The sequence below is a fragment of the Musa acuminata genome, chromosome BXJ3-1 (genome assembly GCF_036884655.1).
Source record: "Musa acuminata AAA Group cultivar baxijiao chromosome BXJ3-1, Cavendish_Baxijiao_AAA, whole genome shotgun sequence".
NCBI classification, from domain to species: Eukaryota; Viridiplantae; Streptophyta; class Magnoliopsida; order Zingiberales; family Musaceae; genus Musa; species Musa acuminata.
Genome location: NC_088349.1, coordinates 1,735,549 through 2,000,198, shown reverse-complemented (window position 1 = coordinate 2,000,198; position 264,650 = coordinate 1,735,549). Strand labels below are relative to the sequence as shown.

The following is a 264,650-nucleotide window of genomic DNA, read 5'->3' as shown; positions in this document are numbered from 1 at the left end:
GTGGTATCACATATTACGTGTTTCCGTTACTATAGCAAATGAATTTACTTGTTTTATCTTCAAAATTATAAAAATCTTAATATAATTTTTTTAAATACAGAGACTATGATACTAATATAATCTAAATATATAGGGTAATATATAATCAGTCCCAAGAAAGTAGGTAAGGTAATCATATTAATTTTCTTTTACTTGTAATTATTTATCTTCATAAATGGATATGCAACATCTCAAATTATCAAATTTTCACTTCAAACATATAAAATTTATATAAATTTCACTTCTAACATGTATATAATATATATGTATTACGTCGAAAATCAAATACTTATAAGTAAAAGAATATTTACTAGCTAGATTTCAATTCTCTATACTCCTCGTTTAATTATTATTTAAATATTTTAATCGAAATTAGATTTATATTATTTGTATAATATTATTAATTTTTTAAAAAATATTTTTTATTTAATTTTTTAATAAATTATTAAAACTAAATTAATTGATACCTTCTTTTATTTATATATATATATATATATATATATATATATATATATGTTTTGAGAAGCGAAAAATTGATCGAATGATGCCGATATCTATCACATCAATCCCACAACGGAACTCATGAAACTAAACATGAGGCTACGAGGCATGCTTCGTTGCCACCGCTCCCTCAATTATTGATGGGTGCCAAAGCAGCGTCGATTCCACGCAGTCTTTTGTATATTATTATTATTTTAATACAAAAAAGTTCAAAAAAATATGAACGCTCACGTGTAGGCGGACCCCACCAGAGTCAGGACACGTGTTGTCATCTGGACGAACGTCGCGGAACCGTCCTTGGACCGGCAACCGTTCGACCTGGTTGACGCACCAAATCAAACCGGGTGCGCCACTCGGTACATCCGAACGACCTATGGAACCTTGACAAGTATCTAATATTTCAACGTGGCACAAAATGGTTCGCTAGTTATGCGTTTCGTGCTTGACTCCATCTACCCTGTGCGTGACGCGGCGATCCGCAGGTGAGAAAGAATTCTCACTTTCCTTTTTATCTCGACCACTAACAATATAATCGCCTCTCCTCCCTCATTTCCTTCCACATTTCCTCCGGTTTCCCTTCTCACTCCCCTCTGTCTCTCTCGGGATCGAGGCGCCATGTCTTTCCGAACGGTAAGAATTCCGATCTCTTCGTCGGTTGTTGTTTGTCTTCTTGAGTTCGAATTGTTGAGATTGTGTGTGGATTTGAGGCTTGGAATCAATCCGATAACCCTCTGCGATGAGATGCAAGGGTTAACTCTCTTTTACGGCTTGATGATGCGTCTGCAGAGTATATTTAGCTGTTTGAATTGGGATTTTTTTTGTGTTTTCTTTTAGTACTCTCAGTTGCCACAGATCCTGATATGGGTATTGTTGTACTTCCATTATGAGTTCTTCCCACCTTGCTTGATGGCGTGGACTGTTAATCTAAAGCTGGAGATTGACTGATGCACCCTCATTGTTGTCTAAAGCAGGAAGCTTTTCTTCGGAAAATGCAAAGTTGTCGTGTCTGATGCAGTGTTGTGTATCTTTGTAGATTTATAGGTTATGCCGATTCATCTTGGTAGGAATTTCCTCAACGCCAACTCAGTAGTCACTATTGCCTTTATTTAGCTTCTTAACCGAAATACTGTGGTTAGATTGGTTCAAGTAAAGTGTATATGAGGATTCTTTGTTGTTTGTTCAGCAAGTTAAGGGTATCCTTTTAAACTTGCTTCTCTCTTTTCATCATTTGTAATAATCTTTAGTAAATTTGTTGATGATTGTCAATTTTCATCGTAGCATGATAGAATCTCATCAGTTTGGGTAGTCGGCATTTATGTTCTGGCATTTGTGAAGGTGCCATAAGACTTACCAGGGCACTTTCTTGTTAATTTTTTTACATGAGGTGTTGATGGCATCATTTACATGGCTATATTTTTTCTGCCTCCAAATTTTCTTTGGTTCTTTACATTTATATCTGATCTGCAGTCAAATGCATCATCGGGCATGGGAGTTGATGAACACAGCAAAAGCACTTTTCTGGAACTTCAGAGAAAGAAAGTGCATCGATATGTCATATTCAAAATAGATGAAAAGAAAAAGGAGGTAGTTGTTGAGAAGACAGGAGCCCCAGGAGAGAGCTATGACGATTTCACTGCTGCCCTTCCTGAGAATGATTGCCGTTATGCTATTTATGATTTTGATTATGTGACTGAAGACAACTGCCAAAAGAGCAAGATATTTTTCATTGCATGGTTAGCCTCTTTTAACCTATACATATCACAGTTCAGTAATATACATTACTTTCCATCTATCTGTACCTTCTTTGTTGACATACTGAATTATCTAATTGATCGGGTTCTTATCTTATTGTAATCTCTTCAGTGATGGAGGATTCTTTTTTTTGCCTGTATCCATGATTTTGGTTGTAAGAATAGAGATAGTCTTTTTGTTTTTTCTTTGTAGTGAAAATGCACATATATCTATAGGCTTTCTTGATTGAATTTATTGTTCATGTTTCGGCTCAGATTGTGTGCCTAATAGGAGTATGATTCTGACCCAACATGTTCGAAGCTAAGTAGCTCCAACATATTTTATTTGATAATTGAAACAGCTGTTTGTTTCTTTTAGAAGCATGTGTTAATTAAAACTTATAAGTTGCTTAACTTAAAAGTTACTTAGTAGACTGACCTAAGATTTTCCTTTTTTTTTTAATTTCATCTTCATTGTTATAGGGCATATGATATTTTAGCTTATATAAACTTCAGAGGCATCGTATGTTCCTCATAGGAATTTTCTTCCTGAACTATGTCCAATGTTTTAATTTGTGCTTCTTTTGACCATCACAATCTTCAACAACTCCTGAACAATTCAATACTTCCACAAACAACTGCAGTTTCCTTATCCATCAAAAAACAACCGGCAGGATACAGCTCCACAACATTTAGGTGCGAATTTCATACGCTTTAGCGAGAGCGGGCTTCTATAAGGGGTATAGAAAAGATATGTGTGAATCCTAGCTGCTGCCATTATATTTCATAACTGTATTTCATGCAAATGAGAAGCTGAGGAACAAAGTTCATGGTTATGGATTGTCGATCTGGAATGTGATGGAACTTAGACGAGTTGCCTTGGGTGAAGTAAGTTGATAATGAAGTAGGACATAATTAAAGTCAATCAGATAATATGCATGTAATAAGCATCTTGCATATTGACCCTGCCTATACACTGTATTGGCAGAATGGTGAAAAACCAACTGATGCAAAGCAAAAATTAACTAGATACTTCTGGTTTTCAGGATTTGATGCTTGGTTCAATATAGCATGTTTTAAACCCTTAATGGTTTTACTCTCTTTTCCTGTCTCGAATCTGCCTCATCATGATGCAATCAAGGAACTATTCAGAATAGTAAAGAAGCTGGCTTGTATGATTTAAAGGTTCTCTCAGCATTTGCAATCAAATCCATTAACCTTTTTGTTACCCTAAGGTTAAGTAGAACAAAGAAAATAAGAAAGGCTCTATCACTGATGTTTGTCTTGTTTAAGCATGGATTTTAATTTGTCAAGAATGGTGGGCAAAATTCGGGTACAACATTATGAATATAAACTATAAACATACTACTCAGTAACTTTGACTTTTATCACCAATTTTTCACATGATCAAAACAGTTTTGCACCTATAGTATCTTAAGTTTTATTGTTTATCATTCTCCACTCATTAATTATGTTGTAGTTCCCTGGATTTTTTTCATCCAAAAAAATGAGGTGAACTTGATAAATGCACCATGTTATGTGATTGGAAATGTGGCCAACAATTATTAATGATACAAAAGATTGATTATAACAAAAGAACCAAATAAATAAGAGAATATGGATTGCTGGATACAACAGCCATAGTGAGGCAAACAGAATGAACAATTATATTTGAAAGGAATCAGTGTATAGCCATTCTTTCTTATAGAAATTGTCACCTATCTTATAACAACGAGTATTTTAGCATCTAATTTATTTTATGAAAAAAAAAGAGCAATTGTGATATTTTAGCTCAATGATTTGGCAAGACTTTTAAAAATAATTCTTTTAAGCTGGACTCAATGCCTCAAATTTTTCCACACGAGGATAAGTTGTTAAAGAGCTCACTTTTGATCAAAACTCGACAGTCAAGGCTAAAATCCTGTTCTAGGGCAAACATGAAAGATCACTCATAGTTTGTTAGGGTACCCAAATAAATTTATGTACAAATATACATTAACCTAATGTAGGAGTATAGAAACAAGTACATGTATATATATATATATATACATGTATATATATCATTATAAGTAAAGGAACTTGCTAGGCCATATATAATTATTTGCCAAATATTCACATTATGTATATCAAACAAATTTATAAGTATAGGATTTACCTACAAATATAGACAAAAGTAGATGAACTTAGTTTACACAAACTAAAAAGGCAATTTTATATTGTGATATTGTATCAATCATGCTTAATGTAAGACATATATCAATGCTGTTATTTATATATAAACACGATAGGAAAACATTCTATATGTATGTGACAAATCACAATGTTGATTTATTTTGTTTAATGCACTCATTTATGCCTTCATGCTCATCAGGTCACCTTCCATCTCTCGCATACGTGCAAAGATGCTTTATGCCACATCAAAGGATAGGTTCAGGCGTGAGCTTGATGGCATTCATTATGAGATTCAGGCTACTGACCCTACTGAGATGGAGTTGGAAGTACTTAGAGACCGTGCAAGCTAATGCTCTGAACTTGCACAAACTTCTTCCACAACAAGACTGCTTATTTTGTGTGCCATGGCCTAGATGTATTGGTTTTGCAGCGATTGGTTGTGGGATGACTGTTCACTAGAATAAGTGTCTACACCTGAGAGGCTAATGTATAAGCTGCTTATTCTGGATGATAATGTTTGAAGACTGGGATCCTCTTCTGGATGATAATGTTAATGCATTGCATCTCAGTAATGCAATGGATGACTGTTCTGGATGATAATGTTCACTAGAACATTGCATCTCAGTAAGAGATGGTATTAGTATGTTAATGCATCGATGACTACTTGGTTCTCATCTCGATCAAATCATATTAGATGGAGAAACTTTGCAAGATTCTGTGATGAAATTGTCGAATGCTATCTTTGTGGCTGTTGAAAATTAGATCATAGCTTTTGCTTTAAAGACATGGTTGTTTTAGCATGATTCTTCTCTGATTGCACATCGTGAGCCCATATCATTGTGGTGAGGCAATTCTACCAGCCATAGCCTCCATGAGCCAAACTGAGAGAACATATTCCACCCCCTATCTGACTTTTGCTCTCTTTCTCTATTCTCTTGATCTGGTACACTTATCTCTTTCCAGTTACAAGTTTTTTTTTTTTCTTTATCAGTAGATGCTCCTCAAGATCTGCTGTTACGTCAGAATTGAAGCAGGGGAAATAAGAAACGAGTCCTTTCCAGTTCCAGCAGAAATCCAGAGAGGTTGTACAGAATTTTCTCTTCATATTATTCTCTTCTCTATCTGCAATGGTGCATTCATGCATGATACTACTGTGTTACTTATCCCAAGTATCATCAAAGTTCAATTATTTTATTTTCTAAAATAACATTGGATTGCTAGTCTGATCATCTTTGTTATGTTTTTGAAGCTTAATTATGCCTGCTGTGGATAATCCAACACAACACCGACAGAGATTCAACAGAGGAGCATGAAGAAATGCAAAAGGATGGAAGCAGGTTAGTATCTAAATCTGGTCGGTATTTTTCTCTGCTATCATCGCAAGTTAGATGCTGGATTAAACTGCTGCTGCATTGTTGTTATATTACATTTTCAACATGGGTTCAAATCAAAATTAAAGTTCAAGTAAAGAAAATCCATATGTCTAAGTCAAATAACAGGTCAAACCGTAGTTTGACTTATTAGTTAGCCCACAACTTAATCATTGGTACCAAATATATGCAACAGTCAAAAAAATGAGATATGAGCCGTGCTCAAATGATGCTCTGCATCTAAAACAAAGAGCTCCGATTTCTTCTTCTTGCCATATGACACTAACAATTGTGGATCGTGACACTAACCCATCCAATATTCCACATCACCAAATTGAAGATCATGTCAATCAGATTTCTATGGGGTTGATTATTAGTTTCAGTATTGATTTTGGGTTTACTATTCCTATTCATTTCTTGAAGATCATAGCACAATGCAGTAGGTGTCCATTAGGTTAGAAATTGCTGGTTTTAGAATTGGTCGATTAATTATTAATATCAAAATTAATCATCGATTCACAATCCAAAAAACTTCTCTAACACAACTGTTTCCACCTCTTCATCTCATGGAGTCACAACAGATCATATACTACATGCAAATTGGTCTCATAAGATTGCATCGTATCTGTTATCCGAAATCTGCATTGCGATTCTCTACCCAGTAGACACGCAAGTGGTGGTGGTGGATTCATGAGAAATCTATTGGCCGGCAACCCCATTCCATCCCAAGTGCAATGAACTGACACCTTTATCTATTCTATCCTCACCCGCTTGGCCAATATAAATATTGTCGTTCTCTCTATCTCATCGAGGCGGCAGATGGATCGCTCTTTGACGGATCCTTTCTCCCGTACGATATCCGTGACACCATCTCCTCTTTCCCATTGCAATCTGCATAATGCTCATAATCTATACATACGTGTGTATATATTATCAATTACACTGCACCTTCTTCCGTTCTGCTTCTCAAATGAAAGGGAGAGGCTTTACAGCTGCTATGATCACGTAATGTAGCTATCAAGCCATGCTCGCCTCCGCATTATATAAGCACGTACGTACCTTGGATCTGCTCTCAAGCACACACAGTCCGTCCTCCTCAAGATGCTCCAAGGGGGGCTCTTCGAGGCGTTTCTGAGGAGGTGGAGAAAGCTGAGCAAGCAGGCCAACCATGGCTACCGTCGGCGGAGTACTCCATCAGGGTACTGCAGCCAGGAAGAGGAAGGCGTTCCCGAGGACGTCCCCAGAGGCCACACTGTGGTGTACGTGGGGGAGCGGCGCAGGCGCTTCGTCGTCCTGGTTGCCTTGCTAGAGCACCCGCTGTTTCGAGCTTTGCTCGACCAAGCTCGGGAAGAGTTCGGATTCGGCGACGGTGGCAAGCTTCGCATGCCTTGCGATGAGGCTCTCTTTCTCAGCGTTCTTTGCCATGTTAGCTCGCGGCGGCGCAGAGGGGTCTGGTTGTGCCTCTGAATCGCTTCTTCCTTCTCCTCAAGGAGATCTTTGTTTCCGGTCTCGCTGCAACTGAGATGCTAAGAAATCACTTAAATCAACTTGTGTTTCTAAATTGTTATAATAGAAATACAATAAAAATTGATGCGAAAACAAAATAATATATCTGCAGCCATTGTCGCCAAGAATTTATGTAGAGGTTTATTCTTGAACTTTGGTATTTCTCGACTTAGAACTCTCGCTTTAGATGATATAGGAAAGTCTTTCGCTTCAAAGAGATGATTGAGCTCAAGGACCAAAATTCTCATATATATAGATGTTCTCCCATCAAGAACATTTATTATCACCAAATCATAACGTTCAAGAAATAATTCAAATTTGTAACGTTTGAATCAAACTTTAATGATATTAAATATTCAATTTAATAATAACGGTTTCATGCACATTGAATAAAAAATTAAAATCATTTAAATCATAATAAATAAAGAAATTTATGATAATGAATTATGAATCATTATAAGAACAGTTATATTATTATTAAATTAGATATTTAATAATAACGGTTACAAAATTGAGTGTAATAAGCACTTCCCCTGTTTCTCGAGACAAAGCAAAAGTGAGGCCAAAAGGGCCTTATCTTCTTCAGATCAATATAGCTTGCAGTGATTCTCTGTTCTTCGAGCATCCAAGGAGTACTTTCTATGCTTTTCGATGGATCTAGGAATTGTTCTAGTTTATACAGAAGACATGGGAAGAAGAACAAGGACTCAGAAAATGTTCAAATAAGCTTCCACGGAGCAAGGAATGGTGTCATTCCTTATGTGTAACCAATGCAAGATGGGTCCGAGAACAGCGCATAGAGGCCATATCCACAGCAAACTTTTGTCCAAAGATCTTTCTCTCTCTTTTCAACAAGTCAGATCTCAGTTTTGAACGAGTCCTTGTCATGCCAACAGGATTCAAGATAAGTTGGGTCCTTAGGAAGGAAGAAGAGTAGTATATGTTTGGAGGGATCCATGACTTTCAAAATCTAAGGAAAAAGAAATAAAAATATACATATTGCTCAAAGTGTGTGTTTCTTTATATTTCTCTTACCAAAGTCTTAAGATATATGAAGCGTTTATAATGATAAATCTTAATTATTGAATAAATAGTTTTATCTTATAATAGTTCTATTTTTAAAGTTTGTTCTATTTCTTTGGAACTAAAGTTTGTGAAGTAATTGGAACTAAAGTTTGTAGTTTCACTCACTTTTCCTTTTCTTTTTTATGATTGCTTCTCTTTTTTATTGTTCCACATTTATAACACATCTCGAGATGCACGTGATTAGTATGACTAGTATTCTAATTAGAGAGTGATAGAACCTTTAATCTCTTCGAATACATTCACTTAGAACAAATTAATAATATATGGTTTATTATCTAAGGGCTAATTATAATATTATCATATGTAATTAGCTATCTTTAACATCATGATCTCTATACTTTCAAATGTTATATTGACATCCTTATATTTATAAAAATAAAATATTTAATCTTATTTCTCTCATCGATTTTATACGAAAATACTATTGGGTTTATCGTACTAATTCCATTTTACTTTAATTTACCACTGATTATTCGTCAGTAAAAATCGAAGACGTGAGAAAAAAATGATATTAAATATTTTATTTTCATAAGTATAGAGATCTCAATATAATTTTTAAAAAATATAGGAATCAAAATAATAAGGATAACTAATTAGATAGAATATTACTTATATTATCTAAACATATTATATTTATAAGACTTACATCTCAAGTGCATACCCACTACTCCAAGTAATTTAGAACAGTAACAAAACAATATTCCTTCCAAAACAAAAAATACCAAAGCAACATTGATGCAAAAGGAAAGTAACTTAAAATAAGATAGAATACTGCCAAGTGTAGTTGAAAGAGATTGCTAACAAACAAAAACATGAAAATAGCATTGATGCAAGTGGAAATTAACTTGGATAAATCCCAACTTGTATTCATGACCCTATTTGTAGGAGTTATATCTCAACTACCTTTGCCCACTACTTCATTAGTGGTAATAATAATAATAATAATTTTAGGCACAACTATGTTAGTATTATGAATCACTACTATAATTAGAGTTGTTAAGCCTACTGGTACTTTAACTAACTAGAACATGAGTATAGCACATGACCACTATTTAACCATGCAAGGAGAGAAATTAGAGTCATTAACACTAAAGTTAATTATAAATCATTTTTAATACTTCCACTTGATTCATAATCATAATCATATGCACCCAGCTACATCTAAAATATATATATACTTTTCAAATGAAAGTGTTTTAATGAGAATATCGGTTAGTAGTTCATCTGTGTCATAATATTTTAGTGTTATAATTTACTATAAAATCTCGGATGAAATAATAATATATTTATTTATGTTACAAATTTTTTTCATACATTGCTAGTAATTATAGCTTTATATTATAAAAGATTTTTTTCATACTTTAATCAAGTTACAAATTCCTTGCAGTTACATATTCAAATTGTTTACTACATTGTATTTTAAAATATAACTCTAGATTTGATATTAAAAATATTATATAAATTACTCTTTCTATCAATCCAAAGCTCATATATAATAGTTGATGTGAGGATAAGGAGTTGAGAAGTCCTCATTGACTTAATGTCAAGCAAGAACTACAAATAGTTTGGGTGCAAGGAATTTAGGTTAGAATAAATCCCCAATACATGATTCAAAGATACTTATTTGCAGGACTTACATTTCAGCCACTTTACCCACTACTCCATTAGTAGTCAAAGTAAGTTTAGGCTCCACTTCATTAGTGCTTCAACTAAATTGCATCATACATGACCCCTATTCAACATTAAAGTCACTTATGCAACTAAAACTAAAGCTAATTATGAGTCAATTTCAACTCTCTCCTTTGATTGCTGCATCTAAAATCAATATATTTCTCAAATATGAGTGATTTAGTGATAATATCTGCTGTTTTCTTGTTTATGCTGTAATAATTTAGTGTCATAACTTCACTAGATACAAAAATCTCAATAGATTATATCTAGATTAAAATCTAAAATTATCTTTTAAAATAATGATAAAAATTTAATTTCTAATCCAAGAAGAACTTCGGCTCCCTATCAAAATTAAATACTTGTAGGGGAAGACTATTGTTGATTGAATCTTGACTTCTATTTTAGTTTAGCCTACCATAAAGCATGAAGTGGTAAAGGGTGACCTCATTAAGAAATATTATCTCTTACCTTAATTAAAATTTGGAGCATGATTAGGCATTGAGGATAAGAATCGTCATATGATGATTGATTGATGGAGTCCACCATTGGACTTATCCAAGTACTATAGGACCCATTGTGAATTAAGGCCAATTCATTTTGATCATTAACACCTAGTTTATTATGTTTTATGTATTTGGTTTGAGGAAGGCATCATTGTATACACCGTTCTTTCACCAACTAAGATAGTCACTAACTTCTTATTCTATATTATTTTAAAATAATTTTAGCATACAATAAAATTGTTTCTTTCATTAGATACCACTGAATTTGATTTTAAAGTTTAAGATTTTAAAATATTCATAATTTTTTATTAATCTAATCAAATATATTCTGATAATATTTCATATAATTTTTTGAAGATAAAAATTTGAGCAAAAGAAGCTAATATAAAGAGACTTTAGATGAGTGTAATATTCTCTTATTGAACCCTTTGGTGGTTAGAAAGGTGCGATATATTAAGACATCCAAGATGAAATATAGTGATATCCGAGTTCGGAAGGCGATGTTGTGCTCCACTAGATCAGTAGTAGCATCGAAGGTTTCCAATGACAGGAGGCGGAAGTTAGTGACGATCAACTCCTCCTGGATATCCTAAATAAATGAGAACTAACTTGATGTGGAGTCAATCTGCCCATCACCCCTGGATTGGTGAAAGTTACGTCACATTTCTTCAAGGTGCCGATCCATTTACTGTAGTTGGATCCTCAAAGAGTTGTTTGTTGAATCGATCGAGTTGGTATCAGTTTCAAGAGGAGCGGAGGTGTAGGGTGCTCTCTCGATCAGTGGTTTGATAAGTCTTATTTGCCCATGAGAGATTAGCAATTCATTGGGCGGAAGGGCCCTAGCAGATGTCGATGTCGATGGTTGCCACACTATCATCGATGGTGTCACCTACTAGTCTGATCGAGGTAACAGTGGAGCAACAACATGTATTATGTCTGCTAATGCTTGCATTTGCTAAGTAAGGTTCAAACATACCTCGGTAGGAACAAGTAGATGGTTCGACGATACTTTGAATGGGCACATGCATTGGTACTCGCAATGTGGTGAACGTATCTATATGAGGAAAGGGTAGCTATTGCCTTATTTAAGTGAAAGTATTATGGGTTGGAGGTAGAACCTCATCCGAATATTCATAAACAAGGTTGTCTTGCGGATGCTCCTATGATATCGGGCCCTCATTCTAACGTCAAAATATTAGGAAAAAAAAATTATTGACGTTTTCGTCAGCATAATATGACCTTGATCTGTATGCGAGGAGTTATCCGGAGTAGAGCATGACCTCTCTCGACTTGTTACTTGCACAAAGACCGAGATCAAGGGTAACTTCTCGAGTTGATCCCTCCGATACTTAAGTCAATATCGAGATCCTCTCCTCTAATCTAAAGCGAACAGTGTGTTATTATAGAAGAGAAAGAATATCTCATAAAAACTCTACCGGGAAGACAGCTTGTAATCGATCAGAATTATTCTCTAGATTTTTAAGAATATTCCTACAAATATTTCATAGGGGAGTCGATTTGTAACCGATCTGAGCTGTCCTAAATTTTTAAAAATATTTTTAAGGAGAGACAAACTATTTTTTGGATTCCAATTATTTATGTGATCGGGAGGGCGTTTGGGCTTACATGTTGCACAATGAAAGGTGACTTTGGTTCCTCTAACATAATTCCATATATTATTTGGGGACAAAATCCCTTCTTTTACCCTCGGCGTATTATGTAGATTGTAGTGTTTTCTTCCCTTAAGTATCTCTCTCCCTCTCGGCGATCTCCCCAAAGCCCCGCGCTGCATCGTTCCCTCCGCCTCCGGCGACGGCTGCTGCACCGAACACCGGTTAGTCGTGGTGGCCTCTACCAGTGAACGGCGGGTTAGGGTTTTCCTTCCCGATCCTTGATTATTCCTTTGCAATCGTCTTCTTCTCCTTCTATCTGTCTTCCTTCGCTGACGTTGCTCTGCAGTGTCCTACATCGTCGTTTTCATCAACCAAAGAGCATCGTTTCCTCCTATTTCTTACCTTTTTCTTGGTACCAATGGCCCAAATCCCGCGTGTTTCTATCCATTGCGTCCTATAGTTAACTGGTTTGCGCAAGCTGAAGCCTGTGAGATTTTCAGTGACGCTAAAGTTGAACAATGGCCCGCGGACAATCTCAGAAAGACGAAGACACTAGCAGCTCGAGCAGCAGGGGTGCTGCTGGCAAGAAAAAGGAAGACATTAGGAATGCTAGCCCTAGAAGCAAGGTTTTGGGTGGGAGAGCGAAGGACAGCAGGACTACGGCGACCACGAGTTCTGCAGAAACGGAGTCTTTCACTTTGATAAGGTCTTCTATGGAGACACCCACGAAGAAAGTGAGCATGCCGTCCCAATTGGAACAGCTTGAGAAGCAAAACATGTCGACCCCTTTAAAGAAAAGGAGATCAGAAAGTCAAGTCCAGAAAGGCCCTCAAAACCCGCTAAGAAGGTCAGATAGAATCGAGAAGTTCTATGCCTCAAGTTTGGGTGGGAAAGCGAAGGACAGCAGGAGTATGGCTGCCTCGAGCTCTGCAGAAACGGAGTCTTACATTTTGAGAAGGTCTTCTATGGAGACACCCACGAAGAAAGTGAGCATGTCGTCCAAATCAGAACAGCTTGAGAAGCAAAACATGTCAGCCCCTTTGCAGAAAAGGAGATCAGAAAGCAAAGTCCATAAAGGGCCTCAAAACCCACTAAGAAGGTCAGATAGAATCGAGAAGTTATGTGCGTCAAGTCCCTCGGAGAAGGAGAAGAAAGCAAATGATGTGAAGAATGGCAAAAAGAAATCAATTCTTGGCACCACAGAGGAGACCAAGACTAACAAGCTTGATAGTGGCAGTACCCTATCGGCTAAAAAGACAAAGAGAATGGATGCCCGAACCTATAGAGCTCTATTTACACCAGTGGTAAAGAAAGCTAAAATTTCAGGTATTTCATGTCTGTTACTCAAGTATTTTTAATATAGGCACCTTTTCTGCTATCTAATTCCTAAAGTAGTAACTTGATTAAAGTATGCTTGTTTAGTAACTTTTAGATTATTTAAACCGCTACATTCTGTTGGTTCGCTTCTCATCACAGTGCACAGCATCTGACTTTTTTGTCTTGGATATTTCTCGATTCCATAGAAACATTGCATTACTGTGATTCAAGGGCTGCTGATTCTGCAGCAGCGCTAGAGGGTGGAGACGAGTGCACTCGAAGAAAGTTTGATGAGCCTGGGGAGAGTTTTGAGCAGCGCACGAAGTGTTCCGAACTTCGAAGGTATTCCTCGTCTCATGTTGTTATTTTGTCTAAAATGCAGACATGATTCAGACTTCGAATCGTGTCTTATTTTGATGTTCCATAGTACTATCATGTACCACAATCTGATATTCATTGGTTTAACCTGCCATTGGATATCCACAAGATAAGAACTTAGTTTCTGTGAGTAGTTTAACAATATATCTAACTGAACATACCGCAAATCTGAAATTGTATTCAGGCAATTTTTTCCTGGGCTTATTGAATCAAGACAATCACTTGATAATAAGAGAGGGGTGGATTGTCAATCCCATTGAATTTTTAGATGTAAATCATCATTCCTGACAGGGAGGGGTGGATTAGAGTTAGTTGGAAGAGTGGAATTTAGTAGCCTTTGGATGGGAGTTGAAAATTGTAGATCTAAATTAGCCATTTGTGGCCACATTTTTGGTTCAGCTGAAACTTCATACGGCTACGGGATTAGGTCCAACCATTTATGTTGCCTCTTGCAAATGGGAATATCATCATCAAGACAGAAAGACTGGTACTGGCTTATGATAGCCAGTATTGTTCATTGAGCATTTCTTTGTTCATGATTTTTAGAGATTACAATGTGTTGATAGTTGAGATAGTGTATTTCTTCTTAACAATTTTATCAAGGAACTAGCTCATATGTTTAATTTGTGTGTACAAGAGAAGTGATGACAACTGGAGATTATTTCTAATCTGGCATGCCTCTCTCAGCATGTGTCAAGGCCCATGCATGGCTTAATGACATGCCAATGCATAATGGGGCGTGTGCCTTTATTGACTTAATACCAGTGCATAACTGGTGTGTGCCTCACAAGCATGCTCTTACATGCTTGGCAGATGCATTAGGATGAAGCTGCTTCTTTATTGTCGATTAACTTTTTGGTAATTTACATGCTGCCATTAATACCAATGCTGTAGCCATTGCCGGCAACTCAGTGGTTTCATGACTGAGATGTAATCTGAATGCTCCACGCTTGGCATATTAGTCATCATTTTTTTAAATATTGGCCCAATATTGATTCAACAACTTGTCAGATTGGTATGGTACCAACACCTGATATCTCATTTGTATGTAATCTGAATGGCAACTTAGTGGTTTTATGACTGGGTGTAATCTGAATGTTCCATGCTTGGCATATTAGTCATCAAGTTTTTAAATACCAGCCTATTACTGATTCAACAACTTGTCAGATCAGTATGGTACCAACACCTGATATCTAATTTATATGCTTAATACAAGTTTCTGTGATGACTTATAATTAGTTAGAATCTAGTTTAGAGAGATTTTCTTGCTAAGATTCCTTTGTATATTTTAAGAATTTTGATGCTAACAATTTAGGTTGCTAATCTGCTTATTTCTTGATAAAATTTTTTGCAATCTTGTTTAGGGTGCAAGACATGCAAGCTAAGGAACTATGCTCATGTATTGCGAAAAGGAGCCATGATTCATCCTTCGCCTTTTCTGAGGTTTGATTGATTGTGCTATTTTTCTTCACCTGCAATTTGTGTTATTCTCTAATTTGACTTTTAGATATTTTGCGGGTTCTCCTATAAAGAATTCTTTTCCTCTGAGATTTGATGTCTTTCATTGCTGTCTTGTTACAACTATTTGGTCTTCCGAATGGCTTGTAATCAAATTCAACTCAAGTGTTGCACTTAGGTTCTGGTTGCGCTTTTTTGACTGAGATACACAGCAATGGGGCCTGACATGTATAGTTGCTTGGCAACTGTTAACTGGATGGTTGATAGGACGAAGGTTTTAAATTTTGGCAATATCCCTGCATGATTTTGAATACCAGTCCTGTACCTCCCCCAATATCCATGCAAAATACTAAGAAAACAAATGAATTATATACCATGCAGTACCAATCTATATGTGCCAATATTGTTGCTTTATCGGATTGGTAAATACCAGTCGATCAGTTTGTATCAGTCTTTTGGCATATTAAACGATGGTCCCAGGTTATAAGAATGATGTGCTGGAATATGTACCATTCTGTACTGAGAAGACACTTAGCATGGGGGAGGGAGTTCTCGGAGCTGAAGATTAAACAATTGGGTGGAAAAGACCTCTATCGAATTGGTTTCAATCAAGGTATGAAATACCGTACCGGTGTTTCGAGGTTGGCTCGGTATGGTATGGTACCGGCGTACTGAGCGGTACACTAGGACATATTGAACGGTACATCAGGGCTTACCGAGCAATTTTCTCTTACTGTAGTGCAACTACAGTGTAACACTGTAGCGCACGGTCCGTCCGGTAGCGGGCGGCCCGTGTACCGGTATGTCATCGGACCGGTATGCACCGTTTGTACTGGGCGGTACCATTCGAAATTGCATACCGTGGTTTCAACTAACAATAGAAAAAAAACATACCTGTCATGTCTTCTCCTGTGGTATCTGGCTCTTCTTCCAGTCCCTTTTGGTGGCAGGAGTGTGGCATCATGCAACAGTGCTTGAAGGGCAGTCGCCTCTTCGGATGGTGAACTGGTGCTCTAGCTTGGAGTTAAAAGTGAGCTGGTTGGTCTGCTTGCAATCAGACACCTGCTTAGGAAACAAGTCAGGTTATTTAAATATGTTCAATATTTTTTTGATTTTTTAAAATCCTTGATAATTAATTCTATGGATGGGTCATCTTTCTCTGTTGTCTTCGTCAAATGGGGGCTGAAAATTTTGATCTCTATTAGCAGTCTTAGATGAGATAGTGGCTTTCATCTTGACTAGCTGAGTGTTATTAATTGGCTTGTGTTGTTTCAGATAATTATATTTTCTTTGGTAGTATTGGTCAAGGTTTTATGATTTTGAGTAATGAACCTGTATTGGTCAACCATGTGTTAGCACACCGTTCTTTTACCTCTTTCTTGGCATATACTATCAAATTAGAGAACAATAAAGTGAATTCAAACTATAAAAATATAAAACCAAATTGGAACATATACCTGTTCGAAGTTGGACTGATTCAACCTGTGATAGGTTTGGGTCCGGTTTCCGAAGTTGAATTAGCATGCTGAGGTTGAATTAGCATATGCTGCTCCAACTACCAAAATGAATGACATGAGTGAGTCGATGGCAGGTGGATTGGGGTGCTTGATTTGATGAAACCATAGATCGATGTGGTGAATCTGCAGGATCCATGCATGTAACTAATCCAATGACATCTAATCTTGGAAAGCAGTGTGTCATTGATGCTATAACATTGCATGATAGCAATCGTCATTGTATCATCGTGGTAGGAGGCTCCTGTGGTAAGTATGACAGTGACAGATACTTCTCTGTAGGATGCAGTGCTGTGGAGCTGCGATTCTTGTCATTGCACTATAGTTGCATATCCAACTTATGAAAAATGACCAGTTGTAACCATGTGTCTTTTGATTATGAGATCCACCATAGTAGGAAGGCTGTGAATATGCCAAAATTTAGAGGTTACATTAAGTCCTAAATCAGGTCTAAAATTTGAAATTTGGCCTAAGCTTGCAAGAATAAACATAAAGCCTAACCTAATTGCATAAAATTAATTTAAAATTCGGGTGTGGATATACTTTGATTTGAAGAGAATGGACCAGATCCTTGTTGTGGAAATCAACCTCCCCTAAAGATCTTCAATCAAATCAGTTTAGAAGTAAAGACAGAACTAAATGAGTTTGAGAGAGATTAAACAGAAATGAGAGTGAGAGGGATTGAGAGAGAGAAGGTGAAGAGAGAGAGAGTCTTTTTTTTTTTGGTTGAAAGGAGGGGGGAGGATGGGGCTTGTGGTGGTGGGTGGTACAAGCCCATACCAGTTTGTATTCCTCATACTAGGCTTGAATCACTTGGTATACCCTGGTCTACATGCTGGTAGACTGTTGGACCAGGCAGTATTGAAAATATTGGTATTGGTACATCTGAATCACCGTCAAGATGTATTTCCTAGTTCATCCAGAGACAAATTGATTTGTGTGAAGACTAGAAGACTGTTCGGCCTCTGTTCTACAGCTGGTTTCTCCTGATAAAGTTTTGTTCTAATTCTCTGTGGAAGTACATTTATTGTTGAAAGCTGTTGTCTTATAGTTTCTATTAGCAGGAAAAGTTGAAAATTGTGTTTGAGAGAGAAATTGAAGTGTGAAAAAGAAAATAGTGTAGAGGGACAAAAAAAATACAGAAGGGAAGGATGGCTACGAAAGTCGCTAAACTTGATCATAAGTCATCAAAGCATGCTTTTGCTAAGTTGATGAGACTTTATAGTTGATTGTATCCTGCATTATAACGAAATAGGTTAAGAATGAAATTCAGTTTGGTGTTTTTCTAATTCTATTTTTGGTTTAGAGAGGATAGCGTGTTGGGATATACTTAGATAGTTATTGCCTGTCAATCTATGTTCTGCTGTAATAATTGGATGAGATACATGGTCAAATCTCTCGAGTCATAGTAGGTAAGAAATGTTTTGTAATCAAATAAGGCATAGGAAAAAGATCACTTTGCAGTTCAAGTGTTATGAAAGCCATGATATTGTAAGATCTGGAGTCAGTTGTTTCCACTAGAGATAATTGTTTGCTATTTTATTGTTCTGGTACAACTTTTTGAAAGTCCATTTGCAGTTTATAAATAAAAAAAGATTGATGGGCTTTTTTCAGTAGCCAACTGGTCTTGTTTTTATCTTCTTTATTTTTCTCGTATATTTCTTCCTGCATCTTTCTTCTGTTTTGCCCATCACATTCCCAACTCTTTGTATTCGAAAAGACTGGATAAGTGGTATTGAGGCATCTCAGATGTAAATTTCTATATGGAGGCTCATGTGGTGCCATCTACTGAGGGTTGAACCAAAGAACCCTGTACTTTGTACTTATCTTAGGCTGATTGGCACAGGGTGTGTGGTTTAATTTTCCAGCTATGCTGTAACCATGGTAGCCTCACGGTGTCTTTTTGTCATCTTGTTAGTGTGAGGTGCTTAGAAGTTTGTGCTAATGAGACAAGGCTCTTGAATAGTCATGGTGTCCAAGGATGAGACTTGGAACTCGGTTAAATCTTGAAATTCATTTAATTTGTTATAGGGATAGGCTTTCACAAGTTGGTGGAATGCAATCCAATTTAAGTTGAAATTCAGACTGGACCTCTTTCGGCTTCACTCTAGATTGAATCAATGTTTTTAAAAGCACTAGGCGCCAAGGACCCAAAACGCCCAAGGCGCTAATTGTCTGCTCGAGCGAAGCGAAGTGCTCCCGAAGTATTAAATTTTAGAAAATATATGTATTGTCATGTTCTAAGCAGTGTTTTTAAAAGGGGTTGAAATTTAATATGGGTGCTAACTGCAAAGCAGTGTTTTTCTAACAGCTGTTATATTCTAACTAGTGTTTTGATATCAATGTAATGTTCCTACCAAGGTGAACTTAGAACATCTAAGTTCTAACTCCTAACAGTGCACCACCTCAAGTTAGTGGAACAAGTTAATCGACGAAAGACTTACCTATAAAATGAGAGAGAGGATTGAGGAGATGGAGAAGTAACTGGCAAGGCTGTGGAGGATGGTGGAAGTCGAGTTGCGTACAAAGCTGGAGATGGCAGCGGACAAAGCTGCAGCGGCGAATGAAGCTATCGACAGCGACAACAGACAAAGTTGTTGACGACAAGGGACGAAGCAGAAGAAGCTATAGCGGTGGACGAAAGTCGTGGACAAGCGGTAGGGTTTCGCTTTGCTGGTTTCTTTCGTTGGGTCGGGTCCGCGCGTGGGGGGTTATTAGGGTAAGTGACATTAGTTGGTTTGATCGAACCAACTTACACGCCCAGTCAACCCCAGGCTCGAAGTCGACCCCATTTGGTTCGGACACACTCTAGAGGTGCCCAGTGCCTGGGCTCAAGTGCATGCCCAAGCGGCGCTTCATTGACACCTCGCCCGAAGGTGTTGCGAGGTGCTGGGGTCGTACCTTGCCTCGTCTGAGTGCCTTTTGATTTGAAAACACTGTATTGAATTACTAATAGTTGTGGTTTGTGTCGATTGAATCTTAGTAGTTCTTTGTTATGATTTTCATCCTTATTTTGGTGCTGTTTTTGAGTTCAAGTGATTAGAATTTGTTTTAGTTAGGTAACACTGATCTTCATTTTGGGGTTCGTGACTGAATGTGATATTCAACAAGATCTTTCTTAATTTTAAAAAAATTTGATGAGATACGTGTTTGGTGAAAATTATCTTGGATAAAAGGTTTACTTTACAGCTTTATTTTTATGGGAGTTGATATGGTACTCTTAAATTTAGTATTTACTAGAGATGATTGTTTAGTTGATTATATATTACTGTTCTTTAGTCTTAAGAAATTATCTTATAGTCTATGAATAAAAAGAATTGGTAGCCCTTTTTTAGGTTATACCATTATAATGTGGACTTTATTCAGTAAAAATCTTCTTTCAATGGCCACATTAGCCTTGCTTTGTTTTCTTGATTATTCTATATTTCCTTTCACTATCACTTGTGTTTTTTGTATCATCATGCTTCTACCACCATATGTATCATTTGTACTTTTTACTTATTGAGATTTTTATATTTTAAAGTAATCTCTGTACTGATAATTTACAAATTTGGTATGTCTTTGCATGGGGTTGATGACCCAAGCCAACAATCAACAAAAGCTTGTGTTAGGCATGAACCACTGCTGATATTTTGATTTATGTTTTATTGATGTTTATTAAACTATTCTTAAATTCATGATGCTTCATTCTACATGTATTAAACATGAATTTATACTAAGAAAGTATCTTAAACCACCACATCACATGTTATCATCAACTGCCAGTTGGTTCCTCACAGCATTCCTATCTTTCTGTAGGAAGCTCATGATAAAATTGCTTCGGATAAACATGAGAATGCTGCTAGTTGTTTGGAAGAGTATAAAGGAAATTCTGTATCAGAAGCTAAAAGCCAACTAGCTGGAGCAGAAAAGTACTGAATATCTTTGCTTTCTTTTGTCTACAAGTTACATGAATTTTTAACTACCTTGTAATTTTGATAAATGTCATAAATGAGTGGATGGGTGTTAGATGCATCTGTATGTATCCTAATGATATTTGTTCTTTAATAGGCCCAATTGTTCTGTAGCTTCAGCCTGTACAATTAGTGTAAAGATGTCTATGGAAGAGGTAATATTTTTCTTGGTCTTTTTAGCTTCCTTTATTTGTTTTATAATACTTCTTTGATGAGCAGTTCCTTAAGCAGATTGATGCTGTAATTTTTATTTTCCTCTTGATGTGTTACATTAGAATAAGGCGAGATCAGTGGACTGTGATTTCATGGATATATCAAAGCAACTTGTTGTCTCAAATATTTTGGAGTCCTTCGTTGAAATTCAAAAGGATGGTGGTCCCACTACATGTGTTGTCTGCAGACGCCCAGAAACAGATTTGTGAGTGACATGGAATTTCTGTCAAAATTAAATTTTCGGCACAAATTGTGCCTCCTAGCTTTCAGATAAAAATGGTTACCCTTTTTATTGTCACTGATTAGTTTCTCTATGTGCGTGCACACGAGTCTGTGCATGTGCACATTTATTTTGCTGATATGGCTTTTTCAACATGTAATATCTACTTAATTTTGTTCATTTTGTAACAAAACTTTTGGTAATTTTCTCTGTAAGCTTAGGTCCTGTGATGGAAAGGGTTGCAACAGAAGCTACCATCTTTCTTGTCTTGATCCACCCCTGCAAGATACTCCTCCTGGTGTTTGGTTGTGCATTTTTTGCATAAAAAGGAAAATAGAGTTTGGTGTATACTCTGTGTCTGAAGGAATTGACTCCATTTGGAATATTAAAGAGGGTGAGGATGATAGGCAATCATTAGACAACTGAAGCTTGGTATCCTTGTAATGTTATCCTAGGTTGCTAATATGTTATTTGTCTTTTTCATGGGTGTCATGGTTCTAGGATTGCAGATTGGCAAGCATTACCTTGTCAAGTATAAGGGTCTTGCTCATGTCCATAATCAGTGGATTTCAGAAATCCAGATGCTTCAAGAAGCTCCTACAGTTTTGTCTAAATTCAGTATGAAATATCAGATAGAGAGGGTTGGTTACTATTTTTGCAATTTATTTTCTTAACATGACTTTTCAATATAAAGTGTATATTCTGTTAGTTTCTTAATTTAACTAAATTCTTCTCAGGCTATAAGATGGAAGCAGGAGTGGACTGAGCCTCATCGTCTATTGCAGAAAAGATTGCTGATGCCTCAAAAACTGGCTGATGAGTTCTTCAGTAGGCTTGGTAATAACTTTCGAAAATGCTATTATGAGTGGCTTGTGAAATGGAAGGGTCTTGGTTACGAGGATGCTACGTGGGAGTTTGAGACTTCACCATTTTTGTGTACATGTGAGGCTATGGCACTCATGAAAGATTATGAAGCTCGTATCGAAGCAAAGGCAGCATTTGTTTCTTCCAATGCTGACAAGGTAATTCATGATCTAAAGAAATAAACTTATGTCCAAGCAGCATTTTTTCAGTCTTCCATGAAACTAATCGCAGCAAAAATTATGAGGAAAAGGACTATGCCTCTCTACATATTTTGAGTGGGTCTGTTAGCATTATAACCTGAACCATTTAGACGAACTGTAAAATTGAAATATGCTCGTGACTGAAAGGGCTTGAAAAATAAACTGCTTTTTAATTGTGATATACTTGCATAATAGCTATAACAAAAAAAAAAACTATATGTACATTTTTTTTTTTTTTGCTATATGTAGTGGAATCTGAAGTAATATGGACAAATAAACATAGAAGTAGAATGCAATTAACAGAAATGAAATGACTTGTTTCAGTAAAGAAAGTTTTTCTCATCTTTTTGTTCTGTGGTTAACTAATCAAACTTGCATATTGTTGCTAACAATATTTTCTAATTTATGAGCATTTACTTGAGATTGATTTTGAATTTGAGTTCCGAAAGCTGACAGTAAAGATTAAGGGTTTGGAAATTTTAGATATCTTGAGGTGAGATTGATGAAGATGTTGTCCATGAAGTAAGTGGGGTGATTAGACTGTAGAGGAGTTCTGCACTTAGATTGCAGGGAAAATTTTATAAGGTATTTGTTGCTAGGTGTGCTTTATTCATTAGGATGCTTGGAAGCTAGAAAGTTCTCATGTGGTTGTTGATATGGATATGTGGAGTACCATGGGAAGAATAATGGATATTCATAGATCCTTTCAAGGATAAAATGAGAAAGAACATAATTTAAGATGGATGTGATGTCTAAAGGAAATCCTCTATATATTATTAATCATCTAAAATTCATAATTTGAGGAGAGGTTGTGGTCGACCTAAGAAAATTTATTAAAGATACGAAATAATTCGATGCATCTTAATTTTAACCGGTGTTCTTGTCTTCAATTAACCACTTGTTCACTAGGTCCATGCCAAACAAAACATCAATTTGAGCTTGGTTTTTGGTTGGAAAGTTGGACCAGTTTATTCAGTTCTGGTTCTTGCACCAGTCAGGTTGCAATAATAATAGGAGTTTGGTTTGCAATATACATCATTGATCTGTTCGTTGATGTTTTTCCTTCACTAAAAAATCAAGTTGTTAAACTCATTCTTTTATGACCAGTTTGATTTTCCAATTTAATTGGAGAAACCTTTTACTAATAGATGCTTTGTTTTTGCTTAGATCTCTTCATGTTTTATAAGTTTGTTCTCTTTCTTAAAATTGTGTTGTTTGCACGCATTGATTCTGACCAAACTAGGATTTGGTTTCTCATACATTAGGTAAATTATTTTTTAGCATTTGCTTGTCAAAGCATGTCCTCCCTCAGGGGTATACAAGAACATAAATTTATCATTGGAAATATTATAGTCTAAAGATTCAGATGTTATGAAATTGAATGCAGTGCTGACTTGTATAGGCAAAATCTATGTTTAAGTGGAATACTATCTTGACGATCTATGGTTGTCCATAACAGTTGTTCATCAGGCTTATTTTAGAGCTGCATACTCCAAATCTTTATTTTTGAGTGCAATAAGAGGCTGTTCACTTCTTTAGAAGCTTTTTATGAAAACATTTGTTTCTAGTTAACTAGACTGGTGGTAAGCTTTTAGGGAGCTTCTTGATTATTAATTATAGATGCTTTCCATGTTGATCCACATTGCTGGATGTCTTCGTAGTTCCATTGGACATTTTGAGTTGTTTCTATATACCTTAGAAACTAGTTTTTTAAGTTGTAAATAATGGCTAAAAGGTCATGCTTCTGGTTTACTATGAGTCATGGAGATTGACTCTGGCCATGGGCATGACACAACACGAACAAACCAGCATGACAAACCTTATAAAAGTAGAACATATCATGTCATGGACATGGCAATTAATACATCTATTTCTTCTATACATTGTTATAATTTTGTTGCTCTATACAATTTGGACACTTCATGGTCATGAGAGGAATAATAGTAATTTGTATTAGTAAAATTCACAGAAGTAATTAATACGTATATATGAAGTAAATCAACAACCCAATCTACTAGTGTTAATATTTGACATCTTGAAGCCTTGTATAGATGTTATACATCTACCTTAATACATTAATATAAACTAATGCAGATGATAGAGATGTCACAGTCATGACACAAACATGGCATGACAATGATGGCATGTCAATAATGATATTATAATTGATAATAGTGGCATGTTGCATTATTCTTTTGAACCTTGTAGAATCAATTTATTGAATAAAGAGCCATGAAAAAATCTCGTTTGCTTGTAGCCATAAATGGCAACATGAAATTCATTGAGCATGACATGCCAAGTGTAGTGACAATTTGACATGCAGAGTTATCAATTTATGTGAGATATTGCAACTTGCAGTAAGCAAATTGAGAAGTCTGATTTTGTTTCTTCAACTTTGTGGATGGGTGTGTTTCCAAATTCGGTGTAAATTTTGGCATTTGAGCCTGAACTGTGTGTAAACAGTTAATTTTAAATGTAATTTCAGCCACATTTTCTCTGGTAGAAACTTTTATTTATTTATCTGCACCTTTATCCTTTAATAAACATTAAATTGTGTTGAATCAAGTGTTAATCAAGCTATCTTGATTTGGCACCAATCTTATCTGTTTGCATCCTTTTGTGGCATTATATTCTCAAATAGGTAGGTTTCAGTTTGTTCACTTGCATTTTATTTACCATCATTTGATACGAAAACTTTTCACTAGTCACAATACGTACCTTGCCAATGTGTATTTCCTGTGGCATCAGTATGTTCTATCTTATTTGGTGTCCAATTACTTTATTTGGAAGGTTGTATATACTCATGGTTTAAATCAAGGTTCGCAATACCGTATCGTACCGGTATTTCGACCTGGGCTCGGTACCGGTACGGTACGGTATACCGAGCGGTACACCTGGGTGTATCGAGTACTGTAGCATTACTACAGTACTCGGACCGGTAACAGTCGGTCCGCATACCGAAAATCTGTCGGACCGGTATGTACCACCCATATCGGGCGGTACGGCTCGGTACAGCAAACCCTGGTTTAAATATTGGTTGGATGTTGGTGGGGTTCATGTAAAGCCCACACTTGGCAATTGGCACATTTTTCTGCTGTTGCAAAGTCAGTGTGCCTTTAGCATGAAAGGATTATCTTTTTTGTTGTTGCCTAGATTTTTATTTAATTGCTTATGAGGCTCCTGGTAAATTGTCTGCTTTACAAAGTTGTGAATGTCTGGCAATGTTCATGAAACAATGAGAGGTTTCGGCATACGTATAATGTGGTCATGCAACATTCTATTCATGCTTGAGTGTTGCCTCCTTGTTAATGTGATTTGATTATTATACATACTGTTTTATGTTTATTTTTTTAACTTTTTATGATATGGGATGCCTTTTCCTGCATTTTGCTAATTATTTTTATTTGGTTGTATATTTCATTAGTCATTTTATCTACCTTACATGTTAACTGATTAGTTTTCTTTTTTATTTATTGCATTCAAATGTAAAGCGCATCACAACATAATTTAAACATTTTCATTAACCATGAAATTTGTTATTCCCAGGCTCTAGAGTTCAGGAGTAATCGTTATATTAAATTGACAAGGTTCCCTGATGGTTTTCCACCTGGACTCGATAATGATCATCTGATTTCTATCAACAGGCTTCGTGAGTTTTGGCATAGGAACCAGAATACTGTTTTCTTGGATGATCAGGTATAGTTTCTTATGCTCCTTGTATAGCATATTGTAAAAGTTCTGAGGCATGCTTGATTAGGTAGAGACATAAATAGCCTATTAATTGTCCTTTACTCATGTGGCACATATACCATTATGTTGTTGCTTATGCATTCCACAGATTATTCAGGTGTTGGCTTCAATGGTTTATTTATATGTGCATGTTTACATTACAGGTATATTTGTTGGAAAAGCAATTAACATGTTTTTGTTCAGTAATCAAATCCTGCTTAAAGTTACTTGCTCAAAATTTAGACATTATACATATTAGGCATTTTGGAAGAATGTGATGCAACAGCTAAAGCATAGCAGTTAACACCCAATTTAGGAATATCAGAAGGCTCTGTGATCATGTAAAGAATGTTTTTAGTAGCTTCTAGTGTCCCTTTCTTAGTTGGCATTTTCCATGGTTATAGTGGATATTAGTTTCACTGGCCTAGACAGTTGGCAACAACTGTTCTATAACTGAATTCACATACTTAGATTATATGTTCTTGCAAGTGCCCATTGGCAAAGTTCAATTTTTTTTTAAAGTTGTAAATGCATTGTGAATGTAAGTTGAGCAGCAGAAGACTTCATTATTAGCTTGCATAACAATTCACTCCTATCTATGTGTTTATCCCTGATGGATCATATTGTTTTAAGATAAGGTAAGTTTGTTTAAGTGAACCATGATTTATGATAGCTTCTGATGGATCAAATTAATCTTTATGATGGCTTAGAACCATGATTCCTTTTAACACTATGGCATTTTTGAATTTTGTCCTGTTCTACTACGATAATACTAATAACTTGGAAGATTCTCACTCCTATGCTAGCCTTATAGCACTCAGTGATTTAAAAAGCATTAGACGTCAAGGTCCCAAAACATCTAAGGCGTTAGGCGCTCTGAAATATTAAAATATAAAAAAATATATAATATAATTGATAAATATGATTATTTAAATAAAATATGATATTAAACTAAAAAGATCTAAAGTACCAAATCATATTATTCATCTTCTAATAACAAAAATGTCAAAAGACTCAAAACAATAATGTTTTACATCAAATTCATTCATCATCATAATCAACATCATTATTTTCAAACATAACATCATCCTTCTCTTCCTCTTGTTCTTCTTTATCAAATATATGTTTCATCCTTTTCAACAATAGTAGGAGATGAGCTTGAGACATTTGCACTTATTTTTCTCTTCGTCATCTGTATTGTATATGTTTGTAATTCTCCAACACCTGAAGTTTTTGCTACATCTCCCCATTTCAAATTGTCATTCTTCAAATACAAGCTCGTCTTTAGCATTTTGCAAGTTTGCACCCTTTCTTCTCTTTGAGTGAATCTGTCATGTTATATAATTTGAAAATATATTAATACATCTATCTAAAAAGAATAGGTTAATTGAAATAAAATTATTTTATGATCTATACGTGCTTAAAGACACTCCAATTTCGCTCATAACCCACAACACTATATGTCAAATTAAGAATTTTGATAGCAAATTACTATAAGTTCAGGGTGAAATTTTCAAATAAACTTCATTCAGCTGCAAAATTTATTTTATTATTAACAATAAGTAATAACATACTATAAATATAATTAATTATATCAATTTATTAATGCTAGGGGATGTAGTTGTCCCAGATCGAACTGCCATTGAAATTCTAAAAAGACCATCGACATTCTTATATAAAGATAATTCACGTATGATTTTATCTTGTACCTCAAGGTTTGGAACTAATATTGCAATGCATTGATATAACCGATTTAGAACTTTTGCATCAAACCCAACGGAGGTGATCTTATAAAAGAATTCTGGGTTCAAATAATATTCTGTTGCTTGTAATGGATGATAAAGTTGACAATTCCATCTTTCGTTTATGATTACAAATATTTTCTTATATTTTTCTTCATTTTCATTAAAAAACCTTTGAATCGTCTTCTTTGCTCTATCCATAGTCTCATAAATATATCTCATTGTAGGCTTATTTTCATTATTCGTCAACTGAATGGCTAGAACAAGAGGGCCCATTACCTTTAATATATAAACTACAAGATTTCAAAAGGATTACATTAAGATGATATCACTAGCCCTCTTGCCTTTTGTTTCTTTTGTCTATTTGCTTGTCACCCATTTCTCTGAGGTAAACATATTTCTCAGGTTATGTTTTTAACGATGCACACTCTGTATTGTTAAGAAAGAAGTAGCAAATCGAGTGACACTATATCTCACCAATTTTTTGCTGCCTGTAAATTCTCTCATCATATTCAAAGCCCCGATATGATTATAGAGAAATCCAACGATAAATATTGCTTTTTCTATAGTCTTCTTGATTTCAGGAATCTTTTCAATATCTTTTAACATTAAATCAATACAATGTGTGATACATGGAGTTCAATATAAATGTTATCTTTTTTGCTTCAAGGAATTTACTTAAGACAAAGCATAACAAAATTGATAAGACCTAGGAGTTTAATACATCTTCCATTTAATTGGAGACAAAGTAATTAAAATAATAAATTCAAAAGATAAATCTTACTAGCTAACACATAGTTGCTTTCATTATTGATAACAAGGATTGAAATATCGTATCGTACCGTAGTTTCAATATTCTCTCGGTACGGTATGGTACTACTGTATACCGAGCGGTATACCGTTATATATATATATATATATATATATATATATAATTTTCGGTGATTACGCCTCCCTTCTCCCCCACACGAGGCGACGTCACCTTTCTATATATATATATATATATAAATATAATTATATATATATATATTTATATATATAAGTTAAAAAAAATATGCGACGTCACCTCTCTTCTCCACAAGTGGGGTGACATCGTAAAAAAACGAGGCAATGTTGCCTCTATATATATATATATAATCTTTTATATATATATATATATATATATATATATATATATATATATATATATATATATATATATATAATATCATTCATTAATGCTCGGTTTGCGTATCGGTTTACTATCGGACCGGTACGTTCCGCCCATACGAGTAGTATCATTTGAAACTACATACCTTGGTTGATATTTTGATAATAACTTTGGACGATATTTTGTTCACCAATTTTTTCACAAATTTGTCAAGCAAATCATATATCTTTTCTCTATATTTCACGAAAGATGATGCATCTATTGACATCACAAACATGGTTTCTAAAGAATAGTTAACCATAAAATTAATTATACTCCTATGTCTCCTATCGGTCCAAGCATATGACATAATAGAGCGACCATGCTTTACCTATAATTCTTTGTAGCCCTTCAATAAATCATTCGTATAATCCAACTCCTTTTTAAATAATGGAATTCGCATCTCATAATAACTTAGATGTTTATATCCCGCACCATATCTTCCAATAGCTTCAATCATCTCCTTAAAACTATCTAGAAGAGTTATATACTAAGGGGAAGGCTAGCCTGATTGAAGTAGCGAACAATGCGTTGAATTATTCATCCCCTTATTTCCTTATCGCAAGCATCACTCACTTATATTTGATTGTATTAATTTTGCTCCTGCTTTCCCTCGTTGCTTCTTTGATCCTTCATACATATATAGGTCCATCGGTCCCTTTTTACCCTTCTTAACAGTCATTATTTTTTTTCTTTTTGTCATATATTTTTTTCCCACTTCGATTGACACTTTCAAAATAATATTCTTCTTCATCATTTTTGATATGTTCAACACTATCATCTGGTAAAATCTCATAAGATTCATTCTTTTGCATCTTTTTTTCATCCATATAAGCCAACAACTCTTCTTTTATATCAGGTGGACACTTCTTGCAGGCTGATGCATTCTTGAATTTCCTGTTAGATGTTGTTTTGCAAGAAAAATGCCACCTCTAATAGTCTTATCGCAGAAGATGCAAGTAACTGTATTAGGATCTTTAGGATCCTTTAGATAATTGTATTTACAAGCAGGATCCCTTCTTGAATTTTTTGAAGAATCTACTGAATTGCTCTGTACACTTGCCATTTATCTTGAAACCCTAATAATAATTTTGAATAAATAAAGATTAGCAGTGTTAAAATCTATATTCTCAATCTAGTAAATAAAGATTACTTTGTACGGTAGTTAACAATCTACAGTTAATAGTGTATTATTACTATTAATAGTAGTTAGAGGGGGAGAAAAGAACTATTTATGGATAGTAAGGGGGATAAAATTATCACCAACAAACAGTGTCGAAAGTGGGAAGGAGAGGTAGCGGTGAGAAGCTGGTAACAACAACGGAGGATTAGTTTAAGACAACTGCCGCAACATTGCGAATGGTAGCGGCAGAAGCTATGGGTAGCAGTGGCGGCAACGGAAGTTCCAGAGAGAGTTTGTTGGTGGCGGAGGAACCTGCGGTCCTCTTTCTCGACAGGTTGAGGAACTGCACACGGAACGGTAGCGGAAGGAAGCTACGGGCTCTTGCGAGGGCGGACCCGTCCGTCGACGATAGAGGAAGGCTCGGTCTGTTGCGTCTGTGGTGGAGGCAACAACATATAACATCGGCGGCGTAGGCAGAAGCAATGCTAGGGTTGGCATGGGGTTGCACGAGCATGAATTGTTGCTTTTGAGGGTAAGTAACTTTGTTAGTTGGTTCAATCGAACCAACTGACTATTATTGAACCGAACTAGACTTAAAAGTATGGTTCGGTTGCCTTATTTGAATCGGGCGCTCGCCCGAAGCACCCAACGTTTGGGTTCGGGCGAGCGCCTAGGCAACGCCTCATTGAAAAGCACCGCCTGGTCCACACACAAGGTGCTCAGGCCTCGCCTCGCCTCGGCCGAGTGCCTAATTAAATTACTGACATCACTTGACCAAGATCCTTTATCTTGCTCGATTATTCTAGTTTGAGCTTGAAAATCCTAATTGGTCAATCACTGCCATTGCTTCCTGTCAGAGTTTGGTCTGGCTCTCCACCTCATTTTATCCATTTTTCCTTTTAGTCTTAGACCATAAGCAATATATATGTTTTATATGTATCTCTTAACCCTAGTCATATAACCTCGTGTGCATGTGATGCAACTTATGTGATCTTCTTATACGTTCATTTGATGTCGTAGATTTTCTTTATTTCTTATTTTAAACTTGTTATTTCTGCATTAGTTGAGACCACAGCTGCACTATTGGAAAATTTGAGTCCAAATCAATAATTTTCTTTCTGCCTTAAGTGTTAGTTACCACTTGCAAGTTTGTTGATTATCAGACATAATGTACCTGCATATTCCATATGAGACATTATTTAATCTATTTCTGCACAGATCATACCCTTGTGTTGAGATAGGTCATAGGAGAGAATAGGATTTGGTAGTTTATTCTTGTTATGTATGATCCTTTTAGTTGTTAATTTTTACAGTTGTTAGTCATATAAAATCTAAAATATAATTTTATACTATGCTTTACATACAGTTTCTATGCCTGACTAGAAGGATATATTTTGCAGGAGCGAGTTATTAAATCCATCTTATTCATATTGTCCTTGCTATCTTATGCATGTCGACCTTTTCTCATCATCTCACCTTCTACTTCTCTTCCATTATGGGAGGCTGAATTTAATCGCTTGGCACCTTCCATTAATCTTGTTGTCTATAATGCAAGCAAGGATGTCCGGAAGATGATTCGAACTCTAGAGTTTCATCAGGAATGTGGTCCCATAATGTTTCAAGTGCTTTTGTCATGTCCTGATGCTATTGTTGAGGTATCATTCTTTATTTTTTGTTTTGTATTTAGCAGTTGAGCTATAACATTTTAGCCTAATGCTATAATTTCGTACTTCCTGTTTTGTGATGGTCCCAGACATTTCTTTTTTGTTATGCAGATTTTTGATATGTTATTTGTGTGATTCATGTATCTACCTATTTGACATGATCCTGAATAATATCCAGGATTTTGGAACACTAGAATGCATTGCCTGGGAAGCTCTCTTTGTTGATCAGTGCCAAAATTCGATACATTTGGAACTGTTTAAGCGTCTCTCAACTGATTTCAGGCTACTTCTTTTAAGTGGTCAGTTGAAGGTATGTGGAAGTACTAATTCTTCATGCAGTTATTGTTCTCTTTTAAAACTCTAATAATGTTTAATGAACTCTTGGAACTTTCAGGATAACATTGCTGAATACCTCAACCTGCTCTCATTCCTTGATTCAGGGATTGATGGAAATTCAGCATGCACTGTAGAATCTGATGCCATTGATGCTGCTGGTACACTTGCTTTATTGAAAGAGAAACTGTCACATTATGTTGCATATGACCGTAAACCAGATTCCTCGAAGTTTTTGGAGTACTGGGTTCCTGTTTGCCTTTCCAATGTGCAGCTTGAACAATATTGTGCGACTCTGATTTCAAACTCCATACTTCTTCGTTCATGTTCAAATTTTGATCTTGTTGGAGTTCTTGGTGACATTCTTATATCAGCCAGAAAGGTTGGCTTCCAAATACTGTTTGATAAAAATATTAGGAACATATAGTTTATTGGTTGGAGTAAAGCTAACTTGTTCTGTATACTGGAAGCTAATAACTTCTGTATTGTTTCCACAAATTTTGCCTTTGTTCCAGTGCTGTGACCATCCTTACCTTGTTGATGAACATTTGCCAAGCTCACTTACCAGAGGTCTCCCAGTGACTGAATATTTAGATATTTTAGTAAATGCAAGTGGCAAGCTGCTTGTACTTGACAAGATTCTCCAGACGATTCGGAATCAAGGATTGCGAGTTCTGATTTTTTTTCAGGTTTGTGATGTCTTCTTTCAGATTTTGCTCTTTCTATGGCTTGTGAATTCTATTTAAGTCATAGCCTCATAGGGTCTATTGGCTTATGGCCATAGGTTGAACGTTTCATACTTAGTGTCTACAAGTGATTATGTTATTTGCCATGAATTCCACATAAATCTTGAGTGCCTAGAAACAATTTATTGCAGTAGTATGCATTTTTACTAATGAAATGAGGGTAATTTGTATGATAAAACTTCAGATGGAAAGCAATCTTGTGTGACTGTCATCCAACTTGTTTTGCTCCATAAAAAAAAGAAGATTTCTATTTAAATGCAGAGAGATTGATTATGTTCCTATGGTTATTGAATAATGAACTAATCTGAACTGTGAAAGTTTTGAAAAAGAAACTGAGGGTTACTGCTTATGATATAAATTTTGCTTTATTTCTATTATTTTAACTAAGGTTTTCCATTTTGAGTATTGAACCTATCCCGAAGATTTGTTGAACCAACACTTGCTAGTTTGTATTGGTGTACCAACACACAATACACTGGTAGGCACCAGTGTTTCAGAGAGGAAGAAAAAGAGGGAGAAGAGGAAGAGATGATGGAGGAAGAAAGAGGGAAGAAGAGGAAGCGGTGGAGGAGGAAGGAGGAAGGAGGAAGAGGAGAAGAGAGATACCTGAGAAGTGATTAGGGTAAATATCTTACGTGGTGGTGTCCAACTAGGTCGCGATAAGTGGAGGTCGTTGGTAGCCACTTGCGTGAGAAATAGAGTCGATCGCGATGAGAAGATAGAGGCGAGAAGTCGCAATGAGAAGTCAAAGCATCGATTGCGGCTGCATAAGAAGCGAAGACGATGTGGAAGTGGGATTTAGGGTTTCTCACTTTCCCTTTTATATAACGGACCAAATCGACATTCCTACAACTAACTTTCTAAGAAGATTTTGGCCTTATTTGGTTCTCGATTAACCTATAAGTGCTAAAGTACTTCCATTTCACCAAGACCGGTATGGAACAAGCAACACGTACCAATTCGAGCAAGCTTGTGTTTGTTGATGCTTTGTGACAAGGTTTGCCTTATTGGTTCAAATCAGCGTGTTGGTCGGTCAATGAAATGGTACAAAAAAAACCCTAAAAACCCATCCAAAAATACTTGGAAAATAGGAAAAAAAAACTTAGGTTAAGGTTTTTAAGATGGAAATAATTGTAAATTTAGTATAATTTAAGCAACAATATTCTAAATTAGGAAAGAATAGTGACACATCTTTTTCTCGTTTTGAGAAGCTGCTTTGTGGCACGTTTTAGACCATACTTCCATTGATATTGAATCATGTAAAACGAAATAATTTGAATTGTTAAACTTCATGTTGAGCTTTAAGATTCAAATAAATGAAGTAATAAATACATGGTTCTACCACAAAAAAGAACAGTAGGACTCCACGGGCAATGGATTGGGGATCACGATCCTATGTATCTATATATCAATATGATATTTTTGATAGACCCAATCTTGAAATTGATCTCATGATATAGGATACTAATACATTGTATTCCATTGGTGCATCAATGTGGTGATGATCGTAGCCTGATCGTCATGAGCCACACGTATCCAAGGTGGCACCTGAGGCAAGTACAATTGTGGCATGTATTGATGTGGAGGTTGGAGAATGTCGGAACTTCTACTTTTGCCATTGATCTATTGCTCTGTATCATATGATCGAATATCATACTGTTGCTCTGAGAAGAATGACCAAATGAGAGTGAGAAAGAGATTGAGAGAGTAGAAGTGTTTGTGAGAGTGAAGGGGGAGGGAATGAGGGGGTAAAAAGGGTTTAAAAACCCTTAGATTTGGTTCAAACGGTTAAATGGACCATTTGAATTCAACAAATCCCAGCCATTGATCACTATCGGTTGAAATTCGACCAGTATAGGTTGATAACGATCGTATCAAGCGATACGAGGTCATATGTAATGAACTGCCCGGTACAAGGCAGTCTTTTTATGGTGATAGCGAAGTTAGGTAGAATATTATCTTCTTGCTCTTTATATGGTGCCTATATCTCAACGTGTGATACAGCTAAATACCAAGATGTGGTGGAATTTAAAGTTTATGTGTTGGAGTTGTCTCTTTGTATGATCCTATGAAGGACCAGAATTCTTTCTGCTTCACTTTCTTGCTGTTAGGTTAAATCAACGTATTTAAATAGTTCAAATGTCTTCCAAGAATCTAAGCATGAATAATCATTTTAATTTATAAGTTCGTCTACGTACATGATTTTTCAAATGTAAACATTTTTGAAAATCTGATGCTGCTGGCAATTTTTTTGTTTCAGAATAACTTTAACAGTTGAACTTCACAATTTCTTTTTCTCATTTTCTTTTATATATCATAGTCATTTGGCAGAGCTGGAAAGTTCTCAATTGGTGATATTTTGGATGACTTTCTTCATCAGAGATTTGGTGCTGATTCGTATGAGCATGTTAAACGTGGAATAGCCATGTCAAGAAGACTAGCTGCATTGAAAATTTTCAATGATAAGGCAACAGGAAGATTTGTCTTTTTAATTGAAAATCATGCATGCTTACCAAGCATCAAACTTTCATCTGTTGATGCTATTATTATTTATAATAGTGATTGGAATCCATTGAATGACCTACGGGCACTTCAGAGGATAACTGTAAAATCACAGCACAATTCTCTGCTTGTCTTCCGTCTATATTCATCCTTTACACTGGAGGAAAGACTTCTAATGTTTGCAAAGGAGAACATGAAACTTGACAGTGATATAGAAAACATAAACCCCAGTGTCTGTCATTCTTTGCTTGGTTGGGGTGCTTCGAATCTCTTTCATCAACTAGAAGAGTTTCATCAAACTGATTGCTCAAAGAATCAGTCTCAAAGTTCCTATGATAAAATGATTCTTAATGATATGCTGGAAATATTAACTAAGTTTCCATGTGTTCCTACCAAATATTCGATTGTGATAAAGGCCCAGCAGAGTGGAGCTTCTTATTCAAGAAAAATTATTTTGGCTGGTGAGGAAGGAGGATCCTGGTTGGACAAAGATCCACATAGTTTCTGGTCAAATTTACTGGAAGGAAGGTGTCCGCAATGGCGTTATATTTCTGAGCCATCTCATAGTCATAGGAGATGTGGAAAGGTTCGGAATTGGGACGAATCTACATTGTCATCTGAACCAGAAAATGATGTAGGAAAAAAAAGGCTGAAGAAGGCAGTTAGCAGTAATACTGTTGATCCAATCTCTCTCAAAAGTTGGTTCCAAGGAAAAAGAGAAGCTGAAGGCAATAATAAGTTGTTGTCTGGAAATCCTGATGGATCTTCTCATATTTCCATTACTAAAGGAGCTTTTGTTCCATTCCAGTTGGAGACTGGTATTACTATACTGTTAAGAATTTGGATTATAATGTCATCTTTCTTCAGGATTTTGATATTCTTTTTTTTTGTTATGTGGGATTGAATGTTGCAGAGGCACAATTTAATAGTCAAGGAAATGCTGTATCACAAGTGTCTTTAATGTCTGAAGGTACTAAAGATATAAACAGGCGTCATGAGATTGACTGGGAAGGGAGAGAAAGCTTACGGACTGCACAGAGGAATCTTCATCTTATATTGAAGCCAGAGTTATCAAAACTATGTGAGATATTAAAACTTCCGGTAAGCAATTTGAACAGTCTGATTTAGTTTAACCTTGTGGATAGGTGTTTCTGAATTTATTATGAATTTTGGCATTTTAACCTGAACTGCACATAAATAGTTAATTGGCAATGTAATTTCACTCGCATTTCCTCTGGTAGAAACTTTTATTGATGCTTCTGTACTTTTGATCCTTTAAGAATGTTAGATTGTGTTGAATCAAGTGTGAATCAAGTAATCTTGATTTGGTGCCAGTCTTATCTGTTTATATCCTTTTATGGCATAATATTCTCAAATAATTATGTTTCAGATTGTTCACTTGCATTTTACTTACCATCATTTGGCATGAAAACTTTTCACTGGTAGCAATACACTCCTTGCCAATGTGTATTTCCAGTGGCATCAGTATGTTGTATCTTGATTGATGTCTAAGTACTTTATTAGAAGGATTGTTCATACTCATGGTTTAAATATTGGTTGGATTGATATGGACTAATCGGTATTTATGGGTCGACTATACTGCTTGATACCGCTTCATATACTGCTCTTTTTATTAATATTCTATTTAGTGATATTGGATGGCACAATCATATACTGCCAGGTAACTCGTCGTACTGATCCAATAGGTTGCCAAAATCGAGATACCTAAAGCCTTCATTATTTGCATTAGGATTTATTGTAATGAATAAATGAGGTATAAGAAGATTTGAAATGAATGAAAATAGCCAAAAGTGTAAGACCTTATGGTATCACTACTTAGGTTTGCATATCTGTGGTTTTTAATTTGATATACTCAACTTGTATCCAAGACTCACCTATTTAGACTTATTTTAAACCTTATGGTCAAAAATTAGTTAGAGAGAGTGTAGATAAAGAGTAGTCAAAGACGAGAGCAACTAGGCGCTCAACGAGCCTGAATATTAAAATTGTAAAAATATATATCATATGATTAATAAATATAATCACTAAAACAATAATGACAAATCAAATTGCATTCATTTAAAGTATCAAATTACATTGTCCAGATCCATATTAATAAAACAATTAACACAGTAGGAGGATGGAGTGGGGTTGTTGGGTACGGGGAGGGGAGCAAGGATAAAGGATTCAAGGAAAGGGAGGAGGTATGGGAGAGGGTTGTTGTCCGTTGGGTTGGCTGTCTTGTTGTCACTTGAGTTGAGGTGCTACTAGTTGGGTGGCTATGGGTTGTTGTCGGTTGGGAGGGGAAGAGGGAGGACACAAAGGAGCAATTAGCGAGGAGTAGGCTCTCAGGGAAGTCGGAGGAAGTTGGCAAGAGATTGCAGCAAAGCAAAGGGGGAGAAGACGCTAGCTGTTGGGGTGAAAGGATGATGCAAAGGAAATCGTTAGTGTAGGGAGGAGAAGGGAAGATGTGGGAGGAGGACGCTGCCGATACGAGGAAGGGGGAAGACTATTGCGATGAGGCGAAGAAGAGGGGACACGGAGGGGGGGCTATGACAAAGGTGGGGGAAGAGGGAGGGGACAAGTGGGTGGAGATGTTGTCAGGGAGAGAGGAAGAGCATTGTGGCGAAGTGGGAGGCGAAGACGGTGGTGGATGTGGCGGAGTGCATGATGACGAAGGAGGAGAGATACCAACGATGAGCTCACTGGAGGAAGATGCTACTATCGTCGTCGTTTGCCCATGCAAAGGAAGAAAGGAAGAGTTGTCGTTCGCCGATTAGGTTTCTAGGTGTCATTGTCTCATCGTGTCTAATTCGTGTTTGCAAATGAACATTCGTTGATTTGGTTCCATACGAACAGATCTAGTGATTTGGCTCGTTTCGGCTTGATTTGAACCAGTCAGGCGCTTGGGTCACCTAATGTCTGGGTCCAAGTGCACGCCTAAGCTGTGCTCAAGTGAAGGCGCTCAATTGGCCCACTTATTGGGTGCTCGGGCCTTGCCTCGCCTAGGCACCTGGGTGAGCACCCAAGGAACTCCTTAACTTTCCTGGTTAGAGTAATAATAAGTTGGCCAATTTTTACCCAATATGACTACCCTAAAAAAGAATAAGAGGAGAGGCGTGGAAGTAGGGGAACTTAAGGTTCTCTTTTTTTTCAGTTTTAAAATTAAAAAAACAAAAAATAGACTGAGCTGATCTTACCTCTCAATCCAAGCCCATTACCAAAACTAGGTGGTAAGCTCGGTTCACAAGCCTTATGGCCCAATTCATAGTGCTTATCGAGTGGTGAGTCATAAATTGCACATGAATTGCTCGAAATTGGGTTGCTCCATATGTTGGTCAGAAGTTGAATCGGTGAATATTGGCCGGTTGCATTCTTTGATTTAAACCATTCCATTTGTCATATAGGACCTTTTTTTTATGTTGGCCTTCTACTTTGTCATAGACAAAGAGGAAAGAGTCAAAGGGTGAGGATAAAAGAAGACGGAGAAGCTCTTAGTCTCTTAAGCAAGTATTGATGCCATCATAAATTATAATAGGATTTGAGTTTAATCTCGAAGTCTTAGGTGCTTGTCTAAATCTTTTGTTTGACATATATGACATCTTTTCATTACATGATTAATTTTTTAAACTTTCATAATTATTGAATTAATCTCTTATTTTTCATAGTATTTTTATATGCCTGTTTCATATGTTTTCTTTCATTAAAGTTAGGCATTTTCAATAAAGTTAGCTAAACGAATCTTTTAGCATATAATATTTTTATTTTCATAATTTTCATTAATAAGTTTCTATTATTTTGTTATTTTTATGATTTTACATTTTGTTTTTGAATTTTTTCTCTAGCAATCTAGATTCCGCCATTTTATTTGATTGATTTCATCGATCTCGATACCTATCTTGTGAATCATGAACTAGAAGATTGCCTTATACTTAGATTTTCACTTGGATTTAACTATGGGTAGTAGTTTTATTTTTTGTTTAGGGTGGCATTCCTAATTTGATCAGATTGTACCAGTGTACCGACTAATTGTCGCTACGGTATATACCAAACTATATCGATGTATTAACATTTGGTACAGTGGGGCATACCGACAAACCAGTATGTATCGTCTGTACCAGTTCTCTATCGGATCAATATGTACTGCTTGTACTAGGCAGTATGCCACGATACGGTGAACCTTGGATTTAAGGAAAGAATTTTAGTTGATCTAAAACCTAGATTCTTAATTCGATTCTAAATTTGGTGGATTAGGATTTTGAATTGAGAGTTGGAGTTGGTCATCCTTTCTACAGATTCCCATATGATCGCCCTCCTCTTGAATTTTCAAGGGAAGCAAGACTATTGACAGAGAGTAGAATATGGTGACATCACCAAGAGGGAGAAAGGTAGGAATCCTATGAACTTGAAATCGTGTCTTCTCTTATTGATTCTTCTCTTATTGATTTTCTCCGGGATTGATATCTTTTATTTCTCATAATGATTTATTTAGCAATTGGTTTGTTCATGTTGATTAAATAATATTGGTCGTTGGTTGTAAGAATGTCATCTTTCTATACTTCCAATCATGGTTTGCCATACCGATGCATACCGTCTTATACGAGAAGTACATACCGGTCTGATAGGATACTAATACATGGATTGCCCTCTATCTGGTGGTACTGATCATTTGACTACGTATCAGGCGATACGGGGTCTGTATCAGGCGATAATAGTCGAAATCTGATTGTTATACTTTCAATCATGGTTTGTTGTACCGATACATACTACCCTGTACAGGTGGTACATATCGATCTGATAGGGTATCGATACACGAATCTCCCTCTCTTAGGTGGTATCGATCACTTGACTTCGTATTGGGCGATATGAAGTTTGTACTAGGCGGTAATGGTCGAAAGCTGACCATTCTCGACCTGTACTAGCTGGTAACGATTGTATTTCAACCATTACCGATCAAGGGCTAAGATTGTCTTATTTTTTCAAATAGTCAATTTGACCGTTTAAGGCTTAGAAAAGGGTTTTTAAACCCTTCCCGCCCCCTTATTTCAACTCATATCACTCTCTCATTCTCTTAAACTCTTTTAATATTTTTTCACTCATATGTCTTTCTTATTCTCAAATTTTTACTCTCCTAAAATCAACAAAGCTACGATTTGTGAATTGGATCAAATTTAGGAGACTAATTTAGGATGATTAAGAGGAAGAACACTCTAATCAAGAGATATGCATTCTCTTTCTAGATTTTTATTGATTTATGAGATGATTAAGCCTATTTTATGGGGTGTATTACTTAATATCTAATATGTTGTTTGATATGTTTTTAATGGTAGAATAGTATTAATTAGGGAGTAATTAAGGTCTTTAATATTATGATTAGTATGCTTAATATTGATTTTTTTCATGATTAAACACTTAATAAGTCAAATCTTTATATTTCATGTACATTAAGGATTGGATCATATGTTTGTGATGGTATTTTTAATTAAGATTTTTAATGTTGTGATTCAAGGTTCTTAATTTTGGTCCATACTGGTGTACCAAGCCTTGCTCGGTACGGTATGTATCGAGACGTACCAATAGTACACGAGGGCATACCGGTGATACACTAAAAAAGAATTGAAAAACCTCCAAAAATACTTGGAGTTAACAATTGGTACGCATTGATAACGATCAAAATCCGAGGCGTACCGATCGGTACACCTCGGTAACAGTCAAACTTAACCGTTACAGTTCGGCATAGATCCCGTATCGCTCGATACGAGGTCAAAACACTGGTACTGCCCTGTAGAGGGCAGTCCATGTATTGATATCCTCTCGGATCGATATGCACCACTCGTACTTGGTGGTACACATTGAAATTTAGAACCCAATTGTGACTAGTGGTTTTAATGATGATTTAATCAAAATTTGATCGATATTGGGTCAATTTATTTTATTTTTGCTAAAACTATACTAATATATTTATTTCTAATTTAAAAACCCTACTTTAACTTTTTTCTATTTTTCAAGTATTTTTAAAGTTTTTTTAATGATTTTTGGTGTACTGTCAGTATGCCTTGGCGTGTAATTGATATGCATCAGTACGGATCGAAATTGCAATCCTTGCTTTCAATACATTCTTTTTTCTTTTAGGCCTTGTTCGTCCATGTGTAGGTGCATTATTGTGATTTAACTCAATCTAGATGTCTTTTGCACTCTTGTTTCTTTGTATCAAGTGAGTTTAGAACATGGGAAACATTATTTTTGTCTAGGTCATTAGAAAATAAGAAAAGAAGCTTGTCGTGGATCCTTGGAGAAAAAAGGAAAAAAAAGGAAAGGAATGAAACATGACATGATGATTGAGTAACAACGGATTTTTTTTTTGAAAATAGAGAGATAAGAAGAGAGAAGAGAAAGATAATGCCAAATGATAATAGAAAAAATAAAGGATAATTTCCGGACTCACTTTGGCTCAAGGAGCAAACTCCTTGTATAAAGGTCTCACACCTCCACCACGTCTCGCATGTGAACAATGGACTCATTCCATCGAAAAAATAATTGTGACCTCGTACCACTCACATAAGGTGGGAAAGGACTCAGTTCATCTTCTCATTGATTCCATTACATTGTTCTAGCCCTTTTTATAATCTCAAGTATAAGAATAAAAAGAAAAAAATTACAAGAATAAGAAATATTACAATCGTATCAATTAAATATATAATGTGTTCTCATTGAAGAAGGTAATAATTCTACTTTGATTCGAAAAATAATCTCCCTTTATTGATGATATTCTTGATTGATAAACTTCCATTTTTATAGAGATGAGCCTTTAGTAAAGATTTGCAATCTTCAATTAATAATGAATTTGATTTCTTCCACTTTTAAGCATTTGTTTTCTAGCCAATAAGGGGACCTGGCTGGTAGTAAATTACAGTTGGGCTGCAAACATGTTACTGTAGCTAGCCGACAAGGGTACCTGGCCAGCAGCAAATTGCAGTTGTGTTACAAACCAAGATTTGTTGTATCATAACATACTGTCCAGGATGAGCATATGTACTGATCCGACAGGGGACCGGTATGACCAGTATATATCAGTTTGTCGGTATACCCTATCATATTGTGTTGATACATCAGTATGGTTTCGTACGTACCGTACCGATGGCCGATCGGTGCACCGGTAAGGCGAACCATGCTGCAAACATGTGATTGTAGCTACAGCTTGGGCTGCACAAGCGCAGCTCAGCCTACAGCTTCAACCAGGCGCATCAGCTCAGCCTGTAGCCCTGAACCCGGCAGGCTGATTAGCTAGTAGCTGACCCACAGACTTCTGGTCTCACATGCGTAGTAGCCTGCAAATCACCTGATGCTACATGCCCTATTGCCACATAAGGGCTGCCTGTTGTAGCTAGCTATCTCATGCTTTCCGTAGGATGAAATATTTGAAGGTCATGAAGATAATTCGTGACAAGCCATCATGGAGTAATCTGTTGTGATAGTTGAGGCAGGTAGATTAGAGGGAGAAAAGGTTCAGTTATCTTTAATTGATTTTGCTGCTTATCTGGTAAATAGTTTTACCATCAACTTATATGTTGTTGACATAGATGACGCAGCACTCATGTCAATAGGTGGCAGTGGCAACATTAGCAAACAGCCTCCTAAATATAAGCTTGCCCTATGTGCTTGGATCACATGTTGCACTATAATATTGTTAATTAGTTTTAGTTAAGGTGGTCATAAGAAACTTAGTTGAATGTTTGTTAGATGACAAACATGTGAGTTAATCAGCATTATGAATCTTGTGGTGAAATGAAACTATAGTTCAGAATAATACGATTTCGTGAGTGTATTCTTTTGGCGATAAGATACTTGATTCATTTATAGTCATGATACATGCATATGATATGTTTTATGATGTTCCTTTGTTGGATGCTAATGAATTTTATGTGCAGGTGAATGTCAGTGATGTGGCTCAAGTGTTTCTCGACTACATAATGAATAATCATCATGTTAGTCCCGAACCAGAAATGATATTGCAGGCCTTCAAGATATCACTGGTTAGAGCAACCACCAGTTTTCTACTAGTTTTAATGTGCAAGTATTTAGCATGTTCTTGGACTTCAAATTGATAGCTTTTGATGTGTGCTTTCAGATATACACTATGAGGATTTTATGGCTACAAGTTACTAGAAAAAGAAGTTTCTGAAAAATTAAGGGCCACTATGCCTTTTTTTTATTTCATTTTTCGTCTTAGAATGTAAGAAGAGTTTTTTGGAAGAAGAGTTTTTTGTGGTGAAACTAAATTGGTGGGGAGAGACCGAAGAAAAATGGGTAACTTCTTTTGTTTTTTTTTGGGTACTTCTTCTTTTCCTGTAACATTCTATAAAACCACAATTTAGATAAAATAAAAACAATTCATAGGAGAAAAAACATAAAATTGTTATTTAATATCCATGTTTCAGTTGTGTTTTGGATTTCTGAATTTCCTTTTTAAAAATGTTACAAGAAATTAAGCACCCAATTGGTGTTTAATTTATTGTATCAACAAAGTCCAATCCTGTTACTACTTTGACTACCTTAACATTAGATACTTGCATTGCTTATTTCTATATCTCATGGTCATTGGTTTTATGTTTTTGTTTTTAGTGAAACAAATACTTTTGCTTCCAAAATTTTCAAAAACATGAATTAATTTTATAAGGTGAAATTCTTAACAGATGGGTTTGTTTTAATTTTTTTTGTGTTGGTTTTTGCCCAACTAAGCTTACAATTGCTCGAAAATTGCCCCATAATTTTTGATTGATTGTTGCATTATTTCTGGTGTATCATATAATGTGACCGACTAGTTGGACTGGGCTAATCACTATTTGCTTTTAATATAAGGATCAATATCTAAAGAGTGGACTTGGTACAATGTTAAGGTTGCTCTTTACGACTGGAGTGACCAGAATTCAAAACCTGGAAATAACCTCTTTAGTTATAGAGGTAGCATACATCACTCCATCCCAAGCATCTTGTAGCATTCCATACTTCATAATATCATTGCGTAAAATAATAATAAAATAAAAATAAATGGTATTGTGTCCAGTGAAAAGTCATCGAGCACTTGAGTGCTTGCCTAGGTGAGGCGAGGCTCGAGCACTCGCCTATTTGTCGCCGGGGGTGGGCATTCAGAAGTGAAGTTGGATGGTTTTCACTAGGCAATCCATATTTTGTACATTAAACAATTGGAACTTAGGCAGGGATTTGACCATTATAAATAATGACAGTCTAGGGATATAGACAGCAGATTGTATATACTTATAAAGCAAAGGTGATCATTGGAAAATAGTAATCAATTTGATATTTAACCTGATTCTTCAATTAATTAAATTTGGGATCGTGCTTTACTTTTAAAAATACTGTGAGGAGAACTTAGGTTTTAACTAGGATGAATGAATAAGGTCATTAAGTGAAAGTTTTATCTATTTAGATCTGTTATTCGACAGGTATGAGAGATTGATGAAGACATTATTCTATAAAATTGGCTGGATCACGCGGAGAAAGATGCTATGATTTTGTGTCATCATCATGCCTTTTTGAAAATTTTATAAGACAGTTGTGCGGTCAGCCTTGATTTATTTGTTGAAAAGATCCATACAACTGACTCCAAATAATTGGGACATTAATTTTTTTTTTGTTGTTGAATTCTGCAATTTGGTTATTTCGTTTTGTATGCCAGACCCATTACTTGAAAATTAAATGTTCTGGTGGCTTTCCATGTTTCTTACTATAGTTCTGTTCTAAGCTTTTATAGATCTTCCGAATGACTTTTGGTCTATAATTCTGTAATTTGGTTGTATGGCTATTGTATATGCCAGACCTATTAAATGTTCTGGCAGCTCTCTGTGTTTCTAACTGTAGATTTGTTCTAAGCTTTTATAGAGCTTTCTAATGGTTTGTTTGAGTTTCTATTAGCAAGTAGTGTGAAATCTACTGCTTTTGTAAATTTCTAATTGTTCTTAATGTGTTTGGGAACCATAAGTGTTGGCGAGCTGCTTCTTTCTTAAATCAGAAGATTGATCACAGAGAATCACTCACACTTGCAAAGAAGTACTTGAACTACACATGCAATGAAGAGCAGGCTTCTAATGTTTATTCTAAATTGCGAAGGCTAAAGAAGATTTTTTTAGGTCAAAATAACATTTTCATGAGGAAAAATGAGCCCAATACATCAGAACCAGGGCGGTCAGTATCTGGTATAGATCTTACTGGAGAACCTTCTTGTGAGACAACTCCAAATTCCGCAGAATCTAATCTTCATGATATTGAGAAAGGTGAACTTCAAGAGAGTTCCCAAAGTCATTGTGCTTTTGAACAACCAATGTTTCTGGGGCAGGTTCCTGTTCTTGGAACTCCTGCAAATCTGCACGAGGACCTTGGGTCTCTGAAGGACAAACTTCTAAAGAAACGAATTGATTTGATTAACAAAGTTTGTTCAAGAAGGGAAGAAGATCTCTCTCTCAGGCAACAGCAAGAAATTACAGACTTTAATATGCACAAGGAAAAGTTGGAATTGAATCTGAAGAAGGCACATGAGAAAGACTTAGAACTTATTAATGATTTGGTTATGGATTCAGCTGATAAAAATGACAAGATTAGATTGCTTAAAGAAGAGTTTATGAAAAAAATGACTGGACTTGAGAAGCAAATGGATTGCCAGTATAAAAAACTTAAAGACATGCAGTTATTTGCAAGGGACAAAGAGCAACAGATAAAGAATCATTGGATAGAAGAAGCTAAGACTGGCAAACTAATAGAGTCTTTTGATAGCATTCCTTTGTCTGATTCTGGATTCAGGTTGGAGGAACTCAAATTAGCGAACCAGGATGAAGCTCATGATGGTTTGCGAAACAGAATATATGACTCCAGGGAATCTGGGCCTTTTCAAAATAAGCAAACTGGTGAGCTGATCACTGTGGCTGACTTGGTAACAAGTGGGTTGAATTCGAAAACCTCTGAAGGGCCGACAGTTTATCCTCCTGAAGGATCTGGATGCCTGCCAAATCAAATCGATTCGTTGGTTTCTCAGTCCAATGTCATGTATGTAACTGAAACTGAATCTGAACCAAGAGAGACACCTTTGGAAGTTCCATCAACTCTTCCACCTTCAAAGACAGTTGACTTGACCATAGGAACTGAATCTGAGTCTCTTCCTTCTGAGGCACCTGTCATGAACTCAGTGATCATTGAGGCTGAATCTCTTCCTTCTGAATCCAGGGAATCTGGGCCTCTTCAAAATAAGCAAACTGGTGAGCTAATCACTGTGGCTGACTTGGTAACAAGTGGTTTGAATTCTAAAACCTCTGATGGGCTTACAGTTTTTCCTCCTGAAGGATCTGGATGCCTGCCTAATCAAATTGATTCATTGGTTTCTCAGTCCAATGTTATGTATGTAACTGGAACTGAATCTGAACCAAGAGAGACACCTTTGGAAGTTCCATCAACTCTACCACCGTCAAAGATTGTTGACTTGACCATAGGAACTGAATATCTTCCTTCTGAGGCACCTGTCATGAACTCAGTGATTACCGAGGCTGAATCTCTTCCTTCTGACTCCAAGGAATCTGGGCCTCTTCAAAATAAGCAAACTGGTGAGCTAATCACTGTGGCTGACTTGGTAACAAGTTGTTTGAATTCTAAAACCTCTGAAGGGCCGACAGTTTTTCCTCCTGAACGATCTGGATGCCTGCCCAATCAAATCAATTCATTGGTTTCTCAGTCGAATGTTATGTATGTAACTGAAACGGAATTTGAACCAAGAGTGACACCTTTGGAAGTTCCATCAACTCTTCCACCTTCAAAGACAGTTGACTTGACCATAGGAACTGAATCTCTTCCTTCTGAGGCACTTGTCATGAACCCAGTGATCATTGAGGCTGATGACATACCTATCAACTCTAGCACACCAGCAACTGTTGAAACTGAGAAGCAGAGAGGTGCAGAAAATTCTGATATTTTATGCTCGAGTTTTTGTCCATTGGGAAGCATTGAAGAAGGTAGAAGTATGAATGACGGTGAGGATGCAAGCTTCAATACTGCCCTCTTGCAAAATCAGGCAGACTGTCATACTGGTTTTCAGAATGATGGTTCACCATGTCAGGTGCGTTTGTGGAACTATGAGCATGTCCAAAAAGGATCTTTTAATTATCCATAATTTTCAGTTTTTGGAAGAAAGATCAATAAACTTGTACTATGTTAATTGTATTAAATATTCTGAAAAGTGATACCTTGTTAAACCAACTGATCTTACTTGACTTTGGAACATCTGTAAAAGGTTTAATATGTTCAAGTAAATTCTCAATCAATTTTGCTTGTTCTGTTAGACAGGTAGTTGTTGTAATATAGATGGATGATATATCATTAGAGATCAATTTTGATAGTCATGATTAAGCAAAGTCAATTATGTCAAATTTCAGATATCCATTAAACAGGAGGGCAGAGGTGACATTTGATGTTGGGATGAAGAAAAAATCACGCTTGCTTATTTACATATTCTGGTGCAGGTGCATTAATCAAAGAAATTTAATCCTTGTTTGAGCACTTGATTGCACTATCAGTATTCTGCTTAGTTAAACATATACAGGCTCATACTAGTTTTTGCAATGGCAACACTTTATGTTGGTCAACACACCAGAGTGGCAATCCTTGCATTTAGTTGCATGTGAACATTAAGTCTTGAACTATCACTAGCAGTTTAAGAAGCACATACATGGGAATCACATACATGTCATATCTGACAAGTGTCTGACATGGATAAACATCAGATATAGCAAGAGCATGTCCAATTTTATGCTGTGCTCATTGAGTCTGCTAAAAGGGGAAAAGGAACTCCCCTGAATCCTGTTTGTTCCCCTTCTGCCCAACAATCAACTGAGTAATGGTGGACAAGATAGAAGGTAAACAGACCCAAATGTTGCTGAGGTTGTACCTGCAACTGGTGTCACTTGCTCTAGTTTTTCAGGGAAGCTGACAGTTATGTGGCCATACGTAAGAAGAGAAGGGGGAAAATGGGGCCCTTCGGGGAGAATAGGGAGCTGTGTTTTAGGTTGGATAGGATAGGGTTGTTACTTTTTTCCCTCTTTAACACGGTTATTATTTGAACCATCAAAGTTGTGGCTTTTGGGCTGACTTGTGGTCTATGGTAGCATCGTTCTACATTTTCTATGGCAAGTCTGAGATAAACTTATAGGACCTTGTCCCGCAGAGTTTTTTTATATTTGTTGGTATAAAAAACAAAGATTTAATAGAAAGCATTTCGAAGTAATAGCACAATGTGAGGGACTTCTAAAGCACAGCTACAAGTTATGATCCCTGTTTTTAGTTCATATATTGTAGTTATAAAATATTTTACTTCGATTGTTGTGGACATGCCATGCCATGATCCCTGCTTTGAGTTCATATATGGTAGTCATAAATATGTACTTTGATTGATGTGTATGTTCCATGCCATGCCTGCTTTGTATTTTTGAATTTTTTCAGTGTGTGTGCTGTGTCTCATGTGCACATCCATGGTTCCTAGTTAGCAGTCAAATATCCTGCATCGTGCATGGAAGTATTGCAATCGCATGTACCATATTTTGTAAATTTTAAAAGAAAGCAATATCAGTTGGGTTGTTGCAGCTAAACTTCTGCCTCTTTTTGAAGGACTATAAAATATCTTTAGTACTTAAACTGGTATTTAATGTCAATAGTACCTGGCATTTGTAAGTAATGAAACTGAACATTTATTGTCCTATAAACAATTGTATTTAGGATTGTAATTAAAATGCACATTTTATTGTCTGAGTGGATTAAATTGACTGTAGCTTTTAAATAGTTGGGACTGTGCTTTTATATCACTGCTTATTCCGTCAATGTAACACAACTTTAATTTGAACTTAGAAGTGTTTTTTTGAATCTGGCTAGCAGTGAACTGAACTTGGAGTATTCATAATTTTCCACTGAATTCCATTTCATTTATTACCATTATGATGAGCACTTTTACTGTCTTGATGTTTATCTTTTTTTCTCTCAGTGCTGTTGGTTTCAGCTTCATTTTTTCTCTCAGTACTGTCTTGATATTTAATTGTTATTTGTTGATTTCTTTCTGTAGGCCTTCAGTTAGTGAATTTTGATCGTTTTCACATTAATTGTAGCTAGGTTTCTTAATATGAATATTCAAGACCTCTTTTCAAGTATCATCTGTCACTTCAGTTTAATTTAACTTTTATTCTCTCAATTCTTTGGTGCCATTAGTACAAGTTTTGATTGATTTAGTTGGACAAGGGGGAGTTATGCCAGTTAGGTTTGTGCATTATTGTATTTGTACTGACACACTGAGCAAATTCTACTTCTGGTTGTGCATGAACAGGCACCACATTTTAGTCGGCATGAGAGGCTTGAAAACTCTGCTGGTTTAGAGGTCCAAGGCAGTGGCTCTCTCCAAGAAACTCCAAATTTGGCTGATTTTGGCACCGTTGATCTTACCAATCATAACATGACTGTCTCAAATTCTTCTCACGATCCATTGCCTGTATGTACCGTCGTGCCCTTGGTATCACACGTTCAAGAAAGCATAGCTGCATCTGGAACTGAAGAAGAGCTTTCTGATCAGATACAGCATTTATCCCATCAAAATGATATGCCAATGCAGGAACCAATTGTATTGTCATCTGAACTGGTTGGGCAGGTTAATCCTCATCCTCTTGTATCCCAGTTTGTTGATCATTCATTTTTACCAAATTCAGATACAAGATCACAAAGAAGCATCATTGAAGAGCCAAGAAGCACTTCTCAGCCAGAATCAGTTCACTACCCTCTCTTTCCACTTGCACAGTTGATGCCAACGCAAGGGCTTCAACCCGAACCATTGAAAAATGAACTGACTAGCATACGGATGCATCAGGATAAAATTACTAAGATGCATGATGATAGGGTTTGTTTTCTGTCACCTATTTCTGAGTCATTTTGCCTGTTAATTTATGCTCAACTATTATTAATAGTTGTGTCTTGTTTCATCTTTTCACAGAAATTGCGTCTTAAATATGAGTGTGATCAAGAGTTGGAGAAGGTCAGGAGAAAGTATGATATGTTACTTCAAGATGCAGAGTCAGAGTTTCTTTGTAGCAAGGAGGTTCTTGAGACCATTTACAACAAAGTTTCCATGAATCAGGTTTTAGCTGAAGAATTTAGAGCCAAATTTATTGAAAATAAGGGAGGAACTTCATCTTCTAGAGGTATGGAACACAAAGCTAATTTAAATTAGCTTGGCACTTCAGTTTTATGGATGAAAACAGTGCAGCATCTTCTTGTCCTTTTCAACTTTTTTTGTCCAGCTAATGTACATGTGTATCACATCTAACTTTCATGGCTTTTAAAGTTCTACCTTCTTCTTAATAATCACGTATATCTATTATTTATCAATATATAAAACTATTTGCGTTTAAAATTCTTGTAGAAAGTGTTTTAACTCAGTTTATAGATGCAAATTTTCGTGGGCATATGTATGAAATGTTTGGTGGAGGAAATGGGGGTTGTCGTGAGTGGTTCATGTCAAAAATCCTAAACAATTATTCTAGTTCTTTCAATTGAACTATATCATAATTAATGATATGCTTGGAGGACGTGGATAGATCATCATTTACTTCATTGGACAACCATGTAAAATCAAACGATGTTTAGGCCCATCTTATGTTATATGTATGTTTGTATGTACATTTATATATGAAAACACATTCTTGTAATATGACCACTTATTAAGTTCCTGCATGTCAAATGCATGATGACATTTTGTTTTTCCCACCTAGAGTAGTAATATAAGTAATTTTGAAAGGTGGATATGATTCCATTATTCACAACCCATTCACATAACATTACTTTTCCAGTTGATCCATCATTATATGTATTTCATGTGCATTGAACATCATGAAGTCTATATACAAATACAAGAGGTCCTTTCATAGCATTGAATTTGGACTATCAACTATCTTCATGATTCTGCTGTCGATTAAGGAAAGAACATGCAATGGGACATTATTTAGTAGAGTATTTTACAGGAGGTGGGAGGATTGCTAACAAAAGCCATGTAGTTAGCCGAATAACTTGGTACTTGGAATCGTGGCTGCCATTGGGTTTTTCAATATGTGCATCTAACTTGATGAAGTCAAATTATATACAGACAAAATTGGTTCCCTTTTCAATTGGTTGAACATGGTCAAATAAGTAACTTCATGCGTTTGCTGTGGAAGTTAGGGAAAGAACATGTTAATGGGACACTGTTTACTGGTTTGTTTTACCACTGATTGGAGGATAGCCACCAAGAATCAAATTGTTAGTTTATAGCCACATTTCTTTATTCGATTTCTGAGACTTGCTTAGCAACTTAGGTGGAGGGAGACCTAAAAAAAATTATTAGAAACTATATATAAGGATTTAGATACTTAGTTTAACTAAGGAGTAAGGACATAGCTTTATTATTGTTGTTGCTGTTGATCTTTTTTCTCTCAGAGCTTGAGGCTGTCATCTCATTTCTTCTACTCTAGCATAGGCTTGAACATATTTTCTTGCTCATACTTGTTTACTTATGTGCTAATTTGTGTTGATCATTATGTCATTGTTGAGCAGAAACTGATATCATTCTTTTCCACTCTACTCTTTGAATTCCAGGTCACCAAACATTGCAGCAGTTACTTCAGTCATCCCAACCTCAGTTTATCCAGAGATCTGTGTCAGCATCAACTTCCACTCCTATGCCACTCCCAGCTACCCCACCACCAGCTGCAGCCCCATCCTCGCTCGCATCAGTCAGACTCCAAACTCCAATGATCCCTTCTAGTCAGACCCCAGGATCGCTTGCATCAGTCAGACTCCAAACTCCACTGATCCCTTATGGTCAGGCCCCAAGCTCGCTTGCATCAGTCAGACTCCAAGCTCCACCGATCCCTTATGGTCAGGTCCCAAGCTCGCTTGCGTCAGTCAGACTCCAAGCTCCACCGATCCCTTATGGTCAGGTCCCAGGCTCGCTTGCGTCAGTCAGACTCCAAGCTCCACTGATCCCTTCTGGTCAGGCAGCCCGCTGGACATCTTCAGTCTACCCAAGTAATTCAGCTAGAGCTCACTTATGCCCAATGGTTCCCCCACAGCCAAACCTTCAAATCAGAAGTGAAACCCGTGCGCCTGCTCCACATCTCCAACGATTTAGAGCTAACACATCCATGACCAGTCATCAGCAGCCCCATGCCGATGTACTTTCGGCCACCATGGGACAAGTTGCGCCCATGCCTACTGCACAGCCATGCACGGATCCCCATTTTGGACAGTCACACATTTCCAACACTGTATCAGTTTGTCAGGATGCCTCCCCATTTTATTCTGAGTTGCCCATGGGTGTTGGGAACTCCATAGGTGTTAACCGGTCTATCTCTCAGTTTACTGATTTGGTTTCATCATTTGATAGTTGGCTTGCAACCAAACCTACATCGACAGCTCCTGCATTCTCTCAGCCTTGTGTTGAGCCATGTGGTGTTGTCGACGTGCCCCCTTCTAACTCGGATGTAGTTTGCATATCAGATGATGATTGATCATTTTGTAGATAAGCATATTTTAGTTTGTCACCGTAACTAACACAACCTCAGATATGTTGAGCCTGAAGCGAAGACATGAGCCTGAAGTGACATCTTACAGGTAGCAACCTTGTTGTGAGGGGTTGCTGCTGGTAAATATTTTACCTCAGCCTCTTTTATTGTATTCCATCATAGAATTGGAGAACACGATCAATTTTTTGTCGTGGCTCCGTCTAATCCCGGAGTCAGCTGACCATTCTGGTCAGAATGTTTGTAGTCCCTAAACAGCAATGCTAAGATATTTATTTTTTTATATATATTTTCTTGTACAAGTTTATACAAACTTTTGTAGTCAGCCTCCATTGTGGAGCTTTTGTGAATTCAGACAAAACTTGGTGCATGCTAATTGTTAACAATTTAGCTTAAGAAAATGTTAATATTATATGTGCATCACATTGTTGAGAAATAGTCTGATAGTACTTGATATGCTTAGTCATTGAAAGCAATATCAAGCATGATTATTTTCATGACGATGATAATCACTGTGATTATATAATTTTAAGTCTGTAGACTTTTTGAATGCATATTAAAATTTTCTTATGATCTTTGCATCAATATTTCAAAGAATTTATTATTATTTCATGTGTTAGAACCAAGGTATGTAATATCGTACCATATCGATGTTTTGAGGTTAGTTCGGTATGGTGCGGTACCGTGTACCGAGCGGTAAGTCAGGGCATACCGAACGGTATGGTACACCTAATTTAGGATGTAAAACCCTTTGATAATACCTGAAAATAAAAAAAGTTACGATAGGGTTTTTCACTATCATCATTAAATATACTAATTATATGATTAATATAGTTAATTTTTTTATTAATTATTTTTTCTTTTAACATTATAATCATGATAAACATCCTAATAGGTATTAAACACATTAATTTGATATAAAATCGAATAAATTTTAATTAAATCATCATTAAAATGATTAATTATAGTATTAAATAATTTTAATAAAACTTAATTAAATCTATTTTACCATCATATATATGTGAAATACATAAAAGAAACATTAAATATATAATTTTGATCCAATATGATTCAAAGATAAAATTATTAGATATACTAATTACATGATTAATATAGTTAATTTTTTATTAATTATTTCTCTTTCAACATTATAGATATGGCAAGCACCCCAATAAGTATTAAACACATTGAATTGATTAAAATCAAATAAATTTTGATTAAATCATTATTAAAATAATTAATCATAGTATCATAAATATTTTTTAATATTTAATATGTATGAAACACACTAATCATAATATTAAAGATTTTAATTACTCTCTAATCAAAGAAAGAGAATATATACCTCTTAATTAAATACGTAAATTAAAGTTCTTTCTCTTAATCTTCTCAAATTAGCTTTGATTGAATTCATAAATCATTGTTTTGTAAAATTTAGGAGAGAAAAAAAAGTTTGAGATAGTTTAAGATAGCACGAGAATCTAATGAAGTGAAATAGAGAAGAAGAAGGATTTAAATACCATGAGAAAAGGCTCCAACGATCAATTTGATCGTTAGAGCACTATAGCAATGTTAATGTGCGATAACTATCGATTTTGACCGATACCGAGTTGTGTCGGGTGGTAACGATCGAAATTTCGATCGTTAACGTCTGAGATTACCTCGTATAGTCCGATACGGGACGCTTTTAAACATTCCGCCCGATTACGAACAATCCGCGTACCGATATGTCGTCGAACCGATACGTACCGCCCGTATCGGGTGGTATCATTCGGTATTATCTACCTTGGTTAGAACTACTACAATGTGAACAACATTATTATAAATCAACAAAGCTAGAAAGTTACAATTATGGTTCATTTATAAGATAAATATATTATTTTTTAAAGATAAATTTATAATTTTGTTCAGAGTTTGTTTCTCTGCAAGTTCTATGGATAAGATTTTATATTATGATCTCAGAAATTCATAATGTGGAGGGAAATCCCCATCAGAAATCAGTTATATATTATGATCTCAATCCTGAGTTCTGGCGGCCTCCCACCGGCTATATAAAGGCTTCCAAGAACACAAAGTTCGATCGGCAAACCCTACTCCTCCGGTCCTCATAGGTGCTGCCGACAAGATCGCCATCAACGCCGGCGAAGAGCCTTCTCCTCCACTGCACATGGATGCTTCCCCGGAGATCGCCGCCGCCGACCGCGAAGAGGGTAGCAGTAACGGTGGCCGAGACGACCAGGCCGAGGACTGGTTGCCGAACGTCGGCGTCCCAATGACGGCGTACTGCGTTGTCCTGTTCCTCAAGCTCAGCCGTGATCTCGACCACAAATCCAACAGCGAAACTATGGAATGGCTACTCCGGTTCGCGCGGCCGACTCGCGGTGTCGACCGCGGGATGTGGCGTCTCCTCTTTTTGCCCCAGTTAGTGCCTCACTTCTACATGCTCGGCCGCGATCTCGGTCACAAAACGGACCGTGAGACGTTGCGCTGGATACTCAGCTGGGTGTTCCCCAATGCCTTCACGGCGGAGGAGCTCCAAAGTCTTCAGCTCCATGAACATTTAGTTGGTGATTAGGTACCGGATCAGGTAAATCACCCTTCTCCTCCATCCGACATGGATGCTTCTCACAAGATCGCCGCCGGCAGGATGCACAGCGGAGAAGGCAGCAGCAACAATGGTCGATAAGAGAAGGACTGGCTACGGAACGTTGTCCCTTAAGCTCGGCCGTGATCTCGGCCACAAATCCAACGGCGAGACGATGGAGTGGCTATTCCAACTCGCGCGGCCCAGCCTCATGGATAATGATGAGAACACCGACGGCGACGGCTCCAAGATGCAGCGGTTCCCCGTGTCGCCGAAGCGTGCCCCCTACGTTCTTCGCGGTCGGCCGCGATCTCGGCCACAAATCGAACAGTGAAACCCTATTCCGGATGCTCCGCCGGGCCTTGACGACGGATGATTTCGACGAGCTCGCCGCTGCCGCTGCCACGACCTAAAAACTTGAAGCGTGCCCCCTACGTTCTTCGCGGTCGGCCGCGATCTCGGCCACAAATCGAACAGTGAAACCCTATTCCGGATGCTCCGCCGGGCCTTGACGGCGGAGAATTTCGACGAGCTCGCCGCTGCCGCTGCCACGACCTAAAAACTTGAAGCGTGCCCCCTACGTTCTTCGCGGTCGGCCGCGATCTCGGCCACAAATCGAACAGTGAAACCCTATTCCGGATGCTCCGCCGGGCCTTGACGGCGGAGGATTTCGACGAGCTCGCCGCTGCCACTACGTTCTCCCGGGTCTGAATCTTGCATGTCCCGCATCACAGAGGTTGCTTCGGAAGAATTAGAGCTTGAGAAGGTTCTTAAAATGCGACTTCATCGGTATTAATATTGGAAGGCAATGACTATTGTTAAGCAATTCCATTTATATTAGATGGAAATGTCTAAGATTATGGATCCGATCACACGATAAGACAAATCTATGACATGAAAGGAAGAAACAATGGGATGACAGATTCAATCCAAAGGCGGCAGGCGGCAGGCGGCAGAGGGAGGATATGGCCTTAAATCTTGCTAACAGATGGGGATGGGAGCACCGTCCCATTCCTTCAAGCACTCGAGGAGAGGGTCGATCACCTTCCCCTGGCAGATGGCGTCGAACACCTTGTCGAACTCCTCGCCCGGCGACGTCACCTTTTCGCCCGTCAGGAACCCCGTCTTGAGCTCCTCCCTCACCAACCTGTAAAGCGGGTAAGACCTGCACTCCTCGATCCTGTTCGGAATGGCCGCCTTCCCGCCCTCCACGGCCGACCTCGCCGCTTCCACTTCTTTCGGCAGCTGCGCCTTCAGCTCTTCTTCGAAGGTTGCGATCTTCTGGAAGATGGAGCTGCCGGCGTCCTTCTCCTTGTCGCCGTTCTCGAGCGCGTGCGCCACGAGGACCTGCCGCAACTTCTGCATCAGCGGGTAGGTGGCGCTGCAGGGGTCGTCGACGTAGGTGAAGACGTGCTCCCGGTCCACCACCTTGATCAGCTCCTTCTCGCAGAACCGGGCGGGGTGGAGTTCCCCGTTGGCGCCCATGGTGAGCACCCGCTTCGCCACCTGGCTCACCGTGCTCTTCACAGCGCTCTTCAGGTTCTCCTCCAGGTGCCGGAGGTCGACGGCCTGGCAGAGCGCCACCAAGTAGGTGGTGGACATGAGCTTGAGTATGTCGACGGCCTCCGCCGTCTTCCTCGCGGAGATGAGCCCCAGCGAGTTCACGTCCTGGTTGTGCTGCTCGGCGCTCTGGACGTGGTTGGTAACGGGGTTGGCCAGGAACTGGAGTTCAGAGCAGTAGGCCGCCATGGCGATCTCGGCGCCCTTGAACCCGTAGTCCAGGCTCGGGTTCCGCCCCCCAGAGAGGTTCGAGGGCAGGCCGTTGTTGTAGAAGTCGTTGACCAGCTCAGAGAACTGCGCAAACATGAGCTTCCCGATGGCGGCGACGGCCAGGCGGGTGTTGTCCATGGAGACGCCGATGGGCGTGCCCTGGAAGTTGCCGCCGTGGAGGGCCTTGCTCCGGGACACGTCGATGAGCGGGTTGTCGTTGACGGAGTTGATCTCGCGCTCGATGGACTTGGTGGAAGCGCGGATGACCTCGATCTGCGGGCCGAGCCACTGAGGGGAGGTGCGCAGGGCGTAGCGGTCCTGCTTTGGCTTCTGGAGCGGGTCCTGCTCGTGCAGCTTCTTCGCCATCTTCATGTAGGAGCTTCCCTCCAGTATGTGCTCCATGATGGCGGCCGCCTCGATCTGGCCCGGGTGGTGCTTCAGCTTGTGCGTGAGGTGGTCGGTGAACTCCGGCTTCCCCTGCATCACCTCGCAGAAGACGGCCGACAGCACCTCCGAGAGGACGGCCAGGACGTTGGCCTCGAAGAGCACCATGGAGGCCAAGCCCGATCCCACGGCGGTGCCGTTTACCAGCGCCAGTCCTTCCTTGGGCTGCAGTTCAAAGAAACCGTCCGCGATGCCGGCGAGCCGGAAAGCCTCCGCCGCGCCTATGACCTTGCCGTCGGGGCCGACGGCCTTTGCGTTCGGCCGGCCAGTCAGGATTCCTGCGATGTAAGACAGCGGGACGAGATCACCGGAGGCGGTGATGGTGCCCCGCAGCGGCAGGCAGGGGGTGATGCCGTTGTTGAGCAGGCTGGCGATGGCTTCCAGGATCTCAAACCGGATGCCGGAGTAGCCCTGGAGGAGGGTGTTCACCCGGACGAGCATGGCCGCCTTCGCAGCGGACGAAGGCAATGTGTTTCCCGACTCCGGGCCGGAGCCGAAGATTCCGGCATTGAGGAACCTGTAGCAGGTAGACTCACATCAGCGAGGAGATTCCACACGTCACACATCAGCAAGAAGCAAGAAGGAAGTCAAGCAGCAGCAAAGAAGAAAGGAAACCTCACCTAATGAGCTCCTTCTGAAGAGCACCTCCTTGCTTGGTCCTCCTGTGCGAGGTCGCGCCGAAGCCGGTGGTGACGCCATAGCTGTCGGTCCCCTTGTTCATGCTCTCCATCACCCACTCGCTGCTGGCCCGCACGCCATCCCTCGCCTCCTCCGACAGCTCCACCCTCACGGGCGACCGGGCAGCGGCCACGGCCGCCACCTGGGAGATCGTCAGGGTCGCGCCCTCGAGCCTTACCTGCGGCTTCCGGAACTCCTCCACCATGCGCTTCACCTCGTCGAGGTGGCTCCCCGTCAGCGACTCCGCCGCCTTGATCCAGTTCAAGGGGTCCGCCTTTAGGCAGAACGCCTCGCCGTTCTCAACGACTTGAGCTTTCGGTGCGAACTCCATTTCAATACGTGAATAGGTCAAGGATTAGAGATAGGCGAGGAGAGAAGGCTGAGGTAGAACTGGATCTCTTTGAGTAAGATTAGAAGAGGGTAGGGGTTTAAATAGAGAGATCAGAGAGTGGTAGATGGGAGTGCCAAAGGAGTAGTTGCTGCTCGCGGAGCATTGCTGACCGCGCAAGCTCGTATCATCCCATGGCATGCTTGACTGCTACTTGGAGACCGCTGGTTTGCTTTGGGGGGTTGGTGGGCTTCGAAGGCAGCTCTCCTTCTCCGTTCTTTCTATCTCGTCAAAGAGAGAGGAGCGGATTCAGTAGAGCATTTCAATCGCAAACCACGAAAAATAACAAATCCGGTTCTGCGATTCCGGTGGGTCTCACCAAACCATGCATTAAGAGTGGTGGGATTCTCCATATCGCAGTGCATGGAGGTCAGGAATCCACACGCCAAGGGAGGGGTTGGTGTGATGAGATGTGTACGCATCCCACTCTCCTAACCCAACCGCCACATTGGGAGTCAAATCATAGACTTGTGCTCCTGCACCTAACTATATTCGTCATGAATATATATATATATATATATATATTGTAACCGTTATTATTAAATATTTAATTTAATACGGTTTCATGTTTAAAGAATAAAAAATTAAAATCATTAAAATCATAATTAATGAAGAAATTCATGATAATGAATTATGAATCTTAATGATAACAGTTATATATTATTATTAAATTAGATATTTAATAATAACGTAGGCATTATTCTTCTGATGAGCTTATCACATTATAATTTGAGTAAACATAGGCCAGTGGTAATTTATTTCTCGCCTCAACTTACTTTTTCATTTACTGTTATCTAAATGTCATAACAATTTCCAATAGCAATGAGGGGAGGATTGAAAAGCGACTTTATTTTGACCTTTTTATAAGGTAAATAATAAGACAGGATTTGGTTCTAAAATATTGTTATTAAGAGTTAGAATTATAACTGATATTTTAGAAAATTCTGTCATGTAAGATTTTCAAGATTTTATACCTTAGTTTGGTAGAATTTCAAACCTATGTCGATCTAACACAACTTTATCAGACCAGTGCTTTATGCATTGAATTTATCCGATAAAATTTTTAATCATCAATCTTAGATAAATAGATAAATATTTTAGGGTAAAATTTAAGGTTTCAAATCATCAGACTTTGCCATTTTGCTATCTGATGTTTCTTTTTAGTTATAAATGAATTTTTTCTATAAAATATTCATATTTTAAGTTTTTTTTCAAAAAAAATCCTTAATTTAAAAAAAATCTAACATATCCTTTGAAAATTTTCCACCAAATTGATTTGTCTATTTTTTAATCAGTTTGACTATTACACTATTTCTTAATAGTGTTTATAGTATTTTTATTAAGCTATCAAAAACATTATAAACACTATTAAAAACACTGTAACTGATGTCATATTATACTTCTTTGATTGTCATTGTTGATAGATCATTATGACATCATATTTTTAAACTTATAGTTAGTTTAATTGAGGTTAAGAATCAATCTACATTATTTATTATGTTTTTGAATAGATTTTATAATATTTTTATTGTGGTAGCTAAAACACTGTAATAAGTTTTTTTATTTTTATTTTGGTGATGTTATTCTTAAACTATTATAAACACCTATATACATTATAGTATGATATATTCAATAATTTTTAGTATATTTTAATTCTATTTGACTCATTTAAAATATTTTCAAGTAGGTTTTATAATATTTTTGTTGTGATCAAAACATTATAATAGGCTAAAAATATTGTGATAAGTTAAAATATCATAACAGGCAAACATTTTTTAAAGAATAATTTGGATATTTTTAATTATAAGTACTGTTTTAAAAAATAAAATTAAAATACTGATTAAAAATTAAATATGAATATTTTTCTAAAAAATCATCTAATAAATAATCTTGATCCGCACATACATGTGTAACATGTTGTGCAATTAATTCCATTTTGGGTGCAATTAAAATATAAATGAAATTGACGCTCCATGTTGACTTCAATCTGAATGCTAGGGAGAAATTTACGTGATCGTTGTGGTAGTCAAAAGAAAATAATACGTCAAAACTTTGATCAACATGCTTACACTACCACGAAAGTAGAGAGAAAGTGAAGGGGTTTGGTGGCGAAACTTAACATTAATTTTCCAAATAGAAGGGTCAAAGTTTGGAGTGTTGAACGCTGACTTTCCAAGGTCGGAGACGCCTCGGTGGTTGGTGGAAGGAATGGAAGTCTTCCCCTTTCATTGTTTGGGTTGGAGTCAATGATGATGTCTACGAGCACCGATCCTTCATCGAAACTGAGTCTGGGTCCTTCCTCGTTTTCCACCAACGTTTCTGGAACTGCCTCAACATTCACTGGACAGGGAAAGAATGAGCAGGAAAGCGGTAAAGAACAGCTCCAGATTGATACCACAGGTCAATAAGAATATGTTGGTGCGTTAAACCTTTATGAAACCAACCGCGCAAGTCTCGAGAAGTAGGCTGCTTCGACACTGCTTCCATGTGTGATTGGAGATCGAGTTGCTATTAATTTTACTTTTCTAAAAAAAGGATCGAGTTGCTGTCGTGTTCACGCGAGGAATAAAGTTTCCATTACTTGGAATCAATTACACAGATTTTTTCCTGCTATTGTGATCTATAAAAAGAGTCCTTTTTTTTTTCTTAATGTTGCCTTTTTAGTTTATTCCTGTATATAGTTTTTTATTTTCTAAAGATGAGATTTTCTATAGTCTCTGCCTTGTCAATCACCACCTTCACCTCATCACCTCCTCTGTACAGCTCTTGCCCATCTTTATCCTTTCGTCTCTATTATCAACCTTGATGGAGGGAAACAGATAGTCATGATGAAACTTTCCTCTCTCTTTCCTTGCGTCAATTACACTAGTCATCATCCTATCATCCTATCATGGACGTAGTTAGAATTATTTAAGTCATGAGGTACAATTACATTATCTGCCCGCAAAGGATCAGCTTAATTATAAACTCACTTAAGTCCCGAAAAACCTATAAAAAATAAATTTATTAGTTTGAAAGCAAGCAATGAATAAGTCCTGATGTCTCATGAAGATAGCAGTTTTAAAAACAATTCAACAAACACTTAGTGTGCAACAAAAAAAAGAGAGGAAGGAGAAAACAATAACTTTAGAATGCAAACGAATAATCATAAATCCGTAAACGACTGCTCACAGAGTGTCGAGCGTGTTAGTAAGTTCTCGTAGGCTTTACGTGTGAACTTTTGAATTCAATCAATACCTAACACTACCCCAAACCCCTATAGAGCTAGAAGCCACCCAGGGGTTTCTATAGTTGCTATGATAGCTAACATTTTTTTTCACATTGCAGCTTACAGAAAACATATCATGACACATGAAAAATGAGACATTTTGGGATAGTTTTTTGTCCATTATAGTGAGCGATCATTTTACAGCCTTGCAAACTATTACTGCTTACCGTTTTCAAGAAAAACATATAAAAATAAGGTAAAACACACTGCCAAACATATGTACAAGCAAATAAAAGTAACAAACGATCTATTGATGAAGTTGTTGTGGGTGCATCACAATTGTCTGTGACATTCTCCCTCATTTAAACTATCGACGCCCTCGTCGACGCTTGCTAGTAAGCTTTGATTATTGCTTCTTTATATTGTAAGATATCTTCAGGCTCTTAGCTAGCTTTTGTTCGAGGAAGCTTTCACTATTTCATTAAGTACTCGATCAACTCTGCTTTGTTGGGTAGCTTTGTCTTACGAGCCACTAAAATAATTTTCACTCACTTTTCGTATGAGACTTTAGTGGAGGGTAGCAGAGTTAGAATGCTTAGGGATGCATCTTATGAATCTAAGTGGTAGGCTTTCAAGTTACTTGCATAAAAAACATTATGAATTTTGAGTTATGTCGATAATTATAACTTATAAGAGACATTGTATACCCTGCTAATAATTGGGAATGATCTTTTATATTTATGCACAAGTCCCTTATACACTTTATACCTAAATAACTAAAGTAATGCTGGTTGGAGCTTTATTAATACTAATTCATCGACTTTAAACTCTTATGGTCGCCTTCCTAAATTTGCCCACTCTTTATATTTTTTATCGCCTTCTCCAAGTAAACCCAGGCAATATCTGTATTTCGATGTCATTCCTTTGCAAAGTAAAATACTGACCAATCACCAAGGTGAGAAGTTGATGGCTACTATCTCATAATGATCTTGAAGGGGCTCTTATTAGATGTAAAGCTTCGTTGTAAGTTGTAGGAGAATCGGGCTATATCCAACTGCTTCATCTAATCTCATTAGTTGGTACTCCTGTAGTGCTGAAAATATTGCATAAGAAACAAATTTATTCTTTCAATTTAGCCATCTATTTGGAGGTGGAGGCTTATAGAGAAGTATAACTTAGATCCTAGTAATTTGAATTGCTCGATCTAGAATCATCCCAAGAACCACACGTCTTGATCACTAATGATATTGTGCAGGACTCCCCAATACTTCACTACATTCTTTATCATTAACTTGGTTGCTTTCTCCACTGAGTAGTATAGGGGTGCAATAATTAATATTGCATATTTTGAAAACTGATCGACCACCATGAGTATCGATCTGAGTCCCCCTATTACTAATAAGCTTGAAATGAAGTCAAGGTGTTTGCGGCTCTTGTAAGCCATTAGATAACCCTCCTGCATAAGTACTCCCCTAATAGTAAAGTTTGAAGCATTTGTACAGATTTTGAAAGGCCTCCCATAGTCCAACAATTTGAGTATCGATTCTTCCAACATAATAGTCTTTAGGTTTTGCAATATCGCTTTACATTTATCTGATTATCGTCAAGATTGTTCCTTTTTCAATAACTCCGCAAATGGAGCTACGCACTTCGTGCTAGTTATAGGTGTCTTGCAAGCTAATCACGTGAGTGATGACATGTGTGATATGCTACATAATCTTCTTTATTATTATTATGGTATTTTCTCACTTTATATTATTTATTAATATATATTGTGGTATCCTTAGATTTGTATAATGGGAATTGGATCCTAACGAAATCATGATAACGAGACTAATTCGTCGTTAGTCATAGGTGCCCTGTAAGCTAATCACGTTGACAGGTATGACTCACGGCCAGCTCGATATTGGGCCTAGAGGGTCACACACATATGGTAGGCATTGCGATGAGTAGAGGTTCGAATATGAGATATCCGATGGAGCCCTTGTCTTATTGATGCAGATCCAATACCCACTAGGGGAGGACCCATTAGGGTTTGACAGGGGACCTCTATAAATAGGAGGGATTCAGAGCCTCATAGGCTAGAGCCTTTGCTTGCCTTTCCTATTCTTAAGAGACATTTCTGCTTTCCTTTTCTTTCTGGTCTCACCAGTGTAGAGAACTAGTTTCTCTTTCTTAATAGTACTACTCTCTGCCTCCCTCAACATATTGAGGAGCTTTGGGAGAGTCATATCAAGCTTGTTCATATTAAAATTCATTATGAACTGTGAAAAGGAATCTGGTAGGGACTGAAGCACAATGTCCACACACAATTATCCTCTAGGATCATTCCTAGACTTGTGAGTTTCCTTATCCACTCAATCATCTTTAGGACAAGGTTCTGAACCGATGTCCCCTCAGTCATCCTAGCACGGAAGAAGCTCTTGGATATCTCATATCGAGACTCCTCGTGGTAAAAGAGAAGCTTCTCAAAGATGGCATAATGGAAGGCCTTTAAAGCGAAGATGGAGGGAAACAATAGCAACAATGCGGGTACGGGCCTCACAGTAGGATCTCTCCAGTACATTAACAATAAATAAGTGAGGGTGATAGATGAGGGTGCAATGATAAATAAGTGAGGGTGATAGATGAGGGTGCAACGATAAATAAGGACATTAACAATAAATAAGGACGATGATATTGTCACAAAGTGACAAATGAGGGTGGAATCAACGAGATGGAGGTGATAAATGAGGGTGGAATCAACGAGATGGAGGTGATGACCCACCGATGGAGGCCCAGAATAATTTCATATTTTAAAACTAAATTTTTAAATGTTTAATAATTATCTATATTTTTATTAAAATCTTTTAAAATAAGAAAAAGATTAATATATCACATAAGATCGATTTGGGATAAAACACTGGACTCCTGTTATTAAATTACTTAAAATTTAATATACATGACGTGGGAAGATAATTCACACCATTGAAACACGGGCCTCATCTAATGATATGCACTTTGGTTTGAACCAGAAGCAGGTGCAAAAACATTTACTTCGACAAGAATCAAAAGATTTGGATCAATCAGATGAGCACGTCATTAGTCTCTCCAACCAGTAGTTAAACACCTAAAAACCAGTGCAATTATTTTCATGAGAACATTAATAGACAAAGACCTGTGATATGAATCATCTATCTGCTGTAACATATAATTACAATGGCAACAAACATCTTTCCCTTCAGCAGTGACAGATGTTTAGGAATCAAATGACATGCAAATGATAACTATCACAAAAAGTCATAGCAGCCTACAGTACATCGCCCCCTTCACTAGTTTCCACATCCTTTAAGAAGTTATATTCCCTCTGACTTCCAACATTTGGCCAGACAATACCTTGGACTTGAGGTAGCTGGAAGATAGTAATAATGAATTAAAGTTCCTACCATTATAAGAGAAACATTAGAATAAAACAACAAAAGAAATGGAAGCGCAATGCATCAAATAGCCTGCTACACCAACAAAAGACATAATAAAATGGCTGAATCTTGCAAGGATGATCGAGCAAGAATACTTGTGCAACGGAGACAGGTTAGGCATTCATGATGGGTTGATTCTAAGACACAAATTGTAGTAAGTGCCAACAAAATGTTTATGGTTTCTTTAATGCAATAAATCAAGTAAAAAAGACTTAAATAATATTTTGAGTAGCAAAAATGTCAAGAAATTATTTCAAGAAAAGAAAAAAAAGACACTAACCTTAAATCCAACATAGTGGTAAAAGAAAGCCGAAGGGGAGACAAGTTACAAGCCAGGAGAACATTCTAACAAATCTAGCCCAATCACTAACACATGAATAGCTTTGACCAAACAAATTCAGCCAAAAATTCCAATGGACTGATCACGAAATAATATTAGAAATCAAATCGAAGTATAAGTTTTATGATGCCATAAATTCAATATCAAGTCCCTTTCAAATTGTTTCCAACAAAACCAATGACATTACCTTGCTCTTGTGATAGTGTTATCTAAGATTCACTTTTTCGTGGAGAGTAGAACATACGAATGACTCAAATTGAAGTTCAAAGTAATTTAAGTGTTCTCTCATTTTATTATATCGACAGAAGCATTTAAATAAACAGTGATAGTATCCACATGCCAGATGCAGTACACCTAGGACCCATAAAATGTACAGCATATTAAAAATCTTAGACATATATGGAAATTAAATAAACATATAAAAAGAATTACAAATGGAGTAAGTACAACATAAAATATGAAGCTCCCCTCAAGTCAAACATTTAATTAAGTACGATAACAACATACGAATTTTGAAAATTTTCCCAACAATATTATTTTAGCTACTAAAAGAAGCATGGTCAGCCATCAAGAGCATCTCACTAAATAAGCAAATCTATTAAGTGCCAGATTTATCAAGAAATAAAAATTCAAATTTGAATCCGGATATACAGTTTTCTTCTCCAAAAGATATTGTGAGCTCAACTCAGTCTAAACTATTAAGTTTATGCTGTTATAAACAGTTCATACCAAGAAAATACAAAGTCATGTTTTTTTCGTATTGCTCCTGAGTTCTTGCACTTAGGTTGCATGTTAAACTTTGACGAAGAAACCATTTCTCTTCCTCAAAAGGGCTATCAATAGCATTTTCTTGCACCAGTCTACTCCCTTTTAATAATTTAATTCTTTGCTTCTCATTTTGCAGAAAGCTACCACATATAGGCGAGATAGTTCAACATTTTCAAAAATAAAGTTTGTCCAATTCTTTTATATGTACTCCCAGATTGAGGATCTTACAGCGAATGTTGACAATCTTTCGTTCTATTATGCCTAATAATAATTAGAATATGATTCATTCTCACACATAATACTATCGAGCTTAATATAATTTAAAAAATTATCAACAATGGTTTAGACTTAAAAAGTAATATTCTCTTGAACTTGTCACCATTTTCTGACCAATGCCTAATTGCTTTTAGTATTGCAGAAGCCCCTTTTCTTTCTTTTATCTTAAGAGCTTGTTTATAATTTAGTGACTGGAAGCTTTGGGAAAAAGATTGCCTAAGGCAAGTTTAGGAATCCTCCAAGACCAAAATATTAGCCTCTACCTTACCAAATCCATGTAGTAATGGCAGGGGATCAGATAATAATCATGTCAATAAGAAATTTTTTAACTTGTTCATTAAATATAAACCAGTGAGTTAAAAGACATGTAAGTATTCTCAATATCTGGAATTACCACTTGCATATAATCATTTTCATCTTTGAGTTCACCATACTACTTGATTTTTGTTGCCAAGAATGATCATAAAACTCTTACTTAAGCTGAAAATATTCTTAACTCATAAAGCATAAGTTCATAATTGTTTTGCTTGTGAAATAGCTTACATCATCAGAGCTGGTGCCTGGTGGGCTATTTTACATGCTAGCATGACCACATGTTGAAAACAATGTAGCACATGTACATGCCTGTCAACACTGGTGAACATGAGGCATGTTTCAATTGTCACAAGTGCCATACTTGCAAAACTCCGTTGGAGTGCTCTCATGGTAATCACATAGTTGGTTTCTAGTCATATGAGAAATGCATGAACCTTATTTCTCTGCTCTAATGTTATGTAAATTTGAAAAGATTTTACAAAACATGTAATATATATGCCTTATTATTTCCCTTGTTTGAGGACTATTTAAATCTTTTATTAGTACTCTTGCTTCCCTTGGCAATGTCTTTGATCATCAAGACATCAACTACATATAGAGGAGCACTAGGAGCAAGAGGAGTAGAGAAAGAAAAGAAAGATGAAGAGGAAAGGCACCAGGCAGGCAAGCTAGAGAGAGAGAAAGGGAGGTGTTAATGGTTTTATATAAATAACGACTTGAACACAAACCATCAAAAATGGATTGGTTTACAACCCAATTCTCTGTCAAATCAGTATTCACCGCCCAATTCGTAGCGATACCAACAATTTTTCATACCTTGGTAGAACCTGTGAGACAAATAACATATCCTGCACATGACGACCCTTATGGAACAATTACTAATATCTTTTTCTAGGATAAATGCTGCAACTTCCAGAGTCACTATATTCTGAAATGGCAACTCTACATAATGCAGTTAACCTTCAGTACCATTAGACTATTAGGAAAACTTTATCATGGGGCATGTAGACAAAATTTCTCTGCCACCTTTAAAAGTTGAAGAATTATCAGAAGTAGTTGAACAAAGATATCAGAGGCAGTCCCATAAAAAGTTTTTAACATCATCAGCCATTTCCTTTACAATAGCCTAATTAAAACTAAAGCAAAAGATCAATCAAACTAAACTTAAAGGCAAATACACTTGAGGATTACTCAAGCTTCACTGTTCTATATTTTAGGACACATCAAACTTAGAAAAAAAATAGTTGATGCACTTTAACTGCATCAGCAATGTATCAGCTTCTTACTAAGACATCTATATGAACTGAGCGGCCAACAGAAAGCTTATTTATTTCCCTTGATGTCTGCCTAAATCAAGCTTGCTCACAATAGCAAGCATGCGAAAAGTTACAAACAACTCAGGCTCCAACTGGATTTCATGTTGAAGTTGAGAATCTCATGGATCAAGCATTCTTGGATAATAAGGATTGATATTATTATAACCAATTGTGGAAGAATTGCCGTAATTTTGTTGTCTGTTGCACAACCTATTTATAGAACATTTTTAGTTTGAATGATGCTTCAATGTAAATAAGCATGCATGATGACAATGGATGACGGTAGTGATGATGGATGATAATAATGTGAATTCCCTTGCTTTACAATGAAGTCAGACAGATCCAATAGCTTGATAAGCCTTCTTCTGGAAATTCTAGACCACACTCATTTCTAAATTCGAACATTATGATCTTTTTTAAAGTCAATTTGATAAGTAGTTTCAGGATATTTGCATCTTGATATGTTTACTAAAGTACCAAACCCTTTTAAGTCAGTTGGAGAATCTTATTCCAGTATCATGGGCACAATACGACATAATCAGCAAGCCAAGTCAAAATGAAACTCATTGAATATTGAATCATGTTTCAAGTTTTAAGTTTTTTGTAGTTTTCAAACTAATGCACATTAATTGCAATACATTAGGTACTTATTTGCTGTTGAAAGTCATGTCGAATTTTGTATAGAAGTGTATTTAACTTTAGCAAAATTTATCAAAATTTATCTACACAATCATTCACTGAGAAAGCAAGGGCATGCAAACTATTAACACAATAACATACAAACACACTGGATAAAAAAGTTTTCAAGATTCGCTTGATGCTTACAATCTGTATCACTTGATGTGTGACTAGTTATATGTACTTGAATGCCCACAAAGGAACTAGGAAAACCCTACAATTTATTTTTTATAATTTTCTTTTGAAACTAGACATTCTGCTATATAAGTCAGAATCCCTGGAAATCCTAGCTGATTTTGTACATAGACATCCCAAATTTTAACATCAAATGACTTGTTGTCCAACTAATTTAACCTCCAAAAGCCAGGCACATTCTAGGCTATACAGTGTGCCAATATCACTGGAATATGTTGATCCAAAATTCTTCTACATTGGCAATGCAATGGCTTAAGCTAGCTATATATGACTACTTTACTAAAGCCTAGTTTTTCCAATAATTACTCGTCTCCAAGTAGCTGACTTTATTTCACACAATCATTACCAAAGCATAAATTGAATAACTGTTTTTTTTTCTCTCTCCCTACCACCATGGATTAAGTAATTTCCACATCCAAAGGTGCATAAGAACAACAGTAGTACATCAGTAGTGACTGCAGTGATTTCTCTCCTAATGCAGCACAAACAAGAAATTCAACCGACCTTCATGTTGTGGACAAAAAGTCGTTCTGATAGAACCAAAAAATCAGACGATCGCAAGCTTCTCACATCAATTAACATTTTGCTATTCCATCTTCTCGAATCGAACTATTATACATATAACTCATCAATTAAAGATAGAAGGGACAAAATTACCCGTTGTAGAACTCAGCGGCGGATCTGGAGCCATTGTGGAAGATAAACCAGAGCAGTACAAGAATCAATATATCTGCTCCCGTTTAAGGCGGTCCAAACCACCCAAAGAAGCTTTTTTTTTTTGTCTCTTAATAATTCAAATGCACAAGCAAATCGAATCGAAACAAAAATGAAGGAAAGGATACTAAACAGGTATCGCTCCCACCAATCGAGCATGTAGAGCCCCATGGTGACGTTGTAGAGATGGATCTTTCGGCTGATCCAATTCATTCTGCCTCCCCTCTGTGATCCGGCCGTCGTCGAGACAATCCCTCTTGAATCAGGAGGAGACGGACCGGAGTCGGCCGTGCGGAGTGCGAAGGCAGACGCTGCGCCTAACTTTTCGGTTCGTGCTTTGGTCTCGTTAGGGTTAATGACCGGTTTGTCCCCACTCTAACATACTTAAAAGAACCCGTCCTTCATATTAAATAAATAAATAAATAAATAAATAAATCCTCAAGAAAAACCACTAAAAAGAGAGTATTAAAATGTGATTTCGTTAGATAAAGTCCCTAATTCAAATCATAATAATATTATTTTCTTGGTCATGGGAAATCATCTTTGGAGATCGTTAGAAATATTAGGTTAGATTTACAATAGAAGCCCTAACAAATTAGACTATAAACAAATTTACATATAGATTAATTTTTCGTTTTTAGTATCGATTGTCTAACTCATTTAACCTTACATTCTTACCAAATTTCATACTTTTGTTGTAACCTATAATCTTAAATAATCATTGCTTGCCCCAAAAGTGAATGCAATTAAATGATTTGTGTTAGTAACTTACTCCATCTTTGCTTGGCCTTTGATGTATTACCATTGTCTCGATCTATGTAATGACGTCAACATTAAATCTTCATTAGAAGAAGAGGCACAGTTACTCCAATGCTGGAAACCAAAGAAGAGTTCAATTCCAATTCGCAAAGCTACTATACCTCGACATTCTTGCAAATCTACCACAATGCCACACACATTCATCAAGAACAGAAACATGAATGCTACCTATCATAGACTAAATGCCAACTGTATAACGATGCATTCATCGCATCTCATAAATCTTCTGCATCTTGGTAGGAGAATGCCTTGAAGCATATAAACCCATAACGTTGTCTACATCACATAGCAAAATTTAGTTCATACTGCGCATGGCTTGTGTATCCCATAATTACAAGACTCTCTTGATATGATCAGATCCACCTGTTATATTGAAAGCCACCCAACAACAACATAAGAAGAAGATACAGAACTTGTAAAACAAAAAGGTTCTGCTATAACTCACAGGGCGATGGCTCGACCAACCAAGAATTCATCCGTGTAACTTCAGGTACCAGTTTCCACAGCTTAGAAAACAACACTAGAGCATGGCATCCATAAGGAGTGCTATCATTGTGCATCTTTCCAGGCTTTGTCTAGCTGTATCAGTAAACTCAGTGTCTGTGCTAGATTTTTGAAATTTTGAATCACATATGCAATTAGTAAACTACAATATATGTTGACAAATGATTTAAGGGCAAAAAAATATGTTGATAAAGTATTAGCTCCACAAACAATTAGGCTGTGAAACATAGTTTTCCTTCATCATACAAACATAAACACTAAGATCATCAAAATGACAATAGAGCTATAACCCCTTCACAGCAGATAATGAGACATACACCTCCGTGCGATAAACCTACCAATTAGTAGCTTGTTCAGGAATTAATTAGGTTTCTACGAATATTTAAATGAAAAGGCCATGGATAGATTCAAAGTCAACTAAATCCTGAGCCAAATTATCATTGTTTTTCACCCATAAATAAATTGTGAAGTTGTTCGCAGACTGTTAAATCTTCCTTGAATACACATTCCGGCAAAGAATTCAGTGTAAACTCTCAGTTGAGTATCTCCAAATATGATGCTTCAAAGAAACAGAACAGAAACTCCATAGTCATTAAAATAAATATAATCTGATAATCAGAATTTGTTAAGACAGCAAATAGGCGATACTAACATCGCTAATTGAATAAGTCAAAAAGCAACATGAGAAGCTTGCTTGCAAATTCTGACTACAAGACTTGTTTGAATAAATCAGAACAGTAGGTGAACAATGATATCATCACAAAGGAAAAATCTCACCCAATAAACAAGGGGAAAAAAAGCATCGAGGGAAAAGACTACCCATACTTTGATCTTTATTTGAAACTAGTAAATAACCTGCACGGATACCGGTTTTGTCTGCGAGTCCACTTATGGATCCGAATATGTAAAAAACAAGTGCCCAAATTACAGAAGATGTGACCAATCTGATACCACGTACTTCAGAAAGCATCCATTGCAACTCTTTCACCACTCTTTCCACTGGGTGCCTTCCCTGCCAGGATCCTCGACAGAATATCAGCTTGCTTCGTTTTCCCTTCTGCAATGAGGCTTTTGATTATATCATCACAGCCCTTTTTATCCACAACTCCTCCCTTGGCCTTAATCTTACACAGTATCGAGTAGGCTGGCAGTGTCTTCCCTGCGGTATAAAGCACATCCAACACCCGGTCATAGCTTGAGAAGCTGACATCACAATCCCTCTCCAAAGCAAATTCCACCAGCTTTTGGGCTTCAGTTGCCTTGTCGCTGTCATATAAAGTAATCAGCAGGTGGTCGATGTCAGGAGTGCAGTCATTCATGATCATCAGATTGATTCGCCCAAGGGCTTCCTCAACATGACCCCTCATGAAAAGTGCTTCCAGGATCTTATGGACCATGTCCATGTTCTCTTTCACCCCCTTCTCTATCATGCTCTTCATCACACGACTAGCTGTTTGAACCCGGCCATCATCAAAAAGTGCCACCATCACTGAGCGGAACAAAGATGCACTCGGCAAGTGCCCCTGCTCCATCATGCTGCCCAGTGCTGTCCTTGCATCCGCCGGCTCACTTTTCTTCAAGAAACTCTCAACGAGCAAGACATAAGAATCAGCATCAGTCGGGACCCCATGGTGAGTCATGATAGTGAGTATCTCTGAAGCAGCCTCTGGCATCCCCTCCTTTGCGTGCCCACGGATTAAGCTGTTGAAGGCAACCTTGTCATCGACCCCTTTCTTCATCAATTGCCTGAAGAAAGCCTCCGCCTTCTTTGTGTCGCCATGATCACACAAGTACTCGATCATTGGATTGTATGCAGATGGCTCCAGGGTGGGGTATTGAGGACTCTGCATCGTCCCTTTCTCAAGAAGCTCATCGAGCAATGCTATAGCACTCTCATGCTTTTCTCCCTTGCATAAGCTCTCCAACAGAACACCATACTGCATTGGGTCCACTACAACGTGATTGAACTGGGATGTCTTCCGGTGCACCTCCAGTGCCCCTTCCAAGTCACCCGACTCGCAAAGTGAAGTGACCAGCCTCAGGAATATGGACTTATCGTTTGGAGTCAGCCGTAGCTTGGCCATCTCATTTAGTGCCTTCTGAGCTTCTGCAGCTCTCCCAACGTCATCACAGAGACCCGGCATGAGAGCTGCAAATGTCTTCTCACTAAACGTCAGGCCTTTCTCGCCCATCTCCGAAAACATCCGCAGCCCGTCGTCCACCCTGCCAGAGCAAACGTAGCCTTTGATCATGATGTTGTAGGAGATGGAATTGGGAGCGAAACCAGCCGCAGTCATTTCAGCGAAGACCTTCTCGGCATCGTCCATCTTCTTCGCTCGCGACCAACCGTTAAGTATGGTGTTATAGGTGACGAGATCCGGAGCGATTCCCCGCTCCTTCATGTCAGCGAAGAAGCGCTGGGCGGTCTCCATCTTGATAGAGAGGCAGAAGCCCCAAAGGAGAGTGTTGTAGGTGGAGAGGCCAGGGAGGACGCCCTCTGCGATCATGGCGTTGAAAAGGCGCCTGGCCATGGCGACGCGGCCGGATCGAAGGATGGCCTTGAAGACGGCATCGTAGGAGCGGATGGTGCGGGTGACGCCGAGCTCTGGGAGGCGGCGGAAGATCTTGACGGCTTCCTGGGGAATGCGGGCGCAGCCGTAGCCCTCGATGAGGGTGGCGAACATGTCCTCGGAAGGGGGAACGAGGCGGTCAGGCATATCGTCGAGCAGGATGCAACGGGCGTGGTTGAGCATGGAGGCGCGGGCAAGGAGCAAGATGATCTCCCGATAGGTATCGGGATCATGGCGGAAGCCAGTCTTCTCGACCCAGCGGAAGAAGTGGAGGGCGTGGTCGGGATGGCGGGCGCCGCGGAGAACGGCGAGGACGAGGGACTGGTCGAAGGGAGCGAGGGAGCGGATGGAGTTCTGGAGGCGGGTGGTCCAGGGCCGCCGTGCCATCATGTAGCAGATGGTCTCGTGCAGCTGCTCTTCCTTCTTCGTGGAGTTCTCCCGGCAAGGAGGAGGAGAGGCGGAGCTGGAATCCTGATCGGAGGGGCCAGGATCGCCGGCCGCGGCGGCGGCTGGAGTGAGGTCGGAGTAGGATGAGGAAGAGAAGGCATGATGGAGGATGGAACCGGGGGAGAGGGAGGCGAGGGTTAGGGTTTTGGAGGCGCGGTGGGCGGCGGAGGAGGTGAGGGGGGAAGAGGAAGGGAGGTAGGCCATCACCTCGTGTTATGTTGTGGGACGGACCAGCAATGGGCTGCTATGTACTCAGTCGGGGTTTTGCCAGGGTTTCCTCAAGCGATCGCTGCTTCGCTGGACTCGGGTTTCGGCCCTGCGTCTGGGCCTGGATAAGTCAAACACAGTAGACTCGCCCCTCATTGGTTGACGCTCGTCTGACCCACCATGAAAGTGTTACGAAAATGTTATCAAGATGATAACTCGTCTTCGCCGGTTATTCTTCGCAAATTCCTTTAAAAAATTTTATTTTTCACTTTTTTCCTGATTTATTTTTTTCATAAATTTTCTAAAGGATAAAATTATCTCTTGCCTCCGTTTTGTCGATCATTATCTTCGCTCGTTGCCTTGCCTTTATCCTCGTCTCTTCCTTTGTTGTCTTCATTAGTTGTCACATTCGTCCCATTTTGTTCGTACGCTCTTATTCTTATCGTCGTCTACTACTATACCACGTCCACACACCCTCGCTCCCATCTTCATTCTCCACTCCCAATACAGTCATTGGGTTTTGGTCATCCCTCCACCCTCAAAATCTTATTATGCATATTTCGATCCTTCTCCTCCTCCTGAGGGTTGTCGGTAAGACATCTAACCCTTTCACATCTAAGGCTCCACTGTGGAGAAGAATATCATCTCACTGCTAGAAGAAAAAAGAGAAAATAAATAAGGCAATAGACGATAACAATGGGCAATAGTGCAAGGTGGAGACGATAGCTTGCAGGGGAAGGACAAAGATAATTTCATTTTTAGAAAATAAGGAACTCTCTAATTAAAAAGGAGACATTAATTAAAAAAATAAAAATTAAAAAAAATCATATATATAGGTATTTTATGTTTAAAAAATCTTTAGTATTGAGTTCAACCTAATGATAACCCATAATTGATTTTTTACCATGGGCACTCCTTTTTTTATTGACGAGATGAAAATATCCCTCAGCCCTCTTTGTTATTACCATTGTCTCTCCTCGCCAATGTCGAGCACCTTTAGATAAAAATTAATTATGAAAGCACCATTAGGTAAAAGTTTAATACTAAAATTTTTTTAACGTAAAAAAAACCCATATATATTGTACAAACATGACTCATCAAAAATATCTTGTCTAATAACTAAAATAAGCATACATACCTCGAAATGATCTTGCGAGAAAGGCTAGTGTGTCATGCATAAAGTTAATGAGTTTAAGTATTGGAGTAATATTGATCGTAAGATCAATCACTGATCCAATCCTGATCTTTGTCATGCGACTCTCCCGAGCGGACAAAATATGTTAGACTTCAATCATCAAAAAAAGTCTCAGTCAATTATCGTTTTATGGTCTTAAGTTATGTTTCGATAGAGAGATGGCAATAGTTGACATGCCTCTTCGGTCGTTCACTGACTTCCTTTCTATATGTTCCAAGGATGTCGTATGGCTTTAGGAATATGCAGTGCTTCAATACAGAAACGATACAAGGGGTGTGAATAAAAGGGCAACACATATCGATACTTGTAAAGGCAATTAATAGATGTGATGTATGGGCGTAAGTCATGATCTAAATGATCGTGGAACTGATAGATATTTAACATGTCACGAAAATTCATGGAACAGAGGAATGAAGGAGCACTCAAAGGTTTGAGAGTAACAAAGCATGTCCTTCGATGCATGAACAAAGAGTCAAGACGGCATTCCATGATTAATGTACTCGATCGCAACCTTCGAAGTTGTGGTTGAAACACTGCACTCGGCATAGTACATTTGGATTCATATTTAAGTTCAGTTTCTCGTCGTCCAGTATGTGTGCTCTTCTTTTGTGATCTGTTACTGCAAGATAAACTACTTCAGTGTTTAAGAGATTTATGTGCATGAAGAGACTTATCTGTTTATAGTATTCATTCTTAGTTATCGTCGATTATGGAAAAAATGAAGATTATTCTCTTTAGATCTCATGTTGGGGTAAAAGGTTTAATCGACCTATAATTATCTTTTGAATGATTGACAATCAATACTAATCATATTAGCGTAGTAGATTATTATCACTACTTATTTTGATGTGATCTGATGGGTTAAAACCTATCTTGTTCGTGGTCTATGGAGGTAGAAATCTCTGTAGCACTCGAGGCTTTCAGCTTTCTGTTCAGCAGACCGAGAAAAGGAGTGACGAGGGGGAAGCGATCTCAAGACAGAGTTTAAGAGGAATGGGATCGGATTAGAATACAGGCTGAGAGAGTTCACGGAGGAGATGGGGCATTGCGTTTTTGTTCGTTTTACAGTACAAGATAAACTGGGAGGAGAGTAGGAAAGGCAAGTGGGTCTGAGGAGGCAAAGCAATCAGTGGAAGGTGATGGCGTGGATGGGAGGAGCGCATGCTTGGTCTGGTGAGGACGGCTTGGGGGGTGTGGGAGAATGGAGAGGGCGTGTTGAGCACAAAACAATAATAATTATACTGTGTTTCCTCTGCAAGCAGCAAAAAGTCCATGAGAGGAGGCTGTCTACTGTACATGTATTGAGCTGTTCACCACCCAAAACTTGTCATTGCCCTGGTCAAATGAGCACATTTGTACTTTTAATCTCCTCCTCTGTATCATTATAGTTGAGCCCATTACCTCTCTCTCTCTCTCTCTCTCTCTCTCTCATCTTATGTACTTAATCCTCGATTTTAACATTTCTGCTATGACACAGATTATTGCATGTATGCTATGATGAACTGAGAGAGAGAGAGAGAGAGAGAGAGAGGCGGAGAGAGAGGTTTTGCTTGGCAACTTTAGGATGAAGGGTTCATCCTGCAGCAAGATGACACAGGTTGTGCAGTGTGTTGAAAGGCTGATGACCCTTTTGACTTGTTTCCTACTGGTGCACAGATTCATCTTTACCATTTCTCAGTGTTGTATGCTGGTGTTCATGCTAGCTTCCAATTCACATGGAAGCAGTGTGAGGCCCAAAAGCTGAACAGGGTTTCATGAATGTTCTAACTTTTGTGGTTGTCCCGAGTCATTCACCTGTTGTCCAGGAGAACCCGGAGACAATGGACATGGAGGAAGAAGTGAGTAAAGAGGAAGAGGACAGCTTGTCTCTTTGTTTTGAAGGCCAACCCCATAACCCCTTGCCCGTGGTGTGGTTTTGGAGTGCGTGGCTGCAAGCACGTGTGCTCTCCCTATCATACATAGGCCTGCAGAGCGCACTAAAAAGGTCGTGTGTGTGTGTGTGTGTGTGTGTGTGTGTTGGACCAATGTCACTTGTAATATAAGGGGGACAGAAGTTGATCCCTGCAGAGACCAGAGGCAAAGAAGAAGGAGAGGAGTGTCGAGGAGTCTGGGAATGGAGGGGGAGCAGGAAACGAGACGATCCAAGTTCAGAAGGATCTGTGTTTTCTGTGGCAGCAGCCAGGGGAAGAAGAGAAGCTACCAAGATGCTGCTGTGGAGCTCGGCAAGGAACTGGTACGCTTGCATTCTCCTTCAAATCGTAGAAGAAATTGGTTTAGGGACCAATGCATGAGGTTGTTCTCATCTTTCCTGTACACCAAACAAAGAGTTATTGTTCATGGAATCTTAAGGTATAACTTTCATGGTGACTCATGCGAGTACACATGGGAGTACTGGGTTTTGGCTTTTCCTTCCAACTCTACAGTCTCTATTGCTCTGAGCTGTAGCTTAGCTCTCCCATGGTTGTGGGATTGAGTTGTTACTCCATCAAGCACAACCATCTCACTCATTAACATTCACTAGTGAAATGTAACATGGTTAGAAGTCATAGTTCGATGTGACCTGAGGAGAACACCATCATCGAGTTTGTGGCAGGTGTCAAGGAGCATCGATCTGGTGTATGGTGGAGGAAGTGTAGGTTTGATGGGTTTGGTTTCTCAGGCGGTTCATGATGGTGGCAGGCATGTCATTGGGTGAGTTCACTGGATTTCTTAGCTTTCTTTGTGGAGGAGAAATGTCTGTAACTTTCTTCTTTTAATTGCAGGGTTATTCCCAGGATTCTCATGCCTCCTGAGGTATGCCATTTTTCCATGCCAAGCGCATTAAGATGGGAAAAGAAAATGAAGTATCAATCATGTTCAAAGCTTTCTGCCTGTGTCTTAAATGTAGAAAACAAGATAGAATTCTTTTGGCAGTGACATATGCTGTTAGCTTTGTTCTTTTCTCATTTAGTTCTATGGCTTTTATATATAGTGCATCACCACTGGTCTTTCCTCCCACCATGTTTCAAGAAAGTTTCTCTCTCTCTCTCTCTCTCTGTCCTTACATATGTCATCATTGATGCAGAGTTACTGATGCTTTTGCTGCTGCAGATAAGTGGTGAGACTGTAGGGGAGGTGAAGGCAGTAGCAGACATGCACCAAAGGAAGGCAGAGATGGCAAGGAACTCTGATGCCTTTATTGCCTTGCCTGGTTAGTATATGAATCAGCTGATCTTTCACTTGCTACCACTTTAATATACCAAGGCAACTCAAGAAAGGGAAAAGTAATGAGTACTTCCTCCCCAGAATGACCTGGGCTTGACTTTCCCTTGTGTGCAGGTGAATGGTGATGATTTTGTGACTTCTTTTGAGCTCTGTGCTTCAGGAAAAAGCATGATGAATTTTGCTTTTCTGTGTTTTATTTTTTATTTTCTTTTACTGAATAAAATATTCATTATAGTAAAAGAATGACTAGTTGTTTAAAGGAAAACTTTTGATCCTCTCACTACTCTCTTCTTAGATTGGTTAAAAGGCTCAAACACTCAGGTCAAAAGGAAAGTTTTTGTTATGTTTGTCTGATGAACTTTATCAGACCACTGTTTATATGCAAAGAAACTGTCACTCTTCATTAGAAGTTTGACTGTCTTGGAAATAGATGGACTGCTACCTCAAATTGTTTATCCTATTAATCAAGCAAGTCAAAGCCTTGTAAAAGTCCAAAACAATTCCAATTCCAACAGTTAGCACAGCATCAGGGAAAGTAACTAAAATCAAATGGAAATAGCAGAGTCTTTTTAGGCCATTTGAGCTGGTGTTTCAACTGTAATCAAGGGGCTGATTGAGATGTTGGTGCAGGAGGATATGGAACCCTTGAGGAGCTGCTTGAAGTCATAACATGGGCTCAGTTAGGCATCCATGACAAGCCGGTAACGCCTTTTCACAGCTTTTCTTTTGATTATTTTGATGAAGATACACTTGTTGTTTTAACCGAGGTAAATAAGGTTCATGGAAGTACTTCCATGATCAAGAGAGAAAGATCCCATTTGGATTCAAATTTCCTGATCATAAATACCTACACTGAACCAGAGGTGACATGAAAATGAAATCTGAGCGAGTTCAGAAACTCTTAAGATTACTCTCCATGCTCGAATTCTTCCCTGGTCTCGCATCATCTGTGTCTCTTCAAGAATCCACATGCTCAAACTGGTCTCATATCTGTATATGTGATCGTTGCAGGTTGGCTTGCTGAACGTAGAGGGATACTACAACTCCCTGCTATCTTTCATTGACCAAGCCGTGGAAGAAGGTTTCATCAGCCCGAGCGCTCGCCACATAGTCGTATCTGCTCCCACAGTGAAGGAACTGGTCAAGATGCTGGAGGTAATTCCTCTTTCTCGTGAGCAAAGATACAACAGATTAGCATTAACAAGTTAGTGGGAAGGTCTTCTTCATCTGAGTTGCATCTGCTTCTTCTCGTGCATCACAAAGGAGTACTTCCCCCGGCATGAGAGAGTTGCATCCAAGCTGAACTGGGAGATGGAGCAGCTGGGATACTCTCCCAAGAGAGAGATTTCTAGGTAGAGACTGGAAGGAGGAGAACAAGAAGAACACAAGTGGAACCTCGTTTTGGCTTTCAGGGTTGCAGATCCGGAGGCAGCAGAAACACTCCTACCTTGAGGAAATGCTCAGGATTGTTGTTCATGTAAATTATCACAGTGTTCAGATGTGTAATGCTACCAACATATCTTCTTCTCCAAATGCATAGTACTAATCATAACAAGGCTTTGACTGGCTTTGGCAACCATGTATTGTGTATGTCCAGCTATGAAACCTTAAGGAAATTGCTACTCATGCATAGTGTGTGAAGGAAAAGTAAAGGAAATCTTAAGATCACTTGCTAATAGTGCAGGATAACAAGAGAAAGCACTTGAGAGTGTGATGATGAGCTGCAACACATGAAGAAGAGACCTGTCCATCTCAACCACATCAACACATCTGAAGCTTGCGGAATGAAGTCCCAACTCAAAGTACTTACTCTTCGTTCAGGTTTCATCTGTGTCTCACTTAGACAATGACACGGCTACTTGGATGCACGCTGGTGCCAGCTATCGACCCACCAAACACGTTGAGCAGTAGCATCACCAGTCACCAACCATCTCGTCAATCTCAAGGTGCGTTGGGAGCTTACAAGAAAAAAATATCTCCAATTATATGTATTAGATTCATTTACTAATAAATGAATTTTGATACTCAGAATATTGATCTTATAATTATATATTATTCTCTGTAATTAGTTATCTCGATTCTTATACGAAGATTATATAGAAATAAAAAAAAATGACTTTGAGATACTATCAATTCAATCATATGGCGCACTCGCTTACCTCAAGGTCGATCTGAGAGGCAGAAAACTTTGGATTAAATATGACTTTTTATGCAGGTGAATGATTTGATCGGAAAAGTCTCTCCCTCTGACCAATTTGAATAAACATGATAGACTTCATCACATCTCATTACCTCTTCTTTATCGGCACTCTTGTTTGTCACGTAATCAACACGTTAAGAAGTTGGTGGAAAGTGGGCCATTAGCCACCTCTTGATGCGATTAATTTATGTGGTGTAATCATAATGTGCCCTCTCTCCCTCTCTCTCTCTCTCTCTCTCTCTTGTGGCTATGGGAGCTTGGAATCCATCACCATCACATGCACCCACCTCAGCTCCTCCCTCTTTGTCGGTGGCTTCTTCGAGAACAATAATTTAACACATGGAATTAATTTTTTGAAGTTTGAGTTGAAGAAGTCTATGAAAAACCTCTTAATTACTCATGATACTTTTAGCATCATAATAAATTATAAAGAGGATATTGACACAAACTATAATTTTAACTATAGTAACTAATAAATATTTTACTGTATTTAAACTTAACAATAAATATAAAAAGAAAAATATATATTGATGTTTAAAATACTAATTTAATGATGATATATTAGACTTATTTATTGAGGATTGAGGATTCAATATTTCATCTTATAAATTTTTTTAAACTTAAAATGTTCATTTGATGATAATGTGTTAAGCCTACTTATAAAGATATGATTTGAAACATCATCCAAAAAAATCTTTAATATCTATCTAATTAATAAATATTGATAATTCAAAATCTTATATGGGAACTATGAATGTGTTATCTATCTTACTCATACATACCTTATAATATCACTGAAAATTTTTGGGATCAAGATTCATCTTTACCATTTATACTTTATAAAAGAACAAAAGAATTTGAGAGATATGTATACACCTTTGTATTTTGTGTGTGTTCTTTGTTGAATCATCATGCATCCATGCATAAAGATATTAGTGTGGAACTACAGAAAAGGTTTAAGAGAGAGAGAGAGAGAGAGAGAGAGAAAGAGATGGCCAGAGGTCCTAATTGTGGTTGGCTTGGCTTGGCTGCATGTATGGCTGAGGAAGAGGAAGAACAAGTGGTCATGTCTGTGGCATCTAGAAGGCTGAACAGCTTAGTTAGGATGGTGTCCTTTTCATCTGGGAGGAGACACCAAAGAGAAGCCATCAGCAACACAAACCCCTTTCAAATAATTTATCTTTCTTGGGGAGGTGAAAAGATGATTTTTCTTGAATTATTAATAATGTGAACCACTTTTAATTCATTTTGTAATCAAAGATTACCTGTAAGAAATTTGATTTCTATATGAAAAAGATAAGTGATTATAAAATATCATTATTACTCATAAAGAATCATATAATAATGATAAGTTGATAGAGATGTTTGAAATTTACTTTTAACTCATATAGTAAAAACTTTTACCATTGATAATAAGGTCCTGAGTTCCAATTATATCCTTACCTTTTAATCTTGATAAAAAAAAGGAAATGAGATCTAGATGATAAATAATTGAGAGAAAATTTTAGATCAACAATTATAATTTTAAGTGATAAAATCTATTAAGAAAGACTTTGGCTATAGTTAATCATTAATTTCTTTATAAAGACCATAAGGTTGTAAATGTTAAACATGTAACTTTTAAAAATATTCAATAAATATATTAAAAATAAAAGTGGATTATGTAAAATATATAATTTATCCAAGTAGAAATTCAAACAAACATGTCTTCCTATAATAAAAAAAAATCCACTTTTAATTGATAATAAATATAAATTAGTTGTCCTCTAGACACACATTCACCTCCATAAATGTCTTGTTTTTGGACTAATAATAATAATAACATTAACTCAATTATGCTAAATCCAATCCTCTCATTACCTTCACCATATATGCTCAAAATTTATATTGGAGGTCAACAAGTGGCTACAGCATGAGGGGACATTCAAGTAATTTCCATGGCGCCCTTCTTTGACACCCATGCATGTTGTTTAGTTCCGACAGGATTCAGATAATTTATTGGCGATTCATGTGGGGCCCAAGAGTATTGTATCGGAGAGCCAACCGAAATAAACTAATGTGGTTGGCTACTAATCCCTGAACCCTATTGTTGACCATGAGGAAATCCTTAACCCACCGCAGGGGCGGAAGAAATCTCTCCCTTCCGACGCCTTCTCCGTCCCCCTTTTTTATTCCTTCTTTCCCCTCTTTTTCTTCGTCTCATTCCTCCCCGTCCTCTTCCCAGGCCGCGTCGGAGAGGAAAGAGAGAAACCCTAGGGCTCGTCGGTGGATCGCTGGCGAATCCATTCCACCGATCTCCGATTCTATTTCCTTGATTCCTCCTCCGATCTCTTTTCCCCCTCTGCGACCCGTTCTTGGTCGGATCTGGGTCGCCAAGATCATCGACTCCCGAGGTTCGTTTCGTTACCACTTGTTTCCCTTTTTCCTTTCTTTTTATTTTCCGTTTTGGATATCGATTTCCTCGTCGCTGCGTCTCGGGGCTCGGGTTTGAATATTGGATCTGACCTTAGCTTGGATTTCTGGAGAAACTTCGCTGATTGCTCTATTTTTGTTCTCATGTTGGTGGATTTGATGTACCGTGATAAAAAAAGATTCCGTTTTGGATCGAAAAAGTTGTTTCTTGGGACTGGATCTTTTTGTTCATGTTGATTTTGTTTCGTTTTTGTTGGATCTGGACGGGGATATTGGTGCCGTGGATCCCAAATTTAAGCTGAAAATTACTAGATCTGGATGCTTCTGCGTTGAATCTTGTCATGGTTCGATCATTGTGCTGGCCGCTTTGTAATTATTGCTATTCTGATGGATATGATGTAATTTTTTCTACTCTGTTTGTATAGGTTTTCGAAAGGAGATACTGTCTGATTTCCTTCATATATACTGTGGAAACTTCTAAGGTTGGCTACTTCCATTTAATTTACTTGTTTACTATTTAATTTAGTTGATATCTTGTTAGCCTGTGGATGACATGTAGCAAATTCGTACCTATAAAAAGTGCATGAGATTGAGACGAATCTGGTGCTTTGTTTGTTTTTATGTAAAAAACTTTTTTTGGGGTCATTTTCTAGGGTTTTTGACATTTTCGTATCTTGACGTAATGGGTATCTTTTTATCAGCCCTCTTTTTGGACATTGGCATATTGCAGATCGTGATTAGCTTTTTCATGTAGTTGCATGTAAAAAACTATTCATGATGCCTCTATTCTTTCATATATTTGGTGCATAAGAATAGTGCACATAGGTATACCTTGACCCAAAACCCCCTTTTCTTGTTAACTGCTGAATAATTTCCTGTAAAGCTTGTTTCCCCTGTCGTTGCTGGACATTCTTCTGTTGTACTTTTGTTCCTACTCCGGCACTTGAGTCTGCTTTAGGCGTTGATAAAAAATAAAAGCTTTTCAATTTTGATCATTTCCTTTTGGCTGTTGTACTTAACTAATTGCAATTTCGGTTTTTATTTCTAGATGGTTCTTATGGATAACATTGTTGGCATCTTATTTTGTCTATCTGTCTAATAAATCCTATTATGTTTCCTTGTCAATGATAGAACAACTGGTTAGGTTCTTTTGGATTGCTTACAAAAGAAAATTCAAAGAAGGCTGCTGAAAGAGGAAGTGTTCTTGATCAACAAGGATCATGAAGAAAGCTTTTGATCAAACTGTCCGGGACCTGTAAGATCTTCTGTTGTCATGACTTTAACTAGTGCCTCGGAGTAACTTTGGACTTTGTTACCAAGTAACTCTATTGCATGCAGCACTATACCTTGATTATATGGGTCCACTTTGCAGTGTTCTTAATCTTCTCAGGTATAAGGTTAACTAATTTGTCACTTCTTGCATGTGCAGAAAACGGGAGGTGAACAAGAAAGTTCTGAAGGTCCCCAATATAGAGCAGAAGGTGTATTGTGTAACATATCTCATATGTTATTTGTTCACTTAGTTGTCTATATTCAGACTGCAACTGAAACTGAGTTTGTCAGTCAAGAGAAACGGATAACTGCTTAACTAAGTGCAGTTTACTGAGATTGATATTTAGCGTCAAAGATGATCCTGAAATAGTATAATATGTTCTTTTGGCTAGTTGTGAAGCTTACACATTTATGCTTTTGGGATCTTGACTTCAGATTCTTGATGCAACCAGCAATGAGCCTTGGGGACCACATGGATCGCTTCTGGCAGATATTGCACAGGCAACCAGAAACTAGTAAGCTTGTAACTCTATCTATCAGCATGCTTCCTGCTGCTGCTTGTTTTATGGAACCTCATTGGTTATGCAACTGTGTAGTCATGAATACCAGATGATCATGAATGTGATATGGAAGAGGATCAATGACACAGGAAAAAACTGGCGGCACGTTTACAAGGTGTTGAATATAGATCTTTCTATACATTTGGATCTTGTGGTTTTCCTAGTTAACTCTGATTTGCTTAACTTATTCCGATTGTGCACATGCAATGCACCATGGGATTCTGTGTGTTCATTTTATTTGAACTTCAGATATTTATTGAATCCTTATTCCTAGTAATAGTTTCATTTATTGTTCTTTTTTCAATGATAAATGTAGGCACTGACTGTTTTGGAGTACCTTGTTGCACATGGATCTGAACGCGTGATTGATGAAATGAAGGAGCATGCATACCAAATATCAGTAATATAACACTTGCCCTTTATCTCTCTTCTGCATGCCGTGAAATGTGTCAAATTTGGCTTGTTACTATTATAGATTATGCTATACATAGCACTCTTTTTGACAGTAAACACTGCCTGTATTTCAGACTTTATCAGACTTCCAGTATATTGATTCAAGTGGAAGGGATCAGGGAAACAATGTTAGAAGGAAATCCCAGAGTCTTGTAGCTCTAGTGAATGATAAAGAAAGAATACAGGAAGCTCGGCAAAAAGCTGCTGCTAACAGGGACAAGTGAGTGAGATTTCTGAACTTAAGCGATATTGACTTGGTTCACTTTATGTATTTGATGTATCTTCCATTCTTGGATAGATATCGAAGTACATTTTCAACTGGTAGACCTGGTTCACATGGAGGCTTTGGTGATCGTTATGACGATGATCGTTATGCTAGTAGAGATGAAGACCGATATGGTAATGGAAAGGAAAGAGATTGGGGATATAGAGATGATGACAAATATGGTAGAGGTCGGGACTCTTATGGCGGAGAGGGGGATCGATATGGTAGGTATGCTGATGAACGTTCTGGCAGAGAGGGTTACAGAGACGATGACTATAGAAGAGGTCGTGGAAATGATGATTATCAGTATGGTTCAAGAAATAGGAGCCTCAGCAGAGACCGTTCCCTTGATGATGATGATCGCTCATCTCGGTAATGATACTTGGTTTTACTTTGCAAAGAATGAAGTTTTTTTTACTGATGCCGATTCTGATTATGTTGATCTTAAAGTAGGAAATCCTCTGTGAATTGTCGAGGCATGTTAAATTATTAATTTATGTTTTACTAATTGGTGCCCTATTTACTAATTTTAAATGGTATGATCTATTTATTCCACCATCCAATGAATTGCTGTTTATCATAGCTTCTGTAAAGAATGATTATATGGCATGCTTAATTATTCTCTTCTCGGTTGCAGAAGTGGAGGCGGCAGAGCTGACAATCTTCCTCATGATGAAAGGTTGTGAACTGTTGAAATTTCTGCCTTATAGACATTATAGTTCTGAGACTTGTGTATTCAAGTTGTGTTGAACTCGGGGCTACACCTTCTCTGGACTAATAATTATTTACATAATCAGGCAGCTGGACCATAGGCTTTCTGAGCAGAGTATTGGTGCACCACCAAGCTATGAAGAAGTTGCAAAAGATGCTCAAAATCATGTAAAAGAAGATAGGTACGTGTCTGTTATTACTATGTTCTTTAGAATTGTGCAAGTCAACTCTGACATCAGATCCACTGGCAGAAATGAAAGTGATTTCACAGCAGCAGCGCCAAAAGCATCTTCGCCATCAGCTCCTAGAGCAATCTCTTCTTCAGAAGGTAGGAACCAAACTTCTTCACCTTTTGCACCAGCAGCAAGCTCTCCTTTTACAAACCAAGGCTCAGGCCATGCTCCGGCTGGTGTATCTGCATCAACAAACAACAATGATAACGGTTTTGATGAGTTTGATCCACGTGGTATGGCATCAGGTAATGCAGATTGTGGCTTTTGTAAGTGTAAGCATTTCTAATCTTCCTTTGTTGCTTATGTGAAAATGTTGTATCAGTTTTATGAGCTATTTATCTGGTAATATAAGAACAAATAGGTACTAATTGTGCCCAAACAATGTGGTTAGTTGGTTTCTACTGTCTTTTATTTCTAAAACTTGGGGTTCAATCCTCTGACCTCTCTACAGGACTTCACAGCAGCCTAAATTTTTACCAGAGACTAGGATCATTTAGATTAATTAATTTTCAAATAAACATATCAGATAGAAATGGATTTTCTCTGATCTCAATGCTGCTTTACTGGTGATTCACCTTTTAAGCTATCTGTGTTGGGATTTTGCAGTCACAGGGATGCTAAAAGAAGAACCAGAGGAAGATACTGGTTACTTATTTTCGGTGCAAGTATGTGAAAGATTGGATGCCAATATCAGATTTTTTTGAAAAAGAGTTATAAAGAGTATAGGGAAAACATGGAATTAAATGAAGAAGAGTAAGGGAGGCCTGAAAGAAAATGAGATTCAGTAGTAAAAAAATTTAATTTGGTATATAGCAGAGGATATGTTCTAACAGTTGATGACCAATTAATGAAGGGGGGTGTAGTCTTAGGGGACAGACAATAAACAATAACAGGGATATAGATCAAATAAGCATAACACACTTGAATAAAGAGAGAAAGAAGGGGAAACAAAGAAAGAGTAACAATTTTTAACAGTAATTGTGATGTAATGGGTTACACCACAAATCCTAAGCAAGGTTTAAAAGCTGGTCTCGTGAACATGTCAAGACGATAAGCATTGGCCATAAGTATGTCCGGTCCGATTTAGAGATGAGATGCGCGAAAAATGAAAAAGCAATGATTCAAATTTAATTCATATGTGGTGTATATAGTGGCAGCAACATTTGCGGCATTTAATTCTATGCTCATAGGCACTCAACCTGATCGAATTTTAACCCAAGATTGAAACCTATTCCTTGAGAATCTAACACATTACTAATATATAAATGATCTTCAGATGAAGGCAAAAAATTATCTGTTTGAATCGATGAGGCCTAGGTGATGAGACCTAGTTTCATGCCCAAGGTGGCCATTTTTAACAACATTGATTTTTGTTGAATTCTCATCTGTATTGCTAGATATTAACTATACACTGTTAGAAATAGTTGGAATGAGCCATGCTTGGACAACTAGGCTAAACCTACCTGGAACAGGTCAATTTTGGTGAATTCTAGCTGATCTATCAAGCTTGAAAGAAGAAAGAGGCTAGTTACTGCTTCCTGTGGTAGTCATAAGAAAAGGGTAGGAAAAATGGGAGTGGAGGAATGATTTTTTTTTTTAAATGTGACTATATGTGTTAAAGTGGAGATGATATGTATTAAGTGGAGATTCACTATCATCGTGTTTGACATTCGCCACTATCATCGCTTCCATAGTTGGGGCATGTTTGTTGCCACTACATGAGACAGAGAAGAAATGGTGGATGGAGAGGCTTGGAGAGGGTAGAGACCAACTTTTAGCATCATAAGGCCATGGATGGCATGATATGGTAGATGATACCATGGGATGTCATTGTATTTGGTATTAATCCTACTAGCACACTCTTCAAAGAGTTTCATAAAAGTTGTTTTTGCATCACACAGTGCTTCACTAGAAATGGTGACTGGATAGGCTTGGGGGTCACATAGGGTCAAGTTCTGTTTTATTTTTGTGACAAATATTTAGTTATTACCACCACAATGTACTGGTGAGTTATCAATCGATGTTTTGGTTTGCAGTTAACCCCATAAATAAGGATGCTTTTCCGAATCACTTTACCTGCATTAGTTTTTAAATTTTCCATCACTAATTTTGAGTTAACATTATGAGTATAGAGTGACATAATTTTCCTCCTAATTATCTCTTGTCGTCCTCCCCTTCTAAAGCTGCAGCTAAACCTTATCAATGTTGCCTTTTTTATGTTTTTTAAAACAAATATATGTTTCTTATATTAGAATGTAATGATTATTTCAAGTCATAGTTCTGTTGTAACAAATGCATAATGAAGAGGTAAGAAAAAATAAAAATAAACTGAATTCTAATAAAGAATGCCAAATTGTTTGGAGATCACTAAATTAATATGATCGTCTCCAAAATTTAATAAGAACTAGTATAACTTGTTTTTTGATGCAACTCTCTTGATTTGATGTCATAACATGTCAATCTTGTAATGAGCAATAACAAGGGCTTTGTTTCTTCCCACAATCAGCTGCTCCACCTGCTGTGGGTAGTCATGAGATGGACTTATTTGGATCAGCATCAGCATCAGATCCTATTTATTCTTTGGCATTGGTGCCATTGACTACAACTAACAGTGGTACTGAAGCTGATCTTCCTGCAAATTCAAGTTTTGCAACAGATTTTGTTGCTGCATCATCAGCATCTGCTGTATTCAGCCAGGTTTGTTTGATCATTTAATTACTAGCATAAATCCCTGGATACTTGCAATGTAATTAATTGTTTAATGAGGCACATGTACGTGTACCAAAATCAGGACAGGCTTTGTTACAGTATGGACTTTTATGACATTATGAAGTCTCATTAACAAGAAAAGTCCTGCAGTACAATTTATTTCTTTTTTGCTTGTTATACAGTTACAGTGAACTGTGATGGCATTTCCTTTCCTCTCGCTGCATGCATTTGTTTTACTCTTACTGTATCAATCTTATCTTGCTTGACTGAGTGTGATTCTTTCTTCTTGACCTTTTTGTCCAGGCTGGTGAAAATCCTTTTGGGGATCCTCCTTTTATAGCTACTCAAGAAAATTTTCCCAATCAGCAAGAGATTTTTCCACCAGTCTCTTCCTTCAATTCAATTTCATCTGGAGGTGCTGAAATTCTTGCACCTGCAGCTCCCAAGATTGAAACAACCACAAGCTTTGACTTTGATGGCTCTTTTGGTGGTGTTACTTACAATCCTGTATCGGATGGTCAACAAAGCTCTTTTGCTGGTCCTGCTATGTTAACTTCAGAAGCACCTGTGACCCAGCCAAATAATATATCAGGTTTGCTTGCCCCACAAACAGGATTCACAGCCTCAGTAATTCCGCAGGAATCCCGGGTAGCAACAACAGATGTCCTGGGCAACCCTCTTCTACAGTCAGGTCCACCAGCTATTTTTGCATCACAGGTGACTCAATTTACTGCACAGGAGGCTCGTCCTATTGCTCCAACAAATCCACAGACCACCCAACCGAACCTTCTTTCACAGTCTGGCTTGCAGGCTCCTCCTATGGAAGTGACCGCTTCTACATCATCTTTGACACCCGTGAAAGCTGTTTCTTCAAAAGATAAGTTTGAGACCAAATCAACGGTGTGGGCTGACACATTGAGCCGAGGACTAGTCAATCTGAACATATCTGGATGTAAGTGTTTAGTCTTTCTTACTCAGTATTTAGTTGTTTCTCAGTTCCAATGGGCTGACACATTGAGTCGAGGACTACATCAGTATTTAGTTGTTTCTCAGTTCCAATGTGCTGTTTATTAAAAGGCACCGAGGATTCACTAGATAATATATTGTTTACAGGTCATGCATATGCTTAGTTTTATGATTGATGCTCTGCTTATAGTTTTTGATTGAGGTGTTGCTTATACTTTTATGTGACATCATAGTGCTTTCATGCATCACGTGTACATCTCAAAAGATTACATATGGTAAACATAATATCCATGCAAGTTTTGCATCTTCCACATCAGCCATATTACATGGCTTTCTTTTTTGTGCTCTCTTATTCATAATTGAATTTCATGCAGCTAAAATTAATCCTCATGCGGATATTGGAATTGACTTTGATTCTATAAATCGGAAAGAGAAAAGGAAAGAAGAGAAGAAGGTATCTGCAACCCCAATATCTACAACCACAATGGGCAAAGCTATGGGATCTGGTTCTGGCATTGGGCGCGCCGGTGCAAATACCCTCATCCGCCCACCCAATCCCACCATGGGCATGGGCATGATGGGTGGTGTTGGTATGGGAATGGGCATGATGGGTGGTGGTGGTATGGGAATGGGCATGGTGGGTAATGGTGGTATGGGAATGGGTGGTTACGGTGGCAGCATCAATCAACCTATGGGCATGGGAATGCCGCCACGACCGCCGATGGGAACCCCTATGGGTGGAACTGGTATGCCTGGGGTTGGATACAATCCCATGATGGGTATGGGCAACTACGGTTCGCAGCAACCATACGGAGGTGGATATAGGTAAGGAGATCCTCATTCCAAGAAATAATTAGACTGTATGGTGTAACTAGTTGATACCAGCATCATCGTATTTGCTATCTTGGTTGGAGATGTATCTGCTGATGTGTTTGATAATGGTCTTGGTATTTCAAACATTACTAGTGGTCCCGTTGTACATGAGTCGGTCATTGCTCTGTTGTAGCCGTCACATGGGTGATGTATGGGGTTATATTGGTCGTAGAGTGACTCCTTTTTTGTGAATTTTGGAAGAAGATTTGTTTCAGCATTCATGCTGAATAGGAAAATAAAGCTTCATTATTAGTAATTTCACAATGAAATATTTGCTCTAGTACTATCCATTGGGCCTGCTGAATTCAAGGTTTGTCAGATGAGTTTGCCTCTCATTTCTTCAGGTTATTTGATGTTAATGCTTTACTAGTGTGGTTTCCCGAATGCCTGCTGGTTATTTAGTTAACAATGATCTGATTTTGGCATGTCAATATGAGGTATTTAGTGTTCTTAAATCATAGTAGAATATTAGCAATTATATTTTGACATGCAAACATTTGAACATACATATTTGCGCAATGTGATGTCTTAATTTTTGTTTTGAAATATGTACTACTATGTTTATAAATGATTCCATCTTGTAATCATAATATATATCTTTAAAGATGTACATAAATTTTTTTGGCTTTTATTTTCTCTAAGGGCAGTTCTCAAATGGGGATTTCTTTTGTTCTGCCTTTTTCGATATTTTTCAATCATTCGTGTAGTATTCTAATTTTGATCATATTAATTTTTTTATTCATGTTCTTACAATTGTCTTCTAAATTTTTATTAGAGCGAGGAAGACATGGTGGTCGTATATAAAACCTCTGACATCCTTATCCATTTTAATAATTTATGATTTTTTTTTGGTAAGATTTCTTTTCTATTAAATAATAGCAAAGATTATCTAACTGTTTGCTCATAAGATACTGTTAATCTTTTGTTTTGGTATCACATTTGGACATATTGATGTAATGGATCATATTCGAACAATCCTCTATTTTCTTGATTGATTGGGACTAACATTCACAGTGTTGTGCAAATTCTAAAACAATTATATTTACAAAATAATTCCATCTACCTTTTCCAAATTATATATTTTTATTGCAGAAAATAAAATTCAACCTCCATTATAAAAATACTTGATAGCAAACATGGCATGTCAAAAATTCTAAATGATGAATAAGCAATTAGGAAAATAATATAAGAAAAAAAAGCTACTTTGTCATTAAGATTTAGATGGAACCCTAAGATTTTTGGTAGGAGTTTGTGAGCTTGTTGTGGGTAGTGTGAATTCCATGCTCATTAGCAGACTCCCCTACCAACTTGCAGTGTTCTCACAGTAAGGCACCATTCCACTGAGCTCCTTCAAGGAAGGTGGTGAGGGATGGAAGTCACTGCAGATTTGTACTTGCCTATCTTTAGGACAAATTCCCATGCCTAATTTTACAGCCTGAGGACATTGAAGGTCACCTGAAATGGGAGCTATGCTGACAGCTCTCCCATGGAGACTCAAGTTGACTCTCCTCTTCCAGTTGACCTCTTCATCAAAGATCTGAGGCCAAACCTGCCTAAATTTGACAGTGCCATGTGTACATACATATATCTCATCCAGTTGTTCTCCATCCGAAATATCTCCAAATGATCTTGTGAGTTAGAATCCCAGATTCTGTCATCAACACTTTTCAAGACCAGACACAAATCTGGTCTCAGATTTGATTGTGGTCAAACTCCAACATTGTCGTTAGATCTCCAACCAGCAGCTGAGAGTCTAAAAGTCAAACCAGCTTAGGTGATGGCAGTAAAATATCTGCATTAAATCACAGTTTCTGCAGCGATTCACTCTGTTCTGATGTTATGTGTAATGAGAGCATTCGATCTCTACTGTTCACCGAGGATAGAAAGTGATTAGAACTGGTAATTAATGGATGATTAGTTTCCTTGGCTGTTGCCTCTACAAACGTTGACTAACATGTAAGAAGTCTCTCTGTTGACCTCTGGATGAAGCATGGCTGCAACTCCAGTGAGAACTCATGCAAAAAATTGTTTGACTAAGATCAAATCCTCTCCTCTTTCCACTCGCAATGTTTGGCAGAAGGCATTTCGGTGTTACACCAAAGAGAGATGTATGAGTTTCTCTTTAGATCTTCTTCTTCCTCTCCTCTATTTATACAGATCAAACTCCACCTACATAGAGTCACAATTCCAACACTGCAGCAGAGACTGAACACCTACATTGGCTTCTCCGTTTCCCTTCTTTCTTTTGAGGTACGATGTTCTGCTGTTTTCTCCATGTTTATACAGATGCTCGTGTGAGTTGGTAAGATTTAGGACTATAATTCGAAGAGAATTAGCTTTCCGTCAGATCTACCACATCTCCCGAGTTCCTTTGATGGGTTTCATTCGTCCTCTGACCATGAGAAACAGTCGGCACCTGGAAGGGATGCTCAATGACTATGTCGTGGGTAAATCGAGCAAGATGAAGACTCCAAAGCTTGCTTCTTTCCGCCTCGTTGCAGCCCTGACCTGCCTTCAGTTCGCCTTCGCCATGTACGCTACCTTCCTCTTGTATCACATGAGCTCCTCCGTCGGCCAACGCAGCGGAGCTGACTTCTCTTGGGCCTCCCGGATCGCCCACCACTGGACGCAATTCGTCGAACACTCGCACGCCCCGTCGAGCACCCAAGAGGTCCCTGCCGGCGACTTCCTCGCCGAGGTCTGTGAGCACGAAGAGATCGATTTCGTACAGAAGAAATCGGACGATGCGTTGATGATCAAGCTCAAGAGGGAGCTATACGATGAAGTGTTGGCATTCCAGGAGGAGAGCTCGGGGACGGAGACGCTTGCCGAGCTTATGAGGATGGAGTCGAAATGGAGCCCAAAGGGTCCTTCCATCCCAAAGATCACTGTCATCTTGAACCATTTCAAGAGGAAGACACTCTGTGCACAACTCGATTCATTGCTCAACCAGACACTGCCTTTCCACCATGTTTGGGTGCTCTCTTTCGGCAGCCCAAGCGAGCTCTCACTGAGAAGGATCGTAGAGAGCTACAACAACTCCAGAATCAGCTTCATCAGCTCGAGCTACGACTTCAAATACTACGGAAGGTTTCAGATGGCCCTGCAGACCGAGGCAGACTTCGTGTATATCCTGGATGATGACATGATCCCGGGCAAGAAAATGCTGGAGATCTTGTCCCATGTTGCAGGGACTGACAAGTACAGGAACTCAGTCCTGGGGAGCATTGGGAGAATCTTACCTTTCAGGCAGAAGGACTTCACCTTTCCAAGTTACAGAAAGTTCCGTTCCAAGGAAGCAGGCCTCTACTTGCCCGATCCTGCTTATGACATCACCGTGGACAAGATTGTGCAGGTTGATTTCCTGTCGAGCTCTTGGTTTCTATCTGCAGATCTTGTCAAGACGTTGTTTGTGGAGACACCCTTCACTTTCATGACCGGTGAAGACCTGCATCTCAGGTAATGTCTTTGCTTTCTATTTGGCTTTCACCGAGTCGAGTCTCATGTTGCGTGCATCGGTGCAGTTATCAGCTTCAGAAGTACAGAAACGCTGGGTCGTATGTGCTGCCTGTGGATCCAAACGACAAGGAGACGTGGGGAGACAGCGAGCACAGGCTTGCTTACGTCTCCGAAACCACTGTCATCTTCAAGGACATCGTCCAGGTCAGGGATGATCAATGGTGGCGGGCTTTGTCGACCGGTTATATTACTCAGTGGGCTGCAATGAACCCTCAGAAGATCGACGCTCTGTTTTACGCGCATTCCCTCGATGAAGTGACGGCACTCTCCCCTCTTCTCGAGAAGTTCCGGAAGACGGTGGGGAGGAAGGCCTACATTGCTGTCTCAGGCGGGAGTTCTTCCTGCTCCTGCGAGGGAGCTGTAGCTGTTCTCGGGTGGCCGAAGGTCGTGTGCAAGGAGAGACGGTTCAAGATCTTTGATCTGGAAGTCGGAGCGATCTCAGGCGTGTCGAACTCGGAGGTCCCGGTGGTTCAGGCTGTGTACTCGAGCTTGAAGGGGCTCCTCAAGATCCACAACCCGAGTCTGCTGATCGCGGTCGACGACATCGATGCGAACGTCAAGAACGCGCTAAGAATGGCGGCCGAAGGCAGCGCAAATGGCACTGCTCTGGTTCTTCTGCCGAAGACCGCTGTGTCCAAGGCCTTGTGGATGGCTGATCTCCGGCCAACAGCATTGCCGAGTAAGAAATGTAACCCTCCGAGCTCACATGTAACCTTGTTTCTTACGTCCACGGCCTGTTCGTTGCAGATTGGAACCGGATGCGGATCACCGTGAACATCATCACCCAGAACCGAGCATCCTCTCTACAGAGACTTCTCAGATCTCTGCAGCAGGCACATTACCTCGGCGACGAGGTCCGCTTGAGCTTCAACATGGACAGCAAAGTCGACGAGGAGACTCTCAAGGTCGTCGGGTCCTTCCGATGGGCGCAAGGGCCAAAGCTGGTGCGGCGGCGTATCATCCAGGGCGGCCTGATCCGGGCCGTGAGCGAGAGCTGGTACCCCTCCGACGACGACGAGTTTGGCCTCCTCCTCGAAGACGACATCGAGGTCTCCCCCTACTACTACCTGTGGATCAAGTACGCGCTCCTGGCTTACCACTACGACCCCCAGGTGTCGCTCCCCGAGCTCTCCTCGATCTCCCTCTACACCCCCCGGCTCGTGGAGGTGGTGAAGGAGAGGCCCAAGTGGAACGCGACCGAGTTCTTCAAACGGATCCACCCCAACACGCCGTACCTCCATCAGCTCCCTTGCAGCTGGGGCGCGCTCTTCTTCCCCAAGCACTGGCGAGAGTTCTACGCCTACATGAACGCCAGGTTCACCGACGACGCCAAGAACAACCCGGTGCAGATTCCCAAGTCGAGGACCAACGGGTGGCAGGCTTCGTGGAAGAAGTTCCTCATCGACATGATGTACCTAAGAGGGTACGTCAGTCTGTACCCCAACTTCCCGAGCCAAGCAAGCTTCTCCACCAACCACATGGAGCCTGGCGCGCACATCAGCGCCAACGGCAACGTGGTGAAGCATAACAAGGAAGACTTCGAGGTGCCATTGATGGGGGACGACTTCACCAGCCTGCTGCCTGCGGGGAAGATGCCTCCGGCCTCCAAGCTGCCGGTGCTCAACCTGTTCAATCAGGCAGCCTCCTTGAAAGGGCTGAAAGCGGCGGGCGCAAAGCTTGGACAGGATGTGATCGGCTGCGACAAGGCGGAGATCGTCGTGGTTGATGGGAGCACTGGTTTGCCGGGGAATTGTTCGAGGTTCTGAAACATGAAGCACTTGGTGTTCGTTGTTTGTTTAGGGATTCCTTTTTTCCTTTGTAATAAATGTAGCATTTTATCTTGATCGACAACAAAATAATATCATGATATAGTTCTTAAATTTGACTTGATGATTTCGATAAATTCTAAAAAAAAAATCTCAAGCTTTTATTTATTTTTTTTGTTTGATAGAGTATTTTTTTTAAATCAAAGATGAGACTATAATTAATCTCTACCTGACTTTCGTTGCTCATCTTCATCCTCTCGTAAGGCCTTGTCATTACTCAACGGTGTCAAAGTGGAGGATGAGATTAAGGGTAAGGAGGTGATCACGATGTCACATTCGTCCCACCGTCACGTTGATCATTGGATTCTTCTCACATGTTGCACTCGTTGATCTCGACTAGGGGTAAGGAGGTAATCATGATGCTATCTTTGCCCCATCGTCTTGTGCCACATCGATCGTTGGGCTCTCTTTATGCATCACGATTATTGGTCTCGACGAAGGGCAAGAAGGTGACCATGATGTCACTTGCGCCTCACCTCCTTCTGATATATTTGCTGCCGAGCCTTCCTCACATGTCATAGTTATCAATCACAATTGAAGGAAATAAGACGATCACGATGAGACTTTCTCTCTCTCCTCCTTTACATGATATGCACTGGCATAAAAGCGAAGTTTTAGTAATACGTAAAAACAAAAGGTAAAATCGAATAAGGACATGCTCATAACAACGTCATTTTTAAAGATGCAGAGGTAAAGAGAGACGATGATCAACGAGATAAATAATAGATATAATATTATTTTTTAGAAAATAAATAGTGTCCTACTAAAAAATAATATTTTTTTGGAGAATTTTTCCTAATAATTTTATACTTACAATATCATCTTTCACCGATGTAGAAACCTACTCTATATATATATAAATATATAAATATATAAATAAATAAATAAATAAATAAATAAATAAATAAATATATATATATATATATATATATATGTGGGTGAAAGATGATATTGCAAACAATGATGAGTGGAGATGGTGTGAACAAAGCTAGATTTGGTGCTCGGTGTTTCCTGTGTTAATCTGTAATCGAGAATAAAAATATTTATGCTAATTAAATCATCAGCATTCATGTTGTAAGATGGCACGTGCAAGCACGTGCATCTTAATAAAATCCCAAAAAGAAAAAAGAAAACTGAAGAAACTGCTTTTACATATTTATCCTTGAAGGGTTTTCGAATTATAGGTTTTGTAAGAAATAAAGGAGATTTTATTGGCCCTTGACACATAAATCATCGACTTGGGAGGGATACATATGTAATTTTATCTGAAATATTTGGGAAGGTCGGGAAGTCGCGAGTTCCTAGGGACGAGGAGAAGGGTGGAAGTCGTCGAAGAATGGGAAGAACCAGCGCCGCCATGGCGGTCTTTCTCTTTCTCCTCCTCTCCTTGTTCTCGATCCTCCAACTTGTCTCTTCATCGCCGGAGATTCGAGTCCTCAGCGCGGAGAGAAGGGTGAGATCTCCCGGCACGGAGAAAAGAAATTTCCGTCCAACTTTTCTTTTCTTCTTCTCCTTTATTTTCGTTGCTTGGTTGGCTCGTCTTGTGTAGATCCATGGATTCCTTTAGATCTAACTGTTGTTGCACTCGGCGCTGTTTGCAGATCGACGTCACCGCTCCCATCACAAGGGTTTTCTTGACTTTGAAGGTACATCTTTCAGGATTTCTTTTTGATTCTACTTAATTTGACCATTTGATGATGTCTTATGATCGTACGTTATCTAGTACAATGTTTTCCTACTCAAATTGAAACTGCTTTCTTTCATCTCCCCAGTGTTGGATTGAAGGGGAAAAAAAAGATTATTTTGTGGGTTCCGTTTTCTTCTTGACGCTAAGACCAACTTTATTCCGTAAATTACTGCTGATGCAACACTATATTGTTTTCCTCACTGATAGTCTTTTAGATTGGTGTTCCGTGATGTATAGTGTCCATGAAACTTGTTTAGGTGGAAAATGCTGGCACATCTGAAGTTTCGGAAGTTCTTGTTGCTTTCGCACCTACTGAAGCTGAACATTTAGCAATACTAAAAGCATCTGTAGCTGAAGGGAAACGCAAAAAGAAGACCTATGTGCCTCTCTCGGTGAATCCAAGTGAATCTCCAAATGCACCAAATGGTGCTCAGCTCTACTCTGTTTCATTACGTAGTCCTTTGAAGTCTGGTGAGGCAACAACAGTGGAGGTGCTTTATGTGCTAACTCATTTGCTTGAGCCCTTCCCAGCAGAGATTAGCCAATCAGAACCACAGCTTGTGTACTACCGTGATAGTGCAACTCTACTGTCACCTTATCAGATCGTGGAGCAGATTACGAGTATTAAGACTCCCAGTAACAAAGTGGAATCTTTTACAAGAGTGGACCCAACTACTCGTGTTGGTTCTGAGCTAAGATATGGCCCTTACCATGATCATGGACCATATTCATACTCTCCAGTAATTGTGCATTTCGAGAATAACAATCCCTTTGCAGTTGTTGAAGAACTTGTTCGTGAGATTGAAATTTCGCACTGGGGAAGCCTTCAGATAAGGGATCATTACAAATTAAAACATGCTGGAGCACGACACAAAGGAGTTTTTTCAAGGTTAGTTCAGGAAATCTTAAGAATCATAGTCCCTATACTGTGTGACTCTAGTTATAGATGTGAATTTATATGCACATATTATACGTCTTAAATTTATGCAGATTATCCAATTTTGCTCCCAAAATGCTTTTATATCCGATATCATTTTCTGCTTTTGATTTTCTTGTAGGCCTTGTTCGATTTACATTAATCTCATGTTTCTCTGATTGTCTTGAATTGGTAAAGACATTCTTGTCACTATATTCATTTAGTCAATATAACAAATGGTGCCACGTTCTTTTTGAAGGGCCTCAACTAATGGTTTGGTATCAGATATTGAGGAGTAATCTGTAATGTCCTTGTATTATCAGAAACAGAACATTATTTTAACCTCCACTTATGAACATGGCTTTACTTATGTGTACCATAATTTTCAAAACAGAATACCAATCTTGTTTAACCTCCACATTGATTTTGTTGAGAACAGAAAGATCCGAATTCTAAGACGAGGAAATGCTGAATATTTTCCATCTTAATGGTTTTTTTTCGTTGAACTAAATAATTTGTCAACATATCGCTTTTTTAATTGAGAAAATTGGCTGCTGGATTTGTCTTCTTATTACCATCTCTTTGTCTCTCTTCTCCTCTACTCCTTCGATCCTCTAAACCCAAAGTCGCATTTGGCTACTTTGCTGCCCTATTTTTATATCTCCTGAAAATTAGTAGTAGTCAAAATCTATAGTGACCTGCATAAATCCAAGTTGAAGAGAACTTGGCAGGAATCTTGGAAGTTGAGAACTGCTATTGCTTTGCAGCAGCAATACCAACCTCTTTTTGAGTTTGTATAGTCCGAGATATAATTGGAAACACATGTAGAGCCCTGCTACATCTTCTACTCTACTTATTTGCAATGATATCTCATATGATGATGGATATATTTCAGTATATAAGGTATAGCTTGCTCAAGAATGCAGCTCATATACTGAAATATGGACTAGGAAGTAGGAACAAAATATATAATGTATATAATGAAGCAAATTGAGATGAGAACTCCTTGATATTAAAGTAATATATGACATCTTTGCTTGTAAAGCAATATGTAAGCCTTATGTCCCAAATATTAGATAGCTTATGGTGTATAAATTATGAATTTTATATTTTCCTTTACTTAGAACCATCTATAGTTTAGAACATAATATGCAGTAATACTTCGTAGTTCGTTCTATAGGACCTGATAAGAAGACCTGATAATATGTGGTAATACTTCGTTCTATAGTCCCCAATCCTATAGGACTAGAACCAACTTACAACTAACATAAACTCCAAAAAAGAAGACCCGATAAGAATTTTATTTAGAACTGCATATGAAACTCACATCATGATTTGCCAAATTTATCGATCTATGCCATTTGATGCCTCACTCTTATCACCCAAAATAATTTAAGAGCTAGTTGGAATCACTCGCTTTTGGGGATACTTGCCGTTGGTATTTTTAAAAGTGTTAGGCGCTAAATGTGCGGCCTAGGTTCCATTCACTATCAGGTGCTAGACAGTTGTCTAGTTGATAGGATATGAGCCTCCTATGATGATTATCTGTAATTTGAAGAGATTCGGCCTCCTAAGTATGAAAGAGGGAGAAATGAGATATTTTACCAATAATGAATCTGTGCAATAAATTTAGAGGAACTTTCTATGTAGCTTATTGATTGGTCTGTTAGTAATTTTTTATTCATTATACTGTTGGAAGTGGTTATATTGATAGTGTTGTATGCGGTCTTATTGATTTCTATCATTTCTTTATTTATGGTTTAAATTGGCTACTCAAGGACATGCCTATATTATTGTAAAAGGTTTTTAAGATGCTTAGTGCTTGTTAGCTGATATTCTTACCAAACATTCTTGCTAGGCTTGAATATCAATTTAAGCAATCAGTCAGCGGTGTTGCTTCCTTTAGGCACCTTCTTATGAAGCTGCCCCCCCGAGTTCATTCAGTATACTATCGTGATGAGATTGGAAACATCTCATCATCTCATTTGCACATCGATTCCCAGAAGGTACTTGTTAAAACTTAACGCAAAATATTTTCTTCAAAAATTTCATTTGCATAGTGATTGGCATGTCCGATGCTGAGTATGAGCACCATGCATGTTACTGCTGATCCAATGCAAGTTACATTGGCACAGTTATTAAAATGATTGGTTTAATGTGACACTGTCTGAAGTTGTGTTAGCCTTCCAGTTTTTGACATGTTTAGTGTGTTAACCATCAGCATGGTCTTAGCATGATAGTTGATGCAATACTGATACATGGCCAACACATCCAGTCGTCACTTTTGACTGACTTCTAATCTGTCATTTGATAAAGTTAGATATGCCTCTAAACTAAAATGGCATTAATTTACTAAGATTTGCATATGTTGCCTGCTCAGAATTTTAACGAGTAATTGCATTCCATCTTTAAAAATCCTTAGTTATATAAATAAGTATGCAGGGTATCTGATACAATTTCTTGATGGTTTGCTTTATGCTACATGCTAACATATCTTTTTCATGTGCATTTTTCAGTCGGAACTAGAAATAGAACCTAGGTACCCATTATTTGGAGGGTGGAAGGCCACTTTCACCATTGGTTATGGGCTGCCATTGCAAGATTTCCTGTTTGAATCACATGATGGCCGGCGTTACCTCAACTTCAGTTTTGGATGCCCTCTTATTGAAACAATGGTTGATGATCTAACAGTTAAAGTAAGTCTTATATAACAATGGTTGATGATCCTATGAGTGTCCAAGTATCATGTCTAATGCATACTTGATATGTACTTGATATGGATATGACAAGCAAGTTAAAGTATCCTTGTCTTAATTGTGGAATAAGAAATGGCAAAATTTTTGTAGCAAAGTTACTTGATTGGGTTTCTTGTTATAGGAAGTTCATTTTTAATTATATTTAATTACAAATATTAGGAAACTAGATTTTGAGAAAAAAATTGCTTTCGCAGACTTTGTGAAAGAAAAATTATTTTTCTGTATTGCTGCAGGTCATTCTTCCTGAAGGATCAAGAAACCCTACAGCTGCAGTTCCCTTCCCAGTGGATCAGCATCTTGAGGTAATTATATCTACTCTGACATACTCTAAATAGGCAACCTTGATAAGTTAGGTTAAGTATATCTTGTTTGGACAATGTTCATAGTCTCCTAGATAAGGGTTAATTATGAATGCTTCACCTGGGGAGATCCTTTATGCAAAAAAAAATTTCTGTTATTTTCTGTTTATGCAAGAAAATTTATATGACCTGATACAGGTGCACCAGCATAGGGTATATTAGATTTTCCTGTTTTAGGTAGCTGCTTTGTGTTATAGTTGATTAATATGTCCATGCTAATTTGGGCTAGTTCCTCTTGAGATGTTTGTGGGCAAAATTATTTGAAAGACCTTTTTCATTCAGAATTTGTGATTTGATGTTCTATTCATGTAGTGAGAATACGCATCTTTTCTTTGAAAATAAATTATTTAAACTTCTGTGAAATGTTTAATTTGCTTATAGATAGTCAGGCATTTTCTCATGCAACTTAGTGTAAAAGACCTTGGCATTTTACATGAATAAGTGGTCTTAATCAACCAAAGTAGATTCTTCAATTCATTCTTGATAGGTAGCAACTAAATATACAAAATGCATCTATCAACTAAATATATATAATGCATTCACTTTGCAATTACTTTGTTTGATCAAGTTATATATTATTCTTAGAAGTTAATGATCCCACGATTTTTTATTGCAAAGTGAATATATCTTGAATATCCAGAGGCTGTGTGACTTGGACTAATCATGCTGTCAAAATGAGATAATTATCATGCAATTTCAATACGCTTTATGACTGCTGGATACAATTTTTATCAAAAAGTTAGATACTTAGTGTTCTCTTAAATTATGGAACTAAGGATCACCCTATGTGATCCATTGGAAGTGAAGCATCTTTGTTTAAGAGGCTTTTATTAACATTTTCTAGGATTTGAATGTTGTTGCAACATTGAAACATGTGTCATATATGTAAATAGTTTCTCTTGAACATTCCCAACTCCTTATTTGCTTCTTGACAACATGCATTGTTCAGAAGACCTTTCAGTATCTAACCATTTAACTCGTTTATCACAACTTTTTGTTCATACTTTATGCCCTAATTATCACCCATGCATGTCCATAATGTGCTGGCATGAGAAAATTATACAACATGACCAGCACTAGCATGACGCACACGAGATCTGCACTACATAACACAAGCTAGAAGTGTGCAAAAGGGCACATTTTATTAATCAGCATGGCCCAGATCCTTGTGCCAATACCACGTCAGCACGATACAGCAGGGCTCATAACTCCTCAAAACTCAAAATTATGATAATTTGTATATATCATCTGTGGTACAAAACTATGAATAAACATGAATCAATAAAACACAGTTGCTGCTATTGAGAGATCTGAAAATTCTATAGTGAATTGATAATCTATTATACAACTAATTGTCTTTCCTGTTATGCCTGCGATTGCCTTCTGACCAGAATGAGAATTTATTTGTTCCATTATGCAGATGACTTATTCATATCTTGATGTTGTTGGGAGGACGACGGTAGTTCTCCAGAAGAAAAATGTGGTGCCAGAGCATAACACCCCTTTCCAGGTAGTTCTTCTCATTTTAGTGAAATTGATGCTTTCAATACATTTCATTTTACTCAAGGCCCTGTGTTCTTGTTATGCATATGCCTTGACATAAACATAACAAGGACACAGAAAGTACTGATGTTGAAAAATAAGTACTTGACTGACACAGGAACTGGAATTAATTTATTCATCTTGACTGTCCTTTTGCTGCAGGTCTACTATGATTTCAACCCAGTTTTCATGTTTGCAGAACCCTTGATGTTGATATCTGCTGTTTTCTTGTTTTTCGTTGCATGTATCGCTTATGTTCATGTTGATCTATCCATTGGGAAATCTTCATAGACAATCTCAGAAGATAGACAATTACAAGTTATTAGCACCTTAGATTATAAAACCAAATGCTTCAAGGTACAAGACCCACCCTCGTTATATTATTTTGGTGGCTTTTTGAAGATTCTTCTCAATTGAATTTAAGCCCTTTGTAGCATAGTTGTCACTGACAATTTTGGCTGTTATGGATGGCATCTCATATATTAGTAGTAATATTTGGATTTTGGTTGCTATATTTTTACAGCTATTATTCCCTATGCATGAAAGCTTTAAGACATATTATAGCTACTGACGTGTTGCTGGGGTTATCATCATTACATCATTTGTGACTTACATATTTGGGTGTTGAAGTATCAGACATGAAAAATAAATTTGTTAGCTTGTTAGTTTACAAGTCTTAAAAAGAAAAAAGTGGAAAGAAACTGATAAATGGAAGAAAAGAATCATGATATGCTTGTGCATTCATAAATTTTGTTTGATACTATATAAAATAACGAGCATATGACAATTTTGTCTATTGCAACAAAAATAATCTTCATATGGTTCACATATGGTCAGAGAACTTATGTTGGAACTCCTATAGATATGATGCTGGTTCTATAGTGGAAATAACCAGGTATATTCTTGATGGAGCAATAATTAGTGCAAAGACAACAAGAGGTTGCAATTTGCAAAGCCTAAACATAATTCCATTTGCTCTATGTAGTGTGGATCTTTCTAGCAAATAGACAAGCTGCTTAATAACCTCGATGGCTGCATGTTCTTGGGCCAAACTATAATCGAGAAGCTCTAGTGTTGAACTGATCAGTAATCAAATTAAAGAGCATGAAAAAAGGGCACTGGAATTTGACCTCCTGCAGACCAAGGAGGCAAAGATAAACTATCAAGAACTGGAAGGGTACATGTCTAACTTATACATCTCATAACGGATAATAATTATTTGACAGGGTGATATGGGTATCTAATGATAAGGGACAATCTAGTATTCAGGATATTTTTGAGAGGCTCTCTGGTGCTATAGCTTTTCCACTTCTGGATATGAGACCTGGTAACATGGCCGACTTAAGATTACTTTCATGAGAACTATAACTAAACCATCCATTATTTCCAAGGATCAGCTTGATTGTGTAATACAAATAGAGCAGTCCAGTCAGCTTTGTATCTTTTATGTCAGTACAGATCATCACTTGTTCCTACATCATCTTATGTAGCTGACATCAGAAGCTGTGAAGGTCATCATATGCTGTGTTAGAGCCATGGTTTTGAAGTTTTGTATGAACTCATTGTCTGGATCTTACTAGGTTGGAAGTGTGTAACCTTCCAAGTGTCATTCATCATTTGATTAGGTGTTTTTTCAAGGGGTAATAGAATCAATGCAATTATGAAGTGGATGAACAGAGAACTGTTATTGCAGAGCTTCTCCACATTGCTTTTCTTGTTGTGATTAACATATCCGAATTTGGATCTGAAGTATTGCATCAACTAAGTAGTTTGGTTGCTTGCACTCTTTTACTCCATTTGTATGAAATTTTTTGTTTGTTTTGTTGCATCTAGGAGTCCATATTCATTTTAGGCTATTGAAGTTTCTGCTATTATGGGCACTCTCATACAACCACTGCAATTACTAGGTTTCAGATGCAAGAGAGGCAACTAAACATCTGATTCATCTCATATTTTTTGTGAAATGTCTTGGTTCACAATTGCAAATTTCCTGCTTGTGTCTAACCAAATAACCCCTAAATACTTCACTGCTAAACTCATTTAGTGTTATTTTGTTTTTTCAAAAAAAAATTAAGATGAATGATTCTGCAAGTTTAGAAAAAGGCCCCATACTTTTTTTATTTTTCCCCTCTTAGGGTACCATTTGATTAGTATGGAAATTTGGTTTTCCCACTGTTAAATTTTTGGATTGTGGTAATATTATTATTTATTACCACTCCAATCATGTAGCCAAAATTTCATTTTGCACCCTTCAGGAATTGATCCTGATTACCAGAGATATTATCCATTTTAGAACCCTTCTCCCTATGAAGAAGATAGATGGCATTTTCAAGCTATATTAGTCTAAAATTGAAGTGTTTGCTAAGAAAATGTTGAGGAGAAATGTCGAGGAAATAAATAAACCCTAATAATTAGAAAAGTCGGTCACTACGACATCGTCCTATCAGTGTAATTAGATGGCTATTCATCTATCTCAAACTCACAATGAAAACATGTCTAACATAGGATTTTAGTATGTCTTAAGGTTGGGTCAAGAGGGTCTCTTTAAGACCTTTTTCTTACTATATTGGAAGGTCCTATGAATTATTTGCATTGTTGTGATCGTCATTATATGTCTCGTGTTTCATATTACTACTCCATATGAATCAAACTAGTGGACTTAATAGCATATATACCCTTTCAATGAATGCTGACAGTTCTCAATGGAACAAAGAATTATGCTGTTATGATTGGATAGCTACGCATCTATGCTCAGATTAAATGACCTCAGAATCAAGTCAAGCGAGTATGATATTTTTCTCGAATAATTAAAAGCACCATATCATCGATTTCCTCTTTCTGATTGCAAGATGAAGACGACAAATGCTTCAGCTCAATAGTATTTGCTACAGCATAACCATTTGGGTTTTCCATCATCTCAAGAAACATATCATCTTCCTCGCACTCCCGACAGTGGCAACCAACAACTACCAACCCATGCATTCATAACCTGTCCAGAGAAGGACTAATTCCCCAAGTAAACCTTTCCTCACATGAATCCAAAACACACCCAAGCAACAACTTTGAAGTCTCCTCGAGATGTGTCATGATGTGCCAACTCTGCGTCATTCTCAAGGAATCCAAATGACACACCACCAACTGTCTCTCTCTCTCTCTCTCTCTCTTTTCTGTGGACCCAAAGCGTTTTCCTTGACTAAAAAAAGTCTTCAGATTACAGGTTGCCCACCTTCTCATACTTGTCTTCGATGAGGCCTACGACAGGGAGGCTTGCCATGGTTGAAGTACAGCAAGTTGTATAGGGTTTTTGTTTCCCCGTAATAACATCTTCTCATAATTTATGTGCCGCATGTCACTGTCATCGGAGAATATGAGCTTTAATTCCTCTCCTTTCTCTAATGAATTTAATCAGACAACTGCTGCTTTAGTTTTGCGTATTATGTTGATGAAAGCAGCCTTCTTTTAGTACAGCAACTTCACATAAGGTTTAACTAAGAAGATTCATGTAATATCTATTCTTCTTCTGGATTTGCACTCGAAAGGATATCTATGTTAAAGCATCTATTAGATTAGACATTTGAGATTTGTGATCACTCCTTCACATATATGTATAGTAAGAAACCTACACCTGAAGAATCAAGGTTTGAAGAAGGAAGAGTTGCTGAACAAAATGCTATGACAGGAAGGGGGTGATGGGATGGAAAACAGAGCATACGAATCCATATCGGGGGCAGGTTTTGCTGGCCAGACATGTTGACAAATCAAGTGCTTCCATTAGAGTTGGTCAAGAAAAGCTTGCCCTCGTCACCACCAACCTTCCTGTGGCCATATTAAAACCAGGTTTCTTCATATGACTTCCTTCCTCGAGTCACTCTGCTTCCCCTAACTCGACCAATCCAACTCTGTTACTTGCAAATCTGAAGCTTCTACCTCTTGACCGGTATACATTGCGGAAATATCAATATAGATTACTGTGGTCAATTGTTCATGAGAAGAAAACAGCTGCCATTTAGCAATGGTAAGACTTTTGAGGCAGTCATGAAGAACACCGCATGAGCACCACTAACTTGAATGAATGATTCGTGGGTGTCTGCATCAGATGCTCCCAATGGCTTTCCATAAGCAAATCCAATCGCATTCTTTTTGCGTGGAGCAAAAATTATTGGCATTTTTTCTATATATATATATATATATATATATATATATATATATATATATATATCCTCGAGTTTTAATAATAGGATGAATTCCTCAGAAAAAATATTATTATTATTATTTTTTGTGGCAGAGGACTCATTTTCTTTGAATTTATTGTATATTTTGAGGGAAATTTTAGTATCATAAAAAAACGTGAAGTTTAGAAAAAAAAAAAAGGGGGGGGGGGGGATTTTTTTTGGAAGAATTTGCCCATATTGATATTCTAATTTTTTTACAAAAGGAAAATTAGATTCTATTACCAATCACCTCTCCAATCACAAGAAATCAAAATCTTTGACTCAAGAAAACCGGTACAACAGTTGACCCATCCAAAATTCGTTGTTATATTAATGATTTTAATCCCAATATGTTTTCGACTCCAATCCCGCCGAAATCCCGTCTTATTTATGTCATCAAAAGCCAATAGGGTAAATAGAAAGATTGGTGAGATGAAAAGTGTCGAGGGAGAGGAATTATATATAGATTAATGTGAGAGAGAAGCGCGAGGAATTCCGGCTTCTCAAGGATCGCCCGCGTCGATGTCAGAGCTGGTAATCCTATTTCCCATCTCTCTCTCTCTACCTTCTTCTGCTACATGCCGAAGGCAGAGTCTCACCTTACTCGTTGCCGTATAGTATATTGGTAGCGCCAACCTGTTGCTGTTGAGGCCGCGTAAAGCTGACCGCTTCCTCGTCTCCTTCTACTCCTTCTCGTACTGGTAGAGGAAGAAAGCGAACGGCACAAGCGACGCATCCTTTCGTCTCAGAGAAACTAGCAAATTTATTTCTTTCCGTCTTCGGATCGACGCTTTGAAGCGACGGATCCGAGGAAGGAGGAGGAAGAGGAATTCCGATGGGCAGTAGCTCGGAAGGAGAGGGGCGAGGGAGGATGGAGGGGTGGCTGTACCTCTTCCGGTCGAACCGGCTCGGGCTGCAGTACTCGCGCAAGCGCTACTTCGTCCTCGACCATCGTGACAACTCTCTCAATTGCTACCGAGCCGCGCCCACCGCCTCTACGCAGGTGGTGGCTCTTCCTCTGCCGTCACTTACCTTTTGTTCTATGTTTTCGTGGAGCAAAACGTGTGCTTGAATATATTGGGAATATAGGAGAATTTTGGGATTCGTATAGCGATTATACTACTGATTCTTGAGATGCATATATAGATCGTAATATGGATTTCATTTAGGTAGTTTGATGCGATTTTTTTCAGTTCTTTGATACGAAGGGGAAATGGTGGGACGTGGAACATCACAGAAGAGCAATGGAGTGATTAAAGCACGTTTGATACTGATATGGGGAACTAGTTTATGGAATGGAGTCCATGTTTGAATGGGTTGTTAATTTTGTTCCAATAACAAGTTTTGTAGTGTGGAATTGTTTTTTTGCTGAAGAAAAACTAGGGATTTGGGGAACTGGTTTAGTCCTCCAGGTGATGGAGAAATCAGCAAAGAAATTGCTAATGACGTAATTGCTGAGTTTTAATTTTAAACACCCAATGAAAGAAAACCCTCATTAAGAAAAAAAACTTGAAGATTTATGGGATTTTACTGAGGCATTTAAGCGTTGCTAGTTTGTCAGCTTTGATGTGCACCCTTCTCATTACATCTGACCTGTCCAGATGTATCCTGTACTGGTTTGGGAGAGGAGAAGTTGAAAAGTTCAAAAGAGTAGGAAGATCAAAGGAAACTATTAATCTACTTGGGTCACATGTTGTTCCAAAACATGGCCAAATTCATGTTCCTAGAGATCGGCTGTAACATTTGCGAATGAATTATGGAGAGCCATCAAGTGCAGTGATAGTGAGGGAGATTGAAAATTGGGGTGGTTGATACAAATATTCCTGTGATTCTCGTGTCTCTACTGATTTTTATGAAAATTTTAATCACTTACCAAAAGTGAAGAATTTGTTTAGCATATTTATAGTTTTCCACAATATTTGCAACTATCCAACTGAAAGTTTGTTTGAATTTAGACACAGAATAGATAATATTAAAAGACAAATATAATGTCTTGGAGGTCCAACTTTGTGAAAACAAACACTGAGCACCCTGAGGTATGTTGATATTGTATGACAATAACACGAGTTTTAAATTAAGTTAAAAGGCATGAATACACCACTGATGTAGATAATCATTTATTCTATTTAATGGAAACAAAGGGTAACCAAATGTACAAAGCTCCTGTCAATGTGGCGTGTGGGGATAGTTGGTGTAAAAAACCGGCATTTGTGCCATATAAGGTCGCTCCCTTGTAACCTTGGTTGATCTGAAGACAGGGGTGAGAATGTGTACATTAGATGCAAAATATATGGCAGGGGTAAGCTGCATTAACATCTTATAATGGTAAATATAGTAGCATGTCCCTCATAACTCATGATCAGCCACCAGAATATCAACATCAAAATCAATTTGTTGTTTCTGTTAATCATTTTTTTTCTCTATTAGCACACCAAGATGTTAATGAACATAAAAGTAAAGCAAAAAAGTTCTCTTTCGGCCCAAAAAGAACATAAAAGTTATCTTACATTTTAGCCAGGTAATGGAAGATACTAATATCATGATGTTTTTATACTTTCATTAGATGAAGCCAAATTAAGTACATTCTAATTTTTTGAGAGTAATTAGTGACCACTGCTAACATGTGCATAAATATTGTTCTTTCAGGTTCCTGTAAGATGTGCACAAATTGATTCTTGCATCCGTGTAAATGACAATGGGAGAGAAAATATCAAGGGGAATGTGAGAATACTATCAAAATACAGAAAGTAGCTTTTCTTAGACTATTATCCTGCTACTTAATTTGGAAAGTTAATGCCAACATACAGGTTTTCTTTCTTTTTACCTTGTACAACACTTCCAATCACAGCAATCAGCTTAAGGTAAAGGCTTCCAAATTATAGAAAATTTCTGATGTCAGGAATTATGTTGCCTGGACAATTTAAATATTGTAGTCCTGAAATTTGTCTCTGCAGTTGGGTGCTAGAAGTTCTGAAGAAGCAGCTAGATGGATAAGCTCCTTGATAGAAGCAACATTGAAGGTTTTGATTCTCTACAATACTTCAGCGAGTATCTCTGAATGGAATTAATTGACACTGGTTATTTACCTGTAGGTGTGCCCCACAAAAGAAGATAACACTGTGGCTTGTTCAAAAAGAAGATGGCCATCTCTGAGGTTGATTATTGTTGTAAATTGATTTATTTTCTTTGGTTGATTATCGTTGTGCTTAATCTATTGTATCTTAATATCTGAGTTGGAAAGACAAGGTTTACTCTGGCATATGATGTTTCTCTATGATGCTTATACTTTGGATACTTTTACATTACAGGTTGAGTAGGAGACGAAGTCACATGCATTCATTTGGTGAGCATATTTATTCTCATCTTTTCCAGATGACACTAGTAGTGTTCTAATCATGATTGATAATGGAAGAGTCCAAGCCTTAACTTCAGCTTTCAGTTCAAGTTCTTATGATTAATATGCGTTTCTGAAATATGCATCCCAAGAAAATGACTATTCTTGTACTGTTCTTTAGTATCTTGATACTTCTAAATTTGGTTGCTTAATTTTCCCTTTCTCACAGAAGTTTGTCTAATTGTTGCTAGATATGAATGCTATCTCATCTATGCAAATGAATCAAATAACATCTGATGTTGTAGCACCTTCTTCGTGGACAATTTTTGGCTGCAATAATGGTACATTCTATTAAATTTGTTTGAACATTTTTGCTTATTTTAATATTATAATTATTTCATAGAGTTTGTGCAGGATTACGATTATTTAAAGAGGTGAAGGATGATGATTTTCTTGGAGAGGTAGTCATCAAATTTGGCTGATGATCCCTTGCATTAAATATATTGTTTTATAAATTGATTATGCTTCTTTCCTCAGCATTGGGATGACCATCCAGCTATAATGGCTATAGGTGTTGTTGATGCAACTCCCGAGGCCATTTTCTGGGCAGTTATGTCTCTTGGTCCATCAAGATCAGAGTGAGTTTATGTCATCTGTTGCCTTCAGAGGAATCAATTTAAGATGTTGAAATGACAAGCACAAGACACCTTGGACATAATTCTTGATTAGAAATCTTTGGCACATCCACAGCAATGTTGGAAATGTCTAAGTAAAAACATGAATAAATGGAACACACTGGAGACAACTTGCTATGAACTACATGCATGGTAAACTTAGTGCTGTAATCTGTTGATATCTTCTCCTGCTAAATGGGTTGGTATGGATGTTTCTTGCAGGTGGGACTTCTGTTTTGATCGTGGCAGTGTAATAGAACATCTTGATGGGCATACAGACATTATTCACAAGAAATTGCGTGGTGATTGGCTACCTTGGTCAGATTCCATTCAAATTTAGATCTTTTATTGTTGATCATCTTCATTCTACTATTATTTCCATACTGGTTCTTAATAGATCTTGACTAAACATTTAGCTTGTAGGGGTATGAAACCAAGAGATTTATTGGCACGACGTTATTGGAGGAGGGAAGAGGATGGAACGTATGGTAATACCAGAGAATTCATTATTTTCTCCTCTCATCATAGAGCTTTACAATGGCCTAAAACTACTTTGCGCCTTTTGTACAGTAATTCTTTACCACTCTGTGTTCCACCGAAAATGTCGACCTCAGAAAGGATATACACGTGCCTGCCTTAAAAGTAATGTATGCTTAGAATTTGTCGGTGAAGTTTGCTTATCTATTTGTCAGATATGCAAACTTAAGATGATTGTATAATGACTTATTTCCACTATTTGTAGGTGGGGGGTACGTGATATCTCCTATAAACCAAGGAAAAGAATCAGTAGTTAAACACATGCTTGCTATTGATTGGAAATTTTGGTTGCCTTACATATTCACCTCTTCTGCAAAAAATATTACTATCAGGATGCTAGAGAGAGTTGCAGGTATCATTCATTCTATCGACTGAAGATTTGCTCTTCAGTTTTTTTTCATCAATATTCTTGTGCTTTAGACATGTCATAATGCTGACAATTACTTAACATTGTTACTTTGCAGCATTAAGGGAGATGTTTCATGCAAAACTGGGAAAATGCCCAAGCTCTGATGTCTCAATGGAAGAACAAAAGAGAGATATCAGTTTGTCACTGACTGAAGATGTAGAAGGGAATGTGGAATTGCCAGTTGAGAATAGAAAGAGTGAAGAACGAACAGAAGGGTCCCAGGAATCTGATACAAAACCTGCTAGCATGAGTGGATCATTCCTCGAATTGAATGATGCTGCTGATGAATTTTTTGATTTTCCAGATGAACCAGAATATGATAAACAGGAGGATACATGGCCTTCGGATTCACAATTGCAGTCTCAGGTAGATCATTGCTATTATCCTCAAATTTTCCTCAGCTTTTTGGAAAATGAAACATTTTTTTTTATAAGAAGACTTTACAAGTATTTTGTTTTATCTTGAAAACCTAATATTTTACTAACATTATTGCCTGACAATTTAACTAAAACTAATAGACCGTTTATCAGAAATTTGGAAGTAAGTTCCCTTAAATGAGTTCACACAGATTAGTGCAATAAAGGTCCACATTTCACACAGAAACCAAGAATAGCAGACAAGGGGTCAGAAGTGAGGTCCATTCAATCTAGTTGTTACAAAGAGACGGAAAGATTTAAAAAAAAAGAACAAGTTTGCATTATATAACAAAAGGGATATCTCATTTTATCCAAATTTTAACCATGTTGAGTTGTGTTCATCTTATCAGTCAATTAAACATTCTTGTTACATGTTAGCTTTGTTGGTTAATATGACTAATGCAGAACCTTCAGCAGCCTAAGCTGTCAACGGCTGCAGTTCTTATGAAAAGGTTGCAGGGCCTTGCAGGTAATTTTGACAAATTCTCACAGCTTTTAATATCTAACAAAATATAATGAATCTTAGTCAATTGCATCTCATTTATATACCTTTAATTACTTTTCACTTGGCCTTATGCAGTTCAAAGGAGAGGTTACATGGACTTGCAAGATGCTCCAATAGGAGATGCAGCATCATGTAGTTATGGGTCCACACTACAAAAGGACTCCAGCTTTTCACTTCCTTGTAGTTGGGCAAGTGCAGATCCATCAACATTCTTGATTCGTGGTAGAACCTATTTACAAGACCATAAAAAGGTACTAATTGCTACTTGAAGACATCTATTATCATAATATTATATCTATGCCAAGAAAAAATGGTTCTTTTTCATTCTTCTAGTGAGATATCTCTAAATTGTCAAATTAAAAATTTTAGTCATATAGCAACTTCTTTAGGTAAACACATCACAAGCCAATACAATCTAATGTTATGTAACTTGTAAGATGACTTAGTTCAATTCCATCATTTTTTTCACTAGTGTTAATTTTGGGTGCATTTGTTAATTCGTCTTCAAACAGATTGCTGTCAATGATACATTGATGAAAATGGTAGCTGCTGATTGGCTAAAGTCTGATAAACGTGAAGACGACCTCGGTGGTCGCCCTGGGAGCATTGTGCAGGTGATTGACATGTTTATACTTGATGTGCAATTAAAGAAATGATTTCCACTACCTGTATAACCACAGGAGTTTCAAATATTGCAGAAATATGCAGCACAAGGTGGCAGGGAGTTTTTCTTTATTGTGAACATACAGGTATGCTTTGCCATTCAAATCCTAGAACTGTGCACCTAGTTTCTCTAGTGAAACATATTACACTGAAGCTTCTTATCGAAATTCAAAATTCAGGTTCCAGGTTCAACCACATACAGCCTTGCTTTGTACTATATGACACATATACCAGTGGAAAGCATTCCACTGCTGAAGAAATTTGTCAGGGGAGATGATGCTTATAGGAATTCAAGGTTTAAGCTAATCCCACATATACCAAAGGTGTGTGCCATGTTTAAGTGTCGGTTAGTTCCTTGGCCGATTATTTGCACCTGCAATAATATGTTCTCCATTTGATATGTTTACAGGGATCCTGGATTGTAAAACAAAGTGTGGGTAAGAAAGCATGTTTGGTAGGCCGTGCACTGGAAATAAATTATTTTCATGGGACAAACTACTTGGAGGTAAACTCAGAAAGTCTTAAGAAATTGTTGTTTAGTATCATATGCTTTTGGTTGAACATAGAACAGACTGGGATTTTATGGTATGAGACTGTTGGCTGTCATACACCAAAGAAATGGTTGTGAGAAAAATCTAGTAAGATGGTCCACAACATGATAGGCTTTTTAGAGGTTGATGCTTTTTCTCTATGACTTATCATGGAAGTAAAACCAGAATTGTCTCATTACTGAAAAATCTTAAAATGAATTGGTGCTATTTTTAAGAAAATAAATCACAGACAAGGAAGTTGAGATACTTAGTTTATGATGTTTTTTAATTCGAGATTCCATTTTCCGAACACCCTGAAAAACCAGGCAAAACCTTTCTACTGTGACTTCCTATTCAGAATTCTCTGGTTTCCTTTCTCCTTTTTCTTCTTAGAAAAATTTATTCAGGTCACTAATTTATTACCAGTGGCAGTGCTTCCTTTCTCTTATTTCCTTTTTCATCTACCTTTCTAGAACATTTTTCAGTTTATGGACCTTAATTCTGAGATAGATGAACTTGGTTTAGATCAGAATTGAAATCTGTCATTACTCCTGAGGTTACACTAGATACTCTTTAAGTATTGTTTCTCATTTTCATTTTCATGATTCAATTTGTTGTCTTTTTGATCATATAACTTCACATTCCCTTGCTAACTGAGTGAACCAATATCCTTTCAGCATAGCTAATATTAGCACTATTAAAGTGTGTTGACTTCAAGAGTAAGCCAAGCCATGCTCAGTTTACACAGTAATTTGTGAGAACACAACCAAAGGAAGACCTAGCTGAACTATATTTTTGCAAGCTGATTGGTTCTACTCAGGGCCAGCTGCTATTTAACACCAGCTCTCACTTGTTTGATCTTAGATCGCATCACCAGTTTTGAAGTTGAAACAAGATTTAGGAAAACAAAATAATTTGTTAACAAAATAACGGTTGACAACATGGTCACCAGAAGGACGAAGAGATTCAGGAAACAATATGTAAACAGGAATCAGGAAACAAAAGCTTAAAAGCTGTTGAAAATGGATAGGAGGGACAGATAAAAAGTAAACAAGTAAATAAAATTTATTAATTAAAATGAGTTTATAACCATCAGCTTCTGGTCATATTTATCCTAATGCAATTCATATGGTAACTCTTTCATAGTCCATGACATTTGGAAATATGAGACAACCACTTGGTGAGGGAGAGAAAGAGAGAGAGTAACTGGAGGAACTACATTCAACCTAATGCTAATAGGAAATTGTTACAAACCACCAAAGATGAAATAGTTACAGATCACCAAAATTAGAGCTTGTTCATACTTCCAATTTGGTTCTAAAGGTGTTCTTGTGTTGATTGAATTCAACGCACATATAGCACATGATCACACAGTGCCATATGCAAAATTGAAGCCACATGTTTCTGGCATATGGAATACATCACTGCATAATTGTCATGTCCTTTTCACTATGGCAATGCCACTATGATTTGGATTTAACGAGAATGAAGTTTCCACATATGATATCGGTTTCCCAATTTGGTGCAAAGTGCAAAGCCTAGCACATTATGATTTACAGGTGTTCTTGTTTCTTTCTGATCCTACCATAAGATCATTCTGATATCTTTGCAATTTTCTTTTCTCTGAATTCCAGCTTGGCATTGATATTGGTTCCTCAACAGTTGCCAGGGGTGTTGTGAGTCTTGTACTGGGTTACCTGAGTAACCTTGTAATAGAGATGGCATTTCTAATTCAGGTACTAATCCAGCACTTTGTGCTATCAAATAAATATCTTTTTCCATAGTTTCATTCGGCTTCATATCAATGTAATCTCCTAGGCTTGGCATGCAACTATGCATCTTCACCAAGATTCCCCGTAGTCTAAAAGAGAATTTTTTAGATGTTTCCTTCATCATTATAAAACTATAAAACAAATCCATCAATTTGTGTTCATGATTGAGACCTTCCTGATGGAACTGTTTGTTATGTAGGGGAATTCAGAAGAAGAGCTCCCAGAGTTCCTCCTCGGAACTTGCCGTTTGAACCATCTTGATGCCTCTAAAGCAATCTCAATAAAACCATGGTAGTCCAAGGTAAAACACAATCATAAATTTTCAGAAGGAACTTTTGGTTGAATGACTAATATGATTATGTTTGGTGATGCAGGTTTATCTACCTAATTTGATTCTTTTCATGGTATAAATCTCAAATTGGGATGCAACACATTCAGGATAGGATTCTGAGGATAGTAGATGTAAAAAAACTTCATAATCTATTGTCATTACTCATCAATCCATTTTGTTTGATGAGCTTCATATTGTTTTTGATGAGTTTCCAATGTAAAAGCAGCAAGCTAAAATGGCTGCCAGGGCATGAAAAAAGATCATGTTATTTATAACCTTGATTTGGTTGAATTCTATGCCCTGAAGCAAATGATCCTCACCAGCTTCGCTGTTGTAAAATAATAATGTTTTTGGCATAGTCTGCAACACCAATTCAAGAGAAAAAAAAAAAGTTTAATTCCTTTTCAGGTGATCTTTGAAGTTTTTGTTCTGAAGCATTGTTTCCATCTATATTCATAAGCTATTATTTCCATCTATATTCTATAATAGGCTACAACAATATGCATACCATTTTGCTCAATCAAATCGTTGTTAAGTGAGAAGGAGCCAATATTTCTTGCATCAAGTTTTTTTTTTTTTAATATTTCAGAATTTATTTCTCCAAATTATGTCCACTGCATTACTGGGAAAGAATTACATCCACAAAGAAAATAGGCAAAAAGGAAACATGGTTTTATCTCACAGTAATTACCATCAAAATCATGTTGGAGTTGAATGAAGATAGATGTTAAATAGAGTGAAGGAATGAATTCAAGTGAAGCATAAAGCTGAAACTCCATGAGTAAAAAATAATCAAACCAAATACTTCTACATTAATAACTGTGATAATATAATCTAATTAGAAGGAAGGATTAATGATCCAAATCTATAATTAAATATCATATGCTTCATTACAGAGGAGTAGTGATTCATACAGTAATCAAAGCCAAAACTCAATGCCTCTATAAATGTGTGTGTGTGTGTTTGTGAGGTCTACTCTGTTCCTCATCAAGAACATTGGCAGCTACATCCAAAGGAATTGTGGGCATGGGTTCTCTTATCATCCTACAGATTCAATTTAAAGTTGGTGGTTGAATCCATCAAGAAGGTAAGTGGGTCTCATTTCAATGTCTGATTGAGATGTAGGACTTGGAGTTGTTCATCATTCATAACTCACATTGGACCATTTGATTGTCAAGTAAGGTGATACTGTTTGATGAAGACATCATAGTTGTGGATTCTTCACCACTGGTTGAAGAATCCACAAAAATGGTCCAACTTTCTTATGATCACATGTCTTATGTTTTAGGCTGTATGTAGTACCCCTCTCATGCTCTGAGATGAGGACATTACAGATTGACTGTGTTCATCTACCAAGCAGCAGCTCATCAAGAGAAAACACTGCAGGAGAAATAAAAGAGGTGAATAATTATATATATATATATATATTTTACAAAGGATAAATGATAAAGATAAAATTAATTCGAGTTCAATCTTAACACTAAACTAATAATATCTTGAGAAATTTGTTTGTTGTAGTTATATAAATTTTCAACCAATGTAAATTTAAAGAACATTATAATCAATAATAATCAGTCAATCATATGCATAAAGAATCAAGAACACCAAGCTCGCTCCAATAGTTGAGTACACTAATCCCCTTCAAGTCTTCTTTCCCCTCTCCTTGTGATGGAATGGCCAATTCTTTCTCTTCCTCTCTTTCACTGCTTCCTAACTGCCATATTTTTCTACTGTACATAACTTAAAAAGTGGAATTTGGAAGAAAGAATAATAACAAACGATCAAATCAGAAAGCGACACGAATCCTAAAGCTACGGAAACACGAGAAATGATTGCGCGTGGCTAAGTTTGTTCGCTGTCATCGTCGCCTCATTCCTTCCGGCGCATGTAGCCGAGAAGATCGCAGCCGTCGGAGGAGGGCGCGGAGGCGCCGGGGGCGGCAGCAGAATGGCTGGCCTTGTTCCGCATCTCGACCACCTTCTTGTGGGAATTGGAGTGGAGCGAGGGGACAAAGGTGGGGCTGCCGGCGGGGCGGTACTCCGGGAATAGCCGCCCGGACCTGTACCGGACGCCGCAGGCGTTGCAGAGAGTCTTGGGTCCCATCGGGCCGGCCCTCCACTGCGGGGTCTTCTGTATCTCGCAGTGCGTGCACTTCCTCCCCGGCGGAGGCGAGCCCGGCTCGTCTCCTTCGGCCGCAGCGGTGGCGCCGGGGCCCTTCTTCTTGCTCTTCTTCTTCTTCTTCGGGGGAGGAGGTGGGGGGCAGGACTCGCCGAAGCTCTCAGGGTCGGAATCGGAGGCCACGGACAGTGGGTGGGGGGCCGCGACGACGTCCGAGGAAGGGGGCTGGGGCATTAAGGTGGAGCGACGTTGGCGCTTGCTGCGCGCGCGGGTGGGGATCACAGGAGGAAGCTCCGGAGGACCAACGGGAGGAAGCATTGCTCTCGCGCTGTTCCCGCCGCCGAAGTACGAAGCCGAAGTCGAACAGGACGAGGAGGAAGCGGGCGTGTCGCCACCTCCCGTAGCGTTCGCTCCCAAGGCAGAGACGAAAGAGTCGCCTCGGGCTTTGGTTTGAGAGCCATCGTCATCAGCATCGTTGGCGATGGCGTCGCAGCTCGGGAGGTCGAGGGAGAAGGCGTCGGAGTCGTATAAGAATTTGGGCATCCATTCCAGTTGCACAACATCGAGCTCCGCATTGTGGTCGCCGGAGCAGTCGAGGGAGTCCAGCCCACCATCAGCAGCGGTGACGGGAGCAGCAACAGGGACAAGAGGCAGGGGAGGGAGGAGCAGAGCAGCGGCCGCGTCGTCGCAGTGCTCCACCAGCGCCATCACGTCGTCGTCGTCGAGCAGGTCGTCGATGTAGTCGAACAGGTCGCCCATGCCGTCCTCCATGTGGGTCACGGTGACCGCGCCGCGTATCAGCTCAGATTTATGGGCGCGCCATGGGATCAGGGCAGCGCAGGGCACACGGGGACCGAGTCGGGGCAAGAGAGAAGCCGAAAGACGAGGAAACGAAGCACTGGCGCCAGTGGTGTTTCTCTTATGGCCTGTGCGTATATGTATGCGAGTCAGTCCCTTCTCACCGTGTCGGCCGTGAGGAGGAGGACGGAGCCATTGGCTGTGGGTGAGGTGGAGCAGAGTGATTGGCCGTGACGCGTCATTTCCCCACCCGGTAAGAATGATGAGCGGTTGGCGCAGGGTTTTCTTCTCTGGGAAGAATGCTTCGATCTGTTTCAGTAAAAATGACAAGAAATATATATATATATATATATATATATATATATATATATATATATATATATATATATGTGTGTGTGTGTGTGTCAAATAATAGAAGAAAGTACACCACAATAAACTCCAGCAATTAAATGAGAATAGAAAGAGTCACTAAAGTGCTGTAGCCGTGGAAAACGGTAACAAGAAGAGATTAATGGTTAGTACTAATAGGATTGAGATTAAAAAATATATAAATATATACTAAAATGACATAAATATTATAATTAAAATATATGAAATGATTAACCATTTTAAAAATGCTATATTAATAACTACAAATAAAGATCTAAATATTCTTAATTTCATCGAAAAACAATTATCTTTTATAATTGATTTTTTTGATATATATATATTTATTTATATTTTGGAGGGGGCGATGGCTCCGCGACACCGCACAGCACAAAACACATCGGTGAAACACTGTGTGATAACCGACAGAGCACAGCGTGAAGGGGACCTCCGCGACAGGTGAGGTTTCATCTCTCACCGCTAGCTGTCTTCCCTAATCCCTTCACTGTCGTGACGTTGAAGTCCATTTCCACTGTTTTGATTCTATGATGGTAGTTTGCTTCTCTCTCTGTTCTCGTGATTTGGTGGCTTTGCAGCGAGGACAAGCGAAGGAAGGGGGCGGCAGATCAGACGCACGCATTCACGACCGTGGCGGCCGCTGCTGTCTTCGTAGAGTAGAAAAAGACCGGCTTCTGCGCCTCAGCTCAGGTCTTGAGAGATTTCCGGCGAAATTAATGTGCTCCGCCGCCTCAAACATCTCGTCCATCTCCAACTTTTTGCAGTTCACTGAACAATTGCGTTGAGCTGTTCAATCAATATGGGATTCGATTTAAATATTTTATTTAAATATTAGCTGTATAATCCTGACTTATCGGACAATCGGATCTCAGATAATAAAGATTTTATCGTTTTACTTTTCGTATTTAATGTATAATCTTATTTATCATTAAATTACTACTTTCACATCTAATAAATAGTATCATATTATACATTGAATAATTTCTCTCGAACCATTAAAGATTAACGAATGAGTTATAAATGCTTATGACAGTTGAAGCAAAGTTCTTCTTCACACTACTATACTTGTATCCTATATGTGTGTGATCAATGCTATGCTTGTATCCCATGGATGGGTCATGTCCCATGGAAGGAACAAACCAGCAGTGCTACTAATTAATTATCCATCATCATGAAAGGAGACATTTACCACATTGGCACTAATGATGGTAATTAGTGTTCTCTTAAGTGTGACCTTAAATCCAGATTTACTTGACCATGCCATATGGGATCCATGTTATGGGATAATAACTCTTTCTCTTCTCTCCTAAAATGTGAGAGGAGGTGGGTGAAGCTTTCTATGTATAGTGGATGCTTTGAATCATTTCTCACTGGGCAAGGTGGACTGGTCTTTTGCAATTTTCTTTTTAATCCTTAGGTTTAGATGTATGAAAGATAACTTCCAAGTAACATATTATCTATAACTACCACCACTATTATACTCCACATTGATAGAAATATCTCGTATCCTCGATCATGTATCATCCATCCTTAATAAATAGCTAATTTAAGTATGAAAGGAGGTTTCGATAAGAATATTCTTATCGATCGCTTTCATTATATTATCAAGTTAGTAATAGACACTTTAATTCTTATGTGCACATGAAGTTGATGAGTTCCAAAATTATATCACTAGATAAACATATAATATAAAATTAAATTAAAATTAATAGAAAATATATTATCAATTAATTATTATCTGATTTGTAATCATCATGTGGTGTCAGAGAAGACGAAGGTCACATCTCTAAATCAGACAATTGCAAACTTCTTTCTTATCCTTTATAATTAGATATAAATAAATGCTCATCTTCAATATTATAAAAAATTATAAATTTATCTTTTTTTTAAGATTCGATATCCAAACTCACATACTTCGGATTATTAATTTGGATGTTAGAAGGATTGGCTCAGGAGATTTCTCTCAAAGTCGATCTTTATAGGTGACATATTGGGAGTTCGATGTTTTCACCTCAAATACATCTCGAACAATCTGTGTATATAGGTCCGGACCACGTCGGACTAGTTAAGACGCTAATAATATTCTCCCTTAATATAAAAAATATAAAAATAGATAATTAATTAATTATTAAAGGTGATGCTGTTTGAGTAAAAGTATTCATATTATCCATATTTGGTTGATTTGATTACAACAAGAAAATTAAATAAGTTAAAACATTGTTGGAAATATACTGAAATTGAATTCTTATGATTTGCTTTCAATAGATAATGTTATTTGGTATGTAATTACTTGAGAAGATATCAATCATGATAACAAAGTGTATATATATATATAGTGTTCTAAACCCGAAGCAACTTGCAGGGAGTGTCTCCTTCCCAAAGTCCACATAATTATTGCCGCCCGGTAGCTTGGTTGCATCACCGAGTTGGTAGATGGCGATGGCGATCGAACGACCGTGACGGAGACGCACCACTGTCTCAGACACACCCCACGCCAGTCTCCATCGCCACCTTTTCCATGCTCCTCCTACCGATGCAGTGATGGTAACTATGAATGTAGGTCAGGGTGATGCGATCTCGGCGGACACTGCCATTTCACTGGCCGAAGCTCACATGCACGCCACCTGTTTGTCTAATTGTCTGCTCCGAATGACTCCGTCCACCTAAATAGGATCGTTGGTGTGTGACTAACGATAAGCAATGATGGGGGCGCGTCGGTGGCCGACAGCCGCGAGCAGCAGCGCCCCCCCAGCGACGAGGAGAGTAAAGCGTCGGTGCGAAGCTGTTGGTTTGTATTATTATTGTTGGCCATGTGACACCGCGCTCTCGCGGGCCATCGCTTCCTCTTCCTCTTCCTCCTTCTCGTGTAGCTTGCGCGTTGCTTTCAGACCTACGTTGATGTTGGAATAAGAAGAAAAAGCTGCAATCCTATGTTTTCGTTCATTTATACATATATTTGTGGCTATGTGACAAGTTGCATTACTTTGGAAGTACGCGGAGAAAGACGTTTGAACAAAGTGCACAAATGTGATGTGTAATTAATTAGTCAACGGTTCGATAGAATTAGAAATGGAGCCATACGATTTAGTTCTGATTCTTAGAAATTAGAATCGAAACAAGAAACGATGATTCCAAATTGACTAAATAAAAAAATAAAATAAAACACAAATAAGTTGGATATTTTATATTTAAAGTTTATTGACTTGAGTTTGAATCTTAGCAAAGTATCTTATTTTTCTTATCAATCAAAATTAGTCGATCAAATCGGAATCAAAACTAAATCGACTGTTTTAATTTCTGGAACTCACATTTAGAACTAAAATTAGTGGTTCTGAAACTACTATCATGCTATTTATAATACTCACCACAATAGAGATAGAAGTATGTAAGTTTATGCGCTTGCATTTTTAAAAACTTTAATTGACTAATACAATGATTAGATATAATTATTATCATTGAGTTATATTTAAATATTTTCAATCAGTAATTCAGACTCAACGAAATTAATGAGTGTATTATTGGACACGACAAGCTTGAGTTATAATGTAATCCGATATATATATATATATATATATATATATATATATATATATATATATATATATATATATATATATATATATATATATAAATTATATAAACTAACAAGAGGTTTTTTTCTATTTTCTTAGTAATAATATGCAACAACATTCTAACCTAAATAGTATATATACAACAACACATACATGAGACATCCTATATTTCAAAGGCATGCATCCATTTACGAAACCTAATCAAACATTGATAGGCTGAAAACTCACATAAAATGCTGAAATTTATTATTGTTGGACCTAATTTTCTTTGAAGTTCCAGTTCTTGATTGGAAGACAATGATGACCTTTAGATCAAATCTGATCTGACTCCAGTAAGATTCAACCTTCTAAAGCCTTACTATCCATGTTAGTTCTTCTTTTTGGTATGGTCCATGTAGCGCCACAAGCCCATCTTTAGGTGGACAAGCTAGTCTGTCCTTTGCTTTAAATCTTAACCAAATTAGGACTAATATTTGTATTTAGAGCACATTATATAAAGAGAGACATGAAACTTTTCATGCTTATACCTATATTTCTTATGTGCATAATTATTAGGGCTCAAGTATTTGAACTGAAACATTAAACCTCCACTGCATGACAATTGCTTACATGATATTGGTGTGCATCCACTTCTATGTAACTATGGAAGCTTATGCTTACATCTAAGGGAAGAGCACTTTGGCCAATCCCATTCCACAAAGACATAAAAAAAGTAAGCATGCCAAGATGAATCATTTTGCTGCTGCCAGAAAGAGAAATGGAAGCTCCCAATACCAAGTTAGACATTATGGCATACAACAGATTTGGATCTGATGGAACTAATGCAGAAGGTGTATGCAGATATATCATGCTGGGTTCCTCCTGGCCACCCAACTTCCCTTTCTTAGCTGAACTGGATCTTTTCCAGTAAGGATTCCAGCTACTGCATTAACTGTAGGAATCCCAGATGCAGATTCTCACCTAATGCAGAATTTTCTTTCAAGAAATCCCATATGTTCAACTGCACTTCTGAATTATCACCTAATCTTTTCCTACCTGGCCATTGTCATGATCATTATGGACTTGTGGTAGCATGGAAAATGTTCAGTGAAGGAAAGAACAGAAATCAAATATCTATATGAACTACATATTCTAATTGGAAGACTTAAAAGTAGATCACCATCCCAAGCAGTGAACTGCTACTTCTAATCTGGAATAAACTCATTTTAAAGAAAAAGTTTATCTTGTTTTCTAGCAAAACAAGCATTCTTGCCTCTTTCATTTGCATGAATTTGAGATAAGTTTGGAGGACAAAATTTACGGAAACTTTGACTTGCTATGAATTTTAATTGATATTTTTAACAAAACATAACTATTCGTAATGGAAATAATATTTCACCCAAATTTGCCTTATGAATATTAATCTTAAACAGTATATACATGCAATTTTCGTAACCTTGATTTAGAAGCGCACGCTTATTAAATAGATGTATATGATGCAAGGTGGGTAAGAAGTCGTTGGAGTAGTTGATACACGGATTCGGGAAGTCAGTCGTTGACCCTGCATGAAACAAAGATGCGCGTTGGACCGCTCAATGGATTCGCCAACGAACGCGGTCGGACATTTCGGACCGAAACGAACAGAGCTCTTCTTCCACCCGTTAGCTCGTTCGTCACACTCTCGAACCTACCCGTTCTCCAGTTGGTCTTCGATTGTGGGTCCCATAAAAGCACGTCAGCGGGTCGGCCGAAATAGTGGAAGCTACATTGTTCGTTAAATAACTGGTCGCGTAGGGACGCTTTACATGGGTGCCGCACACCATGGTGAGGTATCCGATTCCTACCCTATCCTCCCAAACGACCTGTAGTTTTATTGGACGAAACCAGGGCTCCACAAGTGGGCCCCGAAATTGTCCAAGGGTCTCCCGTCACGGGTAGCAAAGTACTGGCGGGGAAGAGATGCCGGAGCGCGCGACACCATTAGTTCGCTCCCATTGTCGTGCCACCTCGTGTAGCGCGTTACGCCTCCCTTTGGGTAGCGACATAAGTTACTCATCCCATTCCTTATCGCAATTGCGAGCTCCACATCAGCACGTCGTTCCCTAAGTGTTGCCGAAGCCGTGTGTTGATGGGCATCCCACGCCACCGAAAAGAAACCCAGGCGTGCTGGCAAAATCAAGTCTTCCTTTTCCTTTTTCTTCTCTTTATTATTATTATCATCATTATATATTATTATTATTATTAATTATTATTTTGCGTTACCTTTCTTTTCCTCGTCTTGTCGTCGCCTGACTCTTCCGTCGCCGCCGCTCTATCGCCTTTCTAATCCTCCTCCCTCTTCTCCCCCACCCGCCTCCCCAGCTCGGAATCGATCGATCTGGTTCGAACTTTTGGTGGATTGGAGTTTTCTCTCCCAATCGCGTTCTCCTTACCGGAATCAGATCCCTTTTCGGGGTTCGTCCAGAGATCTTGATCCTGGAAACTTCGAGTCGTTCGATTCTAAAGAGGAGGTGATGAACGATGGCCGTAATAGGAATCCTTCGTTGAGGCTTTCTAGCTAGCTTAGCTGCTCATGATCTGGGAGTTGGTGTAAGGGAGATGTTCGTTAGCCGGCCGGCGGTACACCCTGTGGAGGCGCCGCCTCTTACGGATGCGGCCGAGAACCCACCCAGGGTGAGGATGAAGGACATCCAGGGCATGCCGGGGACGCCTGGGGGCCTCGCCCTTCGCTTGTTCCAATTCGCGTTCGCGGTTGCCGCGCTCGGCGTCATGGTCTCCACCAGCGATTTCGCTTCCGTCACCGCCTTCTGGTAACTTTGTCCTTGTCATTTGTTTCCTTCTTCCCCGTTTCTTCGCACGGATCAGCACCTCCTTAAAGTAATCGAATGGATCATTTACTTTCTTGTTCTACTATGAGTGATTTATATGAGATTCCCATTCTTGCCTTGTTATTGTGTACTATTTATAGGTCATTTGACTTGAAAAGTATTCCTCTTATATCTCTTTGGCTCTATTGGAGAGTGCTGAAACTCTCGTATTCGGAAAGGAATCTACAAACAGATTTGTTTTTTACTGAAAAGAATTTAATCTAAAGGTAAATTTTGCTTTCACATAATATGAAAAGGAAAAAATGACAACACATTGATGCAGCCGTGGTGCACTAATCAGGTCTAATGACTGAGAAACATAAAGAAAGTAATCTGGAGATAGGTATTGCCAAAGGATTGCCAGGCCTACCCACATACGTACATTCTTGTGATGTTTAACTGGTTGGACTTATTGTGTATCACATTTAAATATTTAAAAGATCAAGTAATCACCTTTATTTCTCAAAAGGATAAATAAGATCTCTTTGATTTTTTCTACTCAATATGCTTGGTGACTTGCAGTGTACTCCTTTGGTCACCACAAATTCAGTTTTCATAAACATGAGCTTGTGTCAATCTGGCAATAGAAGAGACAACAGCAAGGGCAAAGGCAAACATTACAGAACAAACATTAATAGTGAGTGCAGTGCTACCAATTGACAGGGAACAGAAAATTTGAAGCCCTTATATGATTAAGAGTAGAAACTGAGAACTGAGATCTTAAAGTAACTAATGTAACACTTGCCCGTGAACAGCATTGTTGAGTGTTTGTTAGAAGTGACTGCTAGATACTACTGGATGATGAACAAATATAGAAACAGACACAACGATACACCCCTCTAGTGTCACCAAGAGAGGGGCCATTTTACTTTCAGATTTGACGCAGAGTTATACTGTGTACCATCCCTACGTAATTGATTCAAACTTCAAAGTTCATGCATGTTAATTCATGATTCAGGGTCATATCATGAACTCGGATAAGATATTTGGTGAAGACAAGAAACTACCTTTATCTATGGTTGATTTTCCTGGACAATATTTCACATTTTGCTGTGTTTTTATGGCCCTTCTATGTTTACTGGTTATCATGATCATATCTGAAGTATAGACCATTATATATGCTAGGTTTGTCATTTTGTGTCTGTGTTAGTCACCCACAATTGTCAGATGGCACATGTTCCGTTTACCTATTTTAAATTATGACACATATGTAAACCACATGTCATCTGCATATGGCTTCTTGCCATATTGAATATAGGGTATATGTAATTTAGGCTTACCATAATGCAATGTTATAAATAGGATGCTGTCGACATAGAAGAAGAGCATCTTCATAGTGGATAATGGATGGATATCAGGTACTGTAGCAGCCACAAGCCCAAAGTGGATCACTACAAGGAAAATTGAGACTCCAATTGTCCATAAGTGTTTATCACATATAAATTAGAATAGTAAAATATACTATTTTTTACCTTTTATTTTAACCAAGGTTTGGTTAAGGGCTTATAGTACTAGTCGGTTGTATGGAACTGTTTTTGAAGTGGATTCTGTGTAAACACAACGTAGTGCGACAGCAGCTGCTACCAACTCAAAATGCTTTTAGGTTTCATTGTTTGTTTAGCATAGCACTTTCCCTTAAACCATTATAGCAGTTACTAGTGTTGCATTTTAGAACGATGCTATGATAGTTTAGATATGGTTGTGGATGATCACATTTTTGTAAATATGGTTTGAAGTACTTCTGTAAATGCATGCTATGATCACCTTTGATGTCATAGATTATCTAAATCTACACATATTACATCTGATCACATAAAATTGTAACAATCTATACAAACTATTATTTGCTAATTGTCACGTTTAAGCCATATTGGGTATACTTCACAAAAATTTGCCACATCAATATGTCTGAATTCTTTTGTGTCCTTGTCCATGCTTCATAGGCGATCTTACTTAACAAACTCATTCACCATAATATCTTAAGGATTTTTGAAAGATTTGCACATTTTGTCCATATATTGAGCTAGCTTCTTTTGTTAAAATTGTCCTAATTAAATGTATCAAAGAAGCAGGAAGCTCTGTGCTGTTCTTGTCATCTACTAAGGTCTATACTGATGTGATCTTAGGCCTCTATCCACAAGATTCTATTAAAATGCTTAAATTTATTTTTCTGGATGTATTAGGTCCTGCTAGCAAGGTTTATCATTTTAGCTGAAGATCTAATTTTTGCTTTCATTTGGTATCGTGAATTTGTTATCATCAGTTCTTCCTCCATTTTTTGGTTTTCTCTATGAACTTTTCATTTGTGAAACTAGTTTATTCCAATTTGTTGTTCAGTTAAACCTTTACCATTGGAAATTCTATGGTTTGTCTTACCGGTCCATACCGATGTAATGACCAGCCATTGGTATGGTACATATTAAATTGTACTAATGTACTGACACACGATATAATGGGGCATACCGACAGATTGATATGTCGCATCCATATCGGTATTTGTGGTATACCATGGTACGACGAATCTTGGGAAATTCCATAGCTGCATGCTTAGCATTTGGAGATCGATCTTCTGATTTGTCTGCATTACTTTTTCAATTCTCATGTGGGGCCTATTTTCAAATTATACCAGTTTTAAATAGCCTCTTGTTTGGTACATGTTATCTGGTCTTACACATTTAAAAATATTTTTTATTTGCAATGTCAATGCACAATCTGATAAGATTTTCTAGGTTGACCATTTTGCAAGATTATCCTCTTATAGATGGATTGGAAAAGTTTCTCTTGATAATAGTTTCCAGTAAATGATTTATATCTTTAATACTTAAAAGTATATTTCTCCCTTTTGAATGTAGACCTCTTTGACCTTTGAAGAATCTTTTTATATGTTGCGGAAGATCTTTTCGTTTGGCTTCATGTTTAGGATGTCTAAAGGGAGTCCAAGTTTTATTCATGTCCACTAGTTACCATTATTTTCTGTTGGAAGCCTGCATCTGTAACATATGGATGCAATAATGCTAGAAATATACCTACTGGATTATAAGTATTGCGTACCATAATTTGAATAGTGTTGTTCTTGTTCGTTTACCCTTAATCACCTTTGGCTATGAAATTAAAAAATCTAGTTAACATAAATAATGGTCATTTAGACAATTATGCATCAGTAGTAGTTTTCGATTCACCTTTTAGAGTTTGTCTGTTAAGAAACCAGTGTCCGTTCCTACATATCTTCCTTTTTTTTTCTGTTAACTGATGACATCTGTGTCCATTTAAATTAATTGCTTTCAGTCTGTATACTAATTCAATGTTCTACACTTCTACTAGGACTATGATTGATGAGTTGCATACTAGTAACTTTAATTAACTTATAACAAGTTCCATCGAAGTGAAGATAAACTTGTCACAACAAAGTTTGGTTGATCTGTTATGAGCTAACCGGTACTGTAAAGTACCAAACAAGTCCTTGTCATACTGTGAGTTGCTCTATGCAGTTGATTGTAATATAAGAAGATTCATTAGGTTATTATCTGAAAGGAAATGACTCAAAGCAATCAATAAGTGCTTTTGTTTAAGGTTTGAAGTGTTGGTAGATAGAACTCTACTGTAAGTTCACACATATCTGCAGCCTCAAGGTGAAGTCAATCTCGTCGATTCATCATGAAATTTTGAAGCAGTTAGGATAAATTTCATCTGGCTGTTCCGATACATCTGCTAATCTCTGTAACAATTTTCTTTCTGGGAGTCTAGTTCAGTAACATGCGGCTGGTAATTTCTGTAGATCTTTCTAGTAACCTTGTTTTGACAGTTGGTTTACATTCATTATCCATTTAATTTGTCTACTGTGAACCTCATCACTGGTGAAAGGTAATCTTACAATATCTTTAAGACTGTATAGACCAAGAGGTCTAGACACAACCTTAAACTGTTAAAAAGCAAAAGAGTATAACTAATAGATTAGGGGACTAGAAAAAAAAAAAAAAGTGTCTGCTTTTTTCACTGTGGAAATAGCAATAAAACAAAGATTGCTGCCAAACAATGTAGTGGTGATTTCTGTTGACCTGAACATGCTTGTTGGCACAATGGCAATTGCCAACAAAGTAGTAGCATCACTAGCTTATGGCAAAGCTTGCCTGTTGTCATCATGAGCCATCTTGTCCCATAGGTAGCTATTACATGTGGGCCTCTGTCTTCCTTGGCATTTTGGAACCCAATTTGCAATAAGTTCAAAGGGGAGATGACTTTCGGTCATGGAGCCTTGACTCAGTTTTCGGTTGTTGGATATTGGGTTACTGGAATTTTGTTTCTGGATTTGAGTTTCATTCTATATATTTTGATAATGTATGTGTCTTGGTGCCCACTGGTGGAGCATGCATTGTGTGTGCTTGACTATTCTTGCCTCTCCTAGAGACATGCAGTTGCTGGATTGTGCCTTGGGTGCACCAAGAGAGTCAAAGTGCTTTTATCTACACTGCAGAGAAACAAATCAATATTTCATAATATTGTCCTCCCACATTCTGAAGATGGGTTTTGGAATGATGAATCCTCATTAAAGCAGCTACACAAATTAGATTATCTTAGTTAATTTTCTCTTGTCCTTGGCCCAAGTAATTGAACCATGTTGACAGGCAATTTACAATATCATGTTACACACTCATCCTATTCCAGCATCTGCTCCACCACGTGTAGATCCCTCTTTGTATCTGCTAATCCCTTGTCATGGATATTTACCCTTTTCTCTTGTCACAGAAATGGTCTCTTTAATATATTCTCTCCCTAGACCCTGAAATAGCAGGATCCTCGTTCACTTTTATTTTATCATACATATTGATCAAGAACATTAAATTATGACTATTTGTGATCCTAAAGCAAATTTTGCAGAAAAGTGAACATCTTTTGTGGTTTGATACATCTCTGTCATTACCTTTCAAAGTCGTACGGTTCATTAGGTTGTTCAGAGAATAAGAATTTGACGTTTCATTTCTCTCATGAATTCTTAGGTTTGTTATTTGTTCTGTCATTAAGTTATATACCATTTTGCTGGAACTAGTGATTCCATAATAACATCTTCTTTTAGCAATTCCACTTTGTTATATACTAGAAAAGGTGCTTCTGATTTTGCACAAACAGTTTACTTCATAAGTTTCCTATAAGACCTTCCCTAATTGTTTGAGTGGAAGGTGAAGGTGCCAGTGACTCTAGTTTAATAGACTTGAGTGTATATCAGCTTCAGAAATTTTAAATTTCTGTCATTTGTTTAGGAAGGTGTCATATCAGAATCAATTTGTTCTTATCTATTCACCATAAAACTTCTGTCATAGCATTTAGGAAGATGTGTTTTCTGCTATCGATGCCAAGTACCCTTCTAATTGAGGAATCACTCTATAGAAGTAACATCTTTTGATCATTCTTTTACTCAAGGTTTATGTCTTTGTTAAGACGGTCTGACTTATATTTTATTACCATGTCTGGATCTGGAACTATGAGTCTGGGACAATGAATCTAGGTTGACATTTTATTTCGGTAACTCATCACTTGTATACTGGTACTGTACAAGAATGATATGTAGCTGAGCTTTGATGAACAAATCAAAAGGTTCTTTGTTAAGTTTCCTCTTTAATTTTGATGAATATTACATCACTCTTCCTCTGTTCCTTTCCCTCTTCTCGCTAGTTTGTAAAGTTTGCTCTTCCTAATTTGGGGAACTAGGTATGCTACATCAATAGTCATTTAACAATATGGTAATCAATACAACAACAACTAGAAGCTTCAGTGTCCCAACTATCTTAGGTTGGCTACATAGTTATATTTTCTTTATTGATTCTATACAAAACAACATTCTTAGCTAGATCAATAGAATTTAGATCTTTAGTTGTAGATTCTAGCAAAGTCTTTTAGGTTTCCTTTGCCTTTTGCACCACTATCACTAATGTCTCATCCCAGCTAACCATAGTAGCATTTATCAAGGCTATGTCTAATCATTCACAAATAATTTTTTTTATTCATGGTAATAGTTCTACACAATTACCTTAACATACTCATTTTATCAACACAAACATTTTGTACATGCTCCATAATTTCAATCAGTCCTTAAAATTTACCCTTTTTTTCCATTTGGCTCCATGATTTTAATTAATATTTCCATCAAATCCTGCTGTCAACTTTCATTTATAAATAAGCCCTGATGGGGAACTAGCTTGACTGCATATCAAGACTTGCTTTACCAACCTAGCATTAGTGTCTTTAGGAATGTGTTTGAGTACCACCCTGGGTTTGGTTCCAAACTGAAGCCAGTATTGAGTTTTGAACCACAGGGACCACATTGGACAACTATCAAATGGTGCTTATGCCAAGCGAGTTAAATTCTACTATACAATTTGGTTAGCTTTCTAACAAGTCCTATGAATAGGAGCTAATTGTAGGACATGATTGAAATATAATTGTAGTTTTCAGAGTCAATTGCAAAATTGGAAGTTTTGGGTTCAGTTGAAATATGGCTAGTAATTCAAGGACTAGTAATGTATTCCCCAATTTTAGACCCAAATGGGAAAGATTTATCTGTATGCTCAAAAGTCCTCTATAATATGCTATGTGTCAAGCCTTTTATCATAATCTGCTTATTAATTTCATCCATGTGGATATACTCACGTCTTGAATCACTTTCAAGCAAGGATCTAGATATCAGTCCAGCTTCCGATTTTGAGAAACAGTCATCTATATGAATCTTTTTCCTCCACTGTGGCAGCATCTGTTTTTTTCTTTCTACCTAACTCGCAAAGTGCTGGTTGACTGAAAAAGATCATGATGATTGAACGGTCCAATAGTTGGTAAATTGACCACTCAAGGAAGTCATTCATATAACATAATATAGTTAAAGAAATTTTTACGTTTTGGCAACTGCTTTAAAAAAATTCCCTTGTTATGCTTCTTTTAAGATTGTTAGCATTGACATATATGCAGAATTTTTTCTGTTTGTAAGGCGTTAGCAACTGTAGCAATATAAGATGAAACTGCAAATTTGAACCTTCTGAAGTAATTTTTCCTTGTATTGTGCAGCTATCTGGTTGCAGCAGTCATCTTACAGTGCTTGTGGAGTATCTCGTTAGCCTTTCTGGATATATATGCTCTTCTAGTAAAACGCTCATTGAGGAATTCCCGTGCTCTCTGTCTGTTTACCATTGGAGATGGGGTAAGAAAATTTGTGGGGGTGCTTGATGGATGTTAGTTTCATGTCTTCACTCTAAACAAGTTATTAGTGGCTTTTTGCATGTGGATAAGCACCTGGATTGTGCCATATGAGTTCACACATGAAGTCAGCATGCTTTACAAAAGCAATTTTCTTTTTCAAATCTATCATCTAGAATTTGAATATGCATCAATTTGATTATGTCTAAGACCATACATCATGCATGGGATAATAATGAAACTTTGAAACCACTTTTTCTAGTTCGACAAAGGAGGTGTGGACGATATTTTCTGTTCCAACAACCTACCGGCATGTAAACCAGAATAAACTAGGCAATACGCCTGGTATAGGACCTATACCACTTGGTACCTTTGGTACAATACCACCAAGTATAAGGCCTGTCTCTCTTCGTACACTCCAGACCAGATTGGCATGGATTGATCTGTCTCGATCCAGACCAGGTCCGGTACATGAAATGAAAAACCTCAATGCTGTTATTACCATGAGAGTGCTTGATGTTATTCTGGGTGAGAATTTTTGTTCTTTTCTTTTCTCTGGCAGATAATTTCTCTGAATTCTCATGCAGATCACATCCACACTGACATTTGCAGCTGCCTGTGCATCGGCCGGCATTACAGTACTGATTGGAAATGATCTCAATGTATGCTCACAGAATCACTGCACAAGCTTTGAGACTGCCACGGCGATGGCTTTCATCAGTTGGTTTGCAGTCTCCCCATCATTTCTGTTGAACTTTTGGTCATTGGCATCGAGGTGAAGGGCAAGAAATGACTCATGATTTCCTATTGGTGTGGCCTTGAAGTCTTTCTTCTTTTCCTTCCTCTAATCAACAGTTAAGCTCCCCATTGCTGTCATTTGTATAGTATGATAATGTGGGTGTGAATTGCGCGACATAACAGATCAAATGTATGAGTTTTGGCACTCATGGTTTGTTGATTATTGGGCATCGGCCTCTTTTTGTCTCCCGATCGTTTACGCTTTGTGGTCTTTAAACTTAGCCATGTAAGAGAACATGATGTTATGAACTATGATGTTCTTTTGCAACTCTGCACATACTAAACGGATGGAGTTTTATTTTTTGCTCCAAGGAACGTTTTATCCCTCTCACCCCCCTTGAGGTCTGCATTGCACACTACTCATTACCTATTGTTGGTATGGATACAGTGATAGAGAAGAAAAATTATTGATGTCTTAATTTGACTTGATTCAAACTTGTATGTCGAGGTGTCTCTAAGGTGAAAACATCGAACTCTTGAGGTATCACTTATATGAAGATCGAGATTGAGAGAGATTTTTCGACCTTGTCCCTTTGATGCTCATGTTAATAATTCAAGGTATATAAGTTTGGACGTGAGTAGTAAAAAAAGATAACTCATCTTCTCATTATGTTGAAGATGAGCTTTTATACTTGATTGTAATAGAATATAATACTTCATAGAATATTTTACGGAAAGACAACCTCTAATCACATCCAATAGCTTCCTACTGGTCTCTTGTCCATGTGGACGACAAGAGAGATAACATATAATCATTTGTCTTGGACCCTCATTCATATGGGTAGATAGGTGGAGGGTGGTCTTTGTCTTCTCCTTCTACCCTGGACATTACATGGAGGCCATATGTTAAATGTCATTGGCTGACAATATTTTTTCTATCATTTATCTCTCCCAACTAAGACATGCTTCGGGGCTCTCACAATAGGGATCCAAAATACGATCATGAAACCTCCAAAGAGTGATTTGACTAAGGATAATGACTTAATGAGCCCAATGAGAGACCACCAGACCCAAGACTTTGGTCCTCTCCAAAAAGCCCTCGAGCAAGAACTGTTGGGGATCATCAACGTCACTATTGGCGTCAAAGAACATTATGGGAGCGTTTAACCACCTGTCCGAACCGTTGTCGACTCACTCTCAAGCTAGCGGCCAGCTTGTACACTTGCCCTTAGATGAGCAATTTGCTGGACGTAGCAAATGGGTCTCGCAAACGGAGGCGGTGACCACGTGGAGTTGAGGATTCGAGACCTCGTTATCATTTGAGCTAAGTGGGCACTTCAGAAATATTTTCTGCAGGATGTTGGGCAAATCAAAGAACTGCACACAGTTAGAAGATCTTTCTAGAATGGCTGTCAGGCACATAAATTCGCTTATGACGAAGGCAAGAAGCAAATAGTACCAAAATTAAAAGGGTAAATTCTCAACAACAACAAAAAAGTCTCAAGGTTTTTTTTTTGTTTTTTCTACAGCATTTCTATTTTGCTTTATTTTCATGAAGTAAAAGATGAGAGTATTCTTGGTCTTCACCTCCCATCCGTCACCCATCGCCTCATCATTCTCATCGCTTTTGTCCATAGCTCTCATCACTTACATCTAAGAACAAAACCCTGCGCTATCCATCAGAGTAACATCCATCCAAAAGCCTCATCAATCACAGCTAACCAATATGAATTAAAATACATATGGAATATATAGAATATTTGGAATTCCCCTGATATTCTTATAAATTTGAGTTTCCTAAAGGATATTAACTCGTTTAGAATTTCAACGAATGGTAAAACAATCAGGAAAATAACTACAATGGCAAGTTTTAGATTTTGCAAGAATATATATATATATATATATATATATATATATATATATATATATATATATATATATATATATATATATATAATTGTTGGATGCGACAATGTATCAATAGTTCTGCACATCAACTAGGCCGAAGCCATCAAAATACAAAAACCATGCTTGCTGAAAAGACAAATTGCTGCGCCAAGACAAAAATACGTCACCGATGAGAAGAGTTAAATCTACATTAGTATTTGATTGGACCATCCAAGCTACCTGATGCAAACTGAAAAGTTAAGAATAAAAACTTAGTAATTTATACTTTGCATCCGCTGACTGAAAAAAGAAGTTTATGGTCAGACCTGTCTAACGGTAGGGTTCATCGATGTATTGAATTCATCAGTCTTTCCTTCCCATACAATTCTTCCGTCGTAGAGAAATAATAACCTAGCAATACAGCTTTAAGCTACGTAAGATGGCTATTGGAGCCCCCATAAGGAAACATAAAGAGTTCAGGAGAAGATTTTACCTATCAACAGCCCTTCTTATGGTGCTGTGCTGATGCGTTACAACAACATAAGATGCTATCTTTCCTGTCTGTCCAAGAGCATCTTGTCCCATGCTATGCACGGACCGTATTAGATCTTCGACGACGGTGGATGCAATTGGATCAAGTCCTGCAGTAGGTTCATCGTACAAAAGCACCTGAAAGCGGCTACAGAATGTGAGAGATATTGTATGCTAGGTTATCTGAAAAAAGAACTGTGGCTTTGGTTTCATCTCCAAGCAAATGAATTTTACCAAACTGGAAGCAGTAACATGCTTTTGCCTATTTCTTTGGTCTATAATCCTGGCTACCAACCAAGTGGTTCTCTCAGATAGGTAATGGCTATCGGAAACTAAAGATAGAAAAGAACTGGAAACAAAATGACCCATTGTAGCCATTTGCCTTTCCCTAAAGAATCACAAATGTCATCTGGTCTCAAAAGAAATATGCATGCACAGTTTTCTTTTTTATCGGTTACTGATTAAGCTCTAAGGAATCATGGAGTGGGTGCTTCGCATTCTTGTTTTGATTTGCAGTAGGCTACAAACAAAATCTGTAAGGAAAAATAGCTGAAAGAGGCATCTAGTCAGTCACCAAGATATTACCTTTACTATTTAGTGTACAGCATAGATCACGAAAATCAACAATAAGCATTCTCATACCTCTGGTTCTATCACCTCCTTTGTGTCATCAAAAATAATGGATCGAGCCAATGCCACACGCTTTTTCATGCCTCCGGAGAGTTCAGAAGGCATACGGTCTTCTACTCCCTGCCAAGACCACAATTCAGTATACCCAAAAAAATAAAATTGTTGGTTGTGCTACTATATGCATTAACAAGATCAATTATGCAAATATATGAATTTAATAGACAAGGACAATATAACAAAATAATCTCACAACAACTTTCATACTTCTAATAATAATTTATCCGAGCAACAAACTGCATCAAACAAGTAAATGTACTGGCATGAGATAACCTCAGCCAAGGAGGATTCTGGAGATGAGTGATATAAAGCATATGGAGATTTCGGATGCTGAACTATGATTCCAAAAGTGCCACTTGATTGAGTTAAGCATAGTTCAAAATTTCCTGTCCCAATCCTTAATGGACCAAATCAAATTGGCCACCAATATTGCAGTGAAGTCAAACTGTCAGTAAAGCTAAAGGATCATCAAAATTCAGAGGGCATTTAAGCCTTTTATGAACATATGTTTAGTTGTTCTTGGAACATAACAATCAAACAATCAGATATTATTCTTCCATAAAAATACAACTAGCAAATAAAATGTTTACATCAAATTGTATTGACAAATAGTAGCAAATTATTGTATGTTAATTGTTAAGTTCATATGTTCATCGTTTTTTGAAGAATCATTGAGTTGAACATGATGGAACCAGCTGAAGGTTCAACTTGGCTTGTTTCCTCATATAGTAATCCTATGCACAAACCAGAGTGATTACACAAAAAATGGGAAGGTGATTTTGCTACCCAAAATGTGTAGTCACCAAGGAGGACAAACATCATGACTTGTCAACATTTTCAGGGAACTGGATGCAATAAAATAGAAGGTGATTTTGCTATCCAAAATAGGTCAGGATTAGAGGGCATTCACCCAACAATTTTCTCTAAGATATGAAGCTGAAGGTGTTAAAAGGATTAGAAGTGTGTTAACTATGAAGTTTGTACATGCTAAAGTGCCTAGCAATTAATTTCATGATAAAAGGGAGAAGTAAAGAAAAATATAGACTCTTACAGAGGATACAGTAGTCAGATATTCCCTTGATAAGTGCCAGTGGATTATTGGCAAGCTCAAAGTTATATGGAAGGCAATGCCTGACCTGGACTTAATAGATGAATTTGGGAAACATTGTTTCCATGGAACATCCATGATAGCTTCATAGTCTATACTGCAGTAAGAGCTAATAGATACCTGTTAAAATCCAACCAGGCATGATGCAGACCACATATTCCAGTGACATCTGAGTTTGGAAGTACGAGGAAAGCTTTTCATGGTTGCAAATGCAGGAAGATTGCAAAAAGAGAAAACGCAAACATTGAGGACATCCAACTTCTCACAATGATTACGTAGACCTTAGTCCTCACTGCATTTGAATATTCAAAGTTTAATACAAGTATGCAAATACATCAACAAGGTTAATTTATCCAACTTACTGGCCCTTAGTATTTGATTCAAAAGGTCAAGTCTTAGTTCTAGATCCATTCATATATACAGGTGGAAGCTGCACATAAATATACTCCTTTTGTTGCATATAGAGATTTTTCACAATTTCAATCTATGGAAAAACTAGATAAAAATTTGGGAAAGAACTTTAGGTAGAGAATGCTTTCAATCTGCGGTTCCAGAAACTAATTCATGTATTCAAAATGATAGGTACCTTCAAACCAACAGCTTCTAAGTTCCTTGTCACAAGTTGTGAAATCTGGTCTGCTGACATTTTTGAATTTTCATACCTAGTGGAGGTATAACACATGTAAGAACAGAAAAAATGTATTGCATATTTTCTAATAATCTCTTCAGGAAAGAGAAACTCCTTACAATAGAAAACCAACATTTTCTCGCACTGAAAGAGAATCGAAAAGCGCTGCACTCTGGAACACCTGTATTAGTATAACCAAAAGGGGAACCAGTTCATTATGACTGAATGCAAAAGCTAGACAGTTATAAAGAGAAAGATATGCGGTACCGCCCAAGTCAATATTTACCAATCCAACTCGCCACCAAGACGTGGCTCGTGCGAGTCCCTGTTAGCACCATGCTGGTATATCATGTGTCAGTACACCGATACAAACCAATACGTATGGTACCAACAAATCTCTAAGATGGGTTCGATACCCGAAATGACGAACCATGATAAAGAGTACGAGGTCCTTAATATTTCTGGTACTTCGTAATAGATTTATATCTCTATCTTCTTACATCAAGGAATGCAGGTACATAAGGTGATCCTTAGATGATGTATCTTATTTGATAATAATGCATATATCTTATACTTTTTATTAAGTCAGATGGCAGAAGTGTAATGACCAAATAAACAAGATAAAAAAAATTACAGAAACTACCACCCCTAAGTATTTAAACTCGCACCTCAAGTCGTAGGTGTTACTGGCCAAACCATTAATCTTTATCTTATGAAATGGCATAGCATTTTTACATATAAAGAAAAAAATAAAAATGAGTTAAAATCAATTTTTTAATTATTACAACTACAATAAAGAATTGGAGATACAGATATATGAGACAGCTGAAGTAGTTTCAGTCTCCATCAGTCAACTAGATTTGTACTAAATTTATGGAGAAAATGGTAGTATAGCCTCACATGAGAAATTATATTAATTTTCTATTTCCGGCCAGGGCCTGGTAATGGTCCTTAACCAAAACCTAAATTCATGCATGAAACAACTAGTTAGTCAGTTGATCATTTTGTAATGGTATATACCTCATACATCACGGGACATATATTCTGAAATTAAGGGTCTTCAGCAAGCTAATGAATTATAATTTCAACAGGAATTGATGATGTTTGAAAAAACAATTCTGAGCACTTTGAAAAGTTAATCATTACAAGCCAATTACTTATCAGAGGCAAAAGTTACCAGGCCGATCCGAAGACCTGATATCTCTCCATCACTGACCAATCCATGTCTCTGTCTACCACATATAAGAACTTCACCCTGCTCATTATTATAATAGAAATGCATAAAAGAACTTTATCTACAAAATGCAACACATAAAACTAGCTTAGTGTATCAATTGAAATATCCAGTGTACAAGAAAATTGTATTATTCAATGATACCTCGTCTGGTGCTAAAAGCCCAGCCATGACCTTCAGAATGGTTGATTTGCCAGTTCCTGAAGGCCCGATTATTCCAACAGCTTCCCCATGCCTAATCTGACCAAGCAAAAGGACAAGGGAATAATCAAGTCAAACTTTCATCTCCAATTGTCCCAAACTTGACAACATTTGTAATAGTAGTTCATAGTGGCAAGCTGAACTTCATGCACATTGCAGGCAAAGTACAATAAGTTGACTTCCAACTCCGTAAATCCCTTGAAAAGTGAAAGTAATATATCCATATTTCATTATCAGCCATGTGAGATGCAATTAAGGTCAAAAAAGGGAAGAGAAAAATTCCAAGTATGATCACAGTATATTACCAATATCAAATCTGTCACCATCTTAAGATAAATTCTCAGCCCAAAAAAAGATGGCACTTGGGAGCCAATGCTTCAGTGTACATCAAATGCTTGATATATATAACCCAAATAAAATCTAAAAAAAGAGCAGTCAAGATATGAATTCGAATAGACCCTCCAACATTTGCTGGCAATTGATAAAACTATAACTAGAAGATGAGTCCTAGCTAGCTACTGAGCGTGTATCATGCAACTAGAAACATGATCACAGAAGACCGATATAGCAAAAGAGGCTTGAAGCTAAAGAGATAAACTGTGAATTATGGTTAGAAGTTCTAACCATATCAATTGACCACAAATGTTCTAACTTAGAACATTTGTGGTAAATTGAAACTGTATTCTTGCTGGTACACCATTATTTCAAATAAAAGAACCACGGAAATGCCATTTGAACCACGGAAATGCCAGCATGGTAGGTGAGCTTCTTATGCATACAAGGGCCCTTACATCAAAGCCAAAGGCCTATGGTTAATACTTGACACAGTCTATAAGGCTTGCACAGTTATGATACATTGAATGTGTTATTTGAAGGCTGATGAAACGACAGAATTTTATACCTGAAATAAGATCACAATCACAGGGATGACTAATATTTAACTAAAATCATTAACTTCAAAGCCAATGAAAAATACTCAACGAGTCAAATCTCTCTTGATGATGTGAATTGTGAAGTTCTTTTCTTTGGAGAGAGAGAGAGAGAGAGAGAGAGAGAGAGAGAGAGAGAGAGAGAGAGAGAGGGAGAAGGGGGTTCATTTGATATTATTTTGGCCATCTGATTGATTTTGCAGAAGAACTTCTGTTTATATATTAAAAAAGCATTTAAATTATGCAAATTACATGACAATTTCAGTTCAAACAGTAGTGCTTCTGCAGATTTGGCATTTGGCAGTCGGCTATAAGCAAATGATCTTCAATAAGTACAAAAATTGAACTGGTGTTTAAAGAATTTGAAATGCAAAACAAATCTACCAAGCGACTTGTCTGGAAAATCCAGGATTAATAGAAATTATAGGATATCTATGTACAGAGTGCCTACTACTGAGATTTTCCCCATAGAAACACAATATTTACATCACCAGCAATCATTTGAGTTTTACAAAATCTCAAATTAACCCTTGGATATCAGATTTTAATCAAATCTCAACCATCCATGTGATGGTGATAATTTTTTATCCATGAAATTAAACTGATCATCCTTATGAAAATTTGTCTCTTTATCATCCTATGAGAGAAAACAGTTTCTCAAAAAAACTCAGTCGTTTATTCCTTATGAATAATATTGGCCATATAATTTGCTCTTTTCTTGCTTATTCCTTTAGTGTTGATGTAACAGTCCCTGCAATCTGTAACTAGTGATTTTTTTGTTAGTTACTCTTTCTAACATCAATGATTTACTGAAATTAAAAAAATCATTATACCATCAATATTGTGTTATGTGAATATGTGTGACATTTATGACTCCTGAAGTCAGTGTATTATTTTATTTAGAGGTTTTCAGCAAACACTATTATATAGTTTCATCTTTGTTGAAGCCCAATTTCGCATCAAATCTCTCCACTCATTTGTCCTACATCACTGACCTGGTAAAGATATTTCCTAGTTGACAACTAGAACAATATCAAAAATCCTATTAATCATCTTTAATATAAAAGTTATAGGATGAGATAAGGTGACGATGTGAAATGCCTAGATCATCATGCCAATGAAGGAATTTGAATCATGCAAAGTACATCTCTGATACATGCAGAAAAGATGCATGAGGATGACCAAAATAAAGACTTTGTGAAGATCTTAGTTTTACCAACAGGAGCTAGGTCAAATTTATGTTAATTTAAAACACAATAAAATCAAGTTAGATCATTGACGAACTGAAATCTGATTTGGTTGCAACTCTAAACATTCTTAATTAACTAGAACTATAACAAGGTGGAGTAAACTAACAAATATTTTCTAGATTTTGTATTTTGGATGTTATGCTAACTGACATTGATAGAAAATAACTGCATCAGTTATTGAAGGAATAGTTATCCTAAATGTAATACATCAAGAAAAAGGAAGAAACTTTACCTTGAAGCTAACTCCTTTCAGTATTTGTTTGTCCCCAAAAGATTTATGGACATTTCTACACTCGATAAGGACTTTAGGTTCTTCCTTAAACTCTGTTCCCGCTTCCCAACCCTTGGACAAGGGTGAAGTCTAACCAGAAAACCATGTAACTTATTAGGAAGATATTTGATGACCAACATAAATGTATTGATGTATGCAGCAAGTACAATATAATTTTTTTACTCTTCTGCATGAAAAATAGACTTACCACACACCATGACGCTAGAAAAGCATTGGCATACAAGGTATTCAGATTTAAACATTGAAATAATGATTGCAGACAAAAAATTCAACGATCGCAGTAAATTACAAGCTAATTACATATTACCCCATGTAGTTAGACCTTTTTAGCATCATAGTTCCTAAACTTAAAAAATTTACATTGGAATCTCTATAGTTACGAAAGTGAAACATCTAGCTCCATTTACCCTAACGTCGTCGGTTTTACCGACGGAATCATGAAAACGATGGGCAAAAAGGTAATTTCAACGTGTCAATTACGTTTTTAGTGGTGGCGAACAGCGACACCACTAGGAGTTGTGGAAGGTTGTTGGGGATAAGGGAGGGCGGTAGCGAGAGGTGAGGCGACGACGCAGATGTCGATGCTCTACATCAGCATTAGCACCACTTGACAACTGCATCGGCGTCGACGTAGATGCAAAGCAACGTTGCACAGCATATGTGTCGGTATCGACGCAGATGTGACAAAAGGACTGCTCAACATCTGCATCGGTGCTGACGCAGATGCAAAGCGACGCTGCCCTTCCCGATATCGTTGTTGGAACCGACGCAGATGTGGAGCATCGACATCTGCGTTGTCGCCTCACCTCTCGTCGTCGCTCTTCCTCCTCATCCACAATAGCCACAAGCGACCCCAACTGCACCGTCGTCCGCCATCACCGAAAACGTAATTGGGATGTTAAAAAGTACCTTTTTGCCTATTGTTTTCATGCTTCCGTCAGTAAAACCAATAGCATTAGGGTAAATAGAACTAGATGTTTCACTTTCACAACTATAGGGATTCCAATGTAAATTTTTTAAGTCTAGAGACCGAGAAGCTAAAGAGGGCAAACTACAGAGGGTAATATATAATTAGCTCGTGAATTACAAATACATCGATAGCAGGTTTCCTTTATTTCCCATTTTCAAAAGTAGGTTTCTTTTCTCTTTCTTTCATCTCGGCTTCCCCTCTTCTCCTTCCTTTTCCCTTCATTGGACTGGTCTTATTTTTTTTATTGAGATAGTCAGATCACCTAAAGTGGGCCAAAATCAGCTACCACATGCTGAGTTTAATTGATTCAAGTCTATTTCAACCTTTTATTATTATAAGACTAAAACATCACACATATAGGATGTATCATATTGGAATTGCTTGATACAGAAAATTATGCTTCTTCCTTAAAGAAAAAAATATTCACTTCTCTAATTTACACAAAACTTCTCAATTATGAAAGATACATTATTTTTCTTCCATCAGAAGGCCCATAAACTCCCATTGAAACAACCTAGCTGATTATTCATTGTCGAACTGCAACTATTAATTTACAACAAATTAGAAAGGAGAATGCATTAATTAATTTTTATAATTTATATTAATGGACATCCCTTTCTTCATAGGAATTGCAAAATGTTAGAATTAAATACTCTAAAGGTGCTTGATTAGTCAAAGCATGTCTCCCAATTTCCCAAACATGTCAAAAACAATCAACAATTCATAATCATATAATTCTCCTAATAGAATAATATACTTAATAGACATGAACAAACTCAAACAAGAAATGAAAATGATTCAAATGAAATTAACCCAAATCTACTTATTTAGTCTGAATCTCAGCCCAACTTTCAAAAATTCTTGATTTCGCAAATCTAATCTAATTTTAACCACAAATTTCTGGAAGAAAAGGCAGCCTATTGGTGCCTCATAACAAAAATGTCTTCCACATGAACCAGAATTGTCGAATTATAGTCAGGAACAAAGTGTAATAAAGCAATGCACTTCCTCTTTTGCTTATGACAAACAGTGACAAAAAAAATTAGGCATGCACATCCAACAGCTAGTGCATACATACTATATCAGGGAGACAAATTGTTCATCAATCAGGAAACTAACAACTAAACCTCCCCATGGTTTGGTTGGGTTCAAAGCAGGCTTCGTCCGAGATTTCACAGTTTACTAAGGCATGAGCTCAACCAAGCCTAATCATTAGCCTAAGCTCTAGGTTCAAGCTTGGCCAAATTCAAGCTTTGAGTTTAAGGCTTTAAGTCAGAACTCAAGGCCTAATACAGTCAACAGCTTGTCTTGACTTGTTGAGATCTCGACTCTCCTGAGTCTATAGTGCTACACCACAAGACTTATTAATAACATTAGACTTAATATGGTAAGTAAAATCAACATATTTGAGCTGGACCAATCTTTTTTATTTTAAGCTATAGATCAACCCCTATTAATCATCAGCTAAATCCTAGCCCCAGTATGGCTAGTAGGGCTCTGAATCTTGAGTATAGCTGATTGAATAGCCTTTAGGCTCAATCAGATTAATAAAGATGCCTAGCCCATATAATACAATAGTATTTCTTGTTTTATTTGTGAAGCGAAAACTTTCAGAATTCTACAGAAAAAGAAAATTTAACTAAAAGAATGTTACAATATTGGTCACGACATGGCAACCTGTAATATATAATCATTATGAACTAATTATAGTGTCAATTGATACAAAAATAGCCAAAAAAAATGGAAAACACTTATATAGCACAAGTAAAGAAAAAGGAGATTCTCTAAAGAGGGAGAGCCTAATAAAATCCAAATTCAGAAATCAAAATGTCAAAACATGACATATTAAACAACAAACCAATGATCTTCATAGAAGGTAAAGCTTTTCATACAATAATTGGATCCACTAGTCAGATAAGACGACCTCATACAAACTCATGCTTAGGTTCAAAGTCGAATCCATAAAGAGTATATTGAATCCCGGCATTCAAAGACGTTACAGGGGCTTAATTTTGGATAGGCTCGATATCGACATTTCAAATGTCATAAACTTCAACTTCTTTTCCTGTAGGAAGATGCACAAAATCCATCTTCCTATACCTCTTCATATCCCTCTTGTTATCCTACTTTACATCTCCCTCTCTACATGTCTTTCTCCCTTATTCTCCACTCAGGTTTTTGGTTTGTTATCCTGTGTATCCCAACTGCTGCAAGTTAAACAAGAAAGTTTGACATGGCCAAATTACATGAACATAATGTCCATGGAGATCAGTCAAGCATGATTAACAATGTAACCGATATTTCTGAGTTTGCTAATGTGACAATTTGAGCAAAAGATCCATCATTGAACGCTTGACATGAAAAACCCGATGTATTAATTGGGAATTCATATTCGTAACAGTCGATTGAATGAAAAAGAAGAAGAAGAAGTTTGCAAGGAAGAAAAATTATATGAAAAAAATCAATTCAGACCGATCGTCGAGCTCACATGGCTTTCAAAAGCAGAACGTCCGTCGCCCCAATTCCGCGGAGGGGCGCTGCATGCGCAAGCGATCCGTCTCCCAACCGGCCACGACCCGCTCGATAGCTTTTTCGGGGCACGAAGAGAACTCTTCCTTGGCGCCGGCAAAGAAGCCAAACGTGGAACCCATAGATTTCCCGAAGAGACGGTGGAACTCGACATGACCGATCTCACGCTCGGATTCGAGAGAGAGGAGATCTTATAGGAAAGCCAATCAAAAAACCCCTCGCAAGCGAATGGGCTGAGTCGATGCAGGGGAGAAGGAGAGAGGAGGGCCCGTGAGGTGTTTGGTTGCGCTCGAGGCCGACGCCTCCCACACCGACCGCACAGCGCAATGGGGAAAAGGGACAAGAAGAAATGGAGCACGGCAAAGCTGACGTAGACGTACATTGGGTGTGGGATCCTCTACAATAGTACTTCTAAATTGAAGCATCCAATTCTTCCATCTCAACCGTCCATGGGTACGCGTGACACGTGGTCAATTAAATATGATTTGACGAGACCGAGATTTTAGTTTGACTCGGTTGGATCGAAGCAATTAATTTATTGATTCAAACCATTTGGTAATTAATGATTTATCCTTCTTAATTTTTATTTATGCTCTAAAATTGTGTCATATTTTATAGCGTGTGTTACGGAGACTAATCTGAACAATGATATTTTACAGGATACTACTTGTTATTTTCGGGAATCTTATAATGGTTGACTTTTGGACTTAATATGATCTGATCAACAAGGTTAAATTTATTTTTGATATTTTAATTTTTTTCAGACGATCTAAATCTAATTATTTTGTTATTCATATGTTATGTTGGAATCATAATTATATATACTATAATAGATTGAGTTGTTATTCATCCAAATCTTTTTCAATTAAACTTTAAATAAAGTCAAATAATATTGAACTATTTCTTATTTCTAGCGGTATTAAAAATATATTTATATTACTAAAGTAGCTTTTTTCTTACTTTAGAGTACAAATTAAGGTAATTTACTAGTTGTGAATTTTAGTTATGACTTAAACTTGAGATAATAAACTTTTCAACTTAAGTTAATAAATTTTAAATTTTAATTAAAAAAATTAGTTATTTTTATTTTTGATATGAAAGTGTGGGGAAAGCATATACTTTGTGAGTTATTTGTGCACGATGAAAGTTCATATACTTGGGTGAATTCCCACAAAAAAAAATCTTTGTATTTGAAAATTTTTTTAGAGCGTTTCAATTTTCAAAAATTTTTATATAGTGCTCTTATAGTATGAAAAGATAATTTTGCCCCTAACTCCCTATCGAACCTGTCTCCCCTTCGCTATATCTTATTAGATCTATTATCGTCTTCACAAACTCGACAAAAGAAAGATGTGCAATAGAAAGTTCGATGGGATCCACAAAGACAATGATGACCTTTGCACCCTCTCCTTCCTCACATGAGAATTGCAAACGATAACATTGATCACCTGTGCAACGAGCAAAGACTACAAGGACAAGGTGATGGGTCCAACGAGAGCTAGGGATAGAGTTTGAGGTGACTGAAGAGTGGTGCAAAGGAGGTAAGCCCGATGAGGGTTAAGGGTAAAATTATCTTTTACAAAAAGAAAATGATATTGTATGAGAACTTTTAAAAGTTTGGATTGAAAATAACTTTTTTTTATATATTCCCCTTATATACTTAGCAATTTGTTATTGATTTATTGGGATTACATGGTTCATGTATATAGTGCTTAAGTTTTTTTTATAATGATTAGATGTTGAATCTTATTTCATGCGTGTTTACAGTAAACTAGAAGTAGTTATTCATACAAGTGTTTAAACGGATAATGAATCATAGAAAAATATGTTTGATTACATTACAAGTAATTTGAAGGCTTATACTCTATTGGATTACAAAGTAAATCTCGAACCAACTAAGGAATTTTGTTAAGTCAAAAGATGGAGATAGTAGAATTACATCAGTTACACTAATAGTAAGAAAATTAACAAAAATATTTATTTGTCTAAATGAAACTATATATATAATTTACAAACGTGAGTTGGTTGTATATTTCTTTCTCTATATTAAATGTTGGTTACATTATTTTTTTTATACAAACGATAGCTGATGAAGATGAAATTTGATCTTATAATCTTATAATGATTTGCTTCCCCAACTAATTTATAACATAATATTTGGAGGATTTAACCTAAAATCAAATAATGTAAGTATGTGGTTGAATAGTGATAGGGCATATTTTTGGCATACATCCACGAGAGCATGACCAACCAAGCCCTATCATTTCAGCCTCCTTTTCACGATAGGGCAGGGGTCGTCAGGTACAACCTCATTCGAGGAACTTGTGACAGCACCATCAAGTACAAAGCCGACCCCCACCCAGTACAAAGCTGACATTGATAACTCAGGACGATGCTGTCAGGTACAAAGTCGACCCCAAGAACTCTGGACGATGTCGTCAGGTACAAAGCCGATCCCGGGAACTCAGGACAACGTCGCTAGGTACAAAGCCGATCCCGGGAACTCGGGATGGCGTCGCCAAGTATAAAGCCGACCCCGGGAACTTGGGATGGTGCCGCCAAGTACAAAGCCGACCTCGGAAACTCGAGACGGTACCACCAAGTACAAAGCCAACCTCGAGAACTCGGAACGACATCGCTAGGTACAAAGCCGACCCCGGGAACTTAGGACGGCACCGAGTATAAAGCCGCCTCGATGCAGACATCGATCGCATATAAGGTATGGGCTAGCCGCCTGCAGGGGTCAACAACCATTGAACAAACCCTGTACGATCAATCCTCGTGCACAAGTATAAGAGTCAACCACCTAGCTACGCTAGGGGAGGCTTTTTCCCTAGAGAATTCGGGAGAGGACTTTGAGTGAGATCCCGCTCCACTAACTTGACATTCGGAGAGGTCAGGCCAGGAAAACATCTCCCCGACTTCGACCTATGTGCAAGGCCCAGCGACGAGGAAGCAGACGACGATCAGCTCTGCTCGACCCAACCCGACGACTGGCCTAGAGTCTTCGTAGGCATCTCCTTGGACATTCGGAGCCGAACCAAACCGTGTTGACTCCCTAACCATAGTCTAAAGTTCACTAACAAATGGTTATTGAATAACCAGTAAGATTGATTGAAGTTGTAGTAAAATTAACCAACATGGTATCCTATATTTCATGTGTAATTTGATGATTCCAATTTCACAAAAAAAAAAAAGAATCATAATTCGATTCCAGACAATTTAGGTTTTGATTCTAGTTCGAACATAATTTCGATTATAGTTTGACCTTTGAATATGAAATGTTAACTGTTATAATATAGTTTCTATTTATATTTTAATTTTTTTAATTGATTTGGAATTGAACCGGAATCCAAACCGTATGGAATCAAACCGTGAACCCGGTTCCTCCCAAGGGGGGTTCACCGTTGGTGCACATGGGAGACTGAGCACACAGTGAAGAGGAAGGTGACCAACAGAAACGCCCGTTGGAAAGGTAGGTGGCGGGTGCGACCCACACTGCCGCAGCCACAAGCCCAGCATTCAATGACGAACATTTACGACACCGTGTGTATCTGAACCGTCAATATACCCGCGTGGTCCATCCTCGGCCGTTGATTCATACCAAGTCGTTGCCTGCGACAGCAGTGTCGGTTGGCCAGAATGCGTTGGCTGGTTTAATCCAATTCAATGCAGCCCCCCAACCACTCTCTCATGTGTCTCTGCACCCTTCTCTCGATTTAGATTTTTATTTATCTATGCTATTGGGCTAAAATTTGGGCGATTTATGGAGATTAATTTGAGGGGTATTTAATAGTGGTTTCTCAATTTGGGCGAAATCGATTCCTTCGGAGGGATATAAATGTCATTTTAGTTTTACTTTTTTATGTTTCGAAATCTCCGATTGGCTTCGGCGGAAGGCGATAATTTTTCTAAGAGGGATCGATCGTCGGAGGGAAGAATGGAGGAGAGGAAGATGACGCACCCGGTGGCGGAGGCGGACGAGCGGAGCCCCTTCGGGCGGCTGAGCGCGGAGGACTTCTACGCGCGGCACGCCGTGTCCCACGCCTCCTCCTCCTTCGTCAACCCCCGTGGCCTCCGCATCTTCACCCAGTGGTGGGAGCCGCTCCCTCCCGCGCGGCCCATCGCCACCGTCGCCGTGGTCCACGGCTTCACCGGCGAGTCCAGCTGGCTCGTGCAGCTCACCGCTGTCTACATGGCCAAGCACGGGTTTGCCGTCGGCGCCCTCGACCACCAGGGCCACGGCTTCTCCGACGGCCTCGTCGCCCACATCCCCGACATCGAGCCTGTTGTCGATGACTGTGTGACCTTCTTCGACTCCTTCCGCGCGCGATACCCCCCCTCCCTGCCCTGCTTTCTCTACGCGGAGTCGCTCGGCGGCGCCATCGCGCTGATGATCCACCTGCGGGAGAAGGACGGACGCGCGACCCGAGGGTGGGACGGGGTGGTGCTCAACGGGGCCATGTGCGGCATCAGCCCCAAGTTCAAGCCGCCGTGGCCGCTGGAGCACCTGCTGTGGCTCGCGGCCGCCATCGCGCCAACCTGGAACATCGCCTTCACGCGGGGCTCCATCCCAGACGTGTCCTTCAAGGTGGAGTGGAAGCGGAAGCTGGCCCTGGCGAGCCCCCGGCGAACGGTAGCGCGGCCGCGGGCAGCCACCGCGCTGGAGCTGCTCCGAGTGTGCCGGGAGGTGCAGGGGAAGTTCGAGCAGGTGACGCTGCCGATGCTGATCGTGCACGGGGCGGATGACGTCGTCTGCGACCCGGCCTGCGTGGAGGAGCTCCGCCGGCGCGCCGCCAGCGAGGACAAGACCATACGGATATTCCCGGGCATGTGGCACCAGATTGTGGGGGAGCCCGACGAGAACGTGGAGCTCGTGTTCGGCGAAATCATCGAGTGGCTGAAGGCTCGAGCGGTGTCCCACACGGCCGCAGAAGAAGGCAAAGCTTGAAGCTCCTGTTGATCCATAAGACTGCCAACATCCCGACGTATTCGGTGGCCTCTCTTCACTGTGTGTGATGTAGTCATAACGCTAGCCTTGGAAGTCAGACGTGTGTTTGTGCTATTGTCTGCAATGCATTTCCGTTCATGTCCAAACTTTGCTTCTTCTCGTATTCGCAAGACAGCTTCTGCAAATAATTTGCCTTCTGGATCTAGGTTTTGACCACTTGGCTACACTTTCATCTGTTGATTGACTCTGAAGAACTTCTTGCGAGGTTTTAGAAGCAACAGATGTCTTCAACTTTGAACGTGAGTAAGAAAGATTACATCTGTATCACCTCAGCAAGGCATATACTTGATCTAATTTCTCAGGGATACTAAAATTTTCCACTCTATTCTGACTTCTATTAATAATACACCTTTCACAATCTTCAATAGTTCTTCACATCTAATAAAAGATTCAAATGTTTGTTCCTTGTATGGTATTCTTCCTCAAAGCAACCATTTGCTCTGCAGAGGATCTGCTTTCATGGTTTTTTGGTAACAATGAGACAAGCATGTATGTATACAAATGTCGATATCAGGATCTAAGACAGTGAATCATGGTAACACCAATACGTTAAGATGAAACCTTTTACACCTCCGATTGTCACTGAGCATGTATATATAACCTTTCTCGTTAACTCATAATTGTAAATAATGTATGCATGGGAAATTAATCCCAGCAGCAAATACATCATGTTGCATCACATCAAACTCATGAAGATTCAATTTCTCTTTACGGAGAAGTACCAGATCTAGTCTTCAGCAGGTGGATCGACCCAGCGGCCGTGGTCCTTTATGAGCTGAATTAGAGCTTCAGTTGCATGTTCCATTGCTATGCCTCGCTTCACCACGGTCTAAGACATGAAAAAGTCATCCTCCTGGCTTTAGTAAAAGAATTATCTCAAACCTATAAATGCTAATATTGGAAATGCCTCCAGTTCAAAATTTCTAGTTTCAATTACTTTATGATCTGAAGAGTCTGAAGCATGAAGTGGTAAAGGCTCGAGACCTCAAACCAATGAGACATGCAGAGATCCAAGAGGTAGATTTTACAAGGTGACAATAGGAATGCTTCAGTTGAATGCAGCTATAAATTGCACTTCCAGTAAGCTATAAAATGCATTTAATATAAAAGGTAATTTACATATTGGTCCCTTCATTTTGTAGCTTATTTACTGATCGATCATTGCCTTATTGTTATTTATATCTCAACACCATTTTCTTTGTAATTTCTCTAGTTTTTCATATGTTTCATTCCTTTATCCCAACTTAGTTGCATAATTGCTAGTCATCCAAAGTTCATAAAGCCTAGTGAATTCCAGGTTAATAGTTCAATAACGACAAAAATAGATATGTTCTTTTTCCTAATAAAAACCTCAGGTTAATGCGGCGAACCCAGTAAAAGTCCTTTGATGCATGTAATGATTACAACAACTCATTACTTTACAGTATAATTCGAATGTAGTGATTATGCTGAGGACAGCACTTACCTTCCCTACATAGAGGTCAATCTTTCCTGGCGAACCACCAACATAACCAAAATCTGCATCAGCCATCTCTCCTGGCCCATTCACAATACAACCCATTATTGCAATCTGCAAAAGAGTAGAGGGTTAGTTCCGATTCAATACAATAGAAGTGTTCAAACATGCCAGTGCTGAGATCGAAAATTACTGAGACACCAGGCAAATGAGATGTCTTTTCCCTGATCTGGGCACTTATTTCTTGAAGGTCAAAAAGTGTCCGCCCACAAGATGGGCAAGACACATATTCCTGTGATAGAATTGTATGCATAGACGATTACTTAATAACCCAATTATATTCAGATAATTTTCAAATTTCACTGCTAAATAACAGTTTGCAATAGCTTACAGTTTTTGTGTTGCGCATTCTGCAACCTTGAAGCAAGTTAAAAGATGTGTTTCTCAAAAACTCATACTCCTGGTCAGAAGCCTCAAGCAGCACACCGTCCCCAAGCCCATCAACCAAAAGAGCACCGGCACTGCTCCCAGCCATAATGACCAGATCATCTCTGCCAATTGCAGAACTAGAATGAGAAATGAAAAATATATTTCCCGTTCCAACATTCATTCAACTTTTGCGCAGATCCCACCGTTACCTGTGGATCTGTTCAGGAAATTGTAAATGGTGGATTACAGGAAAGTTCAGGGAATTTCCTTCTAGATACTCGAACAACCTGAAAAATAATCAAGATCATAGAAAAAGTGTCAAATAAAAGAAAATCTGTGCTGGTTGACAGCCAGGAGTCTCTAATCCAAAATGGAAAAATGTAGCACTGAGTAGTGAATAGAGATTGATATTAAGAGTAAAACGCAAGGTAAAAATGGAAATAAACAGAAAATCCAGCAAGTGTCTATTATTGTAAAAACAAAGATGGGTGTTTAAGGACTAGCTACATAATTGACTACTGTTACTATGATTACTCACCTCCTTGCTGCATGAACTCTGCTGAGTTTATCTTCACTGTATGGAAGATCATGTAGCAACATTGTTATATCACCAACAATTTTAAGAATATCTAGTTCTTCATAAGGTTCATCTCCTCTGACAGTTACAGCTAATCGAGTGCCTATAAAACAAACACATCACAGGACCGATGAAGCCTCAAAAGAAAAAAGAAAGAAGCAAAAGAGAAGTACAAAAATAAAATGTTACCTTCTGGCAAAAGCTTGTAAGCACCAGTTGAGAGTTGCTTGAGGTTGACAAGGACAATTGCATTAGGAAGTGGTTTTGTCAGCTGTTCAGACAGTGGAGTTACAACACCCATACTTATATCGATCAACCTTTTGAGAGCTAACCTCTGATCATAGGTGGCAAATATGAATCAGCCATAACAGAAAATTTCATGTTTAATTTTGATTAAAAAAAATCAAACTAGTAAAATATAATTATTCAACTCTAAATTCTGCAAAAGATCTAACTTCAATCTTCTTTCTTCCAAAATATAAAGAATTAAAAAAATCCTTACAGCATCAGCATCTTCCAATGGAGGAAGTTCTCTCAAAAGAATAGAGTCCACTGTTGCCAGATCCTGAATGCAATATACATTTCAGCAACACACTTATATTTACAGGCTCCAATGAATTTACTGAAGCATGATGGTGGAAGTTGAGATTTAAAAACCTTGAAAGGCATGCCAACCGCAAGTTTTGCTGCAAGAGACTTGTAAAGAAGTTCTGGTGTCTGACATAAGAAAATTGCCATAATCAGGATAAGATGCAATTAATCAAAAGTAGATGCAAATATAACTGACAGGCCAGGGTGATGAAGAAAGCCAATGACTAATCTAAGTCTTATCTAGAAACAAAAGCTATGCATCATATCTGCATAATGTAATAAATCTAAATGAAGAGAAATAAATAAGCCCAAGGTTGATATGATTGGGGGTGTTCCAGATTGTCAGAATCACATCATGAGGTCTGGATGTTTTGAGACCACCAGAAATCAGCTAGGATTGGTTAAAAATGTGGAGATTGACTGGTTTCCTGTATCCAGCAGGTCCTAATGAACTGCCAAATAATTGGGGATAACAGGGTCAGAATTAATTGATCCTGGAATGACAGGCTTAGATTAGCATTGGCAGATACCTGTGGACCTTGAATAAGCTTGGACTCGTGAAATAAACACTTAAGCATTTGTTTGGTATTACAGTTCACTTTCTAAGCAATAATATGTGCAACAATAAAATAAAAAATATTCAATAACAATTACATAAAAGCAACACATACCTTCAACATATCCAAGGAAACTGACATAAGAACAGAACCATCACGATGAAGCACACCACGGTAGTCCACTTCCTCACCCTGGACAAAGTAGCTACAGTAAGAAAGCTTGCAACGCAAATCAAGCCAGAAAACCAAATACACTGCTAACCTCCTTTTGCACTGGAAGTTGACCACTTCTACGCTGGAAGTCAAAGTATCGTCTATGTTTCTCTTCAAAAGGTACCTAATAAAAAATTGTGTCGCACAAGTTAGGTTCTAAAGATTAAAGGCAATTATTAAGAACGGTAAGGTAGACATCGCATACTGTAGCACTTTGCTGTCAAGCAAGGACTGGTAGAAAATGACAATTGGAAAAGAGCCTTACAGTTCCCTTCTGAAGATTTGCAGCTTGCATACCGAGGTTAGCCAATCGTCTGCAAGGATCAATTTCTTCCTCTGGTGGTTCGGTCAGGGATACCCTGATTGTATCACCTAAACCATCCTGTGGAACAATGGCTACAGATATTAGAGAATTTCATTCTACTTATAAACTCCAACTTTACTCGAAAGTGCGACGTTTCATATAACCGAACTCTTGCTGATCTCCAAAGCATGACCTTCTATCTTATCACTAAATACCATTCGACATCCTGTAACATTATAATTTTTCTATTGGAACTCTCGTATGGTGAACCATAAGTTTATGTTTTCCAAATTTCATACAGTTTAATTTCGGTCGGCTGCATTTCTGAATGATTAGACACGTGTCAAATGCATTCATCTTTTATATATTTTAAGCTCTGTTTACATGGAAATTTGATATGTGCTTACTTAATCTGACCATAACTCACAAGATAGCATCACCTGCATGACTATGAAATATGTGTGTTACATATGAAGCCTTAACATACTTCAAGAAAACAAATTAAGAGAGAAACCAACAATAATTGTTCACATAAATGAGCAAGAATTATGAGGCAGCTATGCAAAGATTCTCGTAGCTGCTGTTCCTGTAATGATGTGAGAGAGGTGAGAATTTAAAACCGACTTATATGATGTCTCTCATGGATTAATCTGAAATGCATGATATTTTCATGATTGCTTATGTTTGTGATTCTAAGTTCAAAGTTGCACCAAAAGGTTTGTTAAACTTGAAGACTTGGTCTATCATGAAAGAAATTACCTTTTTCTTTGTATTACCGGAATGAACTTTCTGCATTTATATAACTTATTTATGCAATTAGGGATCTTGAACTCCACAAAGATGTAAATTTGCTTGAAGTTTACTCAATGGTTGTAAACGGTCTAGTATTAGACATGAACTTGCTGGGCTTTTGCAACTATAAGGGTCCATGTGTCATGATTTTGAAATGTCTAGTTGACCAACCCACCAAAAGCATGCTTAATTTTTTTTCACAAATCATCATGTATGGTTGATTGATGAAACCCACCAAAAACCTGCTTAGTGTTTTTGCACAAAGTTGTCATAAATGGCTGATTGACAAGACCCACCAAAAACCTGCTTAGTGTTTATGCACAAGTTGTCATATGTAGTCAATATAACACTTGGACAAGTATTCGATGGAGTTTGTCCAATAACTTCACAAAGAAAGAAGGTGACAAACTTCTAATTTACCTTCTTGTTTCAATGCTCATGAAAAAAAAGTGTTGCACAACATCGTCAACATAATAAACTCTGCTTGACATATGAATATGAAGACATAAAATGTGCAAATACTATAAAATAAAGGGTTTGAAGAAGTATGAACCTGAAGAAGAGTTCCTATTCCAATTGCAGATTTCATCCGTCCATCTTCTCCCTCTCCAGCTTCAGTAACCCCTAAGTGCAGAGGATAATCCCAACCCTGAACATACATTTCTGCAACAAGCAAACGATAGGCTTGAACCATGACAACTGGGTTACTTGCTTTCATTGAGAAGACAAAGTTATGGAAGTCTAGCTTCCGGCATATCCTGGCAAATTCAAAGGCAGATTCAACCTGTCATGAGATAGCAAGATCTTCAGCATAGATTCTTCTACAGAGAAAAAAGGGTTCCTAAAGTGTAGTTTATAGAAAGAGTGGTCACCATTCCTCTTGGAGAATCTCCATAGTAGCTCATTATGCGATCAGAAAGACTTCCATGATTTGTCCCAATTCGCATTGCTCGTCCATACTTCTTGCATTTCTCAACCAATGGAGAGAAGACCTGACCAGAAAGATGAAGAAATAATTGACTGAATACTAACATACTTCAAAGGTGGCTTGAACTAAGAATGTCATTGATTCAGTGGTAAGATAATGCAGATGATGTAAGCAACAATTTAACTGCAAAATATGAACACAACAGGAAACAAATTCTTAGGTCTCTGTAAGCATTACAAATACATGTATGGGATTCAATGCTATACGTAACATTCAATGGGGAAAAAGAGTCTCATTAGGTCTCCAGTAGAGACAATGTAAAGAACCTCAACAAAAAAATAAACTACATAAGGCCCATGGATATATCTGTCAGAAATAGAATATCTAACTCAAAATCAGATTTAAACCATTCAACTCTGAACCAGTTTTAGAAGGAATTAGTTGTGTTAACAGCTGGGCATCCTAGGCAATTCACACTACTACATGCACATGCATTTTTTATTATAAAAAATGGAAAGAAGGAAAACAAACTAATCTCCCAAACCTTTTCAATATGCTCAAGCTCTTTTTGATAGTCGTCATCAGTAAACTCTATCGTCTCAAATTGGGCTCGCCTATCAGCTGCAAAGAAATTATCTCAGTAATCAATGCTTAGAATTTGATGGTGGGTGTTATTCTTCATACAGTAGATTTACCAACCAAAATTTCCTGGATTGACTCGAATCTTATCAAAACATTCAGCCACCCTGAGTGCAACTGCAGGTGCAAAATGGATGTCGGCCACAAGAGGGATATTGTAACTGGATTCATAAAAAAGAAATTATGATACATTACGGAGGGTTTCTTAAAGTGTGCATTATCCATGCACTTGTCCCAATGATGAACAAATGTAAGACCTACTTTTTCTGGACAAGTTTGTTCTTGATTTCAAAACAAGCATCCGCTTCTTTCTTCCCTTGGACTGTTATCCGAACCAAATCTGCTCCTTTATCTGCAATTCTTATTACCTGCCCAGTGCCAAAACAACAGTTTCAACCCGATACTGTCGAAAGAAAAGCATGCAGTATAGTGCACAAACAAGTTTAGAGAGAACCTTAAGAAAAACATAAAAAAGGAATCAGATGGCATTGGACATTTGGGAAAAGGGCAAATTAAATGAAAAGAATAAAGGACCCAAATTTCAGATCATGCATATAGTAATAGTCAATGAAAAAGCTTAAGCAAATAAGACAGAGATAAATCATGGCCATTTCCACATGAAATCTATTTCAGATTTGCATAGGAAACTAAAATTTCTTAGTATTATTCATACATGGTAAACTGTAACAGCCAAAGACTCAAACAGGTGTGGCCTTCTCATTTACATCCACGGCTCAAGTTTCCTTACTCTGGAGGCTTTGCACGTCAGAATTCAGTTGCTGTTTGCAATATCGACTGTTTGCTCGAACAGCACTACGCTTGTGATCCAGACATTACAACTAAAGATGAAAGTATTTTCAAAATAACCAAATAAGAAAACTATATATAAGGTTACCAGCTCTAGTATAAACCAACTAACTCCTTGTAGGTCAATTCAAAATTTAAAAGATGGTGACTAGGGTTTTAGATGTAGAAATAACCTATCTGCTTGAGATCGCATAAATTGATCTTCCCCAAAAAGCTATGCGCACTTGGCCACCTTTCTTGAAAATTTAGGCAATGTCAATGTGTGAATGATTCTATTTGTAATATAATTAGTTGTCACCGCTCCATGTTCTATTTGAATGATCCAGTGACAAACTTATCCTTCAAAACTAAGCATCATAGCCTAATAAGCTCAACAATAATAAATGTGAATTCATACTAATGACATTCTTGGCATAGGAAAAGTAATTATTACATGATTACATAGGGAAAAAAATATAATCACAGGATTAAGTGAGTGAACCTCTTCAACAGTCTTAGCCACATCCTTGGTATCGGAAGTCGTCATAGTCTGAATTCGTATAGGATGCTCGCTGCCAAGTGCCACATTTCCTACCATCACAGTACGTGTCTTTCTCCTGACAGTCTTGTGTACCGATTCACAGTACTTCTGTCGAGGAACTAACATATAAAATGAAGCACAAGTTAAAAGGAATCCTTGCCACTAATGATGTAAGGTTTTTCTGAAACTTCAAACTATCATGATCTGACTTGCTTATAGATCTTATATTGATGATAGTGAAATAAGTTATCAACAGGGGGTTTATAATCTACTTTAGTGTTAAAAAGTCGGCAATTCAAACAATTGCGTATGCTGAAGGGGAAATTATCTTTTTTAAAAAACGAAGAAGGAGGGGACAAATGTTATGTTGCAGGAGGTCGCAACGGAATCAGAGACAACTAGAGCACGTAACATCAGAAATTTTGATAGATGGTTTAACAAAAAAGAATCCTTTGTAATAAATTTCTTAAACAAAGTGAAGTATAGCTACGTAACACAACCTAACCATCTGCGGTTATAGAATATTTCAGTACCTAAGAGGGGACTTCCTTCTGAGGCGGACTCAAGTTCCACAATCTCCGACCCAGAATTGGAAGAACTCCTAATCACAGCCGCGTGTCTTCTCCGGAGCTTCATCCTCGGTTGCTCAGGAGCGCAAGAAACCCTGGCGAAATCTACGCTCTTTGCAAAGCTCAAGCCGTAGTCCCTGGTCCGCAGACCAGGAATCGAAGAAGGAACAGCTCCAGCGGCCATATCCACAGCACCCTCTCCTGACCTTCTCAGTCCTACAAAGACACAATTAAAAAATCAGAAAAGGAAAAAGCCAGAAAATTCACAAACCAATAAATTAACTGGAGGTTCAGATAGCATCAATTCCATTAAGCATGACCACAAAATCCAAAACAAGATAAATCAATCGAAGAACAAAAAAGGGGCAAGGCTTTCAGCCGACACTACTTCTGGAATTCTGTATCAACAGCACGCCCTTCCGGGGGAATGACGACTAGCAGGAAGAAGAGGAGGCGCTCGGCAAGGTACAGCGAACCTACTCACCAATCCAGGGGAGGAAGACGCAGCTGATGGTGACGCCGGTGTGCGTGTGTCGCACAAGAGATGCCTTGGCCGACCAAACCAATCTAGTTCGGAACAATTAGCACCTTTTTATATGCATCATTTAGCGAATTACAAATGATATGCATCAATTGGAGAACTTCAAGAAAACCCTCTCTTTTTCTTTTTTTTTTTTGAAAAATATCCTATTTCTAGACTTCTCTAAATGTAATATTATAATATTATATCATATTATAATATTTAATATATATATATAATATTATATCATATTATAATATTTTTTAATAACATAAAAAATACAATAACATAAAGATATAATGATATATAATACTATATATCATTGTGTTATAGTGTTTTACTAAAAAAATATTACAATACAGTAAAAAATATTATAATTAACAAAAGAGGATTTTTTTAAAGAAAAACTTAAAAAGAATTTTTTTTTTTGAGAATCCACCCAAAGAAGATTTATATATTTCAAATTAATCTCTTCAATTGATTTAAAATATAAATTTATTTAGGTTAATTCTGACTAATTGAAAATATGATATCTTCTGAATTATTATAGACATATGGAAGATATCATCCTTCATCACAAATATTGAAAATGTTAAATTGATCTCTTCTCCTCTTCCATCTTCATTTCGTCTCATTTGATTATTTATTTATTTTATATTTTATATCATCAATGAAAAAATTAAAATTAAAATTAGTTTTTCAACTAAGTTTCGATGGAAAACTTAAAAATTAAAATTATTAACTGTTAATTATAATATTTTTATTATTTTAAATTTTATGACTGAAAATATGGTTTTTTTTTTTGGGACAATCACTCTGTATCCTCCCATCCTTTGATACGTTAACTGTGATCTATTACCTCCCATCCTTCTCTCGTTTCCCCACAGTCACTCGTCACAAGATAACGTTACAATGCGAGCAGAATATTCCGCGCTGCGAAGCGACGGACGCGCCCCATTCCTGGAATCTTCCGCCACGGATGGCTTCTAAGCTCTTGTCGCCATTTTAACAAACACGAGAAGAACGCAGGAGGAGGTGTTCTCTGGTCAATTCGAGGACAGTGGCAACCGCAGAAGCATATCAGGTTTTTGTTTGGATCTTCCTGTTCTTACATCTACCTATTTTTTTTTTATTGTTTTTTCCTTCTATTTTATGGTATTAAAAGTACAATTTGATCTCTTTTTTTTTTTCCCTTCTGTTAGAGTTTAATAGAAGATTGGATCCTTTTTCTAATACCTTTTGTTCTTGAGAAATAATCACTTAATTAAATTGGATTTATATCTATTTTATGTTCTTGAATTTATATCTAATTGAATTCTAATTTGATCGATTGATACGTATATTCCTATAAGATTTGAGTTTGAATCCTACAGTCCAAATTTGATTTACTTCGTAATCGACATATTTAAATGAGATATCACATCAGATGTAGACATTTCATCCAAGTCCAACCAAAACGAGGGATGATGATTGACCCAACGCTGTCGTCTCATCATCGGACTTCTTGCATCTTTGTCAGGACTACAGTAGGGCCAGCTTGAGCCGCCTAATTCACGAACGCATCGACGTAAAACACGCGATGTCACGGTTAGGCATAGCTTCTTCCTTCCTTGATGATGCTTTGACTATTTATCTTTTCTCTCTCTATTGATCCTTCTCTCTCACTTTCTCTTATCGTTGTTCTGATATCAAAAGATTAAACCTTAGTAGGTCAAATCTTCCTCACCATTAAATTAAGATCGATAACATACGAGATGGAGTCGATTAAATACATTTATCTTTCTCTTATCACGATAGTTATGATAAAATGCTTTTTATTTTCTGAACAATTAGATTATTTTTAGTTTATGCATGATTGATTACAACCTCCAACTCTGTCTCGTCATTCCATCATCTTCACCTTTGCCTGTTTTGTCTCTTTTGTCTTCATCCCACTAGTAGAGGTGATCACGATGGGATGATGACAATGATCGATAGGACATAGATCAAAGAAAATTTCATCTCTTAAGAAATAATAGATGTTCTACAGAAATATAAACAAAAAACATGCTCTTCTAGAAAAATATAAAAAGTTAGATTGTTTTGAATTTATCCTTTTCTTAACATTAAGAAAAACATAGTTTTAAATAGCTTGATATATACGCTCTCGCGAGTTCCAAGAAACTCTCTACATCTATCATATAATAAAAAACATGAATCATACTGGAGAAAATGCAACTAAACCAACATTTGGCTCGCAGGTAGATCCGGCAGTCTGAATCAAAACGTGAATCATACTAATGGCATGAAAAGACCGATTTGATAGGCTGTGTGTTTGGACAAAGAACCACGCAAGTCATGCCACAAAGTCAAAGCGCATGTCGCACGCTTCGGTTTCCAGGAACACTTGATGGAAACCCAACTCCATGCATTAACTTTGGTGAGTCCAGAAAGAAAGGCTTCGATATTATAAAATAATCATAGGTCGCATTGTGTTGATAGAGATGGTGGGGACATTAAACGATAAGATATGTATCGAGACAGGAAAATATTATTGAAAATTTTAGAGAATATTCTTGATATGATCATTTAGTCGTACATTAGTTGAGCTCATAAGTTCATTGATTCTTATTTACCCAAACACCTTTTAAACCTCACCAGTTATAAAAGGATAAAATTGTATATATACGTCCATCATCTAGAGAGGTACATTCCTCACGAGTCTACGGACCATATCAATAATCGATCGATCAAATGATCTCTTATCAGATTGGCACTAGAATGATAGCCCAATACCCATACCTCGACCAAGCAAACATGCTCATGAGTCGTACACGGTTATGAGTCTTTGACTCCTCTACAGGAGGAAATACTGATAATGTCGTTTAGTTCCATATTGATTGAAGAGTATGAGAATTAATGACTTAACTCTTTTATTTTTAAAAATATTTTCTAAAGCTCTCGATCATGGGCACACCAATGATCGACCGATCAAATGGTCTCTTATCACGTTGTTATTATCTTATATATTAATTATATAAATAATATCTTATTTGGATATTGTTCAAATCTTGATCTCTTTTTTATATTTTTTAATTCTTATCTCAGTGTATTTAGTTTTTGCCAAAATTTACTAATACTAATACTTCAAAAAAGGAGTCATGTCGGCTCAAATGAACAAATGATTAAATTTGATCTTATTATGTTGGCGCTATGAAGCAGAGTTAGACCATCCAAATTTGATATTATCATATTTTCGCCTTTGCATTAAACATAGTATTGAAATTTGACCTCATAATTAATTTTAATAGAACATAAATTATATTAGAAACATTTATAATGAATTTTTAGAGTGCTATTTCGTTAGAAAACATTGTACCAACGTTTTTATATTAAACCATCACTCCACGTAAAAGAGCACATGAGAAATGTAGTACTTTCACAAAGTACACCATTTTATTTCTTGATCAACTAATCAATTTATTATTATCATATTAATTTTTTTACAAGATTATTATAAATGTGATGTTCGCATTATTGGAAGGCTATTATAGACAAAGATTCAATCTCTCAATGATTCAAGAACTTAGTCTCGTTTAAGTTTTTAATAAGATAATTGATCGGCCCACATTTAGTTTTGAAATGTAACATAAATTGGGTATCATGTAATCCAATCAACTTCTATGAATTCTTTTATGTGTTTACTTATCTTAAAATTCATATACATTTTGTCAAAATTCTAATACAGCACTTGTATAATGAATTGATGTGAGTAAAATAAGATAAGATCGAATACATTACATACCTATTCGGCTTTCAAACAAGTGGTATATAATGCATCTAATTCAGCTTTCATGATATACCTTTCAATAATTATTTGTTTAATTGATGATGAGATTGATTTGATCTCATGAAAATAAAAAATTCAATTTACATGCACTATAATCCCCCAAGCACAAATGATCAATCAACAAATTTAAACAAAAAATTATTAATATTTTAAAAATATTTAAAGTATTATATATATATATATATATATTATTAGTATAGGACTAGTACTAATTAGTTACCCTTAATATTATAATTCCTATACTTTCAAAAATTATATTGGGATCCTTATACTTACGAAAGTAAAATATTTAATATTGTTTCTCTTCGTGTCATCGATTCTATCGAAAAAAATATCGTACGACTTGATTAAAAAATAAGATTAAATATTTTATTTTTATAAATATAAAGATCTAAATATAATTAAAAAAATATATATAGGGACACTAATTACAGGGCTAATATGTCAATTAGCCCCTACGAGTAATGCAACTTACACGACTCACACGGCTGAAGGACCGCCACAAACCACTGTGACCGTCCCTCATTTGGTTCGCGTTGCTACTTGTGGTCGTCAATCTTCCGATCGCCACAGCGATAACGGACCACGGCGCCATCGCGCCGCTCGCCACACTTCCTTCCGAGCTCTTCGCCTCTTCTCCTTTCGTAATGACGGCGGCCGTTCGGCCGCCCGTCTCCGCTGCGGCCGTCCGCCCGACCTGGGCGGCGAAGCAGGGGAGGAAAGATAAGGGATCGGGCGGGATGGGGAACATGCTCCGGGTGCTCCGGAACGACCGCGATTTTCTTCGGGAGCGTCTCCGGCCGCTTTCCAATGCGCTAGGGAACCTCCTCTGGCTCCGAAACCTCGAAGACCCCCGCGCCAAAGACGTGCGCCGCCCTCCTGAAGCGTGGCCGAAGATTTCGCATCCGCCAGGTATCTTCCTTCGCTTCCTCGATCTTAATTCTGCTGCTGAATATATCTATTAGTTAACCCTGGGTGAGTGATTGGAGTAGAGAGGATATCGGGAGTCTTGTATGACTACGATGCGCCCATTCGATTTAATGTATATTGTTAGATTTGCTAGGGGATCCCCATTATTAAATTGGGGGAGTCCGTTCTATGCATAAGTTAATAAAACTGGAGGATAATATAGGATTCGGAGGGATCGAAGAGCTCTCGGTGAGCCCGTGGACATGAGACCTTTTTTAGTGGGACTTGACAAGGTCGGTACTAAGCAGGGGAGTTGATTCACACGAGTGATCTTGGGGGATTGTCAGGTTTTATTCGGATGTGAGAAGCTACCCAAACCATCATGAGTTGCAGTTGGACCGTGGTGTCGATCAAGGATTGCCGTTTTAGGTGCTGGACCCATTTTGATGATCTATTGAACTAGGACATATCAGTCGATATCGCTGTATCATGTGTCAGTACATTGGTGTGTATTGATATTCCGGAGAGTAAGAAAAAGAGGGAGAAGACGAATGAGCGGTGGAGGAGGAAAATGGAAGAAGGAAGGAAGAAGAGGAGATAGTGGAGGAGGAGGAACAGGAACAGGAGAAGAGGTATTCCACTATACCCAAGAAGTGATTAGGGCAAAAGATCGTGCGTGATGGCATTGTGCAGCAAGGTTGCGGCAAGTGGAGGTTGCCAATAGTGGCCTGCGTGAGAAGCGGAGGTGTCGATTGCGGTGAGAAGACGGAGGTATCAATCATAGTGAGAAGTTGCGGTGAGAAGCAGAGGCATTGGTTGCGGTGTAAAGTTGAGGTGAGAAGCAGTGGTGTCGATCGCGACTATGTGAGAAGTGGAGGCGGTGTGCTAAAGAAGTGGAAATGATTAGGGTTTTCCTTTTACATGGCGAACTGGATTGGAGTGGTCCGCATATCAGTTGATGCTCGGACCGGTACATACCATCCGTTCGTATTGGTTTAGGTGAAATGTCATTCCTTGTGCCGACCACATGATCTACTTAATGTTGCTGTTATAGTTCTCACGAATGCCTTTGCCTCTTTTGTTCAATATTTTGTGGTGGACATTCTCTCAAAATAGAACTAGAACATGTTTTTCGTTTCTTCTTTAGCAGAACATGATGTCATTTTCCTTATTGCCTTGATCTTTCTCACTGAGTTGATACTTTACTAAACTCAATGTGGAATTTTTTTGACAGGTCTATCTGGTTTGGACCTAATGATGGCTGATTTTGAAGCCTTGAAGGTGTATGCTAATCATTTGCAAGACACTTGTAAAGTTTTGTTCATGCCTTTACCTGAAATTTATGACCCTGAAAAGGTGGAACTCTATTTTAGTTGCCGACCTCATATACTGGCATTCCGAATTACTGAGGTATTGGAGGTTCTACTTTGTATTTCTTTTATCAAATTGATGCGACTGTGATAATTCACTTTGCGAAAAAAAAAGTGACCTTTCCTTGATAGTAAAGGCACAACAATATAGAATTATTAGAATGACTTTATTCAGCATACATTTACAATTTTAGGTTTTCTTGTCATTTGCCTCTGCTGCCATAAAACTGCAAGCTTCAAAAATTTCCAATCTGAATAAGCACAGAGCCAACCTGAATGACGGCTTCGATGGTTCACGATATCATATTGGTCAGATTGTTAAAGAGTCATTGCTGAATCTTGGTCCAACTTTTGTCAAAGGTCAGAGACCTAATTCTTGGAAATTTTTTACATTAAATTTTTTAGTGTGGCCTAGATGATATATAACATTATTTTTGTTAGGATGCTGCTGGAACTGTAATAACCTTTTCATTCTTGTTGGTGGATCCCAAATTTACTATTTAATAATCTCTGCTTGCATATGCAGTTGGGCAGTCCCTCTCTACAAGGCCAGACATAATTGGTTCAGATATTTCAAAAGTCAGTCAAGAGTAATGTGTATTTTTATGTCTTGATGTTGTTACCTTATCTCAGCAGAAACTCTGTGGATCATGTTTGAGCGAGACATCTGTTTGGGCATAGTTTTAAACCTACGAATGATGTTTTTCCTGCTTTACCTCAGGCACTATCTGAGTTGCATGACAAAGTACCTCCTTTCCCACGGACAGTTGCAATGAAAATTATTGAGGATGAATTTGGAAGCCCTGTAGAGAGAATCTTTAGTTACATTTCAGAAGATCCAGTAGCTGCAGCTTCATTTGGGCAGGTAGTTCTTTGTTTTATGTTGCCTATGTCTATTATCAAAGTATGTAATAATTATTAGTATTTAACCTAATAATGTCAACTAGGTGTAAAACAATTTGCTTCAAATCTTCCCAGAATGAAACAAGGCAACCAAAAAACATAAATTGTGTAATCCTTTAATGATTTTGTGTTATTCATGATTCTTGGGTCTTTTTTAGATTGGTTGCTCTTGATTAAACCAAAGATTTTGCCCTAGATAGAGCTAACTCATTGGTGCGAAAATAATCCATGTAACCCTATTACGGTTTGTTGTTGTCATTGTTGTTGATGATCATGGTGACTCTTAGATCTTGTACATTATTTCTCCCTTTTGCCTTGACAGAGGTAATCACACAATTAATCCAGTGAAAGTATTGGATTTACATTAGATCCCGACTATTAAAGGAGAGGAGGTGGAGGAGAGGAGGAGGACAAGGAGTTGGTGGAGAAAGAGGATGAGGAGACGAAGAGGAGGAAAAGGAGAAGTACCGGCATAAGACATGTGGACGCTGCGATTGAATGATGCATAGGGCTTGTGAGCAGTTCTGAGCTGTAAAACTGTGTTAAAACTTAAAACAATATACATATATAATAAAATTATAAAATGATGATAAAAATCTCATTAGTATATATTGCTAATTATACACAATAAATTTGATGTTATATCTAGTAGCACAAAGTCAATCTGATTGGCAAAGTCTAGTGCAATTATTAAGAATTATTGACTAAGTGTTAATACTTCATAAATATTCAATAGAAATGATCTGTAAACACTATGGCAAAGATTTTGCTTAAATGATTGTTTCGGTGCAATTCACTGAACAATATTGCGCTCAGATTGAAATAAGAATTACGAAGTTCAAAATAATAATGCTGAACTAGGTCCTTTTTCCATTGATTCGGACTTGACAAGCAAACCAGAGTTGATTTGGTTGGAAAGAAAGAGGAAAACTTAAACCTAACACTGTTGAAGTGTACAACAGACGTCTAGGAAAGTAGGGGTGTTGCATGATAGAATTTGGAAAATGAGATGTACTATGTAAAAATCACTTGGAGATCTTAACTCAACCAAAAAATATAGAAGATTTTATTGATTCAATGGCTTAGTTTTAAATAACATGTTTCTTAAAACTATTTTTTAAATATTTTAAAATTAACTATAACCTGAAATTAACTGGAGTCTAACCAGAAACCGAAAATGTCTAGTAAAGTATTAGAAATTTTAACCTAACTTTGAATTAATTGGATTCAAGGTGATTACTTCCTGGTCAATCCAACCCAAACCTGATCCTCTTGAATTGCCACCACATGTTTGATCTTCTCTCTCTGTAAGAGACGTGGAAGTTCTCCTCTTGATTCTTCTTCTCTAATGCTTTTCACTCTAGTTAGCAGTATTCTAATGTTGCCCTAATGTAAGTGATGTGCATTTACAGGAGCTACTCATCAACCATATACATGCTTTATTTCCATCTAGGGCATGGCAATCTTACTAAGGGTTATACATAATTTGATTTATTTATGACCTGTTCATATGCTTTCCGGTTAACATCTTTGGAATTGTATTCATTTCATTCTTTTTTATTGACTGTTTAACTAGTAGATAAACCTTATCTTCTAGCTGCGGATCAAGTTCAATATTTAAGACGAGGATCTTATTGATTTCATTAGAGACATAATTATTCTTGCACTACAGTTTCTTATCCGTTTTTTGAAAATACAACTTAGGTCTATCGTGGCTGTACACTTGATGGCAGCGTTGTTGCTGTAAAGGTCCAACGTCCAAACTTGCTTCATGTGGTTGCACGAGATATCTACATTTTACGTCTTGGGGTTGGTATTGGGAACCCATTTCAATTTTTGGAACTTACACAATTCTTCTTTTGTTCCTTTCTTTCTTATGTGGACAAGACGCATCTGTGCAGTGATATATTTCAAGTTCTTTTCATGCAACAAAACTTGTTTTATCTGAATCTTCTCTGTAATGCAACAGAGTGCTGAAATCTAATTAATAAAGGATTATTTACCATTAATCATTAATATATGGATTCAAGCTATCAATTCTTTGATTTGGCACCAATGCTTTTTTAGCACAATTTTGTATGGTACTTAGATATTCTTTGTTGGTCGATATGTCTAGTTGAGTATGAATTGCATGTAAGTTTAAATATGTCATTTAGATATTGTTCTCCAACTTCTTTACAGTTGGTACTAGTTTAATTGCCAATTTAGCTCAGATGATTAAGGATATTGTTGAGTTTGCATATTTGTATTCCATTCATACATTTGTTTGTTTGTTTATCCTCCTCTAGAAGATGAGTTAAATAGGTTGTTAGTGACAATGTGAGCAGGGAGCAATATAGGGCCTATAATTAATAGGTTGATTATCTATGATGGGGATGATATAAGGGAGACCAGCTTGGAGACATGACAGTTGGATGAGTTGGGCAAGTTGACTAGTGCTACCAGCGGGTTGTTAAAGTTCAGGTAGCTGGTTTTGTTCCTTGCAATGAGTTATGGACCTTTAGTCATGTTTGATAATTGAGGAAGTGGCTCAAGAATGGGTGGGAAGAATGGTATCTAATACCAATGTATACCAGTCACAGCCATATCACACTGGTTAGTATCATATTGGTTTATCTAAGTGTAATAACTATATTGGTTCATATAGATATATAAAATGATTTTTAATATCTTTCATATATATGTACCTAGGTGCACTGTATCTGGTATCATACCAGTTGATATGGGCCATTTTGTTGTACTCATCTAATTAGATTCCATTATGGATACAAATACTATTACTTAAAACTTTGGTTGGAAGGAAATTCAGAAGCAGTGATGCATAATATATAAACATATATTATAATTTAGGCTTTAGTCCTATCAATTTGAAAACATTCTTGGGGCCTTTATAACCAATATTAGCTCGATTGAACATAATCTATGATGATCAAAAGACCTAGAAGCAAAAATTCTTTAATTTGAATGTATTGTGCATATTCATCATATCAAAACAAAACCAATGGACAAAATAGCCTAAATATTTTTGATTGGTTGATTTAAAACATGTTTTATGCCATCATAGCTGCTTGTTTTTCTACCCTTCTTAATGTATATGTTAGAAAACTTCTAAATACATTATATTTTTATCCATAAGACATTTTAATTTTTAAGTATCATAAATCACGCTTGATGGAGTTGATCTTGACTACAGTTCCTCCACAACTGATTTTGAGTCGATAGTACTGAAGCCTGAATCCTTTTGGTAGGATTTAGATGAGTACATCTATATATAAGGTTGAATGCAGGTCAAATTTGAATTCAGGTTGAATTCTTTTTTCTTTCTCTGAACTTAATAGCTAAGAAGTCCTCTTTGGCTTGCCAAGAATAGATTATATTATAGGACATTCTATTATATTTTATAACTTGATAATGAATGACTTAGTTGCTGAAGACCAACAACGTTATGCTTATTGCCTATGATCTCTATCAGTTGCTTTTCTAAGCTTGTTAGTGGTGGAGGAATTATTCTATTTCAGGTCAAGGTTGATTTAAGTTGTTTTTCAAATTCTTGACCAGTTTGTTTTGCATAAATATCTTTCATTGCGTGAGAGATGATAATTATTGGATTACTTGTGACTACACTCATGATGCTTACTTTCTTTATCTCCTATTATGAGTTGCCGTAGTAAGCTCGTCTATATTCTTAACACTAATCTTCCTAAATGTGCTTAAATTGGTAACATATGATATATTGTGTATTTGTTACACCTTTTACATGTTGCAGCTAGCGTTGTTAAGGAAGATAGCAAAACGAAAGAGTGATCTTTGCCTCTATGCTGATGAGCTTGGTAAAGGTTTAGTTGGTGAATTGGACTACACAAGAGAAGCAGCAAATGCTACTGAATTTATGGTACTCAAAGGGTTGAACTTGCTGAGGAGTAATTTTATGTTTTTCAAAACTGCCCATGTGATGATTTTGTGTCTTTATGGGCAGGAAGTTCATTCACAGTATTCATTTATGTTGGTCCCAAAGGTGTTTATGAAATTAACCAGCAAGAGAGTTCTCACTATGGAGTGGCTAAATGGAAAAAATCCGAATGAGTTGCTTGTTCAATCCAAGGAACTTGTCCAGGAGAATGGTCAGTACTTGGAAATGCAAACATTGGACACAAAAGTGCAACTTTTAGATCTGGTATGTACTAACAAGTAGTTCTTGAATACTAATTGTTACTTGTCGACTGACTGGCCTTTTTTAACATGTGAAAAAAAGAACTTTTAATTGCTTAACCGTGTTTTTTTCCACAAAGCGTAGGTCTTGGGCATTCTTTTTCTAGACTGTTAACTTTCTGAATTTCATTCATTAACTAACTCTAGTATTAGGGACCACTGGAAGCTTGAATTTGTCTCCATTTGTCTTCTTGGAACCTTTCTACTGTTCTCACACATTGTATCTTTTTTTTTAGCTAGCATCTGAACTCAGTGGGAACTTGGACTTGATTATGTCATGAATTTGTCTAGAATGACATAGATACCTGCATGAGGTCATTCTCAAATTGCTTTTAGTGATCTTTTTATGCACACCCAAGGGCTCTTGACTAGCCTATAGAGGCCAATTTAGTAAGTAACTCTTGGAGGGCTTGCATGAGTTGGTTACAAGAATAGTTTGTTAGAGCCAATGATTGCAATCTTGTACCAGGATATAGGATGGGTCCTTGGCTGGACTGGTATATACCAACCGGTACTTGTGTACCGAAGACTTGAAGAGAAAGAAGAAGAGGAAGGAAGAGGTGGTGGTGAAGGAAGAGGAGGAGGAAGAAGGAGAAAGAGGAAGAGGAAGGAAGAAGAGGAAGTGCTGGAGGAAGAAGTGGAGGAAGGAGGAAGAGGAGGCAATGGAAGAAGAGGAGGAAGAGGAAGGAAAAAGAGAAGGTGGTGGATGAAGAGGAGAAAGAAGGAAGAGGTGGAAGAGGAGACATTGGAGGAGGAAGAGGAAAGAAGAAGATGGGGCAGTGGAGGAAGAGCAGGAGTAGGAGGAGGAAGAGGAGTCAGAGGAGAAGTAGAGGAGCATTTCTAATTGACGATGGATGACAGTGGGTGATTGCCTCCACTGGGCGGTGGGGATGTAGGTAGTGGTGGACGACAGTGGGCAGTTCCTTGCACGCGAGGAGGTAGGATTTAGGTTTTTCTCTTTTTTTCTTTAATATACCAGTGGCGACGTACTAGTCTGAGCAAAAAGAAGTTTCCTGGTTAGATCATTATTGAGATCAAGATGTATTAGCCATGAGAGGATTGGGATTGATGGATTTGGTGGATTAGATTGAGGAATCATGATTGATCAAGTAAATAATCTAACAATAAAATTGAAAATCACAATAATAGAATCGTATTATGCAAATTAAAAGTTAACTATAGTTTAACTTAATCATAAAAAACACAGAAATAACATAGCATTGTCAGTCACTAGTTTAATTGGTCAACCTAGGAACAAATCTTTTGTTGGTGTTGCTTTGTTGAAGAAAAGCATCTATACTATCAAATGACTCGGTGGTTTTTACCTCGGTAAAAGAAAGTGGGGACAAAGGTCAAAAAGTGTTAAAATTAAATCCACCTGTGTGCTATTATGATGACATGCACATTGGGGTTATGGAGTGATTAAAGGAAGGAGCCAGGGGGAGTTGATATCATGGTTTGCCTTACTGGTCCGTACCAGTGTACCGACCAACTGTTGGTATAGTATGTACCAAGCTGTACTAAGTCGTACCGAGCATACCGACACATGGTATATGGAGGTGTTCCGATGTACTACCCATACCGATTCCCTGTCAGACTGGTATGTATCGCCCATACCGAGCTGTCACGAACTTAGTTGGTTTTGCATTAAGTTGTGCGGCACTCTTACATTTCCATCCGCAAAGGTCAGCCTCCCCGAAATCTCCTATGGTCCCTTAGGACCTACAAAAGAGAAAACGAGTTCGAGAAAGCGTTTCATGCGGGATCCACAAGCAACCATTTCAGCAAACACTTTATGGCTAATGCAAATTACAACCATAGACTTCACAAGCTCTGAACGGTCGCCTAAAATGGTCCACTATAGACCGAGATCCCCTTTAGTGCCCACATAATATAACCTTTGTTTGCAAGCCTAAGATGGCCACCAAAACCAATTAAAATGGGGCTGCTTAGTCTACTGTCAGCCTTTTACATACTGTGTAAAGTATGAACAAAATCGAAAGACACAGACATACATGAGCATTACATCAAACACTCCGTTTACAATTTTGTCCGTGATAGAGCGGTATGCCACGGTATGACGAACTTTGATTGATATATTGGTGTAATAATTGGGACCTTAAGACAAGCTATTGGGAGTATTTTTCTGTTAACAAAAGTTTTCAATTGTGTTAAAAGGTTTTGTTAGATCTTAAAGTTTGATTGGAGTACATTGACAATTAATTTATTGACTAGAAATATCTAAGCAGACAAAAAGAAAGGGAAAGAAGATTGCAGGTAATAAGCAATGTTTCAAATACTAGTCAAGCTGCTCCATACAGACTGTATTTACTGCTCCATACGAAGAATCAAATTTGCACTATATAGCTCAATACTATTTGGTATAAAATTGTATATAAATTTTTTCAGCAATTTGGATGGTACAAGTTAATATACTGCTTAATATACCGATATCATATTGATCTAACAAGGTGTCAGAACGAATATTAAACCAAAATTCAAAGTTGTGTTATCAAGTTATGCTCTAATTTCAGATGGATCCAAGGTTAACTGGTACTAGTCTGGAATTGTGCTGTAGTTTCGAAGTTAAACCTTGTAGGCAAGGAATGCAATTTCATCCTGGTCAATATGTAATGACCGGTGTTGTACCTACCAACAAGTGTTTACTGGTCTGAGCATGACCCAATATGTGAACCACCCAATTTTCAGACAGTTAATGTGTGATACAAGGTTTATGAACAGGGATTACTGCCTGGTCTAGAGCCATTAACCTAAAATCCATATCCCCCTCCCCCATTGCTTCTTGCAACCTGCACCACATGCTGGTGGTACTCTTCTTACCCTCCTCCTCATCCTCCTCTGCTACACTGACTTCTCCTCCTGTTCTTCTCCATGGCCTCCTCTCCTCTTCCTTTGCTGCTTCCTCTCATCCTATTCTTCTTCTTCTTCTTAGTTCCCTCCTCTTCTCTTCTACCTCCCCCCTTTCTTTGTATTTGCAGACGTTCTAGTGTACCATGTATTGGTACACCAAAATGGACTTGACCCATATTGGTCCCATGGACTGGCATGGGTTCGGTATTCGAAATTGAAGACCTTTCTTGTAAGTATGGTTACTTGCAGCAAACTATAATAGTTAATTAGAAATATGCAGCTTTGACATTCTCTTGTATGAAACTTTAAATACTTAAGGTAAGTAAGAAATATTATCTTATTTATTTAACTCTCCTATGGTGCTTGTGGGTTCATATTTCCTGCTTTTACATGGTATCGAATCATGTAAGGCACATCTCAGAATGAAAAGGCTATTTAGTAGGGTGAATTACCTCTGAAAATACTATGTAAACCTTGTAGGAATGATTAATTGCAGTAAATTGTAGTATTTGATAGAAATATGCAACTTTGACATCCTGCTATAAGAAACTTTTGGTCATTAAGTAGGAAATGTTCTTTTATTCATTTAACCCTTCTTATATGCTTGTAAATTTTGTTCAGATTTCCTGTATTTAAATGTTATAGGATCTCATGAGCAAAGTTCACCATATTGTGGCTTACCGCTTGGTACTGACAGTACATACTGATTTGATAAGGGACCAGTATGGGTAATATATACTGGTATGTCGATATGCCTCATCGTTCCATGTTTTAGTATATTGGTATGGCTCGATACATACTATACCGATAGCCAATCTGTACATTGTTATGGATCGGTAAGGCAAACTATGCTCATGAGGCTAAACTGGACTGAAAAGGCTATTTAGTTGGGTAAATCATCTCGGAAATGCCTGTCAAAAATCTGAGACTTTGGCCAAGGTTTAACGTATTGACCGAAATGACACGAAATGAACGGTATATATGGGTTCTCCAGCTGATCGGTATATGGGCTAGCTTGTTTTGGATAGTACGCTGAAATATGGTCTGGTATCAGTCGATTCGGGTATGTATTGGCCAATACAGTCAACTCTTGTCCTGATATCAATTGATACTGGTTGGTACCTATCATAATTTGACTGTTGCCAACCCAAATCAGGTCTAGTTTGACCCGAATGGTCAAATTGACAATTGGGCTTCTTTTGGAGCTGTCAATCCCCCTCCCTCCCCCTCTTTCACCCGCTCTCACTCACGTCCTCATTCTTACCCTTTTTCATACTCTCGCTTGTGATTAAAGTTCTTAATCGAATGATTTACTTCCTTCGATAGGGGCCTGTGCGACAAAGTGGTTCCTCTACGGATTCGAAAAGAAAATTTCAAATTTTCCTTTTTATAACCTACAATTTTTATACCAATAAATATAATTTTTACACTTTTCTTATATAAATATAATTTTTATACCAATAAATTATGTAAAAAAACTCTAGAAAATGATTTTTTTTTTAATTTATGATCATTTTTTAGCTTTTTCCCAAAAACCAATATGTACCGACATACTGGCACAATACGTCAATACTGGTATGTACTGATTCGCCCATGGACCGATACCACTGATCGATGCATCAAGACAGTCCTTGATGTGGGCTACACTTATGTCCCCCACACATTAGGCTTATGAGGGTAATTTTTTCCTCCTAAATAGCTGTGCTTAGATCAGAAAAAAATGACTATTTTTCTTGTTGATATATATTTTGCTCATATTTTGCTAATAGATATGTTTTCGCCACACATTAGGCAAGTACACGCTAATGCAAGTGTGGCTTTGAGTTGCTCTCCTGGTCAAAATATGTGTTCTAGTTAATGTGTGATAGAATAGTATTTCTGTTGCTTTATTCTTTGTTATAGAACATGTAAATTCTATTTACTTTATATCAAGATGTTAAATTAAGAGATGGACTTTTGCTTTACCATTTATCTTGTCGTTATATGTATGTTTAAACTGTAGGTCAAGAAAGGCGTGGATGCAACATTAATTCAACTTCTTGACACAGGCCTATTGCATGCTGACCCACATCCAGGGAATTTGTGTTACACACCTGATGGGCATATTGGGTATGTCAAAATTAGTTTCTATTATGAGACAAATAATTGATTGTTTCAATTCTTATCAGCAGTACGATTTTCATATTTGCTGTCTACAGGCAAGGTCGTTCATCTCAGAAAGACTTAGCTGTTTCTCTGCTTTTATCTGAGTTCTTTTGCTTATTTTCTTTGCTTAATATGCGTATGACCTTTCTAGGTTTCTTGATTTTGGTTTGCTTTGCCGGATGGAGAAGAAACATCAGCTTGCTATGCTTGCCTCCATAGTTCACATATCTAATGGAGACTGGAATGCACTTGTCTATGATTTGATGGAAATGGATATTGTAAGGCCAGAAACCAACCTTCGTCGTGTAACAATGGTATGCCATTAATGACCCACAATTCATTTTCTGATGTTTTATATAAAACATTTTAAAAACGTTCTAAAAGGAGACATGTATGTCATACAATAATTCTCTTCATAATGTAATTGATGTTTCACAAGAGGGATAGTATTTAAAGAGAACGGAAAACATTTGGAGGTGATCATTTTATTTAAGCTGCAGATGTGAGGAGGAAAGGAGATCCCTAAATAAAAGATGTTGCTCTATATTGTATTCTTAAGGTTCATTCTTTCCATGTAGAAAAAATGTCACTTATGCAACATGAATAATTTTCCATTTGAGCAATTGGCAGCTCGACTTAAGCTACTGAAAGTTACTTGCTTCCAGGGAGAAAGACTTAGTAATGACAATGACAATTGAATGTGCTTCATACAATTCTCACTTTGTATATTTCTGCTTCCATAAAATGTGTTGATAAATAGTTACAACTTACAAGGCTAATCATTATTATGTAGCATGGTGAAATCCTTGACAAGTGCTGAGACAATATCACTTGTTACTGGACTAAAATATGATATAGGTCATTTTCAGGCTTGCACATAGTATTGTACCATCAAGTGGTAACAAAAGTTCACATCAGCTGATAATTTATGGGCTGCAGGAGATCTTGTCTGCCAACTACACTACCTTTTTCATAGTAAACTTGGATGTATTTTATCTCTAATAATTGAATTAATATTCAGGACTTGGAAGAGGCCTTAGGTGAGGTAGTCTTCGTCAATGGAATTCCTGACATCAAGTTTAGTCGAGTAAGTAGCTTATTATTATTATTTTCTTTCATATTGTCTGATGGAATTGGGGTTTTTATCATCTTTTAACTTGATTATTCAATGATGAACTTTAGTTGATTGCTGCTATTTTATCTGTAAGGATTGTGACCATTCTTTTGTACTATCATATTAACCTAGGCGCCACAAACACACTTGAAGACACTGACTTCCAATCTAAGAGCATAAGGGGACTAAATTAATGCTCAGTTGTACATTCTTGTACTTCAGCTGGGAGGAGTGCATACCCACCATCGTTGTTAACATGCAAGCCATCTGTTTAGTGAAATCAGCTGATCAGGCAACAAAGGACTTCCAACAATTAGCAGAAGATTGACAATCAAAAGTCATTTAGTAAATGAAAACTTGGTAGGTATAATTTGGTCCATTGACATAGTCTCGATTAGCTTTAATGTGAGCTGGAAGAAGTCAAGCAGATAAAAGGTGACATGGAAAGAATAATTGTATTCTAGGCGCACAAGTGACAACCACCATATGTATTATCAAATTTCCAATTAAATGGATCTACTTTTGGCTGGTTTATGAGTTGTGTACTATTACCTTGAATGGTTTTGAATTCCAATTTTACCATCATGGTACAAAAACTATAATTTGTGGAGGTTTTAAATAGTGATCCGGTATCCGTTTCAGTAACTTATTGGATCACTACAGTACTAGTATATTAGGCAATATACTGACTGAACTATATTGTTCCTGTATCATTGAATAAAATAATAAAAGAATTGATATGTACTGGTATTGGCATCGATAATTTTTGATCAACATGTAGTCCAATCAATATTTGAAACTTTTGAACTTTATGCCAGTGTAAGGATGTGCTGATTATGTAGTAGTTCAGTCAATATTTGAAACTTTAGACTTTATACCAATCTAGGGAAGTGTCCGTTATGTGATAGAGCGGGGGGCAAGCCAACTCAGTTGAAAGGAAAGGGCTCTCTCCTTTCAGATGAATATGCCTTTCCATACTATTGGGTTCTGGTGGCGGTATAGACCCTCTTCATGCCATGTTAACTAGCTAATCAGTTTGACATGTTGCTGACACATGAGATATTCTTGTGGATATTAGATCATTGGTTCTTTGGGACTGAGGCCACCTAGATGCCCAAAATTTGAAATGTTAGAAAGTGCATAGATTACCACTTCTAATTACACAGGTGTATTATCATCCCATGTATGCTCATGTGGTTGATAATCATAGGTTCTGCTATGGCACGGTGGCATGATATGATAGTCATGGTCATGTGAATGCATCTCTATGAGGAAAAATCATAGGAACATCTCACTTAGGACTATTATAGGTAGGTTGATAGATATCATAAGCAAAAGTAATGGTTTTCATAGAAAAAATGTCTTTTTCTGGTTCAGAGCATAGAGCTCCATCTTTTCTATTAGAAAGGAGGTATGCATCAACTTTATGTTCTACCCTTTGCTTGCCATGGTTTAGAATACCATCCCGGATTGGTACATACCAGATAATATTCAGTAGTCCGACACTGAACTGGTATAAGTGTGCTTTACAGCTTTACTCCAACTGGATAATACCTCATGATAAATGTTTTTTTTTTTCTTTATTTTGCTTCCTTTGGAAGTGATAAGTTTCCTTCACTCCATATTCTGGATCTTGCTGGACATATCCCTTTTTGACATACTACACAGATATCCTCAAAAGGCACCTAAAAGTCAAACATTTGATTCATCTTCAGTTTTTCAGATTTTTCATTTTTTTTCATGTGAATTAACAGAACTGAATCTTTTAGGTAATTTTAATTGCATAATATATCTGGTAGTCCTAGAAATATCTGTTGCTCTAGGATAATTTATAATTGATTATACATTGTTTGTCAAAGTGAAATGTAATTTTTGTTATAAGTTCACTATGGTTAATTAGTCATTTAATGTTGGCAAGTTCTACAAATCTACGGGCCCATTCTTATTATTATTTGGATTTGTGATATGAATAATATACTTCTATTTTTCGACTTAAATGCAAATATTTTGACTATTATATGGGCAATTGCCATACCTGTTGCAGGTTCTTGGTAAAATTTGGTCTGTAGCACTCAAATACCAGTTTCGTATGCCACCATACTTTACACTGGTCTTGCGCTCTTTGGCTTCCTTTGAAGGTTAACTTTCCTATTTGAATGTTATTTATGGAATCTTTATTTGGATGTTGCATTCAGATGCATATGTACACGCACATCCAGATATGTGGGCACTTAATCAACTGCCAAATGCATGAACAGAATTTGCTTAGATATCATGCTTTGTTTAGTTTTCCTGAAAGATATTCTATACTCATGCCTGTCATCAGGTTTGGCACTAGCAGCAGATCGAAATTTTAAGACATTTCAAGCTGCTTACAATTATGTCGCAAGGAAACTTCTACGTGATAATTCAGCTGCTGCAAGAAAAATATTGTATTCGGTATGTATTTTCACAAAGTTAACTACATTGATGCAACTCTTGAATTTTCTTTATTGCAGATTCAGATACTTGTCAACATGTGGTGTTATCATAAGCAAGGTTTGCCGTACCGGACTGTACCGCCCAGTACGGGTGGTATGTATCGGTCCGACAGGCTAGCAGTACGCGGACCGCCCTGTACCGGTCCGCCCGTATCGAGCACTGTAGCAGTGCACTGTAGCACTGTAGCACTGCTACAGTGTCGGTACACCTGGGTGTACCGAGCGGTATACCGTACCATACCGGTACCGAGCCCGAGTCGAAATGCCGGTACGGTACGGTACGACGAACCTTGATCATAAGCAATAACAAATTTGCCATAATGTGCTCCTGGCTAGTCATGACTGGAACCCTCTATGCCAATAATTTGCTGACATAGATGTGCTAATGGCGCAAGATGGAACAAATTAAAGAGGGTAATTAAATAAAGTACTCGTATTCAGCTAAGGGGTTCAATATAAGATCTATCTTGGAAATCACCTTCCCCCAACCTAAAAGAGTGGCTTGGTTTATGAGGCTCCCACTTATGAAGGTCAAGGTACATAGCGTTATCTTTGATAATGGATGGGTTGATTTTGCAACTCAAATTGTGACACTCGTGTCACATAGAAGCCAACACAAAAGCTTGTCGACACAAAAGCTTGGTATCCTAGTCCCTTTTTATGAATCGGGGGGCAGGAAGATTGGCATTGGTGCTGACTGTTGATTCCATAGTTTCATGGCATGTGACTCCAAGTATTGTAATCTTGAACTGGACTAATGGGTCTGGTCCATTACAGTGTACTGACACACAATACATAGTACTAGGGATAATCAACACAAAAGAAGCTTGTACGTAGTCGATCATGTTCTAAATCTTTTGAGTTTTTGACTTTTAGTTCCTACATGTGGGTCAGTTGTTCTATTAGTTTGTATTCCTCTGGAAATATAATTTTATGCTTTTATTTTGTTATCTTCACAATGATCAAATTGATGACTCAAATGTTCTTCCAAGTTGCTATTTCTGGAACTCTCTTCGGTATAATTTTTATTTTTCTTTAGATTGGTACTTCTGGTTCAAATAAAGTCTTGATATGTGCTACATGCATTATTTTAAAGATTTTATGTAGCTCTTTATATTGCGCAAAACATATGCTTATCTCTTTCTTTTTGTAAAGAAGCCCATACTAAAAATTAATTGAGTTCCACTTATCGTTATAATTATGTAATATAATAGAAATTATAAATAAATATTGAAGTACTATAAATGCTAGTGGTACAAGGAGAGATAGAGGAAGATCTAAAACCTTAATAGAGACTATAATTAAAGACTAAAGTACTTTAAAACTAACTGAATATATGACTTTTTACATATCTCAATGGCAACAAAAGATCCATGTAGTTGACCCCAAATAGTTGGGATTTACGGTTTTGTTGTTGTTGTATAATTATACAGTGTAATAACTGTAAGAGATATATACATTTACAATGGTGTTATCTAATATACTACAGTTGATAGTCTTAATTTTAAATGGGGTTATCTTTTACACTTACTTTTTAGGTTGTCTTCAACAAAAGGAGGGAGTTGCAATGGCAGAGGATTTTGCTTTTTCTTAGGCTGGGTAACGTGAGGTAATATATGATTACTCTTATTCCTCTACTAAAATGATCCTTTTTGGTACTAATTCTTTTAAATAAAGCAGCAGGAATATGGCAATGACTTGTTTTTAGTTTCCCGCCAGTTTGAGGAATATCCTTGTATTTTGATAATACATGCCTGCCCAAAAAATGAATGATGCTTCATTTTCTTACTTTCAAAGAAAAGGATAGGAACATTTTGATGTTTTATAACTATAGTAATCAAGATTCTCCACTTTTCACTTCTATAAAAATGATAGGCTGCCTTTGGCAGTGGTATGGCTGTAGAGGGAAGGTGACTTGTATTGACAATGAGAGTCTTAGGTGTGTTAGTGTGTTCAGTGTTGGCTTATCTCATTCTAAGAAGTTATCTGATCAAATCAAATTCAAATGATCTGAATGCATAAATTAGCCGACCCATGGTACTTATAGAGCACATTTTGGTTCCTTTACTGCAATCAAAGTAAATATGATAGAAAACACATCAAACAGCATGTTTCACGAAGACAGTCCATGAAAATAAATTTGGTTTCATTAGGAGTTCATTAGATCATTATGTAAATGGTGGATGAATACATTTGAGTTGATATGTTGAGTGAATTGTGGGATGAAACAGAATTTTAAAATCTGATTGTATCGTTTGAGTGCAGATTAATCATTTTCAGTCTGTTGGCTAATCAATACTTGGATCAGGCTGTTTAATGTCACAATGTGTTTCTTGATTTTTTTTTCTTTACAATCCTTTATCTTATGTGATGACTGACAGATCTTCCTCCTATGGGCAAAGTGTCAGAGAGGATGTCTTTGAAACTGCAAACCTCATTTTGAGGCTATTATCGTCAAAGGATGGTGCTGTTTTCAGAAGAATTCTAATGATTGCAGTATGTACTTCCAGCTAAACACTTCATTCTGGCTCAAGCAAGAATTATCTAGTTATCTGACTTTCGATTTTGTACCTCATGTTATACGTTCTATTTACTACTGCTATTAACCTGAAAGGTTAATTCATTAACAAATAATGAAAAAACTTGGTCAACAGTCAACTCCCTTATGTACACGATCGTATTAAAGCCAAGGGGGCATGTATAGGCAAGATTTTAAGATGGAAATAGTTACCTATATGCTACTTATGTGATGTAAGGAGGGATTTTAAATCGAAATAGTTACAAGGTGAGAAATAAACAGTTTTTCTCATGCCCGTGCATGAGCAATCATTATGTTGATGCTTTTTTTTTATTGAATTAGTATATGAGTAGATTGAGTTGGTATTTTTACTTTCTTTGAATTTTTGGCCATAGTAATTTTTTAGTTGGGTTCCGTTTCCTGTATCAGTAGCCAGGTTGTACCAATTCTATTATAAGGATTAAGATACTAACCTTCATAAGGCCAACAAAAACATATGGACTATAAGTCTATAACTAAACCAAGTTGAAAGACAATAAAACTATTATTTATTTTACATGCTATATCAAAATCTTCAGACATCAGAGTGTTTCATCTCTAATAAATGATACAAATAAGGAAGGGGTCAGATTTCCCATTGAAGGGGATATACAGAGATATATGGTGCTCATCTGTAGCATATTTTTAATGTCAATTCAGTGAAGGAATATATTCAATGGCTTAATGGTGATAATGATGTTCATCGTATCTCAAATCTGGAGGACAAAATGTACTCCTCTACAGTCTTTTTTTTGGATGAGCCAGCAAATGTAGCTAGCCCAATCACTTGATTCATGCATGACCTTAGGTCTATATGGAGTGCCTCCCGAAGCTCCTTGGCAGGGCATAGACGGCGATACATGGAGCTCATCTGTAGCATCTTTTTAATGTCAATTCAGTGAAGGAATATATTCAATGGCTCAATGGTGATAATGATGTTCATCGAATCCCAAATCTGGAGGACAAAATGTACTCCTCTACAATCATTTTTTTGGATGAGCCAACAAAATGTAGCTAGCCCAATCACTCGATGCATACATGACCTTAGGTCTAGTCATTTTCTATTGGATAAAATTAGAAGAGGTGAAATAACAAATCTGAATTTCACCAAGCCATAGGAGTTTTCTGTGTGGATCTCTTCGTCAATGCATGTACCTGGTGATTATTATAAATGCATGATTTAATTTGCCTTTGTCACTGTCATCCTCACTAGTTGGATATCACTATTGTCCATTATTAAGTCTATGTAATGAGTTGCATATAGCATCTATAAATGATGCAAATGTGTGTCTATTAGCATCAATCATCAGCAAAACTCCATAGAATTCTATAATTTTATCAATTACAATCTCCACCAGATATTGAATTTGACATGATGTCATGATGTATCCATGGACTTTTGAAGATGATCCTACTTTACTATAGACAGAAGTTATGATGCTCATCTAGTGAAGCCAGACTAACTAATGCATATAAGGGGCATACCATCTGACTGAATTTTGTGAGACTTGATAAGTGTGCAGATTTCATTGAACTGCTCATCAACATATTTCTCGTCAATATCATATAGAGGACACCTTTGAGACTACATGTGAAGGGATGCAGTTAATGAACCATTTCATAATTGTCTTTCCTATATCCCTCTTTTTCTCTTATGGTCTTTGTTGTAAGAGTGGATCCTAGCCAGTTTGGCATTCTGAGGGAAATACCATGATATTGAGATCAAAAAGTTTGAAATTGGCCTCTTACTAAAAGATCTCAAGAAACCGTTGAACCCTGCCCGCAAACCCCACCCCCTGCCATGGGGCTAGGCAGGGGCTGATTGCCTCATGGTAGCACTCTTGCCTAATTCACAACTGCCATTGTCAAATAATAGTTCTCCTACCTAGCTAATGAGCACTGTTTCTACTAGGCTGCTGCATAATATAAAGTTCACTAAATTGAGATGGATTAACACCACTATGACTGACACGTCTCATGTCTTCTCTGTACATGTTTTTGTGGTTTCAAATTTTGCCAAAACCAATATGTACCCTTGGCCGGGCTTGGATCAGCACAAGGAATAGAGCTTTTCACACAGTCTGATTCAGCAAACAAGTTATTGCTCGTTAACTTGTCAGCCTATCACCTGGTTCAATTTTATTTTAGGTTAACAGGCCTGATAGATTAGGGTTTAAAATTTTAGTTTCTTGACTGGTCTAAACGCATGGCTCTGAGGCAGTGAGCTCAGCATGTTTGCATACTGGTTGCCTGGATGAAGTGGTTTCCTAGTAGGGACAGATGTCCCTTGTGCAACCCATCTTTTGCTCATCTCCATTTTGTGTGTCCTCTGTGACCAAGAAACCAGACAATGAGCAGCTATCTAAAGATAGACAAGTAGGACAAAAGATAAATTATATTATAATGAAGTCTATTTGGCATCATGAAATCAATAAAGTGGCCATGAGGTGGGAATTTTAGAGTGTAAGGAACAGTAAGACTGTAAGAGAACTCATTTTGTGCTTCATTATGTGGAGAACATCATTGTTGAGCTAAAGAAATATTGGTCAAATGCACAAGTGATGCCCACAACTATTTTATCAGTAGGAATTGCTCTGAACTTTAAATTTCTCATGTCCAGGAGTCTGATTATTTATCAAAGTCATGCCGATGCTACTTGTAAATTTTCAACTTGTAATGCACTCTAAAGTGCCTGTGCTAATTTGTTGGCCTTGATGTGTTGTTGCCAAAGTTAAACAGATTTTCCAATGGCATTATATTAACACACTATGTACTGCATTGAACAGGATTCGACTTCTTTGGCTCGAGCATTTATTTCTAAAGAAGCAATTATCTTCCGTAAAAATTTGAGTGCTGCTCTTTCTGATGTTTTCTTCCAATGGATGTTGAAAGCCATTAGAGGAAATGGAGCATTAGGCCAATGTGATCAGCAATACGACGAGCACACTTTTGCAGCTAGCAAACAGAAAGAGACGATGCTAGGCCTGTCATCTGTGCTTTCTGTGCCATTATTACAAGCTGCTGTAGTAGACCGAAGGCTAAAAGTAATATATTACAAGAAGCTGAATGATGTAAGACGAGATCCCATATTGATGTTGAAGGTGTGTTGGAGTTTCTCAACAATCTTTATGACAGCTGCAGCACTTGCATTGAATAGTTTTCTAGTTTACTGGTCAGAATCATATGTAACATCTTTTGTACAAAGGCGATTTGCCACAGGGGTGTCATAAGCTACTAGGATAATCGAAATGATCAAATATTGCTTATTTTTGTATAGAGAGCGCTGTAAATAGTCCGGTTATCGCTATTTTGTACACACATAACAAATTGTAGAAATGCCAAGAAATTGAAATAGTCAATGTGAAAAAGGACACTGACATTTTACCAATTTTTTCATGATGCTATTGACCTGGTTTAGCCCGACTGGTAGTATCCTCTTGGGTTAGCTTGTTTGTTCAAGTTTAATTACTGTCCTCCAGTATTTACAAAAAAAAAAATTGCTAAGTTCTAGACATTATCATGTCATTTTTGGTCAAATATTAGTATTCTTTTATCAGACAATTCCAGAAAGCAAAAATTTTGATTAGGCAATGCTTGATCTGTCTGATATCCCTGAGAAAGGCAACCAATGAGGATCTGATGGCTGAGGGCTCTGACCTATTCAGGCCTCTCTCATCTTCGGAAGTTCTTGCTAGCCAATGTTGCACTCTTCTTGCCTGATGTCTGCTGATGAAGATCCTCTGCTGGAATCTCAAAGGTTCCATCACTAACTCTAATCATCTCTCATCATTTTGATATATGTATTTTTGGTTTGAATTGCATAACTGTAAGCACCAATTTGCTCTGTTCATCCTCAGGCTTGCTAGATCTTGGCATGCATTAGCGGTTCCAGGTCTTGCATAAGGTCGTCACTGAGTCAGGTAAGCATCCTTGGCTCTTATTTGTTGTTTCAGCAAGCGTGTTTCCAAAGAGTTCTATCTTTCCAGTTCTTGCATAATAGTCTTAGTATTGTGACCAAGTGAACCTTATTTTGTTGAGCTTAGATAAACACATGGACTAGAGCTAATTTTGTATTATCTTCTATTTAACTATATTTAGTATTTCGATCTTTTATATTTTTAAAAATTACATTAGATCTGAAAGTAAAATATTGAGATTTTATAAGGTTAAAAAAGAGAAATTTTGTTAAAACAATTGGATTAAATATTTTACTTTCGTAGGTATAAAAATCTCAATATAATTTTTAAAAATATAAAATTAATATGTTAAAAATAATTAATTACAAGAGTTAATCTATAATTAGCCTCATCGGTTAGTTAGTTCTAAAGACTAACCATTTAGGATTAGTTATTAAAACCAGACCAAACCAGATTCACCGACCTGTTCGGAAAACCGGAGGCCGGTTTTCACATGAATTAGATTATTGTAACTCATTAATCGTCAAATCACATAAAATAAACCCGGTTCGGTTACGGATAAACCGGAGTGGATCGAACGCACCCCACGGTTCTGCGGTCTATCCTTTAATCGAAGTGTGGGCTTCGGGTGCGCGCAGGCAAGACGGCCTTCTCGTGCTTTGATGCGAAGCCAAATCCCACGCACCGAAATCGTCCTCTCCCTCCGCCGTGGCTTTCGCACCCAAACCCACACCGCCGCCAAAATACTCCATGCTCACCTGTTGCGGACCCACCGCCTCCCCCACTCCGACGTCCACCCCAAACTCCTCCTCCTCCTCCGTGACCCCCGCGACGTCTCCCGGTGGAATTCCCTACTCGCCACCCTCGCCCGCCACGGCTCCCACTCCCTGGTGCTGCGTAACTTCGCCCTCGTGAACAGGCTCGGCCTCCCTTCCGATTCCTACTCCTTTTGCACCGTTCTCACCGTCGCCTCCTCTCTGAAAGCCGCAGGCCTCGGCCGGCAGATCCATGCATGCGCTTTGAGGTCGGGCTGGATCTGTAGCATCTTCGTCTGCGGTGCCCTGATCGACTGCTACGCCAGATCACTTGCCGTCGAAGATGCCTCCCAGTTGTTCGATGAAATGGCTGTTAGGAACACGGTTTGTGTCAACTCGCTGCTTGGTGGATATGTAGAAAGCCGGCTTTGGACGGAGGGCTTGCATCTCTTCCGAAGAATGCGTGAGCTCAAATTGGAGCCCGACGGGTTCACGCTTTCTGCGATTTTGAGGATTTGCGCAGAGGCACCAGCCATTTCGTTGGGCTTGCAAGTGCATGCTCATCTTTTACGCAGGATCAGCATCATCAATGAGGATGTATTCACATTGAGTTCTTTGCTGGAGATGTATGGAAAATGTGGCCTCGTGGATAATGCTCGCTTGGTGTTTGAATTGGCTGGGCAGGCAAAGAGGAGGGATGTTGTGTTATGGACATCCATGCTCAATGCATATGGCCGGAATGGGCAGTTTGCTGAGGTGGTATTAACATATGAAATCATGCTGACAGAAGGGATAAAACCAGATGAGATCGCTCTGCTGGCTGTTATCTCAGCTTGTAATCACTCAGGTGATGTGATCAAGGGGCTCCATTACTTTGAATCAATGTATAGGGTTCACAATCTGGTTCCCGGACCAGAGCATTATGGCTGTGTGGTCGACATGCTTTGCAGAGTAGGGAATTTGAAGATGGCATGGAAGTTTACCAATGAGATGATACTTGAAACAGAGGGTGATGGTGATAGTAATATGGGTGTTAGTGTTTGGGGTGCTTTGCTTAGTGCTTGTCGGGATTCCGGTAATGTTGAGATAGGGAACTTTGCTGCTAAAAGGGCTCTCGAGTTGGATCCAAACAATTCAGGGGTTTATGTCGAATGGTCTAACTTGTGTGCTCGTGTTGGTTTGTGGAATGAGATTGGTGAACTTAGACAGTTAATGAAGGTGAAGGGATTGAGGAAAGATACAGGATGCAGTAGGTTGGAGTTCTTGAACAGATGAGCTGATGAAACAAAGTTCAAACTTGTTTCTGGTACATGTTAAAATCGAAAAAATAGTAAATAACAGGATGAGTTGCATGAACCAATCAACTCAGCAGCAACATTGAGAACATTAGTATCTTTAAGTTGATTATATGGAAGTGAGGTCCTTCTGATAGTTGGATGGTTACTACCAAAAGAAAAGATGCAGATATGGAAGTGAAATCCAGTAATTTTTCTCTGTTTGTTCTTCTGCATGGGGTTAGTTTCCCCTTAAGAAAAAATACAAGGTTATTCTGGTGTACAACATAAGGAGGTAAAGATTCACACTTTCAATCTATCCAAACCTTTATCAGATTCACTCTTTTAGTGTTTGCGGATAATTTTTTTATATAAAGAAATTATGGTATAAGTTTCCACTTGCAGAAAGCTATTCTTGAGCAAAGATTTGGATGATTACTCTTCCATGCTGTGGAATCTCTGTTAAGAGCAATAACAAATTGGGGAAGCCATTGTGAGTACAGTTGTGCCTTTTCTTGTCTGTGGAAGGATCAATTTGATTTCATATATTGCATAAATCTAGCAAAAATAGTGTACTTATTAGTTTTGGAGTATCATGATCAGCATAAATCTAGCAAAACTAGGAAAAAGTTTGATAAAAAAATTTAAGCATGTTAAGCAAGTAGGCATTCAAAATTGAACAAAATGAAGAAAACTGCAAGAAAACCATAGCATATGGCTTTGGTACAATTCATCCTCCAATTAGTTGTTTGATGTATATATAATATCCTCAGAGTTTTTGCAAGTCTTTGTTCAGATATCCGAGTTGATCAGTATATATAACATTTCGATTCAATTTCAAATCAATTATAAAAACAAAAAAAGCCTAAATATTTGTACAAACGATAAGTTTATCTCTTTCAATAATTTAATAAATAGTTAAAAAGGAGAAAGATTTTGAGAAAAATAAAAAAAAAGAGGCAATTCCCGAACTAAAATCGGTACCACATAAATCTGATTTGATTTCGATTTTAAATTCGACAGAATCAAAATCGCTTGGAACGGGGCTGCGTGCCACCACCTGAAGCCAGCCAGCCAGCCAGCCACCATGAAATAATAGGGCTCCAACGGACAGAGAAGAACGCTATCGTCTGGCCAACGACTGAATTAAATGAAATAATAGGCTCTAAATTCCGTGCAAACGACTGACTGTCGCAATCTCCCCTGAGATGAGTTTAATATTAATTACTGTATTTATTATATGTATTTCACTATATTTAGAGACTTCGATTATATACATATATATTTACCTTTTCTTTTAACAAAATTAGAAAAAGCAATCTTTTTTTTGCATTAGTTAAAAGAATGATTCATTTAGGCGTGCTGTCCAAATGCTTCCTAATTCTTTAAAATGTTTGCCTAAAATCGAGTTAATTACATATTATCTGTATAATTTTTAAGCTTAAAAAACTATGTTGGAATCCTTATAATTACGAAAGTAAAACATTTAATCCAATTTATCCTAAATATTGACTTTACCAACGGAAGATACGGTATGTGATAACGCGTGCACGAATGGTATCAAAATGATAGACAAAAAGATAATTTCAATTATTGTGACAGAGGATGCCTCCGTAGGTGGCTATTGTGGTGATATAGTCGATGACAACGATGTGATGGTCGACCTTGCCGATGTCGATCTAAACATCGACGACAAGAAGGAGGAGACAGAATGATGAGACACCTGCATCGATGCCCAAGGAGGAAGAGGAGGCATTTGCATCGACGTTGCATCGCTCTACCTCCTTTGGCGTTGCTCTGCATCTGCGTCAACGCTAGATAAGGAAGAAGAGTCATCTGTGTTGCCAATGATGAGGAGATAGGGGAGGTAAAGCAGAGCAACACTGGAGGAGGAAGAAATGACAATTGAGACATCTACATCAGTGCCGCATCGCTCTGCCTCCTCTTCCTCCTCTAGTGTCGCTCTGCATCTGCATCAGTGCCAAAGGAGGAAGAGGCGGCAAGTGAGGCATCTACATCACCGACGATGAAGGGAGGATGATGAGGGGACAGGTGAGGCAGAGTTGTGTGGCGCTGGAGGAGGAAGAGGAGGTAAGTAAGGCATCTACGTTGTCGATAATGAGGAGGGAGGAGGAAGAGGAGGCAGAGCGGTTTGACGCCAAAGGAGAAAGAGGAGGTAGGTGAGCATCTTCGTCGTTAACAATGAGAAGGGAGGAGGCAGGTGAGGCAGAGCTATGCGACGCCATAGGAGGAAGAGGAGGCAGGTGAGGCATTTGTGTCGTTGATGATGAGGAGGGAGGAGGAAGAAGAGACAGGTGAGGCAAAGCAATGTGATGCCATAGGAGACAGGTGAGGCATCTATGTCGCTGACGACGAGGAGGGAGGAGGAAGAGGGGGGATGTGAGGCAAAACAGTGCAGGAGGAAAAAGAGGAGGTAGAGCAATGCGATGCCAATGGAGATGCCTCCTCTTCGTCCTCCATCTTCGTCGTCGATGACAAAGATGCCTCACTTGCCTCCTCTTCCTCCACCGATACCGACACAGATATAGAGTAATACTAGAGGAGGAAGAGAAGGCAAAGCAATATGGTGTGACGTCGATGCAAATACCTCACTTGCCTCCTCGTCTTCCTCCTTACTCATCGTCGACGATGCAAATGTATTTTCCTCCTCCAACGTTGACACAGATGCAGAGCAACGCCAGAGGAGGTAGAGCGATACAGTACCAATGCAGATGCCTCACCTTGCTCTTCTTCCTCCTCCGGCACCGACTCAAATGTCTCACCGCTCTACCTCCTCTTCCTCTTTGTCATCAATGTTCGAATTGACATCAGCAATCACCACATCGTTATTGCCAACCACCACCACAATAGTCACTCACGATGTCACTATCCGCCACCACTATCGAAATTATATTTTTTTTCTCATTGTTTTCATACCATTCATACAGTTGTCACGTATTGTATCTTCTGTCGATAAAATCAATGATGTTAAGATAAATGAGATTAAATATTTCACTTTCATAACTATAAAAATTTTAATATAAAATTTTCAAATCTAAAAATCAAAATACTAAAAAGATCTAATTACATAGGTTAATCCATAATTAACCTATAATTAACCTCATAAAACATGATCACCAAGCAATGCAAACTGTTGTCCTTCCAATAAATACCACCGCTATAATGGTAAAAGTATCTGTTGTCTCCGAGATCAATCTCCATTCCTCTGCTCTGTGATCCGTATAAATTGTAAAACTTGTGGGTAAAAACTCAATGTTTTCTGAAAGTATTTCTTAGCTACAAATCCTTTGCTTTCAATAATCCGCATGAAATTTTCAGTCTCCTGAGTTGTTTAATACCATTGGAACTCACGAACAGCTAAAGAAGCCTTTTACAAACGACCACCATAACTATGATTACACCTAACTAATATATACTGTATAGGAAGCCATCTCAGTATTAATCTCAAAGTTCCCCAGATCAGTTATTTTGTTCGTCTGGACATTTTATGGCAGAGATGACAAAATCGTGGAAGCTAATGGATGAAGTCAATCGCCAAGCAGCTCGATCTACCAGCATAGCAGCTTAAGCTTTTGAAGCACAAGAATTTGAATATAGCGAAAACTAAATGTGGTACCTCATGGATTTTTGCCTCATCCTACTGCTTCTGGAAAATGGTGCAAGATAGTGAACACAGAAATAATGCAGTATTATCGTGGCATGCGATTTAGGCCTAGATCTCCCGTAAGACAGGCCAACCATTTTTCACAATTTCATCAATCTTTGCATCAATCTTCCTTTGTATAATTGTGGGGCAAAGCTCAGCAGCATAACCATTCAACTTTGCAGCTAGGCTTGATGTCATGAGTTCCTCATCTGGCATATTCCCAATCAGCTGCAGGAGAAACCGATTACGCTTCAGCTCGAATTTCTGCACAAGGTATGGCAGTCAATAAGGAACGATAAGACTAGGAGCAATTCATTGTTAATTAGGTAGTTCCAGTAACAAGTTATAGTGAAGAAGTCACATAAACATTGCTATTGGTATTAACAACAAGACATCAAAAGTAGAGAATAAAATATGTAGCTTCATTGAGAGATCAAAAGTTGAGCTAGGTTCTTATCGAGAAGGCTGAGGCATCAATCCCATCACTTCAAAATAGATAATGATGACAACAAATAGAAGATCAATTCTAGCAAAAGTGTTCAACATGTTCAGGGCGGGAAATAAAACTCTTAGGTTGTGGAACATTCTGATGAACTGATCAAGTGGATGGGAAAAAAAGTAGTTTTAGTGTTATCAAATATATTTATTTGATCCATAATATAGAAGAATGAAAACAAGTTATATGTATTCATGACAATAACACTTGGGTCATGATAAATTATTTAGATCATCAATTATAAATTTTATAGCATATTTCATGCATGATCCTTTTACAAGTTTGTAATGTTAGTTTAATAAACATATACAAACTGTATGACCTTTGGTTTCCAAATGTTTTACAACATCGTAGATCATGTTTCACAAAACCAATCTTTGATTTAGAGACTCCATGATTGACTTTTTAGTGATAAAAGTGCGACCTCAATTTTTCCAATAATATTTTAGCTTAACTGTGTGTATATTTATGTGTACCTAAAGACAAATTTATAATATAGTTTGGCAAATGTATACCCCCCTAAAAGTGTAATTGTGGCAAGCAGGTAAAGGTGGGAAGTCAACTTTTAGAAAAAAATTAGATTCCTCAAAATAGTAAAAAAAATACTTCTCGTGTAGATGCTATCGTAAACTGTCAAAAGTAATTTAAATGACCCAGAAATTTGTTTTCTCAAAAATAGGACATATCATATAGTAATCTGTAGGGAGCCCAACAATAACAGGCCATGAAGAGGTCATATGATGAATTTGCCCATATATAACCTTTTTAATCAACCCATGTTAGTTTTACTCTAGAACATGTTGCAAATAGTGCAACATGAACTGAGGAATTTATATCACAGCTTTTTTATTTATATTTTATTTTTTAAATATTTCATGAACTAGTTACGGTGATTAGTTTGCATGAATAAGGTTCCAAGAGTTCACAATTAAACATAGAAAACCAGATATAAGTTGGTAGGCTTAAATATCAATTAGTGTATATTTGACCAACTAGCTATCAATTAGTGCCTTCACTCAATTGGAGACCAAAGACTTGACTGTCTGGATGGAAAGACTAGTTGCTGGATAACAGTGAATCCACAAGATTGGTGAACCCACATACCTGATGTTCAGCTTCAGCAGGATAAAATACTCCCAGTTGCTGGATTTCTGTTGTCACAAGACTACTCCGACTTTTAGCCTGTTCCCTCTCCTTACTTACAGCAGCCAACCTCGCCTCTTGGGTTTGATTTGTGAAGATAATGGATCTGCAGAGACAGCCCAATAACCTTTTCAAGTGCCAAAGTTCAGCAGAAAACTGTTCGGCTTCAGCAAGCAACTACAGATAATACCATTATGAGCACCACCACAAGCATATTTTCACACCAGCTCACAAATCTCATCATACGATTCAAACAATCAGATTGTGTAGTTAAAGTTTTATGTATTTTATTTTAATGCAATGTCATGTAATGACAATTAGAGACCCCAATACCTCAACTCTTTCAACTATTTATTGTCATCGTCCCAATATCATCCTACAGTGTTTCTAAGACCAATATATTGTTCTGTAAATAGCAATATTTTTTTCTCCTTTTCTAAATTGAGACGCTAAGAAATTTAATGGCTTATGGTTTCCTAACTAGGCATTTGTACAATTGCTTGGTTTCTGGTTTATGGTTTATGGCTTATGGTTATCAACATAGAGTATACAATTGCTTCATGGTTCCCAACTAGGCATCTGTACCCACTGCACCCCGATGTTGAGACAACATGAAACAAGTGTTTATGTGAAATATGGGTCAGACGTAGCCAGAGGTTTGATCAAGCATGACAAATTTCAAGTTTTATTGTAGCAATGATCATGGATATGTTATTCCAAGTTGTCTTAGAATACTAGGATTTACATGAAAACAAGGATAACTAGTAGAAGCTAGTACAATATCAGATTTGTACATTTGACTTTAGCAAAACTGATAGTTATTGACTACTAAAGTGCTCTAGAGGTACTCAAGAAGATAATAGTATATTGACTACCCCTAAGACCAGCTTTTGGTTTTCTATGGAAGCAATGAATCTCCAAGGTAGTGCCAAGTCCACTATAAATTTGCTTCATTCCGACATAATCTTAGGCCTAATAAAATAAAAAATATGACAACGGTATTGGACTTTGATCACTAATCAAACTGAAATGTGACAGATAAATATATATCAATATAATCTATTAACTAATAGAACAATATCGAACTATTTCAGATTACATTTTATATAAATGTTTTATATAACCTTTTATACTAATAGGTTTATTTCCTGATTTGTTCCTCACAAACCGTGACCAACTGTAAAATGAGTGAAGAATGAACTAAAATTTGTTTGATTACCTATACTGATCTCCTACATCAGGTCCTTGGCCAAAAACTTGCCTAGAATCATGACTAGACCAAAAGACATCCAAAAGCTGCTTGAATTGAATCAACTTGGGATCATACTCAACCTGCAATAACAATATAAGAATTAAAGAATATTTTGAAGCAATCCACAATACACAATCTAATCTATCAATTAATTTAAAAAGAATATTTGGCTTTATTGCACTACAATAACATATATTTGGTATTAAGCTTGCCTGCTAACTTAACAAATTGTCATATAGGAATTTTCATCATCAGATCTTTAGGTTTTGAGCATTTGACAAGAAAAGAACAGGTAGACAAACAACAAAGATTATCACCATTCTGTTGCAAGCAATGAGCCCCATAGTAATAATGCTTATGACTTGAAATGAAGAGGACTAGTAAGAAACAATGACTTATTTATCAAACAATTCATGGAGGCACTATCAAACAATATATACAGATTGATTTGGATGACCTTGACAACTGCTGTATCTTCTTTTTTTTCTGAGAAATCAAGGATAGACTAAGATTGACCTAGATGTATAGGCAACAAATTCTATGAAACAGTAAATAACTTGGGAGCAAAGAAACACAAACCTGACCATATAAGTTGAATACATAACAAATTACACTGATAAAACTTGTCCCAAGTATCTGGATCAGCATCATTAATACTTCATTCATCATGTGTTCCTAACAAGTGCCTCTATGGTTACTGCAAGCTCCACCAGATCATTATTAACAATTTTCATCAAACTCAATTTTTCCCTGATTTAAACCTTAGACATAACTGAACATCTTTAACTTGTAAAGAATTGTTTCAATAACTGTTGAAAAGGGTTTTGGATTACTTTTTTTATAGAAATCAAGCATGACAATAGCTTTTTCTTGAGCGCAAATAATCGGGACATGCAAGACCTCTACCTTCTCAGTAATGCTATCTGTGCTTATAGGTCATATCATTCACTATAGGCTGGTTTTCACCAATCCAACAGCCAACCAATATATAGACTGAGAATCATTTTGCTGGTTCCAGTTCAATACTGCGCTTATAGCCTGGTACACTCTCCGTACCAGCTGCACAGCCAGATAACCTTAACTACATCAAGGTATACTGAATGGTAGCTTTAATGCCTAGTATAGGTATCCATCTCAAACTCTTCCCTTCTTCCTAATGCCATTCCTTTTCCTTCTCCATAATTTTCTCCATCACAAACTAGTTGGCCACTGTGCACGATGCCAACTACACTAGCACCACCTTCCTCCCTTTGCCACCACCAACTCCTGCTCCACTGCCTTCACGACCTTCCTTGTTGAATGAGGCCTCATAAACTCCTCCTTTTCACCACCTCCTGCGACCTTGACTCCTCAATACATGCCACCACCAGTTGCCCCTGCCAGTTCTCTGTTGTCATGGGCATCCACTCTGCAACTGACATCTACCTTGCTTCCTGCATCTGCACTTCTGATGCCAACATCACTTGCCCTTACAGTCTATACCAGAAGCTACCTTTCACCGTTGACGACCTTGGAACCAACAAACTTGTTCCTCTCCTCCTATACTGATCAATACCAAGCCACACTGACATACAATACTGCTCGGCACTGATATTGATATTGACATTGGACCAAGATTTTAAATGTTGCTTATAGATTTTGGCTTCTCTTTATTGGCCAGGCAATCTCTTTATTGGCCAGGCAATCACAAAGGTACAGGAATATGATTCATGTTGTCACAAGAAATAGATACACGATAAAAGTAAACTCCTCCTTGATATTATCCTTGGTCAATTCGAAATGGTGTAAAACTGGACTTTAGTATCAACCAGAAATTGAATCAATCTTTAATAGACAAATTAGTAGCATTCAAAATTAACACTAGATTACAGAATTAGAAAAATATTTATATTTCACAATTCAGCCAATATGCCATAAACCATAATATGGTCGCATGTCTTTTATTGATAAAAAGTTCACTAGAGTGAAAAGTTTGCATAAAGCCAAAATAGTATATTACAATACTGCATAATTTGTTGGCAGAATCTAACTGGAAATATGTCAGTAATTTTTTGTGATTTAACATTTATAACTAATTTAACTAACATATTTGCTTGATTTTGAAAATTGAAATTAGCATACATAAACTTCTCTCAGCGGCACACAGCACAGAAGAAAGGTGCAAGAGAGAACACAAACCAAGATGAGAGGCCCTTGTCTTCTCATCTTGGTTTTCGGCAGGTTGGCCCTTGGCCTCTTCTAACTTTAGCCACTGCCATCTTTTCGCTTAGAGTTCTATTATTGTATCACTTCATATATCATATATATCTAGCAATCTATCTAAGAGAAATAATCTAGCAAGATCTGTCAGATTTGACAAAGTGGTCCACATGGAAAATTAGATGAAATTTAAGCTCTTTTATACTCAAAGAAGCTAATGCCTGATAGGACAAAAAATTGAAAACTACAATGAACAAAAAATATCAACCAAATGATACCAAATAGAGTACAGAGGTCAAAGGGGAAACCTGAGCAAGAAAAGAAGGAAAAAGATAATGGAGAAAGCCACTAAGGGCCAATTGACCCTGAAAAGTTATTTTATCCAAAACCCATCTTCATGACATATGATGTCTGCTACATGTCTCAATTGTATTTAGAACAGTACACAAGTGAAAATCACTCCAATACACGGATAGGCATTTTCAAAAGGAATGCTGCCAGTAAATCATGATCAAGGTGCCACATGATTGATGGGCGTAGTAATATGTAGTGTAATATCATGTCATTTAGATATCTAATACCACAGGTGTGATCATTTTTTTCCTAGGAACAAGGCAATGTCAATACCCTGTGCCACCTATATGGCCCTGTATGATAACTACTGATACGTGCTACACGTGACTGAAATTCAAATGGTTCAGGAACTTCATCACAAAGCAAGCAATGTGTTCTAAGCATACAACAGACATCTGGAAAGGTATGTTCAAATCTTAATTCTAGTTGTCATAGATTGATTAGACATATCATATCTTCTTCTAGCCACAATTGCCTAAAATATGGAATACCTTTAGAAGTAGCAACCAATCTAAGGAACAGCAACATGGTTGAGATTGTTGTCAAAAATCACTATTATTGTCAAGGCCAAAAATATTGCAATTGTTCATGTGCTATTATTAAACAAATATAAAGAAATGAGAGTTCAACTGAAAAATTAATATAAAATTTGCAAACCAAAAAGATGCCTTCAAATGTTATAACCAGGATTTTGGTGTCAAAAGTAAATAACGCTGAAATCTTCACCACCATCTTAAACACAACTCATGATCAACAAACTTAACTACATATGCAATCGATACTAAACAATCACATTTCTCTATGCTAATGCGATTTTCTAACAAATTCGCAGAACAAGAATCTAATAGGGAAAATATCCCCCATATTTATCAGGGAATCGCAATCAAGAGAACAGGAAAAAGGGAAGGAGAAAATCGATCAGGTGATTCGATGCACGAAGATAGATAGAAGCAAAGAAGAGAAGACCCACTCGGACACACTCGGCGTGGTCCCCCAAATTACGGTACTCGGGGTTGGTCTTGGATCCAGCGGCGTAGCCGACAGAGGTGCGGACGACGCCGGGAAGACATCCGAAGACGGCCTCGGATCGCCAGAAGCTCCCGAGGGCAAAGACGGCAGTCCTCAGGGGCCGCTGGCTCGTAGGCGTCAGCTCCGGGATCCGATCAGGGAACCGGATGCCCACGGCTTGATTCGCCAAGGAAGCAAAGAAGAGGGCGATAGACCACAGCAGGAAGAGGAGACCGCCTCTGGGAAGCTCCATCTAGACTTCGATTGCGAGCCGTTTCGGAGCGAGAGGAGACGGGAGAGGGTTCGCGATCTGCGATCCGTCCCTAATTAGTTCGAGTCATTTGATTCGACCCCAAACTTGCTTAACAAACGACCTTCTCCTCCTAAGTACTAATTGCATGTCCCTTTAGTAAGCTAATGATGATAGCGTAGGTGATGATAGACGATGACATCTGTATCAATATCGACATAGTTGTTAAGTGATAAAAGAATCATCGGAGTAACATTGTTCAATAACTATGTTAATATCAAACAGAGTAATGCTATTCGATTGATGGCTCTTTCTTTCACCGTTCACCAACTGCATTGGTATCGACGTAAATATAAAGCGATCATTATTTTTTTTTTATTTTCGTATTTTCATTGATAAAATTAATAATATTAAAATAAATAAATTTAGATGTTTTATTTTTATAATTATAAAAATATTAAAAATATAAAGATTAAAATAATAAAAATAATTAAATATGAAAGATAATATGTGATTAGTCCTTGTGGCCCGAAATTAGAGCCCAAATCGTCTTTTTCAAAGCCATATATGTTGTACCCATTCACATGCCCGTTTCACGAGGGGGAGATAAGTTGACACCACAAGTGGGACCCTCGTGTGGGAGAGAGGGTCAGCTGTTTCCGAGGGAGGGAAACCGGTTCACGTAAGTTTTGTTTTGCATATCTATTCATTCAAAACCTAATAATAGCGTATATATATATATATATATATATATATATATATATATATATATGTAAGAGGTATATAAGGAAACTTGTATTTGAGTGAGAATAACTCAATGGTTTATAATTGATTTCATATATTGAAGAATATAAATTTCTTCATATATGTCAATGGGATTTGTGGAATCACAATAAATTTTATATTAGATTTCTAGTATATCGTTTGATTATTGATATATGTAGTTTTCTTTTGATTTTTGATTTTTCTTTTTTCTCTCCCTAATAAGTGGTATCAAAGTTCAAATATGTTGTGGTGAGAGGTTCAACCAGAATGAGCAACAAAGATTGGAAAAAGCATAAAGAAAAGGTTTTTTTTTTTAAAATATAAAAATAAAATAAAATATTAACCAAGGGAAAGATTTTTAGGATTAGTAAGTATTTTAGGATTTCTGAAATTATCGTAGAAATCCTTCTACAAATTCTCGTGAAGGAAAAAAAATTTTAATAATTAGGATTTGATTTTTCTATGAATATCTCATATATCTCTAGATTTTGATGTGAAGAATCTTTTAGTGTTCTGGATTTCTTGATGGTTAGATAAAGTGATCTTTTAAAATTCTTAAAGATGGTTGAGAGAAAAGTTCTTACGTTTATACGAGAGATCTACGATCAGAGTATTTTATAATTGATATTTTATAATACGCAATCCCAGAACAGCTACTGCTCATGATTTCTTCTCTCTGGGCTGATGAAGTGGGGCTTCGCTTGCATTCGATGAAGCAAAGAAGGGTTATCAGGAAGAGCTAAAGAATAATGTGCCAAGGAAGCTGCAGTCAGCAGTCTGTGATGTCTGCGGTACAAGAACATCATAATAAGTCAGATTATAGTCAGCAGTCTGTGATGTCTCCAGTACAAGAACATCATAATCAGTCAGATTATTCATTCATGATATCAACTCAAGGAAGAAGAACAATAAGATACAGGAGGAGTCCACTTGATCTCATCCATCTGTACCCTTGTTTTCTTTATCATGTGTTCCCGTCGCGTGCTGGCCGAAGCAGGTTTCCAATATTTTGACATTTATGAAAAGTCAAAGACAGATCATCGGCAGGACGATAAAGTGCTACACCATGTGACGAAAAAGGAAGGTACCAGGAAATCTTGCAGTATTTAATACTGGTGATCGTGTTGAGTCATCACATGTGTTCTTGAATTGCTATAATCTGTGGACACTGGTCGTGATCTGAGCAACATTCTTCAACATGAGCTGATTACACTGGTCGTGTGAGGGCCTTCCACTCGCTTTGAAGAGGAAGAAGGATGGGAAAAGTCCTGCGTTTGGCCGTGCTGGCTTCAACTGCTTCCTTCATCTATGTTGTTGTTTTGCTTTCAGCTTTGACGGACGTCTAGCGGAAGCATCTGCGTTCAACTCCACCGCTTGGAATCACCGACGGAGTGTGTGAAATGGCAGTGGAGACTTTAGCGGCAGCCAAAACTATTCAATGCGAGAACACGGCAGCCACCTGAAACAAGAAAATGAAAAGAGAACAAAGCGGGAAAGAGCATAGAAGTCGCGGGAGACGTGTCTGACCGAGTCAAGTCCTACTGTCTGACGCGTGCGTGGACTTCTCCAAAGAAAGCTACGGCTCTTCTCTTCACGAGTAATCGTCGGTCGAACATGTTCTTTGAACCAGTTTCTCGTCCACCCGACTTCGAACACAGAAGAATTAAGGCATCTGTCGGTGGGATTGCTTCTTCCTTCTTACATCTCAGAGGAAGGAAGAGAAACCACTCCCACAACTGCAGCTCAAACACTTCATCATCTCAGCCAAAGGAAGAGAAGAAAACACTCTGGCGTCAAGGAGGTCATTCATTCCAGCATGTAAACTCTTTGGGCATTCGACTACAGATCTCAGAAGCAGCAGCAACCCATGCCTTCTTATTTGCCTGCAAGTCCGAGACTCAAAAGAAGCTTTGTTAATGGTGTGGCTCACCATATAAGCGGTGATGGAGTCAGACGTGTAGTCCATGATTCGATACATAGTATTCTAATACAGTCGAGACTCGCATCCCCCCCACTGCTTGGAATCCACCCCATGACAAACACCAACTCGCTTCTTGGTCCACAAATATCACCACGTCGTATTAAGAGTCCGACGTCGACTGCGTCAAACCGCGTGTTGGGAACGTCGAGCTCGCTATTGCAATTGACTCGATCTTATTCGTATTAGGGAGTTTCTTTGACGTTGACAAAGTGACCACACCCTTTAATCCCTTACTCCAATAAGACTACGTGTATGATATCTGTAATTTTCATTAGGTGCACATATTTTTATCTAACTAAGGTCACAGCTCTCCAGAATTTTCTTCACAGTGATCCATTGGGATTGAACAGGCCTCATTTTGGCGTGGGCTGGGATAAGACTGACGGCAATTTCACATTGTAAACGCCCCTTCAATTGGGCAGCAAAAGGCACGGGAAAATTGTTCCACGGCGATGCTTTACCTACCTGTGGTTTTCTAACTTGTCACTGCACCTTTCCTATGGTTGGAAGCGAAGATGGGCCCAGGCGGGTCGCCTAATCAAATGATGGTACACGTGGCTATGAGGCAAAACGGTGACCGAGGAGAGAGAAAAGGTCCAACTAACATAACAAGAGAGGATGCCAAGAATAAACCAACCAACTAACCACAAAAGAAGGGAAGTGAAACCAACAGGGGGAGATCAAAAGATCCAATTCCAATTCCAATTCCTCCAAATCCATTTGATTTCTTTGAAGATCCAATTACAGGAGGAGGAGGAGGGGGGAGAGAGAGAGAGAGAGAGAGAGAGAGAGAGAGAGAGAGGGGGAGAGAGAGTGAAAAGGGAGGCTGATGGAGGTGCTACCTTCAATCAGTATCGTCCTTTGACCACCTCTACCCCTTTCCTTCCCCCCATCTTCCTCCACCCTTCCCTCCCCCTTCTCCAATCATCATCCGAGCAACAAACCTCCTTTATAAGGCATCATCGTCGACTCCTACCTTGATTCGTTGATGGTAATCTTATCAGCTATACTCCCCAGGGCAGGAAAGAATGGGCGCGTGCTTTTCCGCGGACGCCAAAATAAGAGGCGGCACCAGCAGCGCCGGCACCAGGTCGTCACGGAAGCAGCAGCTACAGCCTGAGCAGAAGAATAAGGCGCCGACGACGCAGCCGCAGCAGAAGGACAGAGGATCCAAACGGCGGTCGAGTGGGCTCGTGCCGTGCGGCAGGAGGACCGATTTCGGATATGCCAAGGATTTCGACAGCCGGTATTCCGTTGGGAAGTTGCTCGGGCATGGGCAGTTTGGGTATACGTTTGTTGCCACCGAGAACGCTACCGGAGAACGGGTGGCGGTGAAGAGAATAGACAAAAATAAGGTAATTCTGCAACCGCATATGCTTGATTTTGTTTCGCTGAGTTTGCAATTTGAGACTAAAATTTTAAGGATGCATACACAAGATAGGGTGTACAGTTTTTTAGTTCAGAAGATTTGTTGGTAGACAAATATAAGGTAATTCTGCAACCGCATATGTTGATAGATATGGAAGTTTTTCTTTAGCTGGCCTAAGGAATTGATGTGGATTAAGGTAGATTAAGTAGAGACAAGATTTGTTGGGACAAAAGTTGTTACTTTGTAATTTCTGATGTTGATTAATGCATTCTATTTCATCACTGCTACTACACTTCATTTTAGGACAGGTTAAGTGCATGTTGGAGCTGCAAGAGGTATACAACCATTTGACTTTGTAGAATATATTTGTTGGTGATAAGCAAAAGAATTAGCTCTAGAAGGGCTTGTACCTTATCTCTGTGAGCTTTTTGTGCGATTGATTCACTCAATCAGTTTGAGAACAAAAGAAAAGAACTCGATAACCTGGACCCTTTGCAAGTTTATAATCATCTGAAATGGTAGGACTTTATTTAGCACTCTGTAGGATAACCTGAAGAAATAGTTGATCTGAATATAGCCTTTGGTTAGTTTTCCATTCAGCAGGATTGAGACTTAGGTCTTAAATGAAAAAAAAAAAAAAAAAAGTCATCGAACCAAGCATGTGGGAGCTCTGTTATACAGTTAACTTCAATTATCATGGGTTTATCATGAATTTAGGAGTTCCTGAACTGGTAACAAGCCAGCCACTTCTTTTTTCAACTTCGCCCAAGAGATGGCCCTTCATGTTGTAACGAACATTCAAGCTCCAGAGTATATTTGTATTCTCATTAAAACCATCAAGACTCGAGAATCACAAAATGGTTTTGGGGGGAGGGAGAGATTTAGCAGGGTAAGCATTTCTTATTATCAACACTTGGATGATGAAGTTGGAGAAATCACTATTAATATCTGAAACAGATATTAATTAATGTATTGATTGGACAATAACTTTGGTGTACCTTTTAGTCCATACTGGTGGGAGAAGGGTGGGAGAGAGAGAGGGATTAATACCTGGAACCTTAATAACAGTTGGATTTGATGTTGGAGAAATGTCCTGTTTATGCCTGATAAACAATGAATAATATCATTCGACAATAGTTTTTGTAATTTATATTATACCAATTTATCTTAGTTTTATATTTACAATCTTCTAGAAAATTTTCAAAAGTGCTTTAACATTGTTGTAGATCGTGTGAATGAAGATTAAATTTGGGGAATATAGGCTAGCAGGATGAAATTAATATGTGATCTCTCATCATTATCAGCAGCCAATAAACCATTTGGTTGACATTTTTGGCCTTGAGTTCAGAAACTAACATGACATTATTACTATGTCAACATTGCCATACAGTAGATTCCTTTCAAGGTGATATCACTTTCGTGGGTCTGCTTCAGTGTTTAGAGTCTTTAGACCATATGCTTTTATCACAATCCAAGATTTTTAAGACATGTTAATAACCAGTTAAAGGTCATTTGATTTTAGGATGAGTAAAGCATCAAAAATCCATGAATGTGTGACATGAATTTTCATGGAGCTGTTGGAAGAAAATTGTTAATAAGTGTCATGAGCATATGCTATTACTCATCTTGAATATCTGACTCATAACAGGCAGATGTATCTAGATATGACTATTAAAACTATTTTACATTGCTTAATTAATTCAAATGGCCAAAACAAACAACTGATTGTAAGTATTTAACAGGTTCTTAAGTGTTTTAGTAGGGTGTTCAATCATATTTTTTGTGCCAGGTTGGAATTGTAAATGGATTTTAATCGTTAAGTGTCTATTGTACAGGGTGATGAATGTTCTATAAAGTAGTCAACTAACATCATTGAATGTGCCATGTCGAGATTATGAATGGATTTTAATGGTTAAGTTCATGAAAATGGCATCAGAAGCTGTGATGAGTTGCAGATGAGCAGCACAATAGACCTTATTGGATGATTTTACAAGGATTAAGGATCAATTGGAGAATCTCCTAGTCCATGTCGATAAATTTGAATATCTTTTAGTGCTGCAAAACTAGATTTGACTTTCTTGTTGTTTTTTCTATGAATTATCATGTAAACTAAGTCATGGATTTACATGTTTAAGATCTTCAAATGCATAGCTTCTAAATTAAATGTGCTGGTCAAACCATAATGCAAAGTTTCTCTTTGTTGATTTTTTAAGATCTGTAGAAGATAAGGAATAGGATGACCGACACAGATAATCAAATTATCCTTTTAAGCACATCTTTCTTAGATTCTTCCCGAGATTTATGCCACTATTATTTCTTTAGTTGAGACTAAAGCACGCTTATATGTGCTCATTAGTTACAAACAATCAATGAGTTTGCTGTAAGTAAAACAACGAAACCTTGAAGTCAACAGTCAACACCTCTTCAGTTGTTAACTTTGAAGTTCTGTAATTGATCATTGTTTATTTTCAGTCCCACTCAGTGATTGCTACCTGATTAGTTGATCAATGTTCTAGCCACTACAAACTAACAATAACTAGAGGCTTCCTTGATCTATTTAAAGTCAACTTCAAGAGCATTTCCCATGATCAATTTCCATTTATATATTGTAAAATGATCTATCTTGAAAATCAAATTTCTTGAGTTTAATGTGTGAATACTCTTGGTAAAAAATCATTATTTCACAGAATCATTTTTGTTCTTGACTGTTCTCATGAGCTTGAAAGATGTTTCTGGGAGTTCAATGTAAGCCTCAGACTTCTTTCTAACACTGAACTTCTCGCTGTTGAACAAGAAGACCTTGTGAAGCAGTGCGTCTACAAAATCCCTTCATGAAAAATTCTGGAAATGGTGAAGAATGTTGAAGAGCTCTATTGGAAGAATGGACAATGTCAAGTTGAAGGCCAACATCTCTCTCTCTCTCTCTCTCTCTCTCTCTCTCTATATATATATATATATATATATATGTATATGTATATGTATATGTATATGTTTATGTATATATATATATATGTGTATGTATGTATATATATATGTATATATATATGTATATTTATATTTATATTTCACTCTCTGTCCTTTCTATTCTTGTGCCTTGGGTTTCTTACCAGTCCAGCAACCACTGTTAGATATTACCTACTGCAGCTTCTTAACAACTAATCTGCTTTTCAGTTCTTAACTTGTGTTTGGTACATCCTATCCTGCAAAATTTCCAATATGTGCCAAGTGAAAAAATCGCTGAGTGATAGCAAATGTTATAAACAATTACATTGAATAAGTTACCAAAATGTCAAATCAAAACATTTTTCATCATCTAATTTTTCGACTAAACTTATTTTATTTGGAAAACTTAACAATAAACTAAAACAAAATTTTTATTTTTTTGTTTGTAATTGAAAAAAGTGATATGCATGATTCCTTAATAACCACATATTAGCTCTGTGAGTACAGGCCATTAAGCATTATATGGTGTCCTCCTTCTACATGTAGTGCTCACATCTTTAATGGATGGTATTTGTGTGAACTTTACTTTCTTTTCTGGTAGATGGTCCTTCCTATTGCTGTTGAGGATGTCAAGAGGGAAGTGAAGATACTGCAAGCCCTGAAAGGCCATGAAAACGTTGTCAATTTCCATAATGCATTTGAAGATGATTCCTATGTGTATATAGTTATGGAGTAAGTTTCTCTATTGTGTTTTATTTAGTAGCATGTGGAATTATTGCAATACAATATTCAAATCTCAATTCATTTTAAGTTGCAAACTTTCCCTTTTTTCTGTTGAACACAATTATCAGTGTGAATAATGAAATAAAGATCAATGATGTTCTTTCTTTTTGACAATTTTAAGGATTTATAACATGTCTAGTCAACATAGATGGATGGTATTTTCTTATCTTTGATTAATAGCAAGGAACTGACATGTTCACTTATCTTTAAATTATCATGAAGGATCACCAAATGCCAGGTCTGATCTTGTCCTTTTGTTTTTGTTGACCTTTTATTTTAAACCTGATATTCATTCTTTTAGATTGAATATGCTTCTGATATTTCTCCTAAATGTCAGAATATGCTTTCTAAAAAATCTGGTTATTATATCAGAAATGATAGGATTAATTTGTTGGATTTGATTTGTATGCCTAGTTCTTGTTAATATTATCTGTTCCAACATCCTCAGTCAAACTTTATGTTGAAATTTGAGACATTAGACACAATCATATAAAAGCTAATTCACAAATTTATTCTGGTTAATTTGTTCTGTAGTCAAACTTGTGACTGAATATGCTTTCTTTGATATTGATATCATGTTTGTTTTCTATCACTTTATCAGGTTATGCGAGGGAGGGGAATTATTGGATAGGATATTAGCCAAGTAAGATCTCTTAGCATTGTGAAAGTTAAGGCATTGACACTTCCCATTTATCTTCTCTGAGAATTAAAAAACAATTAGTGTTGAATAAATCATGTGTGATGGCTATAATATGAGTCTTTGAACATATTTGGCTGTCATTTTTTAATATATTCATCATCTGTTTTAAGCTCCGAGTATTCACTTCTCCGGCTGTAGTAAAACTTGGAAAAATAAAAACTGTTTCTAAATTGATGTTATCTTCCCAGAAAGGATAGTCATTACACTGAGAAAGATGCTGCAATAGTAGTACGACAGATGCTTAAAGTTGCAGCTGAGTGTCATTTGCATGGTTTGGTACATCGAGACATGAAGCCTGAGGTAAAATCTGAATGAATCTAACAGGATTTCTAAATTTCCTTTTAACAACCTAGTGAAGTTCTCTCGATGTTCGACTTTGAAAGCACTGTACATGTATCTGCAGAACTTTCTTTTCAAATCGAGTAAAGAAGACTCACCTCTAAAGGCAACAGATTTTGGCTTGTCTGATTTTATAAAACCAGGTTTGTTTTATGATGGTCCTGTCCAATCTTAGTGAAAGTTAGTCTTAAAATTTCAATACTAAATATTTTGTTCAAAGAGTTCTTGAGAAATTTACAATGGCTTGTTGCAGGGAAGAAATTCCATGATATTGTTGGTAGCGCATATTATGTTGCTCCTGAGGTTTTAAAGCGGAAATCTGGCCCTGAATCAGATGTTTGGAGCATAGGGGTGATCACTTATATTCTTCTTTGTGGGAGACGTCCATTTTGGGACAGAACTGAGGATGGGATATTTAAAGAGGTAAATTTGCATTTTGATTTGTAAGGTTATAATAGATAAGTGTGCTAATATTTCCCAAATTTTTTATTTATTAAAACTATTGCATACCTGATTCTCTTAAGGACTGTACTGTTGTCACATGACTCTGGAAAAATTTTCCTACGTTAAAAGCATTATGATTCAAATTTCATAGGGATAGGCTCATTAAATTATGTCTATGCATTTGTTCAAAAATTTTCTTCCTTAAAGGATTAAATTGATGTGAGTTGTTTCTGGCCAATTATGAACTTTGTGAATATTGCTTATTTTGTAGTCCAGTGTGGATTATATGATCCTTCTCCACTTGTATTTATGATACTTGTGTGATGGTTATTATACAGCAAAGGGTCGAAAAACTTGATCTCAAAATTCTTCTAAGTGTGAACTATTAAGTGTGTATACTATGTTATTGAAAAAAAATTTGTTTAAATTAGTCATTGTGGAGGAAAAATATCCTTGTTTCTTAAATCACTCACAAAAGGCATGATGCAAAATTTTCTTGGTTGGGTCATTATCTCATGGTATCGTGAAAATGCGGTATTGTATTGCAGCATTAGCCCCTTTAAATAGTTCCTGGAGGAAGACCATAAACCAGGCTTCTATTAGGCCTTGAGAGGCATCCCAAGAGAAATCAGTATTCTTGGAGCAGGATTATCCTAAAGAAAAGAGCTCCTCAAATCAAGGAGATTTGATTAACAGAGTTCATTGATGCTTGAAGATTGGATGATTTCAAGATTGAGATGCCCAAATTAGAATTGGATCATGTAAATCCTTCATTGAAGTCCAAAAGTTCATGTCCAGCAAAATGTGTTGGAGATTAAAACTTGATCAGCCACTTTTTTTAAAGACTATGATCTTTTAGAACATGAAAAAAAAACCAAACAAAGCTGTTAGTAGATTTTCTACTTGTCCTTTATGACAAAGGAGATCCAAGACAACTAATACAATTCCAAGGCACACAACAAATTTGGGACCCACAAGTCATATGCCATGTGTTATCCTTTTTCTTTCCTTTGGCCTTGTTTGGTGAAATTTGAGTGGATATTGAACAAGCATCTTATTTTTGAGAGAACAGCTTGGGAACCTTGGTAAAATGAATAAAAATTTCATGATCCACTTGGTTATAAGTACATTTTTGGAAATGAAATTCATTTTTCATCCTCTTTTACTTAAGTGTAATGGAAATTACCCTAGTTGATAAAGTACTTTTTATGCCAGCATATTTCAGTAGGTCTATATAGGAATAACTAAAAGGTTATGTATGTCCTTTTGCAGCATATCTTTTTCTTTTCCATTTTTAGCATAAAATATTTTTTTCCTTTCTATTTGCAGAAAATATAAGTATATTTGTTGTTGGTTCGCAGGTGCTAAGAAACAAGCCTGATTTTCGACGGAAACCATGGCCTACAATAAGCAACAGCGCCAAGGAATTCGTTAAGAAGTTATTAGTAAAGGATCCTCGTGTGAGACTGACTGCTGCTCAAGCTTTATGTATGTGTTCCACCTTCAGACCCTGATGTCAGTGCTTTAGTATCACTCTCCATGCTTTTTTCAATTAAAAAGGAAAACATTTCAACATTGATGCTTGATCTTGCTGCATTGTTGTTAAGTTTCTCAACTGCAGTTATTATGAACAATCTATCCCCTAGTTAACGGAATCTTCTATAAGTTATCATCATTCAGTTACATTCACTAATAAATTGCCTTCTGATTGATGTGCATCTCTGCAGCCCATCCATGGGTGAGAGAAGGGGGCAATGCATCAGAGATACCATTGGATATCTCAGTTCTAGCAAATATGCGAAAGTTCGTAAAGTATAGCCGTCTAAAGCAGTTTGCACTGAGGGTAAACAATATTGCACAAGGAGTTATACTTTGATATTATTTTCGAAAAAAATTCTTTTATAACCTAATTCATTTTTTAAGCAGGCAATAGCAAGCACTCTTGATGAAGATGAGCTAGCAGATCTTAAGGACCAGTTTCAAGCAATTGATATCGATAAAAGTGGCTCAATAAGCCTTGATGAAATGAGACAGGTTGGTCTTCTTAAAATACTTCTTTTGGAGTGTTGTGATTCTGGTGCTGGAATGACAAAATTTAGCTTTTTCTTGAAAATTGCTCTGTGTAACTTGCCAAACACATTTCTTTTTTTCTTTAACTTTCTTTTTTTGCTTTATGCAACTCTTCTGATGTGCTTGCTGATTTTAGGATTGCTTTATCCAAGTTTCATTGAGAACCTAGGTTTCAAGGATTTCTGAGGGGCAACAACTTGTTGCAATGGATGTGAATTTGGATCATAGATGTTTTAATCTATGGATTCTGAAGAAGACTTTGTTCATACCCTATTTTTGTGGTCAATTTAATTGTAGCATCTTGTGATGTTAGTCAACTTCTGCAAAAACTTCCTGTTGAAAGAAGTAATAATCATTGGTTTGGTGTCTATAAATCAGCATGTGCTTAGCAAAGAAGATTTAAGGGCTAAAACTCTTATGTCAATGCACCATTATGGGAATCTCCTACTGCTGGACAACAATTTTGAGTATTAGTTGCTTGTTTGGAATTGTGCTTTCTCTTCAGTTTCAACACATATCCCATTTTTGGACTTTTGTAGTTAAGTTGGGTAGCATTTAAATCATTTTAATGTATATCTTTATATTCCTATCATTTAGATCCTTTTGGTTTGGTAGCATTTAAGGAGCACTGCAGCGGTAATATGTTTCTTTTGTTTTACTCTGGATTTTGTTTTTTCTAAAATTGTAGATAAACTTTTGCAAAAAAAAAAATGTCGATAAACTTTCTTTCATTCTAAATGTCTTGACTATGTTCGTTTGAGCAGGCTCTTGCCAAGGATATCCCCTGGAGATTAAAGGGACCTCGTGACCTTGACATTCTTCAAGCTGTAAGTTTTAATATATATCCATACATACATACATACATATATATATATATATATATATATATATATATATATATGAATACTGTGCTATTTGCTAATTCCCTTGCCAATGTTTGTGTTCTGTGAAAAGATAAATACAAATGAAAACCCAAAATGAAAGATGTTAGAACAAATTTATACTGGTTAATACTGGGGGTTCTCAATTTGAAATTTACATTTTCATACATTGATGGTAGTAAGAAGATTCAAGATTTTGTACAATGTTTCAGACCAATAAATATTGATTACCTTCGTGTGCTAATTAATTCTGTAGTTGTCTCTGCTTCAATATCGTATATGCTAATATGTGTTAACGGATGGACTGATACTTCATGTTACTCTGCAGATTGATAGCAACACCGATGGACTTGTTGACTTCACTGAATTTGTTGCAGCAACTTTGCATGTGCATCAGATGGAGGAGCATGATTCTGAGAAATGGCGTTCACGTTGTAAAGCAGCTTTTGAAAAATTTGATGTGGATAGAGATGGATACATTACACCGGAGGAACTTAGAATGGTATATTTTGGTTGGCCTAATCTGTGTCTAGAGTTTCGTAGAGTTATCCAGAAAAACAATTATTTTGCCAACCAGGCAAAGTCCCATTAGTTGGTTCAACTTGAAAGTGGTTTTAGGTTCAAATCCATTTGGTGGTAGTCCCTAAGTATTTGACCCATGTAGTCTCATCAAAAGAAAGAAAAATCTATAAGTACACTAGGCATGGTTCCATCTTCTCCATGTCTTAATGGTGAAACAATAAGCCAAAATATGATATTCTACCACCATTAAAATTTTAAACTCTAGAAATTCTTTCACTATGCCATATGAAGCTTTTTTTCTTACTAGAAGTAGTCTACAGATTGTCTATGGAATAGACTAATATTGTAATCAGCAACAATTTCTAATTGGCAATCTGTGTTTTATTGCAGCATACAGGATTGAAGGGTTCTATTGAACCATTACTGGAGGAAGCTGATATCGACAAAGATGGCAAGATTAGCTTGTCTGAATTTCGTAAGCTCCTAAGAACTGCAAGCATGAGTTCCAATGTTCCCAGTCCATCTGGTGTAAGAAATCCTCAGAAGTTCTAAGTGATGAAGGCCCCTTTAAGAGGAGATCAAGATTGGCAGGAGCTCTAAACGCTGCCATCTTCACCATACTTGTGTTACATATTATGGATCCTTCACCGACACTTCTCAAGCTTCTTATGAAGAGCTAAGAAAGGTTAATGTTTCCTTCTCAACCATGGCTGCGGGTTGCAGGGTAGCTGTTAGAGATGAAGAGTTCATCAGTAAAAGGAACTGCAATGAATCATATACCATTGGATGTAGTAATTTCGTGGCATGCATTGTATATTATGTTGCTGAAGTTGAAAGATTTCCATCTCTCTCTCTCTCTCTCACCATAATGGATATATGATTGTGTACATACTGCCAATATAATTGTTCATCATCAAGATAGTTCTTCCATTTCCCTTTTTTTTTTTTTTTTAATCCCATACTGAGCTTAGAGGATTTCTTCTTTTATCTTTTCTTCGACAGTACTTCTGGTTGATCATTTTTACATCTTCATGGTATATAGTTTGGTCATTTTTCTTATCTAAGAGTTTCAACGGTGGGATTGCCTCTCGTCTGTAATAACAGTGAGAACGCATGGTATTATTTAGGGTTGGATTACCGCAAGCCTTACTGCAATAGTAATAACTTCTTCGTATGACCTCGCACACCCAATCACTAATTGTAGATGGCGCCATGGTAGTTGTTTGACTTTTATGTTCATTGGCCCTCCTCTCTCCACCAATGATGATTCCTCCGATGATCGACGACTAGATGACTACAAATGACAAACAATGGGTAATGATTCCTCGACATTCTTTTCTCTTTCACCTCTTCTTCGCGACGTGTAATATCTTCTCCCTCCTACCTCTTCTCAGTTTCTCCCTTCATCACAGCACCCCTGCCCCCTCATCGTAATGGTTACAACCATCTACCCTCTTGTCATAGTTGTTCCTACTCACCTTGTAGTCCCCTGCCCCTCCCCTCGTGCCTTTCTCCGATCCTCCTCTATCTTTCCTTGCATCTCACGTGGGTTATGATAATTTTATTTTTATTTATATTGAATATATTTGCTATGTATAAATTTTAGTATCATTAATTAGGTTTGATAATAATTTTATTTAAAAAATAAATAAAATTAATTAGAATGATACGAAGAACTCGTGAGTTCCTCTATCATTCCGTTGACATCTCTAGATTGAAGGTTGGTATCTACAATCGAGTATCAACTTAACGTATTAAATCAAATGAAATTGTGTTAATTAGAATCACATAGACAATGCATATTAAAGATATATATTTTTTTTAAAGATTTCTGAGAATTATTTACAAATTTATTGATGATAATATATTCTTGATTGCAATCAGCTCACATGGTTTATTATGTATAGCCACATTTCTTTGGGTTTTATCTATCTTTTATTATTGATTTTAATCTCCAGAAAGAAATGTGTGTTCTATACAAGTGAACAAGAATTCTATAGGGGGCGTCTCACTACATAGACCCAAGCAATTGAAATCCCTCTGCTTTCAGCAAAAGCCTATTGAAGGTGAAGAAGAAATGAAGCAGCAGCAGCAGCAGCAGCATTAGCTTTTCAACCGGTTACAGAAATATGAGTTGACATACGTCCAAAGTATATCAATGCAACGAGCGACCCGAATACAATGCATCTCAGTTAAAAGCAAAAACTGGATACAGAGATGATGAGGTAGTAGGCCTACACGCCTACCTCCCACGGAGAAGAGCCTTCTCGGCGGTGTCCACCTCCTCCAAGATGCGGGCCTTGCGCTTGGCGGGAATGGGCGCCGTGGGGCCGAAGCTTATGTAGTGACCGGAGACGGCGTTGAGGGCGGAGTACATGTCCCTGAAAGAGGCGCGCCCCAGCAGGGCCTTCTCCCTCCTGTACTTGGCCACCCAGGTGTTGGACGCTTCCCGCAGCTCCGCCACGGCCACCGCCACGTTCGGGTCCTTCTTGTCCATGCCGACGGTGTTGCGCACCTTGTTGATCACCTCCGCCGTCTCCCTCACGTACTCCTCGTCCGACGTGGCGAGCGCCGGGGGGGCTGCCGGAAGGAGCAGCAACGTCGCCGAGGTCGACAGGGCCAACGCCAGTTCCCGACGGCCCGTCATGGCTCGGCTGCCGCCCGGGGAAGCGCCGGATGTGGCGGTGGGCGGGGATAAAGATGAAGAGGCAACAGGCCGGGAGGAAAGGGAGGCGAGCGGTGGCGTTGGCTTGGAGGTGGGTGCGGTCAGGAGAGAAGAACAAGCCATCATGGCGCTGCCTCGGTCTGCACCGGACTTACCACTAGTCTCTGCTGATTTGGGCCGAGTGTTTGGACACAAGGACGAAGCAGGGAGAGAGTGACCGTTGCAGGGAGGCAAAGGATAAGGGAAGTCCAAGTGGTGGTCTTGGCTTCCGAGAGCATCGAGGGAGAAGATAAGGGAGAAGGGTTACGAGTGCCACGTTGGCTTATCTCCTTGCCCTGAGTTGTAATGTTGGGGTTGGGTTTGGGCTGGTCATGCGGCCTGCAGCAGTCTTCTTACTCCACGAGTTATGCACAAATACTACCATAGTAAGAGATTGATAATTAAAACAGTGGAAATAATTAATTCCAAAACTAATTCTGATCTTACCAAATCAGATCTCGCCACAGCCTCTTTGCTTCAGCTCCATAGGATCGCTTCCCACCACCATATATATACAAAAAATAACAACTATGGTTGGTGCTTTTGTATATACAACAGAGAGCCTAAAGACGAATACAGAAGAGATCTCCAATCTAAAAGTTGACAAAGAGATGAGTGGCGTATCTGTTGTGTTTAACTGTTCATGGATGGATACTGGATGGCCGATCACCAACCACTAGTCTTCCTCAAAATATTTCTCCTCGGCATCGTAATTAGCTTCCCGGAGCCAGTGATCGTCCAATCTCTCGTCTTTGTCTATCAGAGAATAATCGATATAAGCAGTATCCTCTCCTGCCAGAAACTTCTGCTGCATTACATGAGTGAACTGTTCCAGTAGATCTTGCATCTCTTCCGCGGACGGTGTTTGCTCCAAGGGCACTGCTGCAGCAGTGCTAGCACAAGTGTCATGGGCGTCTGGGTTAAGCATCTGCACCGAGGGAGTATTAGAAAGACCAATTCATGGCAATTCATATAATAGCTTCTTTATGAGAACTATATATAAACTTGACCAAAGCAAGCCCCATTTACATTATTTCATCACCATGGCAAATGAGGTGCTGATGGGGTTCCAGAATAACAATCTACAAGCTAGTAGTACATGCAAGGATGGCATGTGAACATTGAAAACCAAACAAATATTGAAGATAACCTAGCAACATCTCTGTAGGCAATCAACTACCCTAGTATGTATGTATATATATCGACTGCACACACACACAAACATATATAAAAATATATATGACCACCTATCAACATGTGTATGCTAACGGGAATCAGTATTCACTTTCAAATTTGACTGGTTTTGTACTTTGGTACTTCTAGTTGGATTTTGTCGATTAAGTTATTGCAAGAATAGTGTTACCAGAATCACATGTGAACGTTAGGTGGCTTGGTCATGAGGCATCGAATAGAAGAATAGAGAACACAGAAACATGATGAACTATGCTTGATATGTAACCTAACTTGATTCTCGCATCAGAGCATCAATGGTTACTGAAAAATCGAGAACCAAGTACACAAATCACCACCTATAAACATGACCACTTCTATGGGTTAAAACTGCAAGGATCTAGACTCGGGAATCTTGTATACAACTAGTCAATGACTCTGTGTGCAAGTATCGAATTTGTCGAGGAGACAGAATGGAGATGCAGAGACACAGAAGAATAGTATGATACATGTAATGAGTGTAAAATAGGCACAAAGTTGGGGACGAGGAGTGGGTTAGTGGTGGTGGAGAAGAAGAGGAGGAAGAAGAAGATGGTGATGATGATATGGCTTTAGAGGAACCCAAATTTGGGGACCCACCAGAGTATTGACTTCATGTTCAAGAAACGATATCCTGGCTACTTATGTTGCCTTCTTTCTTTCCTTGTGACTTTTTCTTTTGTATTTTGTTATATTATTTGACGAAGCAGGTTCGGAACGATCTATCAAAATTGTCATTGCTAAGCAGTGAGACTGAAACATACTATACAAAACAGACATACAAAATTACACAAAATTAATCTTCCCAATTGATAACATGAAAATTACACGAAATTGATCTTACTCCAGTGATTATATTTCTGTTGATTGTCATTCTCTTTCATAAACATTAGCAATTCTTTACTGCTCCTGGGGACCAATATATCAATTCCTTTGTGATACAATCAAAGAAAAATAGTATGATACATGTAATGAGTGTGAAATAAATCTCGAAGAAGTTTTAGGATCATCGAGGGATCTACTTCACATGTGATTATCATTTGATAGTGGAAGAGTTTGATAAACATCTAAGCCATGGATATGTTTTTGATGTCAGGTGTGGGTGTCGATGTGAGAATCCATGGTACAGGCGTACTCGATTCAAGTCAGTTTAGTTATAACCAAAATGCTGAACTCAACCAAAACCTTTGGTTTTCTAGTGTTCAGTTCCAAAACTAACAGAAACAAGATCAAACTAATATTCTAAGATAGATTTGTTCAGTTTCTTTGTTCCAAGGTAAAGAATTGATTGATAAAGATTATGTGTGAAGCATACTAGAAAAGGTGCCATTGGAGATGACAGTGACAAATGTTGATCCTGATGACATCACAAGCATACATGGACAAGAAGAGCATGTTGATCCTGATGACATCACAAGCATCCATGGACAAGAAGAGCATGTTGGATATGAATCAACATCTTCAAAATTTTCCACCACTTCTTCAACCTCAGGTGGTTATTGGAACCGGTGGCATCAAGATCCATTTATCCTATTCCACAAAGAGGGAGACGTGAGCAACAAACCAGAGGTACTCAACTCAAGGTTCCTGGAAGAAGAGGATAGGACCTTTATTTGGGGAGTGATGCATGTGTGCAAGGACTGCTCTTTGGACCAATCTGACCACCATTTGAGTCACAGAAATGTTCTCTCTGCTTGCAAAAATAAGGTTTTGTATATTGATCCTACTCAAATCCAATGCAGTGTACGAGTGATTGAATATTGGAGGTTAATCGAGAATAGGAATCTGAAATGCATAAAGCATCTTGGGAACTCTAAAAGAACAAGGCCATAAATGAAGTTCAAGGTGGCGCTGGAAGAGAGAAAAAGGATTTCAGGGATTACCCATGGTGCAGCACACTAGCCACTCCAGTGGTAGGTAAATAAATTTGAAGACCAAATCCTAAGAGAATATATTTGTTATCTATCTTATATCTCAAACCAAAACTGACCAAACTTGCAACTTAAACTAAACAGTACATTCTAAGTATTAATAACAAGAACGTCGAACAGACAAACGCATATGCCTGATTATACAGCATAATTTTATTGAGTTAGACATGTAATAAATGAAACCATACAGGTAAGGTAGACTACTGGACTGCATGAACAAGTCAAAATTAAATAGTACCAATAATTACAACATCAACAGCGAAGAATCTCACCGACATTATCCTTTGTCACCAGGTTAAAAATAATAAACAGGTTAAACAGCTTCCATCTGTGAAGTTGGAGATTAGTCCAGAGTTGAGTTATTCCAAGTAAATTATCCTATAAATCGTTCTTTTTTTTTAATCACTTTCAAGGACATAGGATGTTCTTAAAGCAGTTGCTAACTAAGATTAGACCATAACTCAGCCAGTCCGGATAAGTTTCCAAGATGATAGTTTCCAGATACACCAAAACAAAAGAATGAAATAGAAAAGAACAAAACATCCAAAGCACTTCTCACTGTCCATCAGCCAAAGGGTTAGGATTTGTGCACAGATATGAAAATTGAGGACTACTAAAGGTTGAAAAGTTGTATGCCGATATCTCATTGGACACTGAATTGGACAACCTTAGAAAGCATAAAGAAAGATGATGTATAAACATTAAATGGGTTGCTACAACTGCATCAAACACCATGCACATTACAGCCAAAAGCATGAATGTTGAATGGACGAATTTTGCATAGTCCAAAAACTAGTTAAAGAATATATCATGAATATTCAAGGGATAAATAACTTGTAGAATTCAATTGCTCGATTTAGTAACATTTTAAGAACTCTTCTCTTCCAATGAACAAATTCAGAATCGAGGTAAAAAGTAAAAGACTATGAAAACAAGTGCTTCCATTAAAAAAATAAAAAATTGTGGAAGTTAATGACTGGTCCATATGAAATACAGAGATATCATCCAATTTAAGATAAGAATATAGAGACAGATAATCTTTCAAAGAAAAACTTATTGAGAGGAAGACATAAATGAAGGATCTCGTAGAACATGAACTAAAAAACTAAGAATTTTCTCTTTGGCTCAAATTTATGAGACAAAATCTATACTGAGAATTGGTTCACAAAGGAATTGACATATTGGTCCCCAGGAGCAACAAAGAATTGTTAATTTTTATGAAATAGAATAGCAATCAACAGAAAGATAATCAGCTGGAGTAAGATCGATTTCGTGTAATTTTCATGTTATCAATTGGGAAGACTAAACTAGGCAATGGAATATCAATTTGAAAGATTAATTTCGTATAATTTTGTATGTCAGTTTCTATAACACGTTCCGGTCTTACTGCTTGGCAATGGCAATTTTGATAGATCGTTCCGAACCAGTTTTGTCAAACAATATAACAAAATACAAAAGAAACAGCCACAAGGGAAGAAAAAAGGCAACATAAATAACAAGATAACATTTCTTGAACATGAAGTCATACCTCTGGTGAGTCCCCAACTTTGGGTTCCTCTAAAGCCATATCATCATCACCATCTTCTTCCTCCTCCTCCTCTTCCTCTTCTTCCTCCTCCTCCTCCTCCTCCTCCTCCTCCTCTCCACCACCACCAATCCACTCCCTCTTATCAACCCCCAAGCGCTGTTGCTCCCCTCTGATCTTCTCCACCAGCATGGCCTCCTCGCATCGGCGCATCAATGTCTCTGACCACCGCTCTCCGGGCCTAGAAAGGCTCCTCCCGGCGGGGTCCTGGAACTTGCCCAGGTATTCGTGGTGGAGATAGGGTTCCCGTTCCCTCATCGCATCCTCCGAGAAGTACTCCCCGTCTTGAACCAACCGCTCCATATAGGCCCTCCGGCGATTCTTGACCGTCACCGACCTGGTCCGGTCTTCCTCCGCCGTGGGATTCCGGCCGCGGCGGAGCCGGTTGAGGTGCCATCCCACCTCGTAGTCCTGATTCAACTTCTCGAACTCGCGGAGCTCGTCGGAGGTAAGCTCGGAGCCGTACCGCTCTGAAGGGTGAGATCTAGGGTTACGGTGCGTTGACAGGTAAGGAAGGGATGGGGTAAGCATACCGAGGAAGATGGGAGCGTCGCGGGAGAGGAGATCGAGGAGGGCGGACTTGCGCTGGGCGTGGTCGGGGGCTTCGCGGTGCATGGCGCCGGGAAAGTAGAGGCCGTCGACGGAAGCCAGGCGCTCCGAGATGCCTTCCATGGCCGAACGCTCCATGGTTGCGCTCGCTCTCTGAGAGAAGAGGTTTTGGTTCGTAGAGATACTTATAGCGGGTCGGTGATCGATGGCGGCGGCCGGGGATCGATCGAGGCCTGTGCGGGTCGGACTCGGAGAGTCGCTCCTCTTTCCGGGTCGCGTGTGTGACGTCACATTGGATCACATCGCCCGCAATCAGATTTGGGGCCAATTGGGCCGGTCAAAGCAACATCAATTTGGGTCAATTACAGCTCAATAATCTATTCGGACTCGCAATTCCTAACATGTCACTTGAATTTTAATAATAATATTAAATATATAAGTTAAGCATTAGTTCTAAACTTATATGCGATGGAGATAAATATATCAAATATATATTTTAATCATAATTATCATTCAAAATCACATGATATTAGATAAAAAGTTAACGCTAGAAGAGTCAAGCAAATTGGGAGAACCGATAAGCTGAGACTAGATTGAAGATGTGAAGAGTAATTTTATCATATATATTTATAATAATATCAAATATTAAATTATATCTTAAAAACGTTCACGCATAAAAAAATTATCTCATTACGTATAGTATATTTGTAATACCCCTAATTAGTCTCATATCGAAAGTAAGTAAGATTAAGATTAATTTATAAAGGTCTGATGAGTGTACTAGTATCAACTTCAACTTAAGCATTTTGGTCAGTGGATTAGATCAAACGAAGTTGATAGGCTAGTTAGCCCATCAGACTCGAGTCTTAATATATATAGTTTGACTCCAATCAATTCATTGAATTTGCCAACCCCTCGATCACAATAGTTTCACCATCCCATATGTGGATGAGTGAAAAATCAATCCTCACATGAGATTAGAGAAAAAGGAAATCATGAGTAGATTCAGCATCCACTTTATTTATCATCTTTATCAAGAGGACACGCAGAAAAATAGTGTCATGTTCTAATCTTTCCAATCTATCAATCCCAATTTGACATGGACCAGACAAACAAACAGCAACGGGCAGCAAAATCCAACATGTACCAGTGCGAATTTGACGTGGACCACAACAGCAAGAGTCCCCGTCCACCTGCCTTATCCTTGCGTGGAAGCGAGAGCGCCAGCGGGCCCCCACTAACTGCCCCATCGCTGCGTCGACCGACCATAGAAGGAATGCTGGTTTGGTTCACACGACTACTGCCTTCAACGAATCAGTTAAGAACACTGCGTGGAATCTACAAAAGATTTAACGAATCTGCTGCACTGCATTGTATCCACGTGGCATTGTTCTGATGCATGCACCGTAGCATATCGACCGTTATATCTACTGCATTAAATGACCAAACCACTTTTACAGATTTACAGCGAGATCCTGCGTACTATTAGCTCCATCCACTAGAAACTTGCGCTGCTGGGCGTAACCAAGTTGTCGGGATGGTTGTGTTGCAGGTCCCATTCCCCCTCTTGATTTGTTCCTCATTGCAGCAAATCGCCGGTAGTGGGACACCATATCAACGCAAACTGTCGAGGTACGAGAAGAAAATGGACATGATGTCACCGAACATATCTCTATTCTCTTCTTGGCTCCTCTGCTAGGGAGAAGGCATTGCTCTTTATTAACAAGAGGAGGCGTGTCACCTTCCCCGGTCTCTTCTCTCCATCCGGCTCGATCTCTCTTCTCCGTTGGAGGAGGAGGAGGAGAACGAGAAACAAAAAAGAATCCCGAGACGAAGGATCCAAAAAATCGATCGAGCAAGTTAGGACATGGAATCAGAGTCGAAAATGGCGGAGATAGAACTGCAGCAACCGGACCGTGGAGAGAAGAATGATGCAGCGCCGCAATCAATCTTCGCCAAAGCCCATCGTCCTATCGATCTTAAAGTACATGAACGTCCAATCTTCGGTCCTTACCCGTTCTATTCAAGTTCTGAGTTTTCCCCTGTTGCATGTTAGCTTAAAGATTTTTCACTGTTGATTTCAAGTGCATGAAGAGCAAACTGAAAATTAAGGAGAAGAACTATTTTTGATTTCACAGTGAAAGGTAGAAAAGCATGTAGGCTAAGAAGCATTTAAAATGTGTCGTACAGTAGAGCGCATTTCGAGAAGAGAGTATCTAATTGATTCTGCCCTATGATCACCTTCGATGAAGTTGTTTGATGAGAGGTAACGGCAACTTGGTAATGAGTTCCATGCAGTTCGAAGACGTGGTGTACAAGATCAAGACGAAGGAGAAGCGCGGGGAGAACAAGGGAAAGCAGCGGGAGAGGGTGATCCTGAATGGGATTTCGGGTACAGTGTATCCGGGGGAGATGATGGCGATGCTCGGGCCCTCGGGGAGTGGGAAGACGACGTTGCTGACGGTGCTTGCCGGCCGCGTGGCACGCACTCAACGCCTCACCGGCAGCGTCACCTACAACGGGAAGCCCTTCTCCAGCTCGCTTAGGCGCAGGATGGGGTTCGTGATGCAGGACGACGTCCTCTACCCGCACCTCACCGTCACGGAGACCCTCGTCTTCACCGCGCTCCTCCGCCTCCCTGGGACCCTCTCGCGCCGGGAAAAGGCCGAGAAGGCGGAGGCCGTCATCGAGGAGCTCGGCCTCACCGCGTGCCGCGACAGCATCATCGGCGGCCCCTTCGTGCGCGGGGTGTCCGGCGGAGAGCGCAAGCGGGTGAGCATCGGCCAAGAGATGCTCATCAACCCGAGCCTGCTGTTTCTGGACGAGCCCACCTCGGGTCTCGACTCCACCATTGCCGGGCGAATCGTGTCCACCCTCGCGGACCTCGCCAAGGGCGGCAGGACGGTGACGATGACCATCCATCAGCCGTCGAGCCGCCTCTTCTACATGTTCCACAAGATCCTGCTGCTGTCAGAGGGTAACGCCATATACTACGGCAGAGGTAGTGAGGCCATGGGCTATTTCGCAAGCATCGGTTACTCCCCTGCTATGCCCATGAATCCTGCCGACTTCCTTCTCGACCTCGCTAATGGTACGTGGCCGCTCACTTCATCACGCAAACCTTTCGATCAGGATGGGACTGACTCGGTGCCACTGTGAGTGCAGGCATCTCCTTCAATGAAACAGTCGAAGGTACAGCATCTACTAAAGAAGCTTTAGTGGATGCTTATAACCACCACTTGCGTGGTAAGGTTGCAGAAGAGCTTTCAGGCCTGAGCCAACAACTTGATCAGCAGCAACACGAGGCGGAGAAGATAACGAATCAGTGGTGCACTACTTGGTGGCAACAATTCACGGTGTTACTGCAAAGGGGACTCAAGGAAAGAAGGCATGAAACCTTCGCCGGGAGAAAGGTGGCACAGGTGATTATATCAGCTCTCATCGGAGGAATCCTATGGTATGGTTCGGCAGGTCACATCCAGGATCAGGTCCTCTTTCTTCACTCGCATGATCGACACCATTTTATCTAGCAGCGAAAGAATCAGGAAACCTTCTACTGTTTACATGAGCTTCCGTGATCCTTCGTGCAGGCGGGGCTTCTCTTCTTCATCGCTGGATTCTGGGCTTACTACGCATCGTTCCAAGCAATATTTACATTCCCACAAGAGCGCACCATGCTGAGCAAGGAGAGGTCCTCCGGGATGTACCGGTTGTCATCCTACTTCATCGCCAGCACGTTGGGGGACCTGCCCATGGAGCTCAGCCTCCCTATCGCCTTCGTCACCATCACGTACTGGCTGGGCGGCCTCAAACCTGTGGCGAGCAGCTTCTTAATCTGTCTCTCGGCCTTGCTGCTGAGCGTGCTGGTGGCGCAGAGCCTAGGGCTGGCGATCGGGGCGTTCGTCACGAACCTCAAGTCCGGGTCGGCGCTCTTAACGGTGCTCATGGTCATCTTCCAGCTCGCCTCCGGGTTCTACGTGCAGAACGTCCCGCCCTTCATTTCGTGGGTCAAGTACGTCTCCTTCAACTACTACACATTCAAGCTGCAGATAGCGTCGCAGTACTCTCCCACCGACACATACCAGTGCACTCGCACCACCACATGCCCCGTCTCGGAGTTCCCCTCCTTCAAGTTGCTTGGCTTCGACAAAAGAGCCTTGTCTGTGATAGCATTGTTCCTCATGATGTTTATCTTCAGATTTATTGCTTACCTGGGTCTCTTGAGGGTTGGGATCCCCAAATAAGCCAATGGAACGACCCGAGTCTGGGGATGCAGAACATATCAGAGTGACACTAAACCTTCTACCAGACATTCTATTCTTTCAACCCCTCTCGATCTCTAAGGAACTATCAGAGAGATGCGAAGTATTTTCTCGTGAGGTATTCAAAATACTCGATTCCTAGTTTTCAATGCCTTTCAATTCCTTGTTCTCCAAAAAAATTGCTGGTTTTATGAATCCCAATATTGTAGTTCCCAGCAGTCGCGTGATGCAACTGCAGGTTGTCCCTAATCATCACCAAACACAACTGATGACTTGCGGCGGAAGGTGGAGACCAAAGAGAGACAGTAATGGCAGAGATTGGAACGACATAAAAATCATGTAGTTGAAGTAATGTAACGTATGTAGAGTCTACGAAACCACAGATCTCTTTCATGAACAAACCACGACTCTCGATGTGATGAAGAACAAATGACAAATCAACTCCAAAACATTATTACGAGTAAGAATTATCGTGGGCTGTTCGTCAGGAGGAACACAAGCATCATAACTATTAATCAACATGGGCTGTTCCATTAAAACCCATCGTAAGTAGGTGATAACATAGCACTATTCTTCTTTTTCTCACTTCATACAGCCAACATCTAACTTTTCTTTAGATCTTTTGTTTCTTTTTTTCTTGAATATTGGGTTTGATACGATGTTAAGATCATTCAAATCGACAATGAATTGGAGTCAAACTGATCTTTGTGTTCGTATGTAGGATTGTACACCTATTGTACGCGAAGCATATCGTAAGTCAATTCAATATAAATATCTAAACTCTTGTTTGTTCTAATGGCTTTGTAATAAACTGAGATTATTCTCATGTGATACTATCGTCTATAAGTTCTCTCTCTCTCTCTCTCTCTGTGTCTCAGTGTTTTGTATTGGAGTTACACTTGAGGCATGAGAATGGGACCATTCTGTAATCCTCCCATCTATCATCACAGTGGTTTCTTCTTTCGAGTATTGGAGTAGCTTCTGTTGCTTGAGCAGGTCAACACATCAGAGATGCGCATCCTGTTAAGTGATCTTGCCCTCCATCTTCTCCCTCGTTTGGCAGCCTCGACCCAACTGCAGCTGAAACTTTCTTCGACATCTTTCCCATTTGGGCAGTACGATTACTAGGGTTCCCACTCACTGATGTCAACTTCCAGGGACAAACGAGCCCGCGGAGTGTGACTCCCACTCTACATACATTCACATCAGACGAACGAGAGAGAGAGAGAAAGAGACAAATATCTCAGCGGCCGGACATGGGAAAGTCCACATGCACTCGCTTGGCGATTTCCCATGACAGGAAAGGAGGAAAAGAGAACCGGGAAAAGGCTTTTGGAACGGCATCGATCCTGCAGCTCATTAAGGATTCGTGAGGCTGAAGTCAGCCCCACATATGCTGAGGCTTACCTTCTTGTTTTGGTAGAACCTAACTTTCTTTCGTAATTAGTGTCCACCTCAGTATGAGGATGCTTCCAAATAAAAGCGGATGAAGATAGTTAGAAGATGATTCCAACTTTCTTTCTTTGTCACTTCCACTGTGCAGATGGAGATAGTTAGCAGCTCAAATAGAAGCCAAGCAATAAATAATTTTCTCATGTTAAGAGACGAAAGCAGTTTATCATAGAAAGAAACATACTAGAATAGTTTAGGAGCCATATTTCAGAAACAATTCTTGCAGGTTTAACAGGTGAAATTGATGATGATGTTGATCGCGAAGCAAGTGATGGGCACTTCTCAACAAATATAATTCCAACAAGTTTTCAGGTCTCTACAGAACTTTCACCAGCATGAGTGATATGAACAAGATCAAATTCCATCCGAAATTTATTGCAAGGTGCAAGCAGCTACAACTCACAGTACTAATAACTTTATCCACTCTCTCTCTCTCTCTCTCTCTCTCTCTCTCTCCTATTTGATATTTACTAAAGAATCCTACTGGATTTTATGCTCTGACGCTCGATCTCTGTTCTGCTATCCAACAATAAACTATATATATGTACACTGTTGAGTTACCTGGGACTGAAGAGAACCTTTCTAGTAGGGGAATTTGAGCATTTGCAGGTGCTCCACCAGCAATCCTTCTTCCTCTGTATATTGTGGGATACTACCAGACAGATGGGACATCAGTACCTCACCTCTCAGAAGCTTCGAATTAGGAGGTCCAATTCACTCCGGGCAGCTGGTATGGCTGTTGGAAGATGGCTCCACCATCCCGTAGTGATCCAAGAATCATTTGGTCGTGGTATGTTGTGCCGTAGGGGATCTGATTGAGAAGCATCTGATTTGTGTGGCCACCGTCATCGTTGGTGGCGCTGCCATTGCTGCAGCTACTGGTATTGTTCTTGTCGGCAGCATTGTTGCTGCTACTGCCATGGCCGGCATGGAACCTCTGGGCAGGCGGTGCTGCGATGTCGGTGGGCTCGGTCCAGTATGCAGAGGAAAGAGGGTGTCTCGTGGGAAAGGTACCGGTGGTACTGGGAGGAACAGGCGAGAGGTTGAGTTTGGCTCTTGCAGCAGCAGCAGCGAGGTGGGTGATGGAATTGGTGGGCAGACCGACCTCATTCGCTAGTAGTCCCTCGAGAAAGGTCTCATCATGTTCGAGCAGTGAGTTGTAGTTGGTCGGAGCTCGTTGAGGTTGCATCCCTGTCTGATGACCCACAGATGGCGCGGATCCGAGCATGTCGTCCGTGGCGCCATCCCTGTCTCGATGCGTTGGCCTCACGCTATCGCTCACGCTGTTCTTCTTGTAGATGCGGCACAGAACCCAATCATCCAACTGCATGATGTGAAGCAACAGGGATCGCGATTCAAGATCCACTAGCCTGATCACACGTTACCGCTACTGAATTAACTGATGAGGGGGGAGTAATCTACCCTGAGGGATCCGCCCTTCTTCTTGTTCGCCATGTGACCACCATAGGGGGGCCTGCAGCTACTGCTGCTGCTGTTTTCAGGGCTGCTGCCGTCGGCGAGCCGGTACTCGTGCATGATCCAGTTGGTCTTAGTTCCCCTGGGCGGCCTCCCGCGGTAGAACACCAAGGCTTTCTTCACCCCGACCTTGACCTGGCTTCCGCCGGACGTCAGCACGGGCTTGTCCGTCCCGGTGGCCTTCCAGTAGCCGGACGTCGCCGCCCGGTTCGGTCGCGCCCCGTTGGGGTACTTGCGGTCCCTGGGGCTGAAGAAGTACCACTCCTGCTCTCCAAAGTTCGCCTTACCTAGTCGGACACCACGTCCAATCGAATGCATCGCTGGGTTAGCAGCCGTACGGGATCAAGTGGCGCATGCAAATGGAAGAACAGAGACAGACCTGGGAGCTCCCAGGGGTCGAACTTATAGAGGTCAACCTCGGTGATGATGGCAACGGGGAGAGGTGCGGCGGCGGCCTTCTTTTTCAGGTAATGAACGACGAGCTCCTCGTCGGTGGGGTGGAAACGGAACCCCGGAGGGAGCTGCGGGTGCTGCTGCTCCTGCTGATGTTTCATGCCGGAGGACGAGTCGGTGTTCTCCATCTCCATCTCCGGGGAATTTGTGAGGGAGAAGAGTGGCGGTGGTGGGGGGGGGGTTTAAAGGGCGATGGATGTGCGAGCGTACCGATGGCGTTGGGGCGGGGATTCCGCGGTGGCCAAGCGAACTCTCACCGGAGTCACAGATACTACCCATCCACCCTGGCAGGGAGCGCGGACACGTGTTGGTGGGTCCACCGGGACAACCCGACTGGGGTGGGACCCGCTCGGGTCGTGTTTCCGGTCCACTTGAGCCACCGCCCTTGGATCTGCTCCTTCGAAGCAACGGACGATCGCGATGTAGATGATGGATGCCATTTATTTAGGCTTCCTAATTTCTCGTAATTATGGACACCTTTGGGGGCAAGCATGAAGAAGGGGCTGAGAAGTGTTCCCAACTGTATCCACTGATGTCATGCTCTTTGTGATGCTGTTGTGGTTATGATGTGCCCATCCTTTGCCATCATGATGATGCTGACGACCGTTGGAGAACATGGTGAACACTCTGTATATTTTTGTTTTTAATGTTATTTTATAAAATAGATTTAAATATTCTTGACTCATCTAAATCATAAAACTTTTTTTTATCTCAGTGATCTCGACAATAAATATTAGACAATCTAACTTTGTTATTGTTAATTTTTATTATATTATTTGGATGTTGATTCGGAATCAATTATAATATTTTTTATCTTATAAAAAATATTGAATAATTAAAAAAATTGGTTTGAGATGCATTGATCCCAAATCAAGTTTGGACTAGACTTGGATAATTAAAATTTTAAAAAAAATCTTAAATTGATATAATAATTTTTTTTCCTTATCATATTTATCTTCCATTATCTCATTTATTTGATTCTAACTTGGGCACTACCTTGGTCATGGTATTGAAAGTTTCAAATGCATCATCTATCTTCATAACAACATAAAGATCTTGATTGGGTAATTAATAAGCTGCAAAGCTTCAGCATATAAATAATGATACCAAAAATATATTTGATAAGACATTTATTATATACCAACATATAGTTATCACGTGAGATCCAAGTCACTCTTCATTCATCTTTAGATAAAGATTTAGAGTACTTTCTTTTTATCCGTGAAGACAATCATAAACTTTATAATGAAGATAATCTCAAACTTTTTTCTTATCTTTTAAAATATAAAAATATATTCTGAACAAGAGAAAAGTATTCTCTCTTTTTTACTGTAAAACTATTCGAACACACATTTGAGAATCTCATATCACTAATTTGAGTATCAGAAGAATCAAATTAGAAACCTTTTCCAATCTTAATCTTCGTATAGGTAGCATCTTACGAACATGACATCTCTATGTTGGGAGATACTTTGGACAATCTTACATACATAAGTCTGGACCATGTTGAGATAACCAAAACGTCAGTAATGATTTTTCCTATCAATATTGAATTATTCATTTGATAAAATGAAGCTTATATAGTTCTATTGGCCTTACTTGTGCAAATGAATCTAAAAAAGAACCAGACCAAACCTGAGTTTTGATTTGGTCCTGTTTTTTTTATTTTAATTTAATTGAACAATGGTCTCGCTTAAACATCAACATAGTGTGGACATCATCTACATTTTGTCAAGCTTCGACTATCTAAATGGCTAGATAGAGCTTTACAAAGCTATTTAGCAGATCCAAATCAAGATTACTATTCTCATGCTTGTGTTCCAAATGAAGACAAAGTGAGTCCACCATCCCTTATCTTAATCTGAGGTTTTAATTTCGATCTTCATTTTTTATGCAAGTTAAGCTGCTTTAAATGGATTAACTTTTTGGGGGATGAATAGTTTTTGCTTCCTTTAAAACCATATACATTGTATCACAATCAATTAAAGTTGTCATTAATTAGCTCTTAACCATGGTTAGCTATCTCATGCTTAATAGTGCCTTGTTGCAGTTAAAAAGTTAACCCAATTCATGATTATTGTCCAACACTTGGAAAAAATTCAAAGCCTTATCATGGGATTACAAATAGGATTATTGTGTATTATTATTAGAGTTGAGTTGTAGAAAGTAGAAATGTCACAGTAAGTTGAACCTCAAAATAATTGTTGCCCCAATTTTGTGGTTAATGTGAATAAGAATTTGATCCAAATGATGCTATATCTAAAAGACCCACTTAATTTAGGAATTCAGATAAATGACATCAACTTGTTTAAACTATGATATTGTTGACTAATGTATTACTTGGAAGCCTTAAATGACCAATCAATTATCATAATTCTCCTGTTTGTTGCCAGCAAAAGATGTTCAAATCAGTGAATAAAGTTAATTAAATGATACTTCAATTTGATGCTAAAATTTTGCTTCAATCAGAGTACTACCATAAGCAGTAGTGGCCACAAATGGATAGGTCTTTTATGGTAAACCCTCCCAAGATGTGAATGTGTATATACATATATATATATATACATCCTATCCTATGCTTTCTAATTCCAAGAGAGAGAGAGAGAGAGAGAGAGAGAGTCAATTATAGTGTGGTAAATGGTCCAAGAATTAAAAGAGATGAAAATGGTTTGGGTTTGGAAAAAGCTTTTGTGGTGCATAGTGTTTGTGATACATGTGTGAGAATACAAGATATTATTATCATGTAATCAGTGACTTGATTCTTCAAAGCTATGATTTGTCTTATTATTTCCAATGTCATCTTCAACCTTTGTCCTGTGCACTTGAAGCCACCAACGTCGGTGTTGTTTTTACTTGGGCTCTTAGCCCACTGGTGGTGAGTGGAAGCGTGTGGATCCAATGGAAATCCTCTACAACTTGGTACCTTCTCGAAAGGAGGAGGAAGAAAAATGGCAACCTTTACTGAGGAATCAATGGGGAGATTGAGATGGTAATGTGAGCCAAATTCACCATGACCAGTAGATGAACAACTGAGGCAGGTTTAATATGGCATGACAGCAGCGACCCACCTACTGAATCAAGTACATTTTATGCATGTAATCACGTGGATTTCCCTCTCAAACGAAGTCCAAGTGTCTTCGTCCGATCCCTCCTTCAGCTGTCACAAAAGTAAACCCACGATTTGCTCTCTCTCTCTCTCTCTCTTCTCTCTCTCTCTCTCTCTCTGCTGTGATTGAGCAGCAGATAAGCCGTCTTGTGGCCTTGGTTGAATCGTACATTTGAGGAAGAGAGAGAGAGGGGGCATCATCGTCGCACTCTTATCGAGAGAGATTTCTGCAACCCATGAGAAAGTGGGAGAGAGAGAGGGAGGGAGGGAGATGTGGACTCTTCGATTCTTTTACGGTGCATACCATCTCAGTGCAAGCGCTGTAGAGAAGGGGATATATGTTGCCCGGTTGCTGCCTGGGATTGTGCCTAAAGCCCTCAGGTTATTGGTCTGCCATGCACTCGTCCTGGTGAGACAAACATGAAGCCTGCGTGAGACTTCTTCGGTGAGGAGAGCAGTTAATTTGAAGCCGCGGTGGGTGGGCATCCGTCCCCCATGCCCGTCGAGGGCGCGCCGGCGATGGCAGCAGAGGACGCGGGCGACCGCGATATCATCGAATGGTTCGAGGCCGCCGCCGAGACCGCGGGCGCCGTCCAGTCGCAGACGCTCCACCGTATCGTCGAGAGCAACCTCGGCTCCGAGTACCTTCGGAGGTGGCTCGGCGGCGACCTCCGCGTCCACGACTTGAGCCCCGCGGAGCTCGAGTCCCTGTTCACGTCCGCTGTCCCGCTCGCCTCCCATGCAGACCTCGAGCCCTACATCCAGCGGATCGCCCATGGCGATGCCTCGCCTGTCCTCACCCAGCAGCCCATCACCATGCTCTCCCTCAGGTACTCCCTACTTCTTCTCTTCCTCCCGTTTCCTCTGTAGGAAGTGGACTGTGACCTTCAGGTATGTGCCCGTGTATTGTGCATTCATGCACATGCTCTGTAACTCGTTCTGCAGCTCTGGAACCACAGATGGGAGGCCAAAGTATGTGCCCTTCACACGCTTCAGCTCCCAGTCTACACTTCAGATCTTTAGGCTCGCAGCTGCATACAGATCGAGGTGTGTATGTATCCGAACGACTTAATTTGATTTGAACTTTGTTACTTGATCAAAGAACTGACGTTGTGGTTGGATTGGAAGGGTGTTTCCGATAAGGTCTGGAGGCAGGATCCTGGAGTTCATCTACAGCAGCAAGCAGTTCCAGACCAAGGGCGGGCTCATGGCAGGAACAGCGACCACCCACTACTTCGCAAGCCAAGAGTTCGAGACGAAGCAGAGGACCACCAAGTGCTTCACCTGCAGCCCGTTCGAAGTGATCTCAGCGGGAGACTACAAGCAGTCCACCTACTGCCACCTCCTCTTCGGCCTGCTCTTCCATAACGAGGTGGAGTTCGTGGCCTCCACCTTTGCCTACAGCATAGTCCAAGCTCTGACGGCCTTTGAGGACCTGTGGGAGGAGCTGTGCGAGGACATCAGACAAGGGACCCTTAGCTCCAATATCACCTTGCCGACGATGAGGAAAGCTGTACTGGAGCACCTTATGCCCAACCCATCTCTGGCGTCCAAGATCGAGAGGGACTGCGAAGAGCTGAGAAGCTCGGGCTGGTGCGGGTTGATTCCTCACCTGTGGCCTAACGCCAAGTACATCTACTCCATAATGACGGGATCGATGCAGCCCTACTTGAGGAAGCTGAGGCATTATGCAGGAGAGGTGCCACTGGTTTGTGCCGAGTATGGGTCCACGGAGAGCTGGATTGGGGTGAACTTGGAGCCGTTGAATCCTCCGGAGAGAGTGGCTTTTACGGTGATCCCCACCTTCTCTTACTTCGAGTTCATCCCTCTGTACAAGCAGCAGAAGCAAGATAGCAGCAGCACGTTGGTGACTCCTGATGACTTCGTGGAAGGCCAACCGGTGCCCCTGTTCAAGGTCTCCGTCGGGCAGCAATATGAGATCGTCCTAACCACTTTCACAGGTCTCTCTCTCTCTCTCTCTAGTTTCAGAATCTTCATTCCTGCGTCACAGAGCTCCTTTGTGGTGCTCTTCGGTACACTGTACCGCCCTTGGATGGCACGAGCGTTGGGGCCACAAACACATCTTTGAACAGTTCGTGGCATCCTAAGCTTTCGTCATGTCCTTTGCGGTATCCAATCCTATCTATCACAGGCGAGGGATGCTTGAATCCGCTCTTCGATCTTGGCAGCTTCCATGTAGTGTCACTAGAACTCGATTAACTTGCCTGTGACCATAGATAGCTTCAGGGACACCATGGGCAAGCAAGCAATGCCCACACCGTCCTTGTTGGACCAACAATGATGTGTGGCCAGTCTCTTGACACCATCACCATTCATTGCCCTCTGTGGTTCCCCACCGCCGTATCTCAACAGCCCCGTTGTCCTAATAAATACGATGATAAGATTGCGACATCTGATGAACCCACTGTGCCATGGCGTTTGTCCTCTTATTCTTTATGTTGGGCCACCATCCCATCCCATTCTCGCATGGTTGTTTTCTGCTTTGAGGTACCACTTCGCTTGATGAGCCTGTTTATCCCACAGTCAAGGTTGTGCAGTGGATCGAGAAAAGACTTTGAGCGAAGATGAGTTATTCGCGGTTGGCGAATGGAAGGAGAGGGGGCATCAGTCGTAAGAAGGAAGTACAGAATCTGACTTTTGGAGTTCCCTTTCAGGTCTCTACAGATACAGGTTGGGAGATGTTGTGGAGGTTGCAGGCTTCTACAAAGGTGCCCCGCAGCTAACTTTTGTCTGCAGGAGAAAGCTCATCCTGACGGTGAACATCGACAAAAACACAGAGAGGGACCTGCAACTCGCGGTGGAGAAGGGGAGCGGCCTCCTGAGCCGGACCAAGGCTGAGTTGGTGGACTTCACCAGCCACGCCGACGTGGCGCACCACCCGGGCCACTACATCATCTACTGGGAGATCAAGGGCGAGGTGGAGGAGGGCGTCCTCCGGGAGTGCTGCCGCGAGATGGACGCGGCCTTCGTCGATCAGGGCTACGTGGTGTCCCGGAAGACGAGCTCCATCGGGCCGCTGGAGCTGCGGATCGTGGAGGCCGGCACGTTTCGAAAGATAATGGAGCACTTCATCGGCAACGGCACCGCCATGAGCCAGTTCAAGACGCCAAGGTGCACTACCAACCAGGTGCTGCTCAGCATACTCGACTGCTGCACCGTCAAGAGTTTCCGGAGCACGGCGTACGCGCCATAGCAAGTTTCCAGCCGAGGAAGAAGCTCGAGGCTCCTGCTATTAGCCTAACGACTGTAGCTACATTGAAGAAGACTGTGATGCTACCAGCCAAGACTGCATTGATTTAAGAGTAGACAAATCGTTTGCACTGTCTCTCTCTCTCTCTCTCTCTGTATATATATGTTATATTTGCATTAGCTGCTTGGATGGCCGGACTTTTGTCCCTTGTTTACCTCATTAACGTCCGAGGTAAAGTGGGTCGTTTGCTCTGCTTCTGGCAAGCAGTGATTAAACATTTGACTACTACCCATATATGTTGACCTTCAAAATAATCTTTTGACCAAGTCTATGATAGCTGAGGCACAACGGCAATGATCAAACGGAAGTAATCTTTTGACCATATATATATATATATATATATATATATATATATGCTTCTGCTTCTGCCGCGTGTACCAAAGTAAGCTTTTGACCAAGTCTACGTAGCTTGAGGAATAATCAAACATGAGCGAGCACAGTGACGACAAAAATGAATTCCCGGTAGAAAATATTATCAAGCCGATAAGAACAATTCTAGAAATAAGTTTCACTTATTGAGTGTTAGTCGAAAAATCCGGCTCTCCAATTTATTATAATTAAACTACTTAAAAAGCCACCAAAAAACGATAAACTCAAAACGTTGACCTCTTAATGACATGATAACTTTACCAAACCTAAACATTCAGAATGCAGTTAATGTTGTGATGGGATTGGCGTGAAGAGACTAAAGGATGAGTACCTTTATATTCCAACCATCCGATGTCATGTGTGTCTTCTATCGATCATCCTCGTAATTATGATCGACGACTCCAGTTCCTTGTGTCCACACCTCTACTTGCTCACCCCACTCGAGCTGCATCAAAATCAATGGTGGTGAGACAATTACAAGAGAGCCAACATCAACGACATATCATTAAATGAGACGTGGACCGCCGGATCAGCTGTAGGTGTACGCTGGATTCGTTTTCCTTCTTTTTGCCAACCGCGAATCCACTGTTGGGGCCTCACTGTCGTCCCCTTCCATCAATTTCGCGGTCCAAAAGCCACCACCAAAAAGCCAGAACGAGAGCAACAGGGCCATTGATTGAGTCCCTTCCACTATCGTCGCCTCCCACGTGATCGGCCGGCATGGTCGCTTACTCTTTCAACCCCCCCCCTCACTGCGTCAGATTTCAATGTATTATGCATGTTGATCCTCCTCCAATTCTGTATTAACAGTAAGGTAATATGATAAAAAATTGACGGTGCTGTAGCGCAAAGCAGCGCGACGCCGGGGATCCCAACGCGTACCTGAGACAGAAGAAGTGCCCTGGATGTTACTAACAGGGAGGTGAGGTGATGCCTGCAGAGGCAAAGTCCAGCTTCGGAGGCTCGTGTTAAAATGCCGCCTGCTGGGTTCCTGTGGAGTCTTGGAAGTGCATGCCACTGGAGCTGTTGGATCCTTGGCCGCCTGAAGTCGTTGCCAGGTGAGAGGAGGGCAAAAGGCTAAGAATCCAGAAAACAAAAAAAAAGAGAGTTACTGTTCTAGAATTTTAAATTCCCGAAATCAATGTATGTTCTGTGATCAGTATACCAATCATATTACTATTGAAGCTGGTACTTCCAAGTGAGAAATCATGGCCACAAGTAATCAGAGTTTGAGTTGGTGTAAGATTTAGACAGGGGACATGCTGATATGGCCGTGTTGGTTGGCTTTGGCTAGACGATCTGAAGGAAACGAACATGCCTGGTGGCCCTGGTTATGTATGCTTCATTTTCTATTTAATAAATGGTATAAAAGAAAGCTCGCATCTTGGACTATGACTTTTTATGAACCAATCGACCAATAAAAGTGGTTGCATCGTATAGTCAAAATCAACGGCTTAATGGAGGATGATGAGCAAGACTGGAAAGTTTTCAAGGACAATTTGGCAAAAAGTCTCAAGGTGGTGCCAGCTTTGGCTCCATAAATACCTGCACCATTATCATCATACTGTTTGGCTCCCCAACCCAACCCAACCTGCATGCGACAGCGGAATCACCTCGGCCAGTGGGTGGCTGTCTTTAAATCGACCGCAACCACGTTCCGACGCTCCACTGTGTACAGAATCGTACTTGGATCATAAACCAGCATGTCGTCACATGCAGCAGGAACATTAAATTAGCTTGTAATCCTGACAAAAGAGATGAAATTGACAAGACTAGCAGCAACCCCAACGACCAAAGTCATGGATGCAGGCTTTGATTTGCGTGAATAAAACACACACATGGTAGGAAAGGAACTAGTTTGGAGGTAAATCGTACCTGTGGTTAGTAGATCTAGTTTTGCAGACATCAAGGAAAAAGATTCATCCTCACGAATACACGAACTGCTACATCAATTTGTCAACACAACAGCAGAGCGAGACACCATGAGCTAGTCAAAAGAGTCCAAAAACAGTTAAAACTCGTGGTAATACGCCTTCCTTCAGTTCAGAACACTAGTTAAGCACTGCAAAGATTCCAAGACTAACAGCCAGCGGATGCAGAGAGACACAAACCATAAAACATATCCCACATCCACAACAAAAACCAGGAGAACAAAACTGTGAGATATTTTAAGACAAATGTATCCATTAAATTATTTTCAGAACAATATAGGCACTAAGAGATTTACAAATGACAACAATGATGACGAGTTCAATAGAATTTTTGACATCCTTTTCTATGATTTGTGTAACATAACTTAACCGTGTAATGGCACCATGCTTAACATAAAAAACGAAAAATGAGGAAAAGAAAACTGTGCAAACTCTAGAATCGCTACTCACAAATATGCTGGTTAGTACCCTTCCTATCAGGTGTATCTCCAAGCAACCAGAGCACCTATTAAGATGAGTGTATATAACTAAGAGAACCAAATGTAGAAGTGGTTGATATCTGGGGGATATTAGGTTAGCCAGTGACCAAAACTGTGTGTGAAGGAATCAAGAGCGAGGCTAGACCCTGAACAGATAATTTAGGTCCTCCAATGTCAAGCGAGTTTGGCCAGCACTAGATTCATCTTCTCCAAATGCGGAAGCAACCATCTCCCTTTTCTTTTCCTGTAAACAAATAATCTATCACATTAGCACAAGCATATAGTAGTGAAGGAAGAAGCTATTATGGGCAAGAGTTAAATCCTGATTCTCACATCTACCCTACAAATTAGGTCTAATACATAACAACAAACTCAGATACCTTCAAACCATCAACTTATTGGATCACAAGTATCAAAGGGCCAACACTAGAAGCAGATCATTTTGATAAGAAATGATTCTCAAGTATGTCTTCTAATAAATTAGTCCCTGTACATGCCAACATTGAGTTTGAAATTTTCTTCTCCATAAAACACATTCTTGTATCCATAAAAATCAGTTAAAGACCTAATCTGCCGAGCAAACTTTTACTGGGAAATGGTGCATTTAAAATTAATAAAACAGCCAATATTACTATAAGAGGTCAACTTAGAATAATTTTTGGATTGGAAGGCGAATCCGATTCTGATCTCAGTAAGAATCAATAACATTGACAGCTTGAGACAATTGATTCAATAGGTTCACACTGGAAAGAAGAACTGTGATAACCTGATTTTCTGAAACTACTTCAAGGCTTCAAAAGATCTAAATGTTAATGCATTTTCTTGTTTCACTTTTTCTTTGTTTTGTTTCCTTTAGGGCTTTGTATGCAGATCATAAGAGAAACTCATTCTGGGAAGAGTAACAAAAAAAGTCACAAGTGATACATGATATTTTACTGTTTGAAGGTTCTTACCCAACATCAGTTAGTTCTAATGGACCAACGGAAATCTCAACTTTGCATAAAATAATGGGTGTGGATGGGCAGTAGGCCAAAACTAGCTCAAAACAACAATTGACCAAGAAAATGAGCTCAAACTGAGAACCAATAGACCAGTGAAAAATTTAGAAAGCATGGTCAGGGTTGCCAATAATAAAGCAACAGGCCTCAAACATTAACCAGAATTACCTTTGTATTAGAACCCTTGCAGATTCTAAACTTGGGGTTGATCTCTTTAGGGGATCGGCCTCCTTGGAACTCTATAGGGGTTCCTCCCTCAAAGTTGCTGCTCAAAGGCTGCAGAAAATATTCATATATTCCTTACGAAAAGAGGATGAATATATGGCTATTTATAGGGCTTCTAAACCCTAACTCCTAATAAGACTCCTACTCAAGACTCCTACTTCTAACCAACTCCTAATAGGACTCCTACTCAAGACTCATATTCCTTTACAACTCCTAATTCTTCTCTAAGAAACAACCTCCTAACCCTAGACGGCCTCTTCATCTCTATAATAGGGGTCGGCTTAGGTACGTTTTAAATGAATGTCCCTTTCAATTAGGACTCTCCTAACTAGAGTCCTAACAGACCCGCCCTCTTCAAATCAGCCTTGTCCTCGAGGCTGACGATTCATGAATTTCGGAATTTGATCTTCAAGTCGTTATAGTTCTCCCAAGTGGCATCTTCTATTGGTAGGTTCGCCCACTGTATTAGCACTTCAGTAGTGGGTCGTTGTCGTCGAATCACGATCCGTCGATCAATAATGGCACTTGGCCGGGTTTGGAGTTCTCCTTGGGTAGTCATATTTGGTGGGTAGCTTTAGACTGTCTCCAAGCACTTATTTACAACTTTCGTCTGGCTGTCAGTTTGTGGGTGATATGCCGTACTCCTTTTTAATTTAGTACCATGTATATGGAATAACTTTGTCCAAAATCTGCTCGTGAAGGTGCAAGTAGAATTTGTCACAAGCACAATGCGCCCCTTATTGTGTAATTCTTTTGAGTCCTGATTGTAATGAGCCACGGAGCTTGGTGCTTCCTTCAATTTTTTTATGATCTTGCTGGTCTCCGAATCTTCCTACCATTCCATCTTAATATCCTCAAGGAAGTCGCTGTTCGGAAGTGAATCGACCGAAAATTTAGCTTGCTTGGGTAGCAGCGAAAGCGCATCTGCAACAACATTCTCTTTCCCCTTTTTGTAAGTTATTTCATAATCAAATCTAAGAAGTTTTGTTACCCATTTTTGCTGTGTGGGGGAAGATATCTTTTGCTCCAAGAAATATTTTAGGCTTTTATGACCGGTCTTGATTTGAAAGCATCGCCCGATCAAGTACGATCTCCACCTCGTTGCTGCGTGCACAATGGCGAGCATCTCCTTATCATATGTTGACATGTTTCGATGGGAGGGAGACAATGCCTTGCTAGTGTATGTGAGTGGTCGACCATCTTGCATGAGAACGTCTCCAATTTTGACTCTAGATGCATCAGCCTCAATGATGAAGGGTCGGTTGAAATCTGGTAGCACTAGCACTGGCATCGTCGTCATGGCTGCCTTAAGTTTGTTGAAGGCAGCGGAGGCTCTGTCCGACCATTGGAAGGTATCATTTTTCAGTAGAGGAGTGAGTGGTGCACTGATCTTTTCATAGTTCTTCATAAACTTGCGGTTGTAGCCTGTTAAACCAAGAAATCCATGTAGCAATTTTATGTTCCTCGGGGTCGGCCAGTTCTGCATTGCTTCTATTTTGGAGGGGTCCACCATCACACCTTCCTCTGATATGATATGCCCAAGATATTCCATCTTTTGTTGCAGAAAACAAAAATTCATAGTGGCCGTTGTGTGTTCGAAAGGCGATTTTCGATATGCCTTTTTCACACACTCGTATTTGATGATACCCGGATCGAAGGTCCAGCTTTCTGAAGATTTGTGTTTCCTTTCATCTAGCAATTCATCTACTACTGGAATAGGGTATTTATCCTTGATGGTTATGCCATTGAGAGCTCGGTAATCAACGCATATTCGCCATGTTCCGTCCTTGCGTACAAGTAGCACCGGTGAAGAGTAGAGACTGCAACTTGGCCGAATAACTCCTGTTTCGAGCATCTCGTTTACAATCCTTTCTATTTCATCCTTTTGGAGATATAGATACTGATATGGCCGAGTATTTGCTGGAGGTTTGCTTGGAAGAATCGTTATATAATGATCATGCCGACGAATAAGAGGTAGGTTGTGCGGTTCGTCAAATATATCTGAAAATTCAGCAAACAAAGGAAGTAGGTTTGGATCTTCAAATTCTATTGGCTCTCCCTTAGTTTGCTGCTCAAGTTGTACCAAAAAGCCACTGCATACTTTATGCAAAACCTTCTCCATTTGTTGTGTGCAAATCGTCATTAAGTCGCCCCCACAATTCCTGTGCAATATCACCTGTTTCTCCTTACTGTAAAATTTCATAATTAATTGCATAAAATTCCAAGAAACATCACCTAATGTCGTCAACCATTTAATTCTGAGCATGGCCTCATGATCATCAAGAGGGAGGAGGAAGAAATATACAATTATCTATTGGTCCTGCAGCAACAGTTTCACTCGCGGGCGCCTATGATCATACTTCAAAATCCGTCCGTCGGTGACCTTAACGTCAAACCTGCTGCAATTCTCGATAGGTAAGGCCATCTGGACAACAACCTTACTGTTTAGGAAGTTATTAGTACTGCTCGTGTCGATGAGAACAGTGATCGGTTGTTGTTTGAGAAGGCCTCCAACTTTCATCGTTTGCGAGTTTGAGTAGCCAGCTAGTGCATGTACCGTAATTTCGGTCGGTTGTGGCTCTTCTTCTGCATCTTCTTCATGTTCGAGGCTCTCTTCTGGATGTTCAATGACCTCTTCTTCCACTGGTTCAATCATAAGAAGTCTCCCTTTACTACAGCGATGCTCACGACTCCACGGCTCGTCGCAATGCCAACATAACCCCTTTGCATATCGCTCCCGAAGCTCTTCTCTTATCAACCTTTTTGGTGTAGGGACTCGGTCGATAGTAGGGGGGCTGAATGCTTCAGTATTACTGGTTGAGGAGTGACCCTAGTCCTCCGAGCTTCATGGTTCAATCGCTCCTCTTGATGTCGTGCGAAAAAGATGGCTGCCATAAGCGTGTACGGTTGTCGCGCTTTAACGTCTCTCCGGATCTCCGGCTTCAAGCCCTCAATAAAGGTCCCCAATAGCTGTTTTTGAGACCAATCACGAGTTTGATTAGTTAACCTTTCAAACCTGATTTGGTACTCTTGAATGGTGGAGGTTTGTCGGATCTTTGCTAGTTGTTCGTCAATGTTCTCGTAATCGGTTGGTTCGAAGCGGATCAGCAGTCCTTCTTCGAATTATTGCCATGAAAGGACTCCATAAGTATGTTCAAACTAATCAAACCACTGTATAACATCCCCTTCAAGATGTATAACTGCAATTTTCACCATAGATGCATCCGCGGTTTTGTGGTACCGAAAATATCACTCCGCGCGTGAGATCCAACCAATCGGGTCTCCTTCTTCCCATCTAGGGAAGTCCACCCTCATGCATGGATAGTTGGGGTCGGTCATAGAGCCTTCACTTCCTTGGAAGTCATCTCTTCAGGCTTGGTGCGATTGGGTAAAGCTCTCTCCTTGATATGATTTCTTCGGGCTTAGTGGTCGGCCTAATCTGAGTTCGGTAAAGAGCGTCCAAATCTTATCCTCCATTCATGCCTCCAAAGCTTCGAATTTAGCATTGATTGTCTCCTTAGATGTCATAGTATATGCCTCCAAATCTATGATGTTAAGATCTCTCTTTTGTTGTTGGGTTCATGTATAGGTTGAGAGAAATGATAGTCGAAAGGGTTGGTGGATTGATGGATGTAGGTTGCAGTTTAGGCTCGTTTTGTGGTTGTTTTGAGTATAGTTTGAGGGTGTGGTTTAGTGGAGTTTTAGAGCTGTGGATGAAAGTTTTAGATCTATGATAGATGGCAGCAAAGGTTTGATAGAAATCAGTGGAAGTTTGCTGTAGAATTGTGTTATCTTGTAAGAGCAGAATTGTCGTCGAAGAAACAATAGTTTCTCGATAAAATTTCCACCAAAAACTCGAGAGATTTGAGGAGGGAATTGACAGCAATATCTCAGTTTATACGATAGCAAGAATGTCCAATTTAATCAAGAAAATTTCGACAGTAACAGCAAGAAAATTGGTGCAAGTTGCGATAGCAGAATTCTCGTCGAAAAATTTCAGCAGTTTACGACAAAAACTTGCAGCAACATAAAATTGTTTTTAGAGATGAATTCCTCAATAGATCAATCTTAGATGGAAGTCAAGATGATCTATGAAGTGTATAAGAAATTTCATTCAAAAAAGATTGCAAATAGATGAGTTAAAGCAACAATATGCGGCTGAAATTTTCTGCAACATAGATTTTTAAGTATAGCAGATTGGACGTAAAAGATCAGTAGTTTATATTAAGAATTTTTGACGAAACTAAAGGAAAATATACTGTTAGGATGTGTCAAAGCTATCATAAAAATTTCGTAGAAATTTGGATAGAAAAAACGTTGTATCAAGATCAAACAAACAGTGCTACGCGACTGAAATTTTACAATGCAGATTTTTAAGTATAACAGATTAGATGTAAAAGATCAATGGTTTATATTGAGAATTTTTTTATAAAACTAAAGGGATATCTGCTGTTAGGAAGTGCCAAAGATATCATAAAAATTTCGTAGAAATTTGGATAGAAAAAACACAGTAGCAAGATCAAACAGACAGTGCTATGCAGCTGGAATTCTGCAATGTATCTTTCGTCGTAGAGATGAAAACTTTGTGACGAAAAGTTTATGCAGTAATATAGGAACAATTTTTTTTTTTTTTTTTCAAATAAGGATAACTAAATTGCAGCAGTAGTAAGGTAGGAAATCAGAACCTATTGCAATTCACGAGGAGATCAAAGGATGATCTGCGGTGGTGGAGATGATAGCGGAATTTAGCGACGATCTTTTAAGCAATTGTGGGAATTGCTTTGGGTGACTGTGGAGGGCTGATGGATGGCTGTGGAAGGGCAGTGAGATGCCAAGAACGCTGCTCTGATACCAGGTGTTAGAACCCTTGCAGATTCTAAACTTGGGGTTGATCTCTTTAGGGGATCGGCCTCCTTGGAACTCTATAGGGGTTCCTCCCTCCAAGTTGCTGCTCAAAGGCTGCAGAAAATATTCATCTATTCCTTATGAAAAGAGGAGGAATACATGACTATTTATAGGGCTTCTAAACCCTAACTCCTAATAGGACTCCTACTCAAGACTCTTACTTCTAACCAACTCCTAATATGACTCCTACTCAAGACTCATATTCCTTTACAATTCCTAATTCTTCTCTAAGAAACAACCTCCTAACCCTAGCCGGTCTCTTCACCTCTTTAATAGGGGTCGGCTTAGGTAAGTTTTACATGAATGTCCCTCTTAATTAGGACTCTCCTAGCTAGAGTTCTAACACTTTGTCTTGAAAAACTACATACAACGTATTTGATTTTGCAACTTTTTGAAAATGTAATGCCTAATATAAATCATGTTCTAGAGAAGCTAATCAGGTTGTTAACAAAGGACCAGCTACCATTTTGAACTCAAATCCATAGAAAATTATTGAATGCCTGGATCTTAGTTAATAAAACTGTTCCGTTAATAAAAGAATAGAATGCAAAATTTGGATAAGGATCTTACTTACTGGAGCTTGGGTATGTTTGACTGTTATTTAAAGATGTAATGCATAATATAAATCATGTTACTAGAGAAGCTAATCAGGCTGTTAGCAAAGGACCATCTACCATGTTGAACTCTGATGCCATAGAAAATTATTGAATGCCTGGATCTTAGAGTTTTTCTGTTAAAAAGGGCAAAATTTTGATAAGGATTTTACTTACTGGGACTTGGTTCTGTTTCACTGTTATTTGCACAGATTTCAATAAGGATTTTTTTTTCCACTATGGAATTCTCTCTGCCATATTCATCTACCCTCTTTATTTATTTCTTGCTCTTCCTCCTATCAACTGTGAATTGTTGAGGAATTAATTCAGCAAGACAGGAACTGTTTACCTCAATTTTATCTAAATATACTATGTTTGATTGAGATTGATGTTTATATGAATAAACTGCTTCAAGAAAGGTACAATCAATTCAACTGAAATACATAAAAACAACTGGAAATTTCAACAATTTCTTCTCAGGAGTTCCAGTTGTTTTGGAAGAAACTGTCTGGTTTTAGTTGGAGTTTACCCAATTAGAAAATATCCTATTAATGGCTAAAATTAAATATGTTAAGCTTTCCTTTTTTATATTTTTTAAGACATCTTGGACCATATGCATAAAATAAGCATTCAAATAAGACTTATTCAAGCTCAAGCCAAACATGTTGAAGCTCTGCTATTGTTGAAGCCACATGAATATTTTATGAAAATATTTTGCATAAAGAACAGACTTGTTTTTCAAGATCCCATCATTCCTCTTGCTCCTTCTGGCGGAGATTATGGTAGTTATTTCACCCTGGTTTGTCCTTTACTGTCAGGGGGTTGGGAGTGCTATTATGGGCATTTGTTCAGAGTATGAACCTTCCACTTCTACAAGCAGAGTCCCTTTTTTGGACTGCAGGTTTATCATTGCTCAAGACTAATTGGTTAATTTTTTGGTACTTCCACATAGAGGCACATAGATTTTACAAGGAGACTGTCCTCCCAAGCTCTTGGGACTCTTAAGAGAGGCCAATCCAATGGATAGCTTTTAAGCAGAGGTTTGGCTGTCTTATCCTAGTACTGAGATTGCAGCCAGTCACCAACACAATTGGTTTACCTGGTCGAATTGCCGAAATAGTGAGCAGACTATTTAAAGCCACATAGACAGCTAAATCCAAAACACTCAGGGATGGCCAGGACCAAAATCAGTTATTTTGAACATTGAACTAGCAACTATTTTTCACAAGAGGTCACTCTACCAGAATGCAAAAAAAAAGGGCGAAAAGTTACTTCTAACAAACTAATAGCATCATGTTCTGCGGACCAAAGAATGCACATTTCAAGTCAAGCACTTGCTCAGCTATATGAAACTTCTGTTGAAGAAACATAACCTCTTTAGAACAACATAACCATAGATATTTTGTGACAAGAAAATATAAGTATAGGAAGGAATTAAAGTACTCAACAGCCTGATATGGTACCTGGAGAGCCAAGATGCGGTCTTCCACTGTGTCCTTCACTGTCAAGCGTGAAACAGTCACAGGACGAGTCTGGCCAATTCTGTGTGCTCTATCAATTGCCTGGTCCTCAGTAGTAGGATTCCACCATAAGTCTAGAAGAAGAACATGACAGGCTACCACCAAATTCAGACCAAGACTTGCGGCTTTCAGAGACATAATCATTACAGTAACCTGTAACAAAGTATCTTAAATACAGCATACGAAAGAAGAAAAAAGGTTTAGATTGTTGACAAAAGAATATTGTGACTCAAAGATTCATGGCAGACCTCCGGAAGCATGTTGAAGTCTTTGATTGCTCTCTCCCTAGCAGCAACAGACATTGTCCCATCAAGTCTCCTGTACTGTATACATGAATCTTTTAATGGAACTTCCAATAAATCCAACATTCTTGTCCACTGAGAGAAGACAATGGCCTTTTCAGATGTATGACAATTTTGATTGGAACTCTTTCTGTCATCTGTGTCAACAGAACATATCTGATTTTGCAAGGAGCCATCAGTTTCTTCAATAAGTTTCTCAAGGTTGCAGTTCGGAAGAGAACATTGAGATTTAGGCAGTGATTGCAAAATCTCAACAGCTGCTTTTACTTTAGAAGAATAAGAAGATAACCTATTTCCACTGGTTTCAGCTGCATGTACCATTGCAGAGCCACAACCACTAGAACAACATTCCTCAACAGGTAATTCACATATAGAACTTACTAATGTGTTTCTGGAAAATACCGAAGCAACACCTAATCGAACTTTGCAGTCAGCTGAAGGGCAGATGTTGTCATCCCCGTTAAGATGCTCAGAAATACACTGGTTGCAGAAAACGTGCCCACATATAGTAACAACCGCATCTTCAGGTGGATCCTATAAACATCATATAATCTTAATTAAATAGGCTCATCAATATTGTACCGCCAACTAATAAGCTCATTGTCACGTGAACAACAGAAAGTAGAACAAAAGAATTCAAAATATAGTGACAAAACAATTATAGTATATTTGGATGTGTTGATAACAAGAAATATCAAAATCTAAAATACTATTCCCGATAAAAATTTGGACTAGTTTTTTGGTTAGCAAATACATTAATATGGTTATCTTGCATTATTCACTGAAGTTACTGAAAGAATATATAAGCAGTACAGTAGTTTAGAGGTTCTGTTTACCTGATCTAGAGAAAATTTCAGTTATTAGATGAGAAAATAGACTACAAGTAATATTATGAAATCAAGACCCAAACAAACGTACAGTTATATGAAGATTCTAATGGATACTGAAAATATATATTTTGATGGACCACAAGTGAAAAAAAATACTTACATTACAGATTGTACAAATTGCCAAGCACGCTTCCAAACAACTCAACAGATACTTCTGTTCCTCATTAGGAAGTTTTCTAACCATTTCAATGGAAGACCTCCTGACAGAATTAGAATCATATCCATTTACCAAAAGGCGATGATCACAAGCCTGCCTAAGCCGTAAGAGCATTAACAAAATATTCACATAGTTTTGTTTGACAGTTCCCTCATTTGCATAAACCTGACAATGCAAAAGCGAAAGTTTAAACTTGAAGCTCCAACACATATCCAAGAACACAAGCTACTATTGCGAAAATCTAAATTGTGAAGAAAGACTATAAACAGGATCCTATGCTTTACAAAGAAAGATAATATATTCCCACCATAGTTGAACATTCAGATATAGTAAGCTTGACTAATGCAAATTTGGGATTATCTTCAATTCAAGAGCATGTCGACTAAATTAACAAAAAAAAATCAAGAACAAGATTCGTTGTCGCAGATAACCTTAAAGATAAGGTAACAACAATAATTATTTCAAAAATAATATTCACCATAAGTGATCTTAATGACAATAAGTAATGCAAAAGCAACAACGAGAGAAATTTAAAAACGTGAGAATGTACCTTAAACTGCTCACGAGATTCAGCTTCTAGATTAGTGTAGAAAGTCCGTTCCTCCTCTGAGAATTCCACCTTCTTCAAAGTGATAGTCTTCGTTGGCAAGGTAATAATAGGCTTACCATCAATCATACTGCCTGAAAACGAAATCATGATGAATATGCAGTTGTTGCTAAGCAGTAAATACAGAAGTAAAAGAAAGAATTGTATGATTAGAAAAAATGTGCTTGATAAATAAACCAAGATTTAGAATCAAGCCATTCTCATGGTCAAAAACATCCAGAAGATTTCCTACAGTTGGAAGTGGAGAGGAATCCTCCTTAATCAAGTATGTACAGAACCATGAAGTCCAAAAAAGGATCTTGATTTACAGATCTTATCAAATATACTCATCTCCTATCGAACTAACAACTTAGAATAGCTTATTCGTCCATATCGTATTGAAGAATAACAAGGGAATGTATGATCACATTTGGAATTTTTAATAAGTGGCAATTCCACTAGTTACTGCAGGGAAGTAATTGGTGTGTGATCCATAGAAGATTTGTATGCTGACCTAATTTACTTGGACACACACTAGGGCACACAGCCTAAACACACACATGCACATGCCACTGAGGCCACCTAAAGCCTAATAAGATATCCAGGGGGGGCTAATCACACCTTAATTCCTTTTTCCTGGGAACAGTAGATATATGGGAAAAGGTTCTCATTGAGAAAATAAAAAACAAAAAGCAATATAAATCTCAACAAACTCATACAAAAAGGAAAAACTGAAATCTTCATAGTTCTTCAACGAATCAATGGAAAGGGCATCCATCAGTAATGTCAATTCAAAACCACTGCAATAATAAGAATTGAAGTCACCTTTAGTGCGACGTAGCATTACGGTCTTCAGAACAGCTTGAAGCTTTTTGTAGCCATTTGTTGGATTCCGGCTTATTGGAATCTTTATCATGGAACAAAAAGTTTTATAAGTAGCAAATGGATCATATCTTAGAAACCGGAAATAGCTATAGAGGTCATCAACTGCATTCTGTATGGGGGTCCCAGACAAGCACCACCTTCTCTTAGCCCGCAGACCCCAACATGCCCTTGCAACTTGAGTCCTGTAATTCTTAATGCTTTGAGCTTCATCCAAAATTACCCTGAACCACCCAACTCTTGCAAGAGGTCGAGCAGCAGACTCGAGCAATGCACTCTGGGTACATTTTTTCATGGAGTTTGGAGAACCCTTCCTTTTTTTATCAGACATGTGGCCCATCAGACTCTCAGGTTTTCCTTTCTCCTCATCATCTTTACCACCAAGTGGCTGCTTGGGGACTTCCATGCTTACAATTGCATATGTTGTTAGTACAACATCATATTGTGTGAGTTCATGGGGATCCTTCGTTCTATTACTTCCATGATATACTAAAAAGGACAGGTTAGCCCTGCTGGTGACTCTAGTTTTTAGTTCCTCAGCCCATTGTCGAAGAACACTTGTAGGACAAACAACCAAAGTTCCAGCTGCAGGCCTACTCATTACAGTAACCACAGAGTTCTCCTTTCTCTTGGATCCAGTGACCTCTGAAAGACTTGATATCCGGGGCTGCTTTGGTCTGTCATTACCATCATCATCATCATCATCCAGATTCAAAGCCTCAAGCCTATCTTGTTTACCCATAGAAGAAGATGATTTAGGTGGTGGAGATCTCTCCATCAAGATTAGTGCTATTGTAGATATTGTTTTACCTAGTCCCTGAAACATAAACACATTTCAAATGAGATTATTTCTTGGATACCAAATGTGATTTGACCCTTACCTATATCACATTGGTAAAAGATGACAAACCTACCTTCCTGATGTATGTTATTTTGCTGATGATATTATTTTATTTGATGAGAATTCAAATGAAATTAACGACCAATTATTCAATAAGATTGAACAATTGATGAAGATATTATCCATAGAATAAAAATAGAATGATTAAAATTGTGAAGGAGTTTTGTGAGATCATCGATTACCCTTAAGATTAAGAGAAAAATATTATAAGATAGTTGTTAGACTAATAAAATACTTTATGGATCTGAGTATTGGACAGTTAAAAGATAATATATACAAAAAGTTTATGTTTCTGAGATGAAAATAAAAAGATTGATGTGTGGACTTACTAGAAAAGATAAAAAAGAAATTGTTTATGAATATATAGTCATGTGTTAAGGAGATCTATAGTTAGGAGATCTAAAATGATTATTATTAGTAGTACAAGAAGAAATAGAAGACGATAAAAAAAGACTAATAGAAATTAGAAATATAAATTGAAATACTCTAAGTTAACTAAAGTTATTACTCTTTATAAATACCAATGGAGGCAAAGATTCATGTAGCCAATCTCAAATGATTGAAACTATTCAGCTTTATTGTTGTTGTATGATACGTTGGAATATGATTTTACGATTATTAAATAAGATAGGAACCAGCAAAGGGCTACATGGACCTGATCATCTGCAAGTATCCCACCAGAGCAGTGTGGACCAAAAGTTTCCTTGTGTACCATCCAAGATAAAGCTATTCGCTGTAACAAAAATGCTCCTTTCAGGCCATCAATGGGGAAAAGAAACCAACAGCAAGTGCCTTAACCACAGAAAACATTAACTAAAAGAATCCAATCAAACCTGGTGTCTCAATAAAGGAACTGCCAACACTCCCTCAGGAGGGCTAGCCTCAGATTTTGGCTGAGAAAGATCCTGTCATGCAACACAAGCCAAGCATATCATGGCAGTACATATATATAAAAAGCAGCTATCACATAAAAATCAGATAAAAGATTACTTCAGTGCAAACAGCAAATAGAGCCACACATCATATATAGAAGGCAACAAGATAAAGATTGTGATAAAATTTAAGAAAAACTGCAATGTCAATGCATGCCTGCCACTGAAGTACATAAGCCTCACCAGTAAGATGAAAATAATTCCACCTTTTTAATCTGAACAGCCTTAGAACAAGAGTATCACAATGACATAGAACTAAAGTGCAAGGTCGCTAGACTATGTATCGTCTTATATATATATATATATATATATATATATATATATATATATATATATATATATATATATATATATATATATATATATATATATATATATATATATATATATATAAAAGAAGAGCAAGTACAGTTCCAGGAGGCTCCCAACTATGTACTGATAGACAATGGTTAGGCAGATCAGATATCTTCTTTTGCAACCTTGAATCCATGATGGAACCACTTGGAAATGAAGCAACCTTATGTATGTTACTTACCATCATTCAAAAGGAAATATGCTTGATGATTATGCAACTAATCTATCAAAAGCCCTTCACTGAATCACACTTGCATAACATGTCATCTAAATATATATATAGAAGATCCAGTGATTTAAAAAGCGCTAGGCGCCAAAAGGCGCCAAGGTCCAAAAACGCCCGAGACGCTAAAATATAAAAATATATAATATAATTAATATAATTATTTAAATAAAAAATATGCTATTAAATTCAGAAAATCGAATACAAAATCACAATGTCATATTAATAAAAAGTCTCAAAAATTAAAATAATAAAATTTTACATCAAATCTATTGAGTTGCTCTGTACACTTGCCATTTATTCTGAAACCTAACAATAATTTTAAATAAATAAAAATTAATAATATTAAAATCAAAATAATATATTATTAATCTAATAAATAAAAATGCTATTATTAGTATATAGTTAACTGTTAATATACTGTTAACAGTATAGTGATAAGAGTGTGAGAAGACCGAGGCTGCTAAGGCAACGACAGCGGGAGCGAGAGCGGCGAGCGATAGCGTGAGCGGGAGCTACGAGCGGCAGCGGGTGTGGGAGTGGGAGCGGGAGCGGGAGCGGGAGCTGCGAGCGGCGACAACAACGATGAGCGACGATTGTGGCAGTGGCGAGTAGCGACAGTGGCAGCGGCAGCAGAGAGCAACGACAACGGAGAAGAAATCTCGACGGCAAAATCGCGAGTGTTAGGGTTGGGGAAGTCGAGGAAATCGTGAGAGGGAGCCTATCGGTGATTTAGTTGGTTCGATTGAACCAACTAAAGCACCGGAGACCGAACCAGACGTAAAACACTGGTTCGGTCGCCTGGTTTGCGCCTAGGCTCGGGCGAGCGCCTAGGCGACGCCTCGTTGAAGCGAGGCGCTTGGACATGAAGCGAGGCGCTCGGGCCTCGCCTCGCCTCGCCCGAGCGCCTAGGCGAGCGCCCGAGCGCCTATTGAAATCACTGAGAAGATCATGATTTAATATACAAACTAACTGGTGCTTACGAGTCCAGCCAAGCACAGGTAAAGGAACAACAAGTTAAGTACCATTTTTATTCTTATCCAGTCACATTGGACAGCACAAATCTGTATATGATGCTCAGTATCTCGGATATCATGGTTGTGCACCATTTCATCATTTGCCAAAACTGGTCAATCAACAGTTAAAACCTTGGGGTGGATAACTATATCATACGCAAGTAATCAAATTGAATAGACAAGAACGTCAGTTAGATCCATATCTAAATTGACCTCTCTAGTTTTCCTCGAAAAGGTAATAATAAAAAAATCATTTGGTTATACATACTTAGAACATAGAAACACCCACGTAACTAGATGGTGTATCACAACTTGAGAAGAAGCAGTGACCACATTATGAAAGGTAAATGTGACTTTGAGAGATATGGACATTAAGGTAAATGCATTGAACATGGCATTGGTGATTGTGGTGGGGGGGGGGGGCCAACCAAGAAGCATTTTACTGAGAAAAAATTGATGGTACCATCCATAAAGAGATGGTCTGCATTCTGATTTACTGCCAGTACATATGGATCCAAGTGAGACCTTGTTCCTTGATATATATGACAGACAAACATTGAAATTTCAAATGGACCAGTATGTCCCATACGGCATTCATCAGTCCACCTATGAACTGGCACATGGACCAGGCTAAATTGACCAGTCCAATCAATTTTAATGCTACTGAGCATGAACCAAGGAACAACCTCATTGCTTGACTTTTGGATCCAAAAGAAACCAGTTAAGGTTCTCTTTTCCAAGGATTGAAATATCATACCGTACCAAAGTTTCAACCTTTTGTCAGTATGGTACTTTATACCGAACGGTATATATATATATATATAAAACAATGTACAACATCACCTCTCTTCTCCCCAGGCGGGGCAACGCCACAGAAAAACGAGGCGACGTCGCCTCTCTCTCTCTCTCTCTCTCTCTCTCTCTCTCTCTCTATATATATATATATATATATATATATATATAAAATAAAAAATACCGACCGATAGCGAGTGGTCCGTGTACCGGTTTCCGGTAGGACCGATACGTACCGCCCATACCGAACGGTATTATTCGAAACTGTATACCTTGCTCTTTTCCCCTTTTTAACCCAAAAACCCCTCATTTCATGTGAACAACAATGCATCTACTGACAATGGTGGCCAGAGGGAAGATTCTCTAGTTCCCACTACAAAGACACAGACAGGTGGAGCATGGACTGAAGAAGATACATGCAGTTTGTTTATGGTTGCAAGGATACAGGAAAAGATAAGGTAGTTGATGGCTACAGGAGTCAGGAAGTACCCATTTGCAGTATTTCCACCAAAATGAATCTCATGGCCAACAGTTTCACTGTGATAGTTGGTCATTTTTAAAGGAGTTGGATGCGTCATATAGCGTTAAACACCAGTAGAACAACAACAATAGTAGTTCTAGCACAGTAATCCTGCCAAGTCGTATGTACTTACCACGATCATCCTTTTTGGTGTCTCCTACCATAGAGGTTGTTAAGGATGATCAGATTACAATTGTCACCATATTACTTTATTGGTGGGATGTTAGGGGATTGACAAACAACACACACAAAAGATTAGTGTGGCTGAGATCAAAATATCTATGTGGATGAGCAGAGTAAAAAGAATGTAAAACCCAGCATATAAGGCTTCCGCCAATGCAAGATCCGAGTAGAGTCAGCATGTCAATATGTCACTATGTCGATACGTACGCGATCCAACCAGTCCAAGTAATGATCAGTATGGGTTCCATCATGAAATTTTAAACCTTGGTTGTAAGGTCACTCAGGCTTTATAGAATTGGATGTTAGGGGATTGAGAAACAACATGCACAAAAGATTAGTGTTGCTAAGATAAAAACATCCAAATGGATGAGTGGAGTAAAAAGAATGATAAACCCAGCATACAAAGCTTCAGCCAATGCGAGATCCAGAGAGGGCCAATGTACAAAGCCTTAAACATAGAGTTATTTCCAAGATTTGAACCCTGGTCTTCAGGTCGCAACAGAGCAACCTTGTACCAAGGTCTGCCCTCTAACAATAAATATCAACGAGTCAATACAATAAACATGGTAGGCCAAGAGACCAAGCAACATAAAAGCATACACCATCAGAGGTCTCATAGTAGTTTTCATTTACACTTTGGCTTCACAAAATTCAAAACTAAGACATCAATTTTCGTCAGCCAATGAATCAACAATTTCTCTATCAATCTCCAAACTAAAAAATAAATCCAACAAATCATATGGAATTGAGCACACATTAGTGAAAAAGGGCATGCGAGCAATACCTGAAGCAATGATATACAACTTACAAATGTCATTTTGACAATGTGGCCCTCAATCATATGAAAAGTACCGAAGAAACGACAACTACAAAATACTGGAGCAATAATTACTTAGAGAACAATAAAAGATTGGAATATCTCAATTTTAAAATAGAAATAGCATCATGTCCTTAAAACTTAGCTTATCACTCAAACAATCATTAAGACAATATTCTTAGTGAATATTCACAATAAAGTTCCTTGTGTCAAATTGAAAGTTCTTAAACCAAAAGAAATATATCTAGAATCTAAGAAAGATATTTAAAACATATTGCGTGACAATATACGTGTCCAATACTAATATGCTGGGTATTCATGAATCAATTATTAGCAAAGGAAAGGCATCATGAAACCTGCAACGCCAGCCGAAAAGTCGATCTCTCATCATTTGCCTTGAGCTTCATCCCTATATATCTAGGCTGACATGTCTCAACAAATCCAGAGTGCTCTAACATAGGATGACTTTTTACATTCACTGGTGGTAGGAATGGGCGGGCAGAATTGCTGATATCATCAAGAATACATATGTCAGCATCATCATCCACACTTATGCAGCTTGTCATGAAATTCCTTTTCGGAGCATCATCATTACTTTGATTGGGACCATTGTGTTGTTTATAATGAGATTCATGCACCTGATCTCTTTCAATCTTTGTTAGTGTTTTTTGCCAATTGTTGTGTGGATTTGTCAAAGAATCAGGGACCCATTCTTCTGATTCATCAATAACAAACACATGGGCATCATCAGAGGTAGAATTTCTACTAGATGGTAGCGGAGAAGAATCTATACTAGATTCACTCTTGAGACTAAAATCATCTAGATGGCACTGCTCAGCACAAGTGTCTGGCAGTGGTTCATCACTGTCCGCCACTGGGAAGTCTTGCAACAAGGACCCAACTGATTCCAATCCTGTGTCCAACTCCACTGCACTGCTTCTAGATGAACTTTGGATTGGATGTCGGCCATATTTTTCATACTTCCTCTGAACTATTACTTCATTTTGATGTGACAAATGAGGCAACCATGTGTTCCCTAAGCCATTTATGGAACCATTGGTAGGAGACTCTCCATATAACAAAGAGCCACTGCCACAAGCATTGTACATGATATTGGTTGTCTCAGTAGTATTTGACTTAGAATTAATCATATTTAGGAAAGTTGAATCAAGATCCATAGACGAATAAGGACAGAGACTTTTTTCCTCCAACAGAGATTCTTTCCCAGTGGCTCTTCTGTCATCAAAGCGCTTACCATCAGTTAAACCAGACTTTTCATTTATCATATTATGCGATGAATCTGCAAAACAAAAACTAGAAATATTATCAGCCAAAATATTCCTAGTGTGTGCAAAATTACATTGGGAATGCTGTTCCACCTTGCAGTGCATGAACGATGACATACCATCTGCATAATATTCATGCTTTATGACCCTGTTCTGCAATGAATTCTCAGCTCTCATCTGATCAATGTCCTTTTGGTCATTGTCCAAGTGCAAATCATGCCCAAAGTCAGCATATTTGGAGAAATTAAGGTCTGTTTCTTCAGCATCATCGAAGCTACAATTTTGTAAGCACTGAAGTTGTTGATTGTCGAAGTTGCTACCCGTCAAACTGTCATAGGAGCTTCCAACCAAATTCATTGTATCACCACTCATTGGAAAAAAGTGACAGTCAAAGCTTCCTTCAGATCCAAAAGAAATTCCTAAATTCATTTCTTTTTTACAACCTGATACACCCATAACATTTGATGGACCCCATTGATAACCAAGTCTTTCATTGAACTCCCTACGAGCTGAAGGTTCTAACAGACCTAAACATAGCATTAAGAGAAAAAGAGAAGAAAGAGATTTGTCATGCATGGACTCTGTATTGACTTAACAGGAATAATTCATGTACATGATGTTATTTTCCACCAAAATATATTAACACAAGTGTGTACAACAGAAGTACCAGCATGAGGCTGAAAGGCATTATCAGGATTTGCTGGGCCACCAGCTAGCTTGCTTTTGTCTAAACATTCTAAAGTAACCTGTATATTACATCTCAAAGAAATTAGTGTCTATCAAATTTTTTTAAAAAATAACTACTACCATGTAAACAAAAGAAGTAACACAAGCTCAATAAGGATTATATTCAATGAAATTTCTAAGGTTTTATAGAGATGAGATCATTACGAATCACCGAATTAAATATCTTAGGTACCTAAAAGGACTATCTTAAGATAGTATGTAAATATGTGCAATTAATACCAGTTTGGTTCAGCTTGAACAAGTCAAACCAAGACTAATTAGGTCAATATTTGAGTGTATGTTGTATCTAGCATTGATAAACATAGTTATAACTTATAACTAAGATCAATTTGCATTTGCTTCTTTACATTGTTTCAATGCTTTGAGAATGGAGCTTTTCAGTCTACAGATACTTGTGTCTTAAACAAGCTTGAGGTATAAGTCAACTGAGTTGTGATTAAAAAGTCACATTCTATTAAATTATTTAACAAATGCATAATATTCGATTGTTTAAAATTTAGTTGCCTTTCATGAATACTATTTGAAACTTTGAACTAGGATTTCGTCATAATCTAATGTGTCTGAATCTTTTATTCATCATATTAGTTTACAGTGATTTCAATAGGCACTCGGGTGCTTGCCTAGGCGCTCGGGCGAGGCGAGGCGAGGCGAGGCGAGGCCCGAGCGCCTCGCTTCATTTCCAGGCGATGCGCTTCAAAGAGGCATCGCCTGGGCGCTCACCTGAGCCCAGGCATTGGGCGCTTCGGGCGAGCGCTCGGGTTAAACCAGGCGACCGAACCAGCGTTTTAGGTCTGGTTCGGTCTCCGGTGCTTTAGTTGGTTCAATCGAACCAACTAAAACACCGATATCAGCCTTCCTCTCGCGACTTCCCAACCCTAACCCTGCTTGTCACTGCTGCTGCCACTGTAGCCGCTGCTCGTTGCTACCGCTGCCATTGTCACTATCACCGCTCGTCGCTCCCGCTGCTCGTTGCTACCGCTGTTGCTGCCACTGTCGTTGCTCGCCGCTCCCGCTTCTCGCTGCTACCGCTGTCGCTGCCACTGTCGCCGCTCGCGTCTCCCACTCCCGCTGCTCGCTGCTACCTCTTCTCACATCGACTCGATAGTATACTGTTAACAGTATATTAACAGTATACTATTAACTGTATACTAGTAACAATATTTTTTTATTTATTAGATTAATAATATATTATTTTGATTTTAATACTCCTAATTTTTATTTATTTAAAATTATTGTCATTATTTTGAATTTTGAGATTTTTTTGTTAATGTGATATTATGATTTTGTAAGATTTTTTAATTAAATATCATATTTTTATTTAAATAATTATATATATTAATTATATTATATATTTTTATATTTTTGCGCCACGCTTCGCTTGGGTGAGCGCCTAGCGCCTCAGACGTTTTTGGACCTTGACGCCTAACGCTTTTTAAATCATTATTAATTTAAAATTTCTTATTATTTAATTTGAACTAGGATTTCACCAATAGATAATCTGCAAGGTACAACAGGAGTTGTAGATAGATTCCAATAGACTAGTAGCAGGTGAAATCAGACATCTAGCTGACCCCAGACTCGCAGTCTGACTAGATATCATGCTAGTGTTTGAGAGCAAGATGCAGCCACACAAAAGTAATGTTACATTGTTACCCCAGACTCGCAGTCCGACTAGATATCTTGTTTCTCTTTCTTTTGTTCCTTTTATCTTCCACTAATTCTCTTGAAAGTTGTTGGATTTCCAAGCTTCCAACTTATCAGGTTACGTAGATTACCCTCTTTTATCTTTTACTTGATAAAAGCAAGTTTTGAGATGAGAGATTAGGCAAAATTAAAATAAAAACCTTCCTTTTATTGGAAATGACATCCAAAAAGTTAGGATACAAACCATCCCTCATTGGAAATGACATGAAAACCCCATACTCTTTAGACTAATCATATACTGCCCCCAGATGTTATCACAAATGATAGAGACTTACCTAATCACTAAATTTAACTAAGACAAGCAGAAAAGTTATTGAAATGCACTCGAGTTTACCACTGTAAGAAAACAAATATTAAATACATCCTGTTATAAAATAAATCCTAAAAACAATTCCTACAACCACCATCGCTAGACACAAGAAAGACACCTCTCACCACAGAAATGAACTGAACATTGTCCTCCACAAAAACAAGGGAAAGGAATAGAGGAGATAGAAGAAAGGACTAAAAAGAATTCTATCATAGGATGAAGATCCTATTGTATTTATCATAAAGCATTCTTGTTCTATTTGTATTTGTTACATGAAAAGGCATTTTTGTCATTCAAAGTCCAATTGAAAACATTCAAGTAGTCAAAAGAATAAATTTGACAAGCATACCCCTTTGGCTAATGAATGTTTACCACAAGGGGTGGAAATAACAAGTTAGGAAAACATAAGGTTCTCATTGTAATTCTTGATAAGGGAGGCCTTGTAGCAAAAACACATGGATGAGATGAAAATTGAAATTTCCCTATGAATATAACTATAAATACAATAGCAATATACAAACTTCCATTATCATTCCTCAAAACAGATATCTTTCACATAGAACCAGAAAAAAAAGTGGCAAACTGGAGTCTACACATAGCACAAGCAGCCTAATGCCCCTGCCAGATGCACTGCGTTCATAATTTAGCATTATGCTACTTGGAATTCCTTTAAACTTTCATACTTCAATAAAAGAAAAGCATCTCATAGTTTGTTTATATAGCAATTCCAAACAAACCAATATTAATATCATTAGAAATTGATTGAAAGTAGCCAAAACCAATCAGACTCAGTTGGAGTCAATCATATTCAGCCAATTCCAACTAATTTATTGACTTCAAAAGAGGAAAAAGATTTGCTTGGATTTCAGTACAAAATGTCAAGCCAGATATTATATAGCATCCAATAGTAGTTCTCTCTTTAAGTTAAGATTAGCTGATTACAACTACAGGATAATATTGTGCTTTCAATATACTTTAAAATAGTGTTAACTTTTAATATTGCTTAAAAGCTAAAAGCAGCTTAAAAATTTTAAATTATTTTCAATAACAGTTTTTCCCTTTTACTTCTCTTTTCTGCCCACTTTTTCTTTTCTTTTAATTATTTTTCCTTCAATTTTTGCTCCTCCATTTAAAAAAAAAATCTTTCCTTCTCTCTCTCTTTAGCTCCTCTTTTCTTGTATTCTGCGCTTCATCCCTTCTCCAATCCATACTTCAAATGCATTTGAATCTAAACGGTATAAACAACTCTCCAAAAAGCTTTTGAATACGAACAGGATTAACAGTTTCCCCTCTCTAGAATTCCAACGCTTTCAAATGAGGACAAGAACAACCAATGCCAGGTAGGATTCAAAAGTTGTCTCATTACAGCAGCAGATAGTAGGGCCTTCCACTATCTCCAAAATCATAAGCTGAAAAATTTTAGGCCTTCTGGATAATGTATATATTAGTTGTTACTAAAAAAATATATTTACCTGCTATGATTCATATTTCATAATTGTTTCCATAATATATAATATATATACACCATAGATGTGTTTATAACTAGCCATATTCAGAATAATGATTTGATAGATAAGAGTTAATAATATAAAGTTTGTGTCCATAAAGTTCCATGTCAGGTTACTTGTCAATGATAATGATTTGATTGATAAGAGTTCAATTGGGACTAATTCTTGAATTATGGAGACAAACTTAGAAACTAAGGGTTGACTAGATATATGAGCTGTAAGTTTAATGTCAAAAGAAGAATCCAAAATATATCTAGAACAGACAATAATAAGAGATACGTATGCAAAAAATTTAGATGTCTTAGATACATTACTCAGTTGAGCAGTTAACAAGAACTAGATAGAGTTGGAGTGAGATGGATAGAGTGAAGAAAGCATCAGGAATTTTGTGCAGTTGTCACATATCCTCCAGATTGGAAATAAAAATTTTTCAGGATTTGTGAGGGCAGCCGTATTTTCTGGATCAAATGATAGGCAATTAGAAAACATGCAAAAAATAGTGTCTATGTGATGAGGATACTGAGCTGTGCGTGGTTAAAAGAATTCATATTCATGAAAAAATAAGTGTTGCACAGTCAAAAGAATAAACTGTTGGAAGACCACATAAAATAGTGTGGACAGTGGAATACTTTACTATAATCGTCACATTATGTCCATTCTTCTATGTCAATATGGACCATAACAACATCATACAAATTTCTCTAAAAAAAAAAGAGAATATAACTAGTAGTTGAAGAAGATGATATTGGTGCTTCATGTTTGACCTGACCAAAGTCCCATGAATATTTATCAAACATATTCTAAGAGTTTTTCTTTCTGGTTATCAATATTCAACATAAAATTCTCTTTTTTTTCCAGGGGAACTAGTTCTACATTCAGAATAGTTGTTTGGCATTTCCGTTCTTTTGTTACTCTCCTTTCTCTCTTGATTTTTTTTTATAGCAATGTTTGTCTGCAACGGGCAAGACATGAGATGAGATGCCCTTTTTTCTTTTTGAAAAAAAGTAATAAGATGGTGTGAATAAAGTTTTGCTCAAGCAACCTATCACTCTGACAGTTGACACAAATGAAAAGCGATAATGACAACCATGTTCCTCTATCTTGTAGATATGAAGAAGACAAATTCTCTCCTTAAAACCCTTGAGATCAACTAGAAGGCTACATGAAGCTACTACTAATACAAAAATATGATTCATAACCAAAAATTTAAACCTAAGAGTTTAACCTTAAGAGACCTTCCGGATTTTTATTTAATTGCAACACCTTAAAAAGTTATCATGCAAAAAACATGAATCAGCATAGGAAACATTTGAAAAAAGTATGCCTTCTTTTAGTCCCTAAATGTTCTAGGAAAAAACTTCATAAACTCAAGAAATCAAATATCCATGAGACTGATATGTACCAATCAGTAGTTACCTATCAAACCAAGTACCGGTGTGGAGTTATATGTGTTGGTATCGAAGTATTTTATTCAATGATACTAGGTGATACAGGTCAATGTATCGTCCAATATACCAGTATTGTGTTGGTCCAATAGGTTACTGGATATAGTATGAAACTCGTATCTAAGGCCCTGTATAAAATAAGTCTGAAAAATAGTATATATTGGTCAAAACACACCTATTTACTAATATCAACAATTCCCCTCAAAGTATAAATTCATAGAACTATTGTTAAACTATTCAAAAGACTCCAATTCAACCAAAAATACTGATAATATCTTGAATGTCATCTATAAATTATTAATTTATTAGTGTATAGCACTGGTGAAAGTAGGATACTCTAAATCTGGGGGTCATGTATTTCATCTGTATGAATGGAAACGAGACAAGAGTGAAGAGCATTTCGATGCAAGTCCAAATTTATGATGGTCAAAATATGCGAAATTTCTGACTTCTAAAGGAGGATTGTACCCAGCAAGAGGTTTAGACACTAATCCAATAATAACGACCACAATAAAGTCATAAGGTCTTAAATATTTGGGGTTGGTTACATGGGACTTTTTAAGCCATTAAGATCCGTAAAAAATAAACCAAAGTCTTATCTTTGTGGATCTTCCTCTGCCTCTTCTCGCACCATTAATAGAATCATTTCACCTATTCTAACTACAACACTATCTTCTGTTTGTACCATCCTAAAGTATTCTTTCTCATTTTATTCTCTACCGAGACTAAACCTAACTGCAAATGAAAACATTATTTTCCTATATTGCTTAATAATTCCACACATCCATCTTAACATTTTCATCAAATGTAACATAAACTTTTAGTATGCCTTTTCTTAGTGGCCCAGACCTCATAATCGATAAAGCATTGTTGATAGATAAAAACTAATGACTCCTTGCATCTCAATTATCCGAGCTACATGCTGATGGGAAATTGCTTAAAGTTCATAGCTAAGTTATGAATACCTATTGAGATGCTGACAGTCAAACTGTAAAAGAAGCGCAGGTCTTTAATAGCAAATCCTAGTGTTCCAAGCAGTTTTAGTCGAGAAAGAGGAAAAATCGCAGTAGAACCTTGTCACAAATTGATCATCGCAGGATTCAAAACTAAGACAAGGGCATGACCTCCATCAATGGCCCTTTCTTTCAGCTACAAAGAGACCTCGTCAAGGGGTCAATTGCAGCAACTAATCACCATACGGTTCCACGTGTTCCAGATAGAACAACACGAACCTATTACAATCACAGATGCTCTTTTTCACGCTGATAATACATAGACCAGTCCTGTTCCCTTAGTTCATCTATACACTAGGCAAAGCAGCTGATCCCCGATCGAGAACATCAAGATCCCATCGGTGACACACGCAGGTTACTAAAAAGCAGGAACCAAAATCTCACACGCAGAGGCCGTAATTCAAAGGGGGGAAAGGGGAATTTTGCCTGGGACTGGTCGTCGGGCGGGAGAACGGGCTGCTCATCGAGGATGGCATAGAGGCCGTCGACGCTGATGGAGAGGTTGTCATCTAAGAGGAAGGCGTTGTCGGCGTCAAAAGTGTCGAACGAATTCCCCGGCGCATCGGCCATCGGCGTCGTCCCAAACCCTAATTCCGAGAACCGGGGCGTCGTCGTCGTCGTCGTCGTCGATTCGACTCTGCCCCTCAATAATACAAGAGAAGACGACGAAGAAGGGAGACGGAAAGGAGGGGAGAAACTAGGCAGGAATCGAGGGCTCGGATGTGTCCCTGCCGCATTTTATATAGGAGAAAGAATGGAGAGAAAGGGGGTGACTTCAAAGGGAACCGACGAGAGCAGGATTAGCTTTGGTTAACAATATATTACTAGTCAAAGAGGAAAGCGCTTAGCGACTCGGATTTCAAAGACCGGGTCACGAACCCACAACAGACCGGCCCTCGGCGTACCCGTTGAGCTGTACCCGATCGTAGAGACCAGCGGGGCCACCGCTGCTTTGCTCCGGGTTCGGGTGGGTCGTTGGGTAACCGGGGGAACCAGGATCGGAACACCCGAGTGACGTGTTGATTCGCTGTGGTGTTGGGCTAAGCTTGAATCTGAGTCACGAATCCAACCACTCCGGCTTTAGCATTTGGGTAGATATTAACTATTGACAGAATTATTCTTTCTCCCATACTCCTATAAAGCGAACATTATCTCAACTAATGTTAATTTGTTAGCAAATTTGCATGTATGCCTCTTCAAAGTAAAGCTGTATTTTCTTTTCCACTTGCTATGATCAGTCAAAATCTTTTTATTAATTTAGTGGATAAATTACTATCAGGTTAGTCATTTCAAATATTAACAATTGACAAAAATAATTAAAAAAATATGTTTTTATTGTAGTCAGAATCATTATTTTTTAAGCACTTAATATTAATCTGTTAAGCTGGTTGATGCTGTGAAGTCACTTGTGCTTAATCTATCTTAGATTTTACTCATAATAAGATATTTTTAATTTTTATTGCGTTAATAAGAATGTTACAAATAATTTAAGATTTTATATATTAAATATTTTTAAGTTAAAAAAAAATATTTATTCCCGATAACAATTTGATGTGAAAGTACAATCAATCAATAATGAAAATATAATAATTAAGTATCAAATAAATTATATTGAGAATCCGACGAATGATATTGATCTTTATATATATTGGTTGAATACAAGATAAAAGTTTAAGTATATAACAACTTATCGGTCTTCTTAATATATGGACGTAAATTGATTTGAATCAATTTAAGCATCAATATTCACATCATCAAAGTAACAATTATAAATAATCATCATTAAACTATTTTTTTTATAAATTATTATTTAAATAAACATCATATTTATATATATATATATATATATATATATATATATATATATATATATATATATAATCATAATCAATATCCAGAGTGCTAGTAGTGCTTCATATAGATCAAGCATAATCCTTGACTCGAATAGAATAAATTTATATTATTACTTTCAGATAATCAATCGATCTAATTTTTGCTAAATTAGAATTATAGCTCACAAAGTCATGCTTATTTATATTTCCTTCTACAAATACAGTGAAATTACTTTCCAATCGATCGACCCGACCCATTATAGCTCCCAAAATATGAATTTTTGGGTTCCAATTAG

The 264,650-nt window shown here is 38.3% G+C and overlaps 26 protein-coding genes across 46 annotated transcripts; 15 read left to right on the top strand and 11 right to left on the bottom strand.

Moving 5' to 3' along the window:
* The first annotated feature begins 1,015 nt into the window (after positions 1 to 1,015).
* LOC135628227 (actin-depolymerizing factor) lies at positions 1,016 to 5,116 on the top strand. Its single transcript, XM_065134795.1, has 3 exons — positions 1,016 to 1,170; positions 2,008 to 2,273; positions 4,642 to 5,116. Exons 1-3 carry the CDS (start codon positions 1,156 to 1,158, stop codon positions 4,790 to 4,792), a joined length of 432 nt encoding a protein of 143 aa, XP_064990867.1. The 5' UTR covers positions 1,016 to 1,155; the 3' UTR covers positions 4,793 to 5,116.
* A 1,797-nt stretch (positions 5,117 to 6,913) lies between these two features.
* On the top strand, positions 6,914 to 7,279 carry LOC135628309 (protein SMALL AUXIN UP-REGULATED RNA 12-like). The gene has a single exon (XM_065134916.1). It carries the CDS (start codon positions 6,914 to 6,916, stop codon positions 7,277 to 7,279), a length of 366 nt encoding a protein of 121 aa, XP_064990988.1.
* A 4,990-nt stretch (positions 7,280 to 12,269) lies between these two features.
* On the top strand, positions 12,270 to 53,294 carry LOC103978134 (uncharacterized). 10 transcript variants are annotated; one of them, XM_065135916.1, is made up of 22 exons: positions 12,270 to 12,412; positions 12,692 to 13,517; positions 13,715 to 13,850; positions 15,251 to 15,329; positions 20,657 to 20,769; positions 20,909 to 20,966; positions 21,087 to 21,229; positions 21,466 to 21,638; positions 21,746 to 21,885; positions 21,982 to 22,266; positions 25,855 to 26,004; positions 31,492 to 31,746; positions 31,934 to 32,065; positions 32,150 to 32,470; positions 32,604 to 32,777; positions 35,155 to 36,154; positions 36,250 to 36,437; positions 43,265 to 43,369; positions 45,337 to 47,454; positions 49,705 to 50,268; positions 50,362 to 50,569; positions 51,999 to 53,294. In XM_065135916.1, the coding sequence occupies exons 2-22, from the start codon at positions 12,710 to 12,712 to the stop codon at positions 52,910 to 52,912; spliced, it is 8,064 nt and encodes a 2,687-aa protein (XP_064991988.1). In that variant the 5' UTR covers positions 12,270 to 12,412; positions 12,692 to 12,709; the 3' UTR covers positions 52,913 to 53,294. The 10 variants fall into 10 exon arrangements, with proteins under 10 accessions (XP_064991988.1, XP_064991987.1, XP_064991986.1 ...); XM_065135915.1 differs by having other exon boundaries at positions 12,275 to 12,446; XM_065135914.1 differs by having other exon boundaries at positions 12,275 to 12,446; positions 12,538 to 13,517.
* Positions 53,295 to 56,321: 3,027 nt separating this feature from the next.
* LOC135629118 (phenylalanine ammonia-lyase) lies at positions 56,322 to 58,814 on the bottom strand. Its single transcript, XM_065136292.1, has 2 exons — positions 58,343 to 58,814; positions 56,322 to 58,239 (listed from the first exon to the last, which is right to left on the bottom strand). The coding sequence occupies exons 1-2, from the start codon at positions 58,729 to 58,731 to the stop codon at positions 56,490 to 56,492; spliced, it is 2,139 nt and encodes a 712-aa protein (XP_064992364.1). The 5' UTR covers positions 58,732 to 58,814; the 3' UTR covers positions 56,322 to 56,489.
* Positions 58,815 to 65,097: 6,283 nt separating this feature from the next.
* LOC103978160 (uncharacterized) lies at positions 65,098 to 70,400 on the bottom strand. Of its 2 annotated transcripts, none has more exons than XM_009393867.3 (3): positions 70,185 to 70,400; positions 70,000 to 70,072; positions 65,098 to 65,417 (listed from the first exon to the last, which is right to left on the bottom strand). In XM_009393867.3, exons 1-3 carry the CDS (start codon positions 70,267 to 70,269, stop codon positions 65,324 to 65,326), a joined length of 252 nt encoding a protein of 83 aa, XP_009392142.1. In that variant the 5' UTR covers positions 70,270 to 70,400; the 3' UTR covers positions 65,098 to 65,323. The 2 variants fall into 2 exon arrangements, with proteins under 2 accessions (XP_009392142.1, XP_009392150.1); XM_009393875.3 differs by having other exon boundaries at positions 65,098 to 65,387.
* Positions 70,401 to 72,183: 1,783 nt separating this feature from the next.
* Positions 72,184 to 74,652, bottom strand: LOC103978150 (large ribosomal subunit protein mL102 (rPPR5)). The gene has a single exon (XM_009393854.3). It carries the CDS (start codon positions 74,598 to 74,600, stop codon positions 72,339 to 72,341), a length of 2,262 nt encoding a protein of 753 aa, XP_009392129.2. The 5' UTR covers positions 74,601 to 74,652; the 3' UTR covers positions 72,184 to 72,338.
* A 3,174-nt stretch (positions 74,653 to 77,826) lies between these two features.
* LOC103978176 (cytokinin riboside 5'-monophosphate phosphoribohydrolase LOG1-like) lies at positions 77,827 to 80,900 on the top strand. The gene is made up of 7 exons (XM_009393884.3): positions 77,827 to 78,031; positions 78,392 to 78,489; positions 78,561 to 78,591; positions 78,889 to 78,988; positions 79,633 to 79,703; positions 80,014 to 80,157; positions 80,266 to 80,900. Exons 1-7 carry the CDS (start codon positions 77,912 to 77,914, stop codon positions 80,356 to 80,358), a joined length of 657 nt encoding a protein of 218 aa, XP_009392159.1. The 5' UTR covers positions 77,827 to 77,911; the 3' UTR covers positions 80,359 to 80,900.
* Positions 80,901 to 83,361: 2,461 nt separating this feature from the next.
* LOC103978186 (clathrin interactor EPSIN 3) lies at positions 83,362 to 91,942 on the top strand. Of its 2 annotated transcripts, XM_009393896.3 has the most exons (15): positions 83,362 to 83,595; positions 84,040 to 84,096; positions 84,746 to 84,869; positions 85,044 to 85,095; positions 85,322 to 85,401; positions 85,483 to 85,561; positions 85,763 to 85,846; positions 85,974 to 86,119; positions 86,198 to 86,536; positions 86,802 to 86,843; positions 86,962 to 87,057; positions 87,127 to 87,353; positions 89,615 to 89,805; positions 90,121 to 90,769; positions 91,158 to 91,942. In XM_009393896.3, exons 3-15 carry the CDS (start codon positions 84,835 to 84,837, stop codon positions 91,610 to 91,612), a joined length of 2,475 nt encoding a protein of 824 aa, XP_009392171.2. In that variant the 5' UTR covers positions 83,362 to 83,595; positions 84,040 to 84,096; positions 84,746 to 84,834; the 3' UTR covers positions 91,613 to 91,942. The 2 variants fall into 2 exon arrangements, with proteins under 2 accessions (XP_009392171.2, XP_009392178.2); XM_009393903.3 differs by lacking the exon at positions 84,040 to 84,096.
* Positions 91,943 to 93,872: 1,930 nt separating this feature from the next.
* Positions 93,873 to 97,015, top strand: LOC135582607 (uncharacterized). Its single transcript, XM_065135205.1, has 3 exons — positions 93,873 to 95,115; positions 95,181 to 95,854; positions 95,923 to 97,015. The coding sequence occupies exons 1-3, from the start codon at positions 94,031 to 94,033 to the stop codon at positions 96,939 to 96,941; spliced, it is 2,778 nt and encodes a 925-aa protein (XP_064991277.1). The 5' UTR covers positions 93,873 to 94,030; the 3' UTR covers positions 96,942 to 97,015.
* A 1,247-nt stretch (positions 97,016 to 98,262) lies between these two features.
* LOC103978207 (dolichyl-diphosphooligosaccharide--protein glycosyltransferase subunit 1B) lies at positions 98,263 to 104,775 on the top strand. Its single transcript, XM_009393924.3, has 8 exons — positions 98,263 to 98,454; positions 98,603 to 98,647; positions 98,946 to 99,577; positions 101,463 to 101,610; positions 102,121 to 102,300; positions 102,594 to 102,662; positions 104,140 to 104,229; positions 104,424 to 104,775. Exons 1-8 carry the CDS (start codon positions 98,338 to 98,340, stop codon positions 104,550 to 104,552), a joined length of 1,410 nt encoding a protein of 469 aa, XP_009392199.2. The 5' UTR covers positions 98,263 to 98,337; the 3' UTR covers positions 104,553 to 104,775.
* A 4,094-nt stretch (positions 104,776 to 108,869) lies between these two features.
* Positions 108,870 to 118,050, top strand: LOC103978218 (protein ENHANCED DISEASE RESISTANCE 2). Of its 4 annotated transcripts, none has more exons than XM_018822234.2 (24): positions 108,870 to 109,006; positions 109,091 to 109,475; positions 111,119 to 111,193; positions 111,280 to 111,333; positions 111,427 to 111,492; positions 111,565 to 111,626; positions 111,781 to 111,815; positions 112,058 to 112,147; positions 112,221 to 112,267; positions 112,344 to 112,444; positions 112,703 to 112,782; positions 112,897 to 112,968; positions 113,051 to 113,122; positions 113,223 to 113,369; positions 113,482 to 113,792; positions 114,248 to 114,311; positions 114,423 to 114,598; positions 114,860 to 114,961; positions 115,046 to 115,096; positions 115,190 to 115,333; positions 115,420 to 115,515; positions 117,175 to 117,276; positions 117,512 to 117,613; positions 117,687 to 118,050. In XM_018822234.2, exons 2-23 carry the CDS (start codon positions 109,308 to 109,310, stop codon positions 117,605 to 117,607), a joined length of 2,211 nt encoding a protein of 736 aa, XP_018677779.2. In that variant the 5' UTR covers positions 108,870 to 109,006; positions 109,091 to 109,307; the 3' UTR covers positions 117,608 to 117,613; positions 117,687 to 118,050. The 4 variants fall into 4 exon arrangements, with proteins under 4 accessions (XP_018677779.2, XP_018677782.2, XP_018677775.2 ...); XM_018822237.2 differs by having other exon boundaries at positions 112,703 to 112,798; positions 112,904 to 112,968; positions 114,260 to 114,311; XM_018822230.2 differs by having other exon boundaries at positions 112,703 to 112,798; positions 112,904 to 112,968; positions 114,257 to 114,311.
* A 1,203-nt stretch (positions 118,051 to 119,253) lies between these two features.
* Positions 119,254 to 120,731, bottom strand: LOC135628795 (GATA transcription factor 8-like). Its single transcript, XM_065135705.1, has one exon. The coding sequence runs from the start codon at positions 120,530 to 120,532 to the stop codon at positions 119,513 to 119,515; it is 1,020 nt and encodes a 339-aa protein (XP_064991777.1). The 5' UTR covers positions 120,533 to 120,731; the 3' UTR covers positions 119,254 to 119,512.
* Positions 120,732 to 126,754: 6,023 nt separating this feature from the next.
* LOC135628441 (CASP-like protein 5A1) lies at positions 126,755 to 135,649 on the top strand. Its single transcript, XM_065135082.1, has 3 exons — positions 126,755 to 127,304; positions 134,412 to 134,544; positions 135,128 to 135,649. The coding sequence occupies exons 1-3, from the start codon at positions 127,093 to 127,095 to the stop codon at positions 135,317 to 135,319; spliced, it is 537 nt and encodes a 178-aa protein (XP_064991154.1). The 5' UTR covers positions 126,755 to 127,092; the 3' UTR covers positions 135,320 to 135,649.
* Positions 135,650 to 137,005: 1,356 nt separating this feature from the next.
* On the bottom strand, positions 137,006 to 147,848 carry LOC135628170 (protein TRIGALACTOSYLDIACYLGLYCEROL 3, chloroplastic-like). The gene is made up of 10 exons (XM_065134699.1): positions 147,484 to 147,848; positions 143,966 to 144,094; positions 141,498 to 141,593; positions 141,297 to 141,374; positions 140,239 to 140,300; positions 140,078 to 140,153; positions 138,339 to 138,446; positions 137,659 to 137,834; positions 137,492 to 137,576; positions 137,006 to 137,415 (listed from the first exon to the last, which is right to left on the bottom strand). The coding sequence occupies exons 1-10, from the start codon at positions 147,676 to 147,678 to the stop codon at positions 137,377 to 137,379; spliced, it is 1,044 nt and encodes a 347-aa protein (XP_064990771.1). The 5' UTR covers positions 147,679 to 147,848; the 3' UTR covers positions 137,006 to 137,376.
* Positions 147,849 to 151,356: 3,508 nt separating this feature from the next.
* On the top strand, positions 151,357 to 152,680 carry LOC103978253 (caffeoylshikimate esterase). The gene has a single exon (XM_009393984.3). The coding sequence runs from the start codon at positions 151,390 to 151,392 to the stop codon at positions 152,473 to 152,475; it is 1,086 nt and encodes a 361-aa protein (XP_009392259.2). The 5' UTR covers positions 151,357 to 151,389; the 3' UTR covers positions 152,476 to 152,680.
* Positions 152,681 to 153,065: 385 nt separating this feature from the next.
* On the bottom strand, positions 153,066 to 161,558 carry LOC103978263 (4-hydroxy-3-methylbut-2-en-1-yl diphosphate synthase (ferredoxin), chloroplastic). 2 transcript variants are annotated; one of them, XM_018829010.2, is made up of 20 exons: positions 161,402 to 161,558; positions 160,882 to 161,133; positions 160,310 to 160,467; positions 159,283 to 159,389; positions 159,082 to 159,182; positions 158,927 to 159,003; positions 158,327 to 158,446; positions 158,008 to 158,238; positions 156,624 to 156,740; positions 156,408 to 156,482; positions 156,260 to 156,337; positions 155,655 to 155,714; positions 155,500 to 155,562; positions 155,187 to 155,331; positions 154,959 to 155,100; positions 154,630 to 154,707; positions 154,383 to 154,542; positions 154,185 to 154,283; positions 154,001 to 154,105; positions 153,066 to 153,364 (listed from the first exon to the last, which is right to left on the bottom strand). In XM_018829010.2, exons 2-20 carry the CDS (start codon positions 161,099 to 161,101, stop codon positions 153,263 to 153,265), a joined length of 2,238 nt encoding a protein of 745 aa, XP_018684555.2. In that variant the 5' UTR covers positions 161,102 to 161,133; positions 161,402 to 161,558; the 3' UTR covers positions 153,066 to 153,262. The 2 variants fall into 2 exon arrangements, with proteins under 2 accessions (XP_018684555.2, XP_009392271.2); XM_009393996.3 differs by having other exon boundaries at positions 161,306 to 161,458.
* A 4,211-nt stretch (positions 161,559 to 165,769) lies between these two features.
* On the top strand, positions 165,770 to 187,220 carry LOC135629740 (uncharacterized). 3 transcript variants are annotated; one of them, XM_065137616.1, is made up of 16 exons: positions 165,770 to 166,178; positions 167,410 to 167,585; positions 167,740 to 167,905; positions 168,072 to 168,124; positions 168,267 to 168,410; positions 170,153 to 170,257; positions 172,215 to 172,340; positions 172,425 to 172,622; positions 177,531 to 177,637; positions 177,825 to 177,987; positions 178,695 to 178,760; positions 180,832 to 180,925; positions 181,114 to 181,226; positions 182,806 to 182,876; positions 183,649 to 183,763; positions 186,611 to 187,220. In XM_065137616.1, exons 1-16 carry the CDS (start codon positions 165,914 to 165,916, stop codon positions 187,052 to 187,054), a joined length of 2,406 nt encoding a protein of 801 aa, XP_064993688.1. In that variant the 5' UTR covers positions 165,770 to 165,913; the 3' UTR covers positions 187,055 to 187,220. The 3 variants fall into 3 exon arrangements, with proteins under 3 accessions (XP_064993688.1, XP_064993689.1, XP_064993690.1); XM_065137617.1 differs by having other exon boundaries at positions 165,773 to 166,178; positions 183,670 to 183,763; XM_065137618.1 differs by lacking the exons at positions 167,740 to 167,905; positions 168,072 to 168,124 and having other exon boundaries at positions 165,773 to 166,178.
* An 819-nt stretch (positions 187,221 to 188,039) lies between these two features.
* On the top strand, positions 188,040 to 190,945 carry LOC135628816 (putative pentatricopeptide repeat-containing protein At3g23330). 2 transcript variants are annotated; one of them, XR_010493001.1, is made up of 3 exons: positions 188,040 to 190,065; positions 190,176 to 190,263; positions 190,794 to 190,945. XR_010493001.1 is itself a non-coding variant. In XM_065135741.1 (1 exon), exon 1 carries the CDS (start codon positions 188,404 to 188,406, stop codon positions 189,769 to 189,771), a length of 1,368 nt encoding a protein of 455 aa, XP_064991813.1. In that variant the 5' UTR covers positions 188,040 to 188,403; the 3' UTR covers positions 189,772 to 190,170. The 2 variants fall into 2 exon arrangements, 1 of the variants encoding a protein (XP_064991813.1); XM_065135741.1 differs by lacking the exons at positions 190,176 to 190,263; positions 190,794 to 190,945 and having other exon boundaries at positions 188,040 to 190,170.
* Positions 190,946 to 193,138: 2,193 nt separating this feature from the next.
* LOC135628706 (peptide methionine sulfoxide reductase A5-like) lies at positions 193,139 to 200,264 on the bottom strand. The gene is made up of 4 exons (XM_065135542.1): positions 199,852 to 200,264; positions 196,296 to 196,408; positions 195,038 to 195,182; positions 193,139 to 193,701 (listed from the first exon to the last, which is right to left on the bottom strand). The coding sequence occupies exons 1-4, from the start codon at positions 200,140 to 200,142 to the stop codon at positions 193,504 to 193,506; spliced, it is 747 nt and encodes a 248-aa protein (XP_064991614.1). The 5' UTR covers positions 200,143 to 200,264; the 3' UTR covers positions 193,139 to 193,503.
* A 3,291-nt stretch (positions 200,265 to 203,555) lies between these two features.
* On the top strand, positions 203,556 to 213,866 carry LOC103978285 (calcium-dependent protein kinase 4). Its single transcript, XM_009394026.3, has 12 exons — positions 203,556 to 204,240; positions 207,799 to 207,929; positions 208,582 to 208,623; positions 208,869 to 208,980; positions 209,084 to 209,162; positions 209,273 to 209,442; positions 210,825 to 210,951; positions 211,191 to 211,306; positions 211,390 to 211,497; positions 212,298 to 212,360; positions 212,743 to 212,916; positions 213,327 to 213,866. Exons 1-12 carry the CDS (start codon positions 203,914 to 203,916, stop codon positions 213,486 to 213,488), a joined length of 1,611 nt encoding a protein of 536 aa, XP_009392301.1. The 5' UTR covers positions 203,556 to 203,913; the 3' UTR covers positions 213,489 to 213,866.
* Positions 213,867 to 215,003: 1,137 nt separating this feature from the next.
* Positions 215,004 to 215,727, bottom strand: LOC135628210 (photosystem II repair protein PSB27-H1, chloroplastic-like). Its single transcript, XM_065134766.1, has one exon. It carries the CDS (start codon positions 215,725 to 215,727, stop codon positions 215,179 to 215,181), a length of 549 nt encoding a protein of 182 aa, XP_064990838.1. The 3' UTR covers positions 215,004 to 215,178.
* Positions 215,728 to 216,316: 589 nt separating this feature from the next.
* Positions 216,317 to 221,165, bottom strand: LOC135628209 (uncharacterized). The gene is made up of 3 exons (XM_065134765.1): positions 220,899 to 221,165; positions 220,309 to 220,835; positions 216,317 to 216,568 (listed from the first exon to the last, which is right to left on the bottom strand). The coding sequence occupies exons 1-3, from the start codon at positions 221,050 to 221,052 to the stop codon at positions 216,317 to 216,319; spliced, it is 933 nt and encodes a 310-aa protein (XP_064990837.1). The 5' UTR covers positions 221,053 to 221,165.
* Positions 221,166 to 222,581: 1,416 nt separating this feature from the next.
* Positions 222,582 to 225,192, top strand: LOC135628208 (ABC transporter G family member 9-like). Its single transcript, XM_065134764.1, has 4 exons — positions 222,582 to 222,898; positions 223,213 to 224,005; positions 224,080 to 224,402; positions 224,505 to 225,192. Exons 1-4 carry the CDS (start codon positions 222,782 to 222,784, stop codon positions 225,156 to 225,158), a joined length of 1,887 nt encoding a protein of 628 aa, XP_064990836.1. The 5' UTR covers positions 222,582 to 222,781; the 3' UTR covers positions 225,159 to 225,192.
* A 1,781-nt stretch (positions 225,193 to 226,973) lies between these two features.
* On the bottom strand, positions 226,974 to 228,749 carry LOC135628207 (NAC transcription factor NAM-B2-like). Its single transcript, XM_065134763.1, has 3 exons — positions 228,484 to 228,749; positions 228,051 to 228,391; positions 226,974 to 227,952 (listed from the first exon to the last, which is right to left on the bottom strand). The coding sequence occupies exons 1-3, from the start codon at positions 228,689 to 228,691 to the stop codon at positions 227,329 to 227,331; spliced, it is 1,173 nt and encodes a 390-aa protein (XP_064990835.1). The 5' UTR covers positions 228,692 to 228,749; the 3' UTR covers positions 226,974 to 227,328.
* Positions 228,750 to 231,862: 3,113 nt separating this feature from the next.
* Positions 231,863 to 235,009, top strand: LOC135628206 (indole-3-acetic acid-amido synthetase GH3.10-like). Its single transcript, XM_065134762.1, has 4 exons — positions 231,863 to 232,493; positions 232,609 to 232,710; positions 232,792 to 233,624; positions 234,339 to 235,009. The coding sequence occupies exons 1-4, from the start codon at positions 232,159 to 232,161 to the stop codon at positions 234,875 to 234,877; spliced, it is 1,809 nt and encodes a 602-aa protein (XP_064990834.1). The 5' UTR covers positions 231,863 to 232,158; the 3' UTR covers positions 234,878 to 235,009.
* Positions 235,010 to 237,450: 2,441 nt separating this feature from the next.
* LOC135628205 (helicase-like transcription factor CHR28) lies at positions 237,451 to 263,304 on the bottom strand. Of its 3 annotated transcripts, XM_065134759.1 has the most exons (12): positions 262,949 to 263,304; positions 256,463 to 256,541; positions 255,915 to 256,322; positions 254,866 to 255,809; positions 250,506 to 250,577; positions 250,328 to 250,405; positions 248,715 to 249,588; positions 247,854 to 247,984; positions 247,247 to 247,468; positions 246,203 to 246,790; positions 245,898 to 246,107; positions 237,451 to 237,957 (listed from the first exon to the last, which is right to left on the bottom strand). In XM_065134759.1, exons 1-12 carry the CDS (start codon positions 263,090 to 263,092, stop codon positions 237,853 to 237,855), a joined length of 3,855 nt encoding a protein of 1,284 aa, XP_064990831.1. In that variant the 5' UTR covers positions 263,093 to 263,304; the 3' UTR covers positions 237,451 to 237,852. The 3 variants fall into 3 exon arrangements, with proteins under 3 accessions (XP_064990831.1, XP_064990830.1, XP_064990833.1); XM_065134758.1 differs by having other exon boundaries at positions 254,866 to 256,322; XM_065134761.1 differs by lacking the exons at positions 256,463 to 256,541; positions 262,949 to 263,304 and having other exon boundaries at positions 255,889 to 256,026.
* Between the last annotated feature and the right edge of the window lie 1,346 nt (positions 263,305 to 264,650).

What these genes read in the sequence shown, in the direction of transcription:
- LOC135628227 (XM_065134795.1), top strand. An exon ending in AAGATATTTTTCATTGCATG is followed by an intron (nt 2,274 to 4,641) that starts GTTAGCCTCTTT and finishes CATGCTCATCAG; the next exon opens with GTCACCTTCCATCTCTCGCA.
- LOC135628309 (XM_065134916.1), top strand. Translation starts at nt 6,914, where the DNA reads ATGCTCCAAGGGGGGCTCTTCGAGGCGTTTCTGAGGAGGTGGAGAAAG.
- LOC103978134 (XM_065135916.1), top strand. Translation starts at nt 12,710, where the DNA reads ATGGCCCGCGGACAATCTCAGAAAGACGAAGACACTAGCAGCTCGAGC. An exon ending in CATTTGGAATATTAAAGAGG is followed by an intron (nt 21,639 to 21,745) that starts GTGAGGATGATA and finishes TCATGGTTCTAG; the next exon opens with GATTGCAGATTGGCAAGCAT. An exon ending in TTTCTTCCAATGCTGACAAG is followed by an intron (nt 22,267 to 25,854) that starts GTAATTCATGAT and finishes TGTTATTCCCAG; the next exon opens with GCTCTAGAGTTCAGGAGTAA.
- LOC135629118 (XM_065136292.1), bottom strand. Translation starts at nt 58,731, where the DNA reads ATGGAGTTCGCACCGAAAGCTCAAGTCGTTGAGAACGGCGAGGCGTTC. An exon ending in CTTCAGAAGGAGCTCATTAG is followed by an intron (nt 58,240 to 58,342) that starts GTGAGGTTTCCT and finishes TACCTGCTACAG; the next exon opens with GTTCCTCAATGCCGGAATCT.
- LOC103978160 (XM_009393867.3), bottom strand. Translation starts at nt 70,269, where the DNA reads ATGAATTGGATCAGCCGAAAGATCCATCTCTACAACGTCACCATGGGG. An exon ending in GTGGGAGCGATACCTGTTTA is followed by an intron (nt 70,073 to 70,184) that starts GTATCCTTTCCT and finishes AAACGGGAGCAG; the next exon opens with ATATATTGATTCTTGTACTG. An exon ending in GCCGCTGAGTTCTACAACGG is followed by an intron (nt 65,418 to 69,999) that starts GTAATTTTGTCC and finishes TTATAATGGTAG; the next exon opens with GAACTTTAATTCATTATTAC.
- LOC103978150 (XM_009393854.3), bottom strand. Translation starts at nt 74,600, where the DNA reads ATGGCCTACCTCCCTTCCTCTTCCCCCCTCACCTCCTCCGCCGCCCAC.
- LOC103978176 (XM_009393884.3), top strand. Translation starts at nt 77,912, where the DNA reads ATGGAGGGGGAGCAGGAAACGAGACGATCCAAGTTCAGAAGGATCTGT. An exon ending in GGATTCTCATGCCTCCTGAG is followed by an intron (nt 78,592 to 78,888) that starts GTATGCCATTTT and finishes TTGCTGCTGCAG; the next exon opens with ATAAGTGGTGAGACTGTAGG. An exon ending in TGCCTTTATTGCCTTGCCTG is followed by an intron (nt 78,989 to 79,632) that starts GTTAGTATATGA and finishes ATGTTGGTGCAG; the next exon opens with GAGGATATGGAACCCTTGAG.
- LOC103978186 (XM_009393903.3), top strand. Translation starts at nt 84,835, where the DNA reads ATGAAGAAAGCTTTTGATCAAACTGTCCGGGACCT. An exon ending in GATGATGATCGCTCATCTCG is followed by an intron (nt 86,537 to 86,801) that starts GTAATGATACTT and finishes TCTCGGTTGCAG; the next exon opens with AAGTGGAGGCGGCAGAGCTG. An exon ending in TCCACGTGGTATGGCATCAG is followed by an intron (nt 87,354 to 89,614) that starts GTAATGCAGATT and finishes TCCCACAATCAG; the next exon opens with CTGCTCCACCTGCTGTGGGT.
- LOC135582607 (XM_065135205.1), top strand. Translation starts at nt 94,031, where the DNA reads ATGGGTTTCATTCGTCCTCTGACCATGAGAAACAGTCGGCACCTGGAA. An exon ending in GGTGAAGACCTGCATCTCAG is followed by an intron (nt 95,116 to 95,180) that starts GTAATGTCTTTG and finishes GCATCGGTGCAG; the next exon opens with TTATCAGCTTCAGAAGTACA. An exon ending in CCGGCCAACAGCATTGCCGA is followed by an intron (nt 95,855 to 95,922) that starts GTAAGAAATGTA and finishes TGTTCGTTGCAG; the next exon opens with ATTGGAACCGGATGCGGATC.
- LOC103978207 (XM_009393924.3), top strand. Translation starts at nt 98,338, where the DNA reads ATGGGAAGAACCAGCGCCGCCATGGCGGTCTTTCTCTTTCTCCTCCTC. An exon ending in TGCACATCGATTCCCAGAAG is followed by an intron (nt 101,611 to 102,120) that starts GTACTTGTTAAA and finishes TGCATTTTTCAG; the next exon opens with TCGGAACTAGAAATAGAACC. An exon ending in AGCATAACACCCCTTTCCAG is followed by an intron (nt 104,230 to 104,423) that starts GTAGTTCTTCTC and finishes CTTTTGCTGCAG; the next exon opens with GTCTACTATGATTTCAACCC.
- LOC103978218 (XM_018822224.2), top strand. Translation starts at nt 109,308, where the DNA reads ATGGGCAGTAGCTCGGAAGGAGAGGGGCGAGGGAGGATGGAGGGGTGG. An exon ending in GAGAAAATATCAAGGGGAAT is followed by an intron (nt 111,194 to 111,279) that starts GTGAGAATACTA and finishes GCCAACATACAG; the next exon opens with GTTTTCTTTCTTTTTACCTT. An exon ending in ATTTACAAGACCATAAAAAG is followed by an intron (nt 114,599 to 114,859) that starts GTACTAATTGCT and finishes GTCTTCAAACAG; the next exon opens with ATTGCTGTCAATGATACATT.
- LOC135628795 (XM_065135705.1), bottom strand. Translation starts at nt 120,532, where the DNA reads ATGGAGGACGGCATGGGCGACCTGTTCGACTACATCGACGACCTGCTC.
- LOC135628441 (XM_065135082.1), top strand. Translation starts at nt 127,093, where the DNA reads ATGTTCGTTAGCCGGCCGGCGGTACACCCTGTGGAGGCGCCGCCTCTT. An exon ending in GCTTCCGTCACCGCCTTCTG is followed by an intron (nt 127,305 to 134,411) that starts GTAACTTTGTCC and finishes TGTATTGTGCAG; the next exon opens with CTATCTGGTTGCAGCAGTCA. An exon ending in TGTTTACCATTGGAGATGGG is followed by an intron (nt 134,545 to 135,127) that starts GTAAGAAAATTT and finishes ATTCTCATGCAG; the next exon opens with ATCACATCCACACTGACATT.
- LOC135628170 (XM_065134699.1), bottom strand. Translation starts at nt 147,678, where the DNA reads ATGTCGAGTTCCACCGTCTCTTCGGGAAATCTATGGGTTCCACGTTTG. An exon ending in ATAAGAAGGGCTGTTGATAG is followed by an intron (nt 137,577 to 137,658) that starts GTAAAATCTTCT and finishes CTGTATTGCTAG; the next exon opens with GTTATTATTTCTCTACGACG. An exon ending in TGAACCCTACCGTTAGACAG is followed by an intron (nt 137,416 to 137,491) that starts GTCTGACCATAA and finishes TTAACTTTTCAG; the next exon opens with TTTGCATCAGGTAGCTTGGA.
- LOC103978253 (XM_009393984.3), top strand. Translation starts at nt 151,390, where the DNA reads ATGTTTCGAAATCTCCGATTGGCTTCGGCGGAAGGCGATAATTTTTCT.
- LOC103978263 (XM_018829010.2), bottom strand. Translation starts at nt 161,101, where the DNA reads ATGGCCGCTGGAGCTGTTCCTTCTTCGATTCCTGGTCTGCGGACCAGG. An exon ending in GAGATTCTCCAAGAGGAATG is followed by an intron (nt 158,239 to 158,326) that starts GTGACCACTCTT and finishes ATCTCATGACAG; the next exon opens with GTTGAATCTGCCTTTGAATT. An exon ending in TTTCCTGAACAGATCCACAG is followed by an intron (nt 154,543 to 154,629) that starts GTAACGGTGGGA and finishes TGCAATTGGCAG; the next exon opens with AGATGATCTGGTCATTATGG.
- LOC135629740 (XM_065137616.1), top strand. Translation starts at nt 165,914, where the DNA reads ATGACGGCGGCCGTTCGGCCGCCCGTCTCCGCTGCGGCCGTCCGCCCG. An exon ending in GAAGATTTCGCATCCGCCAG is followed by an intron (nt 166,179 to 167,409) that starts GTATCTTCCTTC and finishes TTTTTTTGACAG; the next exon opens with GTCTATCTGGTTTGGACCTA. An exon ending in TCTACATTTTACGTCTTGGG is followed by an intron (nt 170,258 to 172,214) that starts GTTGGTATTGGG and finishes TACATGTTGCAG; the next exon opens with CTAGCGTTGTTAAGGAAGAT.
- LOC135628816 (XM_065135741.1), top strand. Translation starts at nt 188,404, where the DNA reads ATGCGAAGCCAAATCCCACGCACCGAAATCGTCCTCTCCCTCCGCCGT.
- LOC135628706 (XM_065135542.1), bottom strand. Translation starts at nt 200,142, where the DNA reads ATGGAGCTTCCCAGAGGCGGTCTCCTCTTCCTGCTGTGGTCTATCGCC. An exon ending in ACCACGCCGAGTGTGTCCGA is followed by an intron (nt 196,409 to 199,851) that starts GTGGGTCTTCTC and finishes TTGTTATTGCAG; the next exon opens with GTTGAGTATGATCCCAAGTT. An exon ending in GATGTAGGAGATCAGTATAG is followed by an intron (nt 195,183 to 196,295) that starts GTAATCAAACAA and finishes CTGTCTCTGCAG; the next exon opens with ATCCATTATCTTCACAAATC.
- LOC103978285 (XM_009394026.3), top strand. Translation starts at nt 203,914, where the DNA reads ATGGGCGCGTGCTTTTCCGCGGACGCCAAAATAAGAGGCGGCACCAGC. An exon ending in GTCTGATTTTATAAAACCAG is followed by an intron (nt 209,163 to 209,272) that starts GTTTGTTTTATG and finishes GGCTTGTTGCAG; the next exon opens with GGAAGAAATTCCATGATATT. An exon ending in AGGATGGGATATTTAAAGAG is followed by an intron (nt 209,443 to 210,824) that starts GTAAATTTGCAT and finishes GTTGGTTCGCAG; the next exon opens with GTGCTAAGAAACAAGCCTGA.
- LOC135628210 (XM_065134766.1), bottom strand. Translation starts at nt 215,727, where the DNA reads ATGATGGCTTGTTCTTCTCTCCTGACCGCACCCACCTCCAAGCCAACG.
- LOC135628209 (XM_065134765.1), bottom strand. Translation starts at nt 221,052, where the DNA reads ATGGAGCGTTCGGCCATGGAAGGCATCTCGGAGCGCCTGGCTTCCGTC. An exon ending in CGACGCTCCCATCTTCCTCG is followed by an intron (nt 220,836 to 220,898) that starts GTATGCTTACCC and finishes CTCACCCTTCAG; the next exon opens with AGCGGTACGGCTCCGAGCTT. An exon ending in AAGTTGGGGACTCACCAGAG is followed by an intron (nt 216,569 to 220,308) that starts GTATGACTTCAT and finishes CCCTCGGTGCAG; the next exon opens with ATGCTTAACCCAGACGCCCA.
- LOC135628208 (XM_065134764.1), top strand. Translation starts at nt 222,782, where the DNA reads ATGGAATCAGAGTCGAAAATGGCGGAGATAGAACTGCAGCAACCGGAC. An exon ending in ATCGTCCTATCGATCTTAAA is followed by an intron (nt 222,899 to 223,212) that starts GTACATGAACGT and finishes AGTTCCATGCAG; the next exon opens with TTCGAAGACGTGGTGTACAA. An exon ending in CCTTCTCGACCTCGCTAATG is followed by an intron (nt 224,006 to 224,079) that starts GTACGTGGCCGC and finishes CTGTGAGTGCAG; the next exon opens with GCATCTCCTTCAATGAAACA.
- LOC135628207 (XM_065134763.1), bottom strand. Translation starts at nt 228,691, where the DNA reads ATGGAGATGGAGAACACCGACTCGTCCTCCGGCATGAAACATCAGCAG. An exon ending in CGACCCCTGGGAGCTCCCAG is followed by an intron (nt 228,392 to 228,483) that starts GTCTGTCTCTGT and finishes GTGTCCGACTAG; the next exon opens with GTAAGGCGAACTTTGGAGAG. An exon ending in AGAAGGGCGGATCCCTCAGG is followed by an intron (nt 227,953 to 228,050) that starts GTAGATTACTCC and finishes CACATCATGCAG; the next exon opens with TTGGATGATTGGGTTCTGTG.
- LOC135628206 (XM_065134762.1), top strand. Translation starts at nt 232,159, where the DNA reads ATGCCCGTCGAGGGCGCGCCGGCGATGGCAGCAGAGGACGCGGGCGAC. An exon ending in ATCACCATGCTCTCCCTCAG is followed by an intron (nt 232,494 to 232,608) that starts GTACTCCCTACT and finishes CTCGTTCTGCAG; the next exon opens with CTCTGGAACCACAGATGGGA. An exon ending in CGTCCTAACCACTTTCACAG is followed by an intron (nt 233,625 to 234,338) that starts GTCTCTCTCTCT and finishes GTTCCCTTTCAG; the next exon opens with GTCTCTACAGATACAGGTTG.
- LOC135628205 (XM_065134758.1), bottom strand. Translation starts at nt 263,092, where the DNA reads ATGGCCGATGCGCCGGGGAATTCGTTCGACACTTTTGACGCCGACAAC. An exon ending in AATCTCGTGAGCAGTTTAAG is followed by an intron (nt 247,469 to 247,853) that starts GTACATTCTCAC and finishes TTGCATTGTCAG; the next exon opens with GTTTATGCAAATGAGGGAAC. An exon ending in ACCGCATCTTGGCTCTCCAG is followed by an intron (nt 237,958 to 245,897) that starts GTACCATATCAG and finishes ATTTGTTTACAG; the next exon opens with GAAAAGAAAAGGGAGATGGT.